The 238721-nt window shown below is 37.6% G+C and overlaps 5 protein-coding genes, 1 long non-coding RNA gene and 2 pseudogenes across 9 annotated transcripts; 7 read left to right on the top strand and 1 right to left on the bottom strand.

Annotated features, from left to right (window-relative positions):
- Positions 1 to 1603: 1603 nt before the first annotated feature.
- Positions 1604 to 36994, top strand: LOC306910473 (fibrocystin-L-like; the record flags this gene model as incomplete). Its single annotated transcript, XM_079485050.1, has 78 exons — positions 1604 to 1670; positions 1826 to 1903; positions 2161 to 2305; positions 3670 to 3760; positions 3856 to 3913; positions 4000 to 4093; positions 4225 to 4278; positions 4357 to 4430; positions 4516 to 4558; positions 4657 to 4727; positions 4820 to 4930; positions 5097 to 5186; positions 5369 to 5634; positions 5991 to 6064; positions 6773 to 6935; positions 7079 to 7214; positions 7357 to 7500; positions 7764 to 7918; positions 8000 to 8107; positions 8262 to 8387; positions 8501 to 8625; positions 8763 to 8926; positions 9061 to 9227; positions 10389 to 10524; positions 10838 to 10992; positions 11161 to 11283; positions 11935 to 12040; positions 12123 to 12230; positions 12463 to 12627; positions 12719 to 12840; positions 13396 to 13535; positions 13780 to 13965; positions 14232 to 14374; positions 14516 to 14620; positions 14859 to 15047; positions 15704 to 15874; positions 16645 to 16862; positions 17015 to 17990; positions 18184 to 18432; positions 18527 to 18676; positions 18901 to 19075; positions 19322 to 19478; positions 19577 to 19733; positions 19912 to 20121; positions 20260 to 20389; positions 20704 to 20945; positions 21102 to 21238; positions 21343 to 22369; positions 22495 to 22680; positions 22771 to 22922; positions 23385 to 23544; positions 23728 to 23902; positions 24009 to 24097; positions 24217 to 24371; positions 24626 to 24752; positions 24876 to 24994; positions 25260 to 25389; positions 26497 to 26670; positions 26833 to 26936; positions 27048 to 27171; positions 27282 to 27403; positions 27699 to 27789; positions 27894 to 28042; positions 28193 to 28315; positions 28516 to 28627; positions 29152 to 29268; positions 29354 to 29519; positions 29642 to 29874; positions 29966 to 30130; positions 30260 to 30417; positions 30654 to 30789; positions 30928 to 31272; positions 31406 to 31560; positions 31710 to 31856; positions 32492 to 32645; positions 35327 to 35487; positions 35615 to 35666; positions 36879 to 36994. The coding sequence occupies 78 exons, from the start codon at positions 1604 to 1606 to the stop codon at positions 36992 to 36994; spliced, it is 12678 nt and encodes a 4225-aa protein (XP_079341176.1).
- A 2325-nt stretch (positions 36995 to 39319) lies between these two features.
- Positions 39320 to 69455, top strand: LOC306910472 (fibrocystin-L-like; annotated as a pseudogene). The gene is made up of 75 exons: positions 39320 to 39466; positions 39626 to 39703; positions 39835 to 39979; positions 40458 to 40569; positions 40659 to 40716; positions 40805 to 40898; positions 41030 to 41083; positions 41163 to 41236; positions 41321 to 41363; positions 41454 to 41524; positions 41616 to 41726; positions 42447 to 42536; positions 43317 to 43582; positions 43665 to 43756; positions 43937 to 44099; positions 44239 to 44374; positions 44771 to 44914; positions 45122 to 45276; positions 45368 to 45475; positions 45813 to 45937; positions 46078 to 46238; positions 46386 to 46552; positions 47162 to 47297; positions 47866 to 48020; positions 48161 to 48283; positions 48601 to 48706; positions 48791 to 48898; positions 49080 to 49244; positions 49336 to 49457; positions 49780 to 49912; positions 50183 to 50375; positions 50654 to 50796; positions 51035 to 51139; positions 51387 to 51575; positions 51830 to 52000; positions 52302 to 52513; positions 52674 to 53649; positions 53863 to 54111; positions 54315 to 54464; positions 54604 to 54778; positions 55073 to 55229; positions 55381 to 55537; positions 55700 to 55909; positions 56054 to 56183; positions 56511 to 56752; positions 56901 to 57037; positions 57149 to 58172; positions 58296 to 58481; positions 58572 to 58723; positions 59186 to 59345; positions 59494 to 59677; positions 59784 to 59872; positions 59990 to 60144; positions 60406 to 60532; positions 60656 to 60774; positions 60960 to 61093; positions 61512 to 61678; positions 61853 to 61956; positions 62040 to 62163; positions 62281 to 62402; positions 62974 to 63064; positions 63194 to 63333; positions 63489 to 63611; positions 63765 to 63876; positions 64514 to 64630; positions 64719 to 64884; positions 65007 to 65239; positions 65331 to 65495; positions 65654 to 65811; positions 65934 to 66069; positions 66366 to 66728; positions 66830 to 66984; positions 67105 to 67254; positions 68218 to 68371; positions 68708 to 69455. The product of its transcript is annotated as a fibrocystin-L-like (transcript).
- A 520-nt stretch (positions 69456 to 69975) lies between these two features.
- LOC306910471 (fibrocystin-L-like) lies at positions 69976 to 108483 on the top strand. Its single transcript, XM_079485049.1, has 75 exons — positions 69976 to 70115; positions 70460 to 70610; positions 70757 to 70834; positions 71054 to 71189; positions 71325 to 71448; positions 71533 to 71590; positions 71696 to 71789; positions 71921 to 71974; positions 72051 to 72136; positions 72223 to 72265; positions 72364 to 72434; positions 72530 to 72640; positions 73448 to 73537; positions 73849 to 74080; positions 75877 to 76027; positions 76169 to 76304; positions 76405 to 76548; positions 76766 to 76926; positions 77033 to 77140; positions 77954 to 78081; positions 78224 to 78387; positions 78590 to 78756; positions 79021 to 79156; positions 79317 to 79471; positions 79573 to 79695; positions 81210 to 81315; positions 81410 to 81517; positions 81968 to 82132; positions 82353 to 82474; positions 82668 to 82797; positions 83190 to 83382; positions 83814 to 83956; positions 84161 to 84265; positions 85099 to 85293; positions 85670 to 85840; positions 86247 to 86464; positions 87043 to 88018; positions 89327 to 89575; positions 89756 to 89905; positions 90045 to 90219; positions 90461 to 90617; positions 90760 to 90916; positions 91080 to 91289; positions 91434 to 91563; positions 92334 to 92575; positions 92747 to 92883; positions 93001 to 94021; positions 96095 to 96286; positions 96392 to 96522; positions 97852 to 98011; positions 98174 to 98411; positions 98497 to 98594; positions 98702 to 98856; positions 100138 to 100264; positions 100349 to 100467; positions 100622 to 100751; positions 101629 to 101802; positions 102221 to 102324; positions 102444 to 102567; positions 102669 to 102790; positions 103006 to 103096; positions 103242 to 103387; positions 103559 to 103681; positions 103826 to 103937; positions 104183 to 104299; positions 104375 to 104540; positions 104663 to 104895; positions 104987 to 105151; positions 105282 to 105439; positions 105562 to 105697; positions 105894 to 106238; positions 106540 to 106694; positions 106815 to 106964; positions 107262 to 107415; positions 107641 to 108483. Exons 2-75 carry the CDS (start codon positions 70541 to 70543, stop codon positions 107946 to 107948), a joined length of 12513 nt encoding a protein of 4170 aa, XP_079341175.1. The 5' UTR covers positions 69976 to 70115; positions 70460 to 70540; the 3' UTR covers positions 107949 to 108483.
- Positions 108484 to 109949: 1466 nt separating this feature from the next.
- LOC306910470 (fibrocystin-L-like) lies at positions 109950 to 154860 on the top strand. The gene is made up of 77 exons (XM_079485048.1): positions 109950 to 109980; positions 110165 to 110291; positions 110956 to 111033; positions 111228 to 111366; positions 111896 to 112010; positions 112106 to 112163; positions 112276 to 112369; positions 112501 to 112554; positions 112629 to 112702; positions 112791 to 112833; positions 112929 to 112999; positions 113105 to 113215; positions 113672 to 113843; positions 115209 to 115555; positions 117380 to 117645; positions 117752 to 117804; positions 118916 to 119084; positions 119243 to 119378; positions 120033 to 120176; positions 120274 to 120428; positions 120539 to 120646; positions 121907 to 122034; positions 122171 to 122334; positions 122534 to 122697; positions 123096 to 123231; positions 123424 to 123578; positions 123769 to 123891; positions 124519 to 124624; positions 124709 to 124816; positions 125216 to 125380; positions 125544 to 125665; positions 125913 to 126045; positions 126932 to 127124; positions 127392 to 127534; positions 127786 to 127890; positions 128576 to 128770; positions 128919 to 129086; positions 129478 to 129695; positions 130170 to 131145; positions 132172 to 132420; positions 132571 to 132720; positions 132837 to 133011; positions 137699 to 137855; positions 138059 to 138215; positions 138389 to 138598; positions 139086 to 139215; positions 139853 to 140094; positions 140241 to 140377; positions 140519 to 141542; positions 142346 to 142537; positions 142648 to 142778; positions 143241 to 143400; positions 143500 to 143752; positions 143842 to 143939; positions 144317 to 144468; positions 145045 to 145171; positions 145355 to 145473; positions 145737 to 145866; positions 146344 to 146517; positions 146689 to 146792; positions 146910 to 147033; positions 147117 to 147238; positions 147505 to 147595; positions 147700 to 147845; positions 147996 to 148118; positions 148306 to 148417; positions 148876 to 148992; positions 149076 to 149241; positions 149364 to 149596; positions 149735 to 149899; positions 150031 to 150188; positions 150905 to 151040; positions 151326 to 151727; positions 151798 to 151955; positions 153417 to 153563; positions 154078 to 154231; positions 154398 to 154860. Exons 2-77 carry the CDS (start codon positions 110222 to 110224, stop codon positions 154616 to 154618), a joined length of 13005 nt encoding a protein of 4334 aa, XP_079341174.1. The 5' UTR covers positions 109950 to 109980; positions 110165 to 110221; the 3' UTR covers positions 154619 to 154860.
- A 5160-nt stretch (positions 154861 to 160020) lies between these two features.
- LOC306910468 (fibrocystin-L-like) lies at positions 160021 to 203605 on the top strand (annotated as a pseudogene). The gene is made up of 77 exons: positions 160021 to 160051; positions 160235 to 160361; positions 161608 to 161685; positions 161881 to 162016; positions 162540 to 162651; positions 162748 to 162805; positions 162913 to 163003; positions 163136 to 163189; positions 163264 to 163337; positions 163426 to 163468; positions 163564 to 163634; positions 163716 to 163826; positions 164263 to 164352; positions 165743 to 166008; positions 166127 to 166179; positions 167081 to 167258; positions 167402 to 167537; positions 168083 to 168226; positions 168325 to 168479; positions 168589 to 168696; positions 169946 to 170074; positions 170205 to 170332; positions 170459 to 170622; positions 170818 to 170981; positions 171491 to 171626; positions 171819 to 171973; positions 172177 to 172299; positions 172904 to 173009; positions 173093 to 173200; positions 173622 to 173786; positions 173928 to 174049; positions 174381 to 174513; positions 175646 to 175838; positions 176105 to 176247; positions 176493 to 176597; positions 177559 to 177753; positions 177903 to 178073; positions 178473 to 178690; positions 179158 to 180133; positions 181098 to 181346; positions 181524 to 181673; positions 181783 to 181957; positions 182704 to 182860; positions 183175 to 183331; positions 183512 to 183721; positions 184285 to 184414; positions 185029 to 185270; positions 185419 to 185555; positions 185691 to 186711; positions 190429 to 190620; positions 190730 to 190860; positions 191315 to 191474; positions 191573 to 191743; positions 191918 to 192015; positions 192386 to 192537; positions 193391 to 193517; positions 193707 to 193825; positions 194069 to 194198; positions 195098 to 195271; positions 195440 to 195543; positions 195657 to 195780; positions 195881 to 196002; positions 196270 to 196360; positions 196471 to 196610; positions 196761 to 196883; positions 197072 to 197183; positions 197654 to 197770; positions 197854 to 198019; positions 198142 to 198374; positions 198514 to 198678; positions 198810 to 198967; positions 199678 to 199813; positions 200104 to 200448; positions 200576 to 200733; positions 202198 to 202344; positions 202873 to 203026; positions 203143 to 203605. The product of its transcript is annotated as a fibrocystin-L-like (transcript).
- Positions 203606 to 204253: 648 nt separating this feature from the next.
- Positions 204254 to 206733, top strand: gdf6b (growth differentiation factor 6b). The gene is made up of 2 exons (XM_079485582.1): positions 204254 to 204751; positions 205250 to 206733. The coding sequence occupies exons 1-2, from the start codon at positions 204400 to 204402 to the stop codon at positions 206137 to 206139; spliced, it is 1242 nt and encodes a 413-aa protein (XP_079341708.1). The 5' UTR covers positions 204254 to 204399; the 3' UTR covers positions 206140 to 206733.
- A 12837-nt stretch (positions 206734 to 219570) lies between these two features.
- On the top strand, positions 219571 to 221453 carry LOC306910239 (Ig kappa-b4 chain C region). Its single transcript, XM_079484650.1, has 3 exons — positions 219571 to 219691; positions 220140 to 220251; positions 220981 to 221453. The coding sequence occupies exons 2-3, from the start codon at positions 220152 to 220154 to the stop codon at positions 221301 to 221303; spliced, it is 423 nt and encodes a 140-aa protein (XP_079340776.1). The 5' UTR covers positions 219571 to 219691; positions 220140 to 220151; the 3' UTR covers positions 221304 to 221453.
- Positions 221454 to 233296: 11843 nt separating this feature from the next.
- On the bottom strand, positions 233297 to 236538 carry LOC306910564. Of its 2 annotated transcripts, none has more exons than XR_013788173.1 (3): positions 236437 to 236538; positions 234756 to 236228; positions 233297 to 234438 (listed from the first exon to the last, which is right to left on the bottom strand). It is a non-coding gene; the product is annotated as an uncharacterized lncRNA (long non-coding RNA). The 2 variants fall into 2 exon arrangements; XR_013788174.1 differs by having other exon boundaries at positions 233297 to 235223; positions 235392 to 236228.
- Positions 236539 to 238721: the final 2183 nt, after the last annotated feature.

The following is a 238721-nucleotide window of genomic DNA, read 5'->3' as shown; positions in this document are numbered from 1 at the left end:
AAATACGTTGTCAGATTAAAGTTTCTCATTATTTCAAAGTATTGCTCAGAAATAACCAATAGGAACCTCTGTGCAGCTGCCACATTTCACAACAGAGCTGCTTTTGTGTAATTCTGGCGTGCTTTGTAACCACTGAATAGATTTCATAGATATTGTGATTATAAACTCCATGTAGTAACACGAAATAACCAGAAAATTGAAAACACTAATTTGTGGTCATGGATATTCTGAATATTCATGATCATGGAATAATAAATGCTGAAAAATAAATTGCTATTTAAAATGTATCAAAAGATAAAAACGTCCATGCATAAAAAAAATAAACTATAGGGAACAACGCGGGTCATTTTAGACCCATGTTGTGCATTGGTTTGTAGGCTAAACCAAAAGGTTTAGAGCCATATGGAAGGTTCAAATAAAAAATAATTCCTACGGATTTAGCAAATTATGATCTATTACTGTAAGCATGCCTTTCAAGACCAATGATGTTTTTGAATCGTTAAGAAGATTGTCCTATACCATTATGCACTAGTACCATATATTTCTTCCTGTTGAATAGCTAGAAATCAAACTTTGATGCTTATTATCTCATCCTTTGGACAGAGGGTCCTTTATTGGTCATTTCTGAGCAATACTTTGAAATAATGAAATACTTTAATATGATAACGTATTTACATCATGTGACGTTTTTCTATAATAGAATAATAAATTATAAAATGCATCTTCTTTTTTAAAGATTCAGCAAAGAAACCTTCAAACGTGAAAACAATTCTGACAAAAACAGATAAAGTACTGGCAGAAAATGTACATTTTCATTTATTTCATGGACATTTCCTTAAATGCTCAAATGCAATTTAATGCGGTGCAAAATGTAAAATAGGGAACATTTCTTCATGTGAATGTGCCCTATCCTTACGGAATTTAAGTAGTGAACATGAATACGGGCCATTAAAGACCCTTATTGGGGATAAAAGGGTTCTACAAAAAAATATTTGTATTCCAAAAGTAAGAAAGGAAAAAAATAAAACAACGAATAACTGCGGAATGATGAAATTAACTTCTTGCAAAAAATATAGAAAATACAAACTTTTTAAAAACACTAAGACTCATTTAAGACTCAAGTTGTTCGCTTTCACTTTCTAGATGAATGGGTACAATAGAAAGATCAAATGTTTGTTGACAGCAATGTTCATGATTAACACACAAATGTTAAACAAAGAAAGTTTCCACCCTCTGGGCAAATCGCCTACTATATAAGGAAGAAGTTCTTGTTGTTAGTTATAAAGTTTCCAGAAAGAGCTTGAACAGGTACGGTATTTAACTTTCAAGAGCTCTGACATTTTAGCATGTTTTCGTATTTTGTGACATGCTCATTTGTTTGAATACTTTCATTCAACTTATGTTGGGTTTTAGTTACGATGTAGCCTATTTCATGAATACAAGTTCTACACGTGCTTCTGTAACTCATAAACTCCTGCGTATTATATAATGTAAATAAAAACTGATTTAAATGTATTTAAATAGAATTTGTGACACATATTCATTTATTGTTGGTGCAGAAGTGTGACGCATCTTTGAGACACATCTGAGTCTATCAGAGAAGATGGGGCGCGCGCGCTGGCAGCTGCATCTGCTGCTTGCTGTCTGTGAACTGCTGTGGAGCTCCGCGAGTACGCGTAATCTTGCGTTTTCTTTATTTATATCGCTTAAATGTACTAACTCTTAATAACTCGTGTATATATTTCTCTAACCGGTTGTCATTTTGGAAACGAGACAGACATTAAATATAATCACATATAGCTGAAGGTCATTTCGTGTCATACAGGTGCGCAGCAGTTCAGCAGGATAACCCCCTATGTTGGCAGTGTCAGTGGCGGAACGAGACTGACCATAAAGGGTGAAGGTATTAATATCATCATTATAGTCAACGAAAGCATTTGTGAGGGTTAGATCAAATGGGTTGTTTCTGGGTCAAATATGCATTCCCCATGGGGAAACCCAACCGTTGGTTTAACATAACAAAAAACTATTTATAAAATATTGTTTATAAAAATGAGTGAATGCATTTCATTTGACAGGCTGCTTTATATATATTTACGATGGAGTATACGAATGTGGTCGGGGTTTTGTTTTGTGATATTTGTGCTTTATTCTCCTCAGGTTTTGCTCAAGCCAATCGGTTCAGCCTAAAAGCTGAAGATCCGAACATGGGTAACAGTGTGACACTGGTGTCTCGGACGAGATCTATTCCCTGTGATGTAGAAAGAGACTCTAGTCACTCCAAACAGATCACGTGTTATACAAGGCAAGTATTTCGTGCTAGCTGTGATGAGAAAAACTCATGAAATACGGGTAATGATATTCGGCGAGAGTCAAAGTAAAATGCACATTTTCTTTTCTTAGAGTATGTTTTCTTAAATGACTAAATAGCAACGAAAACGTATCACACACTAAATCTAAACAATCGTTCGTGTTGCGCCATTTGTCTGCGCGCAATGTGTGATTTAATTCATAAGCAAGTTTTTGGTCTAAAATACAATAAACTCATTCACAATTTCTAGTTCTGTAACGGAATAAAAACAGCAGTTGCCGTGATTTTCATATGGGATAATGTAGGCCTAATGTTAACCTGACATATCCATAATAAAAACATCCGTTTACGTCTTTAACTGAAAAGGATTTTTTAAAACAGCAGAAAAGCAGCAACCTTTAACAGTTGCTTCACAATTTATAGTAAATAAAGAACAACTTCGTCTGATGGCGCAGAGATTTCACACCACGCAGCCCATAATTCAGCTACTTCACTCATTTCATATCGCTTAATAAAGGAATAAAGGAAAAGTGAAAACAAATGGTGGGTTAAGTTTTACTTTAAATTTCAATTCACAAATCTTTTCCTTTAATATTATTTACACGACATTTATTCTTTTATAAAAGCGCATAATAGGTAAAATTCTATAGTTGAATATTGGAATTTTTCATATACAATGGAAAGTATTTTTGTGACAGTTTGTGATTTGTATTCTATGCAGATTTTGTTTATGTATTTACAATATTTACAGTAAATTAACAGGCCCACTACGTCATAAAAAACAATGTCTTCAGCTACAGTTACAATGCATAACCTCAAATAACATATCATTCACAGTCTTTGCTCATTACATTTTTTTGCAAGCTAAACATTATTTTGACTTTTGGATACTGATTTAAAAAAAGTATAATTTTAATGGAAATATAATGACCTGTTAATCGATTTACCGGTAAATAACATTCAAATAGGCTATTCAGTAGCCTATATAATGTAAATAAACTAAACTTAATATCCATAATATAATACCATTCATACAATGTTTTTTTTAAGTTAAAAGTATGATTTACCATACTTTACAGTGAAACCTATATTATGTTTAACACAATGATACGCATTGTTTTACACTTTTTTACTACTGTTTACATTTGTTGCAAGTCTAAGGAACAGCAGGGTGGTATGCTAGTACACTCAGATTGAGTCAATTGATCAAGTAAAGGACAGAATAGCTTTTTTATAGGGTTTTAACTTTTTTATTGTATGGTACATCAATACAGTAAAATGCATGAATGCTATGCAAAGTTAAATTCTCAGGAATAGCCAACTGCATAATAACAATCAATGCATTGTGCCTTTATTAGAGATGTACCAGAAGATGACTATGACATACAAGTCTGGGTGGATGGTGTGCCAATTCCACAGATGTGTGGTGGGTGGGATTGTAAATTCCATGTAAGTGAGAAAAACGTTTTGCAAAATGTTTATTACCAGATATCCTCTCAAAATATTACAACATACTTGCATAATTACGTGCTGTGCTTTTACAGAGTAGAATGTACTACACACCCACCATACAAAGTCTTAGCCCACTCTCAGGTCTTCCAGGTGGGATTCTTGTTTTAGTTTGTAAATCTTTTTATGGTACGACTTTCTAAAGGGAGGTCATCCTAACTTTTTATGTGAATGTATAGGAAGTGTGGTGACAATGCGAGGAAGAATTTTCACTGATGTGTATGGCAGCAGCACAAGCAGGAGTTCCAATGGTCGGAATATAAGATTTGTGAGGTCTGTACATATCTAATAGACAATAAATATTATATTTGTTATATAATATCTGTTAAAAGGTGTTTGATCATTACAGTCTCATGATGTTAGGTTTACCCGATTACTGTTTTACATTGGTTTTCTTTAAATAGGGCATACATGGGTGCCATGCCTTGTGAATTACTGAAACCCAATTCAGATGAAAAGTAAGCATACGTAAAATAATCTAGCAATGAAAGTGTTAAACAATCATATAAACTGCATTACTGCCTTTCATTTCTTAGATATGGTCTGAAATTGGACGGTGGGGGTAGCGAATGGGGATACATGAGTTGCAAAATGACAGGAACTTATGTTGGTGAGGAATTTATAGAAAAGTAGAACATAATTTTTTTTACATACAATTTTGGGTTGAATGAATTGTTGTTGATCTTTGTCTTTAGGTCATCATAACCTCAGTTACATTTTGGATGGTGAATATGGGAGGTCAGAGAAGTTTGATGTTACACCAAATTTACACTGAAGTTTCTGCATCTCACCAATGTTAGTGAAAGTATCAACAAAACACATTTTCTTTCCTATAGGAGTCTTCCAGACTTTGGGCTTTTCAGTGTCTCAGCATTGAACAAGCTCGCCATGTTCCAGACATATGCAGGTGCGGAACATTTATTCTTAATATCTTTATAACTGCCTGCAAAAACAGATATTTCATAAAATTAAATATATAAATATGTGTCTCTCTTTTAGAGGTGACAGGAGTTTTTCCGTCTGAGGGCAGCATGTTGGGCGGCACTTTACTCACTATTAATGGACGCTACTTTGATGAGACCGATCGGCCAGCTGTGGTTTTAGTAGGAGGTAAATTGTAATGCCATTTGTTTGTGAAATGCTTAGGGTGCATTTTGGATTTCTAACGTCGAGACATGCACACAAAGCCAACATAGGTAGACTTCACCCATGGTCAACTTAAGGAAGTTGATTAACCTCTGCAACAATACGCAATTTTAATAATTATTGTCGACAGGTCACGAGTGTCAGATTAAGAAAATATCGGACAAGAAGATAGTCTGTGTCACTCCTGTTTATGAAAAGACCAACATGACATTGTTTCCAGGTGAGATATGAACCTTAAATATCACCTCTGAATGGTGACGGCACATTTCTGTCAACGCTTCTTCAGTCTAACGCTGCCCTTCACAAACACCTAACCCTAATATGTTACAAAATTGCTGTGATTTATTGCTAGAAAAAAGTATTATAAGTGTTATGGTTAAATGGTTGTGTTTACCATCACAGGTGGCAGAGGTTTAAAAATGGAGATGTGGAATAACAGTTTTCCAAGCAGTCTAGCGAATGCTCTGACCTATAATTCCAGCAGACCGGGTTATTCTGTACAGTGGGTGGATTCTCTGTCCTATGTGTGGCCCACTGCAACGATCAACTTTGTGGCTCGGCTGAGTGGATTCTTTGTTCCGATGGAGACAGACAATTACTATTTCAGAATAAAAGCAGATTATAGGTCCATGCTGTATTTCAGCAAGACGGGTCTTCCCAAGGATAAAGTATGTGAATGATAATCAGTCTCAGTATTATTTGATTTATTGTATGTGTATGTGATTACATACACCAATCAATTAAAAGCTATTGTTCATCGTATACATATATATATATATATATATATATATACACATACACACAGTATATACACATACCTAGAGTATATACACAGTATACACCTATATATATTATATGTATATACACATTTATGTTTGTAACACCTTCATTTTTTACCTCTAGCATTTTTACCTTGTACCATCCTGTATTCTCATTTTTCCCTGTTAAGCTGCTTTGAAATGATGCAAAATTATAAAAAGCGCAATGAATCAACATGATTTGAATTGTTTTATACTTTTTCCAGGTCCAGCTTGCATATCAGTCTCACTCCAGTTTCTCCCAGAACTCGGAGGTCACGCACTTACAGAAGGGAAAACCGTAAGCGTTATTTGATTATTTAGATCACCACGGAGAATCTGAATCAAATACAAAATATGAAAGGCTATAAATTCATATGTGTGTCCTCTGTATAAGCTGTTATTGTTTTTTTTCTACAATATAATACCATATGCAACAATCTTAACTTTTTATGTAAGCAATAAGGTACGAGAGGATGTGCTGTATGGTGGATAAGTCACGCATGAATGTCGGCTGTTAGGCACGACACGAAGCAGAGTGTATTCACAATAACACTGAAATACCTATTCATATTATAATACAAATATTACTGCCTAAATAATGTGACCCTGTCTAAAGGTTTGAGGTGAACATGACCTAACACCCATCAAAGTTTGATTTTAACCATTAATTTCACTGTAATTTCAATCTTTGACATGGCCTTACTCTGTCAATGGTAAATATATATTAGCCTCTACTTTCATTAAACTACGCAGAATGTTTTTATGTAAAAAACAGTAAATCCCCAAATGACTCGGTTTTCACAGGCAGGGTAACAAATAATAAAAAAAATGTCCCTGATCGACTTTGAACAGAAATGTTTCTGATGCTTATGATACACCACTTATCGTTGGATGAAGCGGTCATAGCTATTTTATCTTAATAAAAAACAGCAATTGACCAATTAGAATCAAGGATTGAAACGAACGGTATCCTAATATAAAACCATCTGTTTTCAATGTGCTGCAGGTACTACATTGAGGTTCTTGTTCAGGGATATTCGTATAATCAAGCTTCAGTTGAAGTGGGTTTTTTCAAAGAGATCAGCCCGTTCACAGCCCGGCAGACAACAGAAGCTGTTGATGAGAGACAGGGGATACGTGCAAGCTATAATGTGTTACCTGAGAAACAGGTATTTGAGCACAAGATTTTGAAAAATCCTACAGAAAATTGTAAAATGAAATGCCAGAAGTAAGTTGATGGTGTATAGAAAATCATAACGGACACTTGCACATGCAAAAACTGTAAAGTCTCAGATATATAGTACTGTTACAGGTGGTTAGTTTCAAGGGATGGACACCAGTAAGCGCCGTCAAGGAAATGCAGACTTTGAGAATCAGCAGTGACTGCTTTTCCATGGGCTTCTGTGACAACACATATTACTTTCTAGCATATGGAGATCATACAACAGGTGCATTATTATCATTGTCATTATTATTGATGCAGATAAAGAAAAACAGACTTTGTTCTCTAAATGTTTGCATTCACCATTCTCTAATTTAGACAAATTTGTGTTTATGTATTTGTTGTGTTGTTTACCTTGCATTTTGCAGGGCCCATTCCCGTGAGTGCATCAGCGCTGGAGTTGCAGAACGCTTTGAATGATTTGTGGACAATAAAACCAGACACAGTTACAGTCACGAAGGAGGAACTGAGCACGGAAGTACTTTACAATGTGACATTCAACTCAAACAGAGGTGAACTAAACAATGACCACAATACACAGTAGAAAAACGCAATTCCTTAACAGACTCTTCTGAAAGCATCTGAAATACAGTGACAATGAAATCCATTTTTAACATTACATGTAGCCGTCTTTTCTTCCATTTATTTTCTAGTTACACGCATCAGCATTTTGATACATTTATCGCATCAGTGACTGGCACTGGTTTGCCAACATTAATGTGAAGTAAAAATATTAAACAATAGTCTCAAAAGCTTGTTATTGTCTTGATCTCAGGTGACTTTGAGGATCTTCGATATTTGACCATGGGGTCAGATGTTAACATCACAGTTACTGAAGTAGTCAAAGGGAAGGCCAGTCTGGAGACTTTCACACTGCTGTGGGGCGGCGTCCCATCACCTCCTCTGACTTATGATGCATCTGAGACTGAGGTTTTTATTTGTTTGCATTTGTGTTCAAATATAAAAACATTTTATGCTCTTTTTACATGTTTTTGACACTTGTGATTAAAGGTACTGGCAGCGTTAAATGTGATGATCTCAGCAAAATGTCCATCACAGATTCCGACCGCTGAGAACTCCAACGTAAAATATTTCAGAGATTATGAGGACGGTAGAGCAGTAAGTACAGCTTGTGTTGATAATTCAAACCAAGCTATATTTTTTGTGTTGGTAATAAAGCTGCATCCAAGGCTTGAAATTACAAAGTTTTATCATAATAAGTTACTTTGCCTAAACATTGAATTTACTGTATAACTTTCACTCTGTCACCCAGATATCAGGAACCCTGGTCACTGATTCTGAAGCTTTCTGTGGCCGTAGGTCTCTAAGAAATCCAAATTATATATTCCACTATTCTGACTCCCAGAACATCCCAATAGCACTACAGACATTCAATACTGTAAGCATCAAACATCTCAGCAACTAGAAATTGATAGAAACTAAATTCAGAAATGGCTAGAAATAGATACATTTTCGTCATTAAAATTTGTGAAAATTGCATTTTTATTGTAGTTCTGCTTAGCCTACAAAGGCCGACTGATGAATCAAGTTCAAGTGAGGTTAGTTTACCAGACCAACGAAGGTTATAACCCGGAAGTGAATACACAAATCTCCTTGCAATTCGACTCAACGGATAAGTATGTTTATTACCCTTAACATAATTTCATTTTTAAATTTTCAATTGGAGTATCTGTTATCTGCTATATAAACACACTCAATCCACAACCAGATTTTTTAGTTGTCTTGTGAGTAACATCGCTTTGGTGATTCTCAGGTGGACATACAAGTGTGTGGATCTCCTGGATTCCCTTCAGCAACGATTTCCAGGCTCCAACCATAGACTTTTTTGGCTGTATTTGTTTGGAGAGAACACCAGCTCTGTATACTACATAGATACTGTTCACATTGGACGGGCAATTACTGCTTTGGACCCAAATGGTATTTAGGAATGCTTTTGGTTCTAAAAAGACTGTAATTTATGTTGGATTATGATTCTGTTTTTATATACCAGCTGGATAAGATCTGTTCTGAAATATTGACTGTTGTGCCTTCTTTCATGTGTTTCTCCTCAGTTATAGTGCAGGGTAGACGGCCACCCGCTCTTGCCCGCTCGGGACATTTCATCTCCAACTTTGCAGTACGCAAACAAGCAAATGCTTCCCAAGTCAGTTATGAGATCACAGCATCACCGTACAATTGTGGCTTTGGCATCCCATTGCTTGAAATCGGCTTTCTACAGGTAAGTTAAAGGAATTATTTATTTAATTCTGTCAACATTAAAGTCCCAGTGAAACACCTTAGAACACGCAGCATTATTTGATGTGTTGACTTAATTTTAAACTGAAAAATGCTGAGAGCACGAGACAAATCGTCTAGCCCAGCCTTCTTTAAAAATAACTAATAGCGTTCCATTTATGGCACAGTCAGTCTGGCAAAGCTGCATTTAACAGCGTGATAGCCACAGTGGTGTAAAAGTCTATCGAAAAGAATAGAATGGTCTGTGATACCAGTGATGTGTCATTTGAAGCTTGTTATTTATGTTGCTTGGTGAGGGACACTGGCTTTTGTCTTCTTCTTTACTCACCAAGGCTGCAATGTCTTATCTCTTCCATAGAGCCTTTACATTCAATATTCTGCGTAGACTTGAAATGGGTCTCAGCGTATGTGTGTAATAATCAGCTCTGGCTATCATGTCACTGAACAGGAGGACACTCACATGCATGACACAGACGTGAAATTAAGACTTTATTATGTAGGACAAAGACGGGGGGCGGGACATTTCTGATTCTTAAGCAGATTTGATTGGACAAGAACTTTTTGACGAGAGGCTGAAGTGTACCGTGATGTCATGAAATGTCTTGTTTTTCTTTGAGCGCATGTGCCAGAAAGAAAGGTTTTGAATGCTTATATCACAAATTTTGTCAACACATAGGAGCCAATACATTGTCCTTAAGGCTATAATTTTCATTTTGATTTCAAAATGAACAAAACTTGATATGAACTGAAATGAATAAATAAATAAAAGTGGTTCAAAGAATGCATTATAGAATTGTTGGTTGGTGAACAAATTCTTGTTCATTACTTCTCTCGCTTACAAATTCATAAATGCTCTAAAAAGGTTTAGGCAAATGTCAAGATTAAAATGTCATCTATTTTCCCACAAATATTTGTAGATTCATATTTTGTAGAATAAGATTTCAAGGCTTGTTTTAGTGCTTAATCTAGGACTGTGTTAGGAGCTTGTAAGGTTAGAAGTCAAACTTTTCTGATGGGGGTTTAAGAAAATATAGGGTTTAAGGAAAATATAAACAGATGGTTCAATAGTTTTTTACAAATACATTTTCTAAGAGTTGTTAGTGCTGCAATAGTCCCGTTCTAAAATCTACATTCTGTTTTACAGAAGGTAGAAAACCGCACAGAGGATCTACAGATTCAAAGCCAGGACAATGCCACAGTCACAATTACCCGCCCTCAGAAAGCCACCCCGCCACTTACTGGAACTTTTGATGTGGAGATCTTCGGTCGACGTGTTAAAGGTAAACATGCTGGCTACAGGTTTATTAACTGATTTGGTTTGCTCATGGATATTCTTACACCATGTGTACACCAGACGCAACGCGACACTTCAAAGGACATTATAAATGAACCCATTATAAATGAACCCATTATAGTTTTACATGTTCACACTGGATGTGGCTCGGTGCGATGCAACAAACCCATTAGAACAAAACCGCGCCGTGTAGGTCGCATCCGGTGTAGACACAGTGTTATAGTGGCACAACAGACTTTTTCTTAATTCTTCTTACGTTTTGTTTACTAAAATTCATCTCTCATGTGTTTTTACCTCAGGTCTGCCAGTAAACATTAGCGCTGTAGACCTGCAGTACGCACTACAGGGGATTCCAGAGCTCGGCCAGCTGGATGTGCAGAGATATGGAGATTGTACACTTTACAGATGGGATATCCGGTGGCTTACTGTCCCTGGCAACCAGCCACTGATCAAGGCAAGAAACAAACTGAAAACGTCAAGCAGAATGACAATCATCTGTCAATATTAAATCAATGAGAATAAATAAAGATGAAACACTGGCTTTCGCTAAAAGTTCCTGCCTCTAAGATTTCTCACCATATTCATCGTCTAATCTTTAAGTAATGCTTTATATGTTAACCAGATTAATTCCTCTGCTGTGGTCGGCGTGAACCCTTCAGTGACGCCATATAAGATTGAGCAAGGGGGCCTCTTCAAACAAAGAATTTTGGGAGACTTTCTGCGCGTCCCTGCAGAAAAACCACAGGTGCTTTTCTCACCCACTACAGATTTTACAACAATACTTGTGTGTTCACAATGCATAGCTCTGAATGTGTGGCCTCTTTGGCAATTTTTGCCTCATGTCCCATGAGTGTGCAGATTTCAATAGTGTTACACAGTGTGTCACCTGAAATGGCTCAAACAAAAACATGAAAGGTTTGTTTGTGATACAGAGAGGTGTACATTACCCCAAATAAAAATGCAGGCATTACTTACACCCCTTTATGTTTTGCAAATCCTTATGAATATCTTTAGACAAAAAAAGTTTACACACGATAGGGATTTCCAGCATGTACTACAGCTTTGTATGAAGAAAAGAAAATGATACTGCAGTTTTGCTTGACCCCATGGGTCACCATTTACTTTGATTGAATGGTCTTATACTACAAATCAAATCTTATACTTTCTGTGATCCTTTATGTGCTTTTTGAAAATTAACGTTAGGTCGCAGAAATGGTTTGTGGACAACAGTGGCAAAACAAGCAGAATAAACATACAAGTAATCATGCATTTTGGACAACAAATAACCTTACATTTTTAAAACCTTTAGAGGCCATACTTTAAGACGTTTTGAGAGCATTTAAATATTTAAATTTAGGTACGATACAAGTATACTTACATGCATTTTATCCATAAGGTGGAGGTCTTCATCAACGGCATCCCATCATGGTGTTCAGGTGATTGTAGTTTCACCTGGAGTGAGTCTAAGACCCCAACAGTGACCGGAATTTCTCCTACAGAAGGTGCAGAAAACAATAATGTTGCACATACAATCAAAGCTGTCGTATCTATTTGTTTTATCATGTGACTGGTATTGTAATTTAGGTTCCAGTGGTTTGGCAACTGTTGTTAACATAACCGGATCTGGATTTGATGGTCGCAATGTTACAGTAAAGACTGGTGATGTGGAATGCTCTGTCCTGAAAGCCACCTGTAAGTGAAAACCAACAAGCTTTGAAGATCTCTTTGTCCCATGAAAAAAATAACAGTTTTTTAAATCATATTCAATGTCAGTTCCCTCTTAAGAGCTTGTGTATGGAAGTGCAGTACAATAGATGTCAACACAGTTCATGCATGGGAACTTGAACAGAAATGTGTAGCTAGTCATTTCACACACAACTTAGAAAGAAATCCGACTATATAGTATTTTGGTTATGTGTTCCAGACACCTATATAACCTGCAAAGTTGGTCCAGCAAGTGCTGGCACACAACCAGTGTCTCTGAGTTTCTCTGGCCTGGGCAATGCCCGATACCAGAATGGCACCATTTTTAACTTCACACACCTGTTAGGAGTGACCTCCATATACCCCACCACAGGAAGTGAAGCAGGTACACAACAATGTTATGAAAATAGAAGCAGACTGCAAATTAAAGCCCTACAACTAGATTTTCTACCAACATGATCTTTCTGGATTCACAGGAGGGGCGATTCTGACTGTGTTTGGTTATGGATTCAGTATCGATACAGCTGTCACCATTGGCACTCAGCACTGTAATGTTACTGGAGCTGAACTTACTCAGCTGAGATGCATAGTTCCTGCTGTAAGTGAAGAGTGAAGGGGTTAATTTGACTTAATTTTTCTTAAGATTCATTATTATATTAATTATTCATCATATTCATTAAACACCCACATGACTGTGTGCGTGTGTGCTGTACGGTCTCATCAAGTCTGTCCGCTGACAGTTATTCATATGTGTAATTGAAATGAGGATACGGAGGTGGCTTTAGAATCCATATGCGGAAGTTTATTGTTAACATCCAACGACACACAACTAGAGATCAGTCCACACCAGCAAACAATCCAGAAAGGGAAATCCGTAAATCAATGGTCAGAGAACTAGGCAGAATCATACACTTACAGACAAACAGAAAATCAGGAACAACGCTTGGTAAGGCAGGGTAAAACTGGCAATACTTCGCGATGTAAAAGCACATGGTCACAACTTAAGTAGTCCCAAACAGGAAGTGAATGTAGAAGCAGCAGAGGGAGCGTTCAGTCAGTACTCGGGTGATGACTCCCTCTGCTGGCTTGGCATTACAGTAATGTTGCATTCAATGATGCATACACATGTACTTTTGTGTGACATGTCAATCAGGGGTCAGCAGGTCAACAGACTGTAACAGTGACCAAGGGAGAGATGACGGCAACATCAACTGAATCCTTCACATACAACAACACTCTGATGGCCACCATCACTGCTGTCAGCCCACACACTACAACAGTATTCGGTAATATGTCTGTTTTATGATTATATTAACCATAAAAGAGTAAACCCTCATCTGTCTCAGTAACAAAATTACATTAAAATCAAACATTGAACTGTATTAATACTACTATAATTAGCATAAGCCCAATAATATTGCAAAACGTGAACAGGGATCAGAGAAAGTCAACCTTAATATAATCACCCCCAGAAAAACAAACAAGTACGAATTAGGTGATCTTAAATTTTCTCTGTTTTTTGTGTCAAAGGCCTCAGGATTCTCACAATCTCAGGCACACATTTTGAGAAGCGGGTCAATGGCAGCTCTGTTCTGGTTGGTGAAACTGAGTGTGAATTGTTGCAGTGGACCAATGAAAACATTACCTGCATGTTGCCCAAACTCACCCCAGCTGTATACGACATCCACGTGAGAGTCGGGAACCAAGGATACGCCTTAACCAGGTCAGTCACTTTAATACATAATATAACAAAAGACCTACAGCTATACAGTCAAAGTACTTGTGGTTAATATTTGTACAGTTGTTGTATTTGATTGTTTCTAGATCTCTGTTTTATCATGATTTTTACATTTGCAATGACATTTTACCAAAAGTGAAATCTTTATTCAAAGAGAGCACATTTAAATACAGTTAAAGTTATTACCACTGTTATTCTGAAGCATACGGTGTACAAGAGAATAATGAAATGTTTTTGTTTTCTTCATGTAGTGCTGGTGTTAATACCACTATAGAGTTTGTTCTGGAGGTGACAGGCTTCTCTCCACCGATGGGCTCCTTGTATGGAGGAACCACCATCACCTTCAGAGGCTCTGGGTTCAGCTCGGTCCCTTCAGAAAACAATGTGACTCTGGGTGAGACAAGAGCACAGATTCAAAAACAATGTTTCTCTCCAATACTCTCAAATAAAGACTGGTCAGAATAACATAAATGTATTTCTACATAAGTTACATGTCATAGTCATGGTTGTGTTGTCACAAAACTGTTTTTCACAGGAGACACACAATGCCAAGTAACAGACGCTTCAGACGAACAACTGACATGTGTAACCCAGTCTACGGATAAAATATACACGGTGACAAATCAAGGTTTCCACCCAGGTAATATATATTTGTCATCTTTCTCATTGTCACCCACATTAGCTAAATACGTCAGAGGCAGTGACACAATGGGTATCATGGCCTAAAGTACCAAAGTTGTCGTCTAAAATGTAATTTTACTTTTGAAACAAAATAGCAAAAGACTTGTTTTATGAATATGCTTCTGTGACCACATGCCTATGTTTGGATATGTGTGAACATTTGACTATATATAGTCCATTATATTGTGTGTGTTCAGTGTATGGTCAGGGTTACGCCTGGAGCCCGTCTGCACTTATAGTCTCAGTTGGGGACACAGTGGTTTGGAGGTGGGAGGCACAGGCCTTTGTTTCTGATCTGGGCTACAGAGTCTTCAGTGTGTCCAGTCCCAGCAGTACTGAATTTGATGGCATTGCATTCAAAAGTGGAGACACCAAAACTGCCAGAGGTACAAAAACTACATCACCTTATGCATATCTCACATTTACTGTACTGTATCAACATTCCAATTGATATTATATTATTTCAATTTTAAAAACTTTGATAATATCACACATTTAAAAAAACATTTGTGATGAATCAAACCCCCTAAAAACCTTATTCTTCATAACGTCAAAGTATGTCATGTTTTGTTGTTGTTTTACTATATGGTCTGTTTTATATGGTACTGTTAAGTGGATCACAGAAGGTGCCCTTAAAAAGCAACAACTAATCCAAACATTGTGTATTCATTATATTACCCAACAAAGTGCAACTGTTTTTTGACTTTTGATTGTTTAGACATTTCTAGGAAGGAACTTTAGAGATCTTTTAAAGCTCAGTCAAGACAATTGGTTTTTCATAGTGTCAGATTTCAGTTAAACAAAACTGAAGGTGTTTTCATTCTATTAATTATAGCTCACATATAATTATACTTGCCAGTCATTGTGCAGAAAACAATGTTTTGTGTAATGCTGCACTAAATGAGCATTTAGAGAATAGTCTGTGCAGTAAACTTAAGCTGCTTAACAGTAAAGGAGATTAAAGGACAATAAGATTAGTGACACAATGAACAGTAAATTGGGGAAAAATCTGACGCTACTGCTCTTTGTGTTCCTGTTAAAGGATTTTTCAGTTACCGTTTCACATCTCCTGGAGTTTATTACTATAGTAGCGGCTTCATTGACTCCATTAACCAGAAGATGCTACAGGGCGTAGTGACCGTCAGACCTCTGGAGGAGAGACCTGTTGGGCTTCAGGTGTCTGTAGCTGGAATACAGGCCTCTGTGAATTTAGGTACAACAGCAACACTTTCATTTAAATAAAAAAATTAAATGTGTGTTTTCAGTTCAGACAATTCAAACTTGCATTTTGATCAAGGATAAGCCTAGTCTCTGAAGCAAATGTCAGTACATTACAATTCAAATGTGTGCCTAACACAAAAAGAGATTAGTCCTCCAATGTTTCTAGTCATGATGCTTTGATTGCGACTTTTAAGGACAATCAATTGTCATATGGCCAATTCCATGCAAATGTCAACCTTAAAATAAAAAAATCTATCAAGGGCTATCATGGTCATTATTTGGTGGTTAAAATACACAAGTCAAGTTTTTCAAACTTTTTTCAGTTTTCCATTGTCATGTATCCGGCCACATGAAATTAAAATAATATAACTTTTCTGGTCTAAGAGCCCTCCATTCTATATTTGTTGGGTATTATTGCTTCTGGTTTGCACATTTTAATTCACAGAAATCATACGAAGTATGTTGCCACAAACGTGCATCCTTTTTGTCACATCTATAACATTTTTCTATCATAAAATAGAAAACTCATTCATAGACTGATATGTTTCTGATGTCTGAACTCTATCATCAGGGATTTATTAAATTATAAACAGATGATACAATATATTGCTAGTAATTACATTGTTTGAGAATTTAAATTTTAAGGTTTGGCTAAAAATGTCACATTCAAAATGCAGGTGTAGGATAATCTATTTTAAAAATCATAACATTAGCACAATGTTAGTATCTTCACCAAACCATGTCCTCTTTTTTTATCTACAGCTTCAAGGCAAATGAACTCAACTGAGTCAGCATGTTTGGAAACTTTTAACTGTGTCCAGAATCAGCTGGTATTTAATGACAGCACTGATAGTCTGTACTTCACATTTACCTCCTGTGCCAGTCCAATTGTGGATAACATTTCTCCTGATCACGGCACCATCTATAGCATCATCATCATCCATGGATCTGGCTTCAGCAACATTTCCTGTGCAAATGAGGTGAGGTTTAGAGATCAATAGACACATAAAAACTGACCTCAGTTAAGGCAATATCAGAGATTTAAAATTCATTCCAATAATCAGAGATTCATAAAGATGATAATAGAAAGACAATGAATATTTAAAAAATATTTTTTTCCTCAAAAAAATAGGTCAAAATTGGTGGTCATCCGTGTCGTGTCATCAGCAGCACTTCAACTCAGATAAACTGCCAACTCAGTCCTGACAGCGGCGCTCCAGTGGGCACACCCTTACCCATAACCGTCCGGGTTAATAACTTGGGTACAGCCATCATGACAATGGCGAATGAGTACGACCGCAGATTTGTGGTTCTACCTGTGGTTGATACCATCTCTCCCTCTGTGGGCAGCACGACCGGCTACACTCGTCTCTTCATCTCTGGCTCTGGTTTTGTGAACGCATCTGTGATGGTAGCAAATGTTCAATGCAATGTAGTTTCCATGAACTACTCACAAATAGTGTGTGACACCTCAGCGTCTCCGGCCCGCAGGGGAAACGTTGTAGTTTATGTAAACACCATCTCTTCCTCTTGCAGTTCTGAGTGCATGTTTGAATATTCTCAGTCTGTTACACCAGTTGTCTCCAGCGTGTCACCTGACTCTGTTACTGGAAACTCTACTACTGTTGTGGTCACTGGCAGAGGCTTTGGGAACAATACAGCTGATTTAAGGGTGTCTGCTAATAACATTATGCTGGAAGTCACAGGGGTTACAGATGACAACATCACACTTTTGGTCAGTGCCCTGCCCGCTGGGAGACATGCCCTGCGAGTGGTGGTCATGAGTAAAGGTTTCGCCACAGGACTCTTCCACCTGACCAGCACACCACAGGCCACCATCCAACCAACATCAGGAAGCATTGCTGGTGGAACTCCACTCTTGATCGAAGGAAATGGCTTTGTGGCAGAAAATACCACTGTGATGCTTGAAGGCATCCGTTGCCAGATTTTGGAGGTGACCCCAGACAGAGTGAAATGTTTAACACCTGCTCATGCAGAGGGAGAAGTGCGGGTGGATATTTGGGTTAATGATGTTCAGTACCCACAATTACGTTTCAACTACACCAGTAAACAAACTCCAAATATCTCCTCAGTGAGCCCTGTAAAAGGTAAGAGTCGTTTTGTGAAAAATGTATATACTTGCAACCTGCAAAAGTCACTGAACTTCTGTTTTATGGCCAGCTTCATCATTCCTGTCGATCAAATAGTGTCATTAGATCACATTCAAGTGCTGTTTCTACTTTGATTTCAGCACATACAGTATTCTCACATAATAATGCTACTGACATGTTTTCATCGCAGGTCCTGTTGGAACACAGATCACCATCTCTGGTTCAGGCTTTGGCACAGACGCAGCGCTCGTCTCAGTGAAGATTGATGGTGTGGGTTGTAATGTGACATCCATCACAGATACACAGCTGATGTGCACTGTTGGGCAACACGCAGGAGGAACATTTCCGGTTAGGTTATATCATCAGGTCAAAGGTCATGCATTATCTCAGTCTGTCTTCAGCTACGAGCTGCTGCTGACAGGGGTCACACCAAATGAAGGTAATAAAAAATTGTCTTTCTATACCCCATGATATATTTACCATAAATACAGTAATAAGACACTACAGAATACATTTGTTCTGTGTTGTTTTAGGAAGCTATGCTGGAGGAGCTGTTGTTGCCATTCAAGGCTCTGGATTTGACCCAAACACCACCAGAGTTCTCATCTGTGACAGAGAATGTAACGTTGACCTGCAGAACTCCAAATCTAACCAACTGTACTGTGAGGTCCCGTACAACAATGGTATGCATTATGATCAAGCATTGCACATGTGCCGTAAAATATGTGATTTGTATGACTAACCATTATTCATTATGCCTATAGATCTGAAATATGTATTGTTTTTTTCTGTGAAACGTTTTCCAGAAAGGCTACAAATACTTTCCTTTAATGGATTCAAATTTGACCGCTAAGATGCAAGTCATATAACTTGAGATGGAAGATATGATCTGTGTTTACATTTTCAGGGAATGAAACAGAGCAGGTCTGCATGGTTTTAGTGAGGAACGGAAATGATACAGTCAACATCACAGCCGGCTACACATACAGATCCTCTTTAACCCCTGTGATCACTGATGTCACCCCACGCAGGGGAGGAACAGCTGGAGGCACCAGACTCACTATTACAGGCTCAGGGTTCAGGTGCACAACAAAGCAGATTTTTGGTTTGAAACTGTTTGAAAGTTAGATTATAGTAGTTTCCAAAATAAGTAAGAAAAGTAACAGGAACGTGAGAACAATTACAACTTTGATTTGATCAAAAAGTAACTACAGTAAATTTGTCTTTAAGTGGCCAAATAACTTTTTAGACTACAGTAATAGTGTGTTTACTTACCAAACGGTTTACTTATTGTTATCTTCTGTATCGTTTGCCTGTTTCACCTGCAGCACAAACACTAGTGAAGTTACTGTGACCATTGCGGGATCTGTCTGCGATGTCCAGTCAGCTAATGAGACACAGATTATCTGTGTGACCAACGATCAACGAAAATCCCAGGAAACTAAAGTTCGAGTCCTGATAGGAAACAAAGGAATTGCCAGAATGGTAACACCCACATATATATAATATCGTATAATCTAAAATAGAAAAAAATACAAATAAAGAGTAACAAGCATTGTTAAAGTTGTTTCTCCTGTTTTCAGGATCGTGCCGATTTCTTCTACATTGATGTATGGTCATCTCCCTATACGTGGGGTGGTCTCTCTCCTCCTGAGAAGGGCACATTTGCTGTAATCACTGCTGGTCAGACCATCCTATTGGACACTAGCACTCCTGTCCTAAAGATGCTCCTTATCCAAGGTATTGTCATTTAGACAAATATGACCTTCATAAATCTCTTGCATGAAAGATTATGCATTTTACAGTACACCTAAAGTGAAGGTGACATTTCTAAAAGAGGGTAAGGCATGTTTCCCCTCTTTAGTAATCCTACACCCTCTCATCAATACATATTAACCGATGGTGTTTCTCCTTTAAGGTGGACGGCTGATTTTTGATGAGGCCGATATTGAGCTACAGGCGGAGAACATTCTGATCACAGATGGTGGAGCTTTACAGATCGGCACAGAGCAGCAGCCCTTCCAGCATAAAGCCATCATCACACTACATGGACACCTGCGGTCTAAAGAACTTCCTGTTTATGGTGCAAAGACCCTCGCTGTCAGAGAGGGAGTGCTGGATCTGCATGGTATGCTTTACATATTCACTATATATACAGTACTATACGCTGTGTACACAAGGTTGCCCTGTAAATAAGACCTTAGGATGACAACCATAGAGGAGTTTTCTGCTTTGTGATGCTTTGTTTATAATTGTGTTTCTTTAGGAATCCCAGTACCTGTAACGTGGACTCGTCTTTCTCAGACTGCACAAAGTGGCTCCAGCACTCTGACACTGATGGATGCCGTCACCTGGAAGGCTGGAAATGAGATTGTCATTGCTTCCACAGGGAACAGGTACAGTATGGATGACAAAGCTGAAACACTGACTGAATTCACTGAAGTTTGTTGAATGGAAGCTAATGCGTTCTAGAAATTAAACCAAAACAGGAAGTACAATTTTAAAAATCATTATTTGTCAGCTAAATATGCAAAGACAAGTACGCCTTTTTATCTGGAATGTAAAATCCACGTGGCACTATCAAAACCTTGATTTATTGTCCAGTTGGTAATGCCACAATAACATTTAAAAAAGCAGCTACTATAAATAGGGGAAGTGTTTAGGAGACCTGTTTGTTTTTTGGACTTATCACTTTATTATAAATCCACAGACACAGCCAGAGAGAGAATGAGTTGAGGAGAATTGCATCAGTTTCAGATGACGGCAGGACCCTCAATCTGACTGAACCCCTCACCTACAATCATCTGGGTGTGTCCGTCAATCTGCCTGATGGGACTGCATTTCAAGCAAGAGCAGAGGTGGGACTTCTTACCAGAAACATTGTTATCCGTGGATCCAACAACCAGGAGTGGAATGATCAGATACCAGCTTGCGCTGATGGATTCGACACAGGTTTGGTTGTTTCTCCATCTTGGACAGAATTAAGAACTACATACACATTTGTAAATGCTGCTTAAAATAATTAATGTTAGATATGCTCATTAAAACATTACACAGTCTAAATGATGCATTACATTAATTTAAATCATATTTCACATTTTCGTATAGGAGAATTTGCAGTCCAGACGTGTTTCCAGGGGAGGTTTGGAGAGGAAGTAGGAAGCGATGAGTTTGGTGGCTGCATCATGTTCCATCCACCACAACCAAACCAAAACCTGGCAGTTGGAAGAATTGAATATGTTGAGGTAACAGTTTGATAAAGGAATACAAATCCCAAATTACTAAAGTTTCAAAATTCCCTTTGGACCTTTTAGATTGCAATCATAGTATTATTCATTTATTTTTGTAGATTTATCATGCTGGACAGGCGTTCCGTCTGGGACGCTACCCAATCCACTGGCATCTCATGGGAGATGTTCAGTACAAGTCGTACGTGCGTGGCTGTGCCATCCATCAATCTTTCAACCGTGCTATAAGCATCCGCAACACTCACAACCTACTGGTGGAGCGCAACGTCATCTATGACATTAAGGGTGGAGCCTTTTTCATCACAGATGGTACTGAGACAGGAAACATCTTGCAGTATAATCTGGCAGTATTTGTAAGACAGAGCACAAGTTTGCAAAATGATGATGTGACTCCGGCTGCATTCTGGGTAACAAATCCAAATAACATAATTAGACATAACGCTGTGGCTGGTGGGACTCACTTTGGATTCTGGTACAGCATGAACGATCCTGATATTCAATCTTATGAGACCATCTGTCCGAAGAGAGTACCACTTGGGCAGTTCTTCAACAATTCAGTGCATTCTCAGGGCTGGTTTGGGTTATGGATCTTCCAAGACTATTTCCCTACATATAATAGTTTCTGCTACTACTACTACTACTCGACTCCAGCACCAGCCGTCTTCCGTCGCCTGACGTCCTGGAACAATGAGAAAGGAGCTGAGTGGGTGAATGTTGGAGCTGTGCAGTTCAGTGAGTTTCTCATGGTCAATAATGAGAAAGCAGGAGTGGAGGCCAAGAGGATATATCGGGAATATGTCAGTAGATGGGGGCTGGAAGGAGGTGCAGCTGTGGTAAACAGCACTATTGTGGGTCATGTGCCTGAGCTGGGAAATGATTACTGCACCACTCATGGTGTTGTTCTGCCTCTGGATGATGGTATGAGTATCATCAACACCAAGTTCATTAGCTTCAACCGCTCATCATGTGCAGCTGTCGGGGTGGCAGAAATCATTGGAACCTGCACGTTCCGCTGTGGAGGCTGGAGTGCCAGATTCAGTGGAATCCAATACTATCAGTCACCCAACAAGGCCAGATTCAGATGGGAGCACGAAGTGGCGCTCATAGATACTGATGGATCCCTGACAGGTACAGACCTATAACACAATAACATTACATATTAGAGATTATAGCATAGAGCAAACTGATATTGAAGTGTAAATGAAACTGTAAGAGCTTTGGTGTAATAGTCTCTTTATATTTCTACAAAAAAGGCCAAATTAACTCCAAAGTGGTGCCGATGAGTAACCTGCTAGACCCAGGTCACTGCTATCAAGCAGCAGATTGGAGTGTTGGCGTCCCTGGAGCTGTATGTGACAACACCACTTACTTCCACCGGCTGGTTTTCTACAGGCCCTCTTCCTTTTGGTATAACAATGTGATTCTCACCAACTCCTTTGGTAGGCTGAAATAAAACAAATTTGCAATGACTGAGATTTTTTCAGTACAATTCAGTTTTCATGAATGAAAGACCTAAAATCTCTCATTAGGGTCATGTGTGCTACCCTTTCTTCAAACGATGGTGACCCACTCATATGGCTGGATGGCGCTGGTGCCTTCAGGCCAAACCTACAACTGGCAGTTCGAGTATGGTTCCCACATCACCAACATGTCATATAATGGAATGATCTATGGCTTTAAGGTGATGTGCGGGCATGACACAATTTCTTTAAATTCATGTCGATCACAATTTAAGTTCCCCAAAATAAAAATGCTGTCATTATTTACTCATCCTTGTATTGTTTCTACCCACATGCGGTTATTTTTCTGTAGAAATTAATGTATATATAAAGCAGCTTTTAACCAGTTAATTGTGTATATGACTATCATAAATCAAATAGTATCAGTTTAAAGTAGTTTCTGTGACTTGTTCACAGTCTGCACATGGCATACAATAGGGTAGGTTTAAGTACAAAATAGAAGTCATCTTTCAATTTCAAAAACGATAAAAATTTGGTTGCTTTACACTTTACAGACAATGTGTTTTTTTAGAGCAATACCAGCAGGTTTGCAATTGCATAAGTAAATAACAAGTTTTAATTTTTGGTTATACAATTCCTTTCATTTTTTTGTCTAATTCTTTGCCTGTTTTCTTCACTCACAGCCAGAAAATTACATCATCCTGAATCACAACTTTACTCAAGCGCCTGACATGTTCCAGATTATAGATCAACGAAATGGTTCCTCCCAGCCTCTTAACCCTTCAGTGAATGTAAATGGCGACTGGTACTTCAACAAGTCTTCAAACAGTCTCTACTACATGGGTAAAACTACTCATCACTTAATACACAATGTTTGGTTAGGAGGCATAATGTTGAGAGGACACACTTCAAATCAGTTCCTAGACAGTGTAATGTTCAAATGTCTACAAAATGTATTATCCATTCAAGGGCATCTCAATACTGCAGAGTCATACATATTAAATGTTTACTATATTTTGACTTCAGTGTCTGGAAGAGATCGTACAGCTAACCGGAGGAGGAGGAACAGCGTGGACCGGTCCCTTAAAGACAGATATCTGTACTTCTCTGTGTATCAGTGTTACTATCCCAAGTGTATCAAACCAACACAACTTCCACCTCTTCCACCTCCTCTACCCGGCAATTTTACCTCCGTATCCAAGTATGCTATAGACACACTTGCTCAGCACCTTTATTTTTATATTACCACATTATCTGTTGTTTGACTTTGTTTATTTAATACACAGCAGAACAAATAATGGTTGTAGTCTCTGGTCAGATGACTCATTTTGGAGGTCGAGCCCAGAAAACAACTTTGCTGTTCCACAAACAGGCTCTAATGTGGTCATTCCGTTAGGTAAGCATCTCTAATGCTGCAAATCCAAAACCGTAAAAAGGGTAGTTTTTTGTTTTGTTTTATGTATGTAAAACCTTAAAGTTGTCACAAATGTACACATTTCTCACTTTGTTTTAAAGGGAAATGTGTGATTGTAGACACAGTAATTCCTTCCCTGAACAAGCTGACAATACATGGAGTTCTGGAGATCCCAGACACAAATAATGGCACCTCCAACAGCAGCGTTTCTCAGTATAACAACGTTGTTCTAAATGTCACATACATCTCCATTCAGGTAACAGTCTAGACCAAATTGCAACCTTTGAACTGGAATCAAACTTTTTTAGAGTACTGAATTAGCTTACTAAACAATGAATAGAAACAAGTCAAAAACAAATTGATAAGAAAAGTGAAGATGGATAAAATAGAAAAGATGTATTCTCGATCATATTTTTAATTCAGCTTTGCATTTGGTAAATAGATATTTTTAGTGATGTTGGATGTTTAACTGAAAAATAAGTAAAGGCACTAATTTGACTTTGAATTTAGGGTGGACGTCTAATCGCTGGATGGGCCGATCGGCCCTTCAGAGGTGAACTACAGATAATACTGAGAGGAAACCATCTCACACCCGATTGGCTGTTGCCTGACATAAACCAAGGGTCTAAGGTGTTAGGTAAGGGCACTAAACAGATAGCACAGTTCCTTAGAAAAGTAATTCTTAAAAGAAATAAATGCAGAAAACATAGTAAGTAACAAACTAAAAGTTGATGTTTATTGAAACATTGCCATTTTCCAGGTGTGTTTGGATCTCTTGACCTGTATGGCATGCCACACAATGTGTATCACACTAAACTGGCAAGAACAGTCGAGGCAGGAAACAACACGCTCTCTCTGGAGGAAGCTGTTGACTGGAAGGTCAGAATCTTTTTAAAGATTACAACCCTGCACTTACTGCCAAAGAGAATTTTACTATGGGTTGCAATTTGAAGTAAACTTTAAGAATAATTTTACAGTAATTGTAATTTAATGTCATGAACAACTGGTAAACTATCAAATATTAAAAGTACCTCATTACATATTACATCATTGTGTTCTTCCCATTTGCACTTTAAACTTACAATTTTTTGTTTCCATATAACCACACATGACATAATGTCACAACTCTTTATTTTACCTTCAGGTTGGAGACAAGATTCTTCTGTCCACCACCAGTTATGACCCGTGGCAAACAGAAATCCGCACCATAACTGCAATTTCCGATTATGGCCGCACGCTGATCCTGGACCGGCCTGTAACATACACACACATTGGTTTGTACTGTACTTAACACTTAAAACGTTGCAGGACACAAATAAGACTTTTAAACCTGGGAACCCACACTTACAAAACCAGCCAATATACGTATTCCTCAAATAATGGCCTTTTCCTTTTACACCATGAATGTTAAACAAAGATCGGAGCTACTTTTCACTCAACCCCGTCCCCTTCAACTTATTTCACGCGGAAATGAAATCAAAATACTGAAGTAAAACGATAGCAACTTCCGGTTCACGGGGACTTTAAAACACTTAATTTATAACCTCAGACATTACGCAAAATATTTCTTCACGTTCACTGTTACGTTTACATCAACTCTTACCTTCCTGCGTGTTTTTTGAGCTGTGACTGTATGAGGAGATAGAGGGTTTGTTTTGTTATAGCAAGCTATTTATAGCGTTAAACTTGCTCAGATAACACCTTAATTTTTTGCTTAATGTGTTTAAACACTACGTGAAAAATGAACGACAAACTGTGTGACGGTTGGCCGCATTACCTCACTCTGTCTGAGCGATAATGTGCGTTAATGCGGAGTGATATCACAAAAATGGGATTAAACGTAGTTCCGGTTAGTTTGGCAGAACAGCGCAAGCAGCGTTAAAAGTGTAGGCCAACTCCACTGGGCACATTTGATCTTGTCAATTTAAAATAATAAACTTAAGAAAATCAAATCTACACATTTATTAAAATATCCCGACATTAATGGCTACGCTGCAAATACATTTTTAAAAGGTTTCTCAACTGGGCGTTCACTGACTCCTAGTGGTCCTTAGCGTAACTGCAGGGGAGTGTGTAGAATAATTATAAAAAAAAAAGATTTAAATAAATGTTTGAAATAAATGTAAAAATAGCTCCAAAAAAAGTCCACGTTTTCAATTAATGCCAAAATTCTGCAAGATTAATAAAGTGAGTTGATACTGCCCCCCAAAAATTTCAACAATTAGTTTTTGGAATGAAGGGTTGAAGCATAGTTGTTTTTCCATTTAATGCTATGTTCTGTATGAAAAAATATTACATATAAATTAAAAAATGATTGTATACATAATTGTACATCATTGTAAATGTATTATCTAATACATAATTTGACACTGGCCGTATAGGACAAAGATACAGTGTGCCAGAATCATCTAGAAGCTATCAGCTTGCAGGAAATGTGGGTCTTCTGACCAGGAACATCAAGATCATTGGACAGGAATATCCAGAAATGAACACACAGTCTTATGGAGCTAGAGTACTGGTGGGAACATTCACAGAAAGAGGAATAACATACAGAGGTATAAACCTTATAAAAAAGAAAACAATACTTTTCTGTAATTCTTTAGAACTTGCCGGTTAGTGACTGATAAAGTGATTAATTTACACCCTAGTACAACAAAAACACTTGTGTCGGAATCATAATTGTAAACTTACCTGCAAATATGATGCTTGCTTTACAGGAAAAGCGCAGATCAGAAACGTTGAGTTCTACCGCACAGGACAGGAGGGATGGAACGACCCGTCAGACCCGCGCTACTCTCTGGCATTTATGAACCAGGGAAATGTAAGAGATCGTGAAATCTTCATTCTGATGTCTGATGGATGTTTTCTGCACACCACATTCAGAACTGTTATGCATTGCAGTAAACACTGAAACCAAATGGTGATTTTATAGGTGGCTGGTGAGTCCTACATCAAGGGATGTGCTTTTCATGATGGCTTCGCTCCTGCGATTGGGGTGTTTGGAACAGATGGACTGAATATCGATGACAACGTGATCCATCACACTGTTGGAGAAGGTGCTGAAACAGTGGCATCTACAGTCAACTATTGTGCAAATGGATTCCCAATGGAGTGTGTTTTAAATTATTTTCTCTTTTGCAATTGTCATCTTACTGTATTTATAAAGGAATCAGAATATGGGGCGACAAAAATGCTGTACGGAGAAATCTGGTAACTCTTACACTGTGGCCGGGATCCTACAAAGGTGCAGCAGAGACTTTCAACACTGACTGGAATGCAGCCATTGAGGTATCATTTTCAATAGAAATAATAATACTGTAGTGACCATACCATTATACAGAAAAAGTATCATAATCATGTCTTATGGTATTTATATGACTCTCCAGGATATTTTCACATTTATACAATTTTAAAACCATTAGCATGGTTTTCCATGGTTCAGACCATTTACTCAGTATTGTGAGTCCTACCTTCCAAAAAACATGCAATATCATTGTAAAAAAATTATTGTTGGGACAAAATTAAAAATAATTGGACTCCTGAAAAAGCAGAAGCTACATAAAAATGTTACTCTATGTTTTAGGTGAATGAAGCAACCAACGTGATTCTTCAAGGGAATATTGTGGCTGGGTATGAACGAGTGGGATTCAGAGTTGACGGAGAACATTGCCCAGGTATATAAGATTGGGGCTTATTTGGGAAGGTATAGTCATAGTCATTTGAAGTAAAACGCTTATATGTGTGTAATTTTTATTACTATTTCATAATATGTCAACAGGATCTTTACCATTAGGGGCACAATGGAGTGAGAATGAAGCACACGGTGGTCTATATGGAGTCTACATGAATAAAGACGGATTTACTGGTTGCTCTCAAATCCAGGGTTTCACAGTCTGGAGGAGTTTTGATTTTGGCATTTACGTTCAAGTATGATAAACAGCTTATTTATACCCTAAAACTCATGAACAGTAGAGTAATTATAAAGTGTTGTATAAAAGGAACACTTTTATAACACTTGCTAATTATACAAACGCAGTATGTGATCGTGTGAGCTTTATGTCATTTCCTGTCCTCCAGGTTTCCATGGATGTGTTCATTTCTAACGTGACCCTCGTTGATAATGGAATGGGCATCATGCCTATTATCTACAGACCTCCTTCTGTCAGCCATGAATACGCCAACAAAACCGTCCGTGTACAGGTGATGCAAAGATTGCTTCAGTCAGAAGTTTTGAGATGTTGCCCAAATAATATCAAACTGTTTTCATTTATAAAATTGTTACATCAGTAAAGTAATAGTGTCAAATTGTTTATATTTCATGACCGAGACATAAACTGTTGTTGTTAATATAACCAGGAACATTATATTTCAATCATGCATGTTTCCTGTTTTTTTTTCAGGGGTCTCTGATTGTGGGCAGCAGCCCCAATTTCAACTGTTTGGACAGGCTGGCAACAACGGAGACCTATGTTTCTCTCAGTGCAAGCCACAGAGCACCACGACCCCCTAAAGGTACTGTGTGACTGTAGCAAACTACACAAGGGACTCGAGAGGTTGGGGATCCAAATGCAGTAGTCTTAATAACTGGGCAAATCCAAGATCATTCAAATACCATGATCCATCCAACAATGAAACAAAGGAAGAAAATATGGAAATTACTGGGACACTGGGCTTAAATAAACAGATAATAGATAATAGACCAATGTAAATGAGACAGGTGAATGCAATCATGGGAATTATTCTAGCAAAGGGTTATGGGTAATGTAGTGTAGAGTGGCAGTCCAGGGGAAATGGGGAGTGCCCTCTTGTGGAGCATTCCAGTTGGTGAGTGTTACAGTTAAAGTAGTTTATTAGCATAATTAAAAAGTGCAATATTACATTTACCTACAGATTATTTTATCCAATGCGATTTGCTGTACATTTTAAGGTAAAAAGGTATATGCGGTATAGAAGTGCATTTTCTGAACTTATTTAATTGTTGAATGTACTTAATTATATTGATTTAATATAAATCTTGCATTTTCTGTGTGCAACAGGTGGCAGGTCTGGTATTTGCTGGCCAACATTTGAATCTGAACACAACCAAGCACCACAGAGACCTCACAATGGACATGTAAGCTACAACGCCATAGCTGGTTTACTGACAGTCTCCGGTAAGACACATTCTCCCAAAATATGTTCAATTTGAATTAATCTGAAATGAGCTACAAGCTGCTAAAAATGTATTTCTGTCCCCAGATACAACATTTGTAGGCTTCAAGAATGTGTGTTCCACTGAAAGAAACTACATGTTCATGAGCAACCCAGGAAATGAGGATCTACAACATCCAGTCAGTGTTGAGAGGATCACAAAGATAGACAGCACAGAAGAATCTCTAGCATTCATTCATAAGCCTGATCTGAGGTAAACAGATTTGTCATTTTCTTAACACAATGTCCAATACAAGCTTAATGTGCAATTGTGACCCTAAATAAGTGCAACAAGTATATTATGATGTAAAAGTGATACATTTGCTGTTACCGTAGTAAAGTGAACCCATCAGACTGTGTGGACATGGACTGTGATGCTAAGAAGAAGACCATGTTGAAGGATCTGGATGGAAGTTTTCTGGGTGCAGTAGGAGCAGTGGTGCCCTATTCAGAGTACGAGTGGAACGGGGATCAGCGACATGGACTGGGCGATTACCGCATCCCTAAAGTCATGCTCACTGCTCTCAACGGCAGCCGCATACCTGTCAATCAAATAGCTCCTAATAAAGGTACATCCAAGTTCCACAAAAAACATTCATATATTATGAAACTGTGTTTTTTCTTTCTTGCACATGTAAGTATGATGTTTTATGTGTACAGGTGTGATCAGAGACTCTTGTTCTTACATGAGCACCTGGCAGAGCTACAAGTGCTTTGGACTGAATTATCAGATGCTGGTCATTGAAAGTCTAGACGCAGATACAGAGACAAGACGTCTTTCACCTGTGGCCATCCTGGGAGACTCATATGTGGATCTGCTGAATGGTATAACCAACAAAACTCTTTTCCTCTTTATTTAAATTTACATTAAATCAGTTTCTCTTGATATTAGTCATTAAGTCATTGTTATGGTATTTTTTTAAACTTACTGTGGACATCTTATTGTCATTACAGGTCCACAAGATCACGGCTGGTGTGCAGGCTACGCCTGTAGGAAAAGAGTCTCTCTCTTTCATGCCATTGTGGCCACCAATAAATCCTTTGATATATTTTTCACCAGCACAACACCACAGAAGTTGAGACTAATGATGCTCAACGCTAATCCTACAGAGGTAAGTCTGTTAAGCATCTACAGGTCAACTTCCTATATAATAATTTGATAAAAAAAACGTTATTTTCAATGTTCATGAAAAGTTCAAAACATCTTTTTGCATAAAGAAATGTTCATGGTGCTGTGTTTGTTGTACTAAATGTTTCTTCAACTAAAGATAACATCTTTGTAGCCCAATCATACATTTAAGACAGAAGGACTTTATAGGATTTATACAACAACTTCTGTTCTCTACAGGCTGTTAGAGTGGGTATATTTTACTCAAGCCCTCAGCGGTTAGACATCTATGTAAACAACAAACTTGTTGCCCCAACTAACGCTCAGTGGAATCCAGGAAACACTGAATACACACCACTCGAGCCCACATATCCAGGTAGAGTACAGTAGTCATGCAGAATGATATAGCTCCCCCTACAGGCTGAACAGTTGCTAAAATGTACAGTAAACCAGAAAAAACTGCAATGTGAGGGTTTCTCATTGTAATTCTTTTTTATTCCTCTGTTCTCTTTAGGTCAATATCTTCCAAGTTTTAACTCTGATGTTCATGGCTCAAACTTCTTTGACCCGGACTACAAAATGTTATACATACTTCTCCGTGGCTCAGAGCCGCTCCAGATCCGCACTTCACCGCTTCTTGTCGTGTCCTTCAACCTCCCGGCCATGACTGAGGCGCAGTTCTTCGGTCCTAGTCTGATCAGAAATCTGGCTGCATTCCTCAAAGTACCGCAGAATATGATTCGAATCACCAAGATCGTCCGTGAGGGCGGCGGGGCACGAAGACGGCGCTCAACTGGACTGACGGTGGAGATTGAGATCAGTCTGCCACCCATCCAGACGTTTAGCACCAACAGCACAAATAACATTAACAGCACCGACAGCAGCAATAACACCACCGGCCCCACTGGTAGGGCCAGAAGATGTAAATAAAGCATTAATTGATTTGTAAGATAACTTCACAACATCTAAAATACCATTTTGAACAGTTGCAGAGAACGACCAGCAGTTTTTGATTCTGAAGAACATCGCTGATGATTTGGGTCGTGCTGCAGTATCAGGGAATCTGAGTCAGTCCATCGGCTTCAACGTGTCGTCGCTGCAGATGATCCCTCCTCCTGTGTCTTCCAGTGACCCATCCTGGAATCAAGTAAGATTTCAGTCAGCTCATGTTATCACTAAAGTTGCATTTCATATTAAAAAAGATGAAAAGCCAGGCAGTATTGGGAAGGGACTAAATAAAAAGTGACTATTACAATGTATTGAATTGAATGACTTTACATCTCATTTTTCTCTCAGGTGGCCACTCAGGAAGTGACTCGTGCAGACCAGCAGATGGAGTCGGTCAGGACAGTGTCTTCTCTTGTAATGGTGGTCCCGCCGGTGGCTGCGTTGTATCCTGGACCCCTTAGTGTGCAGCCCAGCATCATGGCTGTGGACTCAGAGGCAAAACTCATCTTAGCTTTGAAAAATACCATCTGTTTAATGTTATAAATGTATAATTGTAATGAAGAAGCTTGAAATTGTGTTTCAAAGGCATAGTTTGTAACAATTTAGCAGGAAAATATAAAAAAACACTAGGTAGCCTAAGTGTTATATTTTTTTACAGCTGAGTATTTTCAATATCTCAAATGTTTACAACTACTTGTAAATCGTGAGAAAATAGCCATTCTAAACAGTGACACAGGGCTGTGCAGTCACCTGTCAATGGCGTCATATCCGCATTACACTTTGTTACCAACTTTACTGACGCAGAAACCGCACATGTTGTGGACAAATACGGAAGTAGTGTCTAGCATCAAGCAAGCCACTAGCTTGTTATGAGCAGTCACTTATTTATGGACCACAATTATACGCAACACTTATAAAACTTTATTACTTCACCTCATCCGCTGACATGATTCCTCTATCCGGTATGATTGATGATCAGCAGTGGAGTTGAATACAACAGATCCCATCATTCACGCTCCTTCACAGCCTCATCAAGCTTCGCTATTGTTGTTGTTTTGATTGTGCGCCCTATAGCGGCGGCTTTTACAAACTGTAGCTTTAATAAATTATTTTTGTGTGTGTGTTCTTAGGGTACCTGTGTGTCTGTGGGTGTGACGAGTCTAACAATCTCAGCTGTGCTCAAAGATGCTAATGGATTTCCAGTACAGGGACTTACTGGAAACACCACCATCTTGTTCAGTGGCTGCTGGGCAAATTACACCGACCTCACCATCTTAACCAGTGGTGAGTCATCTCATTTCTATAATCTCGTTGGAAGACACACATAAAACAATGTATTATTTGCCAATTCCTAAAAAGAGTAACCAGTTAATTTTGGATCCTCTGATAAGTAATTTCATTTTCCTCGCTTTCTTTATCCTTTCTACAGGTGGAAACTTCAGATTAGCATTTACTCTGAATAAATTGAATGCTCAGTCTAGATCCTTTACTGTCAGAGCAGTTACAACTCCTTCAAAACATCCAGATACAACTACTGTCCCCACACACTGCATCTTTTTCTGTAACTCTAGTCCATCCATCACATCACCATCTGTGTGTCTGCTCATGCTGTTAAATGGACTCCTCCTGTTCAGACAAACCTAGTGACAACTCTAACTACAATGTTCCTTCTGTTAAAAAATCATAATTATTTTTCTCATTATAATACCATGTTTTCTAAAGCTATACCTTTGAAGTCATGTTTATATTTTACAACTTGACTTTTTGAATAGATAATCAAATTGCTTTACTATGAATTATTTACACATTCACTTGTCACCAATAAAAATCGAGATTTAGCATCCTTGTACTGTCTGTTATGTTTTGATAAATTAATCGGGTCCTGGTATGAGGAACTGTCACTAGATGGCGTACTAGAAGTCCAACACACCTATGCAGGAGAGTTATGACAAAACCACAAATCAATAATCCTGATAAAGCTTAAGTACTGGAGGGTGAGTAACTGATGACAGAATCTTTTTTGGGGGGGTGAACTATCCCTGTAAGCTAAAGGAAAGGGTGCGGTTGAACTGCTTGTTATGGACGTTGTCAGTCAACCTACGCCTAGAGTGCCTGTCACGGTTTGCGGACAGAACCCAGACGCAGACAGCAGTGAAGGGCTTAACAGAAAAACCTTTATAACACAAAATCAAAACCCCCGATGACGAAAACATAAATAACAAAACAAGAAAGCGAACCAAAACTTAGAAAATCAAAAAAAGTTAGAAAATCAAATAAGTCCAAAACACGACTAGCAAACAGGAACAAGGTGAACGTGAATAATATATAAACAAATGAATCATATAAAACTGCATAAAGTACTTTTTTTAATTAAAGCATTACAAATGTGAGAAAGATACATTAATGCATGCATTTTAAAGTTAGACTTGAATTTTAATGTCAATTCCACTATTGTCTACATTACACAGTATTTAGTTCAATTACATCCGAAGTAACTGTGATAAAATGACTGAAAAAAATAAGAGGGGAAAGTAATTAAATTATAGTAACTAATGACTTAGTAACTAGTTAAACCCAACACTGGAGGCCCTGGATGTAAAAGAGTATATTAGCGTTCAAGAAATGTTTTAGCATTTCGTCACCTTAGATTTTAAGGTTCTATCTGACATTTGTTATTCACATATTCTTATCCTGTGACAACTTATTTGCATTATGCCATGTTTGTTTTTGTTAAATGTGTACATTTTGGGCTTTTTTAAAGACAACAAAACGGTTCTAGCTGTAAGCCAATCAGGATCAGCTGTCTTTGTCATGTGACCAGCCTCCTCCGTGACGGGGGAATATCTGAAGAAACAGTGCAAAGCAATTTTTAAAAGAAACCTCAAGGTTGACTGTATTATTTTTTACTCTTGTCAAGGAGAGAAGCTCAAACTACAGTATTTTATCTCATTTGTTTTAGGTTTTGTTGCGATTAATGCCTTACGTTTTACAATATTAAGCCAAAGACCAAATAGTCAATAATGTCAAGTCTTAATAATAACAATAAACATTATCATCATCATATACCTATCTTAAATTAACATCTGCACTATAGAAAAAATATTTAACTTATGCTTAACTTGAACAAAAAGGTAATGCGTCCTAAAATATAAATATTTTATATGTCAACACATTATTACAACACTAATTTCATGTTTTCAAACAAGTTTCTTGTTTTGATAGAAAATGTATTGCTTTCATGAATGTTTTGCAGACAGAACCTTATCATTTTAAACGGAAAGTGATATCTCAGAATCAGAAGGTTCTTTCTGACCTCTTCCAAAAGTCCCCATTTACAAATTAAAAAAATGTTGATATTGCACATTTACATTTAGTGGCTTTGTCTTTTTCATGTACGCGAGGTAGTTGTTCCCATCATTTTTGCAGTATGAAATGCAAAATCTTTGAAGCTCAATATCTCAAAAGCATGTTGTTATGATGTGTTATGACAAAGTGCAATCAAGGAAGGGCCCGTATTTACAAAAAAATTTAATCTTATCACAAAATATTTTATGTTAAGAGTTTCCTCTTAAAACCTATTCACAAAACTTAGAGCAAATTTGCTAAACAATAGTAAGTAATCTTAGGCTAAGAGAATATGGATGATGTCAGCAAACCCATTAACTATGGCCACAGTGACTGGCTGAAAGGGAAAGGGGCTAAATCAGAGATTTAATCATTAAAATATGTAGAAGGGACCATGTCTGAGGTTTAAAAATGGAGATGTGGAATAACTACAGTGACAATGAAATCCATTTTTTAACATTACCTGCAGCCGTCTTTTCTTCCATTTATCTTCTAGTTACACGCATCAGCATTTTGATACATTTATTGTGTCAGTGACTGGCACTGGGTTGCCAACATTAATGTGAAGTAAAAATATTAAACAATAGACTTGTATAAGCTTATAACTGCATTGATCTCAGGTGACTTTGGGGATCTTCAATATTTGACCATGGGGTCAGATGTAAACATCACAGTTACTGAAGTAGTCAAAGGGAAGGCCAGTCTGGAGAATTTCACACTGCTGTGGGGCGGCGTCCCATCACCTCCTCTGACTTATGATGCATCTGAGACTGAGGTTTCTGTTTGTTTTGTGTTTGTGTTCAAATGTAAAAACATTTTATGCTTTTTTTAACATATTTTTGACACTTTTGTGATTAAAGGTAATGGAAGCATTAAATATGATGATCTCAGCAAAATGTCTATCACAGATTCCAACCACTGAGAACTCCAACGTGAAATTCTTCAGAGATCATGAAGACGGTAGAGCAGTAAGTACTGCTTGTGTTGATAATTCAAACCAAATTAGTTTATATTTTGCATAGACACCTATTGTTCCAAAAATCCTTTAAAAACATCTATTACTTTGACCAAACATTACCTTTCTCTCTCCGTCAACCAGTCTTCAGGGTCCCTGGTCAGAATCAGAGCTTTTTGTGGCCGTTTGTCTCTAGGAAGTCCAACTGTTATATTATGAAATGCTTTTCTCACACACAACAAATTTTACAACAAAACTTGTTTGTTCGAGAAAATGTTGGTCCTCTGATGATGTGGCCTCTGACTTTTAAATAATTTTTTGTGACACCCAAAAATATTTTTTTTGGCATTTTATCCAGGCATTTACTCAACTTACCTTATGACTATGTGAAAGTCAAAAGTTTAGCATGTCTGGGCTTTTCTGTTTCTAAAAACAAGGGGTACCAAGACTATCCAGTGAGATCTTATTATACTGCAGCTTTGTATGAGGAAAAGATTAAACTTTCTAAACAAATCTTGCTTGACAGCCTCACTTACTGCAAATGATGATTAAAAGCAGACCGAAACTTCTACTATAAATACACTGTGTTCCTACAAGGAAGATGTTTTCAGAAAACATGAGGGGAATGTTTTGGGTAGACAATTCTTTGAATATTTTATGATGCAGACAGCATGGACAAAACATTAGAACAGGTAAGAACCAAAAACAATGTGTGCAAAAACAAACCTACTTTTACATGTACCGTTAAATACTCGCTGTAGTGGCTTTTTGAGACAGGAGAGAAAGAAGAGAGCATTACAAATATTACACAGGTTTAAGTCACATGAAGACAAGCTGGTGTTGGTTCAGAATTACAAATGTATCTGTAATCTACATCAATAACTTTTATGTTTAGAAAAGTCCATAAAAGTCACCACAAATTTCAAGTAACAGATGCTTTAGATCATCAACTGACATGTGTAACTCCACCTCAAGACAAAATACATAACGTGACAAACCTGGTAATCTCTTGTTTTATCTCTATATCAGACACACATATCAACTGAATACATCGAAAATGTTAAGAAGAGATCATGAAGGTACAACTGCTGCCAAGAAAACTCAGGACATTCCAATGTCCTTAATAGTCTTCTTACTTTTAAATCTGCTCAAAAACATGTATTAAGAATGTGCAACATGACTGTGTTTGTATGCATACAATTATCTTGTGTGTTCAGTGTATGGTCAGGGTTACGCCTGGAGCCCGTCTGCACTTATAGTCTCAGTTGGGGACACAGTGGTTTGGAGCTGGGAGGCACAGGCCTTTGTGACACATGCATCAAGTAACCCCTGATCTTGATATGGTTTCATGCCCCTCACCTGTTCTCTGCTTATTTGGTTCTTAATGAAATGCCCTGGTGTTTTCTGTCTTGTGGAATAAAAGAATAAAAATAGCAAAGGAATAAAAAAATACTAAAAAGGGATGGTTCACAAGCAAATGAAAATTCTAGAAACCAAACAACAGCGGTATCCATTCACTTCTTTAATGACACAAAACCAACGCAAGTCAACGGATAACGCTGCTGTTTGCTCATCAACTTTCTTCAAAATATATTTTGAGTAGTCCTCTTGACTACTTTTCATAGATCAAGGAGCTAATTTTAATGCTAAAACACTGTGTGAAATACTCTAAGAGCAAAGATGTAAGAGCCCTAAAATGATGACTGACACATCCATTATTTTTAGGAGCTTCTCTGGCATGTAAATTATGGAGCTAGTTCAGCTTTAAGATGAACCGGGTCCTGGATGTAAAATAGTGGATTAGCTAAAGAAATGTTTTAGCATTTGTGAAAAACTGTAATTCATTACAATTTTTAGGCATGTTCTGATGATGTGTTATGACGTAAAGTGCAATCCAGGGCCCATATTTAACATTTACAAAACATTTTATCTTATCACAAAATCTTTTAAGTTAATAGTTTTCACTTAAGACCTATTCACAAAACTGAAAGCAAATTTTACTAAAGAATAGAAAGGAATCTTAGGATCTTTGATCATGTTCAGGATCTTACCCAAACAAGTATGTACAAACTGTGAGAACAGACTGCTCCATATGCTTTCAAATGGCTCTTGCACGGTCGAACACACCTCTTGCCAGTTGGCATACGGGTAGCATCATTTAAAGTTAATAACTTTTATGTTACAGTTCAATTACAGGTTGAAAAGACTTACAATACTCTCAAAGAAAATATGTTTTCCTCTAAATTAACTATCAATAATATATTAAATCATTTAATATTGATCTGGTGGAATATTAGTTAAAATTATATATAAATAATTGCCATGTATTATATGGCATTATATAATTTTTCTCATGATGGAATGAATTAAGTAATGGATAATGAATGTGTATTAAAGGTAGTTTACCTTTTTTACGACCACACTAACCACTTTGCTTCATTTCTATTTGCTTTTACTTTGGTGCTTTATGTGTCATGATTCTGCCGCATCATGTCATGTTTCTCTTGGTTTAGTGGCAGGATCATGACAGAATCTTATGTTTTGTGTGGAGAGAGGTATTTTTGGCGCTTTTGGACCTCCAAACACTCTCTGGTCTCGTCTTTGTTCCCATACTCTCATTACCTCGTTATTGATTAATGCCCTACACATGTTCCCCTCTTGATTTGCGCCCTTATTTAATGCCCTTGTGTCTTCTGTCTTATGCTGGGTCATTGTGGTTGTGTGGTGAGTTCTTGTCAGTCCAGTCCAGTCCAGTCCAGTCCAGTCCAGTCCAGTCCAGTCATGTGTAGTGTTGTAGTTAATGTTTAAAGTTTATTTTAGTCTTGTTTAAGTGTAGTACGTCTTAGTCCTGTTATGTATCCATGTTTTGTTATGTTACCCCCACGTGGGTCTTTGTTTTATTATTTATTAAATTATCTGTTAAAACCCCTTACCCGCTGTCTGCACCTGGGTCCTCTGTCCTTGTCTCACCACACGAGAATCATGATATTATGTCCATATGTATGCAAACAATGACTCTTTTACTACTACAGCTCAAAATTGTAAGATATTTTTCTCAAAATATACCAGACTGATGCATTTACCTTAAAAATGTACTGATTTTGTTTTACTGGGAAGAAGATTCATACATCAATCAGATAGTGATGGAATTTCATTCTCGCAATCATTTGTGCGATGTTTTTGAATAGAGATATTCTCTATAATATTGCTTTAAATGTATGTGTTTGTACATAAAGGAAATGTTTCTGTGTGTTGTGCACACTCTTACAAAAGTGGGTGCATGACGCCCCTGAAAGAATACAGTGCATGTCTGTAGAATGGCAAAAATGCTCATGATTGACACAGACACACGCCAAACAGATAAAGTTCTCTCTCTGAGGGCATATATAAAGAGAGGGACATCTCGATGGTTAGTGAGTGAGTTTCCAAAGAGATTTGAACAGGTATGTTGGTCTTAAGGATGATTAATGAAACTTTAAAGAACTCTATTTAATTTCAATGATCTTGCTGACTCATTTGCATACGTTTTTCTTTTGTATTAAGCTAATTTTATTTTAAAAACATTTTATACTCTATACTATCTTTCATTAATATCAGAATTCAATTAATATATTACTATAAAACACCTTATTATCTAAATTTAAATATTTGTGACTAGGACACTTGTGAACACAATTATTATTGGTGCAGAAGTGTAGGTGACATTCCTTTGACGCACATCTGAGTCTATCAGAGAAGATGGGGCGCGTGCGCCGGCAGCCGCATCTGCTGCTTGCTGTTTGTATAATACTGTGGAGCTCCGCAGGTAAGCATATTCTTGAGTTTTCTTTACTCATATCGAATGCAACTTTCAAAATTATTCCATATTTAACATTGTTTCTGACCATTTGAGTGCCACATTGATTTCATTTAACAAACGAGCCAGACGTTATATTCAAGCTTTAACTTGCTTTCTATCATACAGAAGGGCAGCGCATCCGCAGCATAACCCCTTATGTTGGCAGTGTCAATGGTGGAACAAGAATGACCATAGAGGGTGAAGGTATTAAAAGATGTTTATTTAATATATGAAAGCCTTTTTAAAGGTTCGGTAAAACCCTCTAAAAATGCTGAATTGTTTTATATCATGGTTGTGTCAAGTATGGACAATCCCAACTGCTTGTTTTTCTTCAGGCTTTGCTCGAGCCAATCAGTTCAGTTTAAATGCAGACGACCCAAATGTTGGCAACAGTGTGACACTGGTGTCTCAGACGAGATCTATTCCATGTGATGTGGATAGAGTCTCCAGTCACTCCAGACAAATCTTGTGCTATACAAGGTATTACTCAATTTTATATGTAAATTAAGTTTTTAAAGTCACTACATATAGTAACAGAGAAGCATCCCACACTGCATGCAATGTTCATTTAGCAAGTCTTTTGTCTAAAAGTATATAAAATTGTTTTCATTCAGCTGCAATACTTTGCAGAAGTATTATGCTTTGTTATTTCACATATTTATTAAAATTCTAAGAAATGGCATACACCATTTTTCAGTTCTTTCAAACCCAAGACAATTTCAAATCTCAGACTTTACCATGTTAGAATAAAGGGTTAGCAGCATTCCTCTTTCGGTTACACACAACGTGAGGACTGTTCATGTGTGTATGAGCATCTTATGCAACAGGCAGAGTAATTTTAGCTAAAGGAAAATATTCCAGAAATGTTTAAAAAATTTAAAATCAGGTTTACAATTCAGAAATAAATAATTCAGAAATACATTTCTTAAACAGATTATTGCTTTGTGTATTTTTTCAGACCCTTGCCTGAAGATGACTATGAGATACGAGTCAGTGTGGATGGTGTGACACTTCCTTCACGTCAGTGCGATTGGTATTACTGGTGGTCTAACGGGTATTGTATGTTCTATGTAAGTGAGAAAGACTTTTGGTAAAATGTTTACAGCACATTCTCTAAACTTTTACCACGTTCTTAAAAATACATGCTGTGCTTTTACAGTCCAGATCCTATTATACACCAACCATACAAAGTATAAGCCCACTCTCAGGACCTCCAGGTGGGATTTTTGTTTTAGTTTGTATATTTGTTACGGTTTACTTTACCTCTGTAGTTCAAAGTAAAGGGTTTGATGAAATTTTATGTAGGAACTGTGGTGACAATGCGAGGAAGAATTTACACTGATGTGTACGGCAGCAGTACAAGCAGAAGTTCCAATGGTTGGAATACAAGATTTGTGAGGTCTGTAAATATCTAATAGACATTAACAATTATATTTGTTATAAAATATCTGTTAAAAGGTGTTTGATCATTACAGTCTCATGATGTTAAGTTTATCCGATTACTGTTTTACATCGGTCTTCTTTAAACAGGGCATACATGGGTGCCATGCCTTGTGTACTACTCAAACCCAATTCAGATGAAAAGTAAGCATACTTAAAAAAATCTAGCAATGAAAGTGATAATAAATCATATAAACTGCAAGAACTGCCTTTCGTTTCTTAGATACGGCCTGAAATTGGACGGTGGGGGTAGCGAATGGGGATACATGAGTTGCAAAATGACAGGAAATTATGTTGGTGAGGAATTTATACAAAAAATATAATATTTAAAAGATGTACTTAATATTTTTGTGTTGAATATACTGTTATCATTGTCTTTAGGTCATCATAACCTCAGTTACATTCTAGATGGTCAACTTGGGAGGTCAGAGAAGTTTGATGCTACTTTACACCAAATTTACTGCTTCTCTCCAATGTTAGTGAAAGTCTCAAGAAAACACTTTTTCTTTCCTAGGAGTCTTCCAGACCTTGGGCTTTTCCGTGTCTCAGCATTGAACAAGCTCGCCATGTTCCAGACATACGCAGGTGTGGAACATTTATTCTTCTTAATGAAGACAAACTGTGCTATTTCTGAATTCTTGGCATGTTGTTTATTAAATATGTGTCTCTCGTTCAGAGGTGACAGGAGTTTCTCCTTCTGAGGGCAGCATGCTGGGAGGCACTTTACTCACTATTAATGGACGCTACTTTGATGAGACCGACCGGCCAGCTGTGGTTTTAGTAGGAGGTAAACCTGATGTTCTGTAAGAGTCCAAATGTAAAATAAAACCGAATAAGATTGTATAGCTTATAAGAAAAGAATATTCATGATTTGGCACTACATACTACATATCACTTCTGATACATTTATTAATTTATCAGATACTTTTAGAGAGCATTTAACAATTTGCCAGACTATGGCAAATTTAGTTTACCAAGCCAATGTAGAAATGTAGACGATCAAATTATTAGTCTGACCACGTGAAATTCCTCTCTGAAAATGTCTGATTTTATGGGGTCATATTTGTTGCAAAGAGACTATTGATTCACAAAGTTTTACAAAAGTTGTATTTGTTCACAAACTCACAGAAAGTGAACCACAACTATATGTTAGAATTTGCACAAAAATGGAATTAACAACTACAAATGTAAATGCCATTTATTTGTGATACGCTTTCTGTGCATTCGTGGATTCCTGAAATGTTTAACGCCAAGATATGTACACAAAATCACAGAAGGGCTCCACCCACAGTCTGCTCAGTACCCTCTGCAACACGTTGACCCTAGAGAGTATTCTGCAGAATTTTCAATACTGTAAAATAAATAGTTTTTCATAATAAGTTTACAGTTTATCTGCTTTCCAATTTTGTCGCATCCCGAACAGACTCATTAAAGTCTTGGCTTTAATGAAAAACAACAGATGTAACTTATTCACATTGTTATTAGTTCATATTTGTATTGCCTGCAGGTCAGAAGTGTCAGATACAGAAAATATCGGGCAAGAACATAGTCTGTGTGATTCCTGGCTATGAAAGGACTAACACAACAATGTTTCCAGGTAAGAAATCAACTTAAAATCTGATATCCACAATTACAATTTGGTTCCATTTGTTAACATAAGCTAACTATGTTAACCTGAAGAACTAGAGCCTATGCTACACAAGTCCTGGTACAAGCTTTAGCCCTGTCCAGACTGGACTGTTGTAATGCTCTCCTGATTTGCCTTCCAGCTTGTACAACCAAACCTCTGCAAATGATCCAGAATTCAGCGGCAAGAGTGTTTTTGAATGAGTCGAAGAGAGCACACGTTACACCGCTCCTCATCAGGTTACATTGGCTACAGACCGCCGCTCGCATACAATTCAAAGCTCTGCTTTTGGCTTAAAAGACGATCACTTGTTCTGGGCTACCATACCTACACTTACTAGTTCAGATGTATGTACCCTCCAGATCCTTGGGCTCTGCGAGAGAACCAAGACTTCTTGTGGTGCCATCCTTTTATGGAACGGTTACACGATGGTGCAATGATCTGCTTGTTTCTATAAGAACAGCGGAATCTTTTGCCATCTTTAAGAATCGGCTAAAGACACATCTCTTTTGTCAACACCTGACACAATAACACAGACTTATCTTGCTATGCTTTTACAGTTTCTTTCTTTAAAAAAATGTTTTCTGTAAGTATTGTCTACATGTTCTTTTTATATAGCTTTGTGCACTGTTAAATGACTAAATGTAAATGTTATGTTTCTCATCATCTTGAGCCACAGGCACATAATCGAAATAAATATTGAAAAAACATAGGTTGTATTAAATTATGGTTAAACTGTTGTGTTTGCAGGCAGCAGAGGTTTAAAAATGGAGATGTGGAATAACAGTTATCCAAGCAATCTAGAAGACGTTCTCATCTATAATTCCAGCAGACCGGTTTATTCTGTACAGTGGGTGGATTCTCTGTCCTATGTGTGGCCCGCTGCAACGATCCACTTTGTGGCTCGACTGAGTGGATTCTTTGTTCCGATGGAGACAGACAACTATTATTTCCGAATCAAGGGATTCTATTATTGCCAACTATATTTCAGCAAGACTGGTCTTCCACAGGACAAAGTATGTGTAATAGTAGTAGTTTATAGTACTGTTTGTGTAAGCAAATGCACTACATACGTTATAATTTCTTACCTTTGTCCAGGTCAAGATTGCATATCAACCTTATTATACATACAGTTTCTTCGACTATACCTCTCAAAAGTCAGAAGTCATGCTCTTAGAGAAGGGAAAACCGTAAGTGAACGTTTATAAGAATTCTGTTCACCACAGACAATCTGTCGGAATTCAATTAAATGCAAAAATACGCGTTCACAGAGTATCTTCGCGGCTGTTATAGTTTTCTAAAATATGATATATACCGTAATGATCTCCTTAATTATAAAATAACGTTCTGCTGCTTTCAATGTGCTGCAGGTACTACATTGAGGTTGTTGTTCAGGGATATTCGTATAATCAAGCTTCAGTTGATGTGGGCTTTTTCAAAGAGATCAGTCCGTTCACACCCCGGCAGACAACAGAAGCTGTTGATGAGAGACAGAGGATACGTGAAAGCTATAATGAGTTACCTGAGAAACAAGTAAGTAAGCATACAAGAGAAATATAGGGAAAGAACAAATTTTTTTTCAACATTCTAGAAGGAAGTCAATGGTGTTTCGAAATTCCTCACTCACGACTCAGATAGGAATTATTATTTCTTGAATAATCTGCTGTTATAGGTGGTTAGTTTCAAGGGATGGACACCAGTAAGCGCCGTCCAGGAGGTGCAGACTTTGAGAATCAGCAGTGACTGCTTTCTTCTGAGCATGTGTGAAAACACATATTACTTTCTTGGATATGGAGCTCATACAACAGGTGCATTACTGTACCTCACTCTCTACTGATATTGTACGAAATAGTGAATGTTGTGTTGTTGATGTGGTTCTCAAAGTTGTAAGCCCCCCCTCCCCTTGTGTGGGTCGCATTGCTTTGTGCCCCCAAATAAAGACTTATGATCTTAAACTTAGAATTTTAATTAAACCAAAGACATAATCAATTATACATTGTGGGAACATTGGGACTTATTATTCTGATGTTTGATTGCACAAAAAATTATACATTTCTATATTTCATAAAATGACACAAAAACTGTGGCCCCTTAACCTATTTCGAGGCCCCAATTTTGAGAACCAGTCTATTGACCATCTTATTACGTCTTTACTTGTTAATTTGTTGTTGTTTAGTGAACGGCAATTGTTTTGCAAATGACAGGACTGATTCCAGTCAGTGCATCAGCGCTGGAGTTGCAGAACGCTTTAAATGATTTGTGGACGATAAAACCAGACACAGTTACAGTCACAAAGGAGGAACTGAGCACAGAAGCACTTTACAATGTGACATTCAACTCAAACAGAGGTGAACTAAATGATCACTATAAAAAGAGTGATCTTATAAAGAAAATGTCTTAATTGTTTTTTTGTGTTAACATCTCCACCACAGTTACCATTACAAGTACCAGTAATTTTAAGCTTTTCTCCCCTTTGGGTTGTGATTACCAACAACAAATTTGAAGAAAAACAGAAACAATAGACTTCTATAAGCTTGTAACTGTCTTGATCTCAGGTGACTTTGAGGATCTTCGATATTTGACCATGGGGTCAGATGTAAACATCACAGTTACTGAAGTAGTCAAAGGGAAGGCCAGTCTGGAGAATTTCACACTGCTGTGGGGCGGCGTCCCATCACCTCCTCTGCCTTATAATGCATCTGAATATGAGGTTTCTGTTTGTTTTGTGTTTGTGTTCAAATGTTAGGCAAAAACATTTTATGCTCTGTATGATTTTTAACACTGTTGTTTTGTGATTTAAGGTACTAGCTGCATTAAATGTGATGATCTCAGCTAAATGTCCGGCACAGATTCCAACCACTGAGAACTCCAACGTGAAATTCTTCAGAGATTATGAAGACGGTAGAGCAGTAAGTACTGCTTGTAATTGATAATTAAAACCATATAAGTTTATATTTTGCATAGACACCTATTGTTCCAAAAATAAACATTTAATAACTCTCTTCGCCCAAACAGTATTCAGGGTCCCTGGTCACTGATTCTGAAGCTTTCTGCGGCCGTTGGTCTCTAAGAAATCCAAATTACATATTTTATTTTGAGGAATACAACCCAATACCACTGCAGACATATAATACCGTAAGCATCACAGTATCTCCTCCAACCATTGCTTAAAACAATATTCCTATACAAAGATACAAATTAATTAATTCTCCAATTAAATGTGTGAAATGTGTATTTTTATTGTAGTTCTGCATGGCCTACAAAGGCCATCTGATGAATCAACTTGGACTGTCAATACGTTATGACACCAGCCCAACTTTTTCCATGGATGCGTATACACAAATCCCTGTGCAGTTCGACTCAACAGATGAGTATGTTTCTTTCTCTAAACTCTCTAAAGTCATCTATACATTATCTGATTTGTAGATCACTTGCTATATAAACATTAAAACCATAATCATAGTCATTTTCATTTCAAGCTTAGAGTAACATCACTGTGGTCATTTCTCAGGTGGAAATACATGTGCGTGGATCTCCTGGACCTTATTCAAATGAAAAACTTCACAGGCTCCAATTTCAGACTCCATCAGCTGAGTCTGTATGGACAGAGCGCCAGCTCTGTTTACTACGTAGATACCGTTCACATTGGACGGGGTGCTTGGGACCCTAATGGTATTAAGAAAAGCTGGATTTATTTAAAGTGGTGGTGTAATAAATTACTGTAAAATGACATGTATGTTGAATAAAAAATCTGCTTTTATATGATCTGTTGTAATTTCTTTAACTTTGAATCTTCTTTCTTCATGTGTTTCTCCACAGTTATAATGCAGGGTAGACGACCACCCGCTCTTGGCAGCTCTGGTCCTTTCTTTTCCAACATTTATGTGCAAAAACAAGCAAGCGCTTCAGAAGTCAGTTATGAGATCATTGCAACGCCATACAACTGTGGCTTTGGCATCCCATTGCTTGAAATCGGCTTTCTAGAGGTGAGTTAATGGACTAGTTGCACATAAAATTTGCATATCGCTCACACTTTTCCATGAAGTTACAATAAATAAATAAACAAAATGGACCCATAGAACTATAGTCTGATACAATGTATTTGTTGGTGGTAAAGAGACCGGGGGTTTTACATCATTATTAACTGAACATCTTGACATCTGCTCCAGAGTTTACAGATTTTACTATAACTCATTTTCTTGCAGTTTGGTCGAATGTCAAGGATTTTCTTTGAAAAATGACTTAATTGACCATTCCACTACAGTAGATTCTTTAAAATGTCTCCTTTGGCTTTCATACAAATCAATAACCTATAGAAAGCTCCAAAGACCAAAACAGTTAACAACTGTTAAACTCTTAACTCTTAAAACAACAGATTTTAAGGTTTGGTTTAGTGTTTACTGTCTGTTGGTTTTAAATTAAGGAAAGGGTTAAGTGGTTTGTACACAAGTTTAGATAACATGTTGATCCAGAAACATGCGTTATGTGTGTTTGAGCATGCTATAGCTGCTACTGTATATGTGCATTTCAACATATAGACTTTAAGTGCCAAATTCAGCATTCTATTCTCTTAACATTAAAATTGTGTCCTACAGAAGCTAGAAAACAGCACAGAGGACCTAGTGATTCATAGCCAGGACAATGCCACAGTCACTATTAGCCATGTTTACAAAGCCAGTCCCCCTCTTACTGGAACCTTTGATGTTGCAAGCTTTGGCCGCCGTGTTGAAGGTATGGGTTTATAGAGAGATGACGTATTTTTTATGAAAACCCCAGAAGCAAGTTAACATTTTACAACTGTATTCATTCACAGAATAGTTGCTTACCAGGAAAGACATTTTAATCAAGTTTGTAAGCGTTTTCAGAGGCCGGTGGTGGTGAAGTTGATATCGAGCGATCGTGGTGTAGTCTTTTCATAGCCTCATGTTAGATTTTTAATCTTGCGATTGTATTCGGGCTTCAAAAGTAACAAATGTTGTGTTCATTCGTAAAAGATTATCTTGACAAAACGTGTAAACATCATAATCCTTTGTTAATCACAGATCTTATTTTTTGTGATCTTCCAAATGAAAAAACATTGGTGTAGGCAGCTTCCGGGTTGGCATACAGAAATACGTCATGTCTGCACCATTCCATTAGTTATCTCATGGGAATATAATTGCATAAGAGACCTTTGCTCATGTTTTGTTTCTGAAATAAAACAACAGTGAACTATAGTAGATTTTCCTCTTCACACGAACCACAACCTGCAGTGGTTTAACGGGTTTTTCATGTATTTGGTGTGGTATTTGTACCTCAGGTCTGCCAGTAAACATCAGTGCTGTAGACCTGCAGTACGCACTACAGGGGATTCCAGAGCTCGGCCAGCTGGAAGTGCAGAGATATGGAGATTGTAGAGGCTACACGTGGGACATCCGGTGGCTCACCATGCCGGGTGGTCAGCCACTGTTAAAGGCAAGAAGCAATAAACCAGTAGCGTGTCAGAATGACATCAAATAAATTTCTCAATTACCTATAAAAACAGAACAAATGAGATCTTTTAAAAATCCCTTCTTGTGTCTACTTAAATGTATTATTTATGATTTGTCAACCAGATTAATTCCTCTGCTGTGGTCGGCGTGAACCCTTCAGTGACATCAGAAAAGATCGAGCAAGGAGGCCTCTTCAAACAAAGAATTATGGGAGACTTTTTGCGCATCCCATCAGATAAACCACAGGTGATCTTCTCACACACTACAAGTTTTACAACAATAATGTACAAATCTAGCCTGACAGCCTCACTTACTGCAAATGATGGTAAAAAGCAGACCGAATCTTATACTAAAAATAGCTTGTGTTCCTACCAAGAAGAAAGAAAGTTGTGTGGTTTCACACATGACTCAAATACTGTATTTAATCCTTGTTGGTTGTAAGAATAAATTGTCTTATATTTTAAAATTAAAACTTTTTGAGAATCTGCATTACTCTGAGACATCCAATGTTGGTGTTTGACTTTAACAGGTATGTGTATATTTATGTGCGTGTTATCTGTCAGGTTGAGATTTTCATCAACGGCATCCCATCACGGTGTTCAGGTGATTGTAGTTTCACCTGGAGTGAGTCTAAGACCCCAACAGTGACCGGAATTTCTCCTACAGAAGGTGCAAAAAAAATAAAGTTGCATGTACGTGCTTTGTTTGGTTGTGCTTCACTGCTTTATAGCACTGGTATGCCTTTTACTTCAGGTTCCAGTGGTTTGGCAACTGTTCTTAACATAACCGGATTTGGATTTGACGTTGGCAATGTCACAGTAAAAACTGGTGATGTGAAATGCTCTGTCCTAGAGGTCACCAGTGAGTAAAAACCCAACAAGCCTTTAACCTATGAAATTTAATTTCTTATCTCTTATTCCATGTCCAAGTGTAGTATATGTCAACAGAGTTTATACAGAGTTCATGGTCATGGACTTTAACAGATAGTGATTGTATAGTCATTAAAAAAATGACTATACAGTATTTTGGTTATGTGTTCCAGACACCTATATAACCTGCAGAGTTGGTCCAGCAAGTGCTGGCACACAACCAGTGTCTCTGAGTTTCTCTGGCCTGGGCAATGCCCGATACCAGAATGGCACCAGTTTTAACTTCACACACCTGTTAGGAGTGACCTCCATATACCCCACCACAGGAAGTGAAGCAGGTACACAACAATGTTATGAAAATAGAAGCAGACTGCAAATTAAAGCCCTACAACTAGATTTTCTACCAACATGATCTTTCTGGATTCACAGGAGGGGCGATTCTGACTGTATTTGGTTATGGATTCAGTATCGATACAGCTGTCACCATTGGCACTCAGCAGTGTAATGTTTCTGGAGCTGAACTTACTCAGCTGAGATGCATAGTTCCTGCTGTAAGTGAAGGGGTTGATTTTCTTTAAGAGGCATATGAATGATCTATAATGTGGGGAACAAAATCCATATCAGCTTTGCTTTTAAAAATATTAATGAATTTCAGATTATTATTTTCGATACAAACATGTATGCATGGTGAAATCTCAACAAGAAATCAGAATTCTGAAACTATAATTGTTTATAATGATTTTATGCTTAAAGTACTACTCAATGTACTATAATTAAGATACTTTATTGATATATCATGAATGTGTAACATTTACTCAGGTGGACAATGTTGCAGTCAATGAAACATATACTCTTGTGTGACATGTCAATCAGGGGTCAGCAGGTCAACAGACTGTAACAGTGACCATGGGAGATATAACAGCAACATCAACTGAATCCTTCATATACAACAACACTCTGATGGCCACCATCACTGCTGTCAGCCCACACACTACAACAGTATTCGGTAAGATTTCCATTTATGGATAAATAATGACAAAAAACTTGTTATTCTTCCATTAAAACATTCTTACCAAATTGGTGCTTTTTCTTTACTTTTGCATTTTCTTCTTGTATATCTTAGTAAATATCTGACCTTGATCTTCAGATATGTTTCTCAATGCAGATCCATCTTGTTGGTTTTCTCATAGTTGGTCTCATGTTGGCAAAATTCAGTCTCAGATTTGGCTGGATTAAGTGCGATTTTTTTTTATACATTTTCTTTTTTGTGTCAAAGGCCTCAGGATTCTCACAATCTCAGGCACACATTTTGAGAAGCGGGTCAATGGCAGCTCTGTTCTGGTTGGTGAAACTGAGTGTGAATTGTTGCAGTGGACCAATGAAAACATTACCTGCATGTTGCCCAAGCTCGCCCCAGCTGTATATGACATCCACGTGAGAGTCGGGAACCAAGGATACGCCAGAACCAGGTCAGTCACTATAATACACAATATAACAAGTTTTTAACTTGTACAACAATGCAGTAGGAGTCCTTCTATGTAAATGTTTGTTCAGTTGATGTATTTAGTTTTTTCTAGAAAGAAAATGCTTTTGTTTTCTATCATGATTTGACCATTTGCAATGACATTTAACCAAAAGTGAAACATTTTATTTAAAGTCAACAGTTACAGTTAATTGTTAACAGTTAAAATACTTTTTATTTAGAAGAATACAGATCATAAGAATGATTAAATGTTTGTTTTTTTAGTGTTGGTGTTAATACCACTATAGAGTTTGTTCTGGAGGTGACAGGCTTCTCTCCACCGATGGGCTCCTTGTATGGAGGAACCACCATCACCATCAGAGGCTCTGGGTTCAGCTCGGTCCCTTCAGAAAACAATGTGACTCTGGGTAAGAACCAAATAAAATATGTGCAAAAAATATGATGTATGGACTCTAAAAATAGAGAGCATACAAATATTACACAGTTGTAGGTCACATGAAGACACACTGGTATTGGTTCAGAGTTAAAAATGTATCTATACTCTATTTAAGTAACTTTTATGTTTAGAAAGTATATGAAAGGCCATTTATATTTATTAATACAGTCAATTGAGAAGCTAAAAATGTCTGTATTGTCATCTTACAGGAGACACAAAATGCCAAGTAACAGATGCATTAGACCATCAACTGACATGTGTAACTCCACCTCAAGAGAAAACACACAGCGTGACAAACCAAGGCATCCATCCTGGTAATCTCTTGTTAAATCTCTTTATCAGACACACATCAACTGATTACATCAAAGGCGTTGACACAAAATGTTAAGAACAGATAAGGAAAGTACAACTGCTGCCAAGAAAACAGCAGGACATTCCACATCACCTAATGTCCTTAATAGTCTTCTTACATATCAATCTGCTTAATAAACATGTATTAAGAATGTGCTTTAATGACAACATGACTATGTTTGTATGCATACAATTATCTTGTGTGTTCAGTGTATGGTCAGGGTTACGCCTGGAGCCCGTCTGCACTTATAGTCTCAGTTGGGGACACAGTGGTTTGGAGCTGGGAGGCGCCGGCTTTTGTTACGAATCTGGGATACAGGGTCTTCAGTGTGTCCAATCCCAGAAGTACTGAATATGATGGCATTGCATTCAAAAGTGGAGACACCAAAACTGCCAGAGGTACAAAAACTACATCATCACAGTCCACATATCAGTAATATATATAACAGTTATTCTAATTTGTTTTACAATGGTCAGTTTACAATTAAGTGACCATGTATCATTTATCAACATTGACTTATATTGTAGCAGTTTGCGCACCTGCAGCGTATACAGTATACAGTGTTTAACTATGAATTTACAAATGGAATTTGGGTCAATATATCTGTTGCTACTGCTCTTTGTGAATCTGTGTTTGTGTCTTTTGGCGTTAGGAGTCTTCAGCTATCGTTTCACATCTCCTGGAGTTTATTACTACAGCAGCGGCTACATTGACTCCTATAACCAGAAGATGCTACAGGGCGTAGTGACCGTCAGACCTCTGGAGGAGAGACTTGTTGGGCTTCAGGTGTCTCTAGCTGGAATACAGGCCTCTGTGAATTTAGGTACAACAGCAACACTTTCATTTTGTGATTCAAAAAAACCTGCAGTAAACAAATTGGATTGCAAAGATAACAATTGATTATTAAAATGAAAACTCACCATCTTCTGCTGGTTGGACAAATGGATAGTCCCACCCCAAACACACACAACTGATTGCTGTGATAGGCTGCTATTTTATAGTGTCATAATGTTTACACTTCTATCTGCATTTAAAGATGGGATGGAAAGTATTTTAAAGAGAAAATGCTCTCATTGGTTTGGTCGGGAACAGGTGGATTTAACCCATTTCTATGTCCTCCACAGGCTCATGGCAATTGAGGTCACCTGGTTCAGAGTGTGTGGCCACAAACAACTGTCAAATGGGGGTTTCTTATAACCCCTCTAGAGATCTGTACTTCACATTTATCTCCTGTGCCACTCCTACTGTAAATAACATTACTCCTCACCACGGCACCACCCATGACATCATCACCATCCAGGGATCTGGCTTTAGCAGTATCTCCTGTGCAAATGAGGTGAGGTGAAGAGGACAATAAAATACTGTGGTTTTAGCCATTTTATATAAAGTGGTTTATATAAATATAAATTATTACATATAAAACATTAGAATTGTAAATTGTGTGTGTGGAGCGGGGTGAATGCAGAGTAATTCATGTTTTTGTTTGCCAACTGAAGGTTTATGTTGGAGGTCATCCGTGCCATGTCATCAGCAGCACTTCAACTCAGATAAACTGCAAACTCAGTCCTGACAGCGGCGCTCCAGTGGGCACACCCTTACCCATAACCGTCCGGGTCAATAACTTGGGTACAGCCATCATGACAATGCCGAATGAGTACGACCGCAGATTTGTGGTTCTACCTGTGGTTGATTCCGTCTCTCCCTCTGTGGGCAGCACGACCGGCTACACTCGTCTCTTCATCTCTGGCTCTGGTTTTGTGAACGCATCTGTGATGGTAGCAAATGTTCAATGCAATGTAGTTTCCATGAACTACTCACAAATAGTGTGTGACACCTCACCGTCTCCGGCCCGCAGGGGAAACGTTGTAGTTTATGTTAACACCATCTCTTCCTCTTGCAGTTCTGAGTGCATGTTTGAATATTCTCAGTCTGTTACACCAGTTGTCTCCAGCGTGTCACCTGACTCTGTTACTGGAAACTCTACTACTGTTGTGGTCACTGGCAGAGGCTTTGGGAACAATACAGCTGATTTAAGGGTATCTGCTAATAACATTATGCTGGAAGTCACAGGGGTTACAGATGACAACATCACACTTTTGGTCAGTGCCCTGCCCGCTGGGAGACATGCCCTGCGAGTGGTGGTCATGAGTAAAGGTCTCGCCACAGGACTCGTCCACCTGACCAGCACACCACAGGCCACCATCCAACCAACATCAGGAAGCATTGCTGGAGGAACTCCACTCTTGATCGAAGGAAATGGCTTTGTGGCAGAAAATACCACTGTGATGCTTGAAGGCATCCGTTGCCAGATTTTGGAGGTGACCCCAGACAGAGTGAAATGTTTAACACCTGCTCATGCAGAGGGAGAAGTGCGGGTGGATATTTGGGTTAATGATGTTCAGTACTCACAATTACGTTTCAACTACACCAGTAAACAAACTCCAAATATCTCCTCAGTGAGCCCTGTAACAGGTAAGAGTCATTTTATGATTAATTTTGATACATCTTGTAATTTACTGAAGAGATGTTTACAATCTTACATTAATGGAGCAGGCTTTAAAACATAAGGTCAGAACTTAGTTAAAGTCCATTAGTTAGTGCCGTTATACCACATACATTTTACTTGATTGTAACATATCAGCTTAGATACTCACAAAAATTGCTGCTGACATGTTTTCATCGCAGGTCCTGTTGGAACACAGATCACCATCTCTGGTTCAGGCTTTGGCACAGACGCAGCGCTCGTCTCAGTGAAGATTGATGGTGTGGGTTGTAATGTGACATCCATCATAGATACACAGCTGATGTGCACTGTTGGGGAACACGCTGGAGGAACGTTTCCGGTTAGGTTATATCATCAGGTCAAAGGTCATGCCTTATCTCAGTCTGTCTTCAGCTATGAGCTGCTGCTGACAGGGGTCACACCAAATGAAGGTAATCAAATATCTAAAAAGTTCAATGAAAACACTTATTGAACTCAGAATAAATCATACATACACAATCATAAATACAATTGCAAATTCAATATAGAATTATGGTTCCAAACCAGATGAGACACACTGCCCAAATTGCCATTCAAATTGTCATGCCTAAATAGAGTAATACAATGCTTCAGAATTTGTTCTGTGTTGTTTTAGGAAGCTATGCTGGAGGAGCTGTTGTTGCTATTCAAGGCTCTGGATTTGACCCAAACATCACCAGAGTTCTCATCTGTGACAGAGAATGTAACGTTGACCTGCAGAACTCCACATCTAACCAACTGTACTGTGAGGTCCTGTACAACAATGGTAGGCATTTCCTCATGAAGCATTGCTCATGCATCTTGAAATGTTTGCACATTAAACCGTACCATTAATCCAACCAAATATATCATTGTATCTGTAGATCTAAAATATGTATTATTGTTTACATGTGTCTGTCTTTCAGGAAATGAAACAGAGCAGGTCTGTGTGGTTTTAGTGAGGAACGGAAACGATACAGTCAACATCACAGCCGGCTACACATACAGATCCTCTTTAACCCCTGTGATCACTGATGTCACCCCACGCAGGGGAGGAACAGCTGGAGGCACCAGACTCACTATTATAGGCTCAGGGTTCAGGTGCACACAAAAACAAAAAATGTTTCATAAAGACAAACCTATGAATGTCTTTGCTTGAACAACTGTGGAAACTTTACAAATCTACAAAAAATTACCTGATAAGCTGGTTAAAAGAGATTGCAAAAATAAAATTAAAGTCATGAATATGGTAACTAAAAGGGATTTTATTTGATCTAAAGCAATTATAGTAAATTTGTCCATAGTGTTTCTTAAGTGTCCAAATATTTTTTAGGCTACTGCCTTACAAACAGTTTACTTTTTCTAATCTGTATCTTATCTTTGTCTCACCTGTAGCACAAACACTAGTGAAGTTACTGTGACCATTGCGGGATCTGTCTGCGATGTCCAGTCAGCCAATGAGACACAGATTATCTGTGTGACCAACGATCAACCAAAATCCCAGGAAACTAAAGTTCGAGTCCTGATGGGAAACAGAGGAATCGCCAGAATGGTAAAACCAAGATCATTTTAAATCAAGGACCATTTTAAATAGATGTAACCGGGTGAAAGACCACACGCTGTATACCCTCTTTTAATTCCCTGGGCATGTGAAGGTAATATGTGAAACGTGCATTTACAGTAATGTTTCTCCTGTTTTTCAGGATCGTGCCGATTTCTTCTACATTGATGTATGGTCATCTCCCTATACGTGGGGTGGTCTCTCTCCTCCTGAGAAGGGCACATTTGCTGTAATCACTGCTGGTCAGACCATCCTGTTGGACACCAGCACCCCTGTCCTAAAGATGCTCCTTATCCAAGGTATGTTCATTTACACAAATACTACCTTTATACATTATGCATTTTACAGTACACCTAAAGTGAAGGTGACATTTCTAAAAGAGGGTGAGGCATGTTTCCCCTCTTTAGTAATCCTAGACCCTCTCATCAATGCATATTAACCGATGGTGTTTCTCCTCTAAGGCGGACGGCTGATTTTTGATGAGGCCGATATTGAGCTACAGGCGGAGAATATTCTGATCACAGATGGTGGAGCTTTACAGATCGGCACAGAGCAGCAGCCCTTCCAGCATAAAGCCATCATCACACTACATGGACACCTGCGATCTAAAGAACTTCCTGTTTATGGTGCAAAGACCCTCGCTGTCAGAGAGGGAGTGCTGGATCTGCATGGTATGTTTGTACAGTACAATAGTTATTGTATATACAGTACTGTACGCTGTGTACACAAGGTTGTCTATAAATAAGACCTTAGGATGACAACCATAGAGGAGTTTCCTGCTTTGTGATGCTTTGTTTATAATTGTGTTTCTTCAGGAATCCCAGTACCTGTAACGTGGACTCGTCTTTCTCAGACTGCACAAAGTGGCTCCAGCACTCTGACACTGATGGATGCCGTCACCTGGAAGGCTGGAGATGAAATTGTCATTGCTTCCACAGGGCACAGGTACAGTATGGATATGCTGCCTAAGCTATAGTGAAACAGGTTGTAGTTTCAGGTTGATTAAATAGAACTCAGTGTAGACAAGAACTAAATCAGAAAATAAACATTAAAAAAATTCTTACATAAATTGACAAATAACACCCATATGATTTCATAGGAACCATGATAAAAGTTTATACCACTAATAAAAACATATACTTGAATGACTATTTATGCGACATTGTTAACCTCAAGCGTGATTAGAAAACTATTTTAAGACACTTTCATTCTTTAACAATGTCCCTAAGCGTTTTCTTCCTTTCTGGGGCTTATTGCTAAATAAATCCACAGACACAGCCAGAGAGAGAATGAGTTGAGGAGAATTGCCTCCGTTTCAAATGACGGCAGGACCTTTAATCTGACCGAACCCCTCACCTACACTCATCTGGGTGTGTCCGTCAATCTGCCTGATGGGACTGTGTTTCAAGCAAGAGCAGAGGTGGGACTTCTTACCAGAAACATTGTTATCCGAGGTTCCGACAACCAGGAGTGGAATGATCAGATACCAGCTTGCCCTGATGGATTCGACACAGGTTTGGTTGTTTTACATCTTGGACAGAATGAAGACAGTTACAAACATACTGTAATTCAAGGAATGTTGTTCTAATGTAATTTATGACACGGTCATTACATTGCCTTGAGATAATGCATTACATGAATTAAATCCATGTTTTCTTACAGGGGAATTTGCAGTCCAGACATGTTTCCAAGGGAGGTTTGGAGAGGAAGTAGGAAGTGATGAATTTGGTGGCTGCATCATGTTCCACGCACCCCAACCAAATGGAAGTCTGGCAATTGGAAGAATTGAATATGTTGAGGTAACAGTTTAATGAACATATTACTTGAGTTTTAATATCTTTGAGACCTTTAGGAAAAATGTGGAGTTGTTTGTATTCTACTGTAATCATAGGATTATTCATCTCTCTTAGATTTATCATGCTGGACAGGCGTTCCGTCTGGGACGCTACCCAATCCACTGGCATCAAATGGGAGATGTTCAGTACAAGTCTTACGTGCGTGGCTGTGCCATCCATCAATCTTTCAACCGTGCTATAAGCATCCACAACACTCACAACCTTCTGGTGGAGCACAACATCATCTACGACATTAAGGGTGGAGCCTTCTTCATTAAAGACGGCATTGAGACAGGAAACATCTTGCAGTACAATTTAGCAGTATTTGTTAGACAGAGCACAAGTTTGCAAAATGATGATGTGACTCCGGCTGCATTCTGGGTAACAAACCCAAATAACATAATTAGACACAACGCCGCAGCCGGTGGAAGTCACTTTGGTTTCTGGTACCGCATGAACAATCACCCTGATGGCCCATCCTATGATGCCAACATCTGTCAGAAGAGAGTACCACTTGGGCAGTTCTTCAACAATACGGTGCATTCACAGGGCTGGTTTGGCTTGTGGATCTTCCAAGAGTATTTCCCCATGCAAAATGGTCGCTGCTACAACACAATGCCAGAACCAGCCATCTTCCGCCGTCTCACGTCCTGGAACAATGAGAAAGGAGCTGAGTGGGTGAATGTTGGAGCTGTGCAGTTCAGTGAGTTCCTCATGGTCAATAATGAGAAAGCAGGAGTGGAGGCCAAGAGGATCATTTGGGACTATGTCAGTAGATGGGGGCTGGAAGGAGGTGCAGCTGTGGTAAACAGCACTATTGTGGGTCATGTGCCTGAGCTGGGAAATGATTACTGCACCACTCATGGTGTTGTTCTGCCTCTGGATGATGGTATGAGTATCATCAACACCAAGTTCATGAGCTTTAACCGCTCATCATGTGCAGCTGTCGGGGTGGCAGAAGTCATTGGAACCTGCACGTTCCGCTGTGGAGGCTGGAGCGCCAGATTCAGTGGAATCCAATACTATCAGTCACCCAACAAGGCCAGGTTCAGATGGGAGCATGAAGTGGCGCTCATAGATACTGATGGATCCCTGACAGGTACAGACCTACAACACAATAACATTACGTATTAGAGATTATAGCATAGAGCAAACTGACATTGAAGTGTAAATGAAACTGTAAAAGCTTCTGTAATAGTATCTTTATATTTCTACAAAAAAGGCCAAATTAACTCCAAGGTGGTGCCGATGAGTAACCTGCTAGACCCAGGTCACTGCTATCAAGCAGCAGATTGGAGTGTTGGCGTTCCTGGAGCTGTATGTGACAACACCACTTACTTCCACCGGCTGGTTTTCTACAGTCCCTCTTCCTTTTGGTATAACAATGTGATTCTCACCAACTCCTTTGGTAGGCTGAAATAAAACAAATTTGCAATGACTGAGATTTTTTCAGTACAATTCAGTTTTCATGAATGACAGACCTAAAATCTCTTATTAGGGTCATGTGTGCTACCCTTTCTTCAAACGATGGTGACCCACTCATATGGCTGGATGGCGCTGGTGCCTTCAGGCCAAACCTACAACTGGCAGTTCGAGTATGGTTCCCACATCACCAGCATGTCATATTATGGAATGATCTATGGCTTTAAGGTGATGTGCGGGCATGACACAATTTCTTTAAATTCATGTCGATCACAATTTAAGTTCCCCAAAATAAAAATGTTGTCATTATTTACTCATCCTTGTATTGTTTCTACCCACATGCGGTTATTTTTCTGTAGAAATTAATGTATATATAAAGCAGCTTTTAACCAGTTAATTGTGTACATGACTATCATAAATCAAATAGTATCAGTTTAAAGTAGTTTCTGTGACTTGTTCACATGCTGCACATGGCATACAACAGGGTAGGTTATAGTACAAAATAGAAGTCATCTTTCAATTTCAAAAACAATACAAATTTGGTTGCTTTACACTTTACAGACAATGTGTTTTTTTAGAGCAATACCAGCAGGTTTGCAATTGCATAAGTAAATAACAAGTTTTAATTTTTGGTTATACAATTCCTTTCATTTTTTTGTCTAATTCTTTGCCTGTTTTCTTCACTCACAGCCAGAAAATTACATCATCCTGAATCACAACTTTACTCAAGCGCCTGACATGTTCCACATTATAGATCAACGAAATGGTTCCTCCCAGCCTCTTAACCCTTCAGTGAATGTAAATGGCGACTGGTACTTCAACGAGTCTTCAAACAGTCTCTACTACATGGGTAAAACTACTCATCACTTAATACACAATGTTTGGTTAGGAGGCATAATGTTGAGAGGACACACTTCAAATCAGTTCCCAGTCAGTGTAATGGCATCTCAATACTGCAGAGTCATACAAATTAAATGTTTACTATATTTTGACTTCAGTGTCTGGAAGAGATCGTACAGCTAACCGGAGGAGGAGGAACAGCGTGGACCGGTCCCTTAAAGACAGATATCTGTACTTCTCTGTGTATCAGTGTTACTATCCCAAGTGTATCACACCAACACAACCTCCACCTCTTCCACCTCTTCCACCTCCTCTACCCGGCAATTTTACCTCCGTATCCAAGTATGCTATAGACACACTTGCTCAGCACCTTTATTTTTATATTACCACATTATCTGTTGTTTGACTTTGTTTATTTAATACACAGCAGAACATATAATGGTTGTAGTCTCTGGTCAGATGACTCATTTTGGAGGTCGAGCCCAGAAAACAACTTTGCTGTTCCACAAACAGGCTCTAATGTGGTCATTCCGTTAGGTAAGCATCTCTAATGCTGCAAATCCAAAACCGTAAAAAGTGTAGTTTTTTGTTTGTTTTATGTATGTAAAACCTTAAAGCCTCACAAATGTACACATTTCTCACTTTGTTTTAAAGGGAAATGTGTGATTGTAGACACAGTAATTCCTTCCCTGAACAAACTGACAATATATGGAGTTCTGGAGATCCCAGACACAAATAATGGCACCTCCAACAGCAGCGTTTCTCAGTATAACAACGTTGTTCTAAATGTCACATACATCTCCATTCAGGTAACAGTCTAGACCAAATTGCAACCTTTGAACTGGAATCAAACTTTTTTAGAGTACTGAATTAGCTTACTAAACAATGAATAGAAACAAGTCAAAAACAAATTGTTAAGAAAAGTGAAGATGGATTAAATAGAAACGATGTATTCTCGATCATATTTTTAATGCAGCTTTGCATTTGGTAAATAGATATTAAGATATTTTAGTGATGTTGGATGTTTAACTGAAAAATAAGTAAAGGCACTAATTTGACTTTGAATTTAGGGTGGACGTCTAATCGCTGGATGGGCCGATCGGCCCTTCAGAGGTGAACTACAGATAATACTGAGAGGAAACCATCTCACACCCGATTGGCTGTTGCCTGACATAAACCAAGGGTCTAAGGTGTTAGGTAAGGGCACTAAACAGATAGCACAGTTTCAATTAAATTAAAAAGAAATGTACCACCTATAAAAGGGTCTGCATAGAAACATTTAATCTGTAACAGTTGATATTTACTGAAACCTTTTTCCAGGTGTGTTTGGATCTCTTGACCTGTATGGCATGCCACACAATGTGTATCACACTAAACTGGCAAGAACAGTCGAGGCAGGAAACAACACGCTCTCTCTGGAGGAAGCTGTTGACTGGAAGGTCAGAACCTCTCCTCACATGATTAAAATAACCATTTATTAGGGCTGTCTGTTCAACGTGGAAATGTATTAATAATGAAATTATGAAAAGAACAATTTATCTAATGAATTTATCATGAACAAGACTGACATTAATGCATGTCCTCTTCTTTGTCTAGTGCATTAAAACACTTTTTTTACGTTCAGGTTGGGGATAAGATTCTGCTGTCTACCACCAGTTATGACCCATGGCAAACAGAGATACGCACCATAACTGAAGTCTCAAATCTCCGCCGCACACTGACCCTGGACCAGCCTGTAACATACACACACATTGGTTAGTGCTTAAATGTTTGGCCCAGGAACCTAATAAGATATTTTTATCACACTTACAAAACAGCAATATTCAGATTTTTTTGTAACCATGATAGTATGTACAAGGTTAACTACAGAGTGTGCTTAAAAATACACCTTGTGTTACTTGAAAGAAATTTACAAACAAAAATACGTAGTATAGTTCATGCCAACCAAAGATCACAGTACAGTAGATAAGAGGTTTTTAGTGTTTTTGAAACTCAGAATCATCACAGACGTAAATACTTACACGTGTTTACTATAACATCAATCTGTCTGCTTGTCTTAACTAAAAATTACGATCTTATGTAGTTCCTCTTGAGATGTGAAAGAATTATTACATAATTAGTACATTATTATAAATGTATTAAATCTAACACACGACTGTGGTCATACAGGACATAGGTACAGTGTGCCAGGATCTTCTAGAAGCTATCAGCTTGCAGGAAATGTGGGTCTTCTGACCAGGAACATCAAGATCATTGGACAGGAGTATCCAGAAATGAACACACAGTCGTATGGAGCAAGAGTACTGGTGGGAACCTTCACAGAAAGAGGAATAACATACAGAGGTAATTATATAACCTGATTTCAAAATACTTTAGCCAGAGAATCCAAAACCTTTCATTTACTGTTTACCTTTCATTCATCTGACAATAAGTGACAAACAAAACGATTAATTTACACAGATTTATTACAAATACGTATTTTTAAAATTACCTGCAATTATGATGCTTGCGTTACAGGAAAAGCGCAGATCAGAAACGTTGAGTTCTACCACACAGGACAAGCGGGATGGAACGACCCGTCAGACCCGCGCTACTCTCTTGCATTTTTGAACCAGGGACATGTGAGAATGCAAAACCTTTATTCTTAGACCTGATGGATATATTAAACTGTTTTAAACCACATTGGTTACGACATTTTGTACAGGTGGGTAATGACTCCTACATCAAGGGATGTGCTTTCCATGATGGCTTCGCTCCTGCTATTGGGGTGTTCGGAACAGATGGACTGAATATCGATGACAACGTCATCCATCACACTGTTGGAGAAGGTGCTGAAACAATGGCATCTATATTACTCAATGTTAATGCAAATGCGAAGACAAATTAAAAAGGAATCCAAATAAGGTTTATTTTTCTTTTCTGCTATTTATATCTTAAATGTAAAGGAATCAGAATATGGGGCGATAAAAATACTGTCCGGAGAAACTTGGTTACTTTGACACTGTGGCCGGGATCCTACAATGGTGCATCAGAGACTTTCAACACTGAATGGAATGCAGCCATTGAGGTATTATTTCCAATAAAAAAATTCAATATTGTGGCGGCCAAAGCGTGGTAATCGTGTACCATGTGATATACAGGACATTTCAGTAACATTTCATTAAAGCAACACTTTGTAGTTTATCGACCTTAAAATAATGTCTCTAAAAAGATTTCAGCGGTAGAACTCTCAACCGGACAAATTCTACCGCTAAATGAGCAGCCTCATAGCTGCTAACCACACTCCGTAAGTACTTCGGGTTGGTATACACAGCCCCGTCCATCCCCTGTCTGCGGAAGTGTGCAATATGGTTTCCAAACTGTTTCAGCATTCGACTGTTTCAACAGCTTAGTAATCAAATTCACGTTTAAAAATACAGCGACCATACAGCAACATTATTTACAATACAGGTAACAGACAGTTGCGCTTGTTAACCCCATGGTGGCACCTGTGAGCAAAAGTGTTGAAGTGTTGCTTTAAAAAAATCATGGTTTTGAACCCCACCCTAAAATAAGCAATTGCGGGGTACTTTAGCTGTTAATGACAAAAAAAAGAAACGTAAAATACATACTGTAAAAATTATTAAAAATGTTTGTAGGTTAATGCAGCAACCAACGTGATTCTTCAAGGGAATATTGTTGCTGGCTATGAACGTGTGGCATTCCGAATTGATGGAGTACCTTGTTCAGGTATGTATGTACTGTACTTTGATAAATGCTGGTTACCGTTGTATAATAAAGAATATAAGTGTGAAGCTACCATACTTGTGTAATCTTCATTTACTATTGCTGTTTCATTTCCAATGTCAAAAGAATCAGGTTCAGTGGCACAATGGAGTGATAATGAAGCACACGGTGGTCTCTATGGAGTCTACATGAATAAAGACGGATTTACTGGTTGCTCTCAAATCCAGGGTTTCACCATCTGGAGGAATTTTGACTTTGGCATTTACGTTCAAGTATGCTAAGTGACTTTAATATATTGAAACTCAGCTATTAAATGTTGTATACAGCAGAACTCATAGTTGTTGAATTTCTCATTTTACAAATGCAGTGATCTAGTGAGGTTTATACAGTTTCTTTGAGATAAATGTTGTCCTATCCTGACTTCCAGGTCTTTATGAATGTGTTCATTTCTAACGTGACCCTTGTTGATAATGGAATGGGAATCATGCCTATTATCTACAGACCTCCTTCTGTCAGCCACGAGTACGCAGATAAAACCGTTCGTGTACAGGTGAGGATGCACGGATTGATTCAGTCTTAAGTTCGTTACCAAAATAATATAAAAGTGCTTTCTTACATAACTTGATAAATCAATAGTTATTGTATTACATTGTTTTCAGTTTTACGACCAAGGACACACTTGCATGAACTTCCTGTTTTTCAGGGGTCTCTGATTGTGGGCAGCAGCCCCAATTTCAACTGTTTGGACACACTGGCAACCACTGCGACCTATGTTTCTCTCAGTGCAAGCCACAGAGCACCACGACCCCCTAAAGGTACAGTAGTGCATTAGAGATATAGCAAAAACGATGTAACTCATTTTCTGGCAACATTTCATAAAAGGGTGTTTTACAATCATTGCATTTAAGCATTTCGCTGTTCCAAAGCATACCCTGAGAATCAAACCATGAGCTTGTCATTGCTACATTTATTACCATGTAATAAAGCTACAGGACAGCATTATTTACATGTTTTTACTACACTTATTTGACATTTGGTATTCAACACTTAAATGTTTTTGCACTAAATAAAATAAAAATAATATACTTTACACTTATCTGCAACAATAAACAGCAATATTTTAAATCGGAGACACTCATGCATTGCAATAAAAGCAAGGAATTGTATTTGTAAGTCATTGAAGAAACTTGACATATTGTTCAGACCCAAAATGCAACATCTTATCTATCCTTTGTCAACGTACAAATCTGATCATTTTGTTTTTGTACCTTGATCTGAATTTGATTTAATCTATATGCAGTCATTTTGTTATTAATCAAGTAGTACATTTACTTTCATGCGTAGCCAAAGCGAGTAAAAGCACATATTAGAGTAGTTCCATTTTCTGTATTGATTTTATTGTATTTAATTGTGTTTATATAGTATAACTGATGCATTTTCTGTGTGCAACAGGTGGCAGGTCTGGTATTTGCTGGCCAACATTTGAATCTGAACACAACCAAGCACCACAAAAACCTCACGGTGGACTCACGAGCTACAACACCATAGCTGGTTTAATGATGGTCTACGGTAAGAAATCCTCTAAAATGTCTTCATTTTCAATGTTCAGTGTAAAATTGGCTAAAATTGACATATTCTTGTCTGTTTCTGTCCCCAGATACAACATTTGTTGGCTTCAAGAATGTGTGTTCCACTGAAAGAAACTACATGTTCATGAGCAACCCAGGAAATGAGGATCTACAACATCCAGTCAGTGTTGAGAGGATCACAAAGATAGACAGCACAGAAGAATCTCTAGCATTCATTCATAAGCCTGATTTGAGGTAAACAGATTTGTCATTTTCTTAACACAATGTCCAATACAAGCTTAATGTGCAACTGTGACCCTAAATAAGTGCAACAAGTATATGATGATGTAAAAGTGATACATTTGCTGTTACCGTAGTAAAGTGAACCCATCAGACTGTGTGGACATGGACTGTGATGCTAAGAAGAAGACCATGTTGAAGGATCTGGATGGAAGTTTTCTGGGTGCAGTAGGAGCAGTGGTGCCCTATTCAGAGTACGAGTGGAACGGGGATCAGCGACATGGACTGGGCGATTACCGCATCCCTAAAGTCATGCTCACTGCTCTCAACGGCAGCCGCATACCTGTCAATCAAATAGCTCCTAATAAAGGTACATCCAAGTTCCACAAAAAACATTCATATATTATGAAACTGTGTTTTTTCTTTCTTGCACATGTAAGTATGATGTTTTATGTGTACAGGTGTGATCAGAGACTCTTGTTCTTACATGAGCACCTGGCAGAGCTACAAGTGCTTTGGTCTGAATTATCAGATGCTGGTCATTGAAAGTCTAGACGCAGATACAGAGACAAGACGTCTTTCACCTGTGGCCATCCTGGGAGACTCATATGTGGATCTGCTGAATGGTACTGATAGTAAATCCCTTCCTCCTGATATTATTTAAAGATTCAGTCAAATACATTTTCTGCTGTAGGATTTTACTGAAAAATTGTCATATGAATATGAATTGAATATGATTTTCTTTCATTTTAAACTTACTGTGGACATCTTATTGTCATTACAGGTCCACAAGACCACGGCTGGTGCACTGGCTACGCCTGTAGGAGAAGAGTCTCTCTCTTTCATGCCATTGTGGCCACCAATAAATCCTTTGATATATTTTTCACCAGCACAACACCACAGAAGATGAGACTTATGATGCTCAACGCTAATTCTACAGAGGTTAGTCTGTTACATTATACAGTATAGCAACCATACATTTATATTTCCATATATATTTGATTTTAAGACTTATGCATTATCCTGGACAATTGCACTTAACACTAAACTTCTGTTCTCTACAGGCTGTTAGAGTGGGTATATTTTACTCAAGCCCTCAGCGGTTAGACGTCTATGTAAACAACAAACTTGTTGCCCCAACTAACGCTCAGTGGAATCCAGGAAACACTGAATACACACCACTCGAGCCCAAATATCCAGGTAGAGTACAGTAGTCATACAGAATGATATAGCTCCCCCTACAGGCCTGGAAGACAAAAATCTAGATTTGTTAATAATGGAAATAAACAATGTTTTGGGAGTACAAAAAATAAAAAAACATTATTGTTATGCTAACAATAATACTAATAATGACATTTCTTTAAATATGTAGTTTAAAACAATAATATTGACCTTTGGACCTTTCTGACTACAGAACAGTTAATAAACGTAAACCACCAAAAATATATCTAAACAGAGTTTCTCGTTCTTTTATTATTGCTCTCTGCGCTCTTTAGGTCAATATCTTCCAAGTTTTAATTCCACCCATGCCTCCAACTTCTTTGACCCGGACTACAAAATGTTGTACATACTACTTCGAGGCTCAGACCCGCTCCAGATCCGCACTTCACCGCTTCTCGTCGTGTCCTTCAACCTCCCGGCCATGACTGAAGCGCAGTTCTTCGGACCTAATCTGATCAGAAATCTGGCTGCATTCCTCAAAGTACCGCAGAATATGATTCGAATCACCAAGATCGTCCGTGCGGGCGGCGGGGCACGAAGACGCCGCTCAACTGGACTGACGGTGCAGGTTGAGATCAGCCAGCCACCTGCCCAGACATCCAGCACCAACAACACCAACAACACCAACAGCACCGCTGGTAGGGCCAAACACTAAATATTAATGTAATTGTACGAACATTTTACATTGCTTGAAATGAATATCATGTCTCTCGGATGATTCCATTTTGAATGTGTGCAGAAGAGGAACAGCAGTTCTCGGCTCTGAAGAACGTCGCTGATGAACTGGGACGCGCCGCCATCTCAGGCAATCTGAGTGAGTCCATCGGCTTCAACGTGTCGTCGCTGGAGATGATTCCTCCTCTGCCCTCTTCCAGTGACCCATCCTGGAGTCAAGTAAGATTTTAATCAGCTCATGTAAACAAACTCACTGAAGCTGAATTTCATATCTTATAGTGTCAAGTTCAAGTTGTTTATAGAGTTGTTTTAGTTATTTGACCTGTAACTGTCTCTCAGGTGGCCGCTCAGGAGGTGACCAGCAGGTCAGTCCAGAAGGTGGAGTCCGTCAGAACAGTGTCTTCTCTGGTAATTGTGGATCAGCCAGTGGCTGCGTTGTATCCTGGACCCCTCAGCGTGCAGCCCAGCATCATGGCTTTGGATTCAGAGGTGAAACGGACTTTTGCTAGTGAAATTCCTTCCTTTAGATTCTTTTGTACAGCATTTTTGACTGAGAGTTTGTAAAGGCCCATGGACAATAAAGATAACAACATTTTAAGAGAATAGTGGAGTCCACACCACAACTATAACAATAACTTTACGTTTACATTTAAGAGACGCTTTTTTGCGACATACAGAGAGTTCAGGGAGCAATAAAGCGACTTTGTTATACAGGAGCTATGCTACAATAGGTGCTAATACCAAGTTACTAGTTTCAACAAAAGTTTGAACGATACCTGTTGAGAGAAAGAGAGAGTTAGTTGTATATATATTCAAAAAAAGTGTTGGGTTTTAAGTCGTTTTTTTAATGTTGTGGGAGATTAGGTTGACCGGACCGAGTTAGGAAGAATTTTCCACCAGGATGGAGTTAGGAAGGAGAATGAGCGTAAGAGATTATGAGAAGGCAATTCAAGACGCCACTCGTTTAATGAAAGCAGGATTCTTGGTGGAGTGTAGGAGGGTGTGAAAGGATGCCGGTGCAGATCCAGTGATAGTCCTGTAGGCGAGAATAATCTTTGCACATACAGTCAAAAACATTTGTATGCGTCTTTTCATATTTAGCGCTCATTTGCACGGTGTCTCTGACCTTTCAAAACTCCTCTCAAAATGCTTGCAACGGATGCGAAAATGGCAGAAAATCTAATCCAGTTTGAATTTTGTTATGACGGACAAAAATATCGGACACAGTGTGTAAATGGGATTGACACAACCTGAGGTCGTATTCATTTTTGAACGTGCGGAGGGACAGCTGTTCAGCAAATAGGTTACAGGGGAACAACATTGTGGCAATGACTTTCAGTGTGGCGAAGTATTTGATGCGAGCTGTGTTTTATAAGATTCTGCAGAGGTTTTCAAGCAAATATGAAGTTAATCTTTGAATTCTACCTTTTGTTTTTATCTGTTTGTTTTTAGGGTACCTGTGTGTCTGTGGGTGTGACGAGTCTAACAATCTCAGCTGTGCTCAAAGATGTGAATGGGAATCCAGCACAGGGACTTACTGGAAACACCACCATCTTGTTCAGTGGCTGCTGGGCAAATTACACCGACCTCACCATCTTAACCAGTGGTGAGTCATCTCATCTCTACATTTACATTTAGTCATTTAGAAGACGCTTTTATCCATAGTGACTTACAAAGAGTTCGGGGAGCAATAAGCGATATGTCATAAAAGAGCAACCATTCTATTAACTGGTTGGAAGACACACAAGGCATTTTAGTTTGCAGTTTGCAGTGAAATCAAACACCACCTAAATGACCAATATTTTAATAATAAATTAGCAATTATGTTACAGATCCATAAAAATGTTGCCATTCAATAACTTTACTCATTAAAGCCAATTCTTACGTGCATCTGTGTTCTGGGTAACCATCACATAGTTTTCTCTCTATATCTTTTCTATAGGTGTGAATATGACGTTAGCATTTACTCTGAATACATGGAATACGCAGTCCAGATCCTTTACAGTCAGAGCGGTTTCATCTTCTGCAGAACAGCCAGTTACAGCCCCCATACAGATGGCAGTTACGAATCCAACAGAACATCCAGTTAGTACTCAGACGGAACGTCAAGTTGTCACACCTACAGAAGCTCAAGTTAATACTCCTGCAGAACGTCTAGTTGTGACTGCCGCAGAACGTTCAGTTATAACTCCTGCCAAAGATTCAGGTACAACTCCTGCAGAACGTCTAGTTGTGACTGCCGCAGAACGTTCAGTTACAACTCCTGCCAAAGATTCAGGTACAACTCCTGCAGATCGTCAAGTTACGGCTCCTGTTGTTGTCACCATAAAGAGCAACTCTTCAACCACATCCAACTCTAGTTCATCTATCGCATCCTCATCTATGTCCATGTTTATGCTGTTAACTGGTCTACTCCTTCTGTTCAGAGAAACCTAGTGACAATTGAAAACAACACAGACACTAAAATGTATCTTCTCTGTTTGCCCTTAAAACATTTTTTTATTAATAATCATGTATACTGTATAATCATTTAATAATAATGATTGCATAGGTACTGTATCCTTGCAATTTGTGCAAACATCCTTTGATTATAAAAAATTTGAATCAATTATAGGCCTATTGAATACTGAAAATATATTCCTATCTCTTGACAAAGCAAATGTTTTCATACACAATAAAATGTCTAGCATACTCGTGCTGTATTCTTTTTTGACATTAAGATACCCATGGAACTCCGGTCATGTAATGTTACGTAGACTCGCCACTAGAGGGCGGAAAAGTCCGCTTATCCCACTCATACACCTGCAGCTCATGGGTAGGCTGTTTCAATAAAACATGCATTTGCGTAAAACACAGAGGGTACTTGAAGAGTTTGTTATAAGTGTTATTTTTCGTAGTCTTTATACCCTTTAAATCCACTATATAGGGTTTTGTCACTTGGGATCTCGTTTAAAAAATAAAACCAACATTTGAATGAACAAATTACTACAGAAATTAAAGCTTTTATTGGGAAGTAAGCTTTGAACAAGGAACGTTTTTTGGCACAGACTATCAAAATAAAACGAAAATATATAGCCTATACTTAAATATGCCTAGACACGTTATACAAGGAATTTATGCAAGTGTGATTATACACCAATTGTGTGCAAATAAGTCACATGCATGAGGCAAACAATTGCCTACTAAAAGTTCAAACCTATTTTATCAAATGTACAAACATATTTCAAATGTATAAGGGCATGAATATAGCTCCTCTCAGAAGTAGGTAGGTCTTGAAAGTCTGCCCCGCGGGCAGGTACTATAATAAGAAGAGGTTCTGTTAGGATGTTAGTGTGAGAGGTTCCCGACAGGTATGTGGATCTCGGTGATGGATTCGGGTAAAATTTGAAGAAATGCATTTCATTTCTAAGCTCTTTGACTCGAGTATTGTAAAATGCAACAGCTATAATATTTAATATAAAATATTAAGGGTTTAATGGAGTTAGCTATTTTGTATTATGCTTATAGCAGTTTATTATCTGTGACACTTCTATTTAAAATCTGCATTTACAAGACATGTTTTAATTGTTTGCTTATCTGCAACACGTGTCTAAAACGTCTATTAGACATCTAGAAGATTTTTAACTTTATTATTCAGAATGAATATAAAACTGCCCTGTTTATCAGATGTTTTACACTATCAAATGTTTTCCAGCCTTTGAACACAGGTATCGTTTATTGTTGATGTAGAAGAATAACTACAGGTGGCCTTTGAGGTGCGAGTCTGTCGGAAAAGATGGAGCATGTGCGCAAGCTGTTGCATCTGCCGCTTGCTGCTTTTTGTATATTGCTGGGAGGGTTCGTGGGTAAGCGCTTAAATTTGTTTTTATTCATATCGGGTCCAATTTACAGATTATTAACTATTCATACTCAATGTATCATGCCATTTTTTTCTGACCGTCTGAATCAATTTTATTTAAAAACGAGAACGTGTTCATATTGTTTCATGCAGGTGCGCAGATGGTCAGCAGGATAACCCCCTATGCTGGCAGCGTCAATGGAGGAACGAGACTGACCATAGAGGGTGAAGGTAGGCTATTAAAAACAATGTGCTAAAATCTAACAGTTCAACAGTTTTTATTTAGTCAACGAAAGTTAGTGTCAGGGTAGGATATATAAGGTAAATATACTATATACAGTGCATTTTTACAGCCTGTTGATTTAGCTGTAAATGGTGGTTGGCATAATAAAACAATATTTTTTCTTTATAAAACTGTCTAATACACTAGATTTGATCATTTTTTCTCAGGTTTTGCCAGTCAGTTCAGTTTAAATGCTGATGACACAAACATTGGCAACAGTGTGATTCTGGTGTCTCAGACAAGATCTATTCCATGTGATGTCGAAACAGTCAGTCACTCCAATCAGATTGTGTGTTACACAAGGTAAGAAAGTGCCCGGTTTAAAACATGTTCTCATACTGTTTTTACTTTATAAAAAAAGACAGGTTTTGTGGTCCAGTGTCACAATTGTTTTTGTCAAAATATTTCTCACACAAGTCATTGCATTGTCTTATTCAGACCTCTGCCAGAAGGTGACTATAACATACATGTCAGTGTGGAAGGTGTCCCTATTCCTGCAAGTCAAATGTGTAATAGCTACTGGGGGGGGTGGTGGTGGTGGTATAGCAACTGCAGGTTCCAGGTAAATGAGAAAGACTTCAGTAAAATGTTTACTAAAATTATTCTTAAACAGTTCAACATACAAATACATGCTATGCTTTTTCAGAGTAGAATGTACTATACACCGACCATTGAGAGTATTGGCCCACAGTCAGGTCTTCCAGGTAAGATTCTTCTTTTAGGTGGTTTGTTTTAGTTACAACTTTGTTATCCTTTATTGGACCTTTATTGAAGTTATATTATAACTTTCTTATATTATCAATGTATAGGGACTGTGGTTACAATGAGAGGAAGAATTATTACTGAAGTTTATGGAAGCAATACAGACAGAAGTTCCAGTGGTCGAAATACAAGATTTGTGAGGTATTTAATCCAAAATAAATATAAATATTTGAATTCAACTATAATGATATGATATAAAAATATATGTTTAATCCTTTAGGTCTCTTGACAATAGGTTTATCTGATTCCTCTTTTTTTATGTGTATTCTCAGGGCATACATGGGTGGCGTGCCTTGTGAACTACTGAAACCTAATTCAGATGAAAAGTAAGCAAATGTATTTACTGTAGCAAGGTAAATTCAAAATTTTCATGTAAATTGCATAATTTGCCTCTTTTTCCAGGTATGGTCTGAAATTGGACTATGAAGGGGGTGACTGGGGATACATGAGTTGCAAAGTTACAGGAACTTATGTTGGCAAGACATTTTGTATTATTCAAATAAAATATGGAATAAATAATTTACATTCTAGTAAACTTTTTTGTTGAATAATCTGTTGCTATCTTTGACCTCAGGTCATCATAACCTGAGTTATATTCTGGATGGTGAATATGGGAGGTCAGAGACGTTTGATGTTATTTTACACAAAATTTACACTTAAGTTTCTGCATCTCATCAATGTTGTTAAAAGTCATGACAAAACCCATTTTCTTAAGGAGTCTACCAGAATTTGAGCATTTCAGTGTCTCAGCATTGAACAAGCTTGCCATGTTCCAGACATATGCAGGTGCAGAACAACGTTTATTTTAAAGAATACAAAATGCAAATCTTAAAAAAAAAAATCTTCACCTGTTGGTGATTAAATATGTGTCTCTCTTTTAGAGGTGAAAGGAGTTTCTCCGTCTGAGGGCAGCGTGTTGGGCGGCACTTTACTCACTATTAATGGACGCTACTTTGATGAGACCGACCGGCCAGCTGTGGTTTTAGTAGGAGGTAAACCTGATGTTCTGTCACCTGTCAATGTTTATGCAGTGTTCAAAAGTCCACAGTGGAAATCTGAGATACAACATTTAACCTTAACCTAGAAATAAACTGTGTTTGAAATAAAATGAATTTAAGACACTACACGTAAAATTAAATAGGAATATAAAACTGAAAAACTTACCAACCAGAGAACATGCAGTGGTGTCAATTCATAAAGCTCGCATTACAGCAGGGAATGGTAATTTTTTTTATTAATGTTTGTATTAGCACCTATCGTACTATTGCTCTTTTATGACGTATCGCTTATTACTCCCTGAACTCTTTGTTAGTCGCTTTGGATAAAAGCATCTGCTAAATGACTAAATGTACATGTAATGATATAGTACTAAATGTTGTTCTTTGCTTGTAATCATATAGGGGAACCACTTTTAGTGCTATAACACAATATCTTGGTGCTTTAGTGTTTCTTCAGAGGTTCTTCAGTGGTTGGATGAATGAGGAGCTATTTATATAGCCCGGTTCTGTATAAAGAACCTGTTAAGCCCCTGTTTGATTCTTCATCTGTTTTATAAAGCAACTCAGTCATCCCACGGAACCACCGAAGAACCTCTGAAGAACCACTGAAGCAACAAGATAAGGTGTTTTATAGCACATAAAGTGGTTCCCCTATGATTACAAGCCAAGAAAACACCACTCACTACACTACAGCTCACTACACCACTGAAGCTGGTAAAAAGCATTGTCTAGTTTTTCTGGGTGAAATGTTTTTCTGACGCCCATGTTCTTACATTATATGTTTTCCTTTTTTCATTTTAGGTCACAATTGTCAGATTCAGAATGTTTCAGATGAGAAGATAGTCTGCATGACCCCTGGTTATAAAAGGACCAATATGACAGTGTTTCCAGGTGAGATTTAAAATCTGACCTCTGAATGGGGATGATTCTGTCAAATGTCTCTATATCGTCAGTCGCTATTTGTTGCTGATTTATGGTATGGAACTAAAAATTGGGACAGAACGCTGCCTGCAGCGGAGCGTTTTCAGCCGAGTCCATGACATTTTAAGTCTATGGACACTGGGATTAAATCCTCCTCACTGACAATAAGCATATATATTGAATTTAGAATCACTTCAAACACAAACTTTCTTAAACTATCCTGGATGTATTAAAATTTAGATTTTCCATAAAATTATTTGTTTTTTTAAAACTGTTTGCAGGAAGCAGAGGATTTCAAATGGAGATGTGGAATGACACTTATACAGACAATCTAGAGGACGTCCAGGACTACAATGCCAGCAGACCAGGATATTCTGTACAGTGGGTGGATTCTCTGTCCTTTGTGTGGCCCTCTGCAATGAATAACTTTGTTGCTCGACTGCGTGGTTTCTTTGTTCCGATGGAGACTGACAACTACTACTTCCTTATCAATGGATACAGTGATTGCCTGATGTATTTCAGCAAGACAGGTGTTCCCCAGGATAAAGTATGTGAATCACTGTAAATAAATAAATTATTTCATAATTCAATTACTAGAAGTATAAAAGTTATGATGAAAAACGTCTTACAACAATTGCTTACATTGGTAAATATACTTTATTTTAATGGCTGATCCCGATATTTAGACATATATAACACAAATGCAATTAAACGAGTTACTGAGAGAGATTAAATGAAATATTACCGTGTTTTACATGCCTACAGTCTTGAACACTTGAAAGGTCCACACATGAAAGTACATTTATCGTACTGAGTGGCTTATTATGAATTAAATGTGTAGCAAAGTAATCTTAAAATGAAATGGGTGATAGGATGCGTTTCATGTTTTGAACTCATTTCACACTGCTGTCTTTTGATAATTATCAATGCGTGATTTTCACTCGTTCAAAATCAAGGGGACCTATCGAACACCAGGCGTAAGGCATGTGCATGTGTTTTTGCTGGCTTCATTTTTACGCCCCGTTTAAATAGCAAACACATTTACGCACATTTGTGCACCCATGGGCGGGATGGTCTAAAAAAGAGGTGCGCTTTGGTGCATTGTTGGCACGGTGATATTTCTTTTAAATATATTTACATTAAAGTTTTAAATCATGTCATATCACCCCTTTAATACTTAATTCCTTCTCATGTGACTTAGTGGCAATTGCCTGCTTTCCATCTTTATTATATTAATATAAATTAAATGCTTATGTGTTGTATGGCAGCCAAAGATTTAATGAATAGTTTTTCAAACGTACAAATATCGGTAAATAAATCATTCAATCACTAATATATAATAGATTAATAATAAATTGCAATGCAACTTTGTTCAGGTTATGATGGCATCAATTCACTCCCATCACATCCGGAGATCAGATTTTATGCGCTTAGAGAAGGAAAAGTCGTAAGTGAAATTTCATCCATTCAAATCACCATAAAGTCTGGAAAATTTTACTAAATAAAAAGGTAAGAAAGGCAAAAAAAGATTTAGTGTCTTTTGGATAAACGATCATTGTTTTCTACTATAGCAATATGACTATATTGATTGATTGATAAAAACTTCAGATCGAGCCCAGGGTGTGTGCGGTATTGGCCTGTAGGCTACACTATACTGTACAACCCTTCTGTGTCGTGATTCTGCCACATCATGTCAGGTTTCTCTTGGTCTAGTGGCAGGATCATGACAGAACGTCATGTTTTATGTGGCGAGAGGCACTATTAGTTGATTTGGCTTGCCATACGCTCTCTCTCCGGTCTCGTCTCTGTTCCTGCCCTGTCGTCACTAGTGTAGTGTAGCCTAGTTAATGTAGCCTAGTAAGTGTAGTCTAGTTAGTGTAGTCTAGTTATCTTTATTTACGTTCCTGTTATCTTTAGTCTTGTCTAGTTATGTTAGTCCATTTTCCTGGCTCTATTTTATGTTTAATACCCTTGTTTTGTCATGTTACCCCCCCCCCCCCCCCATGTGTGTGAATCAATAAGGTTATTAGTGAAAAGAGATGAGGCAGCAATTGTGTGTGTTTGTGTGAACGAAAGAGAGAGAGAGATCGTAAATGGCAATTCACAACAAAACACGTTTTTCTATTCCACTGGCCCACTTTGTTTGGCCAGCGTTGCAAGCTGTTGTGCATGACATGTTAACAGTTGACAAGACAATTTCAATCAGACTTGATAACCAGAACGAACTGTTGTATAAAATATAACATTGCTTGTAACATCATTATCCTCGGTTATAATACAATTGTTCTGCTTCATTCAATGTGCTACAGGTACTACATTGAGGTTCTAGTTCAGGGATATTATTCAGTTGACGTGGGCTTTTTCAAAGAGATCAGCACGTTCACAGCCCAGCAGACAAGAGAAGCTGTTCAAGAGAAACAGCAGATAATCGCAAGCTATGATGTTTTTCCTGAAAAACAGGTAAAATTACAGCGTTTTAAAATTCTCCGCAGAAACTTTATGGTGTTTAGATATTCAAAGTGGCACTGTACCTGCAAATACTGTAAAGAAAAATGTCATGTTCAACTGTCCCCAAGTAATTTTTATTATTTGCTGTTATAGGTGGTTAGTTTTGAAGGATGGACACCAGTAAGTGCCATCCAAGAGGTGCAGACTATGAGAATCAGCAGTAACTGCTTTTCAATGGTCTTCTGTGACAACACATATTACATCCTGGAATATGGAAATCATAAAACAGGTGCATTGCTCCCTCACACGTGAAATTGTAAAAATGTGTTGTTATTGTAATCTATTGAAAAATGTTGTTGATGCTTATCTTTGTTTTCCCAACGTGACAGGGCCGATTCCAGTCAGTGCATCAGCGCTGGAGTTGCAGAACGCTTTGAATGATTTGTGGACAATAAAACCAGACACAGTTACAGTCACGAAGGAGGAACTGAGCACAGAAGCACTTTACGATATCACATTCAACTCAAACAGAGGTGAACTAAACATGGAAAACAATAAGAGGCTAATCGATGTATTAAATGTAATTCCATACATCATTCTTTTGAGAGCATCTGTATCAGATCTGTACCATATTTTCCTCTTATTATCAATTCGATTCATTAACATGTTGTTTCATTGTGGGTTGCCAACACTAACTTTCAGGGAACATTTTTAAAAGATTTTAAAATCTTCTAACTGTCTTGATCTCAGGTGACTTTGAGGATCTTCGATATTTGACCATGGGGTCAGATGTATACATCACAGTTACTGAAGTAGTCAAAGGGAAGGCCAGTCTGGAGAATTTCACACTTCTGTGGGGCGGCGTCCCATCACCTCCTCTGACTTATGATGCATCTGAGACTGAGGTTTCTGTTTGTTTTGTATTTGTGTTCATATTTACAATCTGATGAAAAGTTTGGCAAAACAATATTCTACTCCTTCTACATGTCTTTTGACACTATTCTTTTGCGATTTAAGGTGCTGGAAGCAATAAATGTGATGATCTCAGCTAAATGTCCGTCACAGATTCCAACCGCTGAGAACTTGAATGTGAAGTATTTTAGAGATTATGAGGACGATAGAGCAGTAAGTACAGCTTGTATTAATCACACATAGATTAAAGACACATTATCTAAATGAATTGTATGTCATTTATGATAAACACGTCGTCCAAAATGTAAATTACAGTGGTGCACATACACCTCGCAGAATCTGGGAAATGACAGTGAATATTCATCCTTAGCCATTACACTATTACACTAGTTTTGGTGATTGTTTGGACAGAGCAGTTGTTACTATTTTAAATATCTTATTTTCTCAATAGTAATTCAAAAGCTATAAAATATATATACATAAATAATATAAATTTACAATTATCACAAAACATAAGAACTTTCATTGATTGCCTAAGTAGCATCGAATTAAGTGTATGTAGACTATATTAACAATTTTAGTTTTTATTCTGTGTTGATTTAAACATTTCTTATGTAAAACTAATTCAGGCCAGAATTAAATTAAAAAACATTAAAATAAATGTTCAACAATTTCAAGATTCTTCAAGGTGTATGTAAACTTGTAAGCACCATTTTGGCCAAAGCAACATAGTAATGTACAGCTTTTCCTCTGTCAACCAGTATTCAGGATACCTGGTCTCTGATTCTGAAGCTTTCTGTGGCCGCTGGTCTCTAAGAAACCCATATGATATATTTCAATATTATGAGACCCAGTACCGCCCAGTGCCACTACAGACATACAATATTGTAAGCATCCCTAAACATCTCAATAATTCCTCCATCCTTTTTAAAAAACGATTTTCCTTAGTATGGAATTAAGTTCTCTTAGATAGAAGTGGATTTATTTTCTCAAATGAAATGTCTGAAAACTGTTTTTTCATTGTAGCTCTGCTTAGCCTACAAAGGCCGTCTGGCGAATGAACTTGGAATGTATTTCAGTTACCAAAGCAGCGATTATGGTTATTACCAGGCCGAGATGACACAAATCTCTGTGCAGTTTGACTCAACTGATGAGTATGTTTAATCCTGTAAACATCTAGTCATCATACATTCTTTGTTTGGGGGAATAGCCCTCTGCTAAAGATCCACTAAATTCACAACCAAATACATTTTTGTTATGTGCTAGCATTGTAATATTGCTTTAATTATTTTTTAGGTGGAAATACAAGTGTGTGGACCTACTGGATTCCATTTCGCAAAGCTTTATAGGCTCTGACTACCAACTGCTTGGGCTCAGTGTGGCTGGAGAGAGAGCTGACTCTGTGTACTACATAGATACTGTTCACATTGGTCGGGGAGTAACTGCTTTGGATCCTTCGGGTATTTTTCGGATATATTATGGTGGTGTAAAATATTACTGTAAAAATAAATGTAGTTGGTGTGACAAACTAGCCATGGAGACGATGTCAGGAGTTATTTTGAAGTTATTTAGGTGGAGGGATTAATAAGAGGTAGCCTTATATATTACGGTCATATTATGATTCTGCTTATATACACAACTTGATCAAGTTTTTCTCCACAGTTATACTGCAGGGTAGACGGCCACCTGCTCTTGGCAGCTCAGGGCCGTTCTTTTCCAACATTTATGTGCAAAAACAAGCAAGCGCTTCACAAGTCAGTTATGACATCACAGCAACCCCATACTACTGTGGCTTTGGCATCCCGTTGCTTGAAATCAACTTTTTGCAGGTTAGTTAATGGAATAGTTAAGCCAAACCAATTTCACGTTCTACTTACGCGAAAGAAAAAATGGTCATTCAAAATTTTCAATTTATTTTTTATATTATTTTATAATATTTAGTTTATTTTCCTACTGCTTACTGTTAAGAGCTTTGCTTAAAAAACTATGATCTTTTACTTCCTATGCATACACATATAATATTTATTGAATCGTATATTTTGTGTGTCAATTATAACATTCTCAAACTGAATTTTTCGATTTCTGTCTTTCAGAAAATGCCAAACAGCACAGAGGACAAACTGGTTCAACGCCAGGACAATGCCACAGTCACTATTAGTCGTGTTCACAAAGCCAGTCCACCTCTTACTGGAACCTTTGATGTTGCCATTTATGGTCGACGTGTTGAGGGTACAAGTTTTATTATTGGAATAAGTTACTTTACAGAAATTATTATAGTTTCAGAACATACATTTGCTTTAAATGAATAGCGGTAAGCAAATTACATATTGACAACTCTTTAGTAGATTAACTGGTAATTTATATCTTTGGTGTGGTGTTTGTGCCTCAGGTCTGCCAGTAAACATCAGTGCTGTAGACCTGCAGTACGCACTACAGGGGATTCCAGAGCTCGGCCAGCTGGAAGTGCAGAGATATGGAGATTGTACAGGCTACACGTGGGACATCCAGTGGCTCACCATCCCAGGCAATCAGCCACTGTTAGAGGCAAGAAACAATAAACTGATAACACAAGCAAAATGATCACCGTGAAATCTGTCAAATACCAATAAAAAACTGACGATTTCTCTTTATTATATGTTAACCAGATTAATTCCTCTGCTGTGGTCGGCGTGAACCCTTCAGTGACATCATATGAGATCGAGCAAGGAGGCCTTTATAAAAACAAAATTACCGGAGACTTTCTACGTATCCCTACAGATAAACCACAGGTGCCTTTTCCACACACTACACATCTTTAGAACAATACTTGTTTGTTTAACAAACATTAGCCATATGGAGGTGTGGCCTGTGGCATCCCTTAAATGTCCTTGCTCATGCCACCTGTGGTGCAGAATTCAATGGTGTAACACAATGTGTCATGAAAAGGCCTGTTAGAAAAGGTTGTATAACTCTGAACAGTTTGCATGTCTGGAGGATTATGAATTGAGCAATGCATGAAAGGTTTATTTGTGTAACTCTTCATTTGCGTTACAGACAGTTGTGCGGGTAAATTGACGGCCCCTGTTAAATGAACAAATCTGTATGACCTAAAAGAAGCGAAATATGAATGGCCCCTTTTTAGGCTGCAAGTCCTGGAGCGCAAAAAATGCAATGCACTCCCTCATTACTGAAAAATGATTCTGCCTTCTCTTGTCTTGATTTTCTGGTCTAGGGGCAGAATCATGACAGACCCACGTGTTTTATGTGGAGAGAAACATATTATTGTCAATCAGGACATAATATGCGTTCTCTCCTGTCTCGTCATTTGGCCCCGCCCCTCTCGTTTCTAGTATAGCTTTCCTCCTGTGTCTCATTACCCACACCTGCCCAGCGTTATCTCCTTTGTTAGTCTCCCTATATATTGCCCTCTTGTCTATTGCTCGTTTGTTCTCGTACATCTTGTACTTTGTGGTAATGGTATGTGCTGTGTAACTGCTTTATTGAGGATTTGTGACAACGCTGTGTCACAGCGTTAACGTCCTTTTGGTTACAGCTGGTTACCCGCCGTGAGTTTTTCGTTCTTGGTTTTGCTGCCTTTGTTACCCCCTGTATTTTACCCCCTTGTGGGTTTTTGTTTTCTGTTTTACTTTATTAAAATCTGATACCCCGTATTGTTGCCTGCGCTTGGGTTCTTCTCTCACCTCCCTGTTTCGTGACACTTGCGATATGTAAAAATACAAATGAAGACCTTGAAAAAGTACCGTAAATGTTTAATAAACAATCATTAAACATCGCAATGATGTACAAATGAACCATGTCATGTCCACATTTCCTTACCCTATAATCATAACTTTTGTTTGTTTATAACTTGTCTTGCGGTATATGAGTATATGATAGGTCAAATGGCTTAAAAATGCACCAACTAAGCGTTATAAAGTAATATATATTATATTGTTTAACATTTGATCTGAGAAGACCTTTCATTCAGTCATGTGTCCACGATAATATTGAGACAATTTTGCTATTAATTTTCATTAATTGCTAAATTTCATAATAGTATTACATCGCTCATTTCAAACTGTGATCAAACTGACTACCTGTGCCTTAACGGTTTTAATGCACACCTTCCAGCCAATCAGAACCGAGTATTCAGACAGACCATGTTATGAATGCAAATAAAATCATTGGATTAAATTTTCAGAAGGGAATTTGTTTTATTTGACATTAAAGCAAAATCTTTTCAAAAACAAAGTGTTTTAAAGTGTTCATAGCTCATGCATATGTGCGGCATGTTTTGCATCAGGTCGAGGTTTTCATCAATGGCATCCCATCATGGTGTTCAGGTGATTGTAGTTTCACCTGGAGTGAGTCTAAGACTCCAACAGTGACCGGGATATCTCCTACAGAAGGTGCAGTGATTATAAAGCTGGACATATAGTAAAAAACTGTCATATTCATTTGTTTTGGTGTTTAGTGGTTCATGTGACTGGTATTGTAATTTAGGTTCCAGTGGTTTGGCAACCGTTGTTAAAATAACCGGATCTGGATTTGATGGTGGCAATGTCACAGTAAAGACGGGTGAAGTGGAATGTTCTGTTCAAGAGGTCTCCAGTAAGTCAAAACCAATATGATTTCTTAGGAAGTCCAATTAAATTAAAATATGTTTTAAACCTTTTAGCCCAAGTCTGTTCACCTTTGAGAGAAAGTATATCAGCAGTGCACAATCCTGCACTTGGCGATCGACAGTACGGCAGAGTTCAGCTCTAACCTTAATCGAATACACCTGAACCATGATTTAGGATCCACGCCAGACATGAAGTGTGTCATAAAACACAATTGTTACTAATAAAGAATCTAGTGTAGCTTGTCACGTATTGCTGTCATGTCTAGTGTGGGCAAAAACTTTTAATAACATGGAAAATATAACTTCTAATGTGTTGCAATTACCTTACAGGACAGTTGATCGCCAATGAAAAGACTGGGACTAAAGTTCATTAGGACTAAACATTTTCATGCACTATTTAAGAAGAAATCTGACTATATTATTTTGTGGTTTTTCAGGTACTTATGTAACCTGCAAAGTTGGCCCAGCAAGTGCTGGCATTCAACCAGTGTCTCTGAGATTCTCTGGTCTGGGCAATGCCCGATTTGACAATAGCGGGGGTTTAAACTTCACACACCAGTTAGGAGTGACCTCCATATACCCCACCACAGGAAGTACATCAGGTGAAGAACACTATGAAGAAAAACTTGGCAACATCTTAAATTCTTAACTAAAAATAGAAAAGTTATTAATTTCTTTAGCATTGCACTTAATAAATATGCCATGCTATCTTTTGTGAATCGAAGGGTTGGACATGTCTTTTAGATACACAGTAAATGAACAATTCAAGTTTTTGTGCACCTTGCAATATTTTCTACCAACATGATCTTTCTGGCTTCACAGGAGGGGCGATTCTGACTGTGTTTGGTTATGGATTTAGTATCAATACAGCTGTCACCATTGGCACTAAGCAGTGTAATGTTACTGAAGCAGAATTTACTCAGTTGAAATGCATAGTTCCTGCTGTAAGTGAAGAGATTTTACCATTTTTCTTGATTTTCTTTGAGGGACTTGTGAAAAGTGGGGAACACACTATAAACCTTATCAGCATGACTCTTAGCAACATAACATCATTGTTTTGAAGTTAACAGATATTCATGTTTACAATGTTGTAGTCTATTAAACATGTATAGATCTTGTGTGTGACACGTCAATCAGGGGTCATTAGGTCCACAGACTGTAACAGTGACCATGGGAGAGATGTCAGCAAGATCGGATGAATCCTTCACATACAACATTCTAATGGCCACCATCACTGCTGTCAGCCCACAGACTACAACAGTATTCGGTAAGATTTTTCTTTTTTGCTTTAATGAATCCTAATTAAATGTTATAATTTCTCATTCTCCCATTAAACATTCTAAAATTATGCTTTCCAAAAACATTTCTTTACTTCGAAATTGGTTTTATCTCCATGGAAACTAACTAGATCACAAAACGGGAGCACCCACAAAGTACATCAAACATCAGCACAGTTTAAAAAATGGTTTCCTAGTTAACAAAAGTGCCTTCAAATCAAACATGGAAATCTATTAATATCGCAGTTTATCAGCATATGTCCAATTTTGTTGAAATGTGAAATTAAGAATCGAACTTCATTATCTTCACCTCCAAACAAAGAGGTACAATGTTCTATATTACAGTATATTAACTTTCCACATTATTTTTGTTGTGGTAAAGGGCTCAGGAATCTCACAATCCTGGGCACAAATTTTGAGAAGCGGGTCAATGGCAGCTCTGTTCTGGTTGGTGAGACTGAGTGTGAATTGTTGCAGTGGACCAATGAAAACATTACCTGCATGTTGCCCAAACTCGCCCCAGCTGTATACGACATCCACGTGAGAGTCGGGAACCAAGGCTACGCCAGAACCAGGTGTCAGATCAGTCACTCTTATACATTACAGCACATTCTAGACTTCAACAGCAGTGCAACTGCAGCATTTATATGTAAATATAAATTTTCTGGGAATTTATTATAATTTGTGTCTGGAAAATAACGGAAGAAAAACTGTATTGACATTTAATTAAAAGTCAAGTCTTTATAGATGGTTTCAGTTGTAACAACATAGGTACAGACCTTTGCAAAGATAACAATAACTGTTAAGAAATTTTCATTTAATTCAACACGATTGATATGCAAAAAAATATCCACTAAATTAATCTAGAAATAAATTGTCAAGTTAACTTAACTTTGGGTCTGATGAAACTGTCTTTAATGCTCCCAAAATTACTTTTTTTATTCCTTACTACATTTAATACTGTTTAATCTGAAGAATATTTCTTATTTTCTATATTTTCTTCTAGTGCTGGTGTTAATACCACTATAGAGATTGTTCTGAAGGTGACAGGCTTCTCTCCACCAATGGGCTCCTTGTATGGAGGAACCACCATCACCATCACAGGCTCTGGGTTCAGCTCGGTCCCTTCAGAAAACAATGTGACCCTGGGTAAGACAACATCATGTGTCAATGTCAAAGTGAAACTGGGCACTTCTACAATGTCAGCACCAAACATAAAAATATATATTTTTTAAAAGGTGTCCAAAATGTTCTGCATTGTTTTGTTTAACGGCAAGAAATGCCGTCATAAATTGAATAAAATTGCTGTATATGCATTGTGGTTGTGACTCAACAAAACTGTGTTTCTCACAGGAGATACTCAATGCAAGATAACTGACGCTTCAGAACAACAACTGATGTGTGTGACCCAGCCTACTGAAAAAATACACACTGTGACAAACCAAGGTCTCCACCCCGGTAATATCTATTTACTTTCACTTTCTTTCTCACGCACATGACATACATCAAAGTCAATATCACAATGGGTGTCAACACTAAGTTAAGGCATTAGCTTATTATGAACTAACACTGAGCAATAGTTAATTTATTATTTATTTTCAGAATTTGCTATAAAGCCAAATATTGTAACTGTTAACATTAGTTAATGCAACATGAACTTACATGAATAATTAATAGTATTAATACATGCTAAAAAAAAACACTTCTTATTGTTAGTTCATGTTATCTTTATGCATTAACGTAAGACAACAAATAAAACCTTATTGTATAATTTTGCCTAGTTTCTTTAACTAAACACATCGGTCTCTATTAGTTAACATGCATCCACAACAGCCCTCTGCGACATTGACTGATTCAATCAACTCTCATAATTTAACAATAAATGTAATCAACATTAATGGACAATACTGTGCAAGATCACTGTTAGATTTCAGCAATGGTTATTTCTCAGTCTCTAGATTGGAATACAAAAGAACATGTGTAAAAAAATCTGCCTTTTAGACTACAGTGTGACCTCCCCTTAAGCCTGCGATTTCAGCCATCTTATAAGATCTTGACAGATCACACAGTGCGACGTGGATCTAATAAACTTGTTTTTTTTCATCTCCCTCATGTACGATGTAGGAAGCGTGTTTAGGAGCCACGACCACAGAAATAAGATTGATAACAATAGAAAGAACTTTGTTCCCTTAATGAAATCCAACCCGAATATCTTACAAATTTTTTGTTCGTAAGAGATTAAATAGGCCTGCCTGTTTATGTGTAAAGCTTTAAACAAACAATGTGTTTAGTCTTTGGTCAGGGTTACGCCTGGAGCCCGTCTGCACTTATAGTCTCAGTTGGGGACACAGTGGTTTGGAGCTGGGAAGCACCGGATTTTGTGACGAATCTGGGATACAGGGTCTTCAGTGTGTCCAGTCTAAGCAGTACTGATCATGATAATGAAGGCATTGTTTTCAACAGTGGAGACAACAATACCGCCAAAGGTGACCTATTTCACAACCCATGTCATTCTTTTGTTTTATTACACTCCTCATTTGTTTTTTTCATCATAACATAATTTGATGACACAGTGACTCCAGAAAGTACATTTTTGCAGACTACACCTTCTGAATGTATCTAAACATTACATTTTTGCAACTAAACTTAAGGTATCTTACCATAAATTCAATGTAATATGCAATAGCTAGCCAGTTCTCTTGTAGACAACGTGCACAGTGTACACAATACTCTTTATGATAAACTATGGCTGCAATTACTGTAAAGGAAATTAACAGGTCAATAAGTGTTGGTAACACAGTGTCAGTTTTATTGAGAAATCTGACTGGTCTTTGTGTACCTGTTTGACTCTCTCGGCTTTAGGAGTCTTCAGCCATCGTTTCACCTCAGCTGGAGTTTATTACTACAGCAGCGGCTACATTGACTCCATTAACCAGAAGATGCTACAGGGCGTAGTGACCGTCAGACCTCTGGAGGAGAGACCTGTTGGGCTTCAGGTGTCTGTAGCTGGAATACAGGCCTCTGTGAATTTGGGTACAACAGCAACAATTTTATTTTAAAATCACAGCTACAGTTGTTAAATTCTAGATCACTAACATACACAGAGAATTGCAAATATAATTGTTTTAAAAAATGTACCATCATTTATTAGTTCTAGTATTTATTAACTCGTAGTCTGGCAAACACACACCATTGGTTGAGCCAATGTTGCTCTAGGTGTATTTGAAAATTCACACTATTAGCTCACATTATAGTTTTGTGTTAAACAATTCATCTGTTCAAGTTATATCACAATTTTTTGTCTGCGTTTAATCAAATCTGATCATGTATTTCCGCTCTGGGGTTGTAATGCATATTATTATTACTCTATATTCCTTCACTTTTTATCTGTGATTGGTTTGGTGAGGAAATGTTCTTCTTTCATTTGTGTCCCCCACAGCCTCAAGGCAGATGATCTCATCTGAGTCAGAGTGTGTGGCCGTTTCTGGCTGTGTCCAAGATCAACTGGAACAGAATGGTATTTCTGATGGTCTGTGCTTTTGTTTTACCTCCTGTGCCAGTCCTACTGTAGAAAGCATTACTCCTAACCACGCCACCGCCCATGACATCATCACCATCAAGGGATCTGGCTTTAGCAGCATCTCCTGTGCAAATAAGGTGAGGTTGAGAGGTCAATGCACGAAAAACTTTTTTTTCATTTCAATCAATCTTTTTATATGTACAAATGTTATTCCGTAAGGTCATAAATTCTGATAAAATGTATAGCCGGATTACACTGTGCAGCGGAAAAAAGCATGAAATGCATAAATGTATTTTAAACATTATTCTAAAATGCACCACATTAAAAGATGATTATCTTCTAGTACAAATCAGTTATGTTATTAAAGAGAGTTGTTGGATACAGAAAAAATCAAAACAGCCTCTCTCTCTTAACAGGTATTGTTATGTTTTTTTAAAACTAGTAAATTGATATTGGCACATATTGTATTATTGCTCCGTTATGACATCGATTTATTGCTCTATGAACTATCTGTAAGTCACTTTGGATAAAATCGTCTGCTTGATGACTAAATATAAATGTAAATTGTTAATAGGGTTGTGTTACTGAGAAAATGTTTCTCTAAGTTTGTAAACTGTAAAATTCATAATCAATTTGTCCACTATGAAAATATAATACTGTTTTTGTAATACAGAAATTAATGAGAATTTTATTTTTTTATTTTTTTCAATCACAGGTCAAAATTGGAAGTCATTCTTGTCGTGTCATCAATAGCATCTTCACTGAGATTAACTGCAAACTCAGTCCTGACAGCGGCGCTCCAGTGGGCACACCCTTACCCATAACCGTCCGGGTCAATAACTTGGGTACAGCCATCATGACAATGCCGAATGAGTACGACCGCAGATTTGTGGTTCTACCTGTGGTTGATTCCGTCTCTCCCTCTGTGGGCAGCACGACCGGCTACACTCGTCTCTTCATCTCTGGCTCTGGTTTTGTGAACGCATCTGTGATGGTAGCAAATGTTCAATGCAATGTAGTTTCCATGAACTACTCACAAATAGTGTGCGACACCTCACCGTCTCCGGCCCGCAGGGGAAACGTTGTAGTTTATGCAAACACCATCTCTTCCTCTTGCAGTTCTGAGTGCATGTTTGAATATTCTCAGTCTGTTACACCAGTTGTCTCCAGCGTGTCACCTGACTCTGTTACTGGAAACTCTACTACTGTTGTGGTCACTGGCAGTGGATTTGGAAGCAAAAAAGCAGATCTAAGGGTTTCTGCTGATGAAATTATCCTGAAAGTCACACACATCACAGATAACGTCATCACACTTTTGGTTGGTGCTCTGCCCGCTGGGAGACATGCCCTGCGAGTGGTGGTTATGAGTAAAGGTCTCGCGACAGGGCTCTTCAACCTGACCAGCACACCACAGGCCACCATCCAACCAACATCAGGAAGCATTGCTGGAGGAACTCCACTCTTGATCGAAGGAAATGGCTTTGTGGCAGATAATACCACTGTGATGCTTGATAACCTCCCCTGCCAGATTTTAGAAGTGACCCCAGACAGAGTAAAATGTTTAACACCGGCTTATGTAGAGGGAGAAGTGCGGGTGGATATTTGGGTGTATGATGTTGAGTACCTACAACAAACATTCTACTACACCATTGAACAAACTCCAGACATCATCTCATTGAGCCCTGCAACAGGTAAAATTCAATTTAGGAAGAATTTAAATACACTGTTTGTCCAATGTAATCTAGTGTCTCAAAACTCAAAAGTTCTAAATGCTGCTGTATAACTCCTTTGTGTGATTTAAGTGTTAAGTGATTTAAATGGATAGTTCACTCAAAAATGAAAAGTGTGTCATCATTTACTCACCCTCAGGTTGTTCCAAACATACATTTCTTTGTTCTGCTAAACACAAAGGAAGATATTTGGAAGAATATAGTAACCAAACAGATCTCATCCCCCATTTACTGCCATAGTAGGGAAAATAAATATTATGGGAGTCAATGGGGATGAGATCTGATTGGTTACTGACATTCTTCCAAATATCGTATTTCTTATCTTTTTTCTGTTCAGCAGCAATTTTGGGGGAACTGTTCCTTTAAGTCTTTGTTTCTTGAATGTTTAAGATGTGTGTTACAAAATACACTGTATGTTTACTGTATGCTTACTGAAGTTTTTTTTGCAGTCATCTTAGTAACAATTAGAAAAACGCTGTTTTGTGTTAAGTTGTGTCTAAAGAACAACTAAAAGCTAGAATTCATGTATTCATTGCATACTTTTTTCAAATAGAAACATCCCGAGAAACTAAAAAATGAAGACTTTTATTTTGTTTTTCATTCTTGTTAAAACAAAATTGTAAAATCGACATTTGCAAATCATCTAGGTTAATGCACAATTTTTTACTTTAATTTTTAATAGAACATTTAGATATGTTATGTGAAGAACCCAGGTGACCCAAAACGCTAATGCGCACGATATGTTGGCACGCCGCAGGTTTATTTACACATATAATCCTAATTGTACATTAAATAATCCAACGCCTACTGTAAATATGCAAACATCATCACATGCAATGCATAATGATTTGAGAAGGTGACACACCTGATATCCGTGGTCTATTTTTGCGTATGGATTTCCAGCATGGACAAATACTGTGCTTGCCAAACTGTGCCCTGCGGGTTTTGAGCAGCGCTCTTTACTGTTCTCACTCAGATTCTTGCAAACAGCTCTACATGCAACCCTGAAAAAACTCTGATGTCTATCAAAATACTGCAGCTTAGCGATAAAGAGTTGCAAGTACAACTTCCAAGGCAGTTCTCTGGTTGAGTACCATCAATATTATACAGTTCCTACCCTATGTTTTATAGCCAGGTCTATTGATTTAAGTGGTGCCATATAATGATCACGAACATCCACATTAAATCACAATAAAAAGACTAAAGCAGGGATTTCACAAACAGGGCCATATATATACCACATCATAATAATGCTGCTTTTCATCGCAGGTCCTGTTGGAACACAGATCACCATCTCTGGTTCAGGCTTTGGCACAGACGCAGCGCTCGTCTCAGTGAATATTGATGGTGTGGGTTGTAATGTGACATCCATCATAGATACACAGCTGATGTGCACTGTTGGGGAACACGCAGGAGGAACGTTTCCGGTTAGGTTATATCACCAGGTCAAAGGTCATGCATTATCTCAGTCTGTCTTCAGCTACGAGCTGCTGCTGACAGGGGTCACACCAAATGAAGGTAATCAAATATCGATTCTCACAAGCCTTATTTCTAAAAGGAACAAATGAAATGGATTGAAATAATTTGATGCTAACATTTATTAATAAGGACATCTAGTTTCAACATGGGCTACCATTGTGCAATGTAAAATCTGACTCTCTAAGACACTGGAGTTATACCCCTTCTGTATTGTTTTAGGAAGCTATGCTGGAGGAGCTGTTGTTGCCATTCAAGGCTCTGGATTTGACCCAAACACCACCAGAGTTCTCATCTGTGACAGAGAATGTAACGTTGACCTGCAGAACTCCAAATCTAACCAACTGTACTGTGAGGTCCCGTACAACAATGGTGTGCATTTCCTCATAAAGCATTGCTCATGTATCTTGAAATGTTTGCACATTAAACCGTACCATTAATCCAACCAAATATATCATTGTATCTGTAGATCTAAAATATGTATTATTGTTTACATGTGTCTGTCTTTCAGGAAATGAAACAGAGCAGGTCTGCGTGGTTTTAGTGAGGAACGGAAACGATACAGTCAACATCACAGCCGGCTACACATACAGATCCTCTTTAACCCCTGTGATCAGTGATGTCACCCCACGCAGGGGAGGAACAGCTGGAGGCACCAGACTCACTATTACAGGCTCAGGGTTCAGGTGCACACAAAGCAGATTTTCATGAACTAAATTTATTAAGAGAATTAATGTGTGAACGTAATAATTATTATATTTGTGTATTCTTTTTTATTTTATTTAGCTTTATATCTAGAACATCTTAAATCTACATTTTAGTGTGTCTTAAGTGTTCAAATAGTAATTTTATAGCTGTTATTATTATTATTAGTGCCTTCACAGAATATGCGTGTTTATTACAAACTTTCCTTTGTGTCACGTGTAGCACAAACACCAGTGAAGTTACTGTGACCATTGCGGGATCTGTCTGCGATGTCCAGTCAGCCAATGAGACACAGATTATCTGTGTGACCAACGATCAACCAAAATCCCAGGAAACTAAAGTTCGAGTCCTGATAGGAAACAAAGGAATCGCCAGAATGGTAAAACCAAGACATATTTAAAATAGCTTAACCCCCCTCCTGAAACTAAATACATACAAATATACAGTACAAGCAGCTACCCAATCTTCTTCAGTTCTCAGTTTATCTAAATTTTATATTTAAAGAAAACACTGTTTTTCAGGATCGTGCCGATTTCTTCTACATTGATGTATGGTCATCTCCCTATACGTGGGGTGGTCTCTCTCCTCCTGAGAAGGGCACATTTGCTGTAATCACTGCTGGTCAGACCATCCTGTTGGACACCAGCACTCCTGTCCTAAAGATGCTCCTCATCCAAGGTATGTTCATTTACACAAATACTACCTTTATAAATTATGCATTTTACAGTACACCTAAAGTGAAGGTGACATTTTCTAAAAGAGGGTGAGGCATGTTTCCCCTCTTTAGTAATCGTACACCCTCTCATCAATACATATTAACCGATGGTGTTTCTCCTCTAAGGTGGACGACTGATTTTTGATGAGGCCGATATTGAGCTACAGGCGGAGAATATTCTGATCACAGATGGTGGAGCTTTACAGATCGGCACAGAGCAGCAGCCCTTCCAGCATAAAGCCATCATCACACTACATGGACACCTGCGGTCTAAAGAACTTCCTGTTTATGGTGCAAAGACCCTCGCTATCAGAGAGGGAGTGCTGGATCTGCATGGTATGTTTGTACAGTACAATAGTTATTGTATATACAGTACTATACGCTGTGTACACAAGGTTGCCTATACATAAGACCTTAGGATGACAACCATAGAGGAGTTTTCTGCTTTGTGATGCTTTGTTTATAATTGTGTTTCTTCAGGAATCCCAGTACCTGTAACGTGGACTCGTCTTTCTCAGACTGCACAAAGTGGCTCCAGCACTCTGACACTGATGGATGCCGTCACCTGGAAGGCTGGAGATGAAATTGTTATTGCTTCTACAGGCCACAGGTACAGAATGGATGCACTGACAAATGTGGAGTAAAACTTGTTCTTCGTGTAGGAATTTGGGATTTCCTAGTAAATAATATTTAGAAAGTCAGATCACTCGTCTTCAGAATTCCTTACTGATAAAACAATCATCCAAACTCTCCCGCACCCTTCAGTGTATGTATATATATATATATATATATATATATATATATATATATATATATATATATATATCTCAATTAAAGATGTATCTCTTCTGGAAATACTTATAATACTGTATGTACACAAGATCCAGATTCACCCATCATCAGATTGTCAAACAGAGAAGTGTAATACAGTACATCACTCCACAGATCACGTTTCTATAACTAAATTGATTCAATAATTGAGGTGTTCCCCAATACTTTTGTCCATAAAGTATACAAGCCAGAGCACAGGTTTAACGATCAACTTAGGCTCCCGGTGCTTTTGGTAAATGCTGCCCAGATCAATAGGCAAAGACAATAACCCATTTTTGTAATAAATCAATGTGTAACCCTCATACAATGTTTGCTTCATCAGGTTGGTCGAGACACTTGCAGATGTTTATCTGACCAGCTGAAATTTGTGTGTTTTAAAGAAGCCTGTTTGATCATTTGATCAGGTGGTGCTAGTGACATAGACATGATATACACTGGATAAAGACACCGTTAAATATTCCTTAAAGAAATCGTTTTCAAATAATTATCAGGTCACTAAATTTGTTTAAAGAAATCCACAAAATCACAGCTGTTCTTATAAATCCACAGACACAGCCAGAGAGAGAATGAGTTGAGGAGAATTGCTTCAGTTTCAGATGACGGCAGGACCCTCAATCTGACCGAACCCCTCACCTACACTCATCTGGGTGTGTCCGTCAATCTGCCTGATGGGACTGTTTTTCAAGCAAGAGCAGAGGTGGGACTTCTTACCAGAAACATTGTTATCCGTGGATCCAACAACCAGGAGTGGTATGATCAGATACCAGCTTGCCCTGATGGATTCAACACAGGTTTGGTTGTTTCACCATCTTGGACAGAAAACACACATTTCTCTTTATGAATTTGTGTGTAATTTGTGCTTGACTCGTCATGCTCATTACAACATTATATGCCAAAGAGTCTGGCTGACACCTTCCACTTTATTACATGATCTACATTCATATATTCACATTTTCTTACAGGGGAATTTGCAGTCCAGACGTGTTTCCAGGGGAGGTTTGGAGAGGAAGTAGGAAGCGATGAGTTTGGTGGCTGCATCATGTTTCACGCATCACAACCAAACCAAAACCTGGCAGTTGGAAGAATTGAATATGTCGAGGTAAGAGTTTGATAAAGGACTACAAATCCCTTACGACCTTTAAAATAAAATATTTTATATACATAAAAATGTCTTAAATCATATCTCAATCATAGAATTATTTGTTTCTTTTTGTAGATTTATCATGCTGGACAGGCGTTCCGTCTGGGACGCTACCCAATCCACTGGCATCTAATGGGAGATGTTCAGTACAAGTCGTACGTGCGTGGCTGTGCCATCCATCAATCTTTCAACCGTGCTATAAGCATCCACAACACTCACAACCTGCTGGTGGAGCAAAACATAATCTTCAACATTAAAGGTGGAGCCTTCTTTCTCACAGATGGTACTGAGACAGGAAACATCTTGCAGTATAATCTGGCAGTATTTGTAAAACAGAGCACAAGTTTGCAAAATGATGATGTGACTCCGGCTGCATTCTGGGTAACAAATCCAAACAACACCATTACACATAACACTGTGGCTGGTGGGACTCACTTTGGATTCTGGTACAGCATGAACGATCTTGATATTCAATCTTATGAGACCATCTGTCCGAAGAGAGTACCACTTGGGCAGTTCTTCAACAATACGGTGCATTCTCAGGGCTGGTTTGGGTTATGGATCTTCCAAGAGTATTTCTACACATATAATGGTTTCTGCTACTACGACTCGACTCCAGCACCAGCAGTCTTCCGTCGCCTGACGTCCTGGAACAATGAGAAAGGGGCTGAGTGGGTGAATGTTGGAGCTGTGCAGTTCAGTGAGTTCCTCATGGTCAATAATGAGAAAGCAGGAGTGGAGGCCAAGAGGAGCATTTGGGACTATGTCAGTAGATTGGGGCTGGAAGGAGGTGCAGCTGTGGTAAACAGCACTATTGTGGGTCATGTGCCTGAGCTGGGAAATGATTACTGCACCACTCATGGTGTTGTTCTGCCTCTGGATGATGATATGAGTATCATCAACACCAAGTTCATTAGCTTCAACCAGTCATCATGTGCAGCTGTCGGGGTGGCAGAAATGACTGAAACCTGCACGTTCCGCTGTGGAGGCTGGAGCGCCAGATTCAGTGGAATCCAATACTATCAGTCACCCAACAAGGCCAGATTCAGATGGGAGCATGAAGTGGCGCTCATAGATACTGATGGATCCCTGACAGGTACTGAATATTTAGATATTTTTTGTACACTGGAAGGCACACACAAGTTGGATGTGTGCTTCATCCCACAACCAATTTGGTTTGGACACTAGTACAAATAAACCAAGGAGTTGAAACAGATGTGTTTGATCATCAAGGTCTCCAAAACATGTACTAGTTGGTGTTCCTCAAGAAACAGGGTTGGGAAGCACAGATTTGAAGATTATTAACAAAATTAGATTTAACTTTTGCTTTGCCACACTAGCAAAAAATTATGTTTAATATAAATTGAGATAGATATAGAAGTACAGAATAGTACAAATTAAAGAACAGAGAGTAAAGCAATAGCATCAGATAAAGGTAACATCTCACTCCTGGTCCTGCTTGACCTTAGTGCTGCGTTCGATACCGTATACCATAACATACTTCTAGATTGCTTACACAATTATACCGGTATTGAGGGACAGGCACTACAGTGGTTTAGATCTTACTTGTCAGACAGACATCAATTTGTCCATTTAAATGGGGAATCATCCAATCTAACGCAAGTAAATTATGGATTACCTCAGGGATCGGTTCTGGGACCCGTGCTGTTCTCCATATACATGCTTCCCCTCGGAAACATTATTAAAAAACATGGAATTAGCTTCCATTGCTATGCAGAGGATACTCGGCTATATATCTCATCAAGACCAGATGATTCCCCCCAGCTATCCAAATTGGCAGAGTGCATTAAAGATATACAACATTGGATGACCTGTAATTTCTTTCTTTTAAATTCTAATAAAACAGAAATATTACTTATCGGACCAAAGACACGCAAACCAAATATTTCTGATTATAAACTGCAAGTTGAAGGATGTACTGTTACTCCAACAAATACAGTAAAAGATCTAGGCGTTATATTAGACAGCAACCTGTCATTTCGAAATCACATCACAAATGTAACAAAAACAGCCTTTTTCCAGCTAAGAAATGTTGCCAAGTTACGAAATATTCTGTGTGTTGCTGACGCGGAGAAGCTTATTCATGCATTTATGACCTCAAGACTTGACTACTGTAATGCACTACTTAGTGGTTGTCCTGCATCATCAATAAACAAACTACAGTTAGTTCATAACGCAGCTGCCAGAGTTCTAACCAGGTCCAGAAAATACCATCACATAACCCAAATGTTATCAACCCTTCACTGGCTACCCATTAAGTATCGTATTGACTTTAAAGTTCTTTTAATCACTTATAAAGCCTTAAAGGGTTTAGCCCCTACCTACCTAACAGAGCTTCTATCACACTACAACCCATCACGCTCTCTAAGATCTCAAAACGGACTTTTGATAATACCTAGAATATCTAAATCCACCAAAGGTGGATCTCCTACGTTCTCATACGTAGCACCTAAACTCTGGAATTGCCTTCCTGATATTTTTTGAGGATCAGACACACTCGCCCAATTTAAATCTAGATTAAAAATGCATGTTTTCAGCCAAGCATTCACTTAATGCAAATACGCTATATAAACCACCAGGAGATGCTTTGAAAAGAAAAAAATATGTATACACTACTTTTATTAAGCAAAACAATCCAGACATAAAAGCTGAATAATGGGGCAATACACTATGGATGATAATATTATTTATAAAAAAGTTAATTTAATTAAAGAGAATAGAAGGGTTCACATCACAACTATAACGAAAAAGATACAGAGAATTACATATTTTTCAGCTGGAGAACGATAAAACATACTGCCAAACAGTCTCTGGTGGATCTTTGGATATTGTCTGCGTGGGTTTTATGTCAGAATTAAATTAGTCAGGAAGCGGAATATAAAACATGTTGAGACTTGTAAGTGTTATATCAATAAGCTGGCAAGACATATGCTTTATATCCCGGACCGGAACGCGCCTTCAGAGTGAAAGCAGCAGGTCATCTACATTTATTTTACGGATTGTAAACGCTGCAGCGCACAAGCTGACAATGTACATAATTTGAATATTATTATCCGCTGGTGTGGAGTTAATCTAGTTATAAAGACAGTCATTGTTATAGTTATTGTCATAATGTAAACGCTGCTTAACACTATCTGTTTCCAAAAAGGCAACGTGAACTCCAAGGTGGTGCCGATGAGTAACCTGCTCGACCCAAGTCACTGTTCTCAAGCAGCAGATTGGAGTGTTGGTGTCCCTGGAGCTGTATGTGACAACACCACCAACTTCCAACGCTTGTTTTTTTACAATCCTGAACCATCTTGGCTTTTGGCTAACAATGTGATTCTTACCAACTCATTTGGTAGGCTGAAATAATTGACTGAGATATAAAAAGATGTGTGTGCCTTTATCAGTACAGTTCCCTCATTATGCATTACTTTGTTTTGGTGTCTAAACCTCCCTTTAGGTTCATGTGTGCTTAACTACTCAGATGGCTGGATGGCATTGTTGCCTACAGGCCAAATATATAACTGGGAGTTTGAGCATGGTTCTCAGATCAGCGGCATTTCATATCATGGAACGATCTATGGCTTTAAGGTGAAGTGTTGAAGTGTGCACATGACACAAAACTTAAAGACCAGGTATCGCACGCAGTTTCTGTCAATCTCATATTAAACTTGAGTATCACAATATACAGTATTGCATACGTCGTATCTTCGAAGAGTGCTTAGTTTGATCATATCTATACAGCTGTACGATTATTATAGTGGCACAGAACTACAGCACGAGCACACAACACATCATCGCATTAACCCCTTCGTGTTTTTTACATTATGCACGTACACGCCAATTGCCAACAAAGCAGACATATGACTTAGTTTCACTTACCGCATGTGGTATGACAGGCAACTTTTTGCACTGGGGCTGCGCTATCTATCAGTTTCAAGCCATCTCCAAATCCAGCATTATATCCACCGTGTATATATAACATCTACCACTGAAATGGCGTAAACAAACAAATACACTTAAACTTTCCCTATCGCAAGAGTAACGAGCTACAGACCCACAGCCAAGCTTGAGAGAACAGACCATCTTGATGGTAGGTGGGTCTTACTATTCATTGGTTGGCGGGTTATGTTTTTCACCTTACCGAGCATTTCCGGGAGAGTTGCCAAATAAAAGGAATATGATCCCTGTTACGAAATAGATATCCAGACTTATGAAAAACTTTCCAAAACAAGTTGAAGTTTTTTTAACAAGTTGACCATGTAAAGCATGAGAAGCCAGCCCGTTTAACAAGGTAAAGAAGTCAGAATGCATGAAACAGCGTTATATCCCCCCTTTAAAATTTTATGTACATTCTTTAATGTGCACTCATCGTCATATGTAAACCCTATAACATGCTGGTGTTTTTTGTGGAATGTAATATTTTAAAATACAGTATAAATATTCAATTAACCATGCATGTCGAGATCCAAAAAGTAACACGGTAAAAGAAGTCTGTGTTTTACATGCTACACAAAACATAAAACAAAGAGGCAGATAAGATATGTTTGACAGATCCAAACATAAAGGGTCATCCAGAAGCATGAAACACAGCACAAAAGCACAACTCGAAGCCGCAAGTAGACATAACCAATAACCGGGAGCACAATGGCAAAAACAGATACACAATATTAAAAATAAAAGACCTGACCACATCGCAGAACACACCAGCACAGGTCACTAAAATAAGTATAGTCCAACATGCTTGTCATTATTTAATGGTTACAAAATTATGTCAATTATATTAACACCCTTCAGTGTTTTGGTTCTTATGGGACCAATAACAGCCGATTTCTCATTATGATTGGATAATAAATCTTTTTTTCAATTTTCTAACTGTTCATTTGTTTTACATTCTGTACCTCTTTTCCACCCTGACAGCCAGAGGATTACATTATTCTGAATCACAACTTTACTCAAGCACCAGATGCGTTCCACATTATAGATTATCGAAAAGGTTCCTCTAAGCCCCTGGACCCTACTGTGAATGTAAATGGCGACTGGTACTTCAATGACTCCACAAACAGCGTCTATTACCTGGGTAATACTACTTACCACTTCATAGAAAAAAACTTTAGCTTATGTTACTTTGTATTTAAACCCAAGTCAGTTGAAATCAGATGCAAATAGATAATTCATTTAGATGCCATGGCAATACTGCTGGCCAACTGTGACTTATATATTAGATATATTTTGTTCACAGTGTCTGGAAGAGACCATGTAGCTAGAAGAAACAGTGTGGACCGGTCTCTTGTAGACAGAAATATACACTTCTTCTCGCATCAATGTTACTATCCAAAGTGTATCGAACCAACACAACCTCCACCCCGTCCAACTCCTCTATCTGGTCCACCTGGTCCAAATGTTACAGCAGATCTACCTGGTATACTTTTTCCATCATTCCCTTTAGCCACTTTGCCCAGCCCCAGACCTATGGAAAAGTAAGTTAACGATAAACACTTGTTAATCTCTTTTTTGTAATATTACTACATTATCTGTTGTGAATTTTTTTATTTAAATATATAGTGGATGCACTCTCTGGTCAAATACTTTATTTTGGATGTCAAGCCCTGAAAACAACTTTGCGGTACCAAAAACGGGCTCTGATGTGGTCATTCCAATAGGTAAGCACTAATGCTGTAAAGACTGTCATAGAGCTATAGAGCTGCTGAGGTTGTGTTTCCAAAACCAGGTAGAGAGCTTAAGAATATAAACTCACTTTGTTTTAAAGGGACGTGTGTGATTGTGGACATTGCAATTCCTTCCCTGAACAAGCTGACAATATCTGGAGTTCTGGGGATTCCAGACACAAATGATGGCACCTCCAGGATCAGTGGTCCACAATTTAACAACGTTGTTCTGAATGTTACATACATCTCCATTCAGGTAAGAATAAATGCATCTTAGCGTTCATTTCGACTGGAAACTCTTTAAATGTGCTTAATTAGCTTTCCAAAACATTACACTTAAAACACAAGAATTAAACAACAATTAAAGGGATAGATCACCAAAAAATAAAATGTATGTCATGAATTGCTCACCCTCTAGTTGTTTCAAACCTGTATTCATTTATTTATTCTGATGAACACAGAGAAATATATACGGACAAATGCTTGTAACCAAACAGTTCTTGGACCCCAATGACAAAGGTAGTCAAAAGTGCTTCAGAACTGTTTGCTGTCCTACATTCTTCAAAATATCTTATTTCTGTTCAAAAGAACAAAAAAACTGTTATAATGTAATTGTCCTACATTGGTAGTCAAAGGGGTCCAATAACTCTTTAGTTATAAGCATTCTTTCAAATATCTTTCTCCGTGTTCATCAGAAAAAAAAATGTACACAGATTTGGAACAACTTGAGGGTAAGTAAATGATGACAGAATCTTTATTTTTGTGCGCACTATCCCTTTAACTACATTTAAGATGCAATATATAACTGTTTTGGTTAAACTGAAAAAAAACAGTTATTTACATAACTCAGTGTTTGAAACAGTTTCCTTACTTTACCCTGATTCACAATTGTAAACGTAAAATAATGATTTATCATTTGAGCCTTCAGGTACGATGTATTTTGTGTTTTTTGGGGGTTATGTCATGTCCGCTACAATGTCTGGTGTGTGCTGCAAGTCATGGAACATTTGTAGCTTATTTGTACAACAGTTGCATAAATGCATACTTGTCATGTTGATCGTGACATTTTAAATTTTAAAGTGATTTATTTTAAAACATCAACTCTTTCATTTGGTCAGAATAAAAGTGGCACATTTATACTGTAAATTGCTCAAACACATTTTATTTGTATATATATGCCTTGATGAATGTATTTCTTACTGCCGACATAACAACACATCCGCTCAGATGTGTTGTTCACAGACAACACATACCATCCGTATCTCAAAACATCAGATTCATCTGTGCAAAGGAGCAGTGCCAAAGCACAACCCATGATATAAAAATAACTCTGCAAGTAACCTGCAATTTTATGCTTCAAAAAGAGAGGGTGTTAGAGAGGCAAACGTGATGGATTGCAGCGGGTATATAAAATACATACAAATATTAGATATATTCACAAATCTAAAACATCCAATTGCTTCTTTGGTAATTTTCCATTGTAAAATATGTTCTTACTGAAAAATAAATCGAGGCACTCATTGTAATTCTTATCCAGGGTGGACATCTGATTGCTGGACAGTCTGATGAACCCTTCAGAGGTGAACTACAGATTATACTGAGAGGAAACCATCTCACACAGGATTGGGAGTTGCCTGGAATAAACCAAGGGTCTAAAGTGCTGGGTAAGAGCATCCTTAAGATATCATGTTTCTTGAAGATGTATTAACATTGTATGTTGATGTTATTAAGACATTGCTCACTTCCAGGTGTGTTTGGATCTCTTGACCTGTATGGCATGCCACACAATGTGTATCACACTAAACTGGCAAGAACAGTCCAAGCAGGAAACAACACGCTCTCTCTGGAGGAAGCTGTTGACTGGAAGGTAAGAAGCTCTTTACACGTGACTAAACAGCACTTAAGAGAGCCTTGACAAGGGCTGTCAATTTAACATGTTAACTTTGTGGGATTACATTAAAGATGTTTTTCTCTTTGTTAGCATAAAAACACACTTTCTATATGACTCTTTTTATCTTCAGGTTGGGGATAAGATTCTTCTGTCCACCACCAGTTATGACCCATGGCAAACAGAGATACGCACCATAACTGCTGTCTCAGATTACGGTCAAACACTGATTCTGGACCGGCCTGTAACATACACACACATCGGTTAGTCTTAACACTGAAACTTACTTTTTTATCTGGGACCCACACTTACAAAACCATGCAATACATATGTAACACTTACTGTCATAGATGATATAATAGCGGAATAACTTTTTATTGCCTCCTGAAGGCGATTCACTGGCAGTTTCTCCATATTTTCACTGTTGAATTTAAGCTGACAGTTTTATCTTGCTGACATTTTTGTTAGCTGAGATTTTCATACGACTATGTGCTGAGATATTGGACTGGGGGTCTTGTTTTTTTATTACAGTGGAATAATGATAATTAACTTCCGCATGAACTTCTGGACAGTCCACACTCTGAACACCACATTTAGAGTGGTGGAGTATACAGTTTAACTGGCCCACCAAAACAAGCATTAGGTTACACTGCAATCAATTTAAGATTAACTGGGCCCATTTGCTCCGACTAGTATGTTAATCTTAAATTAAAACATTAAAATCACAATCAAACATTGTGACCTTTAGTTTAGACCAGTGGTTCTCAAAAGTTTTCATCTTAAAGGCCCCCTTGAATTAATACGGTGCCTTTTGTGGCCCACAAGACTTGTAATGTTTTTCATTTTTAAGTTTAGATTCTATTATACATTGCCGGAACGTCAATTCTTTTGCTTAGTCGCTTTGTTTTTATGTTGTTAAATTACACAGAAATGATAAAAAATTATATATTTCACAAAATACCATTAAACCATGGCCTCACTAGTGACCTATAGTGCCCCCAGTTTGAGAGCCACCGGTTTACACACTCCTGTGAAAGCCAAGTTGTGAGTGCCTGAGTCCTTGTTCCAAATATTTTACCTTTAAATTTACATTTACAATTCAAATTATATTTAATTTATATTTCGGTTGTGGTCATACAGGAAAAAGGTACAGTGTGCCAGGATCTTCTAGAAGCTATCAGCTTGCAGGAAATGTGGGTCTTCTGACCCGGAACATCAAGATCATTGGACAGGAGTATCCAGAAATGAACACACAGTCTTATGGAGCAAGAGTACTGGTGGGAACCTTCACAGAAAGAGGAATAACATACAGAGGTATAAACAACAAAATACTCACTAAAGAGGAGAAGCTTTTATTGACTCATCTTAAATTTGTGAAAGCAGGACAAATGATTTGCTTTAAAAATATACTAGTTTTAAATAACTCTGTTACAAAAACTCTGAACTAAGAGTGACTGTGCGTTCAGATCGCCAGCATCTGTGTCGCTAGTCTCAGATCATTAGAAGACATTACTAGCTTTGGTTGGTCAAGTAGCATTTATAAACAAACCGTGCAGTAACTGACGAGAGACGGATGACGTGAGCGCCGCTGCTGTACTCCTATTGGTAGTCGCTTCCGAAAGTTGCTCATCATTTGCATAACGTTGAGCAATTCTTGGAATGGCATCATGTCGCTTTGTTGCTGGTGGTCTGGACGGGCTTATGTGTAATTGTTTCGATGTTTGCGTTACAGGAAAAGCCCAGATCAGAAACGTTGAGTTCTACCACACAGGACAGGAGGGATGGAACGACCCGTCAGACCCGCGCTACTCTCTGGCGTTTTTGAACCTGGGAAATGTAAGAGAACACAAAATCTTTATTCACCTGCGTGATGGGTGCTTTTCTGCACAACACATTCAGAAATGTTACACACTGCTTCAGGCCACTGAAACCATGGCTACAACTATTTTTTATAGGTGGTGGATGAGTCCTACGTCAAGGGATGTGCTTTTCATGATGGCTTTGCTCCTGCGATTGGGGTGTTTGGAACAGATGGACTGAATATCGATGACAACGTGATCCATCACACTGTTGGAGAAGGTTTTTACTTAATGGCAATCTATGTATCAAACAATGCGATCACTATAAAATCATTCAAATGTGGTTTATTGCTTTTCACTTTTGCATTTTTTATTCTTTAGGAATCAGAATATGGGGTGATAACAGTGCTGTTCAGGGAAATCTGGTTACTCTGACACTGTGGCCGGGATCCTACAATGGTGCATCAGAGTCATTGAACACTGAATGGAATGCAGCCATTGAGGTGAAAATGACCATATTCATGTATTATGGTATTCACAAGATATAAATCATAAAATGAACTTGAATTACTATGGTATAATGAGAAATAAGGGTACTTCGTCCATTTAAGAGATAATTTAAGAGAGATTATTTTAAGGTTGAAAAACTCCCCAGGTGTTGCTTTAAATATTTCTCTTGAATGTAGAAGTTAACCACATAATATCGTTTATGTTTCAGGTTAATGAAGCAACCAACGTGATTCTTGAAGATAATATTGTTGCTGGTTATGAACGAGTGGGATTCAGAATAAATGGAGAACCTTGTCCAGGTATATAAGACTGTTGTGTATTTTCAATAAATAAATATTTAAACAACTAAGAACCATCAAAGCTTACATTTATTCTAAGTATGAATATTACATGCTTGTGTCATATTTATCAAGTGATTACCCCATTTCAATAATATGTCAAAAGAATCCGGTTCAGTGGCACAGTGGAGTGAGAATGAAGCTCATGGTGGTCTTTATGGAGTCTACATGAATAAAGATGGACTTGCTGGTTGCTCTCAAATCCAGGGTTTCACCATCTGGAGGAGTTTTGATTTTGGCATTTACATTCAAGTATGATAAACAGCTTATTTTATCATCCTAAAAATCGATCAACTGTTAAGTTAAAGTGTTGTACGCAGAGGAGCTCATAGTTGTTGAATGGCTTACTATTCAAATGTACAGTGATCTTGTGAGCTTTATATATTTTCTTTCAAGATAAATGTTGTCCCCTTCTGATTTCAGGTCTCTATGAATGTGTTCATTTCTAATGTGACCCTGGTTGACAATGGAATGGCTATCATGCCTATTATCTACAGTCCTCCCTCAATAACCCATGAATACGCAGACAAAACCGCCCATGTTCAGGTAAAGAGGCGTGGATCGGTTTAGTCAGACGTTTTTAGATGCTTTGTTATTTAAAAACTCAAATGTGTTAATTATTTTACTTTCTGTCGACTTATTTAGTCAGATCAACACTAAACTCTTGAATGCCTTTTATGCTTTATTCAGGGGTCTCTGATTGTGGGCAGCAGCCCCGACTTCAACTGTTTGGACACACTGGTAACAACTGAGACCTATGTTTCTCTCAGTGCAAGCCACAGAGCACCACGACCCCCTAAAGGTACAGTATTGCAGTAGTGATACAGCAAAATCTATGCATTGTTCTTCAAATATTTTACATATATTTGATATTTTATAATATCATGGGCTAAAATCGATTTAGTCAACACCAGAATTAGGTAGTTTGAAAAATGACAAAGTATAATTGAATTTACCATGCAGTCTTGTAGTTAATTCATAAAATGCATTTTATTAATGCATGCATTTTTTATTTTTTATGTGTGTTCTGTGTTCTGTGTGCAACAGGTGGCAGGTCTGGTATTTGTTGGCCAACATTTGAATCTGAACACAACCAAGCACCATTAAGATCTCACATCGAACTTCTGAGCTATAATGCTGTAGCCGGCTTACTGATGGTCTCCGGTGAGACACATTCTTTGAAAATGTATTCATAATTTGTCACAATATACTTAAATTTATACTTTTTTCTGTCCCCAGATACAACATTTGTTGGCTTCAAGAATGTGTGTTCCACTGAAAGAAACTACATGTTCATGAGCAACCCAGGAAATGAGGATCTACAACATCCAGTCAGTGTTGAGAGGATCACAAAGATAGACAGCACAGAAGAATCTCTAGCATTCATTCATAAGCCTGATCTGAGGTAAACAGATTTGTCATTTTCTTAACACAATGTCCAATACAAGCTTAATGTGCAATTGTGACCCTAAATAAGTGCAACAAGTATATTATGATGTAAAAGTGATACATTTGCTGTTACCGTAGTAAAGTGAACCCATCAGACTGTGTGGACATGGACTGTGATGCTAAGAAGAAGACCATGTTGAAGGATCTGGATGGAAGTTTTCTGGGTGCAGTAGGAGCAGTGGTGCCCTATTCAGAGTACGAGTGGAACGGGGATCAGCGACATGGACTGGGCGATTACCGCATCCCTAAAGTCATGCTCACTGCTCTCAACGGCAGCCGCATACCTGTCAATCAAATAGCTCCTAATAAAGGTACATCCAAGTTCCACAAAAAACATTCATATATTATGAAACTGTGTTTTTTCTTTCTTGCACATGTAAGTATGATGTTTTATGTGTACAGGTGTGATCAGAGACTCTTGTTCTTACATGAGCACCTGGCAGAGCTACAAGTGCTTTGGACTGAATTATCAGATGCTGGTCATTGAAAGTCTAGACGCAGATACAGAGACAAGACGTCTTTCACCTGTGGCCATCCTGGGAGACTCATATGTGGATCTGCTGAATGGTATAACCAACAAAACTCTTTTCCTCTTTATTTAAATTTACATTAAATCAGTTTCTCTTGATATTAGTCATTAAGTCATTGTTATGGTATTTTTTTTAAACTTACTGTGGACATCTTATTGTCATTACAGGTCCACAAGACCACAGCTGGTGCACAGGCTACGCCTGTAGGAAAAGAGTCTCTCTCTTTCATGCCATTGTGGCCACCAATAAATCCTTTGATATATTTTTCACCAGCACAACACCACAGAAGATGAGACTTATGATGCTCAACGCTAAACCTACAGAGGTTAGTCTGTTACATTATACAGTACAGCAACCATACATTTATATTTCCATATATATTTGATTTTAAGATGTATGCATTATCCTGGACAATTGCACTTAACACTAAACTTCTGTTCTCTACAGGCTGTTAGGGTGGCTGTATTTTACTCAAACCCTCAGCGGTTAGACGTCTATGTAAACAACAAACTTGTTGCCCCAACTAACGCTCAGTGGAATGCAGGCAACACTGAATACACACCACTCGAGCCCAAATATCCAGGTAGAGTACAGTAGTCATACAGATTGATATAGCTCCCCCTACATACAAAAATCTATATTTAAAAAAATATGGAAATGTTTTAGAATTACAAAAATGTAAAACATTATTGTTATGCGGGCAAAAATGCTAATAATGGAGTTTTATACTAAATAACAGCAAATTGTATTTCTTTATTATTCCTTTCTGCGCTCTTTAGGTCAATATCTTCCAAGTTTTAATTCCACCCATGCCTCCAACTTCTTTGACCCAGACTACAAAATGTTGAACGTACTTTTTCGAGGCTCAGAGCCGCTCCAGATCCGCACTTCACCGCTTCTTGTCGTGTCCTTCAACCTCCCGGCCATGACTGAGGCGCAGTTCTTCGGAGATAATCTGATCAGAAATCTGGCTGCATTCCTCAGAGTACCGCAGAACATGATTCGAATCACCAAGATCGTCCGTGCGGGCGGCGGGGCACGAAGACGGCGCTCAACTGGACTGACGGTGCAGGTTGAGATCAGCCAGCCACCCGCCCAGACATCCAGCACCAACAGCACAGCTGGTACGGCCAAACACTAAGGGGTGGTTTCCCGTACAGGGTTTAAGACTAGTCCAAGACTAATGTAAATGTTAGAGCTGTCTAACCTGAAAACAACTTGCATTGACATATCCTAAAAAACATCAGTGCCATTGTTTTGCCTCAAAATGCACACGAGTGATGTTTTTTTGTATGCCATGATTGTAAAAACGACTACTCCAGGTGTACGATAGGGCTCCAAATGTTAATTTAATTGTACAAACATTTTACAATGCTTGAAATGAATATCATGTCTTTCGGATGATTCCATTTTGAATGTGTGCAGAAGAGGAACAGCAGTTCTCGGCTCTGAAGAACGTCGCTGATGAACTGGGACGCGCCGCCATCTCAGGCAATCTGAGTGAGTCCATCGGCTTCAACGTGTCGTCGCTGGAGATGATCCCTTCTCTGCCCTCTTCCAGTGACCCATCCTGGAGTCAAGTAAGATTTTAATCAGCTCATGTAAACTAACTCACTGAAGCTGAATTTCATATCTTATAGTGTCAAGTTCAAGTTGTGCATAGAGTTGTTTTAGTTATTTGACCTGTAACTGTCTCTCAGGTGGCCGCTCAGGAGGTGACCAGCAGGTCAGTCCAGAAGGTGGAGTCCGTCAGAACAGTGTCTTCTCTGATAATTGTGGATCAGCCGGTGGCTGCGTTGTATCCTGGAGCCCTCAGCGTGCAGCCCAGCATCATGGCTTTGGATTCAGAGGTGAAACAGGACTTTTGCTAGTGAAATTCCTTCCTGTGGATTGTTTGAGCCATTGTAAAGGCCCATGGACAAGGAAGATAACAACATTTTAAGAGACTTGTGGGGTCCATACCACAACTATAACAACAAGGTTACAAAGGAACAACATTGTGGCAATGACTTACAGTGTTGCGAAGTATTTGACGCTAACAGTGATTTTATAAGATTCTGCAGAGGTTTTCAAGCAAATATGATGTTTATCTTTGGATACCTCTTTATTTATTCATGAAAATGATCGGTGTGTACGTGTGTATTTAGGGTACCTGTGTGTCTGTGGGTGTGACGAGTCTAACAATCTCAGCTGTGCTCAAAGATGAGAATGGGAATCCAGTACAGGGACTTTTGGGAAACACCACCATCTTGTTCAGTGGCTGCTGGGCAAATTACACCGACCTCACCATCTTAACAAATGGTGATTCATCTTATTTCTACAAACTGGTTTGAAGAACCACAAGGCATTTTAATTTCCACCTAAATTGCTAATTTATATTTGAAATATTGGTAATTATGTTACAGATCTATAAAAAAAATTCCATTCAAGAACTTTACTCACTAAAGCCAATTCTTATGTGCATTTGTGATCATTTTGTGTTCTGGGTAACCATCACGTATTTTTCTCTATATACATTTTCTATAGGTGTGAACTTGATGTTAGCATTTACTCTGAATACATGGAATACGCAGTCCAGATCCTTTACAGTCAGAGCCGTTTCATCTTCCGCAGAAATGCCAGTTACAACTCCCACACAAAAGGGAGTTAAGACTCCCACAGAACAACCCGTTACGACCCCTGTGAAACGTCCAGTTACGACTCCTACCCCTGTATCTGTCATCACGGTCGACAGCTCTTCGAGCATCTCTGGCTCCAGTTCATCTATCTTTTCGTCATCTGTGTGTCTGCTCATGCTGTTGACTGGTCTACTCTTCCTGTTCAGAGAAGCCTAAGAACAACTCCAACCAATTAACTCGGTTAAATTAAAAACTATGCATTTCTTGCTGTTTTCTTATAATCATATACACTACATAATCATTGAAAAATCTAGATTTTTAAGCTCTTCTATTATTTCTGCCAGCATTCTCTAATGATTAAACCAGGCTTGTCACAACAGGTTTTCACTACAACGTCATGATAATTATATTATTGCGATATGTAATAAAACGTTTTAAAATAAGTAAATAATGCTATCAGTAAAATTCATCTATAGTTTAAATTATTTTGTAATTTCTCTTTTTAGAGAGTTTGTGATAATTCTTGTACGTTTGAACAGAAGCTGAATTATCTCTAATATTATCAAAACTATGTATACAATGAACATTACTGTGATAATGTCACAGGCCAAATGGCAATACTTGTATATTACTTCTGTTCTAACAAATTTCAACTATAAAGCTATGTTTTAACTTAAATATTGAAAAAGATACTTTACATTTGACTGCATATATGCTTTATTCTATTCCAAATAAAATTTCTAGCATGCTTGGGCTGTTTGTTATTTCTGACAATAATGACGTATTTTTTAATAAATAGAGACATTAACCACTGTGAAGATGTGGAACCCTGTCATTGTGCTGTTATAATGAGCCGCCACAAGAGAGCAGTGAAGTCCGATTCTCACCACACCAGCAGAGTCAGGAAAATGATATAACAAACATGCATATTTCAAAGTATTATCCTTAAAGGAATAGTTCCCCTAAAAATATGGTCATCATTTGCTCGCCCTCCAGTTGTTACAAACCTGTATACATTTCTTTGTCTTGCTGAACACAAATGGAAATATTTAGCAATTTTTGGTCACCATTGACTCCACAGTTAGTCTTTTGTGTCCCTATAGCATAACAATACTGCAAACTTAAGTGTATTTGCGTAAGTGTAACGGTCACTTATTGTTTCAAGTGCCTTTATTAGTTAAAATGTTTATAAAGTGTGGTCCAAATCAGTGTCTGTATAAATCAAGGGATTTTTTCTGGCGGCCCAGTTGGGCTACTGGTTCAGTTTTGTACTTGCCCTGCCAAATGTTTCACTGCATGGCATCACCACAAAAAAATAGCACAAACAGCCTCAAAAGACTACTTCCGCCTATATCATGTACACATTTTCAGATGTGAGGTAGCCAGAGAGGTTTAAAACTTTGGCGTCTAAAGATCTTGAAGTTTGGTTTGAAGATGAAAAATGTATCAAGCGCAAAATTGTTAAACACACACGTATGCCTGCTTTGGACATACAGTATATGAACAGGGTTGTGAGACATCAAAAGCAGTGAAGGATTCATAAATCTGCCTTAGAAAAAATCTGTCTGGAGAGTGTTTACCAAAAGCATTCTTAGCAATGTCATAAATGCCATTTAACTCTATTGATAAGGAAGGAGAATAGAAACCATTGTGTTAGAATTAATGTCAATGGAGGAGAGCTCCACTACACTGAATAAAGCGCTTTTCTTATTTAATGAATCGACTGCCTGTCCACAAATCTTCAACATGTTGAAACAATACTTTAGCTGGGAACTATATGTAGGTTTTACGTAAAACATACAGGAAGCAGGTTGTTATTGCTGAATAGACCCCAATTTTTGGTCAGGACGAAGTGAAGCGAATGGTCTTGCGAATGGGCTTTCAGGATTCACCAATTAAAATAAGATGACTGAATTGAAATGACTGCCATGGATGACTATGAAGCTGATGTTAAGAGCTGATTGCTCTGCTATATGTGTCTTATCATTTGTGAAATGTCTTTATGTGGCATCATATGATTAAGCAAGAATATTACTAAATATAACTGAATCAAAAACATTAGGAGACACCAACAGGTTTAACTGCAGGTAGGACATACTACTGTGTAGGTGTGTAGATTGACAACAATGATTGACACACAGATTAAAAATGAAAGAAAACTTGTCCTGTTTCCAACCAGAGGGCAGGTATATAAGAAGGAGTTCGGTTAGGATTGTTAGTGTGAGAGTTTCCCGAGAGAACTTAACAGGTATGTGGATCTCCATGATGATTCATGCAAACGTTGAAGAACTTCAATTCATTTCTAAAAGCTGACTCTTATAATAATCAATATTTATGCGATTAGGCTGTATGCTTAGCAGTTTATTCGTTCATTTAAATAAAATAAGATCCTACTATTTTCTAAACTGGCACAAAAAATATTTTTAACACAGGTATCTTGGTGATAGCTGCAGGTGGCATTTGAAGGGCGCCTGAGACTATCAGAAAAGATGGGGCATGTGTGCCAGCGGTTCCATTTGACGCTTGCAGCTGTTTCTATATTGCTGTGGAGCTCCGCAGGTAAGATCTCTCATTATTTTTCTGTATTCGTATTGGCTCCAACTTACTAGCTATTCATACAACGTATCACTCTGACCGTCAGTTTTCTATGGAGGTCCCAGACCTACCATAAGCATGAAGGGGCCTCGCAAAAGGCCTAAAATAATAAACTTGGGGTCCCCTTGTTTTTCATTAAAACTATACTAAAAACCTTTAGTATTTTTTTTGTCAGATTTTTGAAGTTTCTAATAGATAATAGTTACTGTAAAATATGTATTTGAATATTGTATAAGTGTGGCATATTTTGAGTTGTGATGTTTGGGCCACAAAGTGGTGGAAAATATGAAGAAAAATATGAAAAGGAGCGAAAATGTTTGAAAACGTTTGTGTTCGCCCAAGAATATTTTGTTACCTCAGAAAACTTTGGCATTCCACAGAGATTATTTTACGTTCCCTTTTGCAGCCACTATTATTTTACAGCCACTATTGACACTTTTGACTTTTTTTTCTGCAAATGTTAATATGGATCTCTTTTTTTAATGGATTATTAACCATTTTTGGACATTTATTACATGCAATTTATAATTACTGTTATCCAAACTATTATGTGATTGATGCCTGTTTGCACTACAGCATTTTGTTGTCATTCTACAAATGAGACAGTTTTAAATCACCTTTCATGCAGGTGCGCAGTTGGTACACCAGATATTGCCCTATGTTGGCAGCGTCAATGGAGGAACGAGACTGACCATAGAGGGTGAAGGTATTACAAAACAATGTGCTAACATCTAAATAAACAGTTAATATCAAATATGTTTTTGGATCAAACATATTTACAGTGCATTTGGTCAATGTTGAATAAGCTGTAAATAGCGGTAATACAATGTTTTTTGTATCCTTTATGAAACTCTTACTCTCTAATAGGCCTCACTGTAGCTTTGGTAAATTTTTTCTCAGGTTTTGCCAGTCAGTTCAGTTTAAATGCTGATGACACAAACATTGGCAACAGTGTGACACTGGTGTCTCGGACAAGATCTATTCCATGTGATGTTGAAAGAGTCTCCAGTCACTCCACACAGTTTGTGTGTCACACAAGGCAAGAAATTACCCAGTTCAAAATATGTTTGTTTTCATGTTTTTTTACTCTATAGTAAATATGGGTAGACAAAACAGTACACTAAAGTCACTGTTTGGTATGTACAGTACCCCCGATTCAAGGGTCCCGGTTGTTCAATATAGAGGGTGCAATATCTCCCAAATGAGGGGTTTTTCTTCTTTTTTTTATTATGAACCGACTTTCACAATTTGTTCTCTGTGGTCAACTAATAGTCTTAGAAAGGTTTTTAAACCCCCCCCCAAAAAACCCATATAATCAGTAAGTAATAATTAAATTTAATTAGTAAGTGATAGATTATTTTGGCCTGTTTATAAATCTGTTTTTAAACGAGCATAACCCTCAACATTAATGATATATTCTGAATATTTTTATTATTTTATTCCATTGAATTGTGGCGCACATTGAATCCAGCTGTAAAACTTACTTACTTTGACATTTGAATTCTATGAAAAAGCTCAACTGTGTAATGTCATGTTTCTCACACAAGTCAATGAATTGTCTTATTCAGACCTCTGCCAGAAGATGAATATGACATACAAGTCAGTGTGGAGGGTGTCCCTATTCCTGCAAGTCAAATGTGTAATAGCAACTGGTGGTGGTGGTATAACAACTGCAGGTTTCAGGTAAATGAGAAAGACTTCAGTGAAATGTTTACTATCCAAATACTCATATTATTCAAAAACATTTAAACATACAATTACATGCTATGCTTTTTCAGAGTAGAATGTATTATACACCGACCATTGAGAGTATTGGCCCACAGTCAGGTCTTCCAGGTAAGATTCTTGTTTTAGGTGTTTTATTTTAGTTACAACTTTATCATCCTTTATCGGACCTCTATAGTTTAAAGTGAAGTGATATAATAACTTTATTATATTATCAATGTAGGGACTGTGGTAACAATGAGAGGAAGAATTATTACTGATGTGTATGGAAGCAATACAGACAGAAGTTCCAGTGGTCGAAATACAAGATTTGTGAGGTCTGGAATTTATTTATGCACAATAAATAGAAATAAATTAATTTAAATAAAATGATATTAGATAAAATGTTTAATTCTCAAAATCTCTTGATAATGGTTTATGTGATTCCTCTTTTTTTGTGTATTCCCAGGGCAAACATGGGTGGCATGCCTTGTGAACTACTGAAACCTAATTCAGATGAAAAGTAAGCAAGTGTAAATGTAGCAATGAAAATACAAACGTTTAATGTAAATTGCATAATTTGCCATTTATTTCCAGGTACGGACTGAAATTGGACTATGTGAACAGTGATCGGGGATACATGAGTTGCAAAATGACAGGAACTTACGTTGGTGAGAGATTTTCATTATTCAATTATTATATTTAATATAAAGTAATTTACAGTTTTGTTGAATAATCTGTTGCTATCTTTGTCCTCAGGTCATCACAACCTCAGTTATAGTCTGGATGGTGAATATGGAAGGTCAGAGAAGTTTAATACTTTACACCACATTTACACTGAAGTTTCTGCATCTCATCAATGTTGTTAAAAGTCTCCACAAAACACATTTTCTTTAGGAGTCTGCCATACCTTGGGATTTTCAGTGTCTCTGCATTAAACAATCTTGCCATGTTCCAGACATATGCAGGTGTGGAACAACTTTTATTTTAATGAATACAAAATATAATTTTGGGGAAAATTTATTTTTTTGAAAATCTTGTCCTGTTGTTGATTTATTTGTGTCTCGTTCCAGAGGTGACAGGAGTTTCTCCGTCTGAGGGCAGCATGTTGGGCGGCACGTTACTCACGATTCAGGGACGCTACTTTGATGAGACCGACCTGCCAGCTGTGGTTTTAGTAGGAGGTAAACCTGATGTTCTGTCACCTGTCAATGTTTATGCAGTCTTCAAAAGTCCACAATGGAAATCTGGGGTTCAAAATCTAACCTGAACCTAGAAATAAACTAAGTTTGAAATTTAGGACACTGTGACAAAATTAAATTAAAATATTGACGGTTCTGATCTATAACTTGGTTAGGAATCAAATTCACAAAATTATGAACTGACAATGTCATCAAGTTATCAGTTTTTGGAACTGAAAAACTTGTGGAGTCCAGGCAAGCTCAAGTTCATGCTAAAACAAACGGTGACATGCCAAATAATGAGACTTTGAAGTAAATTTGTACAAGTAAATCAGTTCAAATTATGCTGATTATAAAATATTTAATGGAACAGTAACAACCAGTGGAGACCAATATATTTATTAAAAAGGACCACAAATATTTGTTGTAAAGTTTTAATGTTTTGTTTTTTATCTTAAGGTCACAAGTGTCAGATTCGGAACATATCAGATGAGAAGATAGTCTGCATGACTCCTGGTTATGAAATAACCAACATGACAGTGTTTCCAGGTGAGAAATTAAATCTGGGGCTGATTCCGTCAGATATCTCTATATTGTCTAATGCCACACTCCAATATATGCTGTTGGTTAGGTGACTTATTCAGAATTATTCAATACACCGATTACTGCCCCAACATCCACATGATGATAAATACAATTATGCTAAAATGCTGAAGCTAAATATCTGCAGTTTGCGTTACTTAAACTAAAACATTCACATTACTAAAAACGAAAAAAATAATTATTACATATAATATGGACCACATGACATGAGTCACATTATTCGAGACAAATGTGACATTAACTACTTAACTGGTGCATGATGATGATCATTTAAAAAAAAACAATATACAAGGTTTTAATGTGGCTTATGTTGAACAACACTGTTAACTGGTGTACTATACTCTGCAGATTACTTATGAATTGTAAACTGTTACTGATTATTAAATACATGACTACATTGTAGTCAGTAATATAACATCTAAAATATACATTTTGGTAATGTAATCTGATTTATTTTGGATTACATTTAGATTACTTTTGACTTAATTTATTTTATGTCAAATATATGAGAGGATAATTTGACAGATACAGAGAGGAAAAATATTTTCCATTCTTTATTACCAACAGGAACCTCAACACCTTTTTCAAGTACAGTACAATGGACAAAATACTTTAAACACTGATGTAACTAACTGTTAGTGTTTCCTGATAGTAACACTGAATGGTATCCCTTGAAAATTAAATGGGCTATATTGAGTACTTCAGAGATGATGTATTTTGGTATGCAAATCTCAGAAGTGAGTTAATATTTTAGGACTTCAAGTTCCATCGCCCAAAAGTCTTACTAGTTTTTGGAATGGGTTTTTGGTAAATCGCTTGAAATAAGGCCTGGTTAACAAAACCTCTAAATATGTTGACGTTTTATTCTATAACATGAAGCACACCAATTATATCCCACTTGTGATGTTGATTGTCGTGGCAGACAAGGGAAGACTCAAGTGCGAGGGATGCAATACAGTTTTTTTGTACCAAAAGTACACGGTCAAACACACAAAAACCACAAGCGTTCGAACCGAGGCGGGAACAAGGCGTCCCGCCTCGGGAGAACAAGTGATCGACAAAACAATAACACACCTACATTTACATTTACATATTTGGCAGACGCCTTTATCCAAAGCGACTTACAAGTAGTTTTATGCAGTGGCACATTACTGCAGAGCAATTAGGGGTAAGGTGCCTTGCTCAAGGGCACTTCAGTCATGACCTGCTGGCACTGAGATTCGAACCAGCAACCTTCTGATCACAAGACCAACTCTCAGGCCACAGCTGACACCTCCCATGCCAGACAGCGAACAGACAAGACAGAAGCCACAACAGTACCCCCCCCCCACAGGGGAGCTTACCCTGTCTATGGTGGAAGTCCATGACCAAAGATTGATCCAGCATGATTCAGGAACCCAAGACCTCTCCTCTGCGCCATAGCCCTCCCAGTCCACGAGAAACTGGAAACCCCTGCCGTGGCGGCGAACGTCCAGCAGCCTCCTGACCGTGTAAGAAGGGACAACATCCACAAGACGTGGGGGAAGGGGGGTGATGCGAGAACTGGCAGGATTAAGATGAGAAGTGACCGCAGGTTTGACCCTGGATACATGGAAAACAGGATGAACTCGACCAAGATTAGGGGGGAGTCTGAGCCATACGGCCACCGGATTAACGACGTTGGAAATACGGAATGGCCCAATAAACCTGGGGGCCAGTTCACGAGAGGGTTCACGAAGTCTTGCTCTGAGTGCAGACTGGGCAAGCTAACACAAACTGTCTGACATCCGCGGAGACCGAAGGCCACCAAAACCGCTGAAGTACAGATGCCAGAGTTCCCCGGACTCCTGGATGACCGACAAACTTGGAGGAATGACACCACTGGAGAACATCCGGGCGCCCGCCGGACTAGACGCATCGCTAGATATCCCAGATGAGGGCCCCGACAACCATCTCCCTGGGAAGAATGGCACTAATCGAGGAAACCTTCCCAGGAGCCTCGAACAGACGAGAGAGTGCGTCGGGCTTGAAATTCTTAGAGCTAGGCCGCTACAATGGGGTGAAGTTAAATCTGCTGAAGAAGAGTGCCCAACAGGCCTGGCGCGAGTTCATCCTCTTGGCTGAACGGACATATTTCAGGTTCTTATGGTCCGTCCAGACCAAGAAGGGCTGGGTTGATCCTTCCAGACAGTGACGCCACTCCCCCAAAGCTAGATGAACCGCCAGCAGCTCCCTGTTGCCGATATCATAATTCCATTCAGCAGGGCTGAGGCGGTGAGAGAAAAAGGCACACGGATGCACCTTCTCATCGTGACTGGCACGCTGAGACAAAACTGCGCCAATCCCGACATTGGACGCATCGACCTCAACAATGAATTGTCACACGGGATCTGGAAAACAGAGCACAGGTGCAGAGACAGATCAAGCTTATCAAAGGCTACCTGTGCGTGGGAATTCCAAGAGAACGGGACCTTAGTGGAGGTCAATGCTGTAAACGAATTGGCGAACCCCAGGAACCTTTGTAATGCCTTGCATGAGTCGGGAACGGGCCCCTCCGCAACCGCTTTGATCTTAGTGCAGTCAAGTTCAATGCCTCGGGGAGAAATAACATGGAGTGGAAGTCGCACTTCTCTGCCTTGACGAATAGTTGATTCTCTAGAAGGCGCTGGAGAACCTCTCTAACGTTTTGGGCGTGTTCCTGGAGAGAGGGAGAAAAAATTAGGATATCATCCAGGTACACAAAGACAAAACGGTTAATAATGCCTCCAACACATCATTGATGAGGCCCTGGAAGACGGCCGGAGCGTTGGTATGACCAAACAGAAGTACCAAATACTCGTAATGTCCCGATGGTGTATTAAGAGCCGTGTCCTCCCTTTCAGGACCAGACAGGGAATAAAGGCGACCCTTAGGCGGAGAAGTGCTTGACAGAAGATGTAAAGTTAAAGGTGTAAAGTTAAAGGGATAGTTCACCCAAAGATGAAAATTCTGTCATCATTTACCCACCTGCAAATTGTTCCAAACCTGTATAACTGTATTAGTTCTACCGAACACAAATGAAGATATTTAGAAGAATGTCAGTAACCAAACAGATGTCCTCTCTCATTGACTACCACAAAATTTTGTTTCCCTATATGGCAGTAAATGGGGGGGAACTTGTATACTTCCAAATTTCTTCCTTTGTGTTTAGCAGAACAAAGACATTTAAACAGATTTGGAACAACCTGGGGGTGAGGACATTTTAAAATGTTGGGGTAAACTACACTCTTTGATGCCATAGAAGAAATGTTTTTGTCTAAATGGTTCCATAAAGGAGCGTTAACATCCAAAGATTTTTTTTTTTTTTGCGAAAAAATGTTCTTCAGATTATGAATGAGCAAGAAAGAGATGGTTCTTTAAATAACGTTTGATTAAATTGTTCTTTGTGGAATCAAAAATGGTTATTTGATGGTATCGATAGTGAAGCACCTTTATATTTAAAAAGCAGGATTATTCCATGATTAAATTGCAATTCCTGCGAACCTATTAAACAAAATAATGTTCTAAAATACTGTTTGTATTAAATTTTGGTAAAATTGTTTGCAGGCAGTAGAGGAATCCAAATGGAGATGTGGAATGACACTTATACGGACAATCTAGAAGATGTTCTGACCTATAATGCCAGCAGGCCGGGTTATTCTAAGCAGTGGGTGGATTCTCTGTCCTATGTGTGGCCCGCTGGAGTCCATAACTTTGTGGCTCGATTGAGTGGATTCTTTGTTCCGACAGAAACAGACAACTACTACTTCACAAACAATGCATACAGTAATTGCCTGATGTATTTCAGCAAGACAGGTCTTCCAAAGAATAAAGTATGCGAATCACTGTAAAATAAATAATTTCATAATTTAATTTATATTATATTAAAAATACAATTTTAAGGATATTAAATTCTTTAACCTTTATACCTTTGTCCAGGTTAGAATTGAATTCCAGAAATCAGAGGTCATGCGCTTAGAGAAGGGAAAACCGTAAGTGGAGATTTAATTTATTAGCAATAAGATATGTATAAAACACTGGTAAAATTCTATCTGACTAATATTTTGCACTATGTGTGATATTGCATTTATATAACAGTTTGACAGCACAAGTGTGTGGAAAAATCAGAAACAACTAAAAAGTGAATCTTTAAAAGTGAGTGAGTGTCCTCTTGGGAACAAAGCAGATTCAAGGCTGAGGATGACAGTAAAACAAGCCTCTACATTTTAAACAACTGTAGAATTAGTAACACAGCTTGTGCTGCTTCAGTGAAGATATCATTATAAATCAGTGAGGTTATTAGTGAGAAATAAAAAGGCAGGAGGGGTGTGTGTGTGTGCGCGTGTGTGTGCGTGTGCGAGTGCGTGTGCGAGTGCGTGTGCGAGTGCGTGTGCGAGTGCGTGTGCGAGTGCGTGTGCGAGTGCGTGTGCGAGTGCGTGTGTGTGAATGAAACAGAGAGAGACTGTAAAGGGCAATTCACCCACAGGACAAGTTTTTTGATGCCACTGCCCTTGTTTACAGTAGCAAGTTGGCATGGCAGTTTATCAAAAGCGTGACTTGACTGTTGAATGTGAGTGCATTTTAGTTTCAGTTTTATAGGTGTGACTTGACCAAGTAGAGAAATAACACAAACAGGGAAATGGTTCATGTGGTGATATGGAAAAAAGGCTCTCAGCCTCAGATTTGCACGTCGGGACTGCATTTAACTTCCAGTTTGTGTTTGGCTATTTTACAATTATATAGTGTATAATATAACTATTTATATTTCATTGAATGTATGTTAATATCAAATTACATTAGTATTTTATTTCATAAGAATTGTATTAAATAAACAATTTGATTAATTTTGTTTTAAGTTAATTTTATTAAATAAACAATTTGTTTAATGGGTCATATAGTTTTGACGTATTTAAAATTGAATCAAGAAACAGTTCTTCTTGGTTTCTTTTGCTTGATATCAGAAATAATCTACTCTTTTGTGTACTGGAAGTTAAAGACAGTCCACGGACACGCCCATGGACATTAACCTTTGTTAATGCTGTCACTTTGAAACCGTCTATATTGATTATATAAAAATGTTCTGTTGCTTTCAATGTGCTGCAGGTACTACATTGAAGTTGTAGTTGGATATTATTATTATTATTACTATCAAGCTTCAGTTGATGTGGGCTTTTTCAAAGACATCAGCCCTTTCACTGCCCAGCAGACAACAGAAGCTGTTCAAGAGAAACAGCAGATAATCGCCAGCTATGATGTATATCCTGAGACGCAGGTAAGACTATCAACAGTATTTTAATAGTTCCCAGAAGAATTTAGTGGTGTTTAGAAATTCATACTGACCCTGCACCTGCAAACTGGAAAGTCCTGAACTGGAAAGTCTTATATATGATCAACTGTCCCTGTGTAATTTTTTATTCTCTGCTGTTATAGGTGGTTAGTTTTAAGGGATGGACACCTGTAAGTGCTGTCCAAGATGTGCAGACTTTGAGAGTCAGCAGTGACTGTTTTTCCATGGGTTTCTGTGACAACACATACTACTTTCTGGCATATGGAGACCATAGAACAGGTACATTACTGTACCTCATATATTCTTGTAGATTACAGCAGCCTTAGATAAACAATATTTATCCAATTGCAATAACAATGTATCTCTACAGTACATACAGTATCTGTAGGGAAAACGGGACAAAGTTTGGGGAATAAAGGGGTAAGAATAAATAAAAACGTAGGGGTACCTATTTTAAAATGACGTGGTATGTATGAAAATCTCAAAATAAAAACTATTATATGGCAGTATACAGACACCAAAAATGAGGAAAGTATCAAACATGTGCTTCATTTGCACTTTCTGCTTCGCAGAAACTCAGCACACAATTTCCCCAAATTCCCTGTAGTTTAAAATGATCCACAGTAGGCCATGCAACAATATTTAAAAAAGGTATCCCTTAGTTTTAAAATACTTACAGTTTAAATATGTTAAAAAAATGTCCTCACTCTTACCCTTTAATCCCCAAACTTTGCATATTGTTCCCCTTTACCTACAGATATGCTCTGTAAAGGTACATTAGTTACGCTGTAAATGCTGTTAAATGTTTACCTCATGCGTTACCCAATTGTGTTTTATGCTTATCTTTAGGAAATATCTCCCACTATTAGACAAGTTTTTATGTTTGTTCACTTGCTGTTGAATTGTTTCCTGACATTGTTTTACATGTGACAGGACCGATTGCCGTCAGTGCATCAGCGCTGGAGTTGCAGAACGCTTTGAATGATTTGTGGACAATAAAACCAGACACAGTTACAGTCACAAAGGAGGAACTGAGCACAGAAGCACTTTACAATGTGACATTCAACTCAAACAGAGGTGAACTAAATAACAATCACAAAATTAGAAAGTCTAAATAAAAAAAATTTGAAAGGTCTCATTGAACTGTAAAATCTTGTAACTGTCTTGATCTCAGGTGACTTTGAAGATCTTCAATATTTGACCATGGGGTCAGATGTAAACATCACAGTTACTGAGATAGTAAAAGGGAAGGCCAGTCTGGAGACTTTCACACTGCTGTGGGGTGGAGCTTCATCACCTCCTTTGACTTATGATGCATCTGAGACTGAGGTTTTTGATTTTGTATTTGTGTTTATATATACAATCTGATTAAGTGCTTTAGGCAAAACGTTTTATATTCTTTTTACACGTCTTATGAAACTTTTGGTTTGTGATTAAAGGTGCAGGATGCAATAAATGAGATGATCTCAGCTAAATGTCCAGCACAGATTCCAACTACTGAGAACACAAATGTGAAATATTTCAGAGATTATGAAGGATTTAGATCGGTAAGTACCGCTTGTTTTGCATAGTTTACTTTATTGGCAATAAAGCATTCACACGCAATGCTTGAAATTAAAAAGTTCAGTCATAATAAATAAACATTTAATACAGTGGTGATCAATAATTTACATACACCTTGTAGAATCTGAAAATGTTTCCCAAGCCTAGATCCTGCAGAGTTTCAGCAAAAATGCATATTTGACCCCTGTCCAACAATAACTATGTGATGTTGAGATCCATCTTTTGACAAGGACCAGTGAACAGTGTTATGGCTCAGATCAAATAAGAAACTCTTTAAAAGTTATCACAAAACATAAAAACTCAATTGATTTCCCAAGTAACATCATACAGTATTAAGAATCAAGTGCATGTAAAATATTCAGCAGGGTAATTTTTTGAAATTCAGTTTCATTTTGTATTGTGAACTTTATGTAAACATTTATTACGTAAAAGAAGTAGTTCAGTGCAGTACCAAATCATAAACAAACTTAATTTTTTAATTCCTCTTATTTTTGTTACATGTTCAATAGTTTACATAGTGTACATGTATGTTAAGCTCCAAATTATAAAAAAATTACAATGCCAATTTTTTCATGAAATATTGCAGCGTTTGTTGTAAATCGTTTATTAATTTGGGCCATTCCCCTTTCTTAAATTGGCGTGCCCTCATGAGAAAACCTAAAAATGCACATTCGTCCTGTAGTGACTATCCATCTTAAATGACGTATGTTAGACGGCTTGGCCGTGCGTTTATTAACTCCTCCCCTTCAACTGTTAGTCTGCTGCCAGTTCCATTCCAAAATGTAACAGCTGTTTATACATCCAATCAAAGCGCAGAGAAAGACGTTAGCCACAGCCACCATTTTTCTCATTCAAAATTCCATTTCACTCGAAAATGCGCCAAAATACGGAAGTAAACAACGTTCATAACATCTGGTTCACTGGGACTTTAACTTTTGATCACCACTTTGCCTAAAGCATCAAACTAATGTACAGCTTTCTGTCTGTCAACTAGTATCCAGGATACTTGGTCTCTGATTCTGAAGCTTTCTGCGGCCGTTGGTCACTTAGAAATCCATGGTATATTTTCGACTATTCTGAAACCCAGTACAGCCCAGTTCAACTACAGCCATACAATACTGTAAGCATCACTAATTATTCCTTCATCCTTTTTGAAAAATTATTTTCCTTAGTATGGAATAATATTCTCTACGTTTTTTAAATTTTCTCAAATTAAATATGTAAATACTGTATTTTTATTGTAGCTCTGCTTGGCCTACAAAGGCCATCTGGCGAATAACCTCGGAATGTATTTCCGCTACCAAAGCAGCGATAATGGTTATAATGAGGACGTCAATACACAAATCTCTGTGCAATTTGACTCAACAGATGAGTACGTTTAATCCTCTTTGCACAAAGTCATCTTACATTCTTTGATTGGGGGATCTGCTAGACAAAAATACAATAAAATAACAACCAAATAATTTTTTTAGCATTGAAGAAGCATTGCCTTAATTATTTATTCTCAGGTGGAAATACAAGTGTGTGGATCTCATGGATTCCATTCCGCAAGACATCGTTGGCTCCAACTACCAACTGTTTCGGCTAAGTGTGTCTGGAAAGAGTGCTAACTCGGTTTACTTCATAGATAGTGTTCACATTGGAAGGGCAGTGACTGCTTTGGACCCTTCTGGTACTTCTTTGGATATATTATGATGGTGTTAAACATGACTGTAAATATCGATATTAAAAAAGTTTGACAAAAATTAGAGACGATGTCAGGAGTTTTTGTGAAGTTATTTTAGGATGGAACAATGAAAAGAAGCCTTATTAATTACAGTCATATTATAATTCTGCTTAAATACACAAATTGAATAAGTTTTTCTCCACAGTTATAATGCAGAGAAGTCCACCTGCTCCTGGCAGCTCAGGACCGTTCTTTTCCAGCATTCATGTGCAAAAACAAGCAAGCGCTTCACAAATCAGTTATGAGATCACAGCAACCCCATACCACTGTGGCTTTGGCATCCCATTGCTTGAAATTGGCTTTCTAGAGGTGAGTTAAATGAAAAGTTATGCCAAACCCATTTGACAATCTACTGAACAGGAAAAAACTGTAATTCCATTATTTTACGGAATTACATTTATAAGTCTAACTTGTTTATAAAACTATTGAAACTTAATCCGGTTACAAATGTTTGCAATTTCCTACAGCTCTGGACAGCCAATCAGATTTTAGAATTTGGTTTGGTGCTAATGTTTGGTTTAGGCATAGGACTGGTTTAGGGGCTTGTACACCTTTTCTTTCAGGACCAAGAAAAACCTTACTCAGCAAAATCAGGATGTACATGTGTGTATGCTGTGGATGATTTCATAACTGTCCCTACCACATTTTGATATATATTTATTGTGCCAAATAAAACATTCTTAACCTGTTTGATTTCTGTGCTTTAGAAAATGACAAACAGCACAGAGGACATAGTGGTTCAACGCCAGGACAATGCCACAGTCACTATTAGTCGTGTTCACAAAGCCAGTCCACCTCTTACTGGAACCTTTGATGTGGAGATCTACGGTCGACATGTTGAGGGTAAACATGATTGCTACAGTTTTATCATCCAAATAAGTTAGCTTACTAAAAATCCTATAGTTGCACAACAGACTTTTGCTCTTTGTTTTGTTTCTGAAATAAAACAGTGCTGGATTTTTCTTCTCACGTAATTTACAACCTTCAGTGGTTTAACTGGTAATTTATAGCTTTGGTGTGGTGTTTGTGCCTCAGGTCTGCCAGTAAACATCAGCGCTGTAGACCTGCAGTACGCACTACAGGGGATTCCAGAGCTCGGCCAGCTGGATGTGCAGAGATATGGAGATTGTACAGGCTACACGTGGGACATCCGGTGGCTCACCATCCCAGGCAACCAGCCACTGTTACAGGCAAGAAACAATAAACTGATCACACCAAATCAGATTGAGCAACATGAAATCTGTCTAAAAAATCTCTTTAATATCAGTATTGCAGTTTGCGAACCACAAACCATCACAATATGAATGCCATATAATCTATTTGATGTTTTCCGCATTCATTTCATAACCTTAAATAAATACTTTATAATGTGCTAACCAGATTAATTCTTCTGCCGTGGTCGGCGTGAACCCTTCAGTGACCTCACATGAGCTCGAACAAGGAGGCCTTTTTAAACGCAGAATTACGGGAGACTTTCTGCGCATCCCTGCAGATAAACCACAGGTACATTTCCCACACACTACAGATTTTAACAACAATACTTGTTTGTTCCATACATACTGTAGAGAATAAATCCATATGAAGGTGTGGCCTGTGTTCTTGTTCTTCCTCATGCCACCTGAGCATGCAGCATTCAATTGTGTAACAGAATGCGTCATTTTAAAAGGTCTGTTAGAGAAGGTTATATAAGTCTGTCTGAATTCTCATTGTTATGGGATTAAAATTCTAGCTTGACAGCCTTGGTCACCCTTTACTTTCATTATAATTTGTTTATTTCTATAAAAAACAGAGGACTTAACCTTTAGTATTAATAATTCTGTTTCTACACAGAAGAAAGAAAGTAATGTGTTTTCTAAACAATGAGGGTTAGTAAATAAGCCGACCAGAATGCTTACTATTCCTTCAACACACTTTATGACTGTAGTTTCTCCTGAACCACGTTCGAAAAAAGGGTTGGCAGGAGGAACGAAACTATATGCTGCAAAACATAGCCATATAAATCATTAGATAAACTTTTTACGGGGAGGGGGAAATTGTATTTTAAAATTTGACATTAAAGTAAATATGTAGTTGGTGCATTTAAGTGTTTACATATAATATGTGCCTATTTAAGTGAATGTTATCAATAAGGTGGAGGTTTTCATCAACGGCATCCCATCATGGTGTTCAGGTGATTGCAGTTTCACATGGAGTGAGTCTAAGACCCCAACAGTGACCGGGATATCTCCTACAGAAGGTGCAGAAAACAATAAAGTTGCATACATAGAAAAAAAGCGGTCATATGTGTTTTTTGGTTTCTATAACTTCAATTGAATTTCAGGTTCCAGTGGTTTGGCAACTGTTCTTAACATAACCGGAACTGGATTTGAGGGTGGCAGTGTCACAGTAAAGACTGGTGATGTGGAATGTTCTGTTCTAGAGGTCTCCAGTAAGTCAAAAACAATAATATGTTTGCATCCAGTCCTATGAAATAAAAATGAGTTCTAAAGCTTTAAGCCCATGTCTGTCCATGTCTTTAGGATCACAGGTGGAATTATTTTTACTAATATAGAACGTACTGTAATTTTAAACATTATGGAAAAGATATAAATCTAATGTGTTGCAATGTTGCATTGTGTCTGGCATGAACACTGTGTTACTTGAAAAATAACAGGCAGGCAGGTGTTTTCATTAAGGTTGGAGCTGAAGCTTGCAGGACAGTCGATCGCCAGGAGCAGGACTGGGCACCACTGATGCACTGTATAAGATGTACAGCGTGAAGTAAAGTTCATGTGGACTTTGTTATTTTATACACAATTTAAGAAGAACCTTATTTTTGGTGTTTTAGGGACCTATATAACCTGCAGAGTTGGCCCAGCAAGTGCTGGCACACAACCAGTGTCTCTGAGTTTTTCTGGCCTGGGCAATGCCCGATACCAGAATGGCACCAGTTTTAACTTCACACACCTGCTAGGAGTGACCTCCATATACCCCACCACAGGAAGTGAAGCAGGTACATGACAACACTATGTAAAAAACACTTGCCCTAAAAATAAAAAAGGGAATATTTTCTTTAGCCTTAAGCTTAACAAATATGCCAGGCTATCTGGGATAGGGTTTCTTTGCCCTATCTTACAACCAAGTTTACAACTAACAAGATCTTTCTCTCTTCATAGGAGGAGTGGTTCTTACTGTGTCTGGTTATGGATTCAGTATCGATACATATGTCACCATTGGCACTCAGCAGTGTAATGTTATTGAAGCAGAATTAACCCACCTGAGATGCATAGTTCCAGCTGTAAGTGAAGGGATTTATCTGATTGTTTTTCTTTTGATTTTCTTTGAGGGGCCTTATTACTTATAAAATGACATAACTTTTACATTTTTTTTATTTTTTAGCTCAAAAACTCTTGTAGACATTTCCATTGCCGCACCAATGTAGTTAAATGCAATTAAATAAAACGTATTAAAGTTAACAGATTCAAGTGAACAGTGTTGGAGTCCATGTTACATGTATAATATGTTGTGTGTAAAATGTCAATCAGGGGTCAGTAGGTCAACAGACTGTAACAGTGACCATGGGAGATATAACAGCAACATCAGCTAAATCATTCACATACAACAACACTCTGATGGCCACCATCACTGCTGTCAGCCCACACACTACAACAGTATTTGGTAAGAATAATATTTATTTATCTATCTATCTAACTTCTTTTAACTTTTTTCTCCAATATCTTTTTTAAAATTAAGCCCATATATTGTCTTACAGACATTTTTGAATACAGATTTATCTTGTTGGTTCTGCTTACAGCTGGTTTTATTGTACAGTTTTGCAAGCTTTCACATTTGATTGTGTTCTTATCGGAAAACTGGCTGTGTGCCGATACTCTACCACAATCTGCTATATTGTTAAACCCAACCCTACTGTCAACAGACAAACCAGGGTCTGTTGCACAAAGCCAGTTTTAGTGGTTACCCCTGTAGGTTTAGTTCATGCAAACTCTGTTCTTCCGGACTGAAGTAGGTGAATTGGTTTAAATTGAAACTGGTTTCATCGGCATGGTAACTTAAGATACATGGCTAACTTGCTCCAGAGACTTTTTTATTCTGGGTAAAAGATCACAAACCCAAATGGGACCAGCCAGCTTTGACGGGAATGAACTTTTAGGAAGAACAGTTTTATTTATTAAGCACACAAGGACAATGCTATACACTATATTAATTTTAAGTTGTTTTTGTTTCTCATCTAAGTATTATAAAAACACAGGACTAAACTTTTCAGCATTGACAGTAACAGAAAGCTATACAGTTATACACATAATTTTGTGAACTCTCTATATTAGTAACCTAAAAATAGGCTAAATTAAAATGCACTCACTTTGTCTAATGTCATACTAATAGAAAAGACGGATTGCCTGCAATGGTCCTCAAATGGATTAGTTTCAGTACCTTGACTTTATACACTATAAAAAACAGAATTTCATTACCTCTACCCCAAACAAAGAGAGAATGTGTTCTATATTAGATCATGTTAATTTTCTACCTTATTTTTGTGGTAAAGGATTCAGGATTCTCACTATCCTTGGAACAAATTTTAAGGAGCGGATCAATGGCAGCTCTGTTCTGGTTGGTGAAACTGAGTGTGAATTGTTGCAGTGGACCAATGAAAACATTACCTGCATGTTGCCCAAACTCGCCCCAGCTGTATACGACATCCACGTGAGAGTCGGGAACCAGGGCTTTGCCAAAAGCAGGTCTCAGATCACTACTGTAATGCATAACAGCACATTATAAACTTTTACAGCAGTGCAACTGCAGCATTTATATATAAATATATAAAGTCTAGAATATATGTATTTAATTATTTCTGAAAACATACTAATTTGTGTATTGACATTGAATCAAAGGTGAAACAATTTAAAAGCTCCACCAAAGACTCTCTTTATTCCTGAATGCAGTTCAAACCACTGATGATTCAGTTTAGAAGCAAATAAATCAATGTTTTTGTTTTCTTCATGTAGAGCTGGTGTTAATACCACTATAGAGTTTGTTCTGAAGGTGACAGGCTTCTCTCCACCAATGGGCTCTTTGTATGGAGGAACCACCATCACCATCAGAGGCTCTGGGTTCAGCTCGGTCCCTTCAGAAAACAATGTGACCCTGGGTAAGACAAGATCTCACAACCATAATGTGTTTATTTCAATAAAATAGTTTTAAAACTGGATAAATCATTTAGCCTTTACGCTATTAGTAAACAAAACTACAAAAAAAATTCACAATGGTTTCCTATTGGTGCAACAAACAGATTGCCACTCATCCTGTAACTACTGAGATTAACAAAAAAAAGATAATTTTGTTTAATAAAATGTCCGTAGTTATATTGTAGTTGTGAAACTGTGCTTTTTTTCAATGCAGGAGACACACAGTGCAAGATAACAGACGCTTCAGACCAAAAACTGATGTGTGTGACCCAGCCGACAGACAAAATACATACCGTGACAAACCAAGGTCTCCACCCTGGTAATATCCATTTAGTTTCACTTTCTTCTCACGCACATTACATACATCAGATTCAGTAACACAATGACTGTCAATGTCAGTATGTGAATATGCGTCATGTGTCAAAGACAGAAAATGAAAGTATAGATGTTAATCCATGAAAGAAGTTTATTCTTCCTACATAGCTGTGTGTGTGTAACTTGGTTTTTACTGTATATGTTAGTGGGGACCTAAGCCTGAATAAACACAGACTCATGGGGACCCAAGTCACTGTGGGGACCAAAATTGGGGCACAAAAGCTCCACGGTGGAGAAGTGTCATCTCAGTACTGTGCAAAAGTCTATTTGATACTGTAACAGTTATATCAAGGCAACTATCTCCATGTCCCCTAGTGGCGGTCTGGATGTAAACCCACACCAACATGGCAGACAAGTCTATTCCAATAACGGGCAATAGCAATAATTTGGTTCTCTTAATGCAATCTAATCCTAATTTGTAATTCTACTCTGGATTTCAGTATCCTCAAAGGGTTCAAGAGGTGCCTAGTTCCAAGGGAGGTCACACTAAATACAAACATTCGCCTATTGGAGCTATTTTGTCATGGAAATAGATTTTCTTGTTTGTGTACATATTTTCTTTTTGTAACAGATTCAACTGGCCTGTTTGTGTGTTTATGTATACTTTAAATTCTATAATGTGTGTTCAGTGTATGGTCAGGGTTTTGCCTGGAGCCCGTCTGCACTTATAGTCTCAGTTGGGGACACAGTGGTTTGGAGGTGGGAGGCACCGGCTTTTGTGACGAATCTGGGATACAGGGTCTTCAGTGTGTCCAGTCTAAGCAGTTCTGATTATGATAATGAAGGCATTGTTTTCAATAGTGGAGTCAACAAAACTGCCAAAGGTACCAAAAATACATCACCTATCTCACATCCATTAAGTATCAGTCATTCTATTTGTTTATACATTTTATGTCACATTGTCAGATGGATTCAGAAGTCAAATTAAATCTGACTGGTCTTGATATATCTGTTTGACTCTCTTGGCTTTAGGGTTTTTCAGCTATCGTTTCACCTCACCTGGAGTTTATTACTACAGCAGCGGCTACATTGACTCTTACCAGAGGATTCTACAGGGCGTAGTGACCGTCAGACCTCTGGAGGAGAGACATATAGGGCTTCTGATGTCTGTAGCTGGAATACAGGCCTCTGTGAATTTAGGTACAACAGTTAAATTTTTTGGGGTAAAGCTGCAGTGTGAAATTTCTACATCACTAATTTACACAGAGAATTGCAAAAATAAAAATTGTATTAGTTCGACAAACATGTACTCTCCCAAACACACCATTGGTCGAGCCAATGTTGCTTTAGGTGTAGGGTTAGATGTTGTGAAGGGCTAGCCCCTATGAAATTAAAATTCACCTTATTTACTTTGTAAACTTTTGAACAATTCATCTGTGAAAGTCAATCCACACTTTTCTGTTAATCTGTTTATGTAGTTCCACTCTGGGGTGGTGATGCAGAATAGTACACAGAATATAATATTCCTTCACTTTTTATCTGTGATTGGTTGGATAAGGAAACGGTCTTCATTCATTTGTGTCCTCCACAGCCTCAAAGCAAAGGATCTCATCTGAGTCAGAGTGTGTGGGTGTTTCTGGCTGTGTTCAAGATCAACTGGAAAGCTATAGTACTTCTGATGGTCTGTACTTCAGTTTTACCTCATGTGCCAGTCCTACTGTAGAAAACATTACTCCTAACAACGCCACCGCCCATGACATCATCACCATCTCAGGATCTGGCTTCAGCAACATTGCCTGTGCAAATGAGGTGAGGTTCAGAGCTCAATAAACACAAATGTGCACATATAACACATGTAAGAATGTGTCATAGAGTAGTCATGAATTCTCAGAGGAATTCTGTAGTATTTTGTCTTTGAAAGCATGTAAATGCATAAATGTAAATGTTATTTAATCTTAAATGCACCACATTGCTGATCTGTACTAAAAGATTTATAAATTAAATTATTTTTTTACTGTGGACATTTTTCCCCTTGTGGTCTGGAAATTCAAGATGTTTTTCTCCGGATTTGTAAAGAGTGAAAACCATAATTAAGGACCATAGTGAAAATAAGTTGTTGTGACTTTTTTGTGTTATACTTGACAAGAGTGTGATGCTGATGTATTGATACTTTATGTCTAATTAAATAAAATAATATATTTTTCTACCATGTAAACTTAATACTTACTGTAATTGTAATACATTACGCAAACGTATCCTTCTATCTGTTTTTTGCAATCACAGGTCAAAGTTGGAGGTCATCTGTGTCGAATCCTCATTAGCACCTCCACTGAAATTAACTGCAAACTCAGTCCTGACAGCGGCGCTCCAGTGGGCACACCCTTACCCATAACCGTCCGGGTCAATAACTTTGGTACAGCCATCATGACAATGCCAAATGAGTATGACCGCAGATTTGTGGTTCTACCTGTGGTTGATTCTGTCTCTCCCTTTGTGGGCAGCACGACCGGCTACACTCGTCTCTTCATCTCTGGCTCTGGTTTTGTGAACGCATCTGTGATGGTAGCAAATGTTCAATGCAATGTAGTTTCCATGAACTACTCACAAATAGTGTGCGACACCTCACCGTCTCCGGCCCGCAGGGGAAACGTTGTAGTTTATGTAAACACCATCTCTTCCTCTTGCAGTTCTGAGTGCATGTTTGAATATTCTCAGTCTGTTACACCAGTTGTCTCCAGCGTGTCACCTGACTCTGTTACTGGAAACTCTACTACTGTTGTGGTCACTGGCAGAGGATTTGGAAGCAAAAAAGCCGATCTAAGGGTATCTGCTGATGACATTATCCTGGAGGTCACACAGATCACAGATAACGTCATCACACTTTTGGTTGGTGCTCTGCCTGCTGGCGAACATGCCCTATGGGTGGTGGTGATGAGCAAAGGCCTCGCCACAGGACTCTTCAACCTGACCAGCACACCACAGGCCACCATCCAACCAACATCAGGAAGCATTGCTGGAGGAACTCCACTCTTGATCGAAGGAAATGGCTTCGTGGCAGATAATACCACTGTGATGCTTGATTACCTTCCCTGCGAGATTTTGGAAGTGACCCCAGACAGAGTGAAATGTTTAACACCTGCTTATGTAGAGGGAGAAGTGCAGGTGGATATTTGGGTGTATGATGTTGAGTACCCACAACAAACATTCTACTACACCATTGAACAAACTCCTGACATCATCTCAGTGAACCCTGCAATAGGTAAAAGAAAATATTAAATCTGTTGTCGTGACAATGTACACTGGTTATAATAATAGTTTATTATCTGTAGCTTGATCATAAATGTTACCAGTCAGGGCAGTTTAGATTCTTTTACAACATTCTTTTCATATTTTAGTCAGCTGGCTAAATAGTCTTTTTATCCAACATTCATATCTTACCTGTTTGACGGCATCTTTTTCACATTTAAACAAACCATGCAACTTTCATGCCAATACACATAATTCCTGAATGGGGCTCGTCTCTAAAGTTATGTCAGAGAAACTTAAATAGAAACTAGATAAGAGAAAATTCTTGATTTATGATATTCGTTTTTATTTTCTTATAACCTCTAACCAGATTTATATATATATAAGGAAATTATTTGAGAGAGAGAGAAACAGAACCCAGGATGCACATGTTGCAATGCTGGAGCACATGTTATGGGATCCTAATAATACATCTTAGTCCACAGCATGCTACTGCAGACATGTAAACATCATTGCATGGTATTCACTATGATTTGTGCAGGTGTTGGCCTTAAGCTCCTGTGTTTTATCATGTGATGCTGTGACCAGTGTTTTATTTATGTGTGTTTGTATTTCCAAAATGGTAAAATACTGTGCTTCTCAAACTGTGCGCCCTGGATTTTGGAGGACCACTCTGGTCTCACCTGCAAAGGAAAAGCTTATCAGTATTCCTCAATTTACATACAAACATACAGCCCTATAAACAACCCTGCAATAACGGAAACGTCTATGAAAATACTGCCACTCAGCGGTAAAGAGTTGCAAACACAACTGCTATGGCAGTTGTCTGGTGGAGTAACATCTATAACATACTTATACAGTTCTTGAAATACATGATATTTTATAGCCAGCTGAATTGATTTAAATGGTGCCATTACACAGAATGTTCTTTACATTATGTAAGATAAGTTTATATTGAAAAGAGTAAATCAGAAAAAGGACTTTAGCTGGGATTCACATCTAGTCTCATAACATTGCTGATGATGTGTTTTCATCGCAGGTCCTGTTGGAACACAGATCACCATCTCTGGTTCAGGCTTTGGCACAGACGCAGCGCTCGTCTCAGTGAAGATTGATGGTGTGGGTTGTAATGTGACATCCATCATAGATACACAGCTGATGTGCACTGTTGGGGAACATGCTGGAGGAACGTTTCCGGTTAGGTTATATCATCAGGTCAAAGGTCATGGCTTATCTCAGTCTGTCTTCAGCTATGAGCTGCTGCTGACAGGAGTCACGCCAAACGAAGGTAAAAATAACTCACAATCCTTTGTTCAGAAAGGGAACTAAAAAGTGTCATATCTGATTTACATCTAAATTAAATGCATTTGCATTAGACAGTAGCGTAACAAGATATACAGTTTTTATAACTAAGACCCTTTGTTATTTATTGTTTTAGGAAGCTATGGTGGAGGAGCTGTCGTTGCTATTCAAGGCTCTGGATTTGACCCAAACACCACCAGAGTTCTCATCTGTGACAGAGAATGTAACGTTGACCTGCAGAACTCCACATCTAACCAACTGTACTGTGAGGTCCCGTACAACAATGGTATGCATCATGATCAAGCATTGCATGTGCGTCTTAAGAATGTGTTGCTAGCTTAACTAACCTTACCAAGTCAATGTACCAGAAGATCAAAAACAGAGGCACCTTTTAAATTTCAGGGAATGAAACAGAGCAGGTCTGCATGGTTTTAGTGATGAATGGAAACGATACAGTCAACATCACAGCCGGCTACACATACAGATCCTCTTTAACCCCTGTGATCACTGATGTCACCCCACGCAGAGGAGGAACAGCTGGAGGCACCAGACTCACTATTACAGGCTCAGGGTTTAGGTGACAAAGCTGATTTTCTTGTACTACAAAAAACTAAAATATTGTTTGTTCGGTTTTCAGGAAACAGAACAAACACTGCACTTTTTAAATGATTAAATACGGTGTTGTTGAAGTTGACAAGCACTTCTGAACACTTTATATTAGTGATGCACCGAAATGAAAATTCTGGGCCGAAACCGAAAATTCAGGATGCACTTGGCCGAAAACCGACACGAAAATTACTTTTAAAAAGTTTTGGAACTAGTTATTATTTAATTGTATCAATTACACACTAAAACCACAAAACTAAAAAGAACATATTTAAAGACGATACAAAATGTCATTGCAAAGGTCATTAGTCAACAGGCAAATATAACTTTTTCTTAACAATCATCTAAACATTGTAGTTATTATACAATTATTACATGCATAACAGTCATAGTCCAACTCAGAAGCTCCTGCTAATACAAGTTTATATGTTACACAATCATTTCAATGAAAACTGGTAAACACAGAGGGGAATAATGAGTCTGTAAAAAGGCTTAAAATGAGCTTCAGTGATTTTAGCACCTGACAGTCTACGTACATAATCACATGTGTAGAGTCCGTTGCGTTTACAGTTAAGACTTGATGCGGCGCAAGGTCCGACAGGCGGATGACATCAAAGTATCGGGAGAGCGATGCGAAAGATAACTTTTTATGGGTTTTTTTAATTGCTCTCAACAAGTCGAACAAGTATGGAAGCCCGTTTCCGCCAGGGTTGGGAATATTTTTTGAATTAGTATCTCATAATAATGACTTAGTAAGTCAAAATAATGACTTAGTATCTCATAATAATGACTTAGTAAGTCATAATAATGACTCAGTAAGTCAAAATAATGACTCAGTAAGTCAAAATAATGACTCAGTAAGTCAAAATAATGACTTAGTATCTCATAATAATGACTTAGTATCTCATAATAATGACTTAGTAAGTCATAATAATGACTCAGTAAGTCAAAATAATGACTTAGTATCTCATAATAATGACTTAGTAAGTCATAATAATGACTCAGTAAGTCAAAATAATGACTTAGTAAGTCATAATAATGACTCAGTAAGTCAAAATAATGACTTAGTATCTCATAATAATGACTTAGTAAGTCATAATAATGACTCAGTAAGTCAAAATAATGACTCAGTAAGTCAAAATAATGACTTAGTATCTCATAATAATGACTTAGTATCTCATAATAATGACTCAGTAAGTCATAATAATGACTCAGTAAGTCAAAATAATGACTTAGTATCTCATAATAATGACTTAGTAAGTCAAAATAATGACTTAGTATCTCATAATAATGACTTAGTAAGTCATAATAATGACTTAGTAAGTCATAATAATGACTTAGTAAGTCAAAATAATGACTTAGTATCTCATAATAATGACTTAGAAAAGTCAAAATAATGACTTAGTATCTCATAATAATGACTTAGTATCTCATAATAATGACTTAGTAAGTCATAATAATGACTTAGTAAGTCAAAATAATGACTTAGTATCTCATAATAATGACTTAGTAAGTCAAAATAATGACTTAGTATCTCATAATAATGACTTAGTATCTCATAATAATGACTTAGTAAGTCATAATAATGACTTAGTATCTCATAATAATGACTTAGTAAGTCAAAATAATGACTTAGTAAGTCAAAATAATGACTTAGTATCTCATAATAATGACTTAGTAAGTCATAATAATGATTTAGTATCTCATAATAATGACTTAGTAAGTCAAAATAATGACTTAGTATCTCATAATAATGACTTAGTAAGTCAAAATAATGACTTAGTATCTCATAATAATGACTTAGTATCTCATAATAATGACTTAGTAAGACGAAATAATGACTTAGTATCTCACAATAATGACTTAGTAAGTCATAATAATGACTTAGTATCTCACAATAATGACTTAGTAAGTCATAATAATGACTTAGTATCTCATAATAATGACTTATTATCTCATAAGTCATTATTATGAGATACTAAGTCATTATTTTGACTTACTAAGTCATTATTATGAGATACTAAGTCATTATTATGACTTACTAAGTCAAAATTTCGACTTAGTTTCTCATTATTTTGACATACTTAAGTCATTATTATGAGATACTAAGTCATTATTATGACTTACTAAGTCATTATTATGAGATACTAAGTCATTATTATGACTTACTTAAGTCATTATTATGAGATACTAAGTCATTATTATGAGATACTAAGTCATTATTATGAGATACTAAGTCATTATTATGATATACCAAGTCATTATTATGACTTACTAAGTCGAAATTTCGACTTAGTTTCTCATTATTTTGACATACTTAAGTCATTATTATGAGATACTAAGTCATTATTATGAGATACTAAGTCATTATTATGAGATACTAAGTCATTATTTTGACTTACTAAGTCATTATTATGAGATAATAAGTCATTATTATGACTTACTAAGTAAAAATTTCGACTTAGTTTCTCATTATTTTGACATACTTAAGTCATTATTATGAGATACTAAGTCATTATTATGAGATACTAAGTCATTATTATGAGATACTAAGTCATTATTATGACTTACTAAGTCATTATTATGAGATACTAAGTCATTATTATGAGATACTTAAGTCATTATTATGAGATACTAAGTCATTATTATGAGATACTAAGTCATTATTATGACTTACTAAGTCATTATTATGAGATACTAAGTCATTGTTATTAGATACTAAGTCATTATTATGAGATACTAAGTCATTATTTTGACTTACTAAGTCATTATTATGAGATACCAAGTCATTATTATGACTTACTTAGTCGAAATTTCGACTTAGTTTCTCATTATTTTGACATACTTAAGTCATTATTATGACTTACTAAGTCATTATTATGAGATACTAAGTCATTATTATGACTTACTAAGTCATTATGATGAGATACTAAGTCATTATTTTGACTTACTAAGTCATTATTATGAGATAATAAGTCATTATTATGAGATAATAAGTCATTATTATGAGATACTAAGTCATTATTATGAGATACTAAGTCATTATTATGACTTACTTAAGTCATTATTATGAGATACTAAGTCATTATTATGAGATACTAAGACTTACTAAGTCATTATTATGAGATACTAAGTCATTATTATGAGATACTAAGTCATTATTTTGACTTACTAAGTCATTATTATGAGATACTAAGTCATTATTATGACTTACTAAGTCGAAATTTCGACTTAGTTTCTCATTATTTTGACATACTTAAGTCATTATTATGAGATACTAATTCAAAAAATATTCCCAACCCTGGCGGAAACGGGCTTCCATAAATAATAATGATTAATGGCAAAAAAAATCTGAAATATGGAGATACAAGGTTTTAGAAAGATAGCAGAAATATCATGGGTTCACACCAAACACGAATTAAGCGACTTGCGCGACTAAATTACATACAACTCAATGCAAAGACGCGAATTGACACGAACACCCCGCAGGCGATGCAAATGACACGAATCGGGCGGCGCGATTGCCACGAACGCATGAAGGTAAATGAGTAGAAAAACTGGAGAGCATGTAGATTATAATTTGTGAACATGTAACGTAAATATTTGTACCTGTAAACTAAAAGGTACAACAGCCCCAATGCGTACAAAAACGTCAGCCTGTCATTGTGTCATCAAGTTCTTATCACAATAGAATGGTTTATTTTGCGATAACAACAGACTGGATTATCAAGGTGGCTAGTAATTACCACATAAATTAATAATTGTAGCCTACACTATATATTGATTAAATATTTTTAAGCTCATCTGTAAAAATTCCAAACATTTTAAACCCACAAACCCCAGTAGGCTACTGTTTATGGTGACATTGTACTCAGCCTGGCATTATATTTAAAAACAAACATTAGCACACAACAGAATATTGATAGAGTGATGTCATTAAAATACATTAAGGAATATTATCTATACAAGATAGTATAATTCATGGAATGGTTATACGTGATAGTTTACATAAGTGTGATGGTTTCGCTTAAGTTGAAAACCGTATTATTTAAACGATTATTTGCTATATTTTTTCATTGTGATTTTCCTGCCATTAGGGGGCGGTGGGGCTCAGACGCGTGACGTCATCAAATGCCGCTCCTTCTCTCGCCTCGAGCTGTGTGTTTTAAAGTTTTTGCTAATATGACAGTAAACAGCAACTAGAATTCACATAAAAGACGCTGCGTGCTGCTCTTTTCAAAAAGCACTAAAAAACATGAAAAACGCGTTCTGTGTGATCGGCCACTAATACTGTACGTGTAATAAGGCCCACAATTCAACAAAATAACAGCAGTTTATTGTCTAATACAGTGGCCACAAAGCATTTGATAAATGACTGTAAGGCAACATACTACTTAACATAGTTAATGCACAACATGATCTAATAGTGTGCAACAACTTATTTAGCAGAAACCATTAATCATTTTAGTTCACGTTTATTCATATAAATACAGTTGCTTAATATTTGTTAACGACAGTTCAGTGTACGTTAACTATTTTCTACGTATACAAATTTTGAATTTAAAAGTAAATTAAAATTAATAAATATGTTAATATAATTTGACCAGAGTTTATATGTGTGTCAGTTATGAACTTTCCTTTCCTTATGTGATGTGTAGCACAAACGCCGATCAAGTCAATGTGACCATTGCGGGATCTGTCTGTGATGTCCGGTCAGCCAATGAGACACAGATTATCTGTGTGACCAACGATCAACCAAAATCCCAGGAAACTAAAGTTCGAATCCTGATAGGAAACAGAGGGATAGCCAGAATGGTAACACCAAGATATATTTGATATCAGATATTTGTCCCATCTTAAATAAAAATAACTACAAACTATGAGGTTCTACTAACTAACCACATACAAACATACTGTACAAGTTACCAAATATTTTCTTTAGTTGTTTAGTTTTTTAATAAAATAACTATTTTTTTACTAAATAAAAGCATGCTGAAGATCGTTCTGCTGTTTTTCAGGATCGTGCTGATTTCTTCTACATTGATGTATGGTCATCTCCCTATACGTGGGGTGGTCTCTCTCCTCCTGAGAAGGGCACACTTGCTGTAATCACTGCTGGTCAGACCATCCTGTTGGACACCAGCACCCCTGTCCTAAAGATGCTGCTTATCCGGGGTATGTTCACTTAGACAAATAGCGTCATTAAATCTCTGTCCAAAACAGTGTATTTTGATTAACAATCAGACAAGGTAACAGTTTTACTGTAGTCCTTGCTTAAAGTCAAATAAGTCAAATAATCCTAGACCATCTCATCAATACATATTAACCGATGGTGTTTCTCCTCTAAGGTGGACGGCTGATTTTTGATGAGGCCGATATTGAGCTACAGGCGGAGAACATTCTGATCACAGATGGTGGAGCTTTACAGATCGGCACAGAGCAGCAGCCCTTCCAGCATAAAGCCATCATCACGCTGCACGGACACCTGCGATCTAAAGAACTTCCTGTTTATGGTGCCAAGACCCTCGCTGTCAGAGACGGAATGCTGGATCTGCATGGTATGTTTGTACAGTACAGGATTTACTGTTCTTAATAACAGTACTTCTGATGCATGCATTTCACACTTATTTTTTAAATATAGTTTTCATTAAAAACTAATTATATATTCAGCATAACAATTTGCTAAAATCATTGGCGTTGGAACCATTGTATGTGGGTGGGATAGGACCCACTCACTTTTACCCGTCTTATGCTGTGGTCACACTTGACTTTTCATTCCATTGACTTTTATTCATTAATTTTGCATGATCAAAGTCTAGTCTGACTGCAGCATTACTCACTACACCACTAAAGCTACTTGTAAAGTAACACCGTTTTTACAATCTGCATTTTTTCCAGGGGAAATTGTTCTCTTTGCCATCTAGTATGGATATGGTTTTATTTTCCACAGGTTATTTCACCGATAAAGGCACCATAATGTGTAATAATCAGTACCCTGTAGCTACATAATTTGATTAAGGGTTTACTATTATTGTGTTTCTTCAGGACTCCCAGTACCTGTAACGTGGACTCGTCTTTCTCAGACTGCACAAAGTGCCTCCAGCACTCTGACACTGATGGATGCCGTCACCTGGAAGGCCGGAGATGAAATTGTCATTGCTTCCACAGGGAACAGGTACAGTATGGATGCACTGACAAAGCTGGAGCGAAACTCCATTTCAGTGTAGGAACTTGGGAGTAATAATATTAAAAAAATTTGCACAATTCCATTTCCTGTTTACTCACCTTCACTTTCCAAATTTGTCCGGTCTGTAGATGTTTGTTAGTTTAATGTGTTAAGTAAAACTTGAGAGTAAAACTTACCAAATGCACTCTTAATAAAGACCAAGGAGTTCTTTTGAGTATTTGTAATGAGAAGCTGAATTCGTAGGGGTCCTCCGATTACATATTTGATCATTCACATAAACAGTAGAGATAGAGAATACAAGTAGGCCTATTTGAACTTCATAATTAAATAATAAAGGTGGGAGGGGACGACAAAAAGGTCAATATTTTGAGAAAAAGAACCACCCCTTCCACAAGGCTGGCTATGGTCCTTAATATCCTAAAGGGATGACACATCCTGAACAGGCTAGTATCAAAGGGGGCATTCATGCATGAATTCACTGAGCGCTTTGGAACGACCATTTTTTTCAACATTTAATGTCATTTATGTAAATATGATTGTGGTGAGGAAGGGGGGACGAGAGCCATTTTATGGATCTTCATTACAACGATTTAAACAAAATCTAATATTTTGTATGAATCCACAGACACAGCCAGAGAGAGAATGAGTTGAGGAGAATTGCTTCAGTTTCGAATGACAGCAGGACCCTTAATCTGACCGAACCCCTCACCTACACTCATCTGGGTGTGTCCGTCAATCTGCCTGATGGGACTGTTTTTCAAGCAAGAGCAGAGGTGGGACTTCTTACCAGAAATATTGTTATCCGTGGATCCAACAACCAGGAGTGGAATGATCAGATACCAGCTTGCGCTGATGGATTCAACACAGGTTTGGTTGCTCTTTATGTTGGGTTACCTACAAGTTCATGAACACTCAAAGTATTTTTTGTTTGATATGCTCATTAAAAGATTACATTGCCCAAATAATTAATGACATCCATTATATTTACTGTATATATTAATCTTTTCTTACAGGGGAATTTGCAGTCCAGACATGCTTCCAGGGGAGGTTTGGAGAGGAAGAAGGAAGTGATGAGTTTGGTGGCTGCATCATGTTCCATCCGTCAGAACCAAACAAAAACCTGGCAGTTGGAAGAATTGAATATGTTGAGGTAACAGTTTGATGATTGTGTTGACTGTAAACAAATCTGAATTACTAACTTGAGTTTCAAAATCCCCTAGAGAACTTTAAGATTTCCAAATACCAAAAAAGGCTCTAAAAAATATTATAATAGTATTCCTCTTTCTTTAAGATGTTTCATGCTGGACAGGCGTTCCGTCTGGGACGCTACCCAATACACTGGCAACAAATGGGAGATGTACAGTACAAGTCGTATGTGCGTGGTTGTGCCATCCATCAATCTTTCAACCGTGCTATGACTATCCACAAGACCAACAACCTACTGGTGGAGCGCAACGTCATCTACGACATTAAGGGTGGAGCCTTCTTTATCACAGATGGTAATGAGACAGGAAACATCTTGCAGTATAATCTGGCAGTATTTGTAAGACAGAGCACAAGTTTGCAAAATGATGATGTGACTCCGGCTGCATTCTGGGTAACAAATCCGAACAACACCATTAGACACAACACCGCAGCCGGTGGGACTCACTTCGGTTTCTGGTACCGCATAAATAATCCTGATATTCATTCCTATGATACCATCTGTCCGAAGAAAGTACCACTTGGGCAGTTCTTCAACAATACGGTGCATTCTCAGGGCTGGTTTGGATTGTGGATATTTCAAGATTATTTCCCCATGCAGAATGATCTCTGCTACTACTACTACTCGACTCCAGCACCAGCCGTCTTCCGCCGTCTCACGTCCTGGAACAATGAGAAAGGAGCTGAGTGGGTGAATGTTGGAGCTGTGCAGTTCAGTGAGTTCCTCATGGTCAATAATGAGAAAGCAGGAGTGGAGGCCAAGAGGATATATCGGGAATATGTCAGTAGATGGGGGCTGGAAGGAGGTGCAGCTGTGGTAAACAGCACTATTGTGGGTCACGTGCCTGAGCTGGGAAATGATTACTGCACCACTCATGGTGTTGTTCTGCCTCTGGATGATGGTATGAGTATCATCAACACCAAGTTCATGAGCTTCAACCGTTCATCATGTGCAGCTGTCGGGGTGGCAGAAATCACTGAACCCTGCACGTACCGCTGTGGAGGCTGGAGTGCCAGATTCAGTGGAATCCAATACTATCAGTCACCCAACAAGGCCAGATTCAGATGGGAGCACGAGGTAGCGCTCGTAGATATTGATGGATCCCTCACAGGTACTGAACATTTAGATAATATTTTGGACTGGAATACATTAAAACATTACACAAGTTGGTTTTGTGCTTTATCTCATAACCGGTTTTAGCTCTGACACTAGTACTAATAGACAAAGTAGTTGAAGCAGATGTGTTTGATTAGCGAGGTGTGTTTGAAAAGAATTTTGTGATTATTAGGGAAATCAGATTTAACTTTGGTTTTGCCACTCTAACAAAAGATACAGGACAGTAAAGGGGCAAGAGAACAGTTTAGAGAAACTTTTAAATTCAAAAGAAAAAGTTTTGACAGTACTTTTAATTTGCAAAACAATCCAGACATAAAAGCTAGATGAGTAAAGGGGTGTTCACAATAAAAATAATAATAATGTAGAAATAGTTTATTCAAAAGAATAGCAGGGTTCAGCTCACAAATTATAATGATAAACAGTGAACAATATTATTGGTATCGGTTTCAGAATATTTAGTTTCCAGCTGAAGAATGATAAAACATACTGTCAAATCTCTGAATGTTATTCGGTTATTGCTGAGCAAGCTGGCAAGACATACTGTATGCTTTACATTCTGGCCACAAGCTCACCTTCTGCTTTCATCAATACCATCCAGCCTTTAGTCAGATTTTCGAGAGTTGGAAATGTATAGCAACAGCAGCAGGTCGTCTTCATTCATTTTAGTAACTATACATTGCAGCTCTAGCTGAAAACTAACATGATATTATCATTATTGTCCACTGGTATGGATGCAAAATGAAGTTATGGTAATGTAAACAACGCTTCTCAGACACTATCTGATCATTTTTTTAAAAGGCAACATGAACTCCAAGGTGGTGCCGATGAGTAACCTGCTCGACCCAAGTCACTGTTCTCAAGCAGCAGATTGGAGTGTTGGTGTCCCTGGAGCTGTATGTGACAACACCACCAACTTCCACCGCTTGTATTTTTACAGACCTGAACCATCTTGGCTTTTGGCTAACAATGTGATTCTTACCAACTCATTTGGTAGGCTGAAATAATTGACTTATGAGATGACTGAGCTGTCTGTTCATTTTCAGTGCAATTCTCAATTTAGGCATTTATTTTGTATTGATGGCTCCTTAATCTCCAATTAGGGTCATGCACGCTTAGCTATGCAGATGGCTGGGTGGCATTGGTGCCTTCAGGCCAGACCTATAACTGGGAGTTTGAGCGAGGTTCTCAAATCAGCAGCCTGTCTTATAGTGGAACGATCTACGGCTTTAAGGTGAAGTGTGGACTCAACACAAAATAACATTTGTTGTACATTCTTTGAATTTTTTTACCAAAATAAGATTTATTTACTCATCCTCATATTTAAACCCCAACATGCTGGTACTTTGCTGGGGAATATAAAGTTTGAACAGCTTTTAACCAGTTTATTGTTAGCACGCCTTTCAAGATCCAAAAAGTAACACTATAAAAGTAATAATGTGTTTTACATGATGCACAAAACATCAGTCTATATGTTGATCAGAAGTGTTTAAAAAAACAATCAGGAATATCCAGAAACACAAAATATAGCTCGAAACAGCACATAAACATGAACAACATTTGGCAAGACAATGGCAAACCCAAATGAAACCATTTACTTGTTCAGTGTTCTCTATGTGGTGGATGACATAATGAGTGAGTTTTTAGTTTAATAATTTCGTAACTCCCATTTTGTGGCTCTTTCCCTCCCTGACAGCCAGAGGATTACATTATTCTGAATCACAACTTTACTCAAGCAGCAGATGCGTTCCACATTATAGATTACAGAAAAGGTTCCTCTAAGCCCCTGGACCCTACTGTGAATGTAAATGGTGACTGGTACTTCAGTGACTCCACAAACAGCGTCTATTACCTGGGTAAAACTACTCATCATTTAATGAAAACATTTGCTTATTGTTCAAATGAATAATTCATTCAGAATTTTGAATTAAACGTTTGTTAAATTTCTTTCACAGTATCTGGAAGAGACCGTATAGCAAGCCGGAGGAGAAGAAACAGCGTGGACCGGACACTTTTAGACAGAAATATAATTTTTTTCTCTTATCAGTGTTCCTATCGAAAGTGTATCGAACCAACACAACCTCCACCCCATACAACTTCTCCAACTGGTCCCCCTGGTCTACCCGGTCCAATTGTCCCACCTGACTCAAATGGTGGATATGTTCCATCAGAACCTCAGGGCCCTTTGCCCAGCCCCAACCCTGACAAGTATGTTACAGACACACACATGCTCAGAACTTAGCTTTTTTAATAATACCACATAATTTGTTTTGTGTCTTTGTTTATTAAATATATAGTGGATGCACTCTCTGGTCAAATGAGTTATTTTGGCTGTCAAGTCCCGAAAACAACTTTGCTGTACCAAAAACAAGCTCTGATGTGGTCATTCCATCGGGTAAGCAAACTAGTGCCACAAAGATTATAAAACGATCTATAGAGTTGCTAAGTTTGTTTTCCTAAAACCTTTACATATAGGCTACTTCAACAACTCACTTAAAGTTCATGTTTGAAATTCATGACAGGATTTGTGATGTTGAACAAATAAGTGTAAACCACAGTGTTAATTTTACTCAATTGAAACTGCCATTCTAAAATTCATGAGGAAAACAAGGGAGAGTGAGCTTTTCAGTGCTTTTGGTGTACAAATTGATGCCACAACCTAAACAGCTCTATTTAATATTATTAAATGTATGACACAGCTACAGTATATGTACTAAACACATATAATCGTGAAGCTGTCATAAATGTAAACATGCCTCACTTTGTTTGTAGGGAAATGTGTGATCGTAGACATTGCAATTCCTTCCCTGAACAAGCTGACAATATTTGGAGTTCTGGAGATTCCAGACACAAATAATGGCACCAACATCGGGGGTTCCCAATATAACAACGTTGTTCTGAATGTTACGTACATCTCCATTCAGGTAAGAATCTAGACGTCCTGCTTCTATTCATTTCAGATTGGTATCAAGCTCTTTATATGTGCTAAATTTGCTAACTAAAACATACTTAAATTGTGCGAATTAAGGTAAAACATTAAACCTCCATTCCATAGCGTTTTTGATAAAAAACTGACAAAAATGATAAAGTTTGTCAAATTAGTTGGAATCAAAGTTGAAAATCAGTGTTTAAAACAGTGTCTTAACTTTACCCTGATTCACAACAGTACACTTAAAATATTGATTTATAATTTGGTATGGTATTTCCCAATTTTCTTGTCCACAAAGAGAAAGAGGACCAGCTAAGTATGTTAGGTCTGTGATGTGGGTGACGAAGCGTTTTTAGCTTGTTCTGACAATAGTTGTTAAAAATGCATACTTGACATCTAGATGACAAGTCATCTTGGAAATTTGAATAATAAGTGACTTATTTTAAAACACAAATGTTTTAATGTGGTAAGGACAAAAGTTCCAAATATATAAGTTGCACAAATTACATTATATACACATAGATACCTTGTAGAATGTATTTCTAAGGCACATATTTGATTTGTAATCCAGGGTGGACATCTGAGGGTTGGAAGGGCTGATCAACCGTTCAGAGGTGAACTACAGATTATACTGAAAGGAAACCATCTCACACAGGATTGGGAGTTGCCTGGAATAAACCAAGGATCCAAAGTGTTGGGTAAAGAGCACTATAAAGATAACACAGTTTCTTGGATAGGCCTATGTTATCACATTGAACATGTTATTCTTAAAGGGTCTGCATAGAAAAAATCTGTATAGACAACAATTTAAACTTTAACATCAAAATTCATATTATTATTAATATTATTTGAATTTTTATGGAAACATTGTCATTTTCTAGGTGTGTTTGGATCTCTTGACCTGTATGGCATGCCGCACAATGTGTATCACACTAAACTGGCCCGAACAGTCGAGGCGGGAAACAACACGCTCTCTCTGGAGGAAGCTGTTGACTGGAAGGTCAGAACCTCTCCTCACATGATTAAACAACACCTAAGAGAGCCTAAGAGAACCATACATTAACAAGGACTGTCTATTTTACATTTTAGTGTGATTTAATCATCCATAAAACCATGAAAAATATTAAATTAATAATTTCATTGCCATCAGATTTTAATAGCACCGCATTAAATCAATATGCTCTCCACATTTGTTTTACTTTAAACATGTTCTCATCTTTGTTTGCAAATAATACCCTTTGTCATGCCTCTTTTTACCTTCAGGTTGGAGACAAGATTCTTCTGTCCACCACCAGTTATGACCCATGGCAAACAGAGACACGCACCATAACTGAAGTGTCAGATGATGGTCGCATGCTGATCCTGGACAAGCCAGTAACATACACACACATTGGTTAGTACATTATAAGACTTTTTTGTTTTATCTGTGACCCCCACTTACCAATTTAGAGACTGTTTATCTGATTTTGAAATAATTGGTGTGTGTTTAGGTCAAATGGTCATTTTTGTTTCATTCTGTAAACTACTAACAATATTTTCATCAAATTTTAAATACAAGTATTGTTTCTATTTGCATTTAAATGGAGAACATGAAAACAGGAGAAACAGGTGAAAATAACAGAAAAGATACTCTGTATTTTTTCTGACCTCAAATACTGCAAAGAAAAGAAAATCATATTATCTTGTAAGCAATAGAACAGTAATTTTCATACATGTATTTAAGAAAAGTTATATTTATGAATAAAAATTGTTATTTCCTAAGTTTGTATCCCAGTTTCATGTGTCTTCTCATGCAGTTAGTCTGATGGATGACTTTGTCAATTCTGAGTTGTGATTTTGCTGCATTCTCTGATACATTGTGGTAATACAGGACAAAGGTACAGTGTGCCAGGATCTTCTAGAAGCTATCAGCTTGCAGGAAATGTGGGTCTTCTGACCAGGAACATCAAGATCATTGGACAGGAGTATCCAGAAATGAGAAAACAGTCTTATGGAGCAAGAGTACTGGTGGGAACCTTCATTCAAAGTGGAATTCGTTACAGCGGTAAGAAATACAAAATACACTAAAAAGTGAGGTTGATTTTGTCGTACAAACCTTTTATTGACCTATTAGATGGCCATCTGACAATGAGTGAAAGCTATAACAAAAATGAGACAAAATTGTATTGTACAGACTTAAGCTTACCTGTGATAATTACGATGGTGTGTGTAACAGGAAAAGCCCAGATCAGAAACGTTGAGTTCTACCACACAGGACAGGAGGGATGGAACGACCCGTCAGACCCGCGCTACTCTCTGGCGTTTTTGAACCTGGGAAATGTGAGATCAAACCTGGATTCTTAGACCTAATGGAGGCTTTTCAAATCAATCCAGCGTTCAGAAATGTTACACACTGCTTCAGGCCACTGAAACCATGATTTCAATTATTTTTTATAGGTGGCTGGTGAGTCCTACATAAAGGGATGTGCCTTCCATGATGGCTTCGCTCCTGCTATTGGGGTGTTTGGAACAGATGGACTGAATATCGAAGACAACGTGATCCATCACACTGTTGGAGAAGGTGCCAACTTGATGGCAATCACTGAAACAAACAAATGTCATCACTAAAAAATATGGTTATATTTTTCAAATTTCATTCTTAAGGAATCAGAATATGGGGTGATAACAGTGCTGTTCGGAGAAATCTGGTTACTCTGACACTGTGGCCGGGATCCTACAATGGTGCAGCAGAGAGTACCAACATTGAATGGAATGCAGCCATTGAGGTGAAAATAAAAATACAGCTGCCTTTATCATGTATTATGGTATTTATAAGATATTCCAAGATAAATCATACAATTACCTTCAGCTCATTAGACTGAATTACTATGGTAAAAAGAGAAATCATGATACTTCCTCCCCCAAACTAACTGCAATTCAGGGTGCACTTTTTGTTAGTGACAAGAGAGAAACATGCATACTGTACAATATCTCTCTTGAAAATGCAGACGTTAACTACTTAAAAATGATCCTTATTGTTTATGCGTTTTAGGTTAACGAAGCGACCAACGTGATTCTTCAAGGGAATATCGTTGCTGGGTATGAACGAGTGGGATTCAGAATTGATGGAGAACCTTGTCCAGGTACATAAGATTGTGGTTAAATATAACATTTTTATGCTTCGGTGAAGGGCTAGTCATAGTTTTATAAGTCGTTTAAGCTCACATACTGTAATCTTTATGAAAAGAATCAGGTTCAGTGGAACAATGGAGTGAGAATGAAGCTCATGGTGGTATTTATGGAGTCTACATGAATAGAGACGGACTTGCTGGTTGCTCTCAAATCCAGGGTTTCACCGTCTGGAGGAGTTTTGACTTTGGCATTTATGTTCAAGTATGATAAACGACGTTAATATATTAAAACTCAGCAATGAAATATTGTATACAGCAGAACTCATAGTTGTTGAATTGATGATCACACAAATGCAGTACAGTGATCATGTGAACTCTATCCTGTTTCTTTAATAACATTGTCCTCTTCCAGGTCTCTATGAATGTGTTCATTTCTAACGTGACCCTTGTTGATAATGGAATGGGCATCATGCCTATTATCTACAAACCTCCTTCCGTCAGCCATGAATATGCAGATAAATCTGTCCGTGTACAGGTGAGACAATGCTTGATTCAGTTTTCAGATGCTTTCTTATGCAAAACTCTATAACTATCAATAACTCAGTTTTTTTTTTTACATTTTTATGTCTAAGTGAACTTGGGTATGGATCTTATCAGGAACATTAGGCCTATTGTTTGGTCGACAAAGATGCTTGAATGAGTTTCCTGGTTTTTTTTTTCAGGGGTCTCTGATTGTGGGCAGCAGCCCCAATTTCAACTGTTTGGACAGGCTGGTAACAACGGAGACCTATGTTTCTCTCAGTACAAGCCACAGAGCACCACGACCCCCTATAGGTCATTTTTGACAGTATTTTATTTCAACATTTAAAAGCATCTTTTTTTTACAATCATAACATTTATGCATTTGGTTGACCCAAAGTAACTTGGAACACATTTAAGTTTAAAATTTGATCTTATAAGCATTTCCTTGGAATCAAACACATTGACCTTCTCATTGCCTAGCACCAAGCTCTACGAGTTGAACTACAGAAAAGTGTTATTTGAATATTTCCGTATCAGAGGAATCATTTTGATGAAACTGGTTTCAGTACAGTTTTTAGTAAATGTATAAATATACTGTATATCTGATAATTCAGCTTTTTGCATTGTGGTGTAAAATCTCTTCTTCATGAAGTTATCTTGCTAAATCAACACTACAACAAAGTAGTACAAAATTTGAAATTATTATGGTAAAAATGATAAAGGTATCTACTTTTTTTATTGAAAAACAACGTGCTTTCTGTGTGCAGCAGGTGGCAGGTCTGGTATTTGCTGGCCGACATTTGAATCTGAACACAACCAAGCACCACAGAAACCTCACGGTGGACTCATGAGCTACAACGCCATAGCTGGTTTACTGACAGTCTCTGGTGAGACACATTCTCTCTAATCTGGAATTGGCTACAAGCTGCTACAGTAAATTTGACATATTCTTGTCTGTTTCTGTCCCCAGATACAACATTTGTAGGCTTCAAGGATGTTTGTTCCACTGAAAGAAACTACATGTTCATGAGCAACCCAGGAAATGAGGATCTACAACATCCAGTCAGTGTTGAGAGGATCACAAAGATAGACAGCACAGAAGAATCTCTAACATTCATTCATAAGCCTGATCTGAGGTAAACCGTTCTGTCATTTTCTAAACACAATGTCCAATACAAGCTTAATGTGCAATTGTGACCCTAAATAAGTGCAACAAGTATATTATGATGTAAAAGTGATACATTTGCTGTTACCGTAGTAAAGTGAACCCATCAGACTGTGTGGACATGGACTGTGATGCTAAGAAGAAGACCATGTTGAAGGATCTGGATGGAAGTTTTCTGGGTGCAGTAGGAGCAGTGGTGCCCTATTCAGAGTACGAGTGGAACGGGGATCAGCGACATGGACTGGGCGATTACCGCATCCCTAAAGTCATGCTCACTGCTCTCAACGGCAGCCGCATACCTGTCAATCAAATAGCTCCTAATAAAGGTACATCCAAGTTCCACAAAAAACATTCATATATTATAAAACTGTGTTTAAGAACCATGATATGGGGCTTTTTCACGATTTAGACAATATTTTTCTCTCTTGCACTTAACATGTGAGTATGATGTTTTATGTGTACAGGTGTGATCAGAGAATCTTGTTCTTACATGAGCACCTGGCAGAGCTACAAGTGCTTTGGACTGAATTATCAGATGCTGGTCATTGAAAGTCTAGACGCAGATACAGAGACAAGACGTCTTTCACCTGTGGCCATCCTGGGAGACTCATATATAGATCTGCTGAATGGTACTGATAGTAAATCAACTCATCTTGATTTTTTCAAGAAACAGTCAAAAACATTATCTACTGTTGGATTTTACAAAAAGCAATTGTTAATATGGTATTTTTTTTAAACATATCTTTTACTGTCATTACAGGTCCACAAGACCACAGCTGGTGCACAGGCTATGCCTGTAGAAAAAGAGTCTCTCTCTTTCATGCCATTGTGGCCACCAATAAATCCTTTGATATTTTTTTCACCAGCACAACACCACAGAAGATGAGACTTATGATGCTCAACGCTAAACCTACAGAGGTTAGTCTGTTATTTAAGACACTACAGTAGACACACAGCATCTAGAACGGTTCAGCTAAGTACGTATCTTATGTTCTAACTTTAAAAAATGACATCTGAAGTTATGGATTTTTTTTTAAATAACATGAGAAGGATTAAAACAGATTTGTGTTTTAAGATCGTTTTCCTTGGTTGAAGTTTGGTGTTACAAACTGGGTTTCTAAGGTTCTAAGGGGTGCCCAGAAAATGGCAGAGAATAAAACAGACCAATTATTTCTAACAAACATTATTACTATGTGTTTACATAGTAAAGCTGATGTGAAAATTGTACAAATAAATTGGAATTGAAAAAGTTCTCTTCAGGTTTATACATCCAACATTATAACAGTGTCAATTATTTGGGTTTGGAAACAATATGTTGTTTCTCACTTACAATTTATCTAACATAGTCTTAATGTTTCTTTACACATACATATATAGATGTATTTTAGGAATATATATATTTTTAGGAAGGGGCCCCTCACAAAAGGTTTATAATTTTTGGGGATCCTGGGTTCCACAAGATATTGGACATTTTAATGAAAAGAATATATATATATTTCATCATGCAGAGTAGCCAACCATACATTTATGACACACATTTCAATATATACTTATATTCAATATATACTATATTTAGAGGATTTATCCATTATCCAGGAACATTGTGCTTGATGCTTAACTTCTGTTCTCTACAGGCTGTTAGAGTGGGTATATTTTACTCAAGCCCTCAGCGGTTAGACGTCTATGTAAACAACAAACTTGTTGCCCCAACTAACGCTCAGTGGAATCCAGGAAACACTGAATACACAGCACTTGAGCCCACATATCCAGGTAGAGTACAATAATTGTTTTTGTTACATTATTATATTTGGTATTAAAATAATGTTATGTGTTAATTGTAGCCATGTTTTATTAACACAATGTCTTGGCATTTAAAAAATGATTTTCAAAATCTTTAATATATTTTAATATTTTTAATAAGTATAAGTGGTCTTGTACTAGTAGTCTCAGACATTCGGGCACTACTAATTCCAATATTACAAAAAAGTTTGCCTGATCAACAAATTCGCGTTTCTAATTGCATTCTTATCCCTGATTCCTCTCTGTTCTCTTTAGGTCAATATCTTCCAAGTTTGAACTCTGATGATCATGGCTCAAACTTCTTTGACCCGGACTACAAAATGTTGTACATACTTCTCCGCGGCTCAGAGCCGCTCCAAATCCGCACCTCTCCGGTTCTTTTCTTGGCGTTTAATCTCCCAGCCATGACTGAGGAGGAGTTCTTCGGACCTAATCTGATCAGAAATCTGGCTGCATTCCTCAAAGTACCGCAGAACATGATTCGTATCACCAAGATCATCCGTGAGGGCGGCGGGGCACGAAGACGGCGCTCAACTGGACTGACGGTGGAGATTGAGATCAGCCTGCCACCCATCCAGACGTTTAGCACCAACAGCACAAATAACATTAACAGCACCGACAGCTCGACCAGCACCAATAACAACCCCGGCACCACTGGTAGGGCCAGACAATATAAATTTAGCAGTAATTTGACCAATGACTGAAATAACCTTTTGAACATTTGTAGTAGAAGACGACCAGCAGTTTGTTATTCTGAAGAACGTAGCCAATGAACTGGGTCGCGCTGCCGTCTCAGGCATTCTGAGCGATTCCATTGGCTTCAACGTGTCGTCACTGGAGTTGATCCCCCCTCCACCATCTGCCAGTGACCCATCCTGGAGTGAGGTAGGCTACAGTAAGATTTGATTCAGAATTTGATTAGAGAATTATATTTTTGTTATATTGTAATGTTTAAAATAAATCGGTCCATGTGGGGTTGTGTGTCTGTGTTTTGTGCATGTTTGCATGTGGGTGTGTATGAACCCGTGTGTCTGTGTGTCTCGGTTCTGTGTGTGTTCACTTTAGGGGTGTGTGATAAATTATCGGCCATATCGGCAATTTAATGTTATCGTATTGGCCGATAAGAAAATTGAGGCCGATAAATCCTAAATCATTTCCTAAATAATGTTATACTTTTTCAGCTACATGGTACTCAGTTAAAATACAGTACAGTACTATCTTTATGCCATGTTCATTCACTTACTGCTATTAGCAAAACATTGTTGATGTAGGTACAGTATGTAGGTACAGTATTTATGAATGTGTAAATTATAGGAACAAAAGCATGTTGTTTAAATCAGACTGCTGTCCGAATGCTTTCTGTTTTGAGACCTGTTAGACTTGTCTCTCTAGTAGACTTGAGACTCTGTCAGAACATATAATTTGTTTATTAAATAAAAAATATGCCCGAAAAGTTAAAGAATCGTTGACTAATGTAAAGTAGGCTTGGTACAACTGATAGTTACCTTGTTTTCTGCAGTGAATGTTTCCAAATAAAAGCAGTTGTACTCTTTTTGCCTTTTGTTTCAGTCTCAGGGAATCTCATATGAATATTTGGATACTGTATATTAGCCAACTGTATCGGTTATCGGCTTCCAATGTTAAATAAGTATCGTTTATCGGCCAAATGTACATATCGGTGCATGGCTATTCCACTTGCTGTCCTTATTTCTATAACTTAAATGTTTTGCTTCTAGTCAATATGTTTCATGTACAGCTGCTTTGTAACAATGAAAACTTAGAAAAGCGATATATACAAATATTTGAGTTGTGTATATTTAGGCAACAAGTATGCCTAGGGTCCCTTGCAAGAGGGTTTTTTGTTGAATGTATGCCCTCTCATGAACAGTGTGCAGCGCTCTACTCATATTGCAAGTCATACAATATTTTTTTAAACAATCAGAGGGTCGTTGGTCATTTAGGCTATTGACTATTGACATTCATTTTTGTTCGTTATAAATTTAAGCATTTTCATTTATTACATTTACATTTATTGAAATATTTATTTTTGTGGTGGGAGAGGGTCAGCAATCTGAAACTTACGTTGGGCACCAACAGACCCTGGGCTGGCCCTCGCTTTACTGTTATCAACTGATTAACTGATCTTAGAAGCAGGCCATAGTGAAACAAAAACTTTTTATTTGAAGCTGGCTTTGCTGTAGTTAGAAACCATAGTTTCCCAGGCAACAACTAAAGTGACTTAACCCGATGCCAAGCAATGCAGTTAGTGGCACAAGAGGGCTTATATAATATATTGCCAGATTAAGATCGCATCATTTAATTATTTTACCTACAACTGTCTCTCAGGTGGCCACTCAGGAAGTGACTCGTGAAGACCAGCAGGTGGAGTCGGTCAAGACAGTGTCTTCTCTTGTAATGGTGGTCCAGCCGGTGGCTGCGTTAAACCCTGGACCCCTCAGCGTGCAGCCCAGCATCATGGCTGTGGACTCAGAGGTGAAACTGAATGTTTGCCATAATCCTACTTTAGCAACTATTGCAATCCACCTTTTAATCATGCTAGGTTTTGCACTTTTTTTAAAGCCTTGTGGTCTGCATAGTTTTCATTACTGAGCAGGTTGTTGAATTCTTTTACATTTGGGCATTTAGCAGACGCTTTTATCTTAAGGACTTACAAAACTGAGGAATATAAAGTGACATAAAGGAAAAGGTTTAAAGTCCTTTGCATCATCACTATACCTTATCCTCTGTGAAAGCATCTATTTAATTAATACATTTATATGAAAACTGAAATCCGCTTTATTCATTAATATGTAATGCCATGTAATGCATCTTTTACTGAGACACAGTAACCATGAGGGGCAGAGCTTGGCATAAGTAGTCATTTCATTAGGAACATTGTTTATGATGGAATCTTTTTATGAGATCTTGCAAGCAAATATGAGGTACATTAAATACTAGGAAACTGCAACATGCATTGATCAATTGTATGTGCCATATCTGCTTTCAGGGTAACTGTGTGTCTGTGGGTGTGACAAATCTAACAATCTCAGCTGTGCTCAAAGATGAGAATGGGAATCCAGTACAGGGACTTACTGGAAACACCACCATCTTGTTCAGTGGCTGCTGGGCAAATTACACCGACCTCACCATCTTAACCAGTGGTAAGTCCTCTCAATTCTCTCTTTAATATGTGTTTATTTGAATTTCACACCATCTAAATCTGCAATGTTTGGAAAATAATTTGTTGGCCTTTATTTGAATTTCAAACTCTGCATTGGAGGTAGGGTTTTCTTGGTAGGAGTCACTTATTTACTCTTTTTTCTACAGGTGTGAACTTGAAGTTAGCATTTACTCTGAATGAATGGAGTACTGAGTCTAGGTCATTTACTGTTAATGCAGCTACAACTCCCTCAAAACATCCGACCCCTGCGGTTGTCCCCACAGAAGACGACTCAAGCATCTTTGACTCTAGTCCATCTTTCTCATCACTATCTATGTATCTGCTCATGCTGTTAACTGCCCTACTCTTACTGTTCAGAGAAACCTAGTGACAATTCAAACAAATGTGCCTTCTCTATTCACCCTTTCAAAATCATAATAATTATGCATATTTTCAGTTGTTTTATTATACATGTAATCCTTAAATAATCAGATTTCTAAGCTATTTCTGAGAGCGCTTTCTATTTTACTGTTAAATCTATTACTTCCATCAAAATTGAATAATAATTGTTTTACTTAAACTATATGCACATTCTTCCTTCTATCCCCAATAAAAGATAATTTCCAGCATACTTGTGCGTCGTCTGTTGTTTTTGACGATAAGACTGCAACCCAGTCAGGTGCTTTTATAAGGAGACGCCACTAGAGGGCAGTGAAATCCAATCTCTCACTACACCTGCAGAGACAAAACGTTTAAGAACAATAAAAAGGTCATTAAAAATAAACTTAATTTACATTTTTGTTAAATGTTCAAAGTTGTTGGATCCGTATTAAAACGTCATGGCACGATAGCTTTGATAAAAAAATATGAATTTGAATGATTTAATGCATCAGTGACAGAGAATAAATACATAAATGAATAAAATGCATAAGATTACACAGATTAGGCCATTATGTTGTCGTCGTCACAGAAGCTACAGAACACGAGGCAACATCGTATAAGAGATCAGAAAAATATAAAATATTCTCCACAACAATACACAATATTTATCCTAACATTGCATATACGCGTAGTAGCATATATACAGGCAATATAAACAAGTGTGAATTGTATAGGAATTATGCGCAAAAGCAAATAAATGAGCAATTGTTATAAACTATAAAGGCTGAAGCTCGACACATTGAAAAGCATAAAGGCGTGAAAGAAACGAGCAATACTTTCCCTTTTGTATAGGAGGCAGATGCCTTTAAAGTCCGCTTTTAGTGGATTGAGTGTGTGCTAATAATGTCGTGCCTGTACTTAAGCTCGTGTGTTCTTCACAGAATCAGTCTGCGCTCCTCACATCACTCACCTCTGCGCGCATGTGATGTCTTCGTGAAAAAAAATGCTTATAATGGAGTTTTAGACTAAATAACAGCAAATTGTATTTCTTTATTATTGCTCTCTGCGTTTTAGGTCAATATCTTCCAAGTTTTAATTCCACCCATGCCTCCAACTTCTTTGACCCGGACTACAAAATGTTGTACATACTTCTTCGAGGTTCAGAGCCGCTCCAGATCCGCACCTCACCGCTTCTTGTCGTGTCCTTCAACCTCCCGGCCATGACTGAGGCGCAGTTCTTTGGAGCGAATGTGATCAGAAATCTGGCTGCATTCCTCAAAGTACCGCAGAATATCGAATCACCAAGATCGTCCGTGAGGGCGGCGGGGCACGAAGACGCCGCTCAACTGGACTGACGGTGCAGGATGAGATCAGCCAGCCACCCGGCCAGACATCCAGCACCAACAGCACCGCTGGTAGGGCCAAACACTAAGGGGTGATTTCCCGTACAGGGTTTAAGACTAGTCCAAGACTAATGTAAATGTTCGAGCTGTCTAACCTGCAAAACAACTTGCATTGACATACTAAAAAAAAATATATGCCATGATTGTAAAAACTACTTGAGTCTTTCCATTTGGGATAATGATAACTGCGTCGGGCTGACCCAACACCCAGTGGCGTAGCGGACGGGCCCACAGGGCACGCACTGCGGGGGGGCCCCGCGGGAGGAGCCCAGAAATTTGACTCGAATAAATAATTAAAGCGTTTTTATAACGTGAACGTATAAACTAAAACTAATAATAACCTGCATGAGAAGCACAATGAGCCAGGACAGACTTTCTGAACTTGCGATACTCAGCATTGAAAGCCAGCACGCGCGTCAGATGGACATAACATTGTCAAGGACTTTGCGCAGAAAAATGCTAGGAGAAAGGGGCGCTTTGGAGGATTTTAAAGGTAATATATATTACCTTTATTGAATGTTAAACGTAATGAATCTTCGTTGTATACTGCAGATAGAAAAAATATTTTGACGTCATGTGCTCCCTTGCATTTTAACAAGTTAATGTAATTGCTGTTTTATTGTTGGTGTTTCTTTTATTTGTGAAAAGTTCTTAATAAATAAATACGAAATAATGACATACTATTAAATCCCACAGTACTAATTCACGATTTTGAATGAAAAGGTCATTTAGTTATTTGACCTGTAACTGTCTCTCAGGTGGCCGCTCAGGAGGTGACCAGCAGGTCAGTCCAGAAGGTGGAGTCCGTCAGAACGGTGTCTTCTCTGGTGGTCCCGCCGGTGGCTGCGTTGTATCCTGGACCCCTCAGCGTGCAGCCCAGCATCATGGCTGTGGACTCAGAGATGAAACAGGACTTTTGCTAATGGGATTCATTCCTGTGGATTGTTTTATACAACTTTTATTTGAGCCATTGTAAAGGCCCATGCACAAGGAAGATAACAACATTTTAAGAGACTTGTGGAGTCCACACCACAACTATAACAACAAGGTTACAGAGGAACAACATTGTGGCAATGACTTTCAGTGTTGCGAAGTATTTGACGCTAACAGTGATTTTATAAGATTCTGCAGAGGTTTTCAAGCAAATATGATGTTTATCTTTGGATACCTCTTTATTTACTCATGAAAATGATCGGTGTGTATGTGTGTATTCAGGGTACCTGTGTGTCTGTGGGTGTGACGAGTCTAACAATCTCAGCTGTGCTCAAAGATGAGAATGGGAATCCAGTGCAGGGACTTTTGGGAAACACCGCAATCCTGTTCAGTGGCTGCTGGGCAAATTACACTGACCTCACCATCTTAACAAATGGTGATTCATCTTATTTCTACAAACTGGTTTGAAGAACCACAAGGCATTTTAAATTTCCACCTAAATTGCTAATTTATATTTGAAATATTGGTAATTATGTTACAGATCTATAAAAAAAATTCCATTCAAGAACTTTACTCACTAAAGCCAATTCTTACGTGCATTTGTGATCATTTTGTGTTCTGTGTAACCATTACGTATTTCTCTCTATATACATTTTCTATAGGTGTGAACTTGATGTTAGCATTTACTCTGAATACATGGAATACACAGTCCAGATCCTTTACAGTCAGAGCGGTTTCATCTTCCGTAGAAACGCCAGTTACAGCCCCCACACAAAAGGGAGTTAAGACTCCCACAGAACAACCCGTTACGACCCCTGTGAAACGTCCAGTTACAACTCCCACACAAAAGGGAGTTAAGACTCCCACAGAACAACCCGTTACGACCCCTGTGAAACGTCCAGTTACGACTCCTACCCCTGTATCTGTCATCACGGTCGACAGCTCTTCGAGCATCTCTGGCTCCAGTTCATCTATCTTTTCGCCATCTGTGTGTCTGCTCATGCTGTTGACTGGTCTACTCTTCCTGTTCAGAGAAGCCTAAGAACAACTCCAACCAATTAACTCGGTTAAATTAAAAACTATGCATTTCTTGCTGTTTTCTTATAATCATATACACTACACAATCATTGAAATATCTAGATTTTTAAGCTCTCCTATTATTTCTGCCAGCATTCTCTAATGATTAAACCAGGCTTGTCACACCAGGTTTTCACTACAACGTTATACAAAAATTATGTAATAAAACGTTTTAAAATAAGTAAATAATGCTATCAGTCAAATTCATCTATAGTTTATATTATTTAGTTTTCTCTTTTTAGAGAGTTTGTGATAATTCTTGTACGTTTGAACAGAAGCTGAATTATCTCTAATATTATCAAAACTATGTATACAATGAACATTACTGTGATAATGTCACAGTAGGCTTAATGGCAATACTTGTATATTACTTCTGTTCTAACCAATTTCAACTATAAGGCTATGTTTTAACTTAAATATTGAAAAAGATACTTTACATTTGACTGCATATATGCTTTATTCTATTCCAAATAAAATTTCTAGCATGCTTGTGCTGTTTGTTATTTCTGACAATAATGACGTATTTTTTAATAAATAGAGACATTAACCACTGTGAAGATGTGCAACCCTGTCATTGTGCTGTTATAATGAGCCGCCACAAGAGAGCAGTGAAGTCCGATTCTCACCACACCAGCAGAGTCAGGAAAATGATATAACAAACATGCATATTTCAAAGTATTATCCTTAAAGGAATAGTTCCCCTAAAAATATGGTCATCATTTGCTCGCCCTCCAGTTGTTACAAACCTGTATACATTTCTTTGTCTTGCTGAACACAAATGGAAATATTTTGCAACTAAGCCATTTTTGGTCACCATTGACTCCACAGTTAGTCTTTTGTGTCCCTATAGCATAACAATACTGCAAACTTAAGTGTATTTACGTAAGTGTAACGGTCACTTATTGTTTCATGTGCCTTTATTAGTTAAAATGTTTATAAAGTGTGGTCCAAATCACTGTCTGTATAAATCAATGGATTTTTTTCTGATGGCCCAGTTGGGCTACTGGTTCAGTTTTGTACTTGCCCTGCCAAATGTTTCACTGCATGGCATCACCACAAAAAAGGACCACGAACAGCCCCAAAACACGTCTACCGCCTATATAATATACACATTTTCAGACGTGAGCTAGCCAGACAGGTTTAAAACTTAAAAAAGATCTTGAAGTTTGGTTTGAAGATGAAAAATGTATCTAGCACAATATTGTCAAACACACGTATGCCTGCTTTGGACATACAGTATATGAACAGGGTTGTGGGACATCAAAAGCAGTGAAGGATTAATCTATCTGCCTTAAAAAAATCTGTCTGGGGTGTGTTTACCAAAAGCATTCTTAGCAATGTCATAAATGCCATTGAACTCTATTGATAAGGAAGGAGAATAGAAACCATTGTGTTAGAATTAATGTCAATGGAGGAGAGATCCACCACACTGAATAAAGTGCTTTTCTTATTTTATGAATCGACTGCCTGTCCACTCATTTTCAACATGTTGAAATAATACTTTAGCTGGGAACTATATGTAGGTTTTACGTAAAACATACAGCCAGCAGGTTGTTATTGCTGAATAGAACAAAATTTTTGGTCAGGATGAAATGAAGCGAATGGTCTTGCATCACACTGAAGGGGTTTATTTCGGGGTATATTTTCTTTCTTTGGCTTTCAGAATTCACCAATTAAAATAAGATGACTGAATTGAAATGACTGCCATGGATGATTATGAAGGTGATGTTAAGAGCTGATTGCTCTGCTACATGTGTCTTATCATTTGTGAAATGTCTTTATGTGGAATCATATGAATAAGCAAGAATATTACTAAATATAACTGAATTAAAAAAATTAGGAGACACCAACAGGTTTAACTGCACGTAGGACATACCACTGTGTATGTGTTTAGATTGACAACAATGATTGACACACAGATTAAAAATGAAAGGGAAACTGGTCCTGTTTCCAACCTGAGAGCAGGTATATAAGAAGGAGTTCGGTTAGGATTGTTAGTGTGAGAGTTTCCCGAGAGAACTTAACAGGTATGTGGATCTCCATGATGGTTCATGCAAACGTTGAATAACTGCAATTAATTTAATATATGTATTATAATAATCAATATTTATGCTACATTAGGCTGTATGCTACGCAGTTTATTCGTTCATTTAAATAAAATAAGATCCTACTATTTTCTAAACTGGCACTAAACATTCTTTTTAACACAGGTATCTTGGTGATAACTGCAGGTGGCATTTGAGGGGCGCCTGAGACTATCAGAAAAGATGGGGCATGTGTGCCAGCGGTTCCATGTGACGCTTGCAGCTGTTTGTATATTGCTGTGGAGCTCCGCAGGTACGAGCTATCTTTATTTTTCTGTATTCGTATTGGCTCCAACTTACTAGCTATTCATACAATGTATCACTCTGACCGTCTGAATGCCAGACCTAAGGGGCCTCGTAAAAGGCCTAAAATAATGAACTTGGGGTCTCCTTGTTTTTCATTAAAACTATACTAAAAACCTTTAGAATTTTTTTTGTCAGATTTTTACGCGAAAACAAAATACTACTGTCCAATACTTTAGGCTACTGTCCAAATTATTATCCACTATTTTTCCAAATTTCATAACATGCTAATTAAAAAGAAAGTTTTATCTGAAAAATCATGCATCCTCATGTGCCACATGATGACACATGATACAGACCAAGCTTGCCACGCCGGTTTTTCGTGGAATTGGACTACTTTTAAACTGATTCCCTTGAGTTGTTTTTTATTCCGCGGGTTGAATTTGACATAAAGTATTCATAAATTGTACTTGACCTAAATTGAACTAATTTACTCCACCGAATGTAGCCTATAATAAAACTAAATGGCCCAATAAATATGTAAAATCTGTAAAATAGTTGATTCACTTTTCCAATATGCCGTAGGTCAGATCATTTCATTTATGTAAATATATTATTTCAATGACTACTGCTATGTCATTATTTTCATTGAATGGAGTGTCTAATACATAATAGTTACTGTAAAATATATATTTATTGTATAAGTGTGGCATATTTTGAGTTGTGGTGTTTGGGCCACAAAGTGGTGGAAAATATGAAAAAAAATGTTTGAAAACTTTTGCGTTTCCCCAAGAATATTTTGTTTCCTCAGAAAACTTTGGCATTCCACAGGGATTATTTGACGTTCCCTTGCAAAGGCAAGATCCGACTTAGACGAGTAGGCTTCCCTTCTGCTTTCGCCCAATGGAATGAAAAGCTTTTTCTTCTTCTGCATTTGTTCATGTGATTATTTTCATATGAACATCATCAGTAGAATGATCACGTTTAAAACGCTTGTGACTGGCTGGTTTGGCAACTTTGAACAGACAGCCACTATTGACTCGTCTCCTGCTATCGCTCCAAGAAACTGATTTGTTTTTCTGCCATTGTTTATATGGATCTCTTTTATAACGGATTATTAGCCATTTTAGGACATTTATTGCGTGCAATGTCAAATTAATTGTAATCCAAACTATCATGTGATTGATGCCTGTTTGCACTACATCATATTGTTGTCATTCAACAAATGAGACCGTTTTAAATCACCTTTCATGCAGGTGCGCAGATGGTCAGCAGGATAACCCCCTATGCTGGCAGCATCAATGGAGGAACGAGACTGACCATAGAGGGTGAAGGTATTACAAAACAATGTGCTATCAACAGTTAATATTTTGTCAATGAAAGTCGTTTTTGGATGAAACATATTTACAGTGCATTTGGACTATGTTGATTAAGCTGTAAATAGTGGCAATAGAAAATATTTTTGTGTCCTTTATGAAACTCTTACTGTCTAATAGGCTTCACTGTAGCTTTGGATAATTTTTCCACAGGTTTTGCCAGTCAGTTCAGTTTAAATGCTGATGACACAAACATTGGCAACAGTGTGACACTGGTGTCTCGGACAAGATCTATTCCATGTGATGTCGAAACAGTCAGTCACTCCAAACAGATTGTGTGTTACACAAGGCAAGAAATTACCCAGTTCAAAATATGTTTGTATTCATGCTTTTTTACTAATAGTGGATAGTAAATATGGGTAGACAAAACCGTACACTAAAGTCACTGTTCGGTATGTACAGTTTTTCTTATTTGTATTTATTATGTGCAGAGTTGCAATTTATAATTTGTTCCACATAGCAACATTTACTGTTCTCTGTGGTCCACTGATAGTCTTAGAAAGGTTTCTATACCCCCCAAAACCATATAATTAGTAAGTAATAATTACATTTAATTCGTAAGTGATAGACTATTTTGGCCTGTTTAGAAGTCTGTTTTTAAACAAGCATACCCCCCAATATTAATTATATATTCTGAATATTTGTATTATTTTATTCCACTGTATTGTGGAGCACATTAAATCTTACTTTGTGCTCACCTTTTAGATGCATAAATTAGAAATGCATAAATTAGACATTTTAATTCTATGAAAAAGCTCAACTGTGTAATGTCATTATGTTCCTTAAACAAGTCAATGAATTGTCTCATTCAGACCTCTGCCAGAAGATGACTATAACATACAGGTCAGTGTGGATGGTGTCCCTATTCCTGCAAGTCAAATCTGTAATGGCTACTATTGGTGGTATAGCTACTGCAGGTTCCAGGTAAATGAGAAAGACTTCATTGAAATGTTAACTATCAAAAATACTCCTATTATTCTAAAACAGTTCAACATACAAATACATGCTATGCTTTTTCAGAGTAGATATTACTATACACCGACCATTTATAGTATTGGCCCACGATCAGGTCTTCCAGGTAAGATTCTTGTTTTAGGTGGTTTGTCTTAGCTATAGCATTATTATTATCCTTTTTATAGTTTAAAGTGAAGTGATATAATAACTTCTTATTTTATCAATGTATAGGGACTGTGGTTACAATGAGAGGAAGAATTATTACTGATGTGTATGGAAGCAATACAGACAGGAGTTCCAATGGTCGTGCAAGATTTGTGAGGTCTGGACATTTTTATGCACAATAAATAAAAATAAATGAATTTAACTATAATGATATTAAATTAAATGTTTAATTCTCAAAATCTCTTGACAATAGGTTTATCTGATTCCTCTTTTTTTTGTGTATTCTCAGGGCAAACATGGGCGGCATGCCTTGTGAACTACTGAAACCTAATTCAGATGAAAAGTAAGCAAATATAAATGTAGCAATGAAAATGCTAAAGTTTGATGTAAATTGCATAATTTTCCTTTTATTTCCAGGTACGGACTGAAATTAGACTATGTGAACAGTGATTCGGGGGAGATGAGTTGCAAAATGACAGGAACTTATGTTGGTGAGAGATTTTCATTATTCAATTAAAATATTTAATATAAAGTAATTTACAGTTTTGTTGAATAATCTGTTGCTATCTTTGTCCTCAGGTCATCACAACCTCAGTTACAGTCTGGATGGTGAATATGGAAGGTTAGAGAAGTTTGATACTTTACACCAAATTTACACTGAAGTTTCTTCATCTCATCAATGTTGTTAAAAGTCTCAACAAAACACATATTCTTTAGGAGTCTGCCAGACTTTGGAATTTTCAGTGTCTCTGCATTAAACAATCTTGCCATGTTCCAGACATACGCAGGTGTGGAACAACTTTTATTTCAAAATTTAAAATTTTCTGAAAATCTTGGACTGTTGTTGATTTATGTGTCTCTCATTCCAGAGGTGACAGGAGTTTCTCCGTCTGAGGGCAGCATGTTGGGCGGCACGTTACTCACGATTCAGGGAAACTACTTTGACGAGACCGACCGGCCAGCAGTGGTTTTAGTAGGAGGTAAACCTGATGTTCTGTCACCTGTCAATGTTTATGCAGTGTTCAAAAGTCCACAATGGAAATCTGGGGTTCAAAATCTAACCTGAACCTAGGAATAAACTATGTTTGAAATTCAAATTATTTCAATTTAAAATTAAATTGAAATATTGACGGTTCTGAACTATATCTTGGTTAGGAATCAAATAAGCAAAATTATGAACTGACAATTTCATCAAGTTATCAGATTCCAGGCAAGCTCATGTGCATGCGAAAACAAACAGTGACATGCTAAATAATGAGACTTTCAAGTAAACTTTGACAAGTAAAATATTAATTCAAATTATGCTGATGATAAAATATTAAATGGAACAGTAGCAACCAGTGGAGACCAATATATTTATTGAAAGGACCACACATATTTGAAGTAACGTATTCATGTTTTGGTTTTTATCTTTAGGTCACGAGTGTCAGATTCGGAACATATCAGATGAGAAGATAGTCTGCATGACTCCTGGTTATGAAATAACCAACATGACAGTGTTTCCAGGTGAGAAATGAAATCTGGGGCTGATTCCGTCAGATATCTCTCTCTATATTGTCTAATGCCACACTCCAATATTTGCTGTTGGTTGCTGACTTAATCTGAATTATTCAATAAAAGTAATTGTGACAGTGATAACTGCCCCTACATCCCAATTATGCTAAATACAATGATGCTAGAATGCTGCAACAAAATATCTGCAGTTTGCATTTCTTAAACTAAAACATTCACATTACTAAAAAAAAGATAAAAATAATTATTACATATAATATTGACCACATGACATGAGTCACATTATTTGAGACAAATGTGACAAACTACTTAACTGATGCATGATGATGATCATTTAAAAAAACAATGTACAAGGTTTAAATGTGGCTTATGTTATCTTGTAGCATTGTCAGACTTCTTCACTAAATTTGAGCTTTGACTCAAATGTTAAAAGCATTTCACTTGAACACGACTGTATGTTAACTGGTGTAGTATACACAGAGCTGCAGATTACTTATGAATTGTTATCAGTTACTGATAAAAAATTAGTTCACCCAAAAATTAATATTCTGTCATCATTTACTCACCTGCAAATTTTTCCAAACCTGTATAAATGTATTAGTTATGCCGAAACACAAACAAATTAAGATATCTAGAAGAATGTCAGTAACCAGTGACCAAACAAATCTCCGATTGACTCCCATAATATTTATTTTCCCTATATATGGCAGTAAATGTTGGAAGTTGTATTCTTCCAAATGTCTTCCTTTGTGTTTAGCAGAACAAAGACATTTAAACAGGTTTGGAGGGTGAGTAAATTTTACCCGAATTTTCATTCTTGGGTAAACTACACTCTTAAAAATAAAGTTACTTCAAAAGGTTCTTTGATGCCATAGAAGAACCTTTTTGTCTAAATGGTTCCCAATAAGAATGTTTAACATCCAAAGATCCTTTCTGTTTCACAAAAGGTTCTTTGTTGCGATAAAAGGTTCTTCAGATTATGAATGGGTAAGAAAGAGATGGTTCTTTAAAGAACTTTTGACTAACTGGTTCTTTGTATAACCAAAAATGGTTATTTTATGGCATCGCTAGTGAAGAATCTTATAAGCACCTTTATATTCAAGATACAGGACATAGGACATCTTGCTAGCCAGAAATCAGTTTGTATCCTAAGAAGTCGATAATGACATTTTCAGTGTTTAGACTACTCTTGCTGACAATGAGCGTATATAACATTCATTCCCTCTTCTATGTCAAATACATTTTATGACACTATCTTGGGTGTATAAAAATCTTTATATTTGAAATTATTACATGATTAAAATGCAATTCCTACGAACCTATTCAACAAAATAATGTGCTAAAAAATACTGCTTGTATTAATTTTTGGTAAAATTGTTTGCAGGCAGTAGAGGATTCCAAATGGAGATGTGGAATGACACTAATACGAACAATCTAGAAGATGTTCTGACCTATAATGCCAGCAGGCCGGGTTATTCTGTGCAGTGGCTGGATTCTCTGTCCTTTGTGTGGCCCGCTGGAGTCCGTAACTTTGTGGCTCGATTGAGTGGATTCTTTGTTCCAACAGAAACAGACAACTACTACTTCACAAACAATGGATACAGTAATTGCCGGATGTATTTCAGCAAGACAGGTGTTCCCAAGGATAAAGTAAGAGAATCACTGTAAAATAAATAATTTTATAATTTAATTTATATTTGTAATAAAATAAAATGAATTATAAAATTTTACGGATATTCAATTCTTTAACCTTTATACCTTTGTCCAGGTTAGAATTGAATTCCAGAAATCAGAGGTCATGCGCTTAGAAAAAGGAAAACCGTAAGTGAAGATTTAATTCCATTAAGATATCAATCTGGCTAATATTTTGCAATTTCACGTGACTATGTGTGATATTGTATTTATATAACAGTTTGACAGCACAAGTGTGTGGAGAAATCAGAAACAACTCAAATGAGAATCTATTACTCTTTTATGACATATCGCTTATTGCTCCCTGAACTCTTTGTAAGTCGCTTTGGATAAAAGCATCTGCTAAATGACTAAATGTAAATGTAAAAGTGAGTGAGTGAGTGTCCTCTTTTGTGGGGAACAAAGCAGATTTAAGGCTGAGCATGACAGTAAAACAAGCCTCTACTCATTTTAAACCACTGTAGAATTAGAAACGCAGGAATGTGCTGCTTCAGTGAAGTTATTACTGTAAATCTGAGAGGTTATTAGTGAGAAATAATAAGGCAGGAGGTGTGTGTGTGAATGAAACAGAGAGAGACTGTCAGGGGCAACGTTTTTTGATGCCACTACCCTACTTTTCCATTGTTTTTGCAAGTGTAGCAAGCATTTGTTGGCATGGCAGTTTATCAAAGGCGTGTCTTGACTGTTGAATGTGAGTGCATTTTAGTTTCAGTTTTCTTATCATAATTGTATTGTTTAGGCATTGTATTAAATGTGCGATTTGATGGATTTTGTTGTATGTTAATTTTATTAAATAAACAATTTGTTTAATGGGGCCTGTAGTTAAATCAAGTAATTGTTCTTCTTGGTTTCTTTTGCTTGATATCAGAAATAATGTACACTATTGTGTATCGGAAGTTAAAGACAGTCCACGGACATGGGCATGCGCAGTGAAATTTGTTATCTTGTCACTTTGAAACCGTCTATACTGCTTGTAACAACCTCTTCCTTGATTATAAAATTTTGCTCTGCTGCTTTCAATGTGCTGCAGGTACTACATTGAAGTTCTAGTTCAGGGAAGTTATTATTATTATTATTATTACTATCAAGCTTCATTCAATGTGGGCTTCTTCAAAGACATCAGCCCTTTCACTGCCAAGCAGACAACAGAAGCTGTTCAAGAGAAACAGCAGATAATCGCCAGCTATGATGTTTTTCCTGAGAGGCAGGTAAGACTAACCCAGAAGCAGTATAGTTCCCAGAAGAAGTTAGTGGTGTTTAGAAATTCATACTGACCCTACAAAAACTGTAAAGGATAGTCATATATATAATCAACTGTCCCTGTGTATTTTTTTATTCTCTGCTGTTATAGGTGGTTAGTTTTAAGGGATGGACACCTGTAAGTGCTGTCCAAGATGTGCAGACTTTGAGAGTCAGCAGTGACTGTTTTTCCATGGGTTTCTGTGACAACACATACTACTTTCTGGCATATGGAGACCATAGAACAGGTACATTACTGTTACTCACATATTCCTGACACTTTAGATTACAGCAGCTTTAGATAAACAGTATTTATCTAATTGCAATAATAATGTACCTCTACAGTACATACAGTATCTGTAGGGAAAAGGGGACAAAGTTTGGGGAATAAAGGGGTAAGAATAAACAAAATTGTAGGGCTACCTATTTTATAATTACGTGGTATGTTTGAAAATCTCAAAGTAAAAACTGTTACATTGTAGTATACAGACACCAAAAATTAAGCAAGTATCAAACACATGCTTCATTTGCACTTTCTGCTTGCGCAGAAACTCAGCACATCATTTCCCCAAATGTCATGTTTGCTTTAATAATACATTAAGTACCCTGTAGCTAAAAATACGTATCCCTTAGTTTTAAAATACTTAAATATGTATTAAAATTTTCCTCACTCTTACCCTTTAATCCCCAAACTTTGCATATTGTTCCCCTTTACCTACAGATACGTTCTCTAAAGGTACATTATTATAATTTGCTGTTTTATTGTTTCCTGACATTGTTTTACATGTGACAGGACCGATTCCAGTCAGTGCATCAGCGCTGGAATTGCAGAACGCTCTGAATGATTTAAGGACAGTAAAACCAGACACAGTTACAGTCACAAAGGAGGAACTGAGCACAGAAGCACTTTACAATGTGACATTCAACTCAAACAGAGGTTAACGAAAAAACGATCACTGAATTGTCAACTCTAAATTTAAAGAAATGTGAAAGGTCTCATTGACCTGTAAAATCTTGTAACTGTCTTGATCTCAGGTGACTTTGAAGATCTTCAATATTTGACCATGGGGTCAGATGTAAACATCACAGTTACTGAGATAGTCAAAGGGAAGGCCAGTCTGGAGACTTTCACACTGCAGTGGGGTGGAGCTTCATCACCTCCTTTGACATATGATGCATCCGAATCTGAGGTTTTTGATTTTGTATTTGTGTTTATATATACAATCTGATAAAGTGCTAAAGGCAAAACGTTTTTATATTCTTTTTACGTCTTATGAAACTTTTGGTTTGTGATTAAAGGTGCTGGATGCTATAAATGTGATGATCTCAGCTAAATGTCCAGCACAGATTCCAACCGCTGAGAATACAAAAGTGAAATATTTCAGAGATTATGAAGATGGCAGATCAGTAAGTACAGCTTGTTTTGCATTGTAATGTAATGTAATTTACTGTGTTGGTAATAAAGCCTCACACACAATGCTTGAAATTAAAAAGTTCTGTCATGATAACCATTTATTACAAAAATGTACATAAACCTTGCAGAATCTGAAAAGTGATCCCAAGTCTATCCTGCAGAGTATTTGATTTTCAGCAAATATGCATATTTGACCCTGGTCCGGCAATACCTGTGTGATGTTAAGAGCCATCTTTTGACACTGAGCAGAATCGAGAGACTCATATACAACCTTTTTAAAAAGATACAAACACTCCTCAAGACGTCAACACAATATATTAAAAGTCGGGTGTATGTAAACAGGTTTGGTGATTGTTTGGACAGGGTGACCAGTGTCAATTGGTAAATTGTTATTATTTAGTTTAAATATCGTATTTTCTTATTTAGTAATGCACTTCAGAAGCTAAAAATTCGACATATATAAAGTATATACTTGTTTCCAAGAAACAATTTTCATATCATTTTCAGATTTTACACCCAGCTGACATAATGTACAGTATTGTGTAGACATCTTGAACATTTGTGAGTTTGTCAGTTCTCCTCAGTGTCAAAAGATGGATCTCAACATTATATGGTCACTGGTGAGCAGGGGTCAAATATTGTGTGCAGAAGCTGCTGAAAATTAAAGATCTGGAGAGCTTTTCTGAGTACCAGTGTACAGTGTAATGGCTCAGATCAAATATGAAACTCCTCAAATATTGCAAAAAAACCTGTAATTGATGAGCTAAGTTACATCATAGAATATTAAGAATCAAGTGTACGTGAACTATTGAGCAGGGTAATTTTTAGAAATTCAGTTGATATTTTGTGTTGTGAACTTTATGTAAACATTTCTAATGCAAAATAACTAGTTCAGGGCTAAACCAGTTTATTTAAGAGTGTCATGTAAGTTAAACTCCCAGTGCAATTAAACATAATTTGAAAATTTTAAAAAGTCATGAAATATTGCAGTGTGATGTTGCCCTCATGAGAAAACCTGAAAATGCACTTCCGTCCTGTAGTGACTTTCCATCTTAAATTACATATGTTAGATGGCTTGGCTGGGGGGTTTGTTATCTCCTCCCCTTCAACTTTTAGTCTGCTGCCAATTCCATTTAAAAATGCAACGGCTGTTTATGTACAGCTGGTTCACAGACTTTAACTTTTGATCACCACTTTGCCAAAAGCACCAAAGTAATGTACAGCTTTCTGTCTGTCAACCAGTATCATGGATACGTGGTCTCTGATTCTGAAGCTTTCTGCGGCCGCTGGTCTCTAAGAAACCCATATTATGTTTTCTACTATTATGACCAGTACCAGTACAACCCAGTGCCACTACAGACATACAATATTGTAAGCATCACTAAACATCTCAATAATTCCTCCATCCTTTTTGAAAATGATTTTCCTCAGTATGGAATAAAATTCTCTGAGATCGAAATTTTCTCCAATGACATTTTTGAATACTGTATTTTTATTGTAGCTCTGCTTGGCCTACAAAGGCCGTCTGGCGAATGCACTTAAAATGCATTTCACTTACCAAAGAAGCGATTCTGAGTATTACCAGGATATGGAAACACAAATCTCTGTGCAGTTTGACTCAACGGATGAGTATGTTTAACCCTCTTTGCACAAATTCATCTTACATTCTTTGACTAGGGGATCTGCTAGACAAAAATACACTAAAATTACAACTAAATGCATTTTTTTGCATTGCATTGCCTTGTTTATTCTCAGGTGGAAATACAAGTGTGTGGATCTCATGGAATCTATTCCGCAAAACATCATAGGCTCTAACTACCAACTGCTTAGGCTCAGTGTGTCTGGAGAGAGCGCTAACTCGGTTTACTTCATAGATACTGTTCACATTGGAAAGGCAGAGACTGCTTTGGACCCTTCTGGTACTTTTTGGATATATTATGGTGGTGTAAAACATGACTGTAAATATCGACATAAAAAGGTTTGACAAAAAAGCCATTAGAGACGATGTTTTTCTGAAGTTATTTTAAGATGGAACAATGCAAGGAAGCCTTATTCATTACAGTCATATTACAATTCTGCTTAAATACACAAATTGAATAAGTGTTTCTCCACAGTTATAATGCAGAGAAGTCCACCGGCTCTTGGCAGCTCAGGACCCTTCTTTTACAGCATTTATGTCCACAAACAAGCAAGTGCTTCAGAAGTCAGTTATGAGATCACAGCAACGCCATACTACTGTGGCTTTGGCATCCCGTTGCTTGAAGTTGGCTTTCTAGAGGTGAGTCAAATTAAACGTTATGCCAAACCCATTTGACATTCTACTAACACAACAGAGAAGAAACTGTATGTACTGAATGACATTTATAAGTCTAACTTGTTTATAAAACTATTGAAACTTGATCCTGTGACAAATGTCATTTTTCTATTCCCTACAGTCTGTTTTGCTGTGTGTCTATGGGTCCACATCATTGTTGCTGCTGAAACAGCTAATTAGATTTTAGAATTTGGTTCAGTGCTAATGTTAGGTTTAGGACTGGGTTAGGGGCTTGTACACCTTTTCTTTCAACATATTATTCCCTCTAGTTAGGCATCATTATAATAACTTAGTTTCTTTAATAGGATTGTAGTTTCAAAATATGAACAACAAAATCCTTACTCAGCAAAATCAGGATGTACATTTGTGTGTGCTGTGGATGATTGCATAACTGTCCCGACCACATTTTAACATGTAAAATGTGTGCCAAATAAAACATTCTCAACATTAAATATTTGATTTCTGTGCTTTAGAAAATGCCAAACAGCACAGAGGACAAACTGGTTCAACACCAGGACAATGCCACAGTCACTATTAGGCGTGTTCACAAAGCCAGTCCACCTCTTACTGGAACCTTTGATGTGGAGATCTACGGTCGACATGTTGAGGGTAAACATGATTGCTACAGTTTTATCATCCAAATAAGTTAGCTTACTAAAAATCCAAACTTTGCACAACAGACTTTTGCTCTTTGTTTTGTTTCTGAAATAAAATAGTGCTGGATTTTCCTTCTCACGTAATTGACAACCTTCAGTGGTTTAACTGGAAATGTATATCTTTGGTGTGGTGTTTGTACCTCAGGTCTGCCAGTGAACATCAGTGCTGTTGACCTGCAGTACGCACTACAGGGGATTCCAGAGCTCGGCCAGCTGGAAGTGCAGAGATCTGGAGATTGTACAGGCTACACGTGGGACATCCGGTGGCTCACCATCCCAGGCAACCAGCCACTGTTAGAGGCAAGAAACAATAAACTAATAACACCAAATCAGATTGAGCACCATGAAATCTGTCAATCACCTATGAAAAGCACAAAAAAGATCTCTTTAATATCAGTCTTGCAGTTTGCGAACCACAAACCATTCAATGCCATATAATCTGATTGCTGTTTAACGCATTCATTTCACAACCTTAAATGAATACTTTATAATGTGCTAACCAGATTAATTCCTCTGCCGTGGTCGGCGTGAACCCTTCAGTGACATCAATAGAGATCATGCAAGGAGGCCACTTAAAACAAAGAATTACGGGAGACTTTCTGCGTATCCCTGCAGATAAACCACAGGTGCATTTCCCACACACTACAGATCTTTAAAACAATACTTGTTTCTTCCATACATACTGTACAGAATAAATCCACATGAATGTGTGGCCTGTGTCGTTGTTCTTCCTCATGCCACCTGAGCATTCAATCATGTAACAGAATGCGTCATTTTGAAAGGCCTGTTAGAGAAGGTTATGTAACTCTTTCTGAATACTCATTGTTATGGGATTTAAATTCTAGCTTGACAGCCTTGGTCACCCTTTACTTTTATTCTATGAAAAATAGACGACTAAACCTTTAGTATTAATAACTTCGGTTTCTACACAGAAGAAAGAAAGTAATATATTTTCCTAACAATGAGGGTTAGTAAATAGGCCTACCAGAATGTTCACTATTCCTTCAACACATTTTATGACTGTAGTTTCTCCTGAGCCACGTTCCAAAAAAGTGTTGGCAGGAGGAACAAAACTACTGTAAAAAATAGCCATATAAATCATTAGCTAAACTTTTTAAAAGGGAGGGGGAAATTGTACTTGTAAATTTGACATTAAAGCACAATCCAAAGTTGGTGCATTAAAGTGTTTACATATAATATGTGCCTATTTAATTGCATGTTATCCATAAGGTGGAGGTTTTCATCAACGGCATCCCATCAAGGTGTTCAGGTGATTGCAGTTTCACATGGAGTGAGTCTAAGACCCCAACAGTGACTGGAGTTTCTCCTACAGAAGGTGCAGTAAACAATAAAGTTGCACATATAGTAAAAAGCTGTCATATGTGTTTTTTGGTTTCTGAAACTTGACTTGTATTTCAGGTTCCAGTGGTTTGGCAACCGTTGTTAACATAACCGGATCTGGATTTGAGGGAGGCAGCATCACAGTAAAGACGGGTGATGTGGAATGTTCTGTTCAAGAGGTCTCCAGTAAGTCAAAAAAATAATGTTTTTATCTAGTCCCATGAAATAAAAATGAGTTCTAAAGCTTTAAGCCCATGTCTGTCTGTGTCTTTAGGATCACATGTGTCCACACCAGACATGATGCATATCTTTTTTTTTACTAATACTGTATAGAACGTACTGTAATTTTAAACAATATGGAAAAGATATAATCTAATTTGTTGCAATGTTGCATTGTGTCTGGCATGAACACTGTGTTACTTGAAAAATAACAGGCAGGCAGGGTTTTTTATTAAGATTGGAGTTGAAGCTTGCAGGACAGTCGATCGCCAGGAGCAGGACTGGGCACCACTGATGCACTGTATAAGATGTACAGCGTGAAGTAAAGTTCATGGGGACTTTGTTATTTTATACATTATTTAAGAAGAACCTTATTTTTGTGTTTTAGGGACCTATATAACCTGCAAAGTTGGTCCAGCAAGTGCTGGCATCCAACCAGTGTCTCTGAGTTTCTCTGGCCTGGGCAATGCCCGATACCAGAATGGCACCAGTTTTAACTTCACACACCTGTTAGGAGTGACCTCCATATACCCCACCACAGGAAGTACATCAGGTACATGACAACACTATGTAAAAAACACTTAAATAGCTGTATTAGCTGTATACACAGATACACAGCAAGTGCACCATTAGGGTTTATTTGCCCTATCTTACGACCAGGTTTACTACTAACAAGATTTTTCTCTCTTCATAGGAGGAGCGATTCTTACTGTGTCTGGTTATGGATTCAGTATCAATACATATGTTACCATTGGCACTCAGACGTGTAATGTTATTGAAGCAGAATCAACCCACCTGAGATGCATAGTTCCTGCTGTAAGTGAAGGGATTTATCAGATTAGTTTTTTCTGATTTTCTTTGAGGGGCCTTAGTATTATAAAATGAATATTCATCTCTGCGACATAACTTTGGCATTTTTTCAGGCTTGAAACATCACCTGCGGTGACAACATAAATAAAATATTTTCTACTTTTGGTGCTGCAGTGTGCCAACTTAAATATTTAGCTCAAAAATTCTTTCACTGCCGCAACAATGTAGTTAAATGCAATTAAATAAAACTTAGCAGTTAAAAGTTAACAGATATTCAAGTAAACAGTGTTGCAGTCCATGTTACATGTATAAATGTTGTGTGTGACATGTCAATCAGGGGTCAGCAGGTCAACAGACTGTAACAGTGACCAAGGGAGAGATGACGGCAACATCAACTGAATCCTTCACATACAACAACACTCTGATGGCCACCATCACTGCTGTCAGCCCACTGACTACAACAGTATTCGGCAAGAATTATTCTATCTATCATCTATCTATCTATCTATCTATCTATCTATCTGTCTATCTGTCTATCTGTCTATCTGTCTATCTGTCTGTCTGTCTGTCTGTCTGTCTGTCTGTCTGTCTGTCTGTCTGTCTGTCTGTCTATCTATCTCTGTCTGTCTGTCTGTCTGTCTGTCTGTCTGTCTGTCTGTCTGTCTGTCTGTCTGTCTAACTTCGTATAACTTTTTTCTCTGCAAAAATACCCAGTCAGTGCTCTTAAGATTAAGCACATATATTGTTTTTAATATATATATTTAATACAGATTTTTCTTGTTGGTTCTGCTTACAACTGGTTTTATTGTACAGCATTACAAGCTGTCACATTTTATTGTGTTCTAATCGTATGTGTGCCGATACTTGATAATTGTTAAATCCAACCCTACTGTCAACAGTCAAGCCGAGGTCTGTTGCACAAAGCCAGTTTTAGTGGTTTCCCCTGTAGGTTTAGTTCAGACAGTTCTGTTTTTTCGGACTCAAGTAGGTGGACTGGTTTAAATTGAAACTGGTTTCATCGGCATGGTAACTTACGATACATGGCTAACTTGCTCTGGAGAATTTTTTATTCTGGGTAAAAGATCACAAACCCAAATGGGATCAGCCAGCTGTGAACAAAGTGACGAATATCTGACGCATCACAGTTAACGTTTTGAAGACCACTTTGACGCGAAAGAACTTTTAGGAAGAACAGTTTTATTTATTTACCACACAAGGACAATGAAGACCACTTTGCAATTGCTCACTATACAATTTAGGTTGTTTTGTCTTTCTGTACATCTTAGTTTTATAAAAACATTAGTTAAATATTTTAAATTGTAATATTTTCTATTTTTATTATAAAACTGTGAGATCTGGTCCTTGATTCTGATTGGTTGAGCCAAGTTCTAAGCTGCCCGCTAGCTGTTATGTCATAAAATACCCCTAAACTGCTGACCGCATTACTTGCATAGCCTAAATATCACTTTATTTACTACAAATCATCAGCATAGGCCCAACAATGTGTTAAATTATGAAATTCATTATCCTCTTCCCCAAACAAAGAGGGAAAGTGTTCTTTATAACAGAATGGTAATTTCCTTCCTTATTTCTGTGGTAAAGGGTTCAGGATTCTCACTATCCTTGGAACAAATTTTAAGGAGCGGATCAATGGCAGCTCTGTTCTGGTTGGTGAGACTGAGTGTGAAATGTTGCAGTGGACCAATGAAAACATTACCTGCATGTTGCCCAAACTCGCCCCAGCTGTATACGACATCCGCGTGAGAGTCGGGAACCAGGGCTACGCCAGAACCAGGTGTCAGATCACTACTGTAATCCATAACAGCACATTATAAACTTCTACAGCAGTGCAACTGCAGCATTTATATATAAATATATAAAGTCTAGAATATATGTATTTAATTATTTCTGAAAACATACTAATTTGTGTAATGATATTAAATCAAAGGTAAATGATTTAAAAGCTCCACCAAAGAGTCTCTTTATTCCTGAATGCAGTTCAAACCACTGATGATTCAGTTTAGAAGCAAATAAATCAATGTTTTTGTTTTCTTCATGTAGTGCTGGTGTTAATGCCACTATAGAGATTGTTCTGAAGGTGACAGGCTTCTCTCCACCGATGGGCTCCTTGTATGGAGGAACCACCATCACCATCAGAGGCTCTGGGTTCAGCTCGGTCCCTTCAGAAAACAATGTGACTCTGGGTAAGACAAGACCTCACAACCAAAATGTGTCAATTTCAACAAAAAAGTTTAAGGTGGGATTAATCATTTATACACTATTAGTAGCAACAAACAAAACTACAAAAAAAGATTGCCACTGATCCTGTAACTACTGAGATTAACAAATGTTCTGCCTTGATCTACAAAACAGAAAGAAATACACACCTTTGTTTAATAAAATGGCCGTAGTTATACTGTGGTTGTGAAACTGTGTTTTTCCCATGCAGGAGACACACAATGCAAGGTAACAGATGCTTCAGACCAACAACTGATGTGTGTGACCCAGCCGACAGACAAAATACACTTTGTGACCAACAAAGGTCTCCACCCTGGTAATATCCATTTAGTTTCACTTTCTTCTCACGAACATCACATACAACAGAATCAGTAACACAATGCCTGTCAATGTCAGTATGTGAATATGCGTCATATGTCAAAGATGTTAATCGACAAAGACTTGTTTTACACAATATAGTTTAAAGTTTATTCTTCCTACATTGCTGTGTGTGTGTGTACGTGTCTTGGTTTTTACTGTATATGTTAGTGGGGACCTAAGCCTGAATGCACACAGACTCATGGGGACCCGTGTCACTGTGGGGACCAAAATCGGGGCACAAAAGCTTATAAATTGTACAGAATGATAATTTTTGAAAATCTAAAAAGGCAAAATGTTTTCTACCATCTTTACGTTTAGGTGTTAGGATAAAATATAGAGTTTGTATAGTCTACAATTCATTACGCATATGGACTGTGGAGATAATAAAACATACATGAGTGGTGTGCGTGCGTGCGTTCGGTGCGTGTGTGTGTGTCTTTACATGCGTATAAACCGTGCCTTCGTTTGGGATCATTCTGGCAACAACAAAATTTAGTAATCTCTTAAAAATCCCACGGTGGAGAAGTTTCATCCCAGTACTGTGTAAAAGTCTATTAGATACTGTAACAGTAATACCAAGGCAAATATCTCCATGTCCCCTAGTAGCGGTCTGAATGCACACCCATGCCAACATGGCAGACAAGCCTATTCCAATAACGGGCAATAGCAAGAATTTGGTACTCTTAATGTAATCCAATCCTAATTTGTAATTCTAATCTGGACTTCAGTATCCTCAAAGGGTTCAAGAGGTGCTTAGTACCAAGGGAGTTCACATCGAATACAAACATTTGCCTGAAGGAGCCATTTTGTTATGGAAATAGTTTTTCTTGTTTGTGTACATATTTTCTTTTTGTAACAGATTCAACTGGCCTGTTTGTGTGTTTATGTATACTTTAAATTCTATGATGTGTGTTCAGTGTATGGTCAGGGTTTTGCCTGGAGCCCATCTGCAGTTATAGTCTCAGTTGGGGACACAGTGTTTTGGAGCTGGGAGGCACCGGGTTTTGCCTCTGATCTGGGCTACAGAGTCTTCAGTGTGTCCAGTCTCACCAGTACTGATTATGATAATGAAGGCATTGTTTTCAACAGTGGAGTCAACAAAACTGCCAGAGGTACAAAAAATACATCACCTATCTCACATCCAATAAGTATCAGTCAATCAATTTTTTGTATAAATTGTGTGTCACAGTGTCATTTTGATTGAGAAGTAAAATAAAATCTGACTGGTCGTGGTGTATCTTTTTGACTCTCTTGGCTTTAGGATTTTTCAGCCATCGTTTCACATCTCCTGGAGTTTATTACTACAGCAGCGGCTACATTGACTCCTATTACCAGACGACGCTACTGGGCGTAGTGACCGTCAGACCTCTGGAGGAGAGACTTGTTGGGCTTCAGGTGTCTGTAGCTGAAATACAGGCCTCTGTGAATTTGGGTACAACAGCAACACTTTCATTTTAAGGGTTAAGATGCAGTGTGTATTTTCTACATCACTAACTTACACAGAGAATGGCAAAAATAAAAATTGTTTTCAAATATTGTCATTTGTTCGCCAAACATGTACTCTCCCAAACACACCACGAGCCAATGTTGCTGTATGTGTAGGCCAGAAGTTGTGAAGGGCTAGCCCCTATGAAATAAAAATTCACCCTATTTACTTTTAAGATCACGCAATTTTTGAACAATTCATCTGTTAAATGTTTTCTATTAATCTGATCATGTAGTTACTCTGGGGTGGTGATCCAGAATAGTACACAGAATATAATATTCAATCACTTTTATCTGTGGTTGGTTGGAAGAGGAATCGGTCTTCATTCATTTGTGTCCTCCACAGCCTCAAGTCAAAGGAACTCATCTTTGTCAGAGTGTGTGGCCATTTCTGGCTGTGTTCGAGATCAACTGAAACAGAATGGTACTTCTGATGGTCTGTACTTCAGTTTTACCTCCTGTGCCAGTCCTACTGTAGAAAGCATTACTCCTAACCACGGCAGCATCAATGACATCATCACCATCACAGGATCTGGCTTCAGCAACATTGCCTGTGCAAATGAGGTGAGGTTCCGAGGTCAATAAACACAAATGTGCACATATAACACGTGTAAAAATGTGTCATAGAGTAGTCATGAATTCTCAGAGGAATTCTGTAGTATTTGGTCTTTGAAAGCATCTACTGTAAATGCATAAATGTAAATGTATTTTAACCTAAAATGCACCACATTGCTTTTTTTCACCACATCTGACATTTTTCCCCTACATCTGACATTTTTCCCCTTGTGGTCTGGAAATTCAAGAGGTTTTTCTCTGGATTTGTAAAGAGTGAAAACGTAATCAAGGACCACAGTGGAAATAAGTTGTTGTGACTTGTTTGTGTTATACTTGACAAGAGTGTGATGCTGATGTACTGATACTTAATGTCTAATAAAATAAAATAATTTATTTTCTACTATGCAAACTTCATACGTAATGTAATTGTAATACATAAGCAAATATATCATTCTATCTGTTTTTTGCAATCACAGGTCAAAGTTGGAGGTCATCTGTGTCGTATCATCAGCAGCACCTCCACTGAAATTAACTGCAAGCTCAGTCCTGACAGCGGCGCTCCAGTGGGCACACCCTTACCCATAACCGTCCGGGTCAATAACTTTGGTACAGCCATCATGACAATGCCAAAAGAGTATGACCGCAGATTTGTGGTTCTACCTGTGGTTGATTCCGTCTCTCCCTCTGTGGGCAGCACGACCGGCTACACTCGTCTCTTCATCTCTGGCTCTGGTTTTGTGAACGCATCTGTGATGTTAGCAAATGTTCAATGCAATGTAGTTTCCATGAACTACTCACAAATAGTGTGTGACACCTCACCGTCTCCGGCCCGCAGGGGAAACGTTGTAGTTTATGTAAACACCATCTCTTCCTCTTGCAGTTCTGAATGCATGTTTGAATATTCTCAGTCTGTTACACCAGTTGTCTCCAGCGTGTCACCTGACTCTGTTACTGGAAACTCTACTACTGTTGTGGTCACTGGCAGTGGCTTTGGAAGCAAAAAAGCAGATCTAAGGGTATCTGCTGATGAAATTATCCTGGAAGTCACACATATCACAGATAACGTCATCACACTTTTGGTTGGTGCTCTGCCCGCTGGCGAACATGCCCTATGGGTGGTAGTGATGAGCAAAGGCCTCGCGACAGGGCTCTTCAACCTGACCAGCACACCACAGGCCACCATCCAACCAACATCAGGAAGCATTGCTGGAGGAACTCCACTCTTGATCCAAGGAAATGGCTTTGTGGCAGAAAATACCATTGTGATGCTTGATTACCTCCCCTGCCAGATTTTAGAAGTGACCCCAGACAGAGTGAAATGTTTAACACCAGCTTATGTAGAGGGAGAAGTGCAGGTGGATATTTGGGTGTATGATGTTGAGTACCCACAACAAACATTCTACTACACCATTGAACAAACTCCAGACATCATCTCAGTGAACCCTGCAACAGGTAAAAGAAAATTTAAAATCTGTTGTCGTGACAATGTAAACTGGTAATAATAATAGTTTTATCTGTAGCTTGATCATAAAAATGTTACCAGTCAGGGCAGCTTGGATTCTTTTACAACATTATTTTCATATTTAAGTCAGCTGGCTAAATAGTTTTTTTATCCACCATTCATATCTTACCTGTTTGACGGCATCTTTTTCACATTAAAACAAACCATGCAACTTTCATGCAATACACACAATTCCTGAATGGGGCTTGTCTATAAAGTTATGTCAGAGAAACTTAAATAGAAACTAGATAAGAGACAATTCTTGATTTATGATATCCGTTTTTATTTTCTTATAACCTCTAACCAAATATTAAATGTTAAAATACATTGAATATTGCAGTCATCCCGGTTATACAGTTCTGTGTTTTCAGATGTGTCCATTCTACAAGACAAATGAAAGTGAAAAATAGAATTTGTGCATTCATTCCTGTTTATTTGTGTATTCAAGTGTCCAGACTTGAACAATTTATACTTTTTTTTTAATTGTGAAAAGTAAATATTTAATATCTTTAAAACCAGTTTACCAAAATGTTAAAAACTGTGCTTCTAAAACTGTGGGCCCTAGATTTTGGAGTAGCACTCTGTATTCCTCAATTTACATACAAATATACAGCCCTATATACAACCCTGCAATAACGGAAAAATCTATGAAAATACTGCCACTTAGCGGTAAAGAGTTGCAAACAAACTGCTATGGCAGTTCTCTGGTGGAGTTCCATCTACAACATACTACAGTTCTTGAAATACATGATATTTTATAGCCAGCACTATTGATTTAAATGGTGCCATTACACAGAATGTACTTCACATTATGTAAGATACGTTTATATTGAAAAGAGTAAATCAGAAAAAAGGACTTTAGCTGGGATTCACATCTAGTCTCATAACGTTGCTGCTGATGTTTTTTCATCGCAGGTCCTGTTGGAACAAAGATCACCATCTCTGGTTCAGGCTTTGGCACAGACGCAGCGCTCGTCTCAGTGAATATTGATGGTGTGGGTTGTAATGTGACATCCATCACAGATACACAGCTGATGTGCACTGTTGGGCAACACGCAGGAGGAACGTTTCCGGTTAGGTTATATCATCAGGTCAAAGGTCATGGCTTATCTCAGTCTGTCTTCAGCTATGAGCTGCTGCTGATAGGAGTCACGCCAAACGAAGGTAAAAATTCCTAACAATCCTTTGTTCAGAAAGGGAACTAAAAAGTGTCATATCTAACTTACATCTAAATTCAATAAACAAAAACAGAAGCCTACCTACATATAATTTGCATAAGACAGTAGCATAACAAGACATACAGTTTTTATGACTAAGACCCTTTGTTATTTATTGTTTTAGGAAGCTATGGTGGAGGAGCTGTTGTTGCCATTCAAGGCTCTGGATTTGACCCAAACACCACCAGAGTTCTCATCTGTGACAGAGAATGTAACGTTGACCAGCAGAACTCCACATCTAACCAACTGTACTGTGAGGTCCCGTACAACAATGGTATGCATTATGATCAAGCATTGCATGTGCGTCTTAAGAATCTATTGCTTGCTTAACTAACCTTATCAATTCAATGTACCAGATCATAAAGGCACCTTTTCAATTTCAGGGAATGAAACAGAGCAGGTCTGCGTGGTTTTAGTCAGGAACGGAAACGATACAGTCAACATCACAGCCGGCTACACATACAGATCCTCTTTAACCCCTGTGATCACTGATGTCACCCCACGCAGGGGAGGAACAGCTGGAGGCACCAGACTCACTATTACAGGCTCAGGGTTCAGGTGCACAACAAAGTAGATTTTCTTGTACTACAAACAACTAAAATATTGTTCTTCCAAAACCTTGTAGGTCCAAATTTGCTGTTTTTCAGGAAACAGAAAAAGCACTGCACTATTTAAATTATTAAATACAGTGTTGTCGAAGTTGACAAGCACTTCTGAATACTTTTTATTAGTGATGCAGCGAAATGAAAATTCCGGGCCGAAAACGAAAATTCAGGATGCACTTTGCCGAAAACAGACACCGAAAATTACTTTTAAAAAGTTTTGGAAATTTATTTTATTTAATTGTATTAATTACACACACTAAACCACAAAAATAAAGAGAACATATTTTAAAACGATACAAAATGTCATTGCAATGGTCATTAGTCAACAGTCAAATATAAAGTTTTCTTACAAATCATCTAAACATTGTAGTTGTAGAGTTATTCTAGAATTATTACATGCATAACAGTTATAGATAATAAAATAAGCTTCAGTGACATCAGACCATAGTACACAACGGAATATCGATACTATATAGAGTGATGTCATTAAAATACATTTAAGGATTACATAAGGAATGTTATCTATACAGGAAAGTATAATTCACGGAATGGTAATACATGATAGTATACATAACTGTGATTGTTTCGCTTAAATTTAATTTAAAAGTAAATTCAAATGAATTAATACTGTGTGAATATTATGTGACTACAGTTTATGTGTGTCAGTTACAAACTTCCCTTTCATTATGTCATGTGTAGCACAAACGCCCATCAAGTTACTGTGACCATCGCGGGATCTGTCTGTGATGTCCAGTCAGCCAACAATACACAGATCATCTGTGTGACCAACGATCAACCAAAATCCCAGGAAACTAAAGTTCGAGTCCTGATAGGAAACAGAGGAATCGCCAAAATGGTAACAACAAGATATATTGTTAGCTTTCCTGAAGCTCAGTGGTAAAAGCATTGCGTTAACAACGCAAGGTTGTGGGTTAGATCCCAGGGGATTGCAGATACCTATGTAACATGTATAGGATAATGCAATGTAAGTCGCTTTGGATATAAGCGTCTGCCAAATGCCTAACTATAAATGTAAATATTTAATATCAGATATTTGGGCCATCTTAAATAAAAAATAACTACAAACTACAAAGGTTCTACTAACTAACCACAATAAAAAAAGAATTGACTAAATATAAGCATGCTGAAGATCTTTCTGCGGTTTTTCAGGATCGTGCTGATTTCTTCTACATTGATGTATGGTCATCTCCCTATACGTGGGGTGGTCTCTCTCCTCCTGAGAAGGGCACACTTGCTGTAATCACTGCTGGTCAGACCATCCTGTTGGACACCAGCACCCCTGTCCTAAAGATGCTCCTCATCCAAGGTATGTTCATTTACACAAATAGCTTCATTAATCTCTGGCATGTAACCCAAAACGGTGTATTTTGATTAGTAATCAGACAAGTTAACAGTTTCACTGTAGTCCTTGCTTTAAGTCAAATAAGTAAAATAATCCTAGGCCAGCTCATCAATACATATTAACCAATGGTATTTCTCTTTTAAGGTGGACGGTTGATTTTTGAGGAGAAAGATATTGAGCTACAGGCGGAGAACATTCTGATCACAGATGGTGGAGCTTTACAGATCGGCACAGAGCAGCAGCCCTTCCAGCATAAAGCCATCATCACACTACATGGACACCTGCGGTCTAAAGAACTTCCTGTTTATGGTGCAAAGACCCTCGCTGTCAGAGAGGGAGTGCTGGATCTGCATGGTATGCTTGTACAATACAATTTACTGTGCTTAATACCACAATGAAGAATAAACTCCTGATGCATGCATTTCACACTTATTTTTATTTAATATAGTTTTCTCTAAAAACTAATATATTCAGCATAACAATTAGCTAAAATCATGGGCATCGGAACCATTGTATGTGGGTGGGACAGGACCCACTCACTTTTACCCGTCATACTTGACTTTTCGTTCCATTGACTTCCATTCATACGCATAGGAATGCGTCAGAACGGAAACGCAACCCATTCCAAAGTTTTTTCGCTGCATTGCAAAGTTCAAGTTTGGTGAATTCTGACCTGCGAAAAATAAAAATCTTTAACATCGAGAGAGTAAGGCCATGTCACAGATTACAATCATTGTGAAATTAATGGTGCTTTTCCACTGTTGGGCTGAACCGTTCTCTTTGCCAGCTAGTATGGACATGGTTTTATTTTCCACTGGTTATTTCACTTATAAAGGCACCATAATGTGTAATAATCTGTTCTCTGTAGCTGCAGTACGTGCTTTGATTAAGGTTTTACTTTAATCGTGTTTCTTCAGGAATCCCAGTACCTGTAACATGGACTCGTCTTTCTCAGACTGCACAAAGTGGCTCCAGCACTCTGACACTGATGGATGCCGTCACCTGGAAGGCTGGAGATGAGATTGTCATTGCTTCCACAGGGAACAGGTACAGTATGGATGCACTGACAAGGCTGAAGTGAAACTCCATTTCAGTGTAGGAACTTTGGAGTAACAACATTTAAAATAAAATAAAATACCATAACAAAGTTAATTTTTCAGTTTACTCACCTTGATTTTTCCATACTCTGTCCGGTCTTTACGTGTTTGTCAGTTAATTTGTTAATTAAAACCTGATAGTAAAACTTACCAAATGGACCCTTAATAAAGAACAAGGAGTTCTTCTGAGTATTTGTAATGAGCAGCTGGAATCGTAGTGGTCCTCCGATTACATATTTTATCATTCACATAATGGTAAAGTGGAGTTTGAGCATACAATTAGGCCTATTGGAACGTCATAATTAAATAATAAAGGTGGGAGGGGACGAAAAAAAAGGTCCACTTTTGAGAAAAAGAACCACCCCTTCCACAAGGCTGGCTACGGTCCTGAATATCCTGCAGGCATGACATATCCTGAACGGACTGGTATCAAAATTCTCTGAGCTCTTTAGAACGAACATTTTTTCCACATTTGATGTAATTTATCTGTATTTGATAATTATCTGGGTACGTTAATTAATTTAAAATAAAAAACAAAATAAAATATTTTTTATGAAACCACAGACACAGCCAGAGAGAGAATGAGTTGAGGAGAATTGCCTCAGTTTCAGATGACGGCAGGACCCTCAATCTGACCGAACCCCTCACCTACACTCATCTGGGTGTGTCCGTCAATCTTCCTGATGGGACGTTTTTTCAAGCAAGAGCAGAGGTGGGACTTCTTACCAGAAACATTGTTATCCGTGGATCCAACAACCAGGAGTGGAATGATCAGATACCAGCTTGCCCTGATGGATTCAACACAGGTCTGGTTGCTCTTTATGTTGGGACAGTTACTTACAAGTTGATGAATACACATTAAAGTATTTATTTGTTTGATATGGTCATTAAAATATTACATTGCCCGAATAATTAATTGCATTAATTAAATTCATATATTCACCTTTTTTACAGGGGAATTTGCAGTCCAGACGTGTTTCCAGGGGAGGTTTGGAGAGGAAGTAGGAAGTGATGAGTTTGGTGGCTGCATCATGTTTCATCCACCACAACCAAACCAAAACCTGGCAATTGGAAGAATTGAATATGTTGAGGTTATAGTTTGATGATTGTTTGACTGTAAATCTGAATTACTAACTTAAGTTTCAAAATCCCTTTAAGAACTTTAAAATTCCAAATACAAAAAAAGTCTTTAAAATATATTTTAAGAGTATTCCTCTTTCTTTTAGATGTTTCATGCTGGGCAGGCGTTCCATCTGGGACGTTACCCAATTAATTGGCAATTAATGGGAGATGTTCAGTATAAGTCGTACGTGCGTGGTTGTGCCATACATCAATCTTTCAACCGTGCTGTGACTATCCTCAACACTCACAACCTGCTGGTGGAGCAAAACGTAATCTTCGACATTAAAGGTGGAGCCTTCTTTATCACAGATGGTACTGAGACAGGAAACATCTTGCAGTATAATCTGGCAGTATTTGTAAGACAGAGCACAAGTTTGCAAAATGATGATGTGACTCCGGCTGCATTCTGGGTAACAAATCCAAACAACACCATTAGACACAACACCGCAGCCGGTGGGACTCACTTTGGTTTCTGGTACCGCATGAATGATCCTAATATTCAATCCTATGATACCATCTGTCCGAAGAGAGTACCACTTGGGCAGTTCTTCAACAATACAGTGCATTCTCAGGGCTGGTTTGGATTGTGGATTTTTCACGAGTATTTCCCCATGCAGAATGGTCTCTGCTACTACTACTCGACTCCAGCACCAGCCGTCTTCCGTCGCCTGACATCCTGGAACAATGAGAAAGGAGCTGAGTGGGTGAATGTTGGAGCTGTGCAGTTCAGTGAGTTCCTCATGGTCAATAATGAGAAAGCAGGAGTGGAGGCCAAGAGGATCATAAGGGAATATGTCAGTGGATGGGGGCTGGAAGGAGGTGCAGCTGTGGTAAACAGCACTATTGTGGGTCATGTGCCTGAGCTGGGAAATGATTACTGCACCACTCATGGTGTTGTTCTGCCTGTGGATGATGGTATGAGTATCATCAACACCAAGTTCATGAGCTTCAACCGCTCATCATGTGCAGCTGTCGGGGTGGCAGAAATCATTGGAACCTGCACGTACGGCTGTGGAGGCTGGAGCGCCAGATTCAGTGGAATCCAGTACTATCAGTCACCCAACAAGGCCAGATTCAGATGGGAGCACGAGGTGGCGCTCATAGATACAGATGGATCCCTGACAGGTACTGAACATTTAGATAATATTTTGGAATGGAATACATTAAAACACTACACAAGTTGGTTTTGTGCTTCATCTCATAACCAGTTTTAGTTCTGACACTAGTACTAATAGGCTAAGTAGTTGAAACAGATGTGTTTGATAAGCGAGGTGTCCAAAACGTCAAGTCAAGTCAAGTCACCTTTATTTATATAGCGCTTTTTACAATTTTCATTGTTACAAAGCAGCTGTACAAGAAAACATTGACTATAAGTAAAACATAAAAGCTTATGGAAGTCAAAACACAGGTCAAATATCAGACACACAATAAATTCCTATATGCAGTGTTAATTAAATAAATAAGACTATCAAATTCTAGCAGCCCCCCCGGCCAGGCAAACAGTGCAAAACAGTATGCAAACGGTGACGAGGAACCCAAAACTCCATTGGAGGAGAAAAAAAACCTCAGAGGGAAACCAGGCCTAACCAGGGGATTCCAGGTCCCCTCTGGCAAAAACTGCAGCCTCTGCACAAGCTCAACAGTGCTTGCACAACAAGGCAAAATAAAAAAAAGTTAGATTTAAAATTATCATTACAAAACTTCAGTTGCTGTTAGATTGTTAGAGTCACCACGTCCTTCGTCCAGCATTTGTCAGGTCTAGGAATGGATTGGGCCCTGCCCGCTCCGGTAACCTTGGACTGCATCCTGTCCGCTCTAGTAACCTTGGAACAATGAGACAAGACTGGCTGAGAGTAGAGTACTGTTCTGCACTCTTTGATGCAACAAATGCATCAGTTGTTATTGGAAGTGTCCCTGGTTCCGGTTGATCTAACTAGTGCAGCCTAGATCTTTGAAATATATATATAATGATAGTGTAGTGTATGTAAGATTAAAAAGATGCGTCTTTAGTCTAGATTTAAACTGACAGTCTGTCTGCCTCCCGGACAGTGCAGGGAAGACTGTTCCAAAGTTTAGGCGCTAGATAGGAAAAGGATCTGCCGCCTGCACTTGATTTTGAAATTCTAGGTATTACCAAGTGACCTGACACCTGAGAGCGTAGTGCACGTGATGGACTATAATACGTAAGAAGTTCTCTCAAGTAGTGAGGAGCTAAACCATGCAAGGCTTTATAGGTAATAAGCAAGATTTTAAAATTTATGCGATGCTTTATAGGTAACCAGTGCAAGGTTGACAGAAATGGGCTAATATGCTCATACTTTTTTGTACGCGTAAGAACTCGAGCTGCCGCATTTTGGACCAGTTGGAGTTTTTGTAATAGGCCTGGAGGGCAACCACCTAATAGTGCATTACAGTAATCTAGTCTTGATGTCATAAAGGCATGTATAAGCTTCTCTGCATCTGATGGTGACAGCATATGACGTAGTTTAGATATATTTTTTAGATGGAAAAACGCAATTTTACCGGTGTTGGCGACCTGGTTCTCAAATGACAGAGTACTATCGAATTTAAAGCCATGGTTCTTAGCTGAAGATGAGGGTTTTATGGAAGATCCATCAATAGTTAAGCAGTATTCTTGGTTGTTACGTAGGGCGGTTTTCGGTCCGATAAGTAACACTTCAGTTTTGTACGAGTTCAGTAATAATAAATTGCTACTCATCCACTTTTTTATATCAACTATGCATTCCACTATTCGATGGAATTGCTGTGTTTCATGAGGCTTTGAGGAAATATAAAGTTGCGTATCATCAGCATAACAGTGAAAGCTTACTCCGTGTCGCTTTATTATATCTCCTAGAGGTAGCATGTATAATGCGAAGAGCATAGGCCCTAAGACTGAGCCCTGTGGTACACCGTACTGGACTTGCGATTTGCGTGATACCTCATTGTTTATTGCTACATATTGAAAACGGTCGCATAAATAAGATCTAAGCCATTTCAAAGCTATTTCCTTAATACCGACATCATTTTCGAGTCTATGTATGCTGTGGTCAATGGTGTTGAATGCAGCACTAAGATCTAGCAGCACCAATAAGGAGATACAACCTCGGTCGGACGCCATAAGCAGATCATTTGTAACTCTAATCAGAGCAGTCTCTGTACTGTGATGTGCTCTAAATCCAGACTGGAAATCTTCATTAATCTCATTCCTTTGGAGGAAGGAACATATTTGAGTTGAGACTACTTTTTCCAGAACTTTAAATAAGAAAGGTAGATTCGAAATAGGTCTGTAATTAACTAGTTCTCCAGGGTCCAGATGGGGTTTTTTGACAAGGGGCTTTATAACAGCCACCTTATCTCTGACAATAGGATATGTGCCTAAAGCATATGAGTTAATAATGCTAAGTAGAGGATCTATAATTTCTGGGAGCATCTCTTTCAGTAGATTTGTAGTTATAGGGTCTAACATGCATGCAGTTGATTTAGATGATCTAATGATTTTAGATAGTTCATCGTGATCTATAGTAGAAAATAAACGTAATTTCTCCTTAGAGGCGCTGTAGTTAGTCGTTTGTTCAGCAGGATTCACTTCTGGTTGCATAGTTATAATTTTTTCTCTAATATCTTGGATTTTATTTGTGAAATAGTTCATAAAATCATCACTGCTATGCTGGTATACAGAATCAGAAGTCGCTGATGATTTATTTTTGGTCAATTTAGCCACTGTATCAAATAAAAACCTAGGGTTATGCTGGTTTTCTTCTATTAGTGATGAAAGGTAGGCAGATCTAGACGTTTTTAGGGCTTTCCTGTATTTTTTAATACTATCCTTCCAGGCAGTACAATTATCAAGAAACGCACCTTTTGTAGTCGAAGTTATTGTTCTACAATATTTGTAACTTGGAGTTTGATTTGCCACCATTGGGTAGTGAAGCAAGCATGATACCAGATAATGATCCGAAATGTCTTCGCTCTGCTGAAGGATTTTTACGTCGTCCACGTTTATACCGTGTACCAGTTGGCGTGTTTGGAAAGAATTGAGAGATTTTTAGGGAAATCAGATTTAACTTTGGTTTTGCCACACTAACAAATAATACAGGACAGTAAAGGAGCAAGAGAACAGTTAAGAGCAACTTATAAATTCAAAAGAAAAATTATTTACTGTACTTTTAATTTGCAAAACAATCCAGACATAAAAGGTAAATTCATACTATGGAGTAAAGGGGCGTTCATACTATGGACAATAACAATAATTATAAAGTAGAAATAGTTTATCTAAAAGAATAGCAGGGTTCAGCTCACAAATTATAATTATAAACAGTGAACAACATTATTGGTATGGTATTGCTTTCAGAATATTTTGTTTCCAGCTGAAGAACGATAAAACATAGTGTCTAATCTCTGAATGTTATTTGGTTATTGCTGAGAAAGCTGGCAAGACATACTGTATGCTTTACATTCTGGCCACAAGCTCACCTTCTGCTTTCATCAATAGCATCCAGCCTTTAGTCGGATTTTCGAGAATTGGAAATGTAGCTCGAAACAGCACGTAAACATGAACAACAACCGGCAAGAAAACGGCAAACACAAATGAAACCATTTACTTGTTCAGTGTTCTCTATGTGGTGGATGACATAATGAGTGAGTTTTTAGTAGAATCAATTGGAAATGTATAGCAACAGCAGCAGGTCGTCTTCATTCATTTTCAGTTACTGTAAACACTGCAGCGCTAGCTGAAAACTAACATAATGTTATCATTATGGTCCACTGGTATGGACGCAAATGTAGTTATGGTCATAATGTAAACAACGCTTGACACTATCTGATTATGTTTTTAAAAAGGCCAAATTAACTCCAAGGTGGTGCCGATGAGTAACCTGCTCGACCCAAGTCACTGTTCTCAAGCAGCAGATTGGAGTGTTGGTGTCCCTGGAGCTGTATGTGACAACACAACTAACTTCCACCGCTTGTTTTTCTACAATCCTCAACCCTCTTCATTTAGGGATAACAGTGTGAATATCACCAACTCATTTGGTAGGTTGAAACAATTGACTTATGAGATGACTGAAATGTCTGACATTTTCAGTACAATTCTCACTTTTGGCATTAACTGTGTATTGATGGCTCTTTAATCTCCATATAGGGTCAAGCATGCTCAGCTATGCAAATGGCTGGGTGGCATTGGTGGCTTCCGGCCAGACCTATAACTGGGAGTTTGAGCAAGGTTCTCAAATCAGCAGCCTGTCTTATAGTGGAACGATCTATGGCTTTAAGGTAAAGTGTGGACTCAACACAAAATATCATTTGTTGTACATTCTTTGGAAAAAATTTACCAAAATAAGATGTATTTATTCATCCTCATATTGAAATCCCAACATGCTGGTACTTTGCAGTGGAATATAAAGTTTGAACAGCTTTTAACCAGTTTATTGTTAACACGCCTTTCAAGATCCAAAAAGTAACACTATAAAAGTAATAATGTGTTTTACATGCTGCACAAAACATCAGTCTATATGCTGATCAGAAAGTAAACCAGGAATAATCCAGAAACACAAAATATAGCTCGAAACAGCACGTAAACATGAACAACAACCGGCAAGACAACGGCAAACACAAATGAAACCATTTACTTGTTCAGTGTTCTCTATGTGGTGGATGACATAATGAGTGAGTTTTTAGTAGTATCATTTCGTAACTCCCCTTTTGTGCCTCTTTTTCTCTCTGACAGCCAGAGGATTACATTATTCTGAATCACAACTTTACTCAAGCACCAGATATGTTCCACATTATAGATTCCAGAAAAGGTTCCTCTAAGCCCCTGGACCCTACTGTGAATGTAAATGGCGACTGGTACTTTGATGACTCCACAAACAGCGTCTATTACCTGGGTAATACTACTCATCACTTCATGAAAACATTTGCTAATTGTTCAAATGAATAATTCATTCAGACTTGTGACTTAAACTTTGTTAAATTTCGTTCACAGTATCTGGAAGAGACCGTTTAGCAAGCCGGAGGAGAAGAAACAGCGTGGACCGGACACTTTTAGACAGATATATAAACTTTTACTCGTATCAGTGTTACTATCCAAAGTGTATCGAACCAACACAACCTCCACCCCGTCCAACTTCTCCAACTGGTCCCCCCGGTCTACCCGGTCCAATTGTCCCACCTGACTCAAATGGTGGATCTGGTCCATCAGAACCTCAGGGCCCTTTGCCCAGCCCCAACCCCAACCCTAACCCTGACAAGTACGTTACAGACACACACATGCTTATAACTTTTTTTTTTTACCACATTTGTTTTGTGTCTTTGTTTCTTGAATATATAGTGGATGCACTCTCTGGTCAAATACTTTATTTTGGCTGTCAAGTCCCGAAAACAACTTTGCTGTACCAAAAACAGGCTCTGATGTGGTCATTCCATCGGGTAAGTAAACTGATGCCACAAAGACTGTAAAACGATCTATAGAGTTGCTAAGGTTGTTTTCCTAAAACCTTTAAATATAGGCTACTTTAACAACTCACATTTTAAACCACAGCTGTTTTCAAATTCATGTTTGAGTTATGACAGGATTTGTGATCTTGAGCTAATTTTACTCAATTGAAACTCCCTGGTTTTCCTCATGAATTTTAGAATGGCAGAGTGAGCTTTTCAGTGTCTTTGGTGTACAAATTGATGCCACAACCTAAACAGCTCTTTTTTATATTATTAAATGTATGACACAGCTACAGTATATGCTAAACACATATAATCGTGAAGTGGTCATAAATGTAAACATGCCTCACTTTGTTTGTAGGGAAATGTGTGATTGTAGACATTGCAATTCCTTCCCTGAACAAGCTGACAATATTTGGAGTTCTGGAGATACCAGACACAAATAATGGCACCAACATCGGGGGTTCCCAATATAACAACGTTGTTCTGAATGTTACTTACATCTCCATTCAGGTAAGAATCTAGACGTCCTACTTTTATTCATTTCAAATGGGTATCAAGCTCTTCAAAAGTGTTAAATTTGCAAACTAAAACACTAAACTTTAATTGTGCGAAATTAAGGTAAAACATTAAAACTCCAATCCATAACGTTTTTGATAAAAACTCAACAAAAATGATAAAGTTTGTCAAGTTATTTGGAATTGTTTGAAAAAGTTGAAAATCTGTGTTTAAAACAGTGTCTTAACTTTACCCTGATTCACAACAGTACACTCAAGTTATTGATTTATAATTTGAGCTGTCAGGTATGGTAATTTCCAATTTTTTCTTTTGTATTTGCGTGGTCTTGTCCACAAAGAGAAAGAGGACCTGCTACTAGTATCTCAGGTGCGAACTGTGGGTGACGAAGCGTTTTTAGCTTGTTCTGACAATAGTTGTTAAAAATGCATGCTTGTCATGTAGATGACAAGTCATCTTGGAAATATCGAATAATAAGTGACTTATTTTAAATGGATGTTTTAATTTGGTAAGGACAAAAGTTGCAAGTATATAAGTTGCACAAATGACATTATATACACATACAGTATATGCCTTGTAGAATGTATTTCTGTAGATGTACAATGAAAGTTCCACTCTGATGTAGTAATCATGGACAACATATAGAGAGGCAAAAGTTATGGATTGCATCTTTAAAAAAAAGTCCACTTTGATAAAATACACTTTAAAATATAAACAAATATTGAGTAGATATTTAAGACTTGTGAAAATATCTACCAAGGCACTGTTGCTTCTTTGGTAAATAGATATCGGTTTAAGAATTATTTTTACTTGAAAATAAGTAAAGGCACTAATTTGACTTGTAATCCAGGGTGGACATCTGAGGGTTGGATGGCCTGATCAGCCCTTCAGAGGTGAACTACAGATAATACTGAAAGGAAACCATCTCACACAGGATTGGGAGTTGCCTGGAATAAACCAAGGATCTAAAGTGTTGGGTAAGGGCACTATAAAGATTTCACAGTTTTTTGGATAGGCCAATAGTATGTAATCATGATACTCTTGTTATTGAACATGTTATTCTTAAAGGGTCTGCATAGAAAAAAATCTGTATAGACATTTAAACTTTAACATCACAAATTATATTATTATTAATATTATTTTGTGGAAAAATTGTCATTTTCTAGGTGTGTTTGGATCTCTTGATCTTCATGGCATGCCACATAACGTGTATCACACTAAACTGTCTCGAACAGTCGAGGCAGGAAACAACACGCTCTCTCTGGAGGAAGCTGTTGACTGGAAGGTCAGAACCTCTCCTCACATGATTAAACAACACTTAAGAGAGCCTAAGAGAACCATACATTAATAAGGGTTGTCTATTTTACATTTAAGCGTGATTTAATCATCATTAAAATTATGAAAAATATTAAATAAATCATGTCATTGCCATCAAATTTTAATAGCACCGCATTATATCAATATGCTCTCCACATTTGTTTTACTTTAAACATGTTCTCATCTTTGTTTGCAAATATTGTACCCTCAGGTTGGGGATAAGATTCTTCTGTCCACCACCAGTTATGACCCATGGCAAACAGAAATACGCACCATAACTGAAGTGTCAGATGATGGTAGCACGCTGATCCTGGACCTGCCTGTAACATACACACACATTGGTTAGTGCATAGCACTGAAACTTTTGCAGCCCAGGAGTCCCAAATAAGACTTTTTTGGTTTTATCTGTGACCCCCCACTTACAAAGCCATTTTGTTTATATTTGCATTTAAATGCAGAACAAGAAAACAGGAGAAACAGTTGAAAATAACAGAAAATAAACTCTGTATGTTTTCTGACCTCATACTGCAAAGAAAACAAGTTCATATTCACTTTTACGCAATACAACAGTAATATCCGTACAAATATGATCACAAGTGATATAATAGCGCAATTCACATTAAACTTAATCATATTAATATAGCTGTTTCCTTAAACCATCATACCATGCAAAATCCAGATTGTACCAAAAATACCTAATACACGCTTTATATCATATAATATAATATAATATGCCTCCTGAAGGTGCCTATGGTTACTTTGATTTTACAGCATAATTAAAGATCTTGTGACTGATTAGTTTATTTCAAAAGGTGTTTTTAAAGCACATCAGAATTATTCAAGAAGTTTCTCACATATTTCTCTCTTGTTTTACAATCTTTTTGTTTTACTCCTTTTGCAATATTTTGTTTTTCTGAGCTGTTACTATGTGCGGAGATTCTATGAGATCCATTTTCCACATGACACATTCTGGACACCCTTTGCTCTCCTACAAGTTTATGTAAAAACGAGAGAAACTTGCCGCTGAATGTGTAGTTTTTTCTGTTTAAGTAGACTACTCAAAAAAGCATTAGAATATAGTGCTGGAATTCAACTAGTAATTCATCTTAATCTTATGCCACTCCTGAAAAAAAAAGTGTATCTCCAACACTTGAGGTCATTTTGCATTTGGAGAACGTAAGTATTTATTACAAAGTTTTAAAATGAAGATTCTCTTCTCTAATACATTGTGGTCGTATAGGACAAAGGTACAGTGTGCCAGGATCTTCTAGAAGCTATCAGCTTGCTGGAAATGTGGGTCTTCTGACCAGGAACATCAAGATCATTGGACAGGAGTATCCAGAAATGAACAAACAGTCTTATGGAGCAAGAGTACTGGTGGGAACCTTCACAGAAAGAGGAAGAGCATACAGAGGTAAGAAATCTAAAATACACTAAAAAGGGAGGACCTTTTTGTCATCCAAACCTTTCATTGACCTATTAGATGGCCATCTGACAAAGAGTGAAAGCTATAACAAAAATGTGACAAAATTGTATTTGTACAGACTTAAACCTGTGATTATTATGATGATGTGTGTCACAGGAAATACTCGCATCAGAAACGTTGAGTTCTACCACACAGGACAGGAGGGATGGAACGACCCGTCAGACCCGCGCTACTCTCTGGCGTTTTTGAACCTGGGAAATGTGAGATCAAACCTGGATTCTTAGACATGATGGAGGCTTTTCAAATCCAGCATTCAGAACTGTTATACGCTGCTGTAGGCCACTGAAACCATGATTTCAATTATTTTGTATAGGTAGTTGATGAGTCCTACATCAAGGGATGTGCTTTCCACGATGGCTTCGCTCCTGCTATTGGGGTGTTTGGAACAGATGGACTGAATATCGAAGACAACGTCATCCATCACACTGTTGGAGAAGGTGCCAACTTGATGGCAATCAATGTAACAAACAAATTTCATTACTAAAAATATGGTTATATGATTTATTGCTTTTCTCTTTTGCAAATTTCATTCTTAAGGAATCAGAATATGGGGTGATAACAGTGCTGTTCTGAGAAATCTGGTTACTCTGACACTGTGGCCGGGATCCTACAATGGTGCAGCGGAGAGTACCAACATTGAATGGAATGCAGCCATTGAGGTGAAAATAAAAATACAACTGCCTTTATCATGTATTACGGTATTTATAAGATATTCCGAGATAAATTATACAATTACCTTCAGCTCATTAGACTGAATTACTATGGTAAAAAGAGAAATCATGATACTTCCTCCCCCAAACTAACTGCAATTCAGGGTGCACTTTTAGTGACAAGAGAGAAACATGCATACTGTACAATATCTCTCTTGAAAATGCAGACGTTAACTATGAGTCCTAAAAATGATCCTTATTGTTTATGCGTTTTAGGTTAATGAAGCGACCAACGTGATTCTTCAAGGGAATATCGTTGCTGGGTATGAACGAGTGGGATTCAGAATTGATGGAGAACCTTGTCCAGGTACATAAGATTGTGGTTAAATTTAACATTTTTATGCTTCGGTGAAGGGCTAGTCATAGTTTTATAAGTCGTTTAATCTCTCATACTGTAATCTTTATGAAAAGAATCAGGTTCAGTGGCACAATGGAGTGAGAATGAAGCTCATGGTGGTCTTTATGGAGTCTACATGAATAGAGATGGACTTGCTGGTTGCTCTCAAATCCAGGGTTTCACCGTCTGGAGGAGTTTTGACTTTGGCATTTATGTTCAAGTATGATAAACGACGTTAATATATTAAAACTCAGCAATGAAATATTGTATACAGCAGAACTCATAGTTGTTGAATTGATGATCACACAAATGCAGTACAGTGATCATGTGAACTCTATCCTGTTTCTTTAATAACATTGTCCTCTTCCAGGTCTCTATGAATGTGTTCATTTCTAACGTGACCCTTGTTGATAATGGAATGGGCATCATGCCTATTATCTACAAACCTCCTTCCGTCAGCCATGAATATGCAGATAAATCTGTCCGTGTACAGGTGAGGCAATGCTTGATTCAGTTTTCAGATGCTTTCTTATGCAAAACTCTATAACTATCAATAACTCAGTTTTTTTTTTTTACATTTTTATGTCTAAGTGAACTTGGGTATGGATCTTATCAGGAACATTAGGCCTATTGTTTGGTCGACAAAGATGCTTGAATGAGTTTCCTGGTTTTTTTTTTCAGGGGTCTCTGATTGTGGGCAGCAGCCCCAATTTCAACTGTTTGGACAGGCTGGTAACAACGGAGACCTATGTTTCTCTCAGTGCAAGCCACAGAGCACCACGACCCCCTAAAGGTCATTTTTGACAGTATTTTATTTCAACATTTAAAAGCATCTTTTTTTTACAATCATAACATTTATGCATTTGGTTGACCCAAAGTAACTTGGAACACATTTAAGTAAATGTTTTTATCTTATAAGCATTTCCTTGGAATCAAACACATTGACCTTCTCATTGCCTAGCACCAAGCTCCACGAGTTGAGCTACAGAAAAGTGTTATTTGAATATTTCCGTATCAGAGGAATCATTTTGATGAAACTGGTTTCAGTACAGTTTTTAGTAAATGTATGTGTAAATGTATAAATATACTGTATATCTGATAATTCAGCTTTTTGTATTGTGGTGTAAAATCTCTTCTTCATGAAGTTATCTTGCTAAATCAACACTACAACAAAGTAGTACAAAATTTGAAATTATTATGGTAAAAATGATAAAGGTATCTACTTTTTTTATTGAAAAACAACGTGCTTTCTGTGTGCAGCAGGTGGCAGGTCTGGTATTTGCTGGCCGACATTTGAATCTGAACACAACCAAGCACCACAGAAACCTCACGGTGGACTCATGAGCTACAACGCCATAGCTGGTTTACTGACAGTCTCTGGTGAGACACATTCTCTCTAATCTGGAATTGGCTACAAGCTGCTACAGTAAATTTGACATATTCTTGTCTGTTTCTGTCCCCAGATACAACATTTGTAGGCTTCAAGGATGTTTGTTCCACTGAAAGAAACTACATGTTCATGAGCAACCCAGGAAATGAGGATCTACAACATCCAGTCAGTGTTGAGAGGATCACAAAGATAGACAGCACAGAAGAATCTCTAGCATTCATTCATAAGCCTGATCTGAGGTAAACCGTTCTGTCATTTTCTAAACACAATGTCCAATACAAGCTTAATGTGCAATTGTGACCCTAAATAAGTGCAACAAGTATATTATGATGTAAAAGTGATACATTTGCTGTTACCGTAGTAAAGTGAACCCATCAGACTGTGTGGACATGGACTGTGATGCTAAGAAGAAGACCATGTTGAAGGATCTGGATGGAAGTTTTCTGGGTGCAGTAGGAGCAGTGGTGCCCTATTCAGAGTACGAGTGGAACGGGGATCAGCGACATGGACTGGGCGATTACCGCATCCCTAAAGTCATGCTCACTGCTCTCAACGGCAGCCGCATACCTGTCAATCAAATAGCTCCTAATAAAGGTACATCCAAGTTCCACAAAAAAACATTCATATATTATAAAACTGTGTTTAAGAACCATGATATGGGGCTTTTTCACGATTTAGACAATATTTTTCTCTCTTGCACTTAACATGTGAGTATGATGTTTTATGTGTACAGGTGTGATCAGAGAATCTTGTTCTTACATGAGCACCTGGCAGAGCTACAAGTGCTTTGGACTGAATTATCAGATGCTGGTCATTGAAAGTCTAGACGCAGATACAGAGACAAGACGTCTTTCACCTGTGGCCATCCTGGGAGACTCATATATAGATCTGCTGAATGGTACTGATAGTAAATCAACTCATCTTGATTTTTTCAAGAAACAGTCAAAAACATTATCTACTGTTGGATTTTACAAAAAGCAATTGTTAATATGGTATTTTTTTTAAACATATCTTTTACTGTCCTTACAGGTCCACAAGACCACAGCTGGTGCACAGGCTATGCCTGTAGAAAAAGAGTCTCTCTCTTTCATGCCATTGTGGCCACCAATAAATCCTTTGATATTTTTTTCACCAGCACAACACCACAGAAGATGAGACTTATGATGCTCAACGCTAATCCTACAGAGGTAAGTCTGTTATTTAAGACACTACAGTAGACACACAGCATCTAGAACGGTCCAGCTAAGTACGTATCTTATGTTCTAACTTTAAAAAATGACATCTGAAGTTATGGACATTTTTTTAAATAACATGAGAAGGATTAAAACAGATTTATGTTTTAAGATTGTTTTTTCCTTGGTTGAAGTTTGGTGTTACAAACTGGGGTCCCGAGGGTCCCCCAATAAGGTTCTAAGGGGTGGTTCAGAAAATGGCAGAGAATAAAACAGACAGATTATTTCTAACAAACATTATTACTATGTGTTTACATAGTAAAGCTGATGTGAAAGTTGTACAAATAAATTTGAATTGAAAAAGTTCTCTTCAGTACATCCAACATTATAACAGTGTCAATTATTTGGGTTTGGAAACAATATGTTGTTTCTCACTTACTATTTATCTAACATAGTCTTAATGTTTCTTTACACATATACATATATAGATGTATTTTAGGAATATATATATTTTTAGGAAGGGGGCCCCTCACAAAAGGTTTATCATATTTGGGGGTCCTGGGTTCCACAAGATATTGGACATTTTAATGAAAAGAATATATAAAAATACATGTCATCATGCAGAGTAGCCAACCATACATTTATGACACACATTTCAATATATACTATATTTAGAGGATTTATGCATTATCGAGGACCCAACACTAAACTTCTGTTCTCTACAGGCTGTTAGAGTGGGTATATTTTACTCAAGCCCTCAGCGGTTAGACGTCTATGTAAACAACAATTTGGTTGCTCCAACTAACGCTCAGTGGAATGCAGGCAACACTGAATACACAGCACTTGAGCCCACATATCCAGGTACAATGCAGTAGAGTAATTGTTTTTGTTAGATTATTGGTATTAAAAAATGTTATGTGTTAATTGTAGCCATGTTTTATTAACACAATGTCTTGACATTTAAAAATGATTTTCAAAATGTAATATATTTTAATATTTTTAATAAGTATAAGTGGTCTTGTACTAGTGGTCTCAGACATTCGGGCACTACTAATTCCTCAGTTGTTAATATTACAAAAAAGTTTTGCCTGATCAACAAATTCGCGTTTCTAATTGCATTCTTATCCCTGATTCCTTTATGTTCTCTTTAGGTCAATATCTTCCAAGTTTTAGCTCTGATGATCATGGCTCAAACTTCTTTGACCCGGACTACAAAATGCTGTACGTTCTTCTCCGCGGCTCAGAGCCGCTCCAAATCCGCACCTCTCCGGTTCTTTTCTTGGCGTTTAATCTCCCAGCCATGACTGAGGAGGAGTTCTTCGGACCTAATCTGATCAGAAATCTGGCTGCATTCCTCAAAGTACCGCAGAACATGATTCGTATCACCAAGATCATCCGTGAGGGCGGCGGGGCACGAAGACGCCGCTCAACTGGACTGACGGTGGAAATTGAGATCAGTCTGCCACCCATCCAGACGTTTAGCACCAACAGCACAAATAACATTAACAGCACCGGCAGCTCGACCAGCACCAATAACAACCCCGGCACCACTGGTAGGGCCAGACAATATAAATTTAGCAGTAATTTGACCAATGACTGAAATAACCTTTTGAACATTTGTAGTAGAAGACGACCAGCAGTTTGTTATTCTGAAGAACGTAGCCAATGAACTGGGTCGCGCTGCCGTCTCAGGCATTCTGAGCGATTCCATTGGCTTCAACGTGTCGTCACTGGAGTTGATCCCCCCTCCACCATCTGCCAGTGACCCATCCTGGAGTGAGGTAGGCTACAGTAAGATTTGATTCAGAATTTGATTAGAGAATTATATTTTTGTTATATTGTAATGTTTAAAAAAAATCGGTCCATGTGGGGTTGTGTGTCTGTGTTTTGTGCATGTTTGCATGTGGGTGTGTATGAACCTGTGTGTGTGTGTCTCTGTTCTGTGTGTGTTCACTTTAGGGGTGCGTGATAAATTATCGGCCATATCGTCAATTTAATGTTATCGTATTGGCCGATAAGAAAATTAAGGGCGGTAAATCCTAAATCATTTCCTAAATAATGTTATACTTTTTCAGCTACATGGTACTCAGTTAAAATACAGTACAGTACTATCTTTATGCCATGTTCATTCACTTACTGCTATTAGCAAAACATTGTTGATGTAGGTACAGTATGTAGGTACAGTATTTATGAATGTGTAATTTATAGGAACAAAAACATGTTGTTTAAATCAGACTGCTGTCCAAATGCTTTCTGTCTTGAGACCTGTTAGACGTGTGTCTATTTAGAAAAAAAATTCTGGGTTGCTCTGTCAGAACATATAATTTGTTTATTAAATAAAAAATATTCCCGAAAAGTTAAACAATCGTTGACTAATGTAAAGTAGGCTTGGTACAACTGATAGTTACCTTGTTTTCTGCAGTGAATGTTTCCAAATAAAAGCAGTTGTACTCTTTTTGCCTTTTGTTTCAGTCTCAGGGAATCTCATATGAATATTTGGATACTGTATATTTGCCAACTGTATCGGTTATCGGCTTCCAATGTTAAATAAGTATCGTTTATCGGCCAAATGTACATATCGGTGCATGGCTATTCCACTTGCTGTCCTTATTTCTATAACTTAAATGTTTTGCTTCTAGTCAATATGTTTTATGTTGCTTTGTAACAATGAAAACTTAGAAAAGCGATATATACAAATATTTGAGTTGTGTATATTTAGGCAACAAGTATGCCTAGGGTCCCTTGCAAGAGGGTTTTTTGTTGAATGTATGCCCTCTCATGAACAGTGTGCAGCGCTCTACTCATATTGCAAGTCATACAATATTTTTTTAAACAATCAGAGGGTCGTTGGTCATTTAGGCTATTGACTATTGACATTCATTTTTGTTCGTTATAAATTTAAGCATTTTCATTTATTACATTTACATTTATTGAAATATTTATTTTTGTGGTGGGAGAGGGTCAGCAATCTGAAATCTTACGTTGGGCACCAACAGACCCTGGGCTGGCCCTCGCTTTACTGTTATCAACTGATTAACTGATCTTAAAAGCAGGCCATAGTGAAACAAAAACTTTTTATTTGAAGCTGGCTTTGCTGTAGTTAGAAACCATAGTTTCCCAGGCAACAACTAAAGTGACTTAACCCGATTCCAAGCAATGCAGTTAGTGGCACAAGAGGGCTTATATAATATATAGCCAGATTAAGATCGCATCATTTAATTATTTTACCTACAACTGTCTTTCAGGTGGCCACTCAGGAAGTGACTCGAGAAGACCAGCAGGTGGAGTCGGTCAAGACAGTGTCTTCTCTTGTAATGGTGGTCCAGCCGGTGGCTGCGTTAAACCCTGGACCCCTCAGCGTGCAGCCCAGCATCATGGCTGTGGACTCAGAGGTGAAACTGAATGTTTGCCATAATCCTACTTTAGCAACTATTGCAATCCACCTTTTAATCATGCTAGGTTTTGCTCTTTTTTTAAAGCCTTGTGGTCTGCATAGTTTTCATTACTGAGCAGGTTGTTGAATTCTTTTACATTTGGGCATTTAGCAGACGCTTTTATCTTAAGGACTTACAAAACTGAGGAATATAAAGTGACATAAAGGAAAAGGTTTAAAGTCCTTTGCATCATCACTATACCTTATCCTCTGTGAAAGCATCTATTTAACTAATACATTTATATGAAAACTGAAATCTGCTTTATTCATTAATATGTAATGCCATGTAATGCATCTTTTACTGAGACACAGTAACCATGAGGGGCAGAGCTTGGCATAAGTAGTCATTTCATTAGGAACATTGTTTATGATGGAATCTTTTTATGAGATCTTGCAAGCAAATAAGAGGTACATTAAATACTAGGAAACTGCATCATGCATTGATCAATTTCACAATATTTTTGGCATGTGCCATATCTGCTTTCAGGGTAACTGTGTGTCTGTGGGTGTGACAAATCTAACAATCTCAGCTGTGCTCAAAGATGAGAATGGGAATCCAGTACAGGGACTTACTGGAAACACCACCATCTTGTTCAGTGGCTGCTGGGCAAATTACACCGACCTCACCATCTTAACCAGTGGTAAGTCCTCTCAATTCTCTCTTTAATATGTGTTTATTTGAATTTCAAACTCTGCATTGGAGGTAGGGTTTTCTTGGTAGGAGTCACTTATTTTTCTCTCTCTCTTTTTTCTACAGGTGTGAACTTGAAGTTAGCATTTACTCTGAATGAATGGAGTACTGAGTCTAGGTCATTTACTGTTAATGCAGCTACAACTCCCTCAAAACATCCGACCCCTGCGGTTGTCCCCACAGAAGACGACTCAAGCATCTTTGACTCTAGTCCATCTTTCTCATCACTATCTATGTATCTGCTCATGCTGTTAACTGCTCTACTCCTACTGTTCAGAGAAACCTAGTGACAATTCAAACAAATGTGCCTTCTCTATTCACCCTTTCAAAATCATAATAATTATGCATATTTTCAGTTGTTTTATTATACATGTAATCCTTAAATAATCAGATTTCTAAGCTATTTCTGAGAGCGCTTTCTATTTTACTGTTAAATCTATTACTTCCATCAAAATTGAATAATAATTGTTTTACTTAAACTATATGCACATTCTTCCTTCTATCCCCAATAAAAGATAATTTCCAGCATACTTGTGCGTCGTCTGTTGTTTTTGACGATAAGACTGCAACCCAGTCAGGTGCTTTTATAAGGAGACGCCACTAGAGGGCAGTGAAAACCAATCTCTCACTACACCTGCAGAGACAAAACGTTTAAGAACAATAAAAAAGGTCATTAAAAATAAACTTAATTTACATTTTTTTTGTTCAAAGTTGTTGGATCCGTATTTAAACGTCATGGCACGATAGCTTTGATAAAAAAATATGAATCTGAATGATTTAATGCATCAGTGACAGAGAATAAATACATAAATGAATAAAATGCATGAGCATAAGATTTTACGGCAAGTACACGGATTAGGCCATTATGTTGTCGTCGTCACAGAAGCTACAGAACACGAGGCAACATCGTATAAGAGATCAGAAAAATATAAAATATTCTCCACAAAAATACACAATATTTATCCTAACATTACACATACGCGTAGTAGCATATATACAAGCAAGTGTGAATTGTATAGGAATTATGCGCAAAAGCAAATAAATGAGCAATTGTTATAAACTATAAAGGCTGAAGCTCGACACATTGAAAAGCATAAAGGCGTGAAAGAAATGAGCAACTTTCCCTTTTGTATAGGAGGCAGATGCCTTTAAAGTCCGCTTTTAGTGGATTGAGTGTGTGCTAATAATGTCGTGCCTGTACTTAAGCTCGTGTGTTCTTCACAGAATCAGTCTGCGCTCCTCACATCACTCACCTCTGCGCGCATGTGATGTCTTCGTGTTTTCTCCACGCAAGCCGAACCGTTCCTCTCGTGCATTGACAAGATGCGTGCTCGTGGAGTATCTTTGCTATTTTTAAGCTTGAGCTTTCTCTCGCATTTTCTGTGCGCCCATACAATGACTCCTCTGTTCCCATCCGCATCCAAAGGCAACAAACTCGCCAAACCTGCGCCCGACGACGGCCAGAGAAGATCAAAATACAGCAAGAGCATCGCGTCAGCCTCGCCGTTATTTGGAAAATCACGGCGGACGAATAAAGATTCAGTTGAACCTCATGACTACATGATCTCCATCTATAAAACTTTCTCCGCGGCGGAGAAACTGGGACTTAATGCGAGTTTTTTCCGCTCGTCGAAAGCGGCCAACACCATCACGAGTTTTGTGGACGAGGGTCAAGGTTAGTTGTTTCTTTTTTCTTATACTGGCCGGGATATTGTTTTGAATGTTCTTTTATTGTAATGTATATTTTTCGCTTTTCATGAATAATTGGGTTACAGGTGCGTTGGAGAAGACCAAGTCAAACTCGTGTTAGATCACCAAAATAAAGTCTTCTAACATTACAAAATGTAAAATTATTCAGTTAATATTTATAAAGATCTTATTTAACTTCACTTTAATTCAAGTGTATATTCAAACATTTCTTTATATAAAAAACAGATAAATTGCATAAAGGCTTTCATAGTCACTTAATTTGGAGCCACTCTACTTAAATAACTTCAGTTTGAGTCAGTTTGTTGTTTAAATCTATAATCTACTGTAGTTCGAATTTATTCTACAATTTTTATAAATTGTTTATAAAAAACAACTTGAATTGTTTGAAAATTGTTTTTTATTTCTGATGCCTCTAAATGACTGTCCAGCCACTGACAATAAATATCTGTTCTCTTTGTTCCAGATGACCTTTTGAACTCTCCTCTATGGAGACAGAAATACTTGTTTGATGTATCAACCCTTTCTGAAAACGTTGAACTTCTGGGTGCTGAACTGAGAATATACACAAAGATTTCTGGAACTTTCCGAGCATCTGAAACCGGACAAATTGAGATACAGCTTCTCTCCTGTCAATCAGATGTCATCCTTGATTCCAAAACCCTGGACCTGGAGGACGCACATAAACCGAAATGGGAGGTTTTTGATGTATGGGAGATTTTTAAGGAACGTCATCACCACTCGGAGGGGAGCCGCTTTTGTTTAGAGCTCAAGGCAACACTGGACAGTCCTGAGAGAGAAATAGACTTGCAATATCTTGGTTTTCACAGACACGGTCGTTCTCAACTAAAGAAAGCCATACTGGTTGTTTTCACGAGGTCTAAAAAGAGGCAAAGCCTTTTTTACGAGAAGAGAGAGAAAATTAAGCTGTGGGGTCTTGGAAACCTGGACAAGGAGAGAGGACCACATTCAAAGTCCAGACGGAGAAGGCGGACCACCTTACCCAACCGGCACGGCAAGAGGCACGGTAAAAAGACCAAATCCAGGTGCAGTAAGAAACCCCTGCATGTGAACTTCAGGGAGCTGGGTTGGGACGACTGGGTCATTGCGCCTTTAGATTATGAGGCGTACCACTGTGAGGGCATGTGTGACTTTCCTCTCCGATCGCACCTGGAGCCGACCAATCATGCCATTATTCAAACTCTGATGAACTCGATGAACCCCAGCAACATGCCGCCCAGTTGCTGTGTGCCTTCAAAACTCAGTCCCATCAGCATCCTGTACATAGATGCTGGAAATAACGTTGTGTATAAGCAGTATGAAGACATGGTAGTGGAGTCCTGCGGCTGCCGGTGATTGTGCTACAAACACAGACTCGTATAAATGAACGTTCAGTTCTTTGAATTACTGAAGTCAAGACATGTGTAACTCAAGGGCATCACTGTCTTTGTGTATTGTTTTTATGCTCAAAATCAGATAACTACTGGAAAACTGGAATATTTAGTATATCAGTCAGTGAATCTCTAACAGATTTGGACTGTGATATGGCATTACATGAACAACTATAGAGGGGGGGGAGGAACTAGTTCCACATTTTACTGGTCATTACTGTCACTGTGTTCACAACACAGTGTTTTATTATTATTTTGTGTGGAAAACTCTATGGGAAATCTCAAACCTGACATACAAAGCGTAATTTTTTTTATATGTAAATAAGTTAATTGTACAGGTAGTAATTTAAATGTATTTTTATTAAGTTATTTTTCCCTTTATTCCTGTAATAACTTTATATTTTAAGCTATTTTAGTAACTGTACAGTATCTACCTCATTTCTCAAATGTTGTTATTGTGTATTACTGTATGTAAATCTCTGCCTTTAAAAGACCATGTAAAAGTATTGTATATATTTTTTATAATATGCAAATGTGTCATTACTCCAATAAATTACCCAAAAAAATTATTGTGGACCTGTTATTATATTACAAATGAGCTATGCATTATATAGATAATAATATATAACGTTCATAGTAACATCTCACTTAAGTAACAAAAATCCCAGCAATACAAGTACAGAGAAGGAAAATGAAAACCTTTTCATCATTTACTCACCTTTGTGTCATTCCAAAGCCGCATGGTTTTCTTTCTTCTGCAAAACCCAAAACAAGATATTCTGAAGAAAACGGATAACCAAACAACACTTGCCACCATTGACTTCAATTGTATGAACACAAAACCACAGAGACATTTCTCATAATATTTTCTTTAGTGTTCCACATAAGAAAAAAATCTAAACAGGTTTTGAATGACATAAAGGTGAATAATTGATCGCACAATTTTTATTTTTGGGTGAACTATCCCTTTAAGTTGTTATGTTGTAGTATTCACAATTCTTCTCAGTCTGAGCCTTGGAAAAACGCATAAACGCTAAAAATAATTAGATCCTCTATTCCACCCTCTATTTGTACTAACAGTGCTTCCAAGAGTGTGGCTCACTTAGATGAAAACAACCATTTTTCATCTTTCCGCACCAGTCCTGCGCTGTGTTACACAGTAAAAGTGCTAACTGACAAGTGGGAAGGCCCAGTAATTCAAAACTGCATCTGCTCAAGAAAAATACTCCACACCTTGCTTTCATTTATGCCAACTCGAGATACAAAGATCCAAGTAATCTGTGTACCTTGCTGTAAAGAGCTAAAGGCAGATAATTGCAGTGTTTAGTAAAAGGTGAAAACGGGGTCAACAGACACTCGGAACAGTCTTCCTTGGGTGGGCTGTGAGTCTGTGTGTGAACAGAATAAACCATGCGCACACACACATCCACACTAACTATTCTATTGGTAAACGGTGAACAGATGAACAGCTCTGACCCTGGTATCCAACGTAGCATTGATTCCTTGTGCAAAAACAATGGCTACTGAGGATGCAAACTTCAGATTAGGCTGGCCCAGAGGTCAAAGGTCGAGCATCCCTTTGTCTTTCGCCTCTGTGTGCGTTTAACACATCCAGTTGAGCGGGAGGAAGCAATCACCGCCGCACAACAAGGAGGAGGAATGTGCGTGATGCTATTACACCAGCTTTCTGTTTCGGATCCGTTGTCACGGCCTGGTCTATAAAACGCAAAGCGATATAAGCAATGCAATGCAGCTGCCGAAGAACAATGGACAGGAATTTCTAAAGGACATCTGTGGACGGACTGAGGTGTGCTGGTGAATGTTATCTTATGGTGATATCATGATTATCTGTCGAAAGGAATTATTTAAAAAAAACGGCAATATACAGTGTTTACTTCATAAACCTAAATGAAGCAAACAGTTTTGCAATGTTTGACATGTTTTCTTATAAGTGTGAATGTTCTGTAAAACAACTGTTTGTGCTCCACTGAAGGCAGAAGGTTTTACGAGTTTGAGGTCGAGTAAATGATTAACCATTGCTTGAATTAAGCAGATGTTTTAACAGCGGTACAGCAGGAGTAACACAAGCCATTGGCTCAAAGAATCTTAGAAGTGGTGCAATGCAAGACTCCAAAATCAGCTAAAAAGCACAAAAAGTACAAAAACGTTGGGATGTAAGAGCCAAACTATAGTTTATAGTTAAGTGAAAACAACTAAAAACAATCGTACATGTTGTGTCTTTAAACAGATGTTGTAGATTAAACTCATTTCTGTTGTATTAAGTCTTCTCGAAGATCAATTCTCAATCTGCAAGAACAAGCGAAATCATTTTATTGTTCATTGGAATCAAAGGAAAAGCTCATATATTCAAGCCTTACATTAAACTTTGCGTTTGGAATGCGTGTCATCGATTAGCTCATAGTTTATCTTAAGCACCGACACGGGTACTGTGACCGCTTTCTTTGTCAGCCCTGTTTGCTCTGATTTGCTTCATTGTATTTTGTGTTTGGGAAGACGTCATCTTGTGCCCAGGACTCAAACGCAGGTGACCTACGAGTCAAGCAAACAGATGGTAAGCTGAGAAAAGACATTTGTAAAGTCAACTTCAGAAAGGAAAGTAAACCGGCGAGTTTAAATGGTCCGGCAACACTGAGAGAAGGGAAGGCTATGGGTTAATCTGCTCTACTTAGCCTCTGTACACAAACTACCGGTGAGGGATTAACCGAGTTAACCCAACACACATTCATCAGACATGTTAGTAAAATGTCAGATGATCCTGTGTTTCGCAGTAACTGATGCTATATCTAGAGTTTGAAGTCTGAAGCTTAAATCCCACAACTATTAAATGAAATTCAACATTTTATTTTGTGATATATTCTGTATGATTTTTACAGACTTATTAGCAACGTTGATGTGACACAAAACTAACTTTCAACTGAAAGGTTCCTAAAAGAAACCAAAAGGCGTTCTTATGGCAACGCTGTGAAGAAGCTTTTCTGTAGCACCTCATTCCAAAAAGACAGTGGTGATAATCCTCTGTGACATTCACCGCAGGTCACCACCAACCCAACAGCTTTGCACCATCTATAAGGGGATAAACTGATGTTGAGATGTCCAGATGTTTAAAACGGGCAGCTTTGGAGAACATGTGGCTTTGGTTGAGACGGACGGAGCGCTTTGCATACTGAGTTTTAGTTAGACAGGGATTAGGCTACTTAGAGGAGGATTCAGAGTCACTGCTAGACAGGTCTGACCCCGGCTCATGTGTTTTAACTGAATGATAATCAGACCTCTGGACTTCTTTTACACGTAAGAAGCGGAGTCGATATGACAGGGGCTGTAGTATTTCTTTACAGTCTTTCTGCGCCGAAAATGCGAACCAGATGAGGCGAGTCTACAGTGAAGCCTTTTCTCCCCTGTTAATTAAAAGTGCCTGTCGAGGACGTTTGGAGAGAGTTATGCTCCCGTATCGGTGTTACATTTGCACATCAAAAGGAAATGACACTGGACGCGGGGTTAGCCATTAGCAGAGGAGATGTATGCAAAGATCACAGGCTTTCGTTTAGCTGTAATGACCTACAGATTGTCTCGCTCTCTAAATGTCCTCTCCCTTGTCAAAGCAACGGCCCGATCGCAATCTCAGGTAAATCAGCAGGTTAACCAACTCAACGTCTTTTCATCCCATAATAAGCAATCACCATGGAGGGGTTGTGTTCTGATGTCATTGCTGGTAAGCAGAGTTACGCAGCTTTGTAATGGCAATTCTGAGCATCTCAACACTGACTCCCTGAACTCTTAACAGTATTTATAACAGTAAAGGTCATGCAAGTAGACTTCCATCTGGATTTGGTCAAGATCCATATACCACAACCCGCAAAAAATATTACCTAAGCTTAAAGAAAGAATTAAGACATGATCTCTATTGAGTAGTAAAAGCGAGTGTATAGAATATTCTTTATTTAAAGAAATTTTGTGGCATCTAGTGGTGAGGTTGCAAATTGCAACCAATGGCTCACTCCAACGCTCACCGCTCCCTTTTGAAGCACTACGGTGGCTGACACAGAACCAAGACATCGTCACCGTTTTGCTTTTTTGCTCAAGGAGATCAGGTATTTGCGAAACGCGTTGCGTAGAGCAGTTGTCCGTTAGAGCTACTATAGAAACAACATGGTGAATTCCATGCAAGGTGACCTGCGGTATATGTAGATAGAAGTAGCTCATTCTAAGGTGATAAAAACATAATGTGTTTTTCATTATGTAAGGTCTTTATATACCTCTAAAGACATATTTGTGTATAATATATTGCATTTCTGTCAATAGATCCTCCAAAAATTACACACAGCACATTTAAAAGGGATAGTTCACCCAAAAATACAAATTCTGCTATTTAAAACCTGTTTATGATGCTTTCTTATGTGAAACACAAAAGGAGATATTTTGAGAAATGTCTCTGTGGTTTTGTGTCTGTATAATGGAAGTCAATGGGATCCAATGTTGTTTGATTACGATCAGTCTTCAAAATATCTTGTGTGGCATTCTGCAGTTTGGAATAAAATGAGGGTGAGTAAACCATGAACTATCCCTATAAGGCCACTTTAATTACAGCATCCTTTGATCACTATACAAACCTTCAAAATGTTCGCAGGAATTACGCAACAGAAAGGTGAAGCGGAACTTTATGGCCAATAAAAATCAGCAAAGTGTTCATTGATTGTGAAATCTTCGGTCCACTGGGGGAAACTCAAAACCTGTCCAGTTCTGCCGAGCCAGTCTAGTGTCTGAATCTAAAAGGCAAAGGAAATTTGTTATGACACGAATAGGGTGGAAAAAGGAAGTATTTTTGCATTGAATTAAACAGGGGAGGGGTTTTAAGAATGCACATATAGAAAAGCTCATTTTAGCCACATAGAAACCCATATGTACACGGATGCAAGCACACACACAACTGCTCTCTCCGCTATTTTCTTTATTCCAGGTGTGAGCTGTTCAAAAGAGAATTTATGTGGGTTTATTTTCAATAGCACCCACAACATACAATAAAAGCCTTTTAGTAAAATGAATCATATGTTACCTATCAACATAATGAGCCGCAGCCTCCTCTAATACCGGTTGGGTACTTTCATCCATCCATTCATCTTATCTGTAAAAACACAATGATTCAAATAAAGAGCAGATTTCACAAATCCCAGCGACAGTCTTGATAGGTCAGGAACACATGAAAACATGCTTCCAATTTGAGCTCGCAAACTGCCTCCAGGAGGACATTAGTAAGAAAGTGGACATGATAAGGTCTCCTACATCTTGAACGTAGAAATCCTGGATAAAACATCTAAGCAAAGAAAATAATCTTGTTTTAAACAGATAAAGCCAACTCGTGAGACACTTTTGATATCACCTTCTTTTCAAAGAATATGACTTGAATTGACCTTTCTTTACCAAGAGAATTCTGGGAAGACTTTTTTATGCAATTTGTTTTTGGGTTAAAAATATTAAGCAAGTACAAAGAACATTTTGTTAAAGTGTCTCCTTATCTTAGCATGATGATTCATACTTTGAGCTGTCAGTTAACATTTTGCAGGTCTACATCAGTTTGAGGTCATTTTGCATGAAGACAAGTAGGCAAAGTAACCTGCAGTTTTATGCTTCAAACAGAGAGAGCGGTAAAAATGGAAGAGTTACATATTGCAGTTTTTACTTTGTTGTCCCAATATGTCTACTGTTCACATGCACGAAAATGTGTTTTATAAATGAACTGTTTAATGTTAGCATGCGTATCCACACAACTTTTCTGGGTTACAGGATCATCCAAAGAATATGCAGAAAATACACACATGTAAATCTATATACAAATACAAAATTAGAAAAACATGTAGATCATTCCTCGTTTTCATTTCTAGATGGGTTTTGTGGCCATTTCAGTCCAGTGTCTGTTGAATTTCATCAAAATTAAACCTCAGGAGTCCAGCAGCAATGTGAAAGACTGACAGCATGACAAGACACATGAAAACTGTGACAAAAATCGATCGAGGTAATCACATGAGAACATTATTTTGAACTTTTGCTAAATACATATACTATTACTGTTGTATTGCTTGAAAATTAATATGAACTTGTTTACTACATTTACAGGCATTAACCAGATGCTTTTGTCCACAGGGACTTACAAGAGGCGAGGAAGCAACGAAGCGTTAAATCGTAGAGGTAACAATAGAAGAAGAAGTGCTATAGCGAGTTACCAGGTTACACAGAGCAAGACAATACCTGTTAGGAGAGAAATCAGAGTAAATTTTTTTCAGTATCTGAAGGCTGGAAAATTATAGAAGCATATTTTCTGTTATTTTGACCTGTTTCTTCATTTTCTCCAAATAAATGCAAATTCAAACAATATTTTTATTTGAAATTTGAAAAATATATTGTTAGTAGTTTAAAGAATGAAACTAAAATGATCATTTTACCTAAGCGTTAAAATACCTAGAATGGCTACATGTTACCAGCTAAATTCACACCCCCAAAAAAAACATTTAGATAAACAAATATACACACCCAACAGCTGTCCCCTCTTGTGTCACATCATTGCAGGCAGTTAAATATGTGTAGGCCATAAACGGTAAATACATTACACAAAAACACATATGCTCATGCAAGTCATGCAAACACACACACACACACACAAGCAGGCAGAGCAAAGACAGAGGCTATTAGCATGCTAGACTGACCACAAGCTCCAGACTCACCCAACTAACCTCTAGGTGTTGATTGCTCAAGGGGATCTGATCCTGGATCAGGGGGACCATTCCCATGAAGATTTAAGTGTACACTTGAAAGCCGCTCCAACAGGTCGCTTGTAAAGGGTCAGGGGTCAATTGCCTGGTTTTGCTTAATGGTAGCAAAAAAAACCTCCCGTCAGTCAGTTTAAATGGCCGCAGTGAGTTTTGTGGCCTGCGACTGGAGGAATGCAAAGAATTCTGGGGGTTAAAGTGGTGCCATGAGGTGGCAGACACCGACACGGGGCTCTGGAAGTTGGATACAATGTCACCCCCCCACACCATCACTCAACATTAGTCACTGCTCTTTCAACACCTTGTTGTCGCTGTGGGTATTAACCGTTGTTGGTTTACGGGGGAGAGAATAAGCTGGATGGCGATCGGAGGGATGAACGTTTTCAGAGTTCAAGTTGATACCAAACTTGATTAAGGCTATCAATCGATTCATAGCGATTTATTGCATCCAGAATAAATGTTTGTGTTGACATTTTGTATGTCCGTGTACTTTGCATTTTAACTGTGTACTTAAAAAACCCAAAACATACGCGTACATGTATTAATGTTTATGCAATATGTATATGTATTTATTTATAATTATCAATAATCTAACATAAATGGACATTTACTAGAATTTATGATTATGATTTGAATATTTTTCTTAAATATGTGCATGCATGTGTATGTGTTTACTGCATAAATACTAAATTCATATATGAACAGTACACAGATAACACAAACTTTTTATTCTGGATGAAATTAACCACAATAAATCGTTTGACAGCCCTAAATTTAATATTTGTATACTTATATTTATTTAGGACAGGGGTCAAGCTGAGACTCGAACTCAGGTCACCCTTAAGGCTACTGTAAAATGTCGGAGAGCAGCCCTAGCTTTACTAAGGAAAGCATGGAGTCCTTTAAAACTAAAGTAACCGACTTCAATTCTATATGCGAAATAAATAATAGAGCTTAATTTAAGGTTAAGGAGGCCATGGTAAAAATCCAGCACTTTGTAGGATTACCTAATGTTATTCTCAACGCTGTTATTCAAAGTGCTTCTTTAAAGCTGTTGCAACTGTGAAAACAAATGTCATCATCACGCTCCCAAGGCCAAATATTATAATTATTTTCCAAAGAAAACGACAAAAATCATTTGAAAGCGCTGTCACGGCATACAAGCCATCATTTATGCGGCAGCACTTCAAAAGAATGTCGTCACGCATGGACTAACACAATTCGTGAAAACGCCTCGACATGAAAGATCTCTTCCTCTTGCATTACAATCTTCTTCTAAACCTTTCGGCCCGAGCGTTCACCTGGCCTTCCATCGCTGCCAACGTGTTATTTCCTCCGCGAGTTAAAACTCATGATCTAACGACCGGCCTTTGGTCCAAAGTCAACACGGAGCGGGACTTGTCAATCATTCGATCCACTTCATTGGCATCAGGGCTTGATTGGGTACAATTAGTCCTTAGAAACAAATGACATCAATCTGCCCTGGATTTCCATCGAGGAAGGCTGATTATTTGCTTTAACCTGGAACCCTGATTTCATTTTCACCCCTCCGAGTCCCCCGGGGGTTAACAAACAGTGGAAAACATGTACGACTGACACAAGATCCTTTGGCCTTAGCGAGAGACGTTTTCAAGTGTAATTTGCCCGAGCCCAGAGGGAGTCCAACCGCACAACAATTTTGGCACACCTCACGCACCGCCCTTCAGATTTATTTCAGTTTATCTACGGGCCGTGTAGCACGGAGGCAGAGATTTAGGTTTCACCGATACCTTCACACCATGCACATGGGAGCATGAATTGAAGAGTTAAAAACTTCAGAAATCATGTTTTTTTTATTGTGCATTCCAAGTGATATCAATCAAACTGCAGTTGGGTTGTTTTGATTAAGTATTAAAAACTGAAAAAATAACACAATAAAAACATGATTTATGAAGAAAGAAATTAAGCATTTTTTATACAAACTCTTCAATTGCCGAGCAAAACCGGCACAGGTCGTGCTGTTATTGGCACAAGAATAAAGAACACATGAATCGTTTATTTCATTTACCGTACAAATATTAATAGAAAATTGATGTTATGATGACTACTGCTCGTTTTGACATTATTGTAAGTAAAGCTTAGAAAAACCTAAAATGGTACCAGCGCCCATGCAAACACTCCATGTTTAATGTTTATGTACAGGGAATTACTAATGAACCATGGTCCATTAACTGCGTGGATTTATTTTTCAACCAGTGTTATGAGAAGGCCGGCATCTCTAAAAGTCAAGCTGTGAAACTGCAGTTTAACAATATTGACCTTTCGGCTGTGTTCTCTTACAGTAAAGAGAACACTGAGTTATAGTGAAGAGAACTACGGAGGTAACTGTAAGTAAATACAAACAAACAGTAAATTCACACCGAGCACTGAAAATATGGATTCTACTGGGCACCAACATTACACTTATTAACAGTAAACACTCAGACCGCATGCCTGATGTGCGTCATAAAAGTCCTGAAAAAAGATGCTGACATTGATCCACGCATTTTTGACAACCAATGGATCGTCACAAGTAAATTAGAACACATTCACATGGTTACACTTGTTTTCATGGCATCAAGATACAGTGTGCTTTTAAATGCCAAGTGTAAACCGTGCCAACGGGTAAACACAAACAAACATCGGGTTCATAATAACCATTCAGTAAAACTTCCACGTCATTCACACATCTAGCAGAACCACTCCTGTCCTCAAAACTCTGAGACCAACAACTGGATGCTGGCCATGTATTGGGTGATGATGTTCAGTTCAGAGGCCACGCCTCCTCTGTCTGTATGCATGTCTGTGTGTGGGTGCATTGACCCAGAGTCACCCGCGGCTGTGTTCTGAACTCTACGGGAGAGTCGGATCTGAGCTGCTGACCAGACGCTCAGATGTAAAACTCCTAATGAGCCTCAGAATGCAAGTCACCTAATGAGACAAGAGGAATCTCTGCTCGTCCCAGAATTCCATGCGTAATAAACTTCACTACTGTATTAAACAGATACTTCACCCAAACATTCTGGCATTCTTGCTCATCATCATGCTGTAAATGTTACACTCTATAAAGGCAATGTAGTTACTATACATACTTTGCATCAAAATATAGCATGAGTTTCGCATTCTTGAGTATTTCTGTGGGGAACAATGCTATCAAATGGCTTCAGAATACATACAGCCGTGGAAACAAATAAGAGACCATTACAAATTCTCATTTCAAATTCTCGTTTCTAAGTGTATTGTGACCAGTCCAGTGTTTATTGCTTAAGAGTGAATATGAACTTGTTTTCTTTGCAGTAGTTGAGGTCTAAAAAATACACAGCATCTTATCTACTATTTTAACCTGTTTCTCCAGTTTTCATTTTTTGCAATAAATGCAATTCAATTTTTGATTGAAATTTGGTCAATATTGTTTGTTCACAGAATAAAACAAAATTGATCACTTTACCTCGACACATACAAATCGTAAATTTTAAAATCAGAAAAACAGTATCTGAAAGGTCTCTAAATTCTTTTCATTTTGACAAAATTGAATGACCTTAACCTCACCAGTCCCCATTACTCTCATTATACGGAAAAGTCCTTCCAATGCTTCTAATTCCAATACCGATCATATGCAAGATGTAACAACAGTGGTCCAGAAGTTTTGTTTTTTAACATTACACAGACAAAATACAACCATTTAGAGCTGAAATGTAAAACATATTTAACACTTAACTAATATGTGAATAAAAAACTGAAACAGGAAGTGCTTCTGGACCAGTGTTTACAGCTTGTTCTGTAATGGTCTATAAGCAGGCAGTTAGTGAAAATATGCATAAACCTGTCTATCTGCAACCAGAAAAAGCAAACCCACACAAGGTATGCAAATTCATTAAAGAAAGAAACAAATTTACTTGTAAACAACAATAGGGCGGATAGACACCTGCAATACTGACTCCTTCTCCACATCTCAGAGAACTCTCTCCTCCATCTGGGTAAGGTTGAGTATAGTTTTAATAGTTTTAATGCTTATCGAATCCGGTTCTTATAGATTCTCTGTTGCGATTCAAATATGCTATCATTTTTTAATAAAGTTTAAACAAAGTTTTGAACGTTTGCTGGGGTAAGTCATAGTGCCGATCGTAATGAGATAAGGTCCTTGTCTCGGGTCCTACTGCAGACAGATACAACTGTAAAACGCTCACTACAGTTCTCGAGTGACTAAAAAAGTCAGGAATCGATAAACAGCATCCTATCGAATCCCCGGTTCTTTGAAATGTGCAACCGGTTCTAAAATGGAACCTGTTCTCGATACCCAACCCTACTTCTGGGGCAGCCAGAACTATTCTTTTATTGGGCGCTTAACCTCCCCTGCAACAATAAAGCCCTGTTTGCATATTCACCTGCATTACATCTGATAGCACTTCAAAGTCCCACACGGTGGACAGTGATGAGATACTTCAATGAATGCGGTTTCAAGAAAGTTCATACCCCTGCTAAAACTGTGAATGGATTGAATGGTTATAATTGGGATTGTTGTACTGGAAACTAATGGTCTCAGTGATCTCAACTGGTGGGTATTATAGGTGGGATATTATCTGGCGGATGGGAACCAATAGAACACTATTAAATCCTACCGGAATAAGGCGCAAAACACAGTTTTTAGAGGCACACAGCTGATGGTTCATAATGGTTTTGTACACAAACCGTCAGAATGTGTCTTGTTTTAAAGCAGGTATGCCTTTGGAAAATTACATTAAACTAAAGTTGACTTGTTTTTTGTAATGGCATAAAAAGAATAGACAATGTGTCATTCTTGTTTCATGACATGTACAACAAAACTGCCGAAACCATCAAGCCTTTCATTGCTCCCAACAGCTTTAAGATAAATAATGGAGAGTGCTGAATAAAATAGTTTGCCTGGCACACATTACATCTATAGCAATGCATGAAAAGCAAATGTTATGTATACAGTTCATTCTACACTTAAATAGAGAAACACAACCTTCCAAACTCAATGCAAAGCTCACTGCTTTTACTTTAACACATCCAAGAAGATTAACACAACTTACAAGATTACTTACCATAAAATGGCTGTTGACGTTAATACATATATATAGCAAACCCAATTTTGTGTTTAACTCTTATACAAATCTACCAGTTTGACTCGCTTGCATGCTAATGGCGCCCTCTAGCGACTTTATTCTGCAACTACATTTAAATGCTGCCTAATTTCAGTGTTTACAAATCACCATATCTTATCATTAAAAGGATATCTGGATCTTCACAACAATAAACAGATGTATACATTTTTCGTCAAAGCTGCATATGGGGATTTAGTGTTATTCTATCAATTATTTGTGTTTATCCGATACTTGAATCACGTTTACACGAACAATAGCATTATGTCAAATGTATCAATTAATGTATATTTTAATGTATATGATGCACGGGTTAAAATGCTGTTAAATTCATTTAAATCTTAATTTAAAATGTTGTAAATGTCCATCTGTGTAAGAGTAACGCCATGTTTTTTCACGTCTCAAATATTAACAAGATAAAGACGATTATCATAATGTAAAACTGTCAATTAAACTCACCGAGCGGCGTGTATCTGAACCAGGGCATCTTATGCAAAATATGCTAACGTTGCCCTTTTCACAGCTGTAGTTACAGATCATTTAACAAAGCTGCACAGGTTTCGGTATAAACAGGTGCAGTGAAATGAGCTACTGGATATTTCCAGTAGGGGGCAGTAAAACATCACGAGTGTTACCGCATCCATTCAGACACTAGAAATTTTAACTTAAATCTATCAAACTTGAAGTGCTTGAGAACAGCAAACGTAGCAGAAACTATATTTTTGTGTTATGTATGTAATAATAAAAATTCGCAAATATAAAACATATATCAATTGCGTGTGTGATCGGCGCATTCTGGTTATAAGGGTTTTTTGTATGAGGCTTTTCACTGTGTGAATACTGGACCCTGATAAGCCCCCATGCAGTAATACTCTCCGTTATCCTCAGGCTGAACTCTTTCTATGATCAGTGTAAATGTATACCCAGAATTAGTTCCACTGAACCGACTTGGAACTCCAGATGCAAGGGAACTCGATTGGTATATCAAAAGTTTAGGAGGTCTTCCAGCTTTCAGCTGATACCAGCTCAAGTTATAATCAATTCCAGAAGATGTAATGCAGTTAATAGAGGCTGATCCACCTGCTTTAACAGACAGAGAGTTGGGAGACTGGTCCTCCTGATGGGACACTGAAAGAGGGTTAAAAACAACAATTTTAAAGTAAAAATACTAACATCCATTATGAAACATCTGTAAATCAAAAACTTAAAACAAAACACATCTTTACGTAAGTCCAAAGCTATACAATGATAAATAGCACTTATTCTCATAATAAAGAAAACAATATTTGAAACCTTGAGTAAGTAGACCCAGTGTTCCCAGAATGAGAAAAGCAGACATTATTGTTTTTGTTTGACTCTGCAGACTGAATCAAACTGATCTTCAGTGGCATTTTGTTTTGTAGGGCAGGAAATATGCAAAACTACCTCCATCAGACTATAGCCAAAAGCACATTTAGGTTATATTGTAAGTTTACAAAATGATACAACAGTAAAACATGCATTTTTGCTGGATTCTGTTGCAGACTGCTGCTTTTAAAGTGGTTTTTGCAGGCCGACAGTGAAAAATGAGACGGAAACACTTTGGAACTGACTAGAAGTACGTCCATGGGTATAAGAGGTTAAATAAATGCTGAATAAATTAGTTTACAAATATGAACCTGAACTTAAATTAGGCAGCATTTTCAGAACCAAATATTGTTTTTATTAGGCTACATACTGTAAATTGCTTATGGCTCCCTGAATTCTTTGTTAGTCGCTTTAGATAAAAGGGTCTGCTAAATGACTAAATGTAAATGTAATTTTTTAATATTTAATTTAAGAAATCTAAATGCAGAAGAATAGTTTAAAATATAATTTACAGGTAATTAATGTGCGGCTATACAACTTGTCAATAATACTGTAATTCTTTTAGAATCAAATGTGTTAAATATATATTATAATTCAATTAAGTTAAATAACAGTAAAAATGTTCCTTTGAATCACATTAATGTATAACAGCCAAAGAGCAACATGATAATGTTATTGTATTTATTGATCATATTTAGTGTTTAGTGTTAATGCTGTCGCACAGTGTGCAGGAGGTTTTTGTACAGCCGCTTAATGGGTTTGTATCACTGTGGTGGACTTTTGGTGGCGGCACAAGACTCTCAGTTGGAAGTAAGTAAATTTTTTTATACTGTATTTTCAACATAAGACATTTAAACAAAATACGATACGAAAGAGACACTAGTCGGGATAAAAGTATAAACATTACTTATATTTAGAGAAAAATGCTTATGAAGAACACATTCTTTGTTTGACAAATGTATATCTCTCTTTCATGCTCATTTATCTTCTGAATGGATTTGGTTTATAGCTGGTTATAATGTGATTTAATATGCTTGTTCATTTTGAAATATATTTAAAACGAGACAGAAATGTTTCTGGAAAAAAATATAATTGAGGGACAGAAGACAACAACATTGAAATCTATGAGGGAAATTTTAAAAGAATCGGTGTCCCTTTAAAAAGAAAAGTAATACATTTATTTAAGCAATCTTGTGCAATTCTATGCGCTTGGTGCAAAAACTTTGTAAGTATACTTGTATTCATTATTAGTACTATGTTTGTGTTATGCCTTTTCACACATTTAGTGTTATTTTAGCACATTTTGTGTTTGTTTTGTATTAATGAATGAAACGGACGGCACACTTTTTAAATTTTGAAATTTTAAAATATTTATACTGAAACTGTCTCAATGTGTGTTTAAAAATAAAATAATATTTTAATGGGCCGCTGCACTCAGATCTGCTTGATTTACTAAGAATCTGTTAAAGGGAAGTGAAAACACAGAATGTGTGACAGAAACTTCACAGTTCCCATCTCTCTCTGTCTCTGTTTCTATAGCTGACACTCAGCCCATCGTAACGGTCCTGTCGCCCTCCAGAGATGAGCTGAATCAGGGTAAAGCTACAGTCATGTGTGTGGCCAGTAAGGGATTCCCCTCCGACTGGAAGTTGAGCTGGAAGGTGGATGGTAACAGCAGGAGCTCTGGTGTGAATCTGAGTCCCGGTGTCCTGCAGAAGGATGGACTGTACAGCTGGACCAGCAGTCTGAGCCTCACTGACAGTGAATGGAGCTCAGCGAAGACCATCAGCTGTGAGGCCACACAGGGCTCTCAGAATCCAGTCTCCAAAATCATCAAAACACAAGAGTGTGATGTACAATGAGAGCACACACACAAATCGACACACTCGAATCTTATAAAAAATTACATTCTTGTGTCTTGGCTTGCTTTTGAAATGTTTGTATGCATATGACAGCAGGCTTGAATGATTTTCTGAGTCCTATTGTGGTTGCAAAAATAAAAGTGTTTTGACTTCAAATAGTGTTTCTTTTTTGCTGTCCTTTCATAATCCATCAGGTACTTTAAACAATGTTTTAAAGACCTGCTACATTTTATAACTATAGCATGGTTGCGAGAAGAACATTCCCCCTAAATTGTAGTTAAGCTGTATTAAACATGACTGGTCTCCAAATCCTCACAAAAGATCTCACTGATTTCAGCTTTTAAACAACCAAAAGATTTTGCTGTAATATAAATAAGGGACCATGAAAACCTTAACAACAAGTCCATGTTTGTTTAGCTAATTATAACTATAATACATAATAATATTATACAATTATTAATATAATCATATATATGTCCTCTGCACTGCATATAATATAGTCATAGAGGTGAAGAAATTACTGCAAGTTATCTTAGAATAATTGTTATCATATAAAATATGTCGTTACAACAATTTAATAAGAAATATGAAGTGCATAGTATCACCAGGACAAACAGGCTATCTGTTGCAACAGACTGATATGGTGGTGAACTTCTCTCTGTGCTCTCTGGCTAAGGGAGGTTTTTGTATGATAGAATTTCACTGTGTATTCGCTTCAGCATAAGACCCCATACAGTAATAATCTCCTGCATCTTCAGGTTTGGTTTCACGTATGCTCAGAGTGAAAAGGAGTCCAGATTGACTTCCACTGAACCGATCTGAGATTCCAGATTCTAATTCAGTTGCTTTGTAGATCAGGAGTTTAGGAGCTTCTCCAGGTTTCTGCAGATACCAGCTCATGTCACTATCAACTCCACTGGTCCCAGTACAGCTCATAGAGGCAGATTCTGATTCTTTAACAGACAGAACTTCAGGAGACTGGACCTCCTGATGAGAAACTGAGAGAGGATTTTAACATGAATTTACTAAGAGATGCTTCCATCTTCAAGTAACAAACAAATGAAGTTCCAAGGCTAATAATACAGAAACAAACTTAAACAAACAAATAAATATATAATAACCTTGAGCAAGCAGACCCAGTGTTCCAAGTATCAGAATAAGAGACATTATTTTCTGTTGGTTCTGGCACAGCTGAATACACATAGATCACTTCACAGTAAAAACTATGACGTTTTTAGAGTCCTTAATATGCAAATCTTCCCAAACTACAAAACATATTAATTTACATACTGAAACTGTATCTACAACAATTAATGCTAAACAAAAGGAGAATTAGCATATTTGGAAAACATTCAAACAATGTATCATTTGTTATGCAGATGTACCATAACATGCAATATAAATAAATGTATTACTGCTCCTGTATGACATGTCTCTTTATTGCTCCCAGAACACTCTGTAAGTCGCTTTGGATAAAAGCTTTTGTTAAATTACTAAATGTTAATGAATGTTTATAAAAGTTTGAGAAAGACTGAGAGCTGACAGTTATGATGTTGAAAAAGAAATGTTATGTTTACAGAACATGGTAAAATGATAAATGATAGATTTACTAAGGCCAGATTAAGTGTTTTATGTTTCTTTATCTCTCAGAAGTTTTCACTCTGGAGGAAATGGTCTTGTGTTCAGCACCTGGTGTTCAGCACACATGTTCAGCACCTGGTCTCTTGGTTCATGAGATTCTCAGTCATCTGACCAAGGGAGGTTTTTGTATTACATTTCTTTACTGTGTGAACACCCAGTTGTCACTGATCTTATGCGGACTCAAGCAGTAATAAACTCCAGCATCTTCAATCTTGACATTACTAATGGTGAGAGTAAAATCAAGACCATTTCCTCCAGAGTGAAAACTGCCTCCACCACTCATTGTGGATGGAGTATCTGAAGGCTTCATTGTTGTGTAATATATCAGGAGTTTAGCGGGACCCTCTGCTCTCTGGAGATACCAGGAGATGAAGTACTCTCCTTTAGAGACTGAGCCCTTTGGATTCCTATAAACTACAGTGTTGACTTTACAGTCAATGGAGATGCTCTGGTCAAGCTGAGCAGATTTAACTTCAGGCTGATTCACAACAACCTGACCCAAAAATCCTGTTTGAAATGAGAAACTCTTTAATAAGAATATTGTGAAGCATTTTAAAATGCATTATTTTATCTTAGAATATACAACAAAAAATGAGCGTATGTAATAATAGTTACCTTGGATTAAGCAAAGTGCCCATATGATGAGAATCATATTTGCTTCAGTTTGTGTTTTAGTGAGCAGGTGTTGTGTTAAAAGTGCTCACCTCATGTCTTTAAACACTTTCAGAGCACTGAAGCATGAACAGTCTATGCAAAGCAACATTTGATGGAAAAACCCTACATTAGCATAAGTTTCAGTTCAGGACTAAAGTTTATAAACTTGTGATAAAACCACGAGGGGGCAGTAAACTTTATTCCAGTTTTTTCCTGCTTCACGGTTCTCTGTCAGGAGAATTTATACAGTTATGAATTCTTTAAAAATGAATTAATGCCTGTGACAGAGTTTAAGGTAGAGTAACCAAATGCTATAGAAATTAAAATTATGACTTAATACTCAACACATTTGTTCATGTATCTTTTAATGAATATTACATATATTATGTATTAGGAAATACAATATTTAAATTATCCTCTGTGTGTACAGAATATCTACAGTATAGTTGCTGTTTCTTTTCCCTCTACACTTTCAGAAAGATCTCCCAGCCAGCAGCATTAAAGTTGAATAGATGTTATTAGGACGCTGTAACACTGTGTGAACACTCAGTCCTTATGGCCTCTGCTGTGTTTACTCTGACAGTAATAATCTCCAGAATCTCCAGAAGATGGTCAGAGCAAAATCAATGTGGTTTCCACTCTCACTGCCACTGAATCTAGAGGAAACTCCTGAAGCTTTACATTTACATTTAGTCATTTAGCAGACGCTTTTATCCAAAGCGACTAACAAAGAGTTCAGGGAGTAATAAGCAATATGTCATACAAAGAGCAATAGTACGATAGGTGCTAATACAAATTTACTAAATGTCTCTATCAGATGTGATACATCAAGAGGTAAGGAACCTCTTCGGCAATCTATATATATATTATAAATGGTTTATGAAGACAAGGAACAACAACTTTAAAATAAAAAAATGTTAATTTATAGTTGTAGGTACGAATTTAATAGCACAAAAATAAATATATATTTAAACAATCGTATTTAGATTTTATGGCTTTTGATGCAAGTATGAACTTTATAAATTCGGCAATTTTAATTGTAGCAATTTGTACTTTATATTTCTTTAGATCTTAATGACTGTAATCTAAAATCTGAAATAAATTTTTTAAATGTAAAAATATGTATTTGAACATAAATACGGAAAATAATGTTTTTAATGCAGTAATTTAAACATTTTATTAAAATATTCTGTTTTAATGGGCCGCTGCACTCAGATCTGCTTGATGAACTAAGAATCTGTTAAAGGGAAGTGAAAACACAGAATGTGTGAAAGAAACATCACGGTTTCCATCTCTCACTGTCCCTGTTTCTATAGCTGACACTCAGCCCATCGTAACGGTCCTGTCGCCCTCCAGAGATGAGCTGAATCAGGGTAAAGCTACAGTCATGTGTGTGGCCAGTAAGGGATTCCCCTCCGACTGGAAGTTGAGCTGGAAGGTGGATGGTAACAGCAGGAGCTCTGGTGTGAATCTGAGTCCCGGTGTCCTGCAGGAGGATGGACTGTACAGCTGGACCAGCAGTCTGAGCCTCACTGACAGTGAATGGAGCTCAGCGAAGACCATCAGCTGTGAGGCCACACAGGGCTCTCAGAATCCAGTCTCCAAAATCATCAAAACGCAAGATGAACAATGAGAGTAGACACATGCACGCACAAACACACAGACGTTTTAGTAAAAGTAACATGATTATATAGCATTTTGCTTCTCTGTGATTCATAAAAAAAGATGCTTAATGCTTTAAGTGCTTTAAAACATATAACTGCAAACCACTTGTGTTACTTTGTGGCAAATAAATGCTTTGTGAATCATTAAGTGTCTCTTTTTTATCTTTTGAATGTTCTGGAATTGTATTACTGTACTGTTTACATTTTCATTTATGTTGCATTTGGTCAATATTGTTTGTTCACAGAATAAAACAAAATTGATCACTTTACCTCGACACATACAAATCGTAAATTTTAAAATAAAAAAAACAGTATCTGAAAGGTCTCTAAATTCTTTTCATTTTGACAAAATTGAATGACCTTAACCTCACCAGTCCCCATTACTCTCATTATACGGAAAAGTCCTTCCAATGCTTCTAATTCCAATACCGATCATTTGCAAGATGTAACAACAGTGGTCCAGAAGTTTTGTTTTTTAACATTACACAGACAAAATACAACCATTTAGAGCTGAAATGTAAAACATATTTAACACTTAACTAATATGTGAATAAAAAACTGAAACAGGAAGTGCTTCTGGACCAGTGTTTACAGCTTGTTCTGTAATGGTCTATAAGCAGGCAGTTAGTGAAAATATGCATAAACCTGTCTATCTGCAACCAGAAAAGCAAACTCACACACGGTATGCAAATTCATTAAAGAAAGAAACAAATTTACTTGTAAACAACAATAGGGCGGATAGACACCTGCATTACTGACTCCTTCTCCACATCTCAGAGAACTCTCTCCTCCACCTGAGTAAGGTTGAGTATAGTTTTAATAGTTTTAATGCTTATCGAATCCGGTTCTTATAGATTCTCTGTTGCGATTCAAATATGCTATCATTTTTTCATAAAGTTTAAACAAAGTTTTGAACCTTTGCTGGGGTAAGTCATAGTGCCGATCGTAATGAGATAAGGTCCTTGTCTCGGGTCCTCCTGCAGACAGATACAACTGTAAAACGCTCACTACAGTTCTCGAGTGACTAAAAAAGTCAGGAATCGATAAACAGCATCCTATCGAATCCCTGGTTCTTTGAAATGTGCAACCCGTTCTAAAATGGAACCTGTTCTCGATACCCAACCCTACTTCTGGGGCAGCCAGAACTATTCTTTTATTGGGCGCTTAACCTCCCCTGCAACAATAAAGCCCTGTTTGCATATTCACCTGCATTACATCTGATAGCACTTCAAAGTCCCACACGGTGGACAGTGATGAGATACTTCAAGTGAATGCGGTTTCAAGAAAGTTCATACCCCTGCTAAAACTGTGAATGGATTGAATGGTTATAATTGGGATTGTTGTACTGAAAACTAATGGTCTCAGTGATCTCAACTGGTGGGTATTATAGGTGGGATGTTATCTGGCGGATGGGAACCAATAGAACACTATTAAATCCTACCAGAATAAGGCTCAAAACACAGTTTTTAGAGGCACACAGCTGATGGTTCATAATGGTTTTGTACACAAACCGTCAGAATGTGTCTTGTTTTAAAGCAGGTATGCCTTTGGAAAATTACATTAAACTAAAGTTGACTTGTTTTTTTTAATGGCATAAAAAGAATAGACAATGTGTCATTCTTGTTTCATGACATGTACAACAAATCTGAACAGTCTGGGCCGAAACCTTTCATTGCTCCCAACAGCTTTAAGATGAATAATGGAGAGTGTTGAATAAAATAGTTTGCCTGGCACACATTACATCTATAGCAATGCATGAAAAGCAAATGTTATGTATACAGTTCATTCTACACTTAAACAGAGAAACACAACCTTCCAAACTCAATGCAAAGCTCACTGCTTTTACTTTAACACACCCAAGAAGATTTACATCACTTACAAGATTACTTACCATAAAATGGCTGTTGCTGTTGACGTTAATATATATATATATATATATATATATATATAAATATATATATAGCAAACCCAATTTTGTGTTTAACTTATACAAATCTACCAGTTTGACTCGCTTGCATGCTAATGGCGTCCTCTAGCGACTTTATTCTGCAACTACATTTAAATGCTGCCTAATTTCAGTGTTTACAAATCGCCATATCTTATAATTAAAAGGATATCTGGATCTTCACAACAATAAACAAATGTATACAATTTTCGTCAAAGCTGCATATGGGGATTTAGTGTTATTCTATCAATTATTTGTGTTTATCCGATACTTGAATCACGTTTACACGAACAATAGCATTATGTCAAATGTATCAATTAATGTATATTTTTGCACGGGTTGAAATGCTGTTAAATTCATTTAAATCTTAATTTAAAATGTTGTAAATGTCCATCTGTGTAAGAGTAACGCCATGTTTTTTCACGTCTCAAATATTAACAAGATAAAGACGATTATCATAATGTAAAACTGTCAATTAAACTCACCGAGCGGCGTGTATCTAAACCAGGGCATCTTATGCAAAATATGCTAACGTTGCCCTTTTCACAGCTGTAGTTACAGATCATTTAACAAAGCTGCACAGGTTTCGGTATAAACAGGTGCAGTGAAATGAGCTACTGGATATTTCCAGTAGGGGGCAGTAAATCATCACGAGTGTTACCGCATCCATTCAGACACTAGAATTTTTAACTTAAATCTATCAAACTTTAAGTGCTTGTGAACAGCAAACGTAGCAGAAACAATATTTTTGTGATATGTATGTAATAATAAAAATTCGAAAATATAAAACATATATCAATTGCGTGTGTGATCGGCGCATTCTGGTTATAAGGGTTTTTTGTATGAGGCTTTTCACTGTGTGAATACTGGACCATTATAACCCCCCATGCAGTAATACTCTCCGTCATCCTCAGGCTGAACTCTTTCTATGATCAGTGTAAATGTATGCCCAGAATTAGTTCCACTGAATCGACTTGGAACTCCAGATGCAAGGGAACTCGATTTGTATATCAAAAGTTTAGGAGGTCTTCCAGCTTTCAGCTGATACCAGCTCAAGTCATAACCAATTCCAGAAGATGTAATGCAGTTAATAGAGGCTGATCCACCTGCTTTAACAGACAGAGAGTTGGGAGACTGGTCCTCCTGATGGGACACTGAAAGAGGGTTAAAAACAACAATTTTAAAGTAAATACTTAAATACTAACATCCATTATGAAACATCTGTAAATCAAAAACTTAAAACGAAAGACATCTTTACGAAAGTCCAAAGCTATACAATGATAAATAGCACATATTCTCATAACAAAGAAAACAATATTTGAAACCTTGAGTAAGTAGACCCAGTGTTCCCAGAATGAGAAAAGCAGACATTATTGTTTTTGTTTGACTCTGCAGACTGAATCAAACTGATCTTCAGTTGCATTTTGTATTATAGGGCAGGAAATATGCAAAACTACCTCCATCAGACTATAGCCAAAAGCACATTTAGTTTATATTGTAAGTTTACAAAATGATACAACAGTAAAACATGCATTTTTGCTGGATTCTGTTGCAGACTGCTGCTTTTAAAGTGGTTTTTGCAGGCCTACAGTGACAAATGAGACGGAAACACTTTGGATTTCAGTGAAGGAACTGACTAGAAGTACGTCCATGGGTATAAGAGGTTAAGTAAATGCTGAATAAATTAGTTTACAAATATGAAGCTGAACTTAAATTAGGCAGCATTTTCAGAACCAAATATTGTTTTTATTAGGCTACGTACTGTAAATTGCTTATGGCTCCCTCAATTCTTTGTTAGTCGCTTTGGATAAAAGGGTCTGCTAAATGACTAAATGTAAATGTAATTTTTTAATATTTAATTTAAGAAATCTAAATGCAGAAGAATAGTTTAAAATATAATTTACAGGTAATTAATGTGCGGCTATACAACTTGTCAATAATACTGTAATTCTTTTAGAATCAAATGTGTTAAATATATATTATAATTCAATTAAGTTAAATAACAGTAAAAATGTTCCTTTGAATCACATTAATGTATAACAGCCAAAGAGCAACATGATAATGTTATTGTATTTATTGATCATATTTAGTGTTTAGTGTTAATGCTGTCACAGTGTGCAGGAGGTTTTTGTACAGCCGCTTAATGGGTTTGTATCACTGTGGTGGACTTTTGGTGGCGGCACAAGACTCTCAGTTGGAAGTAAGTAAAGTTCTTTATACGGTATTTTCAACATAAGACATTTAAACAAAATACGATACGAAAGAGACACTCTTCGGGATAAAAGTATAAACATTACTTATATTTAGAGAAAAATGTTTATGAAGAACACATTCTTTGTTTGACAAATGTATATCTCTCGTTCATGCTCATTTATCTTCTGAATGGATTTGGTTTATAGCTGGTTATAATGTGATTTAATATGCTTGTTCATTTTGAAATATATTTAACACGAGACAGAAATGTTACTTGAAAAAAATTTAATTGAGGGAAAGCAGACAACAACATTGAAATCTATGAGGGAAATATTAAATGAATCAGTGTTTCTTTAAAAAGAAAAGTAATACATTTATTTAAGCAATCTTGTGTAATTCTATGCGCTTGGTGCAAAAACTTTGTAAGTATACTTGTATTCATTATTAGCACTATGTTTGTGTTATGCTTTTTCACACATTTAGTGTTATTTTAGCACATTTTGTGTTTGTTTTGTATTAATGAATGAAACGGACAGCACACTTTTTAAATTTTGATATTTTAAAATATTTATACTGAAACTGTCTCAATGTGTGTTTAAAAATAAAATAATATTTTAATGGGCCGCTGCACTCAGATCTGCTTGATGAACTAAGAATCTGTTAAAGGGAAGTGAAAACACTGAATGTGTGAAAGAAACATCACGGTTTCCATCTCTCTCTCTGTTTCTAAAGCTGACGCTCAGCCCATCGTAACGGTCCTGTCGCCCTCCAGAGATGAGCTGAATCAGGGTAAAGCTACAGTCATGTGTGTGGCCAGTAAGGGATTCCCCTCCGACTGGAAGTTGAGCTGGAAGGTGGATTGTAACAGCAGGAGCTCTGGTGTGAATCTGAGTCCCGGTGTCCTGCAGAAGGATGGACTGTACAGCTGGACCAGCAGTCTGAGCCTCACTCACAGTGAATGGAGCTCAGCGAATACCATCAGCTGTGAGGCCACACAGGGCTCTCAGAATCCAGTCTCCAAAATCATCAAAACACAAGAGTGTGATGTACAATGAGAGCACACACACAAATCGACACACTCGAATCTTATAAAAAAATTACATTATTGTCTCTCAGTTTGCAGAAGGCCTCTTGCTTTATAAATGTTTGTATGCATAAGGCTTGAATGATTTGCTGAATCCTATTGTGTTTGCAATAAAAAATAAAAGTATTTTGACTTCAAGTAGTGTTTATTTTTTGCGGTGCTTTCATAACCCATCAGGAACTTTAAACAATGTTTTAAAGAGCTGCTACATTTTATAACTACATCATGGTTGCGAGAAGAACATTCCCCTTAAATTGTAGTTACTGTCAGATGTTCAGATATATTATTTTAAGCTGTATTAAACATGACTGGTCTCCAAATCCTCACAAAAGATCTCAGTGATTTCAGCTTTTAAACAACCAAAAGATTTTGCTGTAATATAAATAAGGGACCATGAAAACCTTAACAGCACGTCCATGTTTGTTTAGCTAATATATAGGTATAATAATAATACATAATATTATTATATAATTATTATATAATATAATCATATATACAGTATGTCCTCCCCACTGTATATACGTAATATAGTCAAAGAGGTGAAGACATTACTGTATGTTTTCTTAAAATTACTACAAGAGTAATTGCTAACATATAAAATATATTGTTACAAAAAATCTTTTTTGACAAAATATCAATCACCAAGACAAACAGGCGATCTGTCGCAACAGACTGATATGGTGGTGAACTTCTCTCTGTGCTCTCTGACTAAGGGAGGTTTTTGTATGATAGAATTTCAATGTGTGTTCCCTTCACTATAAACCCCCATACAGTAATAATCTCCTGCATCTTCAGGTTTGGCTTCACGTATGCTCAGAGTGAAAAAGAGTCCAGATTGACTTCCACTGAACCGATCTGAGATTCCAGATTCTAATTCAGTTGCTTTATAGATCAGGAGTTTAGGAGCTTCTCCAGGTTTCTGCAGATACCAGCTCATGTCACTATCAACTCCACTGGTCCCAGTACAGCTCATAGAGGCAGATTCTGATTCTTTAACAGACAGAACTTCAGGAGACTGGACCTCCTGATGAGAAACTGAGAGAGGATTTGAACATGAATTTAATAAGAGAAGTTTCTACTTTCTTTTTAACAAGTAACAAACAAATGAAGTTCCAAGGCTAATAATACAGAAACAAACTTAAAAAAACTAACAAATAAATATATAATAACCTTGAGCAAGCAGACCCAGTGTTCCAAGTATCAGAATAAGAGACATTATTTTCTGTTGTTTCTGGCACAGCTGAATACACATAGATCACTTCACAGTAAAAACTATGACGTTTTTAGAGTTTTTAATATGCAAAACTTCCCAAACTACAAAACATATTCATTTACATACTGAAGTTTTACCTATACGACAATCAATGCTAAACAAAATGAGTATTAGCATATTTGGTAAAAATTCAAATAATTTATAATTTGTTATGCAGATGTACCATAATATTCACAATATAAATAAATGTATTACTGCTCCTGTATGACATGTCGCTTTATTGCTCCCAGAACACTCTGTAAGTCGCTTTGGATAAAAGCGTCTGTTAAATGACTAAATGTTAATGAATGTTTATAAAAGTTTGGGAAGGACTGAGAGCTGACAGTTATGATGCTGAAAAAGAAATGTTATGTTTACAGAACATGGTAAAATGATAAATGATAGATTTACTGAGGCCAGATTAAGTGTTTTATGTTTCTTTATCTCTCAGTAGTTTTCACTCTGGAGGAAATGGTCTTGTGTTCAGCACCTGGTGTTCAGCACACATGTTCAGCACCTGGTCTCTTGGTTCATGAGATTCTCAGTCATCTGACGAAGGGAGGTTTTTGTATTACATTTCTTTACTGTGTGAACACCCAGTTGTCACTGATCTTATGCTGACTCAAGCAGTAATAAACTCCAGCATCTTCAATCTTGACATTACTAATAGTGAGAGTGAAATCAAGACCATTTCCTCCAGAGTGAAAACTGCCTCCACCACTCATTGTGGATGGAGTATCTGAAGGCTTCATTGTTGTGTAATATATCAGGAGTTTAGCGGGACCCTCTGCTCTCTGGAGATACCAGGAGATGTAGTAGTCTTTAGAGACTGAGCCCTCTGGATACCTATAAACTACAGTGTTGACTTTACAGTCAATGGAGATGCTCTGGTCAAGCTGAGCAGATTTAACTTCAGGCTGATTCACAACAACCTGACCCAAAAATCCTGTTTGAAATGAGAAACTCTTTAATGAGAATATTGTGAAGCATTTTAAAATGCATTATTTTATCTTAGAATATACAACAAAAAATGAGTGTATGTAATAATAGTTACCTTGGATTAAGAAAAGTGCCCATATGATGAGAATCATATTTGCTTCAGTTTGTGTTTTAGTGAGCAGGTGTTGTGTTAAAAGTGCTCACCTCAGGTCTTTAAACACTTTCAGAGCACTGAAGCATGAACAGTCTATGCAAAGCATCATTTGATGGAAAAACCCTACATTAGCAGAAGTTTCAATTCAGGACTAAAACTAAAACCTCTAAACTTGTGATAAAACCACTAGGGGGCAGTAAACTTTATTCCTGTTTTTTCCTGCTTCACGGTTCTCTGTCAGGAGAATTTAAAGTTAATATTGTTGGAATTAATGCCTGTGATGGAGTTTAAGGCAGAGTAACCAAATGCTATAGAAATTATAATGATGACTTTATACTCAACATATTTGTATCTTTTGATGAATATTACATATATTATGTAACTAGATATTAGGAAATACATTATTTAAATTATCCTCTGTGTGTACAGTATGTCTACAGTATAGTTGATGTTTCTTTTCCCTCTACACTTTCAGAAAGATCTTCCAGCCAGCAGTATTAAAGTTGAATAGATGTTATTAGGACGCTGGAACACTGTGTGAATACTCAGTCCTTGTGACCTCTGCTGTGTTTACTCTGACAGTAATAATCTCCAGAATCTTCAGGCTGAACTTCACTGATGGTCAGAGCAAAATCAATGTGGTTTCCACTCTCACTGCCACTGAATCTAGAGGAAACTCCTGAAGCTTTACATTTACATTTAGTCATTTAGCAGACGCTTTTATCCAAAGCGACTAACAAAGATTTCAGGGAGTAATAAGCAATATGTCATACAAAGAGCAATAGTACGATAGGTGCTAATACAAATTTACTAAATGTCTCTATCAGATGTGATACATCAAGAGGTAAGGAACCTCTTCGGCAATCTATATATATATTATAAATGGTTTATGAAGACAAGGAACAACAACTTTAAAATAAAAAAATGTGAATTTATAGTTGCAGGTACGAATTTAATAGCACAAAAATAAATATATGTTTAAACAATCGTATTTAGATTTTATGGCTTTTGATGCAAGTATGAACTTTATAAATTCGGCAACTTTAATTGTAGCAATTTGTACTTTATATTTCTTTAGATCTTAATGACTGTAATCTAAAATCTGAAATTAATTTTGTAAATGTAAAAATATGTATTTGAACATAAATACGGAAAATAATGTTTTAAATGCAGTAATTTAAACATTTTATTAAAATATTCTGTTTTAATGGGCCGCTGCACTCAGATCTGCTTGATGAACTAAGAATCTGTTAAAGGGAAGTGAAAACACAGAATGTGTGAAAGAAACATCACGGTTTACATCTCTCACTGTCCCTGTTTCTATAGCTGACACTCAGCCCATCGTAACGGTCCTGTCGCCCTCCAGAGATGAGCTGAATCAGGGTAAAGCTACAGTCATGTGTGTGGCCAGTAAGGGATTCCCCTCCGACTGGAAGTTGAGCTGGAAGGTGGATGGTAACAGCAGGAGCTCTGGTGTGAATCTGAGTCCCGGTGTCCTGCAGAAGGATGGACTGTACAGCTGGAGCAGCAGTCTGAGCCTCACTCACAGTGAATGGAGCTCAGCGAATACCATCAGCTGTGAGGCCACACAGGGCTCTCAGAATCCAGTCTCCAAAATCATCAAAACACAAGATGAACAATGAGAGTAGACACATGCACGCACAAACACACAGACGTTTTAGTAAAAGTAACATGATTATATTCCATTTTGCTTCTCTGTGATTCATAAAAAAAGATGCTTAATGCTTTAAGTGCTTTAAAACGTATAACTGCAAACCACTTGTGTTACTTTGTGGCAAATAAATGCTTTGTGAATCATTAAGTGTCTCTTTTTTATCTTTTGAATGTTCTGGAATTGTATTACTGTACTGTTTACATTTTCATTTATGTTGCATTTGGTAGACAGTTTTATCCAAAGCAACTTACTGTAAGATAAAATGATGAGGGCGAAGAAGATGAAGAAGTTTACTGTCACATCGCAGTTACAAAGCACAGGATGCACTTTGGGTTCAGCGGAGTCAGAATGAACTCTGAACAGATTAACAGTGACTTTTCCTTCAAACCAGCTTTCTCACACATCATGTAAATGAAGTGCAGGGGATGTAAAACGAGGATAACAATAGAAGTCATCAATATCTGTTCCCAGGTTATCACTGTCCCGGTGTTAATAGCCAACTAGTTTGGTGATGTCTTATATTCATGATGGTATTTTACCTCATTGATCTTTGTTGGTTCATGAAGTCTCACCGCCACTTCTATTCCAATTGTAATATGCTTCATGGTGATAAACTATATAAACTATATGTTTCTCAGTATGTGCAAATCCCTGAGATCCAACCCATAACTTTGGCATTGCTACCGCCATGCTCTAACCACTGAGCTACAGAAAAGCCCCTGTAAAGAACATAAAAGTCAGAAAATGTTTGCATCATTGTAATTAAAAACAAACATTAAAAAATAAATACAATTATCCATATATTAAACTTAATATATACATTTTATTTCTTAATCTTTTTTAGATGTAGAATGAACATTCTAATTCATATGAAAGATTTATATTACCAAATGAGTTGCTGTGGGAATCTTGTGGTAATCTCCATGAAGCAAATCAAAAAAGTATTAGTAAAATTATAATTCTGCATGTTTTGTGTTACTTTGAACGGTTTTTTGGGGGGGGGGCGTGAATAAATTGTATAATACAAAACCACTGTAAACCTTTAAATATTGCTGGAGATGCTTGAATCTGAGGTGTTAACTGATGCTGGTAATAAGAATTGCATTTGTAATATATTTAGACTGGATGAGTGATTTGAATTCTGTTTTTCATGTGCTTAAATATAAGTGTTTCTTTTCAGTTGCCTGAGATAAAAACGAATACCTAGAATAACTAGGAATATGCATCACAATCTAATTACATTTTAATTCTAAATTAAAAATGAAATATATATGGAAAACAAAGTAAAAGTAACAGTTCACCAGAACTAAATAAACCTCCAGTGAGTCAAAGCTGTACTAATCTTTACAGGAGAGGTTTTTGTTTGACGCTGTAACACTGTGTGAACACCCAGTCCTTATCGCCTCTGTCGTATAGACTCTGACAGTAATAAACTCCAGAATCTTCAGGCTGAACTTTACTGATGGTCAGAGCAAAATCAATGTGGTTTCCACTATCACTGCCACTGAATCTAGAGGAAACTCCTGAAGCTCTATCAGATGTGGAAGAGATCAGGAGTTTAGGAACTTCTCCAGGAATCTGATGATACCAGGCCATGCAATATTGAGTGGAACCTGTTTCTTTAATACATTTAACTCTTGGTGTATGTTTACATTCAATAGTAACAGTTTGACCAGGGTCCACTGTCTGATTTCCAGACTGAGCCACAACCTGACCCAGAGAACCTATGAAGAAGAGATGAAATAATTCAAGTCCAGTTCCTTCTTTACATGAATACAATTTACAAATTAGTCATCAGCACAATTAAACATTGTAATATCGTCAGAAATTAAATATCATTATGTACATTTCTGAAAAGATCTGTCAAGATCTCTTAACAAACACAAATTCCTATTCAACTTTCTGAACAATCTTGTAAGAAACTTTATTTACCTTGAATGTAACACAGCGACCAAACGATGATAGAAATCATAGTTCTAACTTTGAGGTATGTCGTCATAGTTTTTCAGTTTAAGAGTGTCTCTAAACTCAAAGGTCTATAAACACTCTCAGAGCAGTGAAGCATGAACAGCTGATGCAAAGCATCTCCGGCATGAAAATATTTTTGCAAAAAGGTCAAGAAATAAATGCTTGAGATACAAAAAAATACCTATCCTATAAAAAATAGTTGGACATAATGGCATATGACAGGTTCATTTCAGATTATGCAGCAGTGCAGTTACTGAATAAATAATCTGAGACACATTTTTTGGGATGGGGGATTTTATCTGTATCAAAATATGTTTAATGATTGTAGTTTATAAAAACAATATTTTATACATATATACAACACTTGCAGCATATATTTCAACATGTCCTCATTCTTTATGACCAAGTATAGAGAAGTGTATCCATCTTTTGTGATCATTTCCGCCCTACATTTAATACTACATTCATATTTATTAATTTAAAAGTAATATTATAATATAATCTGTATTTTGTCATTTTTGTCAAAAATCTGAACATTCTCTCATGAATAAATTCTTGTAATATGCTATGGTAGGCTATATCCAAATATATACACCCAATGTGTGTTTAAAGATAATCCTGTTTTAATGGGCCGCTGCACCCAGATCTGCTTCATTAATAACTAAGAATTTATTAAAGGGAAGTGAAAACACAAATTGTGTGAAAGTACCGTTTGACTTCTCAGTTTCCATCTCTCTTGAAAAGACATCCCGCAGCTGTGGAAGATTATGTCTCATGTACCAATTTAGTAACTGCTAAGGCTTTAACCATCACTACTTTTAAGTATTGTAAGGTATATTAAAAATTCGGGCTAATATATCTTTGTCAGATTAAAACATGGGCTCGTCCGGGATTTGAACCCGGGACCTCTCGCACCCAAAGCGAGAATCATACCCCTAGACCAACGAGCCGATACCTTTGCGCCGTATTTCATATTCTATCAATCCAATCTGAATTTAAAGTCACATTATAATGTACGCAGGAATCACGACGATTTGCCTGACATGCCTCGACTTCAAAGGTAACTACACGTCGACGTTGTAGCCTATTCCACGCAAACGAGCCAGTTGAAATCCTTAGAATATTATGTCTAAATGAAAGTGGCGATTTTTTTTTATTTCATCATAAAAGATAATTACAAATAAATAATCCATGAAATAGTACAAACTACTATTATATTTATGTATGTTCTTTGAACTACACCAATTGCTACAGCAAATAACATGTGCAGGCCACCAGATGGCGCCATTGGACATGAGAAAGCGCCACAACTGCAAACTAAATTCAGCATCTCAGAAAATATTACTTAAGACCAATACAAAGAAAGGATTTTAAGGAAATCTTGGCCAACTGAAAACTATGAGCATGTACAGCACTCAATACTTAGTTGGGGCTCCTTTTGCCTGAATTACTGCAGCAATGCGGCGTGGCACGGAGTCGATCAGTCTGTGGCACTGCTCAGGTGTTATGAGAGCCCAGGATGCTCTGATAGTGGCCTTCAGCTCTTCTGCATTGTTGGGTCTGGCATATCGCATCTTCCTCTTCACAATACCCCATTGATTTTCTATGGCGAGTTTGATGGCCAATTAGGAACAAGGATACCATGGTCCTTAAACCAGAATTTTACTTTCATCAGAGAACAGCGGTCCAGTCCTTTTTGTCTTTAGCCCATGCGAGACGCTTCTGATGCTCTCTGTTGTTCAAGAGTGGCTTGACACAAGAAATGCGACAGCTGAAACCTGTGTCTTGCATACGTCTGTGCTTAGTGGTTCTTGAAGCACTGACTCCAGCTGCAGGGTCAGGGTATATTCCAGGTGCGTTTTGCTTTGCAAATAACCCATCGTGTGTTGGTAAACGGCGTGTGCTACAGCTGCTTTGCCGATGCGAAACGTGATCGGGAAAATGTTTGCCAGAATATACCCTGACCCTGCAGTCCACTCTTTGTGAATCTCCCCCACATTTTTGAATGGGTTTTGTTTCACAATCCTCTCCAGGGTGCGGTTATCCCTATTGCTTGTACACTTTTCTTTCTACCACATCTTTTCCTTCCCTTCGCCTCTCTATTAATGTGCTTAGACACAGAGCTCTGTGAACAGCCAGCCTCTTTTGCAATGACCTTTTGTGTCTTGCCCTCCATGTGCAAGGTGTCAATGGTCGTCTTTTGGACGACACATTTACATTTATTCATTTGGCAGAAGCTTTTATCCAAA

The sequence above is a fragment of the Barbatula barbatula genome (genome assembly GCF_947034865.1).
Source record: "Barbatula barbatula genome assembly, chromosome: 21".
NCBI lineage: Eukaryota > Metazoa > Chordata > Actinopteri > Cypriniformes > Nemacheilidae > Barbatula > Barbatula barbatula.
The sequence above is the reverse complement of the archived record's forward strand: the minus strand, read 5'-3'. Positions and strand labels throughout refer to the sequence as shown.

What these genes read in the sequence shown, in the direction of transcription:
- LOC306910471 (XM_079485049.1), top strand. Translation starts at nt 70,541, where the DNA reads ATGGAGCATGTGCGCAAGCTGTTGCATCTGCCGCTTGCTGCTTTTTGT. An exon ending in AGCTGTGGTTTTAGTAGGAG is followed by an intron (nt 72,641 to 73,447) that starts GTAAACCTGATG and finishes TTTTCATTTTAG; the next exon opens with GTCACAATTGTCAGATTCAG. An exon ending in GTGACCCATCCTGGAGTCAA is followed by an intron (nt 106,695 to 106,814) that starts GTAAGATTTTAA and finishes ACTGTCTCTCAG; the next exon opens with GTGGCCGCTCAGGAGGTGAC.
- LOC306910470 (XM_079485048.1), top strand. Translation starts at nt 110,222, where the DNA reads ATGGGGCATGTGTGCCAGCGGTTCCATTTGACGCTTGCAGCTGTTTCT. An exon ending in ATTGCTTCCACAGGGAACAG is followed by an intron (nt 139,216 to 139,852) that starts GTACAGTATGGA and finishes ATGAATCCACAG; the next exon opens with ACACAGCCAGAGAGAGAATG. An exon ending in GAAGAATTGAATATGTTGAG is followed by an intron (nt 140,378 to 140,518) that starts GTAACAGTTTGA and finishes TCTTTCTTTAAG; the next exon opens with ATGTTTCATGCTGGACAGGC.
- gdf6b (XM_079485582.1), top strand. Translation starts at nt 204,400, where the DNA reads ATGCGTGCTCGTGGAGTATCTTTGCTATTTTTAAGCTTGAGCTTTCTC. An exon ending in TTTTGTGGACGAGGGTCAAG is followed by an intron (nt 204,752 to 205,249) that starts GTTAGTTGTTTC and finishes TCTTTGTTCCAG; the next exon opens with ATGACCTTTTGAACTCTCCT.
- LOC306910239 (XM_079484650.1), top strand. Translation starts at nt 220,152, where the DNA reads ATGCTGTCGCACAGTGTGCAGGAGGTTTTTGTACAGCCGCTTAATGGG. An exon ending in CACAAGACTCTCAGTTGGAA is followed by an intron (nt 220,252 to 220,980) that starts GTAAGTAAATTT and finishes CTGTTTCTATAG; the next exon opens with CTGACACTCAGCCCATCGTA.